Here is a 288,358-nt window from a genome sequence, read left to right as displayed (position 1 = left end):
TGTTACACTCTTGCTAAGAGAGAACTGCCCTTCAAGCCTAAAGCATACTCTACTCGGGGCACTGGGGCTTCAATAGCATTAATTTCAAATGTTCCCCTCAAGTCCATTTGCAAAGTGGCAACCTGGAGTTCTGTACACACCTTTACAAAACACTATTGCCTAGACAATCATTCTAGATCTGACTCTCAGGTGGGACAAGCAGTATTAAGACATCTTTTCTGTACTGTTACTTCTCATAACCCACCTCCAACTCTGGGTACTGCTCACTAGTCTATGCACAGCATGTGATTCTAAGCAGATTAACAAGCATCAGAAGACATGCATTACTCACCGTAATAGCATTTCTGATGATTGTATCTGCTTAGATTCACATGTGCCCTCCCTTCCTCCCCGCTCGGGGTGGAAGGAACATAGACGTCTTACTACTTTCTCTCTTTATGTACTCACTCACAATAGCCTGGGGCTCCCTCATAGCAGAAAAAATACAATCAGAGGGACCTCAGCACGTGAGGGATTTTGGGTACACTACACGTCACGATAGGGATAGTGTTACAGACACGCCTATGCCGACGTCCCCTTTCGGTCCCCGAAAGACAAGATGCAATACTCTGCGGTTACCACTGGATGTCGGACTGTAACGCTCACCTGGTATCCACGGGGGCACCACCCAGTCCGGACTGCTTAACCCTTGGACCACTTCCTTGGACCCTCGTGCGGCTGAAGACCAGGTTTGTAGCACAGGAGTTACACTTTAGCATGATTGTCTCTTGTGGCCCGGGGCCCACCTCCCTTACGAACCCCCAGGCGTCTTTCTCACCTTGCTTTTTGATGAGGCGCGCAATCCAACCTGCCACTCAGAGCAGGGGCGCATTGGGGTTAGGCTTATCGCTGCCTAGTTACTTCACTGGAGCGACTCTCCGGGGTCCAGACCTGCTGTGACTCCGTTCTTCAGGTAAGTCTGTCTTGACTGTGTGTTCCTTGTTTGGTAATTGTCTCTTTCGCTCTTTCCTTTGATTTTTAGGTGTAGATGTTGTCCTCGTGATTTCATGCAGTTTTGTGCACGAGATGGTAAGAAAGCGCGAAGCGCGGCGCTATATGCTTTTCTTGTGCTAACCTGTTTATATTGTCCTTCTTGCAGGTTGCGATGTTGTTCCGGAATGCGCGTGCCGAAAAGGTGAAGAGCGGTAAGTAGTGAGGAGTGAACCGCTTACTGACACTCCGGGTTGGGCCCAGACCGTCCGCCATATGCAGGTAAGAGAGAGTTTCTGAATGTGCAGAATAAACGCTTACTAAAGTTGTTTTCTCTGTTTTCTTTTCCAGGTAGCGGTTTTCTCCGTGGGACTAGGTCTGCCGAGATGTTGACTGTTCAGGATCCTGGAGTGGAGTACAGGAGCTGCTCCCAGGAGTTAAGCGAACACTAACGATGTCTTCTCTTTATTCTTGCAGGAGATGCTGCTGACCGCGGTGAACGTCACGCTGCCACTGGCAAAGCAACGCGAAGCGTGTACTGGAGTCCGGGAGTGGCTTATATAGCCTGCAGGCATCCCAGCCTGCCACACCCAAAATGCTAGACCGCATGGTTCAGTTCAGGAACTGAGCCATGTGGAAGCATCCATGTTGTTGCGCAATGCCCTTATGGGCCCAGAATACTGCTTTAACACATGAGCCTGGCACCAAAGGCAAGTGAGTCTGGGAGCAAATGTCAAGGCCATTGAGGCCCTGATGGGGGTACTAGATGTAGCCCACCTGGCCTGGCAATCCAAGCCAAGGGCAGGGGTCGTGACAGGACCATATGCACAGCATGTGAATCTAAGCAGATACAATCATCAGAAATGCTATTACAGTGAGTAATGCATGTCATATGATGTGGCATTTATAATGCGCCAAGTGCTCCAGATAAGATTTTGAGGTGGGAGTATTTTACTCCCTATTTTTAAACTTTGAGAGTGAATTTCTTTTTAAGAGAGTAAAAATGACTTTTTCTCCTCTGCAAGAGAGTAAAATGTATGCGACATCCCGCCGACTTGCAAAAACCGTATGGAAATCATGACTATGCGGGAGCTATCTGCATTGTGACAGAATACACCTTTCATTATTTCTCCAAGGTCTGGCCATTTGATCTCACCTGTATATATTTAAATGTTGAAAACACAAAAACCTAGCCAATTACACAGTAAAGCAAGCATGAGCATGAATTGTATTGTGTGTTTTGAGGTTCGATAGCAGAATTGTCTTTTGATGTTAAGTCCTCGTGTCCTGGAGTGATTACTACCTAATGGTATGATACAACACTGCAGAGGCAAGGACTCCATGCTGAATTCTATATCTAATCTCATGGTTAAATAGCGCTTTTGGCAAAGCACTGTACATAGAACATATTTATCAGAATTATCACCAAACGAAAGTCGATACTCCTTTATCAACCTTGAAAGGATGAAAGTCTGAGTTGGCCTTGCCGGGATTCGAACCTGCAATCTACAGATAACGTACAGATCACAACAACGAGTGCTCAACCGGCTGAGCTATCTTATTGGCTAACATCCTTCAGAGGTCGGTTAACTGAGTATCGACTGAGGTATAATAATCACAGTGCCTAGATGTTGGACAAACCATGTATGAAACGCTACATAAAGTTTAATACCTATCTGGATTATCACATAGACCGGTTTTGCTGAGTTTATATTTCAATTACAAATGTAACTTTCATTTGTTTGTTTTTGAACAGCGCTTGCACTTCCTGGAGAGTCAGGTATTGGACGTTTTCATTGTCTTGAAGATTTGAGAGGCTAGAACACCTGTGATTGGTGTAATGACAATCACTCACCCTTGAACAAAGACTCTGCTGCCACTCACCATTTATAGTAATGTACCCCATTGATTGCAAGATTGAATGGATGTAAACTAGACCATGCATAGTCATCATTTTACACAATGCTTTTAAAATTATAGTGTAAATTAAATTATAAGTGTAAAAATGATCTGCCTCCAATTGGGCAATACTGGTTTGCTTCCACTGGAAAAAAAGCATAATTTGTTACAAAATATTAATTCTCAATTGCAACTCATTTTTCCATCTTATACATTTTACAATCCTAAAATGCTAGGAAAATAAATATGCACAGTGATTCTGTTTGCTCCATGAGCATCAACAAAGCAGAAGCTGGATGGTAAGATACCATTCCTTTTATCACAGTGTGCAGCTTCTTTTTTTGAAAGGCATCAGAGAAATACATTCTGTTTCAGAGGCGTTTATCAATGGCTTGCACTTACATCCATGTAGATCAAGGTTGTTCAACCTACGGCCCGCGGGCCACAATGCGGCCCTCAGAGCCATTTCATGTGGCCCGTGAGGCTGAACAAACAAACAAAGGAAATACAAACAAACAAGCCGGCATGGGTTCTGTTTTATTTATTTTTTAAAATGACGTACCTTGCATGGCAACAGTATTTCCTTTGGCTGTTTCTCAGCCAATGGAAATCACATACGTCATGTTTATGGGTGGAGTGAAGGTAAGGTATACCATGCCGGCACCACCTTCACACTTCTTTTCCAGCCCAGCCCAGCATCACGCCGGTGACCAAGCGAGGCCTGGTAAGTTTTCTTTCTGTGTTTTTTTCTTTTTTTTTTTGTACGCCACGGCCCAGTTTATTTATTTATTTGTTCAATGTTTGTCGGGTCTGTGGAGCCGATTAATTAATTTGTTTCCGCAATGTTGGTTGGGCCCAACATTGCGGAAATAAATTAATTAATCGGGTCCACGGACCCGACAAACATTGAATAAATTAATAAATAATGTGGGCCGTGGCGGTGGAGCACTGTTACTGCCTCTGGTGCTCCCTTGCAGGGGGCAGCAGAGGCAGTTACAGGCACAGTGCATTTTTGGGAGCATAATGTTTGGTCGGGTCCTTGGACCCGAATTATGTGCCGCGGTGGGGGACTGTTACTGCCTCTGGTGCCCCCTGTAAGGCGGCACCAGAGGCAGTAACAGGCCACGGCCCAGTTTATTTATTAATTTATTCAAAGTTTATCGGGTCAGTGGACCCGATTAATGTATTTATTTCCGCAATGTTGATTGGGCCCAACATTGCAGAAATAAATCAATTAATCAGGTCCATGGACCCGACAAACATTGAATACATAAATAAACAATGTGGGCCGTGGTGGCGGAGCACTGTTACTGCCTCTGGTGCCCCCTTACGGGGGGCACCAGAGGCAGTTACAGGCCCCGTGCATTTTTGGGAGCATAATGTTTGGTCGGGTCCGTGGACCTGAATTATGTGCCGCGGTGGGCGACTGTTACTGCCTCTGGTGCCCCCTGGAGGCAGTAACAGGCCACGGCCCAGTTTATTTATTAATTCATTCAATGTTTGTCGGGTCCGTGGACCCGATTAATTAATTTATTTCCGCAATGTTGGTTGGGCTCAACAGGTTCGATCCCCGGGTCCATGCTTAGAAACCTCTGGGTATTAAGCGCGTTATACATAACCTATCATGTTAATGCAGCAAGCGGGTGCAGGTGTAATTCGTCATATCATTGAGGATGAGTTCAAAAGCCCCGAAATGCATGTGTTGGACTTAAGTGTGCTGGCCGCTGCCCAGGAAGAAAGAAACCTAGGTGGGTAGAAGCTTGGCAAGGCTGGGCATGACTGGCCTACATCCTGTGACCTTTGTGACCATATATATATATATATATATATATATAATAAATAAATAATGCGGGCCGTGGCGGCGGAGCACTGTTACTGCCTCTGGTGCCCCCTTACAGGCCCAGTGCATTTTTTGGCAGCACAATGTTTGTCGGGCCCTTGGACCCGAATTATGTGCCGTGGTGGGGGACTGTTACTGCCTCTGGTGCCCCCTCTGGTGCCATCTTTTCCAGTTAAGACGCCACCTTCTTCGGAGCAATCAAATATAATGTGTTTGGGCCTAGTCAGGCCTCATCAGTGAGGTGGAGCTGTGCCTCTCTAAGCACAGTGAGCAAGGGCTCTATGTCTGGACTAGCCAGGGTACCTTAGAGTGAAGCCTTAAGTCCCCAAACATATATGAATTGGGATAAATATTCACTCTTGTCGTTGCAGTGTTTCACTTAGTGTCACATGTGTTTTGTTCGTTGGGACAATCTTGAGCCAACATGTCCAATTCAACCTGACATATATCCATATGGTAGCATTTTATTTATTCAATTGTTTTTATATAAGCTAAATGTAATACCTGAGTTTGGTTTCTAAGTGCGGATCTGGGATTCAAACCTCTGTTGCTCTGCATGGTCTTGCTTCCAAGACCAGCAGGTTGCCCCTGTGCTATCCACTGTTTTCCATTGCTCTGTTATTGTGATGTGGGACACCTTGATGGAACATGCATTATGGCACCATCATGCACCTTCTGGGTATCATCAAGGATAGTGATCAAATCATGCAATGTTCACATACCGAATCAGTGGGTGTAGTTGGTAATTTCCATAATATGGTTGTCTTGAGTAATTGGTTCATGGACTGCACAAAGGTGGACCTTGTACCACCTAGGGCCAGAGAGCAGGCCCTCAGAAACAGACACATGCAGCGCCTCAGAGAGATGAAAGGTGAACAGAAGCCTACTAGCAGCCTGTGTTGGCCTGGGTATCTTCTGGAACCTGTTTTTGTTTCATTTCGCTGTGCAGTGTTTCCCTTTTGATTAAATGCATTTTTTATGGAATGGGAGACTGCTGGAGGGGGGCACCAGAGGCAGTTACAGGCCCGGTGCATTTTTTTAGGATAATGTAGGTCAATAAATCAGTACCAACACAGGTTGGGTGATATTGTATGCATATTTGTTCTATAAAAAAGAGCTTTATTGTAAGTGCTATACAATAACATATTATCATTTGCCCTTGGACGTCTGCTTCCACTCATAGTAATTTGACAATATGGATCTATACACAAAGATATTAATGATACATATGGTGATCCATTCTTGTAGGAAATGTGTTCAATGTTTGTGGGGTACGTGGAACCGAGTAATTTTATTTCTGGGCCGTGGCGGAGGACTGTTACTGCCTATGGTGCCCCCTAGACCAGTCACCTATGGTAGCAGATATATAGGCTGAAATGGATCTAGTTGCAGCTCACTAATTGTGCCCCCTGCTCCTCATGAGCCTCCATAGTTGGTCAATCTAGTGGTGTCATCAGGAATCAAATTTAGGAGGGGCAAAGAGGGGGCCAAAGGCAAAAGTAGGGGACATGGGCTTTGGTCATGGTCATATATACTTTGTGAAAGAAATTGCGCCTCCCCACTTATATAATGACATTATGTGTACTGGTTAATAGCCATGCCTTTAATTTGCAGTACTACGAAGCTGAAAGACTCTGGCAACTAGCACGACGTAACAAATAAAACATGTTGTTCTCCTCAACAGGCATAACTTGTTGGCCACCTCCAACTCTATCAGCTCGCTGCAGCAACGACTTTTCCGGTTTACCTGATACTATCACTGACCTCCCTCTCTGTCCTCCACCAGGTAAGAGCACTATCCTCTGAGTTTATCCCAGTTAGAACAAAGCTGACAGAGCAATTACTAATGTTTCAGTGGCATTTTAGTGTTTTATCTCCCTCTGGCTGCATGCCACGTGAGAATAAGAGCATTCCTTTGCATTAATTCATATGTAAGTAGCATCACAAGGGTGCCACAGCCTGTGTCCGCACCCACCCCCACTGACTTGTATATCACATGCCAAACACTGCTTCTCTACAGGCATTGTTATAGATTTGTGGGACAATACTATGGGTGAGGCTTTTTTAATCATGCCCTACAGTATGGCCCAATGTTCTGCCTTTATTAAAACCACAACATTATTACTTAGTAATACAAGTAAGTTTGAATTGTTTTGATTGTAATGGGCCTGTGACAACGTGCTTTCATATGACTAAAACCTACCCAACTCTCAATAGATGGAGAATCAGAAGAAAAGAAAGATTGATGCTGAATGTCGTGTTTTCAAGGATAGTTGGGCCAAGGATTTCTTTGTGTGTGAACAAAAGGGGAACATCTTGTGTCTGATTTGCCAGGAAAAAGTAGCGCTCTACAAGGAATACAATGTCAAACGGCATTATACTACAAAACATGCCACTGAATTTGATAACCTGATTGGCCAGATTAGGATTGATCGGGCAAACTCGCTGAAGCAGGCCCTGATCGGGCAACAGTCGTTCTTCAAAGCTGGCAGACAGAACTCTGAGGCAGCAACCAAGATAAGTTACTTGATATCCGAGGCCATAGCGAGGAGAGGGAAACCATTGTCCGATGGAGAATTTGTCAAAGATTGCTTGGGAATATTGACATCTGTGGCATTCCCTGACAAACAAGCAATGGTGGAGAAAATCAGTCTCTCACATCAGACAATTGCTAGACGAGTAGATGACCTATCATCAAACATTGAAGACTCACTGACAAAAAGATTGGGTGCCTGTCACTTTTACAGCTTGGGGGTGGATGAAAGCACAGATGTGAGTGATACCGCCCAACTGCCGATCTTTGTACGAGGAGTGACCAAAGAATTCCAAATTGTTGAGGAGCTACTTGACCTATGTTCAATGAAAGGCAAAACAACAGGACAAGACATTTTCAATGAAGTGAAACGTGTCTTGTTGAAATTCAATCTGCCAGAGAACAAACTCTGTGGTCTGACAACTGATGGGGCCCCTGCTATAATCAGGCAAACACAATGGATTTGTCAGTTTAATGGCAAAGTCAGTTCCCCAGAATGTCATCATGCATCACTGCAACATTCACCAGGAACAACTGTGCGCAATGGCCTTGGAGATGACGCATGTGATGGAAAAGGTTGTTTCTATGGTGAATTTCATAAGGGCAAAAGGGTTTAACCATAGACAGTTCCAAGCATTTCTTGCAGAGATGGGAGCAGACCATGATGATGTGATCTACTTTTGCCAAGTTCGTTGGCTTAGCAGGGCAGCCACACTATCCAGATTCTGGTCACTGCTTAATGAAATTAAAACATTCATGACGAACAAAGGGAAAGATGTCACCTTCTTGGATGATGCGAGCTGGTTGAATGACTTGGCATTCCTTGTTGACATAACAAAATATCTTTCGGACCTGAATATAAAACTGCAAGGGAAGGAATAGTTTGTGAACAAGCTGTATGAGCACATCCAATCCTTTGTTCATAAACTGGAATTGTTTCAGAAACAGCTGAATGAAAAAAATGCTACTCATTTCACAGTACTGATGACTAGATCTGTTCACACCATCAACCATGACAAGTATTCGGCACTGGTTGGGAATCTTTTGATTGAATTTAAAAACCGATTTTCAGATTTCAGGGAGCACAGTGATGAGCTGAAGATTTTTGCAGATCCGTTTGGTACTAATGTCACCAATGCTCCTGACATGTTTCAAATGGAATGAATTGACATGCAAAGTAATGGTGACCTGAAGAGAGCCTTTTCTGAACATACCCTGCATACATTTTATAGTAAATACATTACATGGGACTCTTTCCCAAATCTGTCTAATCATGCACTTCAGTTCATTGCACTTTCTGGCAGCACGTATTGCTGTGAACAGCTTTTCTGAAGATTGAAGAGCATAAAAATAAAATCAAGATCACTTTTGACAGATGTACACCTATCTGGAATACTCTGCATTGCCACAAGTGTGCCAACGGATATTGAGCATTTGTGCAAGCAAAAACAATGGCAAGTGTCACACTGAAACTATGTGCAGTGTTAGAATTATTGGACTTCTTCTTAACTGTGCTGAATGCTTTACAAGTTGCAACTTTACAAGTGACTAATCATACAATAAAAAAAGTCCTTCGTACTTTTAGATTGGGCTCGCATCGCGTTTCTTCAATTGGGTTCACCTTTGGGTGATCAATTTTCAACATTTTATCTTTTGAATGAGATTATGCTTCTTTCATTACCACAGAAGTAATGAACGTTTATTACAGAGATAAGCTGCCATATGTATTGGGCACACTGCACATGCTCAGGCAGTATCAATCATGCTTTGTACAGGACAATGCTGTCCTAAATTGGGAACAACTAGCATAGGCATGTTGCTACAGAGGCATATTTTGGCCACAACCAGCATGCCAATGTGTTACATCAGTGACAGTGCTGTCTTACACTGTGGACACATTGATCATTAAAATGTGGTGTTCTACAATGTTCTTGTCTGCTGTTGGTGACATGGAATGTACATGTTCCCCTTTAGAACTGATTGTAAACTTATGGCTTTTTGGCCACTTTTCCTGCTGTAAAATGCACTCTTTCATCCCCATATTTGGAAAAATATCTTGGGGGGGGAACCCCCCCAAACCCTCCTTCGATCGTTACAGCTCCCTCGCTACGCTCGGTCGCCCCCACCGTTTCAGTAAAATATCACACACTGGTGGAAGAAATCACAACAAACTAACCTTTGATCACTGTCCCTGACACATCTTTGGGACTGCATGGCTGTCACTGCTTGTGATGCAATTGTGTCAAAGGTTACATACCATCGATTATGAATATACTGCTTTGGGCGAGGGTGTTGATTTTTGGCTCTCCGGCCCTCCGGGTGACAAAAATGTCATGCTTCGGCCCCACATTCAAAAAGGTTGGACAAGCCTGATGTAGATGAACATCAAAAGAAGCATTCTGGTTTCTGTCAAGTAACTTGACCTTTGCACTGCCCTCTGCTCTAAACATGTGTGTAAATGTACACAGGAAAATAATAAAGCTGTTGTATTTACAAGATTTTCATGCGTAAAAAGGCCTAGTATGCACCTTATCTGGAGGCCTGAACGTGCCTGTACACAAGTGTTTCTAGGCGCGACAAGACAAGGAGGGGGAAACAAATGGAGGACAAAATAACGATCTTACTAGGTCTTGTGTCATTCAGATCACGCAAGTGCAGGAAAGAGATAAGGGGAGAAGTGCCAGGGAGGAGGAGAAGTGGAAAGTGCAATTAACTCACAACTGCAGCAGCGGGTGGCTCATAAGTGCAGCGAGAAGGGACTGTATGGTTGCAGATACAGATCCTTAAGTGCTGGGGAGCCTGGAGGCAGTGCAAGGGCAACTGGACATGCAGGAACCTGGGACCGAGTTCAGAGGGTGACCAGGTGACCAGTGTGCAGAACAGTTGAGTGCATCAGCAGGGGAGTGGAAGAGAGAAAATGGAAGCGAAAAGGAAGGTCTTGAGTTACCTCCGGAACCGGAGGTGGTTCTGCTCAAGTTTGAGAGAGGCAGGGAGGATGTTCCAGAGGGAGCATCCAGCCGAGGAGATTGATCTGCTCCCAACTCTGCTTGGAGAAGTGTCTGACCGTCAGAGAGTTGAAGGTGGATGAGCGGAGAGCTTGAGAAGGAAGATGTTTTGGAAAAGAAAGTTGGAGGTAGAGAGGTCCCAGGCCCCAGAAAGCCTTGTGGATGATGCAGAGGTTCTTGAAATTGATGCTTGCAGCCACAGGGAGCCAGTGAAGAGATTTCAGAGATGGAGAGATGCTATCCCTGGGCTTGAGGCCAAGGACAAGTCTTGCAGTCCTGTTCTGGATAAGTTGTAAAAGTTGGAGAGTAGAGGCAGGAAGATTTAGAAAGAGGCTGTTGCAATAGTCCACCCTAGAGAGGACGAGAGCTCTAGAGACAGTGAGATTCTCAGGAAAGTGAGAAAAGGAAGAATACATCTGAGGGGGTTCAGCAGTTTGACTTCTTAGAGACGTCAGAGATATTAGGAGAGAAGGAGAGGGTGCAGTCGAAGATGACACCAAGGTTCTTTGCCTCACAGGAAGGAGCGGGAAGAGGGCCCAGAGTAGGCGGCCAGAGAGAGAGAGAGAGAGGAAAGTAGGGAGCGGGTTTCATAGGTAGACTGTCATACTGGGGTGCATCTAGAATAGCTATACTTTCGTACTGTGGTGTTTTACTTTTACTGGGCATCAAGGGTAAAGCAAACATGAAGGGTGCTCTTAGAAAGCAAAATTGGGCTTCATTGGTGCAGTTTGTTTCACTATACCCTTTTTGTGGCATGGCTACTGTGCATCAAGGGTAAAGCAAAAACGTTTTATTATATGGCTAAACTGGCCTCCATTGATAGCGCGTTTGGCGATATATTCTTATTGTGGCATTACATTTTGTTACTGGGCATCAAGGGTAAAATCATAAGTGTCATTACATGGCTAGACTGGCATACATTAGTGCAGCTAGTCTGGACTGTGGCATTGCATTTTATACTTGTAAATCCAACAGAAGTGGTAATAATGGCATATATTGGTGCATTCTGCAAGCTAATGTATGGGTACAACCACCATGAACATGTTTTTTGAACTGCTGTATATTTTGGCCAAAGGCATAATGAAAATGGGCTGGAAAAAGCGCCTGCGCATTGTTGACTTGCATCAATTGGATTGTTTCATGTGCTACCATACAAAACCGATTGCAACCTGTAAGGCGTTTTACCCAATTTTTCACAAAACATGTGCACCATTTTATCCCATTATTTTAAAAACAATTCTTGGGAGGGAGAACCCTCCTACACCCCGTTAGTTGGTTTGGGCTCCCTCTCTATATGCGATGGCTCCTGCATATTCCATAAACTCTAATGGTACCTGTTAAAGTCTTGGTCACCTAGGTAATCGATATGTTTAAAGGCACAATCGATGAAGACCTTAAGTATAGGCCAGAACTGATTATATTCACTTATAACCATGTGTTGTACAAAAGTCAATGTTTATTTTGAAACAAAATTCATAAATGACAATTTGCAATTTCAAAACTTACAAAACATCTTCATTTCAAAACACATTATTCAGTTTGGTTCCACAACTACATACATATCTAGTTGATCAGGCGTACCCATTTATAACCACAATCACACTGCATATCAATATAAACACTGTATAACAGATCTTTGTTTGAATTGAGGCTTCAGAATAACAAAACCATGAGCATTTTCCTATGCGCCCTGTTTCTCTAAAAGTGTGACTCTTGCTAAACAACCAAATGGTCATGGACACGTGTTCAGCCAGACTAAGCGAGCCTTATAACTGTGGTTCTCTGGCTCCAGCCTTCTTCAGGACAATGGTGGGGGCCTCACTTTGCCACTTCTTACACCTTGCTGTGTTCGTGGCTCCCTCCGCATTCAGTATAGTATACAGAAAAGTTTTAACAATCACTGACCAGACTGTACAAGGGGCATCGTTCAGGGTCAAGGTAGACACGGAATATTGGCCAAAATTACTAATCTCTATAACAGCACTATAAACAGATGAGTGTTAATCGTGAACCCCATTTATTTATTTGATTAATTTACCTGTTGTGCGATAAATAACGGACGAAGAACATGTACAATTCTACCACTCTCGCCTCCGTGAAATGAAAATGTTAGCTGGCCATTGTGTTATTGTGTGCCTCTGTAAAATAAAATAGAACTTTACCTTGGAACTTGTTTTGGCCGGGACAGGCCTTTGTCATGGGATGCACAGAGCTGCCCACATCACAGTGACTTACAGTCAGGTAGGTACACCTCCCGGGCTTATTCAGTGCAGTGTGAACAAGTGGCAGTTCACTTCAGTTTAGGATATTTTGGTTTGGGAATCTGGGGGAATGTTACAAAATCATCGAGGCTGCCTCAAACTGAGGGAAACTGGATTACCTGCTAATGTAGCATCGAATAGTTGCCCCACAAGTTAATGGCTGATTTTTATATTGTGCTCCAACAAGCACTGATCCCGAGGATTCATTGTTAGGCACCCGGTTGCCGATCCCCCGCTGTATGCAACCCCTTTCTAAGGCTACCTTGTTGTGACGGCCGTGCAGTTATTAATTGGGCATTTCATTGGCATTGTAGTGTATGTAACTCAGTCAGTTACTGTTCTCCGTGCAATGGCCAGGCCATTTATCGCTCCAGCGATGAGCAAGAGGCTGAAGGAGCTTCATGGCCGTGGGTACAGCATTTGGCAGATTCCCACATGGCCACAAACACTGTCCCAACTCACTGCCACAGCAATGGAAAAGCCCACCCAGAGAAGAGAATTGTCAAGTGCTTGGACAAGCAAGGATGGTGGCTTCTGTATACAGTATACTGTGCAGGCATTCACTTTTTTTTTCTTCTTCCTCTGCACCCGAATAGATCAACTGCTTCAAGAAGATGAGGAGACAACAGTTTTGCATCTCAGGTCAATCTTGTTGAGGGAGCACGGGATGGGGGGTAAATGCAAAACAGCATATTGAGAGTTCCTATCAAATTAGAGTACAGTAAGCTTCAATGGGTGTCTCTGGTTAAGGGCACAGAGTGATAGAGTAGTCTCTGCAAGATATGTGCCTACACTGAGTTTTGTGTTTGTAAAGCAGTGAATGCTGGGACTTGTTGTCTTTGCCAGATATGCACTAGCAGGGTGTTTTGTGCTTGTAACACAGTGCATGCTGGGATGTGTAGCCTCTGCTAGCTATGCACTTAGAGTGAGTTTTGAGCAAGTTCAGTATATCCATTGATGTAGAATACAGTAGGCAGGGGTTGCCCCTCCCAGGTTCAGATATAGTGTAGTCCCTGGCAGATATGGGCCTACAGTATGTTTTGTGCTCTTAATGCAGTTCATGCTGGGATGTGTAGTCTCTGCCAGATATGTGAGTTTTGTGCTATTAATGCAGTGCATGCTGGGAAATATAGTTTCACCCAGATATGCGACCCGAATGAGTTTTGTGCATGTTGAGGGTTCCTCTTAATGTAGAGCGCAGCATGAATGTAAGTCTCTGCCAGATATGTGGTTAGTTAGTTTAGTGCTCTTAATGCAGTTCATGCTGGGATGTGTAGTCTCTGCCAGATATGTGAGTTTTGTGCTATTAATGCAGTGCATGCTGGGAAATATAGTTTCACCCAGATATGCGACCCAAATGAGTTTTGTGCATGTTGAGGCTTCCTCTTAATGTAGAGTGCAGCATGAATGTAATGGGTGGGCCTTCTCTGGTTCAAGGCACACAGAGATTGTAGTCTCTGCCAGATATGTGGTTAGTTAGTTTAGTGCTGTTAATACAGTGCATGCTGGGATGTGTAGTCTCTGCCAAATATGCATCTGCAGTTAGTTTTGTGCTATTAACGCAGTTCATGCTGGGTTTGTAGTCTGTGCCCGATATGTGCCCACACTGAGTTTTGTGTTATTAATGCAGTGTTTGCTGGAATGTGTAGTCTCTGCCACACATGCACCCACAGTGAGTTTTGTGCGACTTGAGGGTTCCTAAAAGAGTTTTTTGCTCTTTCTCAGAGTAGTAATGTTTGATTCTGTTTATACTGTTAAATTCATCAAAACCTTTACTGCACATTTTACCATCTTGCAACAACACAAAGTATCATTTTACCCACTTTCACCAGTCAGATAAACAGGCCTGGGGTGTGCAACAGCACTGTACTCTACCTGTAGCAGAATCTCATGGGTGGTCATCGGACCACCTGACTAATGATAAAATATGGAACACTAATAAAGGCAATGATAAATTAATTGAAGCAGTAAGAAAGAGGGTATAAGAGTCAGTTATTAGAGAGAGGCGAGAGAAGATGAGCTTTGAGGCGAGTTTGAAAAATGCACGAGGAAGATAAACGAATGGGGAGGGGGAAGGCATTCCAATGCTTTGATGCGAGAAGTGAAAAAGAACAGAACTGTGACACAGCACAGGGAGTTTTGGAAACAGTCACTAGGAGATGTGTTTGGAAACAAAGGGAACGAGGGGCAGAGTAGAAACAAATTAAATATGAGAGAGTGGAGCGAGACCATGGATGCATTTGAAGACATCAGAAATAAAGTGAAAAGGGACAGGTGCATTAAAAGATAGGACCGATATAAAAATAGAGAAGAAGTAATAAAGGAGAGTGCGAGATGGATAGATGAGTTATAGACAGAGCAGAGAAGAGTAAGATGGCAGGCAGGAAGACCAAGGAGAAGGGCACAGATATGAGAGAAGACCAGAGAAGTGATGAGGTGCTTAGCAACGTGAAAAGATATAAACGGGTGAGCATGGCGGATGTTAAGCAAATCGAAGCAGCAGGACTGGCCAGTGCTTGAGATGCAGCGACCAATCAGAAATAAGTCCTAAGACGTGAGTGAGTTGAGAAGTAAAGAGATGAGGCAAGCTGTCTGTGGCTGATATGTGGTGCTTCCAGGAGGCCCCCTGTGCTAGTCTGAGGTAGAGAAGCGTCCGTGAGGTGGCGCAGGGAAAGCCCCATCCATTCGTCATAGATGGCCAATACCGTTGCATGAGTTCGTCTGACTATATACCTAATTGGTGCTCTTGTCGGGATGCAATTTCCAACCAGGGTTTTTTTATGCCACATGACCATGCTTCTGCTACTAATAGGAGCCACCATGTCTAGAAGCTGTGCAGATAGCGGTAAACAATATTGCGATTGGACCTCTGAGCATCAGCAACTGGTTTGCAATGTAGTCTTGTCTTATGTCACTGGCCTGGAGTGCTTGCTGTCAGAATGCTGATGCATGAATGCTGCAGCTCAGGAGAATGTTGTGTGGATCTGTGAGTGAATGTTCTGAGAGTGTCAATTGGGGGCCTGAGCTGGGGATGAGAGGATGGCCGGTGGGTCTGCTCTGTAACTATGTCCTGTCCATGTGCCACTGTATATACACAAGAGAAACTGGTTGATGTATATTTGTACATGTGTACAATAAAGACATACTGGACCAAATATGATGGCTCCACAGCTGGTCTGTGTTCAGATGCTCCAAGCACAAACATCTCTACATCTTTATTTATAACAATGGCGACGAGGATGACTTAATCAACTCGAAGAACCCACAATAGATGAAGGAAAAAAAAAGGAAGCAAAAGACAGGAAATGAGACTACAGTGACTGGAATTACAATAAGGAGAGCTACGGGAGGGGGAAGCAGCTGAAGCAACCCACCGTCCCCCCCCTGCACTGTAAAAATAAATCCACCCTGCCCAGTGATAGTGAAAATGGTACATTGGGTTCTCTGGGAGGGAGGCCACCATCAACAAATAATGCCCCAGAGATCCCCTCATAATTAAAAGATCCCACGCCAGCCTGGAATTTGAGATTTACATTATATTGAATTTGCATAATCAGGACAACAGATGAAAGGAGAGCACATGGCTCATTGAAACAATGCTGTTCACTACAGAGAGCGCACACTTGTTAAATATGTTTTATGGTACAGTGGGGCCATGTCGGTCAGAAAGGCGCGAGAGTATGGCAGAGAAATCGAGGTTTTATGATGTTGTTTTGAGGGTGAGTCAAATGAAAGGAAGTGCACAGTGAGCGCTACGGCAACTACGTGGTGTTTTAAGCCGCCGTTATGGTGGGAAGTGACTTTGCAGCAAGCTGGGAGCCGTGTAGAGTAGAAGGGCTCTCCATGCGTATGAGCTCCAGTGGCGGTTGGGCCTGGGAGGGCGAGCAGACCTGGTTTCCCCATCTGCACCAGCAAGGGATGACGTAGTACAGTTGATGAAGGGGGTGGTGAATAGTTAGTTGGCGGACATATTCAAGGCTTTGTTCCGCAACATTCTAAATGAAACGGTGATGATTTTTCCTATGAGGAACCACAGCGAGGCTTGGAGGATTTCTAATGCTGTTAGAGAAAAATTCCATTGCACGTAGGAAATCGTGAAGATGTTCCCTATGAGAAACCACGGTGAGGTTTGGAGGCTTGTCGAAGAGGCAAAGACAATTGACGTGAACATTATGTTGAAAGGTTTTGTTTTAGTAGTGTGGTCCAGCGGTGCGGAACATATTTTTGTATACTATAGGCAACTCAACATTTGAAATCGAGTATGGTACATTACATCGTTTTATAAGTACGCCTTTGTGTTCAAGAAATTACTTTCGACGGATCCGGATATCGGTACCACAGTGGTTTGTGATGAGAACAGTGGAATTATGAGCTAAGTAGGAAAATGTCATTTTGGCAAGCCGGGAAGTATTTTTTATTACGTTGAAATGGAATCAAGGCGACACGTGTTTTGTGATGGAAGTCATTGCAGTGTATCATATATATATATTAACGGTAGTGGCCATGTAGTTATGGTTAAGTTGCTGTTTCCATAGGAAGAGCACTTTTTGGGCGCCTTATATCTTTGCTCCCCCTGGACGAATCCTCACCAAACTTTGCAAAAAAAAGTATATGGCCCACTCTGAATTTTTTTGCAAAGTTTGGTGATGTTTGGTGCTGGGGGGGGGGAGTAATAGGGGGGTCCCAAAATGTCTTTTTTTCCCATAGACTGAATGGGGGAAAAACTTTGCGCACGGCTACAGGCCAGACCGCTGGACGGATTATCACGAAATTTGTGGCAGGGGCAGGGCCTTGGTCCCTAAAGCGTGCTTTTGTAAATTTGGTGACCTTCCGTGCAGTACTTTTCTTTAAAGTGACCAAAAAAGTAGGTGAAATTCTTTAAAGTGACCAAAAAGTAGGTGAAAAAAAAATTTGTGATATCTATGTCCGCTCCGCAGACAACATACTGATTGGCTAAGGGGTTGCCGTCATAACCGCGGACACACAACGTCTCTGCCAATTGGCTGCTGCGAGACGTGTTCTGTGTCAGATTGTTGGGATGCGCCCGACATCTTGGATCCGCCGAAAGCGAAGCAACAACCAGCGCACACATGCTCTATGTATAAAACTCTTTTTCTGTATGCTACAGCGTTGGAAAAAGTGCAGACAGTAAGACATGGGTGATCAATGCATTTCTTCTCGGGGTCTTTCTTCATGATGTATTTTCTATGGCCACCTTGTACACACAGAAAATGAGAGCTATAATAACGTTAGCATTTCAGTGTATGCAGTGCACAGGATACTTCAACTGTTGAAAGGACACGCGCAGTGGTGGCGAACATTGAAATTGACAACATGCCGTAATTACATTTGTTTTTTCTATAGATATTATTACATTAATTAGTACGGCGCCATGGGTGTGCTGTGCTACAGTGGTTGCGGCCAGGGCCTAGAGTCTTGGATGGATGGCCATCGGCCAAAGGCCGAAGGCCTTACTTCCAAGACTGTAGGCCCTGGCCACAACCACCGCAGCATAGCACACCCATGGATACACCCGTAGTATTGCGTGTCGATTGCCAAGTTGTGGGGAGTGTATGCACCCAACAACAAAGTTGTAAGTGCTAGACGAGGAAGCCACTGCACACCCATACATGTAATTTCTAAGGACATACAGCTAGGAGGGAAGCCTCTGGCCAGAGGTACTGAAGGATACCACACCTATAGAAAAAGCCCCACTACCACACATCACTGAGGTGCTTGTGGGGAGACCCTGAACTCTTGGGTGCATGGCCAAAGGCCAAAGGCCATGCACCCAAGACTGAAGCAATAAACCGTGGAGTGACAAGTCGATATGGGTGTGGTGTAATGCGCTAGTTGTGTTCACGCCCTAGTGTCTTAACTACATGGCTGCAGACGATGGTCCTAAAAGTAAATTTATAAGTACCTAATTTGCAAGGACCATGGTTTTGATATGCAACGATGGTTGTGGATAGGAACTATACTCCTTGTACCTTGGTCGTAAGGCGCAGGTGGTAGGTTACTCACCGAAGCTGCAAGGCCCAGCCTACAGGCCCTGCAGCATATTATTACCATAGATTAGATGTGTAGATTCCCATGTGTAAAAAATGTCTGCCAATATACTCACTCCTTACTTTGTTCAGAATGCACATACTTTTTTGAAGTGGCTATCGTACTTGGCGGAAGTATCACTTTTTCCATTTCTGTGATGAAAGAAAAAGGTGTGTTAGTGTTTGCATTTTTTGAAAATTTACTACATTGCATAATAGACAGTTAACCTTTTTTTTTACCCTCATATTTAGTTTACAAACCAGTGTACTGTGCATTGCGCTCAGGTTCTGTGTTTGCTTCTCTAATCCTTGGGTCTGGGGAAAAAGAATCCTTCATTTCCTATGGTACTAACTACTTCCTTGTTTCCTTTGAGTGTTTCCTTCATCTTTCTGATCAATGTTATGTTTGCTGCCTTCCTGCCCATTTTTAACAACAGTTACATACCTGTAGGCGTATTGTACCTGTGCATTTGTTTCCAACGATCTGTGATCATCATTTATTTGTGTCATTCTTCCATCCTGTTGGGTATTTAGATACCTGTGGGCTTATTCTAACTGTTTGTAGTCATTCACATAATTTGTTGTCAATCTTGAAGTACACATTATTTTGAAAATGTTGGCTTTAAGAACATTAAATACACATTTGTTAGGTTAGCTGGCAATCTCTGCTTTAGAGTAATGGTGCTATCATTACATTCGAACCATCCAGAATTCTTTTTAATGTATGCAGTGTAGTGCCCTGCATTGATTGTAGCTCCTGCGTGGTAGATTATTCCTACTGTTGTAAAGGTTTTCTTTCCAAGTGACACTTGACCGTGTGTGAATCCAGTCAGTTTGCAATTGTTTTTGGTGCCATCTGCATTATAACGCAGAAGCATAAGTATTATGTAAGCACTATGTGATTGTATCAGTAAGGTGGAGCGATTGTCTGAATTGCAAATAGAACATAATCTGCCATGGTTTGCATTTTGTACAAGTTGCTGAAATGGAATGCTCTCACAATTTGGTATGGAAACATACACAAATCGCTCATTTGGGATTTCTTCCTGTATCACTTTGCTACAGAGAGTGCATGTATGTTTCCACATGTACGAAATTTGGAAGATTTCATTTACAGGTATGCTTTTGTTTTCCAGTACTAATAGTATGTACATTAGAAATTCTTGTGGATCTTCTTGTGAGTTCATAGTGAATCTCACCATTCCAGCACAGTCGTCCAATTGTTGCCTTACTCCATAAACACTGTGTGTGTTGTCAGGATTGCTTGTTGCATTTCTATGCAGAACTAACATTTGCAAGCACAATTGATCTGTACTTTGCAGGTAAATATTGTTAACAATTAGTGGCAATTGAAATAGAATATTCATTGCTACATTTGCATAGCAATTTACCCCACTTTCATTTGCAAATTTGAATGGCCCAGCAAGTTCTGTATCTGAGTGCATTTTTCGGTTTTTCTGTTGCATCTTTGCTGACGTCCCTGGTTTACATTCTCTAATAGGTTGTTCTATGTTTGCGGCAATTGATGAAACTTTAGCTTCTTGTCTTTGCTTTGCGGAATTTGCTGTTGAATTCTGCTGCATTTCTGTTTCATTTACTTTTCTTTTACCACGTTTCACTTTATCTGGAACAGGGTATTGTTTCAGATGAGGGGTGTACAGTGATGGCAATCTATTGTATTCTAGAATGCAAGGAATATCAGCTTTGACTTTACTTGAATCGAAGTTTATTAGCAATAGACCGTCAAGTGTACGTAAGCGTGATAATGCTACATAGCTCATGCCTTCCTTAAACACTGTTTCCTATATCTATAAATGCTTTGTAGGGTAAGACCTTGGGATTTATGAATGGTAACTGCATATGCAAGAGTTAGAGAAAATTGCTCTCTACGTACATACATGTCTTTGAAGAGAAGGAATCGAGCAATTGAGCACCCTATCCTTTTCACTTCTGAAACTTTATCAAAGCGAATATTTACAAACTGAATGTTGCTATCACGTGGGTATGATTGAAAGCTAACAACTATGCTCAGTGCTCCATTAACTAGCCCTTGTTCTACGTCAAGGTTACGTTTAAGCATTACTCTACAATTTAAGGATAATTTCAATATTTGTTCCAACCCAGCTGTGTTGGAAATTGAATGTTCTAAACTATTTAGTCTTGTTGTGGCTTGCTCACACATGGGTACTGTCATACCATGTACGTCTAATTTGTCTGTAGCCCTAATTTCTATTATTGATTGCATTTCTTTCTTTAACATTGTTTCATTGAATATGAAACAGCTTGCAAGAGTTGGCATTAAGGCCATACAATTGACATTTTTGTGCGCTATTTGTTCCATAACATCAGTTGCACATGCATTATCGCCATACAGTGCATCTATATGCCGGTTTTTAAATACAACTTGTGCTTCTTGCGATAATACACCAACTCTAATACTTTTTAAGATGTTGGCATAAGTGAGATCTGCAGATTGCCGCATGTTCTCAGTTAATTCTCTGTATTGGAAATGTTGCCAAAGGTTAACATTACCTATGCTACCAACAGTTTTCCGGCAGAGTTTGTGGCCTAAGCTTTTAAAAATCGGTTCACCTTTCACTGGTGTCAATTGTAGACGATTTCCGAAAACGATAATGTGTTTCCCTACAAAGAGTTCTTCGTTATTATTTTTAAGTACTTCTTGCAATCTGAGATGAATCAAAGCCAACATTAGGATGGAGACCATGCTCACTTCATCTATTAGTAGCATTTTCATTTGTTTCAATACTCTACGTAATTCCATTGCAGCTTCTGCAAAAAGCTTTTAGTAGTCTGATTTATTTTGATGCTCTACTGGAAGCAGTAGTAATCGGTGTAAAGTCACACCGCCTATGTTGTAGGCAGCTAAACCTGTGGGGGCCGTTACAACAGCTGACAGTTTGTTGTTTGTCAATTGTTGAAGGAACTTGCTGATGATTTTGATTAAGAATGTTTTCCCTGATCCAGCTTCACCACTGACGTACAGCAGTATAGGTTTGTAATTTTGGCAGGTACATTCTTTATTTTCGTGTTGTACACCATGTACAATTTGTTTTGTTACGTCTTCAAAAATGGTGCTCTGATCGTTGTTAAGTCTTGCTTGTTGTACAGTTAAGTCTTCTGTATCTTCTTGATATTGATACATGGTGTTTTCTACTTCTGCCATAGCTACTTCAGCCTCATTTGCTTTTAGTGGTTGTCCTAGTGGTTCTTGACTTCCTGTTACAGAAGATTGTCTACTGTCGGAAGAGTCCTTAACTAGTTGGGCCTGAAGTTCTTCTTCCTGTTGCTGCTCATTGTGTAACATTGTTTTGTACTGTGTAAAGTTCACATCCGTGATAGTACTTTCATTTGCTTTGAAACGATCTTCATAGCAGTCATAATTATCTAGTGTGTCTTCCTCTTTTCTCCATGGTTTGAAAAGTTGTAACAGAGACACGTAATATAGTTCTTTCTGTTAAGGAGTTTTTAATGATAATTTTACATGATTAATTAAGCTTCATTTGGTAAGTTTCACTAAACTCCCTTCACAATCGGTCACTCTATATCTACGTTTGCTTTCATCGGGTTTTACATTATTTTTGTATGCAAAGTTTTGAGCTATGTGGTATAAACACATACTTTCCAGTGTGGTACTCCTGTTTGGATAGTATGTGTCCAGTAAATTGTTTTTTAGAATGTCTTGGCTGTTGGGATCATTTCTGGCAATTGTTTCTATGTCCTCATATGATTTTAGCACTCTTTTTCTAGATTTTGCAGGACCAAGACTGAGCCATACTATTTTGTCTGATTTTCCATACAAAGCAGTGCCGGTTAAACAATCTGCTGCTTCATAGGCCCCACATTCTCTATGAGAGAGCATTTTTATGCCTAGGCTGTACAATTTCTGGCTAGGCTGTACATTTGCGAATTCCCCTGGCGTGGTGAGTAGGCCCAGGCCCCCAGCCCCCCAGAGCATCCCATCTTTATTTTACCTGTGCTTTAAAAAGCACGTGCAGCGCACTCAGCGACTGCTTGTCCCAGCAAGCCCCACCGCTTCCTGACTCCCTGTGCCCGCCTCCCGCACCGCCCCCGCGACCGGATTGGTGCCTGGAAGCACCCAGCAACAGAGGCCCTAAAATCCCTGCTGGCTCGCCGCACCCGCGCCATTTGCGAATTCCCCTGGCGTGGTGAGTAGGCCCAGGCCCCCAGCCCCCCAGAGCATCCCATCTTTATTTTACCTGTGCTTTAAAAAGCACGTGCAGCGCACTCGGCGACTGCTTGTCCCAGCAAGCCCCACCGCTTCCTGACTCCCTGTGCCCGCCTCCCGCACCGCCCCCGCGACCGGATTGGTGCCTGGAAGCACCCAGCAACAGAGGCCCTAAAATCCCTGCTGGCTCGCCGCACCCGCGCCATTTGCGAATTCCCCTGGCGTGGTGAGTAGGCCCAGGCCCCCAGCCCCCCAGAGCATCCCATCTTTATTTTACCTGTGCTTTAAAAAGCACGTGCAGCGCACTCGGCGACTGTTTGTCCCAGCAAGCCCCACCGCTTCCTGACTCCCTGTGCCCGCCTCCCGCACCGCCCCCGCGACCGGATTGGTGCCTGGAAGCACCCAGCAACAGAGGCCCTAAAATCCCTGCTGGCTCGCCGCACCCGCGCCATTTGCGAATTCCCCTGGCGTGGTGAGTAGGCCCAGGCCCCCAGCCCCCCAGAGCATCCCATCTTTATTTTACCTGTGCTTTAAAAAGCACGTGCAGCGCACTCGGCGACTGCTTGTCCCAGCAAGCCCCACCGCTTCCTGACTCCCTGTGCCCGCCTCCCGCACCGCCCCCGCGACCGGATTGGTGCCTGGAAGCACCCAGCAACAGAGGCCCTAAAATCCCTGCTGGCTCGCCGCACCCGCGCCATTTGCGAATTCCCCTGGCGTGGTGAGTAGGCCCAGGCCCCCAGCCCCCCAGAGCATCCCATCTTTATTTTACCTGTGCTTTAAAAAGCACATGCAGCGCACTCGGCGACTGCTTGTCCCAGCAAGCCCCACCGCTTCCTGACTCCCTGTGCCCGCCTCCCGCACCGCCCCCGCGACCGGATTGGTGCCTGGAAGCACCCAGCAACAGAGGCCCTAAAATCCCTGCTGGCTCGCCGCACCCGCGCCATTTGCGAATTCCCCTGGCGTGGTGAGTAGGCCCAAGCCCCCAGCCCCCCAGAGCATCCCATCTTTATTTTACCTGTGCTTTAAAAAGCACGTGCAGCGCACTCGGCGACTGCTTGTCCCAGCAAGCCCCACCGCTTCCTGACTCCCTGTGCCCGCCTCCCGCACCGCCCCCGCGACCGGATTGGTGCCTGGAAGCACCCAGCAACAGAGGCCCTAAAAAACCCTGCTGGCTCGCCGCACCCGCGCCATTTGCGAATTCCCCTGGCGTGGTGAGTAGGCCCAGGCCCCCAGCCCCCCAGAGCATCCCATCTTTATTTTACCTGTGCTTTAAAAAGCACGTGCAGCGCACTCGGCGACTGCTTGTCCCAGCAAGCCCCACCGCTTCCTGACTCCCTGTGCCCGCCTCCCGCACCGCCCCCGCGACCGGATTGGTGCCTGGAAGCACCCAGCAACAGAGGCCCTAAAATCCCTGCTGGCTCGCCGCACCCGCGCCATTTGCGAATTCCCCTGGCGTGGTGAGTAGGCCCAGGCCCCCAGCCCCCCAGAGCATCCCATCTTTATTTTACCTGTGCTTTAAAAAGCACGTGCAGCGCACTCGGCGACTGCTTGTCCCAGCAAGCCCCACCGCTTCCTGACTCCCTGTGCCCGCCTCCCGCACCGCCCCCGCGACCGGATTGGTGCCTGGAAGCACCCAGCAACAGAGGCCCTAAAATCCCTGCTGGCTCGCCGCACCCGCGCCATTTGCGAATTCCCCTGGCGTGGTGAGTAGGCCCAGGCCCCCAGCCCCCCAGAGCATCCCATCTTTATTTTACCTGTGCTTTAAAAAGCACGTGCAGCGCACTCGGCGACTGCTTGTCCCAGCAAGCCCCACCGCTTCCTGACTCCCTGTGCCCGCCTCCCGCACCGCCCCCGCGACCGGATTGGTGCCTGGAAGCACCCAGCAACAGAGGCCCTAAAATCCCTGCTGGCTCGCCGCACCCGCGCCATTTGCGAATTCCCCTGGCGTGGTGAGTAGGCCCAGGCCCCCAGCCCCCCAGAGCATCCCATCTTTATTTTACCTGTGCTTTAAAAAGCACGTGCAGCGCACTCGGCGACTGCTTGTCCCAGCAAGCCCCACCGCTTCCTGACTCCCTGTGCCCGCCTCCCGCACCGCCCCCGCGACCGGATTGGTGCTCTGCGCGGCCATAAGGAACACTCCAGGGCAGCCCCCTGCCCGGCAGCCCCTGCGGCTAAGGGCCCCAAGGCCAAGGGCGGCTCCGACATTGGCGGCTCAAAGATGTGTCTGCAGGTGTCTGCAGGGGACGCCAAGGAAGCCAGCAGCCAACAGACACCAACAAAAACCGTGAGTGTGGTATGGGTGGGGAATAGAGCAATCACTCTACTCCAGAAAACCCCCGCCACTCTATCTTACCTACCAAGAACATAGACTGCCATAATACTTACATGTCCACTCTTTATAGAATTGTGATTGTTAACACATCCACTCTTTATAGAACTTTAAATGTTAGCATGTCCACTCTTAGATAGAAGCACCAAATGTGATTGTTAGCATGTGCCACACTTAGATGGAATTTCTCAAGCTTAGCCCGCGTCGCATCTAGATAGAAATACGATGGTTAGCATATGCCACACTCAGATGAAATTTCTCAAGTTTAGTCTGCGCCAAATCTAGACAGAAATGTGATTGTTAACATGTGCCACACTTGCATGGAATCCTCAAGCTTAGCCTGCGTCGCATCTAGATAGAAATACGATGGTTAGCATATGCCACACTTAGATGGAATTTCAGAAATGTGATTGTTAGCATATGCCACACTTAGATGGAATTTCAGAAATGTGACTGTTAGCATATGCCACACTTAGATGGAATTTCTCAAGTTTAGTCTGCGCCAAATCTAGACAGAAATGTGATTGTTAACATGTGCCACACTTGCATGGAATCCTCAAGCTTAGCCTGCGTCGCATCTAGATAGAAATACGATGGTTAGCAAATGCCACACTTAGATGGAATTTCAGAAATGTGATTGTTAGCATATGCCACACTTAGATGGGATTTCAGAAATGTGACTGTTAGCATATGCCACACTTAGATGGGATTTCAGAAATGTGACTGTTAGCATATGCCACACTTAGATGGGATTTCAGAAATGTGACTGTTAGCATATGCCACACCTAGATGGAATTCTCAAGCTTAGTTTGCGCCAAATCTAGGCAGTAACATGATTGTTGGCATGTGCCACACTTAGACGGAATTCTCAAACTTAGCCCGCGTTGCATCTAAATAGAAATATGATTGTTAGCAAATACCACACCTAGATAGAATTTCAGAAATGTGACTATTAGCATATGTGACTCTTAGCATGCACCACACTTAGAATTATGAACCTAGCTTGCGCGACATCTAGATAGAAATGTGACTGTTAGCATGTACCGGACCTAGATGGAATCCCACAATTGCAAGGACAGCAATGCCAACTAACCAACCAACTAACAATTCCATCCCTCTGCATACACCTCTCAAACTATAACCAAACACAACCACAAGCCTTAAACGCAGCAATCCGCACAAACTTCACAACAATGCAACAACAAAACAAACCACACATAGACTTGCACAACAGCACACGACGACTACGGACCATAAAACACCCCAAGCCCAGCCGACGGACCCACCGGGCTGAGGCTGCCAACAGCACATCACTGCTCTCTTGCACTTTTCCAGCTTATTCCTACTAACCCACCCCCCCTCCTCCCCTTTTCAGAGCCGCCAGAGCGCCAGGGGACCACTTCGGTGGTGATAGTGCGCGGTACAAATGACCTTTAACATTAACATAATGTTTTGTCTGATGCTAGGTCATCCGCTCTGTGTTTCTGCTTTTGTTAAGTAGGCTGTAACATATCGTGCAACAGCAGTTGAATTGTCTACAATGTACTGCACATCTATGTTTGCATTCCATAAGAGGGCAATGATTGCATTGTAATCATTGATATATTTTGATTCTTCCCTTTTTATATAATACGTGTTTTAGGTGATTTACCTTTAACACTATGTCGAACTGAAGACATGAAGTTGTTTACTTCACCTAGGGAAACCAAAGCAGCATTTGGTGTAGTATTTACCTTTGTATTTGTGACGACAATATTTGCCACATTTGTGTCTTTGAAATTGTAAAATCTGCCCATGCAGCTCACTATGTGTCTGTTGTGATGGGATTTCACATGTGACATATTCTTGGATAAACTGCAAAACAGTGCTATCAGTGCCGTGCCCAAATTTCGGTGCACCTTTAATCCATAACGGCATGTGAATATGTGGTGCTCCTCTCACTTGATATTCTTTTCTCCAAAAGAAGTGCTGCACTTCTCTAAGGGGAGGAACAATTTTATTGCAAATAAAGTGTAGCATGGCAATGAAACGATGATGGAAATATCTTGACACATTAACTGGATCTAGAGAGCAAAGTTTTCCAGGTGTTAATATATCTATGTTGTTTTTGTTGCTGTTTGCTATGCGTAGGAACTCATGTAAATCTTCCCATGCATATTCTGCACAACTTAGCGTAACAAAACAAGTCGGTGATCCAGGGTTTCTGATCATGCAACGCATGTCTCCGTGCTGTCTGAACCAGTATTCTTTTGTACCACGCATGTTTGCAAACAAATTTGTTATACTTGTTTGTAAAACCTCATCTTTTTCCTGTTCTTTTTGTATTAACTGCGTAGCTGACATATTTTGAAAGTGGGTTCCAGATTTAAGAATGTGTGCAACTCCATAACATAATGTTGCTAATTCACTTTCATAGAGTAGGTGGAACATGTATTCCACATTTTGTCTAAATCTGGGATCTTGCGAATACATTCGTAATGAGCGGTATTCTGATGCCCCAAACTGAGTATGTCTGTCATCGTATCTTCCACCTTGCCAGTAGGAAATAGCAGTGGAAAAGCACGTGCTTCTATACTTTTTTCCCAAATACTCATTGGTGATCCTTTGGTTGTCGTATTTGGTAAGTTTCTAGTGCATCATCTACGCTTTCATTGGAATGCAATGGATGAATTGTGTAATGTTCCAACAGAGTGGATACTGTAGCTGGATCCAGAAGTTCGAATTGTCCAGTTTCTGATGTCTCTTGAATTATTTCGGTTATTTCCCTTAAGCTTTCATCAATATTTATTTCCTTGTAGTACTCATTATTGTCTTTTAGACATTGCAATGCTTGTCTAACTTTGTGTAAGTCCACTAATTGTTGCCAAATTTTTGTTGTCCTTTGTTGGTACTCCATTTACCAAGACTATTAAAGAATACTCTATTGAACGTTCCACTCCTAGAGTGTGTACATTTTCCGTTAGATCTAATGGCAAATAAACTACTTTGCCACGAATGCCTTTCACCAATTCAGAGGAAGGTAATTTTCTGTTTTTGGATGAAGGCGTAGAATTGCTTGAAATGGGTGAACTGTTTGAATTATTATGCTCTCATACAAATTGAGCTGTTGCAGGATTTTTGGTAATGGAAACAATTCCAAATTATTTGTAATAGCACGTGAAGGAGTGTGTTTGTTGTCTAATTTTGCAGTACAGTAACTGCAACATATGAGGCGTTCAGTTAGTTCATATTTGTTTTCAGCTAAAAGGTACAAAGCTAATTCAAACCATTTGGAGTCTTCATTGTCTTCTATTTTGTATGATATGTCCACATTTTTTGTGTTCCTTTTGTAAAACATTCTGCGGCAACACACACACACATGGTTTGGTACTTCAGCCGATGACCTCTTAAATTTTACTATTTCTTTTCTGTATGTGTGTAATAGAAGGTTGCTATGTGCAGAAGTGTTGCTACTATGTTCTAAAACTATTGCATTTTGTAAGTGGCTCTCACTTCCAAAATACTTTTTCTGAATACGATCACTTTCTTCTTGTAAGTATTTGGGTGTACCATGGAGAAGAGTGGTATTTAAATTGCCTAATTCTGAAGCTGGACTTTTTGCATAGTATGTTTTATACACTAAATTTCTGACATTGGAATGATGTATTGATATTATTTTGATAGCATGGAAGGTACTTTTGCAAACATGCCCAGAAATGCATGCTAATGAATGTCCTTTTAGTCCTGTGTCTTTCCGCACTGGACAAATATCCATATTTTGCAGCACTTTCATTTTAGTTTTGTCTTTACCTTTTACATATTGATTGAGGAACTGACGTAAAGATTTGAAAGCTTTGCTTGGAATGGCACACATTGATGTGCACGGCCATTTGTATACTGGACGGTGTGGTTCTGCTGTATCGAGAGGTAATTGTGAGTTTTCAGGGGATACTTTTGTAAGCAGTGTTTCTTGTTCCATGATGGTAGTATTGATTTTCTCATACCCTCGTCCACTACTATGGATGGCAATTGTGTTTGTTTGATTTTGTTTGTATGCTTCTTCATTAAAATATGGCTCTGTGGTTGTTGTGTGACTCCATTCACCACCACAAACATTTAAGAAATTATTTTTGTTCACATTCCGTTTATTGCCGAGTTTCTTTTGTAGTTTGGTACTTAGTTTTGTTAGTGCTTTCATCCTATCTAACACTAATATGAACAACTTCCTTTTGAGAAGGATTGCACTGTCCACGAGAGCTTGTAGGATTAACTTTCTACGGTAGGTTTTAAGGGGTGAGGATGATTTCGGTCCTCTTCTTACTAGATTCTGAAGGACTCTGTGACAAAACATTTTTGCTAAAACACTTTTTTTACTATGGGTTCTTCTTACACTATCAGGATTATTAGAAACATTGTTAGCTGTACTGGTAAGCTTTTTTTGACAACATTTTTGTGTTTTGTGACACTTGTTGATGGAGAAGGTACAGTTTCCGTAGTTGAGACTTCCTTTATTTTGTTACCCAACTGCATTAGCTGGTTTATACCAACATTCTCTACTAACTCTACAACTGGTGGATGCCTACATTGGGCACCTTTATTTTTATTTGCTCTACTTCTGCGTTCCTTTCTACGGAGCTGCTTTTTGGTAGGCATTCTTTGGTGTCTGTTGAGAAAAAATATATACTTTGGTCTTTTGTTCAATGTATGTGTGCAGTGTGCACGAGTCAGATGGGGAAGATCTTTGTCATGGTGTGTCAACGTGCATTGAACCCTTGCAATGATTTGGTAAGGCTACTTTACTGTTTGTATACTACTACAATGTACTTCAGATGAGAGTACAAAGTGCCCTACTTGTGACGAGAACCCTTATTAATAACTGAAATGGCAAAAGCTTACTACAACAACTTAATTTCACAATCTAACTTTCTAAGCATTACATATGTTATTTGGGTACCAAACACACAGGGATTTGTCAGCCCTTCTGCCTGTTATTCTTTGTTCAATAAATGGATATTTGTAGGTAGAATGGTTTACAAATCAATGCTTGCTTTGGTGCCCAAACTAAACCAATAACCCACGCAGCCTCTTTGAGGAGTAGTTACCATATAAAGGTTGTACTGTACTTACTTTTTTGTGCAAGATGACCAGGTTTCTTCGGATATGTCGTCTACAGTGTAGATGCTGTTGATTCTCAGGAGAGTAGTCTTCACTGCGAATCCAAAAAAAAAATCAATTACTTTATGTGTTTGCAGCAGTGATGACACTGCACACATTGATTGTCCTTCTTTCGTCACAGCATTCACCTTTTATATTTCAACCCAGTGCACGTGTACATTTCATTTCACTCTGTGCAGTCTTTGCATGGTACTTGCAATATGGTACTTGCCAGTCCTTCAAAATAGCTCAAACTTTTAAGGGTAAGGAAATGCCTTGTTGTTTACAAAGTGTACTGTTCATAGGAGGGAGGTTTGTAAGCGTTAGGGTATAGTACTAGATGGGGAAACATTTTCTACTTGTAAATTAAAAGCACAATGCCGAAAAATCGGTAGACCCTCAGAAGAAAATGTCACCACCGCAATCGGGAGCGCTTACTATTCTCATTCAATCACATTACAAGTACCATAACTATAGGCCGTACAGAGTACACAACTCTGACATTTTCACATACAAAATTCAGTTCTGCCCTAAATAGCCATGCTTGCAACGTATGTACAGGTTATGCGGAACACAGTAAGCAGTCGTGCGATTTGTGATTGACTAATCGGATATCTTGCACTATAAAGGGGGAGCGTTGTTATGTATTCCCTATGGACATTTAGTGGCATTATTTTGTCTAAATTAAATCATAAGAGTTCCATATGTTCTCTGATTACAATATACATACCTGTACTCTATACTCATGCATGGGCACATGCATGGAGCTGTACGTAGAGATTTGCAATACTTGTACAGTAGCTTGTGAAGTAGGTGCTTTGCAATCATATGCAACTTCCATTCAGAATCATCGCCAGTCATTTTGAAGTGCACAATGTTGATGGCGGAGGTAAAATTATCGATGTTCAATGTGATTGGTGGATGATTGTGCGACTGCTTAGTTGTGTTCAATGAGGAACTCGCTTTGGTACAGCTGTAGAAAGGGTGGAAGGACTGGGTAAGAGTTACGTGCCGCACGTAGGCAACGCTTGTCCGCTGGTAGGGCGTGTCACATACGGGTTTCTACAGCAAATCCTGCATGCGCAGGCGACTGTAGGCATCAGCCAATGAGATGTTCATATTACTCTTTTGTGTCGAAAGACGGTGCGCACACTGAAGATGGCAGAGGTGGAGAGGGTCAGGGTTTTGATGCTTGGAGACATTTTTGTGGAAGGCTTACAACACTATGCTGAGAGTAGGCATGTGGCACACCATTTCGATGTGCGAGGAGTGGAGGTGGAGTGGAGCACTGACACTGATGCCAATGCTGCAGGAATTCTGCAAGTTTGCAGACATGCGTACAATGACCACTCCTCATGTGGTCATTTTGCACTACGGTGCTTGCCATTTGGGATACGTGACTTCACGTACTTTGTTGGCAGATTTTGCACAGTTGGTTGAAGCACTCATGACCATCTTCCCAACAACCAAAGTAATTTTTTCTGCTTTACTCTCTAGAGCACAATGCCACACTTAGATGGAATTTCAGAAATGTGATTGTTAGCATATGCCACACTTAGATGGGATTTCAGAAATGTGACTGTTAGCATATGCCACACTTAGATGGGATTTCAGAAATGTGACTGTTAGCATATGCCACACTTAGATGGGATTTCAGAAATGTGACTGTTAGCATATGCCACACCTAGATGGAATTCTCAAGCTTAGTTTGCGCCAAATCTAGGCAGTAACATGATTGTTGGCATGTGCCACACTTAGACGGAATTCTCAAACTTAGCCCGCGTTGCATCTAAATAGAAATATGATTGTTAGCAAATACCACACCTAGATAGAATTTCAGAAATGTGACTATTAGCATATGTGACTCTTAGCATGCACCACACTTAGAATTATGAACCTAGCTTGCGCGACATCTAGATAGAAATGTGACTGTTAGCATGTACCGGACCTAGATGGAATCCCACAATTGCAAGGACAGCAATGCCAACTAACCAACCAACTAACAATTCCATCCCTCTGCATACACCTCTCAAACTATAACCAAACACAACCACAAGCCTTAAACGCAGCAATCCGCACAAACTTCACAACAATGCAACAACAAAACAAACCACACATAGACTTGCACAACAGCACACGACGACTACGGACCATAAAACACCCCAAGCCCAGCCGACGGACCCACCGGGCTGAGGCTGCCAACAGCACATCACTGCTCTCTTGCACTTTTCCAGCTTATTCCTACTAACCCACCCCCCCTCCTCCCCTTTTCAGAGCCGCCAGAGCGCCAGGGGACCACTTCGGTGGTGATAGTGCGCGGTACAAATGACCTTTAACATTAACATAATGTTTTGTCTGATGCTAGGTCATCCGCTCTGTGTTTCTGCTTTTGTTAAGTAGGCTGTAACATATCGTGCAACAGCAGTTGAATTGTCTACAATGTACTGCACATCTATGTTTGCATTCCATAAGAGGGCAATGATTGCATTGTAATCATTGATATATTTTGATTCTTCCCTTTTTATATAATACGTGTTTTAGGTGATTTACCTTTAACACTATGTCGAACTGAAGACATGAAGTTGTTTACTTCACCTAGGGAAACCAAAGCAGCATTTGGTGTAGTATTTACCTTTGTATTTGTGACGACAATATTTGCCACATTTGTGTCTTTGAAATTGTAAAATCTGCCCATGCAGCTCACTATGTGTCTGTTGTGATGGGATTTCACATGTGACATATTCTTGGATAAACTGCAAAACAGTGCTATCAGTGCCGTGCCCAAATTTCGGTGCACCTTTAATCCATAACGGCATGTGAATATGTGGTGCTCCTCTCACTTGATATTCTTTTCTCCAAAAGAAGTGCTGCACTTCTCTAAGGGGAGGAACAATTTTATTGCAAATAAAGTGTAGCATGGCAATGAAACGATGATGGAAATATCTTGACACATTAACTGGATCTAGAGAGCAAAGTTTTCCAGGTGTTAATATATCTATGTTGTTTTTGTTGCTGTTTGCTATGCGTAGGAACTCATGTAAATCTTCCCATGCATATTCTGCACAACTTAGCGTAACAAAACAAGTCGGTGATCCAGGGTTTCTGATCATGCAACGCATGTCTCCGTGCTGTCTGAACCAGTATTCTTTTGTACCACGCATGTTTGCAAACAAATTTGTTATACTTGATTGTAAAACCTCATCTTTTTCCTGTTCTTTTTGTATTAACTGCGTAGCTGACATATTTTGAAAGTGGGTTCCAGATTTAAGAATGTGTGCAACTCCATAACATAATGTTGCTAATTCACTTTCATAGAGTAGGTGGAACATGTATTCCACATTTTGTCTAAATCTGGGATCTTGCGAATACATTCGTAATGAGCGGTATTCTGATGCCCCAAACTGAGTATGTCTGTCATCGTATCTTCCACCTTGCCAGTAGGAAATAGCAGTGGAAAAGCACGTGCTTCTATACTTTTTTCCCAAATACTCATTGGTGATCCTTTGGTTGTCGTATTTGGTAAGTTTCTAGTGCATCATCTACGCTTTCATTGGAATGCAATGGATGAATTGTGTAATGTTCCAACAGAGTGGATACTGTAGCTGGATCCAGAAGTTCGAATTGTCCAGTTTCTGATGTCTCTTGAATTATTTCGGTTATTTCCCTTAAGCTTTCATCAATATTTATTTCCTTGTAGTACTCATTATTGTCTTTTAGACATTGCAATGCTTGTCTAACTTTGTGTAAGTCCACTAATTGTTGCCAAATTTTTGTTGTCCTTTGTTGGTACTCCATTTACCAAGACTATTAAAGAATACTCTATTGAACGTTCCACTCCTAGAGTGTGTACATTTTCCGTTAGATCTAATGGCAAATAAACTACTTTGCCACGAATGCCTTTCACCAATTCAGAGGAAGGTAATTTTCTGTTTTTGGATGAAGGCGTAGAATTGCTTGAAATGGGTGAACTGTTTGAATTATTATGCTCTCATACAAATTGAGCTGTTGCAGGATTTTTGGTAATGGAAACAATTCCAAATTATTTGTAATAGCACGTGAAGGAGTGTGTTTGTTGTCTAATTTTGCAGTACAGTAACTGCAACATATGAGGCGTTCAGTTAGTTCATATTTGTTTTCAGCTAAAAGGTACAAAGCTAATTCAAACCATTTGGAGTCTTCATTGTCTTCTATTTTGTATGATATGTCCACATTTTTTGTGTTCCTTTTGTAAAACATTCTGCGGCAACACACACACACATGGTTTGGTACTTCAGCCGATGACCTCTTAAATTTTACTATTTCTTTTCTGTATGTGTGTAATAGAAGGTTGCTATGTGCAGAAGTGTTGCTACCAAGTTCTAAAACTATTGCATTTTGTAAGTGGCTCTCACTTCCAAAATACTTTTTCTGAATACGATCACTTTCTTCTTGTAAGTATTTGGGTGTACCATGGAGAAGAGTGGTATTTAAATTGCCTAATTCTGAAGCTGGACTTTTTGCATAGTATGTTTTATACACTAAATTTCTGACATTGGAATGATGTATTGATATTATTTTGATAGCATGGAAGGTACTTTTGCAAACATGCCCAGAAATGCATGCTAATGAATGTCCTTTTAGTCCTGTGTCTTTCCGCACTGGACAAATATCCATATTTTGCAGCACTTTCATTTTAGTTTTGTCTTTACCTTTTACATATTGATTGAGGAACTGACGTAAAGATTTGAAAGCTTTGCTTGGAATGGCACACATTGATGTGCACGGCCATTTGTATACTGGACGGTGTGGTTCTGCTGTATCGAGAGGTAATTGTGAGTTTTCAGGGGATACTTTTGTAAGCAGTGTTTCTTGTTCCATGATGGTAGTATTGATTTTCTCATACCCTCGTCCACTACTATGGATGGCAATTGTGTTTGTTTGATTTTGTTTGTATGCTTCTTCATTAAAATATGGCTCTGTGGTTGTTGTGTGACTCCATTCACCACCACAAACATTTAAGAAATTATTTTTGTTCACATTCCGTTTATTGCCGAGTTTCTTTTGTAGTTTGGTACTTAGTTTTGTTAGTGCTTTCATCCTATCTAACACTAATATGAACAACTTCCTTTTGAGAAGGATTGCACTGTCCACGAGAGCTTGTAGGATTAACTTTCTACGGTAGGTTTTAAGGGGTGAGGATGATTTCGGTCCTCTTCTTACTAGATTCTGAAGGACTCTGTGACAAAACATTTTTGCTAAAACACTTTTTTTACTATGGGTTCTTCTTACACTATCAGGATTATTAGAAACATTGTTAGCTGTACTGGTAAGCTTTTTTTGACAACATTTTTGTGTTTTGTGACACTTGTTGATGGAGAAGGTACAGTTTCCGTAGTTGAGACTTCCTTTATTTTGTTACCCAACTGCATTAGCTGGTTTATACCAACATTCTCTACTAACTCTACAACTGGTGGATGCCTACATTGGGCACCTTTATTTTTATTTGCTCTACTTCTGCGTTCCTTTCTACGGAGCTGCTTTTTGGTAGGCATTCTTTGGTGTCTGTTGAGAAAAAATATATACTTTGGTCTTTTGTTCAATGTATGTGTGCAGTGTGCACGAGTCAGATGGGGAAGATCTTTGTCATGGTGTGTCAACGTGCATTGAACCCTTGCAATGATTTGGTAAGGCTACTTTACTGTTTGTATACTACTACAATGTACTTCAGATGAGAGTACAAAGTGCCCTACTTGTGACGAGAACCCTTATTAATAACTGAAATGGCAAAAGCTTACTACAACAACTTAATTTCACAATCTAACTTTCTAAGCATTACATATGTTATTTGGGTACCAAACACACAGGGATTTGTCAGCCCTTCTGCCTGTTATTCTTTGTTCAATAAATGGATATTTGTAGGTAGAATGGTTTACAAATCAATGCTTGCTTTGGTGCCCAAACTAAACCAATAACCCACGCAGCCTCTTTGAGGAGTAGTTACCATATAAAGGTTGTACTGTACTTACTTTTTTGTGCAAGATGACCAGGTTTCTTCGGATATGTCGTCTACAGTGTAGATGCTGTTGATTCTCAGGAGAGTAGTCTTCACTGCGAATCCAAAAAAAAAATCAATTACTTTATGTGTTTGCAGCAGTGATGACACTGCACACATTGATTGTCCTTCTTTCGTCACAGCATTCACCTTTTATATTTCAACCCAGTGCACGTGTACATTTCATTTCACTCTGTGCAGTCTTTGCATGGTACTTGCAATATGGTACTTGCCAGTCCTTCAAAATAGCTCAAACTTTTAAGGGTAAGGAAATGCCTTGTTGTTTACAAAGTGTACTGTTCATAGGAGGGAGGTTTGTAAGCGTTAGGGTATAGTACTAGATGGGGAAACATTTTCTACTTGTAAATTAAAAGCACAATGTCGAAAAATCGGTAGACCCTCAGAAGAAAATGTCACCACCGCAATCGGGAGCGCTTACTATTCTCATTCAATCACATTACAAGTACCATAACTATAGGCCGTACAGAGTACACAACTCTGACATTTTCACATACAAAATTCAGTTCTGCCCTAAATAGCCATGCTTGCAACGTATGTACAGGTTATGCGGAACACAGTAAGCAGTCGTGCGATTTGTGATTGACTAATCGGATATCTTGCACTATAAAGGGGGAGCGTTGTTATGTATTCCCTATGGACATTTAGTGGCATTATTTTGTCTAAATTAAATCATAAGAGTTCCATATGTTCTCTGATTACAATATACATACCTGTACTCTATACTCATGCATGGGCACATGCATGGAGCTGTACGTAGAGATTTGCAATACTTGTACAGTAGCTTGTGAAGTAGGTGCTTTGCAATCATATGCAACTTCCATTCAGAATCATCGCCAGTCATTTTGAAGTGCACAATGTTGATGGCGGAGGTAAAATTATCGATGTTCAATGTGATTGGTGGATGATTGTGCGACTGCTTAGTTGTGTTCAATGAGGAACTCGCTTTGGTACAGCTGTAGAAAGGGTGGAAGGACTGGGTAAGAGTTACGTGCCGCACGTAGGCAACGCTTGTCCGCTGGTAGGGCGTGTCACATACGGGTTTCTACAGCAAATCCTGCATGCGCAGGCGACTGTAGGCATCAGCCAATGAGATGTTCATATTACTCTTTTGTGTCGAAAGACGGTGCGCACACTGAAGATGGCAGAGGTGGAGAGGGTCAGGGTTTTGATGCTTGGAGACATTTTTGTGGAAGGCTTACAACACTATGCTGAGAGTAGGCATGTGGCACACCATTTCGATGTGCGAGGAGTGGAGGTGGAGTGGAGCACTGACACTGATGCCAATGCTGCAGGAATTCTGCAAGTTTGCAGACATGCGTACAATGACCACTCCTCATGTGGTCATTTTGCACTACGGTGCTTGCCATTTGGGATACGTGACTTCACGTACTTTGTTGGCAGATTTTGCACAGTTGGTTGAAGCACTCATGACCATCTTCCCAACAACCAAAGTAATTTTTTCTGCTTTACTCTCTAGAGCACAATGGAACAACACTTCTGTTTTCTGTCCCGATCAAAACATCGGTAGGTGTATTATCAAACGCGGCATGCGTGCATTCATGCTACTAGCTGGAATGTTTTTTTTCAGCCACAAAAACATTGCTCCAAGCAATGCAGATTATTTTGAAGGAGATGGTGTTGCGCTATCTTCTTTGGGAAATGCGATGTTCTTTTGGAACGTAAGGCTTGCTTTAGAGAAGGTTCTGTAATGTTTGGAAGAGTAAAGCAAGGACAAAATATACAAAAAAATACATAAAATACCAGATGTCTGTACGGTATCTGGCCAAAAATTAAAAAAAAAGGCTCTTTTCAGAGCCTACCTTAAAGAGGAAAAAGGGGAATAGTATTTTAATGTACTGTCGTCACTCTCTGATCCTGTACATACCCGTGAACATGGCAGTAGTTTGCAGCCAGCACATATCACCAATAGGGATTGAGGGGTGGAAACGCATGTAAATGAGAATGAGTGGAGCTAGGGATTGGTCCATAAAGTTCAGTAGGTGTGTTCTGACTGACGTATGTTAATAAGACCATCTTCTCCCTCACAGGAGACCACGCAGCCATGGCTTTCCATACTCGAAAACAGATTATCTGGATTGGGGAGACTCATGGATACATTGGCTGAAAATGCATGCAGAAAGCTGCAGTTTATCTACAAATCTCGGATTTCGTCATGTGGAAGTGCACTGGCATGGCGTGCGTGGCATGAGATGGCTGGACTTGGTACCTCTCTGTGTTACTTTACTGACAGGGCGTCCTCCAGATATACTGATCATTCATTGTGGAGGAAACGGTTTAGGCGATGTATCTAGAACTTCTTTGCAATTTGCAATGAAGGAAGGACTCGCAAAGCTCATAGACATGTTTCAAAATGATCAAATACCTTTCTCCCGTATTGCGCAAAGACAAATATGGCTGCGTTCTTCTGCGCTTGGTTCACAAATGGAGAAACCGAGACACAACGTGAATAATGCTGTGTGTGCATTTCTAAGAGATGTTTGCATGTCCTCTTTCCACAATGAAAACATTTTGTTTCGCAGCACTTCTATTTTCCGCAGAGATGGAGTCCACCTCACATATGCTGGCAATCAGATTTTTCTTTGCAATGTACAAAATGCATTGAAACCTCTTTTGCAATCACATTAACCTATGTGACAATCCGTTTTCACCAATCCACACTTTTTCACCCACTCAGTACACAACCAAAAGGCTCTTTTCAGAGCCGCCCTTACTCCCAGCATACACTTCATTGTGTTTGCTCCGCTTGCGCCCTCCCATTTTTTCCCCTACGACTGTCCGCAAACTTTTTCAGCACTCCGCAGGGGTCTACGACCGTCACCTCATAGTTCTATTGTTACACTCAGAAAGGCGGCTCTAAAAAGAGCCTTTTCTGTAATTTTTATTGTTTTTACGTTTATTGCTTAACATCACACGGAACACTAAGGGAAGAAGGCAAAGGAGGGTAAGGAAGGGAAACCAGCCACGGGAATAAGAAAGGGCAAGTGAGCAGAGAAATATTTAGGGTGAGCTCTATTTCGGTAAGGAGCAGATCTTCTGGTGCTCTGTGACTGCAGCCTCAAAAGCACTTCGAAAACTCTCCCCCCTGCAGAGTACTCCATCACAATACGTGCACACTACTGTCACCTTTGAAAGGTAAGGGTCAACAGCATTGCGAATGGCTTGTGAGGCAGCTGGAGGGAGGCGCTCCCCCACAGGAGTCTTTCTTGTGGTGGGAGGATTGGACACGGAGGATGCTGTGGAGGAATTCAATCGACTACTCTCTTCACATGGCACCACCTTGCGAATGTCCACAGTGTGGAACGAAGTGAGGTGTCGCTTCATGGTTGTCGTACCAAAACTGTACGCACCCAATCTTCCACGACTCAGAACCACCTCGCACTGGTTATACTTCACCAGGTTCGCACGTGCTTTTGGTACGTTCCCATGCACGGAAAACAACCGCCACACTGACGACTCCTGCCGAGTGCTCCTCATACGAGGTACCTCCACTTCATTCTCTTCCTCCTCTTCTTCCTCAATCTCTACATCCTCACTCACATATCTCTCTGCAGGCCCTTGAGGAGGTGGTGGTGGTGGCGGGTTTCGGGTGGTGCAGAGCCTAATGACCCAACAACAGCCATGGAAGCCATACCGATTACTGTTGTTTTCTTCACGACAGCAGTAAAGGAAGTACACCTCAATCTGCTACAGCTAGAGGGACAATGAAGATGCGCTCGTGGGTGTGGCAATTTGTAGGGGTGGAGGGGTGTGCCTCGTGACAGTCTTCATCCCTACAAAGCGGAACAAACATTTTACACAGCAAATCCTGAGGTCTGCTATTGTCTGAGATAGGTGAAATTACATTTTTACACTCTACATTACTTTCCCTTTTGTCTACAAGTTCTTTTGTACTGTTGCGGAAGCACACCAACCTTGCAAATTAGTCCCCTCACTCAGCGCGGGTGCGGTCACATGATGACGTCCACAACTCAGCCGCGCCAGTACTGAAAGTCCCCTGGAGAGCAAATGCAGAGAATCAAACGTGCGCATGCGCCCAATTGTCCTATGGACAGTCTTCCTGTCCTCAAACTAATTCAAAGTGCGACACAAGTGGGACGGACAGTTAGGAACAGGCGCGATGTTCGCTATACGTACGTTTGTACTGCGCATGTGCACGGATGCTATGTTCACTGTACGGACAGTTCCAGTGTCCTTAGGACAACTCCATTTTGTTTGCCTACGAACTTGCCGGCAACTGCGCCTGTTCTACAGACGGCACCATTTTGGCTGCGCCCGATACGGACAGCTATACTGTCCTTCACACACTCCCATTTTGCTCATTTACACCCATTCCGGACATCTGGTGTGTTCTACAACCATGTATCATATCGTTTTCCAAGCAGTTCGCCGAGGTACAATATCCTTTGGGCTCCCCTTTCTGTTTATGTATGCACAATTTCATCAGATGGCACAGTCAAACATCAAATCCATCTTACTTGACATTAGTAAGGGTATGTGTACTGCCTTTACAACACCCACATTCAATTCCTTGCGGATAGGTCGAACAGGCGCGCTGTTCGCAAACATTTTACGTCTTTTTCTAAAAAAAGAATTTACACACAAACTCTTTCTCTACAACTACTGTACAAAACCATTTAAAACACACACACACACACACACAAACACACACACACACACACACACACACACACACACACACACACACACACACACACACACACACATCACTCTAAAGAAATAGCGGGGGAAGTGGACACAAACAAATACGGGAGAATTTGGATTTAACACAGGCTGGTTATGAGGAGAAGATTTGTGAGGGGAAGAAGGGATGGATACTTCGACGAAATGTCTATTTTCCTCTTGAGGGTTTGGGGATGGGTCACTAGGGAATGGAGAAGCAGGGCAGGTGCAGGTGGGGCAATGGTACCAAACTTTTTCTCTCACAACGTCCTCCACAAACTCCCATACATTTTTTAAATTGTCGTTCCATATGTCCATTTTCTGCTCTATCCTTTTTATCCTGTCTTCTTCTATCTCGTTTGTTGCCCTTTCCTCTTTTTTTTCCTGGTCTGTTGAAAACAAAAACAACATAAGTTAAATGCCTATAAAATACTGGTCACTATTTTCCATACGCAATACAATGTGTACCATTGTTGTCACTGTCTTCTGACATTTCCCTGTGTGGGAAATACTCCTCCAGCCACTCCAAAGTACTAGCCATTTCTGAGTCACAAGAACAGAAAGAAATTATTATTTCTGCGCCACATACCAAAAAAAAAACCACACCCACATTAAAAAAATGACCTGCACTCACTCTTTTGATGTAATCTCCCTTAGTCCTACTGCGTCCGTCCACTATCGTTCCAGCCTGCCGAGTTTCTGTGAAGTGATTACAGTGGAGGCATCCTTTCTTCTTTTTTTGGTACCATCCACTTCATTCTACATGGCTATTAAATGTGTTGTTTTCTTTTCCCACCTTCAGGTCTCCATATTTACTTATTGCTACTTACAATATCTTTATGCCCTTCTTCTACGTTGCACACTTTTTGTGTAAGACAATAGTACATTTTCAGATACCTACCAGTTCTTTGGGTAATGTTGATCCTGTCCGCCCCCGTCCGCAAACAGGCGCTCAGTCCGTCCCTTTCCAATATCAATAGGTAGGGGGTTCTGTATGTTCTATGTTAAATGTATATCAAGTACATACATTACACTACATATCTCCCAAGATCACATAATGACAATGCATATTCTGCTCAACAACTTCATTGCCACGATGTCATGATTAAGTTCCTTTTCCAAAAACCTATACAATTCACTACAAAAAAACTTTGTTTCGGGGACATTACGGTTAAGTTGCCATCCCAAAATCCTGTAAAATTCACTACAAAAAAACTTTGTTAAGGGGACGTTATGGTTAAGTTGCCATCCCAAAAACCTCTAAAATTCACTACAAAAAAAAACTTTGTTGAGGGGACGTTATGGTTAAATTGCCCTACCAAAAACCGCTTCCCTTCACTAAAAAAAAAACTTCACGCTCCCCTTTATGCTTCAACTTACAACCCAAAAACCCCTGATATTCGCCAGTTATGGCAGACTGAGCCCCCTTACTTGCCATCACCACTGTGCACTGCTAACACTAACACCCAGACCATGAAAGATGACATCTCAAATGTCACTGATGACATCACTGACGACATCACATGTTTAGCCCCTTTGTTTTTGTTCTCTGCCATATACATATGTACATTCGGTAAAAAAAACTTTATTAAAGGGATGCTATAATTCACAGTGACACCAAAAAACACTGCACATTCCCCCATTATGGTAAGCTTACCAACCATAACTCGCACCATCTACGTGCATTGCTAAGACTAACACCCAGGACATCAAAGATGACATCACAAATATCATTGATGACATAACTGATGACATCACATGTCTGCCTCACTTATTTTGGTGCATTGAAAAATATAGGCCAGGTGCTTTTATTCACTGACAATCACAATAGAAAAATTGAAAAGGAGCTGTATATGAAAACGGTACCCTTGTTGTGTGTTCTTAAAGTACTTTCCTTAGGCTCTGATCTCAGCTCATGATGCACCTTCATGGGGCAATAGCAGGCCTCAAATACACAATTAATTTGTAATCAGGAACATACACTTTCTGATCATGCTGTTTCTTTCTTCCTTACTTCAGTTTCCCTGTATGTGCCTCTCATTTCTATGCATTAGGTCTGCATATGTATTGTTTGTACTAGCACAAGTGTATATTTAGTCTTCAATTGTTAGGTAGTTATAAAATGTGCAACATTACACAATTACCCCTGAAATCTTGCTACCAACATAATAGAAAGAACCCCTTGTAGGTAGGGGCTTGTCATTCACATTGTTTTCAGATGTGATGTCATCAGTGATGTCATCAATAATATTTGAGATGTCATCTTTCATGGTCTGGGTGTTAGTGTTAGCAGTGCGCAGTGGTGATGGCAAGTAAGGGGGCTCAGTCTGCCATAACTGGTGAATTTCAGGGGTTTTTGGGTTGTAAGTTGAAGCATAAAGGGGAGGGTGAAGTTTTTTTTAGTGAAGGGAAGAGGTTTTTGGTAGGGCAACTTAACCATAACGTCCCCTCAACAAAGTTTTTTTGTAGTATATATATATATATATATATTTAAAACATACTGATTTTGTTTTTTTCAGAATGTGCATGTAATTTCAGAAATAACACTGAGTATCATGCCACAATGGCGAATAATATATAACTCGTCAAATCGAGCTGCAACAATCAAACGGGAAGTGATTGTTGCAGCTCGATTTGGTGAGTTATAATTTAAAAAATGTATTAAAAACTTTTTTTGATAAGAATGTATTGAATCATTTGTCAACATTTATTTTAAAAAAAGATAGATGAATATAATGTCATCCTCCATCTAAGGGTCCAAGCCTGTTGTTCAAATATGATGGCTCCACAGCTGGTCTGTGTTCAGATGCTCCAAGCACAACCATCTCTACATCTTTATTTATAAACCTCCTCTTCAGTTTCTGTTGCAACACAATTTACTTGGCCATTAAGTGGGGAGTGGCTGCTGAAGTATTGTCTTACATTCTAGAACGTGCTTGTAATAAAACCCATTATGAAATGCCTTATTAATCTCTGGTGTTCGATTGCTGCCCTGATATATGTTTATTTGATATTCCGCCAGTTTGGATGCATTTGTATGTGTTTTGATATTTGTAATGTGAACATCCCGTTATGGACACGTGACTAGCTCATAATATCTTTTCCCTGGGGTGCCCTCGCCCCGTGTCAGATCATTAGCGGGCACTTATCTAGCCTGCGTGTGCGCGTTGTGGGCGGTACATCTGGCACCGCAGGACTACTTCCCGCGTCCGCCCTTCCTTTCCTCTTCTCCCATCTTGCTGGTACCACCTACCGCTCTCGTTCCTGGCATTGTGCGTAAATTCGCTGATCTTTTCCTACCGCATTTACTCCCACCGCTAGCAGCTGGTTTCCTTTTACTTCTAATTTTTCGTTCTCGCTTTTCTTTCTATAACCTCTACTAACAAGCCTGACTCCATGAAAAGCACGTTCTATCTGCAATACATTTCACTCCACTCTGGATCTCTTTCTGTGACTCAGTCTACACTCCCTCTGCCTTACCGAGACCCGAATCCCTTCCTCCACCCACAATACTACTGATAGTTGTTGTCCCTTTATTACTAACTGTTCTCAAGCTCCCCAACTGAGGCAGAGGAGTAGCTTGTGTGTCATTCCATCCGGTCTCCACCCTCCTTTCATCCGAATCTCCCGCAGTACTTTCTCTAACCCTTGAGTTTGCTTTTCTTATTATCTACAGGCCCTCTGGCGCCCTCCTTACTTTCTAAGAGGATATTGGCTCTCTCCTCTCATTTCTTCGACCCCTCAATGTCCCCTTTTTTCTTCTTGGCGATTTCAGTCTCAGTCTATTCACTTCTCCTTTTCTCTTTCATCTTGAATCACACAATTTTACACAAATCCCTCCCCCTCCTTCACAAATCTTGATTCCTTTCATGACCATATCTGCTCCTTTCGCTCAGACAAAATTGTTTCTGCTTGCACCCATTTTCTTCCTTTGACCATTTTCTGCTCTTTGTCGCCTTAGCTTCCCGAACCCTCCTCCTCTTTCCCCTTGTTTCCCATGCCACAGCCTCTATTCCTTTGACTCTCCCCCCCTTCTCTCTACCCCCTCTTCTCTCTCGTGAGCACTATTCCCATTTATCTGCGGACCAAGCTGCCCCAATTCTTCACTGTATTTTTCTATCTACTTGCGCTTCACTCATTCCATCACATCCTTTCTCCCTTCTCAGAAACCTCCCCATCCATCTGGGACTATCCCCATCTCTTCTTGCTCTTGGACTTCTCTTTGTTGAGCGGAAAGATGATGGAAAAAACTCACTGTGCACTGATCTCGCGTTCCTCTCCTCTTTAATATCTTCCTACGGGTCTTATCTGTTATTAGCCAAAAAACACTGTGGGGGTTATTACGACCCCTGCCCGTAACTTGGTAGTAAATACCGTTACTGGCACTCGGTCCGGCTGTATTACCTCCGAATTACAAGTGCCGGCAACGGTTGTAAATCCCCCATTCCATGGAGTTGTACTGGACTCTATGGAGGATTTCGCCGGGATTACCAGCACCAGTAATACCAGCGATTTTTGCTGGTAAAGTTCGTGTAAATCAGGTGCCTCACCAGCAAACTTTTAGTTGGCTAGTGTGGAAACGTGGCGGTATACATTAATAGCGGCACATTAATTTCGCACCGGGCAACTCATAATGAGGCCCTATTTCTTTGTACTCTTTATTTCTCTTTACATCCACATCGCTTATTTCAACTTCTCCATCCTTTCTGCTGCCACCTGATCTCCTCTTACATCTTCCGATTTTGCAAATTACTTCACCTCTACTCCTGTGCACGTTAATTCATTCCACTCCCCTTCTCTTATCCTAATTCTCTCTTATTTCTGATTTTGACATTGCTTCACCCAACGGCTTCTCCCTCTCTTTCCCTTCCACCTTCAAGTATGCAGCCATCCTTCCTATTCTCACAACCCCTCCCTTGACCCTACATTTCTTGCTAATTTCCATCTCATTTCTCTTCTTCCTTTTGTTTCTAAACTATTTGAGCGTGTTGTATACACTTAAGTTTCCTCTTTTCTGAACCAGCATTAATTTATGCCTCCTTTCCATCCTGGTTGCTTTCCTACCAACTCTACGGAAACTGCATTTCTTCATGTCTCCTACTCAATTATCACGTTTTCTTCTCAACAAACTTTATTTGATTCTTGTGCTTGAAGATCTGCTGCCTTTGATACTGTCGATCACCCTGCTCTTCTTTTCACACTTCTCTCTGAATCTTTGCACCTGTTCTCCAATAGTTCCACTCTTATGTTTCAGAGAAAACATATTCTGTTTCCTGGGCTGTAGGGGTCTCTTCTTTACTACCTCTGGCATCCCACAATACTAGTCCTTTTACCTCTACACCATCCCTCTCTTCTATTACCACCTAGTTTAACCTTTCTTCTCATTTCAATGTGAATGACTTGCAGACCTTTTCCTCCTTTACTGGTACGCTTTTGTTGCGCTCTTGTGCTCTTTCCCACTGCCTTCTGCTATCCAATCTTGGATGAATTCCCAGTTTCCTCTACTTTAATCTACCCCAAGCTTAAGTGTTCTATTTTCCTGCAATTTTCTCCCCATCCCATTTTGTTCCCATCCCCTTTCCTCTCATTCTCTCATTCTGCCCATAATCTTGGTGTCACTTTTGACTCCCCTCTCTCCTTCTCTCGTTAAATTTCCACCAGTGCTTGGATCTGTCACTTTCTCCTTTATAACCTGCTTCATGCTTGCCCTTTTTGTTCCGTGATATGATATGGTATTTATAACATGCCTATGCACAAGTGTTTCAAGGCGCGACGAGGCAAGGGAGGGGAGACAGAAGGAAGACAGACACAACTATCCTACTAGGCCAGGTGACATTGAGATTATGCACGGGCAGTGGAGGGGAGAAGGGGAAAAGTGTGCAGGGAAGGGGAAGGGACAGTGCAGTACATAGGCTAACAGTAAGATAATAAAGACAATAAATAAATGCGGCCAGCTGGTGGCAAGGGTAAGTGCAGACATCAGCTGTCAAGTGCTAGTGGGGGCTGTAGGGATACAGAACAGTCCCAGAGTGCAAAGGTTGCCAGGGGGGCAGTGCAGGTGTGCAACTGGCGGGGAAGGTACTTGGGCCCGAGATCAGAGGGTAGCCAGGTAACCAGTGCCGTTTCAGATTCAGCCAGGAGATCAGCAGGGGAGAGGAGGAGAGAAAGCAGAAGCAAAGAGGAAGGTCTTGAGGTGCTTCCGGAACCAAGATGGTTCTCAAGTTTCAGAGATTCAGGGAGGCTATTCCAGAGGGAGGCCCCAGAGAAGAATGAGATCTACCACCAACTCACTGCTTGGAGAAGCGACTGATCCTGAGGGAGTTGGAGGTGGATGAGTGAAGAGCTCGAGAGGGAAGATATTTAGGAAGAGAGAGTTGAAGGTATTGAGGTGCTGTCATGGTCATGAAGTCAGGGGCACAGGCAAGCAGGGGTCGCATGCACAGGAGACCTGGGTGTACACTGTCCTGGTGCCTTTGGCACCATGCTCATGAACAAAAGTAAACAAGAACATCTGTTTAACACGAAAAAGCTTTTATTATGGACATAGCACTTCAGATGCATTACCCTTGAACATTCCATCCATCAAGCAGCCCCAAGTGTATTCTTAGGTGTGGCTGCTAATGGATTGCCTTCGCACGTGCTCACTCTCTAGGAGTGGCAGGGTGTGGCTGGTAAACCGGCCCTAATCGCGTGCCCGTGATCTCAGCTATATAAGCTGCCCCGATCCTCAAGACAGACGCTTCGCGTTATTCTGCACTTGCAAGCAGCGTAACGCTCACTGTTGCCTGAGGTCAGGCTTACCTTTGAAGATCCTGCTTCTTGGACATCCTGCTTCCTGCCAGCATACTTACCAACTGGGGGAAGCTGTTCTTACCTGTACATCTGTTCGGCGAACCAAGTATTCATCTTTACACTTTCCGGATGCCAAAATCTTCATCTTGGCACCACAGCACGACACGCTCCATCGGCGACAGCATCGCCTGCAAGGAAAAACAGAAGACAAGGTTAGACATCGAAAAAACAATCAGTTTAAGGTTGGCTTTACCATACTTGGTGCTTTTCCTTAAACCATCACTTACCTGCTGTCGAACATTGCGGTAGCATCCCTCTTCCATCCAGCCGCGTCTCGCGTCTCACAGCTGCATTGAGGCCGCATTTCCATCTAAGGGAAGAAAACAGAAGAGAGACATTATTGCGTGCATAAATAGGAGCAACATATAAAGACATTAAACAGAACAAACAGCATCACAAGAGCTCAAGAAAGACTCACCAATCATAAGGAGAAGCATAGTCGCAGCTGGACTGGACTAATGCTTATCAGGGATCAGTAAAGGAACTAGATCCCATTCGACGCGCCCCTGCCAGAAGTAGCAGGATGCAGAGCTTATCTTCCATAATTCACAGGTGAGCTATATGGGCCGGCGTATGCTTACAGAAACCGTACTTTGGGGTTAAGGGTTTGAGAGGTACAACAATCACAGATTGGTGCACTCACACACTTTTATCTCCACGCAGGGTCAGTATCACCACGTACCACCACTCACAGCTTTTCTACTGAGGGAGAGGCCTGAAGGGGGGATTCAAGTTCAGGGAGGGCTGCAACGGTGCCCCAAAGCCTCCGCAGCGACCAGGGGAGCATAACTAGGTCCCAGGCCCCAGAAGGCCTTGTGGACAATGCAGAGGGTTTTGAACTTAATCCTCGCCGGCACCGGGAGCCAGTGCAGAGATTTCAGTCCTGGAGAGATACGATCCCAGGGCTTGAGGCCAAGGACAAGTCTCGCAGTTCAGTTTTGGATGAGTTGCAGAGACAGTGAGCTTCTGGGGGAAGGAGAGGAAAGGAAGAATACCTCTGAGGAGGTGCAGCTGGTAGTGTGACTTCTTAGAGACGTCAGGGTTGTGAGGAGAGAAGAAAAGTGTGGAGTCGAAGATGAACCAATGGTTTTTAGGCTCACAGGTGGGAGTAGGAAGAGGGCCAAGAGAGGCCAGCCAGAGAGTGACAGGATAGGAGGGAGCAGGTGTACCGATGAGAAGAATCCAGTTTTACTGGCATTTAGGCAGAGATCATTAGCGGCACACCACTCCTGGATGGCTGACAGTCAGTCAGAGATGAGAGAAGGAGAAGAGGTGGCAGAAGGGAGAATGAAAATAAGTTGGGGCAGAGAGCGACAAGGCAGTGGGCAAGAAGTGCCAGGTATTGGTTGAACAGCCACCGAGAGAGTTTAGACCCCTGGGGAAAACCACAGGTCGAGATAAACGGGAGGAAGGACCTAAATTGGACCTAGGAGAGTAGATCGGAGAGGAAGGTGGTCAGCCAAGCAAGCGCCTGATCGGTGATACCCAGGTTATCACGGAGATGGTTGAGCAGGATGACATGGCTGACAGTGTCAAAGGCAGAAGAGATATCAAGTGAGATGAGGACACAGAGGGTGCTGAAATCGAGGTTGGAGAGCATGTCTTCACGGATGTTCAGGAGAGCAGTTTCTGTGCTTCTGCCAGCTCTGAAGCCAGACTGATGGTCATGGAGACCACCAACAGATTCAGTGTGAAGATTAAGCTGTGAGATGGGCAGCTTTTCTAGGAGTTTGCCCAGGAAAGGAGTGCCACCTCTTATTTTCTCTCATCTTCACAATTGCTCTACTCTTCTAATTGGACTTTCTGCTTCTCACCTTGCCCTTTTCTGCTCAGTTTTTAATCCTACTTCTCATCTTCTTTTCTCTCTCCCTCCTGCCCCTCTATCCTGCCCTCTCATCTCCATTTCCCTTCTCCCATTTGACTGTCACTTACTATTCACTTCCTTTGTATTGTCTATAAATGCATCTGCTCAAATCTATCTGTTCTCTTTGGTCTCCCTGTTTCTCTCCCCTGGTCCTCTCGAATCCCAGTCACTCTACCTCCTCTTTCCCTAGACAGCCTTGTGCACAATCTCACGTCTGCTCTTTTTCTTTCCTCGCTCCTAAACACTGGAACTCTCTCCTTCTAGTGATTTGATTTTCTCTCTCTCCATACACCTTCCATGGCAGTCTAAAGGCCTACTTTCTTTCGGTTCTTTCAGACTTGAACTACTTTGCATTTCATCAATTGCATTTGTTTATGGCAACATCTGTTATGAAACTGTACAGCTCTTTGGAAAAAGCGCTACGTAAATCCCAATAAAATAAAGAAAATAAAAATGCATACACTCGTCCATAGGGCCTGGCTTGCACATTATAAAACAATACAAATAAATTAATAAATCATTTCCTTGGCAAGCCTAACTTCCCCTCCACCCAAACCCTCACAAGTATTAGCTTGGGACAACTTGGCAAGAGTGAAATATTTCAGTAAGGTCAAGAATGGACGCCAAATGTAATGAATGTGGGGGGGAGGGGGCTGTCTCAGACTCATGGCCAATACTGTGAGCCATCATATTGCTCTCTGGCACACATACAGCAGTACTACTACACATACAGCAGTCCTGCTTTTGCAATGAGTACAGTCTGAGCACAAAATATACAGCATGTCCACTCGTTTAGAGACCAGGCCCACCCCCACCAGCTCCTGCTTCCAACACCGAAGCAAGCATATTGACTACATGTACATACTGGTCCCAGTATAATGATGTCCCACTGTGTGAATTATCCATAAAATGTTATCTTGGGGGGCGTGGCCTGACGTGCCTTCGGACAAGATGGCTCATTGAGGGCCTCTGACGAGAAGACGACGGCAGGATCATAAATGCACCCCTTGTAGAGGAGGAAAGTGCTCCAAACTGCAACGACCGGTGTAAGAACCTTTGTGGGAATTGGCACAGCCATTTCTGGCTATGAACCACCTGTGGATGCAGGGATACTGGCAGATCTTAGGGCAAGCGGATTTGGGTAAACATGGCAGCCATGCACCGGCCCAGACAGAGAGAAGCAGTGTATGTGGGATGATGTGAGCATGAGAGCAGATGACCGGTCTACAGTGCAGGGCCGTGGAGATTTGACCCCAGCTGTTGTCCAGAGGTGGTCTTGTGGTGTGATAGTAGGGATTCTGTTAGGCAGAATCCTGTGCAGTTCCCTTGGGGAGCACTACAGAAGATTAAGACTACAGGTATATGCAAGAAATTCCCCTTTGGTATTAGTCTGTACCACAAAGATTTAGTAGGTAGCTGTGGCTAAGCGTAGCTGTGGCTAAGCAGTCAGACTTATTTCAAGAGGGAGATGCAGTATTCAGGGTTTACACATTAGGACTACAGTACTATGGAACAAGGAAACACTGACCAAAGCTTTGTATCAAAAAGAATATATATATTTATTTTACACACTCTGATGTTCACACACAAATCACTATTATAAAAGCAAGTTAAATCAGTCAAGAAAAGTACACACAACTCCCTATTTAAACTGTAGACAAGTTTGAGCAAGAGTGAAAACTGAGCAAAACGGCACAGTGAAAACCAAGCAGAAACGGCACTCTATCCATTTCTCAAAAGGGAGGGAAAGGACAAGTTATACAGGTTCAGACTCTTTAACACACCAGCAACACTTTCCAAGTAGATCGAGAACAAGTTAGGCCAGGCAGTACTTTAGCATAGGCAATACTGAATTGAAAACCAAGCAAAATGAGGGAAGGAAAAGGTGGTTATAAGAGATAGGTGCACTAACACATTTCTGGGTGAGAAGCAATCTAGAGAAGGCAGTTGTAAGAGATTTAGCCCAAAGTCAATAGGCATATGCCAGTGTCAATGGTACAGGGCAATGTGCCCAGGATCAAAATGTTCTAGTAGCTGCAGTCAAGTCTTTGTTTAACGATTCGAAAAGGCGGTTGCAGAAGGTGAAAGACAATGTTAGATGATAGGGGCGGCCAACCCAGTAGGTAAGTAAAGGATTTAAAACACCTTTAGCAGTACCCAACGAAACGGGAGGCCTGGCGGAACAATGTACCTTTAAAGTGGAAGGGGCTCCCGCGGTGGTGGTAGTTGCTGGCAGTTCCTGCAGTTCGGGAGATCCAGCAGAGGAAGAGAGGCTCTCGTCGTGGAGGAAGGTTTGAGTTACTGCACTGCCCAGGGATGAAACCATCCACGGTGCTGCCAAAACGAAACAAAAAGGTACGCTCCTTTAAATTGCGGTCCGGGTGGACGGGTGCCTGGCTATCCGGTCTCCTAGTGCTTGGCACTGGCAATTTGACCACGGCAGGTTCGGGAAGGCGATTGGCGAACTGGTTGGCCCCACCAGCTCAAGGGAAGGCGACTCTTGCAGATGAAGATCTTCTAAAGTCGTTGGAGAAAAGTGGTGAGGATCTGCAGCAGGGCTTCACCAGTGGTTGTCGTTGCAGATGTCTTCAGCTTCTCTCCTCTTCGGTTTCTTAGTTCCAGTGGCGACGTCTTGTTCTCCAGTCCTCAGGACCCTGCTTTTATGCAGCAAGACCCCCATTCATATAGCCTAGCTGTCACTCACACAGTGGGGTGGCTCTCCTGGCAGGAGAACCCCCCAGCCTATCAGGGCAGAGTGGGCCTTGGGTTGCATAGGCAACCCTGTCCAGGGTGCCTATTCCCCCTCCCACACATCCTGTCAACCCCAGACTCAGTGGCGCCGAGAAGAGGGCATCTGTGCAGAAGCCCGCCAAAAGGACGAACAAAGGATCCCCGACCTGGGTTAGGATTTCAGATAAAGACACGAGAAAGAAATATTATTAAAGTTCTGGAGAAAAAAAAAACACCGGATTAACGTTAATATTCAAATAAACCGCCGGTATGTTAGAGGCTGTCAGTAAAAGTGGTAGCCTCGAACAATGGGAAAATCCCATAGGAAAATATTTGCGGTCGAATATTTATGGTAGTAACCACTACCACCAGCCAGAAACCTTTGAGAGAGAGACTGTACGGTACTCTCTCAAAAATGAACACTAGGGAAAAACTACTAACCCTTTCCAGTACGTACATTTTAAGATGGCTTGTACTGGTTTTGTTCATAAGAATTAACTAGTAAAGTCAATGGGGACTTTACATGCCCTGGGAGACAGTAGTCAATCCCAGTGTATGGAGTCTATGTTGGGGGGTCGCTATGACACCCCTGTGGTACGGCACGGAGGGTGCTGTGTACCACACATGTTAAAAAGATGATTCCTATTATGGTGAGAAAAACCACATAGACCATAAGCACACAAGATAGCCTAAAACACACACTAGCAATCTGTCTAAGAGTGTGCAAAAAGGGTCTCACTCTTAGCAGGAGAAAAAAATAAACCCTTCAAATCCAGCAAAGCTGCTGGGGGACTCTATAGGTAAGGGAAATTAGCCTTAGAAGAGAATCCTCCCTAACAGATTCCATCTGTACCCCACCCCATTGTGGGAAGAAGCATGGCCAAATCACTAGAGGGAAACATGCAGACATTGCCACGATGCTCCAGCAACCTCAGAATAAATCTAAGATGGCAGACATGTTGGTAGCAACAGTGCTTGCAGCTGAGGCTCCCCAAGGCCTGCGCACTCAGGCAACCACTAATGCTATCTCCAAGTGTTCCATAGTGATCCTTAGTGAGTTCAGGAAGGAAATACAAAATACCACGACCAAACTCTCTCAGCAAATAACCGCTCTCGATAGCAGGATGGATGAAGCCAAGAGCAGGGTTGAAGAGATGGAAACAGCAGCTGGTACAAAAGGGCGAAGCCCCTACTTACATGGGAAATGGTGTATTAGGTAGGAATCTTTTATATCGTAATAAAAACGAGTCAAAAGAACGCAAATGTGTTTGAGGCAATCAATATTTATCTGGTTCTGTGCTTAATGATAATGAATATCACATAATCTTTCTGTTTAGTATCAAAAAGATACATTTTTATTCAATGGTGCATTCATTTTGCAGTATTGAATTGAAATAAATTCGGAGTGCAAAAAACAAATAGAACTAGCACAACAAATATTAGCAAAACAAATAACATACATCCCTTAGATATATAAAACAAGCAAACCTTAATAAGAAATCCAAAAGATGACAAATATTGATATGTAAAGAATTAGGTGTAAGAAAAACAATGTGTACATTGAGTTACATGCGGTTCAAACATGCTTAGCAAATTAAAAAAAGATGAAACCATAAGATCATTTGCTCGTTGAGCGAGTCCTATTTGAATTGAAGGACTAGATATGCATCTAGTTGGTTATAGATATGGTGTCCACACTTTTATGGACATGTAAGGTCGACGTAAGAAGCATGTTTCGGCGTAGAACTAAATTAACCGCCTTCATCAGGACCAATACATTTTCTGAGCCGTTATAAGATTGGACAAATACAAATGTGTACAAAAAGAGGATGAATGACTAATCTCATGGCAGCATAAATGTAGTGATTGCCTAAAAGAACCAAATTAGATAACTCTCCATTGATAAGTGGTCAAGGGGTACACTGCTCTATCTGGTGGTCGTTACTCAGCAACACAGAACTGGGAAGTCCAGGACCAATTTTTAATGTGGTCAGTAACTGTAGAAAATGAAATATAAATTGAAATGTAACTGACTCTAACAAAGGAAATGAAAAGGATATTGTGAGGATAGAACTATTGAAAGGACTAAATATAATATAACCAAGAGGGCAAGCGTACCTGCAGTACCTGCGTGAAAATCAATTAACTACCCAGAGGGACACACAGCCATGTCCGAATTCATGTCTAGGACCTATGTTGAGAGAAACTGAACAACAGCCTGGTTAATGGCCCGCAACAAATGATTTAACAAAGTGATGATGCCTGACTTAGCAGAGGAACCTATCTCAGCAATTTACTTGTGAAATGAATGACACAAGGGCCTGACCCAACAGCACGAATGCTATAGAGTGCAGCCGTAGATTGAAAAGGCGGGTGAATATCACAGCACTCTAAGCACTCGAGTCTACGGCCATTTCCTAGCCAACTATACAACAGTGACAGCTAATAGTTGGTGGAAATATGTACTTAGTGGACAAAAATTGAACTTGATAATCGCTACAGTCTGTTTCTACAGAGAAGTCTTGGAACCAGTGCTGGTAATGAAATCCTCAGGACAGAGGTGTCATAAATAGGAAATCCAGATAGGTGAACTTAACTGGGAAATGGCAAAAGAAATGATGTATGTTTTAAGAAGTGAAAGGACGATTAATTTAGCTAAAAGATTGTGTAAACTGCAAAGCGAATAAATAAATAATAAAAAATAACTACGGGCTGTCATCACGCACTACCGCGAGTGAAGGCAAGAGGTCAAATGGACCACGGGAAGTGATGGTTTGAATAAGAAAAGCAGCAAATCTTCCAGTGATTAGTCGGAGGGATAAGATGGAAGAAGAAGTTGAAGAGTCTGCATTTTCTGAGAGGAAAAAAATACAAAAGAGTGAAAAAGGTGTAAACTAATGGGAAAAACCTTTTCGGGATGTAAATTAGTAGTGGTTTGAGTTTACTTCTAATAATCAGGTTTAAGGAACAAGTTACTTACCTGGAACTCCTATTCTCCAGCATATATGTTTATGAATATTTCCTGTCGCCAAGCTGGGAATCCTCGATAATGTTTAAAGCAGTTTTGCTTTAAATCTTAAAAAATGATTGTCGCTTTTATAGCCCATTGCTGTCACTTTCGGTCATAATGCCCCAACCAATGACATTCATCCTCCTTAGCTCCACCCCTGGTGTCCATCTTCAAATGTAAGACCACACATAGCTGTGGCAGTATGAACCACTGAAGAGCCATAGCAGAGTGGAAGGGAGGGTAGCTTGTGAATCCATGTAAGATGCCAGAGCGGTAGAACAGAAGGTACAGGTAAGTAACTTGTTCCTTCTCCAGAAGTGGATCTTACATGGATTCAAAGGCTTATGAATATGATTATACAGCAGTACAAACAACACAAAAAGGAGTACACACACCCCAGAATACTAGAGTTACACACAGGTAAGAATGCCATTTTACTCCCAGAATTCACGTTACAGCAGGCAAGCAACTTCTTTAGATATCCGTCTGGATTCCACTTTGTCCCAGGTATCATGATCCTCACTGCTGGTCACCAAACTGTTAAGGCTTTGCACGACCCTCTGCTGAGGATGATAAAGCAATTAACCCTAGTGGGAAGGCTAAAACATCTGACAAATATGGGAAGCCACAATTAAAGGGTATCTAGTGATAGTCGCCCGGGAAACGGTTGCCAGGTGTTGATATTTCCCCAAATTTGCACTGTCGTGAAAACCAAGCACAGATATTCTAGGATTGGAGTTAGAATAGTAATTATGGGTGTTGGACCTTTGGCGCATTTGCTTGATTCATTGGAGGATCTGTCACAGAACATCCCAAACCCAATAATGAAGGATGCTCGGGTATGCGTGAATCGACTGCAGATGTGGGTCTGGCTCATTGAATGGGGGATGCGATTGGTAAATGGCCGCATAGCACCCGATATTTTGGGCAATCACACTTTCAATAATCATCAGGGCTCTTCCACAATAGATTATTTTTGCCTCTCCTTGAAGCTGTGGGATAGGATAGTGTGTTTTGAAGTGATGATGGGCCCTAGTATTGACCACAACCAAATTAGCTTGAAACTAAGAGGTGTTCGGGTGGGGTAGGCCCAGATTCCCTTGCTTGATAACATTGAATGATGTGTCAAATAGGAGAATCAAATGGGCAAGAATTCGAGACACCTATCTGCACCTAGATATTCTGGCAGAGAACATATCTTCCATTCATGGAATTCTAGACAGTACAGCAGTTAGTGGAGAGCTTTACCAAGTTAGTGGTGCCCTTACCAAGGGCTTCATGAAACAGTGCAAGGGGAAAGTGAACTCTTGTGATACGGGGTGATTCAGTGAGTCTTGTACTATTGCAAAAAAACACTTTTGAGAGTTTTAAAATCACCAGCCAGCACTAGGGGGGAGATCATTCAGGTCAGAGGGAACTATTGTTCAGTGTTGGAGAGGAGGAAAACTGAGTTTGAAGCAGAAGCTTGGAAAGGTTTTTTGGAGGCATCAAGGCGGAATGACTGAAAAGCTTTTTGGGAATTTGTGAAAGGTGGCCCCACTCATAAACCCATGAACAGATCAAGAGGCACCCATGTGGAAGCGTTTCCAGGCTTGAGGATGTTTCTCGGGCCATTAATCTACAGGTATGCAACCAGGCCTCAGGTCCTGATGCGATTCCCTCCGACCTGTTTCAGGACCAGCTTGATTTGTGGACCCCCCTGCGGATCATAGTATTTAATGCCTGTCTAGACTCTGGCCACTTCCCGCCCTCGTGGAAATCACCCATCATTTTCCCTATTTTTTTAAAAAGGGGACACTGCGAGTCCAACGTCTTATAGACCCATATCCTTGTTGTATACCTCATTCTAAATGTTCAGGGGGGTGCTGCTAGGGCACATAGAGTCTTGGTTGACGGAGAGCGCAGTTTTCCGAGATATACAGTTTGGCTTTCGCCCAGGGGTGAGTACTATGGAACAAAGCTTAAACTTGTATTTACTAATTTCCAATTCCGTTTTTGCAGGGGAGCAGGTGTATCTTGCATTTATGGACCCGAGCAAGGCCTTCAACAAAGTGGATAGATTGAAGTTGTGGCCCGTGCTCGGGTCCTTGGGACTGTAGGAAATTTTCATTGTTACGAGAACTTCACAGGGAGAACCAGGCTTGTGTGCGCAGCGGAGAAGGGGGTCAATACACTAAGTGCTTTGAGGTGGGTTGTGGGGTCCGTCACAGCTGTGTTTTAGCCCCAATTTTGTTTACCCTTTACATCAATGGGCTTTTGAAGGCCTTAATGGACACTGAGGGGGACTATCTGAGTCTTGGGGGTAGGGTCTTTCCGGTCCTGGCTCATGCAGATGGCACAGTGTTAATAGCCAGTATCCTCCAGATTCTGATTGTTCATAAAGACTGCTTATGCTGCAATCTAGGGTTAAAAATAAACACTACGAAATCGGCGAGAATGGAGTGCGTGGGAAGGAAGAGGTCGGCAAAGATCCCTATGTTATGTAATGGGGATATTATTCCTAGAGTCAAGGAATTTGACTACCTGGGCGTCGGATTTTCAAAGTCTGTTACGGGTTGTGCTCATGCTAACAAACAATCTTTGAAAATTAGCCAATATGTAGGTGGGATTTTCTGCTTTTTGTCCTGCTGTCAGGGCCAACCCCTGGACTTAGTTTTAAAAAACTATGCAGTGCAGACCAAGGCTGCGACATTGTACGGAGCACCACTGTGGGGCTATTTGAAAGTACCAGAGATACAGGTTAAGGAGAACACGTTCTTGAGAATGCTACTGGGACTCCTGGGATCCGCTACATGTATTTCCGTTCATAGGGAACTGGGGATGGATTTCTGGGAGGACCAATGGGCCTTAGCACAGACTATTGTCTGGCTTTGGACGAATGACCGCACCAATTCATGCCATTTCATTATTAGGACCATTATGGCAAGTGAAAACTGGCAAAAAATCCCTTGGTTAGCATTCATTGATGAAGCCTTGTCCCGAAGTCATATTCGGGCACTATCAACGCCAACCAATCTGCTGATTTCTGGGCAAATGTGCTCTTATAAGCACATTTTAAACCGGGCTATGAAGGAGAAAAGGGATTTTATGGAGTTTGTCACGAACACGAATAGAGGCCATGCTGTGAAAAGCAGGGTAAACGAGATTCAGCCATACCTCCTCCAGAGTTTTAAAGGGGGGATGGGGGGTTGTTGGCTGATCAAGCGTGCCAGATGTGATTTCTTACAACTGAGGGGAAACACTGCAAAGTGGTTTGGGAACCCCGACACATTTAGTTGGCCGGCGTGCGGGCCAGATAGAGAGGATTTGAAGCACCTCCTATTGTTTTGCCCAGCATACAATGTTGTTAGAAGGTCCAGCATATTGCCGGTTCTCAGGTCATCTAACATTCCCTCCCATAGGTTGGCAATGTTTTTTCTCCTGGCGGCGGACTCCATACTGACTGCCTGGGCACTATTGTCCTTTCTGAAAAGAGCTATACACTAGAGAAAGTGGATATTGGCCCAATTGAGACGACTGTTTTAACCTATTGAATCGTTTTTTTTTAGGAAGCAATGACATTTTCTGTTTCATAGGCTAACAATCACTCACCCACCCCCATAGTGGGCAATGCCTTTCTTGCTGGTTGTGGACCTGAAAAGGACAGATGGGGCACTTCTGTCCTTCTTGAAAAGAATTGTAGGGGACTCTGGTTCAAGGCTGTTGTTTACTTTGATCTTATGGGACATGTAGTGAGTTTTAGAATAGTTTTTAGGTTGTAATGAATCCAGTGCGAACTTGGAGCGTGGATACTGTTTTATAATTGAGATGACATGGTTACTTTTGATTTGTATTGTATTTGTGTTTGATGAATAAATTGATCCGAATAAATATATTGACTGACTGATTAGGTGCCTGCTGCCGAAATTGAATAAGCAATTGTCTGACCGTTGCTGGTGTGCTGCCTACCGGAGAGCTGCAGCAGAGTTTGCAGGAAAGTGGAGATATGTTACCCAGGTAAGGTGCTCAGAACAGCAGAAAATCTAGAAGAAAGAAATACCTGCTGTGCTACTTTGCTGGAGCTGAGGATGGTAATTGTGACCTCTGGTGCCAACTCCAACCCCTGCAGAAAATCAAGTTGTACAAACCACTGATGGGGACAGTGCAGAGACGTATGAGCATGGATTCTGAAGGAGCCAGATCAAACCTGCACCTCTGGAGGAGTTTTGTGCGAGGTAGCCATACAGGACACAGGAAAGACTGCCAATGAGGAGCTGCATTTAGCCCCACGAAAAGAAGCGATTACCCCAGGGTGAACAACTGTGTGTAACCATCCCTGAAGTCTTTTGTATGTGGATTATATATTCCGTTTTGCATGTCTCTTTTAATCTGTATAATAAGACTGTAAACCAGACTTCCCAAATCCAGTTTTTTGTGCGTCTGACTCGCGACAATGCTTCAACACCTTCATTTACATTGGGAGGACCCTATTTCAAAAACTGAAAGGATTAGCCAGGGTGTGTGTCTAGGTGTCGAAGAGGCTGAGACTTAATGGGCTGTTCTGCTGAAGTCGTATGATAAGGTGGCCACAGCTGCGTTTCTGAGTTACAAGATATGTTTCCCTAATTTGTGTCAGAGATTGAGTCCCCTATAGAAAGATTGGAAGCTATCAGGATGGCTAGCCGATGCACTGGTAGGTTCTGTTCCTGAGACAACGGGTCCTAGGCAAGGTCTAGACATGTAGCATAACCGTACTCACTGTGCCAGGTAGTTAAAAGAAGACTGGATAGCAAATTGGTAATGTATTTTGGTGGCAGTCTTGCTGTTTTTTGTATTGGCCGCTCTATATAATTGAACGTAAGTTAAAATGCTAAATTAGTTGATACGTGCACTTCCATCCTACTGAAAAACACTGTGGAAAGATATGTGCAACCCATGATTTCTGGCCCTGGTTCGTGCAAGTGTGTACTCTTCCCTTCCCCAGAGCAGGGACTATCCCCATGGACAGCACCACCACCCGCTACATATTACAAATCTTCAGGGTGGGCCCGATGGTGTGTGGGCCACTCCATGTCACCACTGCAGCCGCCATATTGACTTCATGCAGCATCCCCTGTGCTGTGAGGACGCCACCGCATTCTCCACCCTCCTGGTGCCATTTTGGCTTCAGGCCCCAGAGCGGGTTACTGGCCTTTACCTGGTCTTGCTGCACAGGGCAGGCTGGCTTTTCCTTCTCGTGGGCTGCCCAGCAGAGCAGCCCAGGACTTCCTATATTCTCCTTCATCCGGGCAGCCTGCAAGCCAGCCTGGGACGTTACTTCACCGCTCCACCCTTCTGGGTGAAGCGGACTTCCCGCTTTTCACCTTCCGGGCCACACCTGACATGCAGCTCAGAAGGACTTTTATAAACGGCCTGCCTTGCTTGTCACCAGGCAGGCCGATTGGGGGCACGATAGACAGCCTCATCTGGGTGTGCTGGGCTGTTCTCCTTAGGCAGAGGAAGCCCATTGCCCAGGTCTTTTATGAAGCTTGGGCCAACCCACCATGGCCCCCACGCAGACTAGCTGCCACAGGGCAAACAGCCTGGCACCCTGGCTATCTCTGTGGGGGGGGGGCTCCCTCACCTAGCATTTTACAGTCTCCGTGCCTGGTGGGCCGCTCAACGCAGCACCCCTCCCAGGGGGTTATTTTCTGTTTCTTCTCCCCTCGTTTTCTTGTGTCTTCTTCTTTCTTTCACTTTTTTTCAGTGTCTGTTTCCAATTGTCCCTTTCCTTTAAAATCTCTTTAGGATTCCTTTCTCCCCTGCCCTGTCCATTCTGGGCCAGGGGCGTTCTGTTAATTTATTCTTTACTTGTTCTTCTTAACATTCCATTCAGCCCCATGGTGGGCTGGATGGACTCTCCCAACATAAAACACACACAAAGAAAATAAACACATACACTATATTTAGTAAAATAGATTGTATTTACCCTGATGTCTGCATCTTTATTTCTAGGCCACAGAGTAAGTGTCCTTACCAAGACATCAGATGACACTTTCCAGGCCAGCAGCATACTGATTGTTCAGCATGAAGGAATTGCAGGCAATGTTGCCAGTCGGGGGCATCAATCCATGTAACCCTACAGGGATAGGGGTTGAAAGTCCGAGATCCAAATGTTTGAGGGAGAAAAGACTGAATATTTTTCCGAAATAACCTTCACTCTTTTCTCTCCAGAACATTTCCAACTTGGCCCACACTCTCACCCCCCTACTTACCTTGCAGCCTCTGACTCGCAGTGTCCCTGCAACACCTCTTCCCTTTCACTTCAGTGATTGGGAACTAGCACGCAGGGTCCTTTCTTTTTTTTTTTTTGTGACTTTTTGGGATGGCTGTGGGGGGACACCCCCGCTAAAAATATAGTGAGCAACGGCTGAAATTCGCCCAAATCACCCATTTGGTCAAATAAACTCGGTCAATTTGGATGATTCCAACCCTGCAGCAAACTGTTCTTCTCTTGCAAGTTTGTATGCGTCCTCTGCCTTCTCGGGCTGCTGCAGGCTCCTTTATTTTTCAGGCATCAATGTCCCCGATGAACAACAATTATACATATTTCTTCTCCAACACAAAGCAAAGTGGGGCATACCCCCACGGGCTTGAGAACAGTCGAGCATGAGCATGTATGTAGGCATAGCTTGGTGGCAACCCCATGTTGTGCTTTTGACTCCTTTTCACCCCCTACTAGTGCGATTACCTTACAAACAACGGCTCGCACACTACATACACTTTTGAAAAAATTGCGCATGAAGGAGCCTGTGTTCCCACCTCTAATAATCGCATGCAGAATTCAGAGGTGAGTGCCATGCCAATAATATCACACCCTCAAACTAAGAATGAGTGTTTTTTCTCTATATGAAAAACACACTACACCTTAGTTGAAAGTCGACCAGTAAATTATGTGGCTGAATAATAATAGCACTTTTAAAACCATGTTCAAACGTGTCAAAAATTAAATGCCTAAAATAAATGACACAAATTTAACCGAGAGGGCAGCAAATAAATAAACGGTCTGCATCCTTTTTTTTGCAAAATAAATCATTCATCTCCTGCTGAACAGACAGAGGAGTTCAATGAAATTCCTATACACAGCTGGCACTAACATTACTGTTAGTACATTCTCCACTCATCGCAGACTACATAGTATTCTGAATACCATAGAGAAGAATAAAGTTACGATTTCTTAAAACTAGTAATATTATGTTGTGTCTTTGTTGTTTTTAGAGTGGCCATGACTAGTTGGGGTACCCAAGATTGAGTCCCACTTTGAACAAGCTTACTGTCCTGATGAATGCCTAATAACCAGCAGCCTGAGAATGCCGGGAAAAAGCATATCTTAGTAAAGGCCAAAACACATGTCAAGAGATGACTAGCGAATATGCCTTTGTCCAATCCCCCGTTTTTCCTTAGATACAGCAGTAACAAAGTCCTCACCCCACAGCAATTGTATGTCTGTAAAAAGTCTACCTAGGTCATTTTTTTAACCAGTGTACTTTGTGTCTTTTAACCTCCGTAGTGGGTGTAAGTACAGATTACAGATGTGGGTATTGTTGTATTTCCTAAGGAAGACAACCGAATAAGCAGTCCAGATCTATCTGTTATAAACAGTTACTGGATATGTTTTGTTGTCACTTTGTACTAACCCCACGCACTTAAAGGTTTTAAAATATTTGTGCTGATTATTGATGAGTCGTTTTATATGAGTGTCTAGTATGTACAATTTACGTGAGATATAACGATGAGTTTTAAAAAAAATGAAAATAATTAAAGAATGAAGTTTTGATACAAATACTACTCTGGTGCCCAATGTGATTGATTAACCATTGAGATTGGTGAGGACAATCAAAATCTTTGTGATTGTGTAAGGGAGGGGGCAACCTATCTCCATGCCTTATACAGTGTATATTTTGTCTTCCTGACCCCAGGCAGGTCACCCATAAACAACGAATTCAGGCAAGTACCCATATCCTCTTTAGAGGTAAATAACGATCTGCCAACATTGCATCACGCTTTGGAATACAAGTCTTGGAGATAACTTTTGTGGGCCTTTGAGCTGAATATTCCTTTTCCACAGTTTTATTTTAGCAATAGTAACGTGGGCTATTTGTTGGGTTTCCTTGTTACAACTTAAATGTTAACCAGTCATGCAACCGTTTTCTTTCTGCAGTTTTGAGTCAGGTTCATGTTTAATATAGGGGGATAGTCTGCATATCTTATTTCCACCGCCATTGTTTTGCTCAGACTGCAGGTCTTCACCCCAAGTTAAAGTTCAAGAAATGTTTATGGGGCGGGGGAGGGTAAAAAAAAAAATCAGTCACTAGTAACCAAACAAGTCCAACCGCAGCAATTTAAAAGGGCACAGGGCCCTGCAGGTTAGACACAGACTGTGCGCCCCACCAGGAAACTGAGAGATTGAGAAGAACCGGGAGCTTGCTGGGAGCCATTCCACATCAGAGAGATGGCAGACTGCAAAGATCTGCAAGCTTGCAGAGGGCTGTAACTGAATCTGGTCTCTCTCAGCCACTGGGAGGGACCAGATTGAGAAGAAGACCCAAGCAGTAAAAGCCAACGACTGGGAGAGACCAGACTGAGAATGAGGATCTGAGAGTTTGCTGGGACCCAAACCCTGATCGATACTAGAACAATAGGAGAGAAGAACAAGTTACTTTCTTACCTGGTAACGTTCTTTCGATGGGATGGTCCGACGACGTATTCCATATCTATGACAGGTAATGTCCACAGCTGTGCTGCTTCGGAAAATCTTTGGCGTCTGCGTCCTGTGTCGATGACGTCGAAGCGCCGTCCCCGAGGACCTCCTCCGACGGCACCCGATGTGATAAGTAGGACGCACTACGCCCATAGCCTCAGTTATAGTTTTTTTCCCAGAACGTGTGCCACCAGTATTCTGCCAGTCAGACACACAAGGCCTTGCGGAACGAAAGCTGCAATCGCAAAAGAAATTCTGCAGCGGGGAAGGCAGGGAGGGAGCGATAGGGAATACGTCGTCGGACCATCCCATCGAAAGAACGTTACCAGGTAAGAAAGTAACTTGTTCTTCGAGGGGATTGGGTCCTCCGACGTATTCCATATCTATGACAGACTTCCAAAGCAGTACCAAGCAAGGAGGTGGGAAAGAATTTAGAATACAAATTTAGCATGCCCAATCAAATTGCGGAATAGAGAACTGCTTTGCCAAAGGCCAGATCTTGCCCTCTGATGGAATCAAGGGAGTAGTGACGTACAAAAGTATGTACTGAAGCCCAGGTGGCTGCATCACAGATGTGACGAATAGGAACTCCCCTCCGCAGTGCAGTAGACGCAGCCACTCCCCTGGTAGAATGGGCCCGCAAGCCAGCCGGAGGATCCTTACCCGCCAAGCGGTAACACTCGGAGATAGCTAAAATAATCCGAGACAAAGTCTGTTTCGTCACAGCTTGTCCCAAACGCTTTCCAGCGTAACCAATGAAAAGTTGGTCGTCCACTCTGACCTGGGACATGCGCGAAATATAAAAGCTCAACACTCTCCTAGGATCAAGCCTATGGAGCCTCTCCTCTTCCTTACCAGGATGTGGAGGAGGATAGAACGCCGGAAGAACAACCTTCTGGCTCAAATGAAATTCCGAAACCACCTTCGGAAGAAAAGAAGGACGAACTCTAAGGACAACACTGTCCTTATGAAACACAGTGAAGGGTGGCTTCACTGAAAGTGCCTGTAACTCACTCACTCACTCACTCACTCTGCGAGCGGAAGTAACCGCAACCAAAAACACAGTTTTCAGATTTATCAGCCTCAAAGGGCAAGAATGTAAAGGCTCAAACGGAGCACCCATAAGAAACTTAAGAACAAGGTTCAAATCCCAACCTGGCACCAAAAAAGATGACGGAGGGAACACATTAGTGAGCCCTTTCAAAAACTGCGAAATTAAAGGAATCTTAAAATAGGAACACTCTTCAGACGAGCGCTTAAATATGGACAGCGCCGCCAGGTAACCTTTAATGGTCCCCACTTGCAAGCCCCTGTGGGCCAAAGAAAGCAAAAAAGACAGAACCATGGGAATGTCACATTCAAAAGGATCCACATTCCGAACTCTGCACCAGTCGCAGAACTTTCTCCAACGGCAACGGTACAGAGACTTTGTTGCCGGCCGCCTGGTCGAGAGCAACACCTCCATCACGTCTTCAGGAAGGTCCCAATACTTATACCTCAACCTTTCAGAAGCCAAGCGTGAAGATTGAGGGATCTGACCTCTGGATGGAGAACCTGACCCCCCTCCCGTGAGAGCAGATCGTCTCGGTAGAGAAGACGACGTGGAGGGCAGATGGACAAGTCTAGAAGGTCCGGGTACCACGTCCTCCGGGCCCACGCCGGAGCAATGAGGATCATCCGGGAACCGAACCTCCGTAACCTCCGCAGCACTTACGGGATGATGGGGACTGGAGGAAACGCGTACAGCAGTGGGAATGACCACTCCACCACAAACGCGTCTCCTAAGGCTCCTTTTGGAGGAAATTCCCGCGAGCAAAACCTTTCGCACTTCCGGTTGACACTGGAGGGGAAGAGATCCACTTGAGGGGTCCCCTAAAGGGCGAAGATCTCCAGGAGAATCTCCTTAGCCAGCTCCCACTCGTGAGAGATAGTGCTCTGCCTGCTCAGAGCGTCCGCCGTCTCGTTGTCGTCTCCGGCCAGATGAACCGCCGAGATCGAAACTTCCTGCTGGATGGCCCAGAACTCGAGCTGCATCGCCTCCCTGCACAGCGGAAGTGACCCTGCCCCCGCCTTTTTGTTGATGTAGTGCATGGCCACCGTGTTGTCCTTTAGAACCAGGACACTCTTTCCGCGCACAGCCGGCAGAAAAGCCTTCAGGGCTAGCCTTACGGCCCTCAGCTCCAACAGATTGATATGGAGTCTGGACTCCGACGGAGACCAACGACCGCTGACTGTCAACTCGTTGGCATGAGCTCCCCATCCCGTGAGGGATGCGTCCGTCACGATCGTCACCTCCGGCCAGGGCAGCCAAAATGGGGCCCCTTTCATTAGATTGCCCTCGACGGCCCATCACAGAAGGTCCCGGGCTACAGAGGACGGCACCTGAACAGGGTCCGACAGCCTGCCGGAGGACTGAGACCACTGGAGCTTGAGTGCCCACAGCAAAGATCTCATTTGCAAACGAGCGTCTGGCACCAGAAGAATGCAGGATGCCATGAGGCCGCGCAGTCTCAAGAACTCGGACGCTGGGAGATTCTGGGCAAATTGAAACTTGTTCACCATCTGCTGAATGTGAAGAGCCATCACCTGAGGAGGAAAACACTGCCCCAGGGACGTGTCGAGCACTGCTCCGATGTAATAGAGCCGCTGCGTTGGTGTCAAATGGGACTTCCTTAAATTGAGGGAGAAGCCCAGCCTGTGAAGGGAGTGGCCGGTGATGGACAGATGATCCACGACTTGCTTGGGAGAGCTCCCCCTGATCAACCAATCGTCCAGGTAGGGGTAGACGTGAATCCCCCCTTTCCTGAGATGCGCTGCCACCACCACCATGAGCTTGGTGAAAACCCTCGGGGCGGAGGTCAATCCGAACGGCAGGACCCGAAACTGAAAGTGTGAGTTGCCAACCGCGAACCTCAGGTACTTCTTGTGCTTGGGATGGATCAGCACATGGAAGTAAGCATCCTTGAGGTCGACAGACACCAACCAGTCCTGAAGTTGAAGGGCCTGGAGGACTTGAGAGAGAGTCACCATCTTGAACTTGTCCTTCCTGCGGAGTTTGTTCAACCAGCGCAAGTCCATGATGGGTCTCAATCCCCCGTCTTTCTTCGAAATCAAAAAATAAGGGGAATACCATCCCTTGTTCCTCTCTGCTACAGGCACCAGTTCTATGGCGCCTTTCTCCAGCAGGGCTTGAATTTCCTGCGCAAGGAGCGGATCCGGACAAAGAGAGGTTCCCTGGTGGATTGTCGTGAGGCCTCTGCCGAAAAGGAAGACAGTAGCTGTGGGTTATGATCTCCAGAACCCACACATCAGAAGTAATGGCTTGCCACTCTACAAGATGTTGCGACAGCCTTCCCCCAACCAGCGAACCATGGGACCTGGCCTCATGACTGAGTGGTAGCGGCTACGGCGTTGCCTGAGGGCAAAGAGGCAACTGCCCGAGCGGCCTTGGCACCTCGAGTACCTTTGTTTCCACTGCTGGCACTCTTACGATGGCCTCTTTGACTGCTAGCTCCCCTCGCTTTACTTAAGGACGAGTAATAGTGAAAGGAACCTCCCCTCCATTGCTGTCCCCTAGGATGAAAAGGCGGAGGTTGGCGAACTGCAGCGCCCAATGACTTTGCTGCAGCTTTGGAGGTCTGCAACCTCTCAAGGCTCTCGTCAGCCTTGCTGCCAAAAAGGTGTTCACCGTCAAAGGGCATGTTGAGGAGCCGGGACTGCACATCAGGAGCGAACCCAGACTTCCGCAACCACGCAAACCTGCGCATTACGGTGCTCGCCACCATGGACCGGCTAACACAATCCGCCAAGTCCAAACCCGACTGAACGGCCTCACACATGGCATCCTTGCCATCCTGAACCATAGCAAGGAAACCATCCTGTTCGTCCCCTTCGGGAATATGTTCAGCCGCTAATGCAACACAGTTCCACAGAGTGTGTGTGAAACGAGACAAGGCACACATGGAGTTGGCCGCCTGAAGCGCCATACCCCCCCGAAGAAAACACTTTCTTCGCCCAGCCGTCAAAACGTTTGTTGTCCCTATCCGGAGGGTTGGTAGGATACGACGCCTGCTTTGCCGGGGCCATAGCCGCCTGCACCACCAACTCTCCGGGGTGGGGTGCCTAGACAAGTAGCAGGGGTCGCTACTGACGGTATTTTCACGACAAAGACTTGCCCACTGCCGGGAGACTCTCCGGAGCAGTCCAAGCCTCCGCCACCCTTCTCTGCAGAGCCATATGAAAAGGCAAAACCGGGTCAGTGGGGGGACCGAGATCAAGGATGTCCGTGAGATCATCCTGAACGAACTCCCCTGGGGGAGCTGACCAACCCAAGTACTCGGTGACCCGAGACATAAGGCGCCGATATGAAGAATCGGCATGACTGCCAGGCTCCGGCCTACAAAACTCCACCTCCGGAGAGGTGTCCAGTCCACTGGCATCATGCAGCGACTGCCGCAGGTCATCAAACTGACTATGGCCCGAGATAAGTTCATCCGGAACCGTAACCGGAACCAAGCCGCCATCAGAGCCTTCATCACCTTCTGAAATGTATTCCAGGCGGGGAGAGGAAGACCTCTGGGGACCAAAGCAGTGCCTGGCCTTACCCAGAGCCTTTCTAGGGGCAAACCCCGTGCCACGGGGCCCCTACGACACCACCGCCTCAAAAGGCGTTGAGGGCGCGAACGATTCGGCGCCAGCGTCGACAGAAAAGGCGTCGACGTCGAACGAATCGGCGTCGACGTCAGCTGCAGCGCCACCAGCATCGGCAGCGTCGACAAAGGCCTCGAAGCCGGAGCTCCGAGCGTGTCTCTCGACGACCTAGGTGCCGACGGCATCGACGAACCCCTCGGAGGCGGAGCCTCGAGAGAAATTGTCGACGACCTCGGCGCCATAGGCGTCGACGTCTTCTTCGAAAACGTCACAGGATCACGCAGTCTCGAGCGCGTCGAGGACCGGGACCTGGAACGGGCATGGCGAGAACAGCTACCCTTGTCCGAGCGGGACCTCTCCCGCGAGCCGTGCCGACCACCCGAGCCCGAAGGCGTACGAGCGGTGTCTCTCGACCGGTGCCGACTGACCCCACTCGGAGGCGCGGACGGATGAAGAATCGCTAGCATCTGCTTCCCGAAGGAAGCCCATTCCTCCGGTGTCGCTTGCATGGAGGGATAAGCGACCCGCCGACGGGCGGAGTCCTCGGAAGAGGACAGGGAAGGCGACCTATGCCGGCGCTTCCGGGAACGCCTCGAAGAGGTGGAGGAGTGGCGAGACCTACTCCTGGAAGGAGACCCACTGGACTTCCGATAATGATGCGGAGAGTCGCCCCTCGAGTCATCCGTCGAAAGCCCCGCAGACCTCGACTTCCGGGGCTTAGACAACCGGCCTACCGACAGCTTCTTCTTGCGTTCCCGCAAGACCTTTGCCGTGAGCGACTGGCAGTCGACACAGTCGTCCGTATCGTGGGCCTCCCCGAGGCACCAGAGGCAGGCGTCGTGCGAGTCCGTGACCGACATCTTGAACCCACAGTCCTCGCATTTCTTGAAGCCCGGACGCGGGGTTGAAGACGAAGAAGACATCGCCACGAACAGGTCTTCACAACAAACCGAACAGGTTCAATGAACCGAGAATTGAAAACAGCAAACTCCAACGAGTCGAGGCGTACCGAGATTCACGAGGCGAACACGTTCGTGGAAAAGAACGGAACTGAGGCTATGGGCGTCGTGCGTCCTACTTATCACATTGGGTGACATCGGCCGTCGGAGGAGGTCCTCGGGGACGGCGCATCGACGTCATCGACGCAGGACGGAGACACCAAAGATTTTCCAAAGCAGCACAGCTGTGGACATTACCTGGAATACGTCGGAGGACCAAATCCCCTCAAAAGGTTGGTGGTAAGCCACCGGGATATCACAAGTGGCGGCGGAACTGTAAATCCCCATTCCAATGGAGTCCCATAGGACTCCATTGTAATGGAGTGTGCGAAACCAAAGGGTGTCTCACCTACTAGTCCCCGGGAATCTCTCTCCCGGGTGGCCAGGGCACGGCCATTGCCTTTGGATCCAGACCCTGGGGTGGACCGTTGCGGGAGGATCACCTGGGTGAGGGGTCTTCGGGGAGTGGGTCAAGGCAGCCGATGGTGAGACATGGTATTCCCTGTCCCTTTTTTGTACACCTAAACCATCCTATTGGTTGAACTGCAGAGTTGGGGAGGCGAGGCCAAGCCTGTGCTACTAACATTGACTGGTGAATCGGAAAACTATAAGGACAAGAAAGCAACGCACAGAACCGGTGAGTTGGTAAGCAACCTGAGAAATTGGTGTGTGTTAAACAAAGATTGAAGTTGCAACTTTGCAAGTGAAGGATGCACGCGTGTGGATGAGATTCGAAGAAAGGTAGACCTTTGAATGAACTTTAAAGTAATTACAGCTGTGAAACCAGTGATACTAAGTAACGGAGTGGTCTGGCGAAAGGAAGTATCCCACTCAAAAATCTCAGTGAAAGGTGAATTGTTTGTAGCGATTAATTGAATGAACTGTAAAAGTGAAGTGATCAAAATTAACCCTGTGAAAAGGGGAGAGTAAAAAGCTGAAACTTGAACTTTGAGTCGGAGTGGTCCTGCGCAGGTCTGTAGAGAAAGCCACTCACATTCGAAAGTTTTCGACTTCCAGAAAACGGTCTGAGCCCGCCTCAGAGAGACCTGAAGTGTAATAGTTTTGAGACAGGGAGCCCCCTGCAAGTATTGTTGAACTTTTGTTTTGAAGAGGTCTGAGCCCGACAGAGGGAGACCGGCATGAACTTTTTGTTGAAAGTTGTTTGGAAGACTGGAAAGAGACTACACAATGTGGATCAAGGCCCACCTGGCCTTCCACAGTAAACTGTGTATGTTTTGAAAAGCCGAGCCAGAGTGTGTCATCTTGCCTACCAGGACTGCCTTACTTCGTGCTGTCTAACATGGGGAGGAGAGCTGGCTCAGCCACATTTTTTTCTTTATATTTTGAACACTGATTTTCCTTTACATACATATCTTCTTTATACACTTTTTGTACAAGAGATAGGGCAGGTATTAGATTTAGTTCGCATAGGCCATTTTGATTTGACGGACACAACTAGTACTGTTTTATTTATTATTTGATCGTCGCGACTACTCGCATCTTATTTATAGGGCAAAGCAGGATATTTTACAAGCCCAGAAACGTTAAAGGTTTTACAAATTGTACCTTTTGTGTCAGTATCATACTTGTGATATCATGCCTCCCCTACATATGGTGTCAGAGTGGGATACGACTCAATTGAGACAATTTGGAGTCTAGTCCACACTCATATGGAGAATGTTCAAGACCATAAAAAATCCACCTATGACAAGAAGGTAGATTTAAGAAGATTTTAATTGAAACAGAAAGTATTAATCCTCTTACCTACCTCCGAAAATAAACTTGTCTCAAAGTGGCATGGGCCTTATGAGGTGCTAGAGCAAACAGGAACCTATACCTATAAAATAGCCCAGCATGATAGAAGGCACAAGATCCACCCCTACCAGGTAATTTGCCTATAAGAGTGGAAAGAAAATCCTTCCGCTACTACCTCCTCTATATTGTCTTGTTTGGTACCCAAGGAGATCGATAACTCTGAACTTGTTCCCTAAGAACTATGTAAACAGACACAAGAAGATTTGAATGACCTTATTATGACGTTCCCCGATGTATTCTGTGAGAAACCAGGGAGAGATCATGGTACTTATCATTATATCAGAACTCTAAAGGGAAAAGTGGTACATTTGAAACCATATAGACTCCCAGAAGCACGAAAGCAGATGGTAATTGATGAAGTTACAAAAAATAATGAAGGCAAACAATATCGAGCCCTTTGCAAGTCCATGGTCCTCCCCTATTGTGTTGGTGACTATACCTGATCATTCTTGGAGGTTTTGCATAGACTTCAGGCAGGTCAATGCCATCTCAGGCTTTGAAACCTATCCTATGCCCTGCATCAATGAGTTAATAGATCAAACTTGGAAATGCCACATTCTTGTCAACCCTAGATTTAACCAAGGCATATTGGCAGGTCCCTGTCCATGGACCTGATAAGGAAAAGACTGCTTTCTCGACACCAATGGGACTATTCCAATTCAAAGTCCTCCCTTTTGGACTGTATGGGGCCCCAGCCACACTTTCCAACGACTTATAGACAGGATATTACAGCTGTACTCCAATTTCTGTGGGGCCTTTATTGACGACATAGTTATTTTATACTAAAACTTGGGAATACCATCTTTATTATCTTTGTAATATTATGAGAACCCACAGAGAGACCGGCTTAACTGCCAATCCATCAAAATGTAAGCTGGCTCAACCGGCCGTGAAATACCTAGGCTTCTTTGTAAGGAATGGCAGTGCCAGCCCCAGTAAGAAAAAGTGAAAGCAGTCCTAGATGCCCCCACACCTAAGATCAAGAGAGACTTCAGGGCATTCCTACAATTGATTGGTTATTACCGTAGGTTTATCCCACATTTTTCAGATAGAACAGCCATATTGACAGACAAGCTAAGAAATGCAGAACCCCAGAGAATTCATTGGACTGATGAGGCTGATGCATGTTACAACAACCTAAAAAAACTTTATCAGAATCCAATACTAAAAGCAGTAGACTTCTAGACTTCACAAAAGAATTTGTGTTACAGACTGATGCCTCCCTCACAGGGTTAGAAGCAGTATTATTGCAAATATACGATGGATTAGAACACCCCATCCTATTCACTAGTCGTAAACTCGTCCCACGTTAGAAAAACTACTCTCTGTTGGAATTAGAGGCCCATGCCATCAAATGGGCAATTATCCATCTGAGGTACTACCTTCTAGGGAGAAAGTTCACACTTTTCACCGAGCATGCACCGTTGGTATGGATAAGTCAACGAAAGGACTCTAGCCCTAGAGTCATGTGATGGTTCCTAGACCTGCAACCCTACTGTTTCACTGTGGAACACCGAAAAGGTAAAGAACAGGGGAACGTCAATTTCATTTCACAGTTTCCCTGTTAAACTGATGCAGCTACATCGCATAGGGGAAGGGTATGTGAGAAACCAAAGGGTTTCTCACCTACTAGTCCCCTGGGACCTCTCTCTCAGGTGGCAGGGGCACTGCCATCGCCTTTGGATCCAGACCCTGGGGGCGGGCCAGTGCGGGAGGATCACTTGGGTGAGGGGTCTTCGGGGAGTGGGGCTGAGGCAGCCAATGGTGGGACGCGGTATCCCCCCCTTTTTGTTGTACACCTAACCCATCTTATTTTTTACGATTCACTGATTTCCCAACACCCCTCCCCCCTTCTTTGCAAACACTGGGCTGAGGAAGAGGGTGACAGAGTAACAAGACTAACTCTTATACATCGCACTGGACATGTCCCGTTAATCGGGTCAGGCAAAGTCAGGCACTTGACTAAGTGCATACATCTGAAACCAATTATCTCGCCTCACATGGATAAAAGGCGGAACATACAGACATACTCTGAGCAAGGTGGAACGCTAGTAAGAGCAGAACTTCTGGGGCAAAGGCAAACCTACTGGAGCAAAGCGACAGACCAAGGGACTCAAGGCGGGCAGCGGGTCAAGAACCCCAGGAGTTCACTAGAGAAGGTTGTTGCCTGCAAGAGGCTGCCAAAGACACGTGAAGAAAGCCAAACCCCACAGCAGAATGCGGCATTGTGTTTCAAGGACGCCAGCGACCCTCCCGGATGAACGGCAGAGATGGGGAGGTCAAGCCTGTGGTACTAACCTTGACTTGTGAATTGGAAAACTATGGACAAGAAAGCAAACGCACAGAGCCAGTAAGTTGGCAAGCGACCTGAGCAACTGGTGTGTGTTAAAGAAAGATTGAAGTTGCAACATTATATCGCAAGTGAAGGCTGCACGCACGTGGATGAGACGCTAAGAAAGGCAGACCTGTGAATTGACTTTGAAGTAAGGACAGCTGTGAAACTAGTGATACTAAGTAACGGAGTGGTCCGGCAACAGGAAGTAGCCCACTCGAAAATCTCTGTGAAAGGAGAATTGTTTTTAGCGCTAAAGTGAATGAACTGTAAAAGCGAAGTGATCAAAATTAACCCCAAGACAAGGGAAGAGTAAAAAGCTGAACATAGTACTTTGAGTCAAAGTGGCCCTATGAAGGTCTGCAGAGAAAGCCACGCACATTTTTAAGTCTTTGACTTCTGGAAAAAGGTCTGACCCCGACTAAGGGAAACCCGAAGTGTAATACGTTTGGGGAAAGGAGCCCCCTGCAAGTATTGTTGAACTTTTCTTGTGGAAGGTGTGAGCCCGACAAAGGTATATGATATGGCATTTATAACACGTCTATACACAAGTGTTTCAAGGCGCGACGAGGCAAGGGAGGGGACCAGAGGGAAGACGGAGACAACGATCTTACTAGATCAGGTGACATTGAGATTGCGCAAGTGCAGATGCTGGGGGGAAGGGGAAAAGTGTGAGAGGGGGGAAGTACAGTACATAGGATAAACAGTAATGAATATAAGCAATGAATAGGAACAATAAATAAGAAGTGCGGCCCGCTAGTGGCAGGTGCAAGGGTAAGTGCAGACATCAGGTGTCAAGTGCTGGTAAGGGGATGTAGGGATACAGAACCAGCCCCAGAGTGCAAGGGTTACCAGGAGGTCAGTGCAGGTGTGCAACTGGCGGGAGGGCACCTGGGCCCGAGAACAGAGGGTAGCCAGGTGAACAGTGCAGTTTCAGTCAGGAGTTCAGCAAGGGAGAGGAGGAGAGAAAGCAGAAGCAAAGAGGAAGGTCTTGAGGTGCTCCCGGAACCGGATATGGTTCGCCTTCATTTTCAGAGAGGTAAGGAGGCTGTTCCAGAGGGAGCCCCCAGCGGAAGAAAGATCTATCACCAACTCATTGCTTGGAGAAGCGACTGACCCTGAGGTAGTTGGAGGCGGATGAGCGAAGAGCTCGAGAAGGTAGATATTTAGGAAGAGAGAGTTGAAGGTATTGAGGCCCCAGAAGGCCTTGTGGACAATGCAGAGGGGTTTGAACTTAATCCTCACAGCTACTGGGAGCCAGTGCAGAGATTTCAGTCCTGGAGAGATACGATCCGTGGGCTTGAGACCAAGGACAAGTTTCGCAGTCCTGTTCTGGATGAGTTGCAGAGGGCAGAGAGTAGAGGCAGGCAGATTCAGAAAGAGGCTGTTGCAGTAGGCCAGCCTAGAGAACCAGAGCTCTGGAGACAGTGAGCTTATGTGTGGAAGGAGAGGAAAGAAAGAATACCCCTGAGGAGGTGCAGCTGGTAGTGTGACTTCTTAGAGAAGTCATAGATGTGAGGAGAGAAGGAGAGTGTGGAGTTGAAGATGACCCGAGGTTTTTAGCCTCACAGGTGGGAGCAGAAAGAGGGCCAAGGGAGGCTGGCCAGAGGGCGACAGGAAAGGAGGGAGTGGGTATGCCAATGAGGAGAATCTCAGTCTTACTGGCATTAAGGCAGAGATCATTGGCAGCACAACACTCCTGCATAGCAGACAGTCGGAAGATGAGAGAAGGAGAAGAGGTGGCTGAAGGGAGCCTGAAAATGAGCTGAGTGTCATCCGCATAGCACTGAAAGTTGGGGCAGGGAGCGGCAATGCAGTTGGCAAGAAGTGCCAGGTATTGGCTGAAAAGCCAGGGAGTGAATTAAGACCCCTGGGGAACACCACAGGTAGAGATAGAGGAGAAGAAGAACCCATGTTGGATCTGGGAGGGACGATCGGAGAGGAAAGAAGTCAGCCAAGCCAGGGCCTGATCGGTGATACCCAGGTTATCACGGAGACGGTTGAGCAGGATGGGATGGTTGACCGTGTCAAAGGCAGAAGAGAGATCAAGCAAGCTGAGGACACGGGGTGTTGGAATCAAGTTTGGAGAGCAGGTCTTTACGGATGTTCAGGACAGCAGTTTCCGTGCTTCTGGCAGCTCTGAAGCCAGACTGATTGTTATATGGACAACCAACCGATTCAGTGTGAAGATTAAGCTGGGACATGGCCAGCTTTTCCAAGAGTTTGCCCAGGAAAGGAGTGATGGAGATTGGGTGATAGTTAGCCGGGCAGGACAGGTCGGCAGAGGATTTCTTAAGAAGAGGGTGCACAAGGGAGTGCTTCAGGGGGGAAGGGAAGACTCCAGTGGCGAAAGAGTGGTTGCAGAAGTCAGCTAGAGCAGGAGCCAGGGTGTCAATGTGGTCTTGATGATTTTGAAGGAGAAGGGGAGAACCTGTTTTGCCAAGACTTTCATAGATCGGACTTGTCTAGAAACCTCGTCTGGGGAGAACAGGGGGAAAGGCAGAGAAGGAGGGAGGAGAGGTGGCCGGTGAAAGACCAGAAGAAGAGCAGGGAGTAGAGGGAGAGGAAGAGAGAGCGTTTTAGAGATGAAATGAGAAGCCAGAGCCGAGCAGAGGGCCTGGGAGGGGACAGGTGAGGTAGAGACTGCAGCAGGATTAGCAGTTCATTACAGATTTTAAAGAGTTCGCCCGAGTTGTTAGATGCCGCGGAGACGCAGGCTTGGATGTGAGCGCTCTTCTTGGCGTTGACAGAGCCGGTATTGCCTTTGGAGCAGGTAGCAGGTCAGTTTGTCAGAGGATGTGCTGGAAGCACGCAATTTCCTCTCAGCCGTCCTGCACTTTATTTTGAGGGTGATTAGGTCTGAGTTGTACCAAGAGTTGCACTTGGCTTTGGGCTTCAAGTGGATCCACATGACAGGGGCAAGAAGATCAAGAGTATCAGATATAGCAGAGTGGAGCATGGAAAGGGCTGTGTCAGGGTGCGAGTCAGCCAAAGGGGGTGGGTTGATAAGAAAGTGGCGGCGAAAGCCTCAACTGACACACGCTTCATGGTTCTGATAACCGAGAAGGTGGTTAGATGTGCTGGAGGTGGCTTGGCCTGAGGGGTAGAGAGGGTGAGCTGGGAGGAAAGGAGAAAGTGATCACTCCAGGAGAGTGAGTCCAGAGGAAGAGGGGGACCAACTTGAACTTTTCTTTTGAAGAGGCGTGAGCCCGACAGAGGGAGACCAGCGCAAACATTTTGTTGAACGTTGTTTGGAAGACTGGAGAGACTTTAACGTGGAAGGCCAGGCGAGCCTTGATCCACGTTGTGAACTGTTTTTGTGTTGAAAAGCTGTGTCATCCTGCCTATGAGGACAGCCTTACTTTGTGCTGTCTAACGTGGGGAGGAGAGCTGACTCAGCCACATTTATTCTTTATAGTTTAAACACTGATTTTCCTTTACATACCTATCTCCTTTATACACTTTTTTTTAAACTTATTTTTATTGTATTCATAAGTAGTCAAAAATACAGAAGCAAACAATACCCTGAATAACCCGTCCCGTCTCCCCAAACCACCCCCTTCCGGAAGAGAACTCGTTGCTTCAATGTCCTCGTAATCAATTATGACGTGAATAAGTCCGCAATTCTAATGGAATGTGGGCACCATTGCGCCATATAGTCTGACTGGAGATAGTCTAGTACTCCTCCCCATTCTTTTGTGAAGGAGCCTTGCGTACCTTGAATTTTATGTGTGATATTTTCCATAGACATCTGGGACCAAACCTTTTGTATCCATGTAAATAGCATTGGAGGGTCTTGTTTCTTCCATCCCTGTGCAATTGTAGCCCAGGCCTCTATGACAAGGCCCATGAGACTTCTCCAGTGTGCCTTAGCAAGTGTTTTGGCATGTTGCCCTTTCAGTCCGCATAGCCAGACCTTCCTTTATACACTTTTTGTATAAGAGATAGGGCAGGCATTAGGTTTTGTTAACATAGGCCATTTTGATTTGATGGACACAACTAGGACTGTTTTATTTATTATTTCATGGTCCAGACTACTCTCATCTTAGTTCTACGGCAAAGTAGAGGTTTTTCCAAACCCAGTAACTTTAAGAAAGGTTTTACAAATTGTACCTTTTGTGTCAGGGTCATACTTGAGACACCATGCCTCCCCCTACAGGAGACACTGAAGCACTGTAGCCAACGATGCCGGTGCTTCAGTGAGAGACATGCCGGTAGGTGCCCGATTTCCCGGCAGGTCAAGACTGCCGGGGGATCCGTGGCCCCTACCAGCATTCTCAGAGTATGGCAGTCCGGAAAGGGTGCCGGTACGTGGCTACCGGCACCCTTGTTTCTGGACAACGACACTCGTAATGAGGCCCTATATCCCAAACACTTGGAAAGAGCAGAATGGGAGAGTCAAGGAGTTGGCCAAAGAGCTACAACTGCTGACCAGAACATTTTGGCACAGGATGGCGACTGAAGGCTGGTTGGTAACAATGCCACACCCTGACAAAAACCATAAGCAAGCGAAAATAAATATTTGCTGGTGTGTGTTAAGGTACTGCTACTGGCTCAGGAGGGTGAACTGTGTCTAGAGAGAATATCTTAGCCTGAGCTATACCATAAGGCTAGGGGTGAGAAGTACTTGCTGGTGAAAGAAATCAAGAAGCATTCTTGTTAATATATCCTAGAGATGATGAAAGACCAAGCAGTGCGCTAGGTTCTATATTGATGAGACTGTGACACCAAGACGTGTGCTTGGCACTAGAACTGGTAGGATTCACAGGGGCAGGAGGGTTCCCACACGACATGACTATGCTCCCAGGACGTTTGTAGCAACCTAGCTGGACCCGCAGGTAAATACTGGCAAGAAGGCTTCGAGGTACGTGAATTTTGTTTACTATCTGAAGATAACGGCCCACTTCAAGAGGACTGCTGGAGTTCGATTGAGTTACTATTTGCGGCTCCCATTCTAAGATGGATGCCACCAGTTACACCAAACGCTCAGTTTCTCGCAATCTTTGGAAATCTTGTTTGCACAGTGAACGGCACCCACCGGTACATTTGTAAAACTAGGTATTTAGCCTGTTTTTTTGTTCAGGGACATCTGGTAAATCAAGGTATGGGTGGGAACTCTGCATCACCCACAACAGAGTTAGCTTCAGGTATAGAACTGGAGAACAGGTTCTATGATTCCCTTGCACACCTACCTTATGATTATTTTATTTTGTTTGTATCCTGTCCACGTGACAGAAACATGGATCTACTATAAAGGTGGTTTGGGTGAGGCTACACAGGACAAAGTACTGCAACCATTGCTTCTTGTGTATAGACCTTCTATGGGGGAAGAAAGGGGCGTGCTATTGGCATAAAACCCGAACCTCACTCTTGCTCTTTCACACCCTCTGCAGTTCCTGGGCCAAGGTACCTTTGCATACAGGTGCAGCCAATAAGGATCTCCTTACCTCGTTATTTTTCAGAAATGATGGTGCTCCCTGTCCTGGGTTTGATGGACGCTCTACCGTGATTACCCAGAGACTACAGTTTAACCTTGTGAGGTCTGACGATAACCCTGCGACTAGGTTTGAGACAAGAAGTATGCCAGGTACTGTATCCCTGAGACAGTATAATAGTTGGGGAATCCTGAGAAACCTTGGTATTTCTAGATCTAGGCCCTTAGGCCAAATACAGTCAATCCATTCTGACACTGATAGCACAAGTATCCAGTATTGTTACTATAGTGCCCTACAGAGGTTACTCCCACCCATTGTGGTGTCCTTAATGCAAGCATTGACTGTACGCTTGCGGCTTGTGTGTTCTGTTGATGCTTTGTCACAAGACATGCACTAGACAACAAATGTACTCCTACATCCCGTCCCCTTTCCTCCATACTTATGGGACATTCCTCCGTCCTGTGGGACGGTACCGGAGCACTTTGTAAAAAGCATCACATTTTTCAAAAATGTGTCCTTCCTCTCTTTTTACGCGGGGTACCGCACGCGGCCGTAAGCCCGCCCTTCTTAGCTCCGCCCAGCGCATTGCACATCAGTCCTTTTCCCCGCTTGTTCGGGACTGGACGCACTTGCATCTTCTGAAGATTTTTTCCTTCCAGTTCCTCCTCTCTTGCTCTGGTTTAGCGGTCGCATGGTAGTCCGTCTATGCCGTTTCAGCTAGACTTTCTGACTTGTTCTTCTTGTCAGCGACGCTTTAAGCAAAGAGGATGGGGATCCGCCCTAGCAGAGTGCTTGGGTCTGGACCACCGGTGGGACTCGTGCTTTTATCAGTCCGGGCGCTTCAACGTTGTTTAGAGCGGTGGGAGGAGGTCTTTTAACATACTCCCCGGGCACATTTTCAAACTTTCATCGACGAGAAAAAGAAAGACCTGGTGAGTTCTTTAGTTTTTAGGGCACCCTGGCCTGGGGACTCCTTCCCGGGGTCTTCCCGGTCCGGGAGGAGCGTCAAAAGCTCTATTACCGGGGCTAGCGCTGACGTGCCTTCCAGGCCTAAAAATTGTACCGGAGAATTCTCTGAGGGTTTCCGTAAGGGGCCTATTGACACCGGATTACATTCCGAGGTCCCTCCTGTGGGGGCTATTTGTGGGCCCAGTTCTACTGAGACATCGGGTACCGGAGCTTGCTTCGAGGTCTCCTTCATTGGAGCTTCCCGTAAAATCACTGGGGTACGCCCTGAGACCTCGGTTGAGGTTGTTGACACCGAATGGAAGTTCAAGGCCCCTTGTGAAGAGGCTTTTACCGGACTCTGGTCTGAGGCCCGTCATTTAGAGGCTAAGGTGACCAACAGTTCTGAGAGGCCTGTTAAGGTCTTGTCGGTGAGGGGTGTTCCTCATCGTTTCCGCTTTTGCAGAGACTCCAGATCTGTTGAGGGGGCACAGAGTGAGGTTTTGGACCGTAATCCCTCCGTTACCGGCAGTGCCGAGGTCCTTCCTTTGAAGGCTAGTTTGGCTGTTACTGTGTCACAGAAACATTCTAGGCCACACAGTACCAGTTTGGCCGTGGTTCCTTGTGTTAAGGCTATAATGAAGACGCCTAACCCACCTGTGGGGACCACTGCTTCACTTCCACACGTATCGCAGTTCTCCTCAGGTGCCGACAAAATGGCGGCCTTTCCTGCCAAGACCACGGTGGCCATTTTGGATACATCCCTTACAACTACGCCATCGGCCCTAGGTGTAGGGGGTGGTTTTTCACGTGAACATCGGTTTCCTTGTGCACATCAGTGTTGTCCAGTTTATGACTGGAACGCTTGGATGCCTCTACCGCACAATGTCTGGATTCCTGCGGCATCGGTGCCCTTGATTTATGTAGACACCAGTGGGGAAGGGCCCTCTTGGCAACCCTCAGCCTTACGCCCCTGGAATTACTCCACTCATGAAAGGCCTCCTCCTGTCGCACTCAAATCATCGGCGGAGCACGCCCTTTTCGGCAAGTTTCAAAAACGAATGTGTTCTGACCCCATAAAAGAGTACTTTCGAGGCTTGTTTAGGGAGATATGCCCACCTGCGCCAAAGGTCCCAGCGGCGGTTCCTCTGCCTCCGCTGCGCCGCCCTTACCGGCTGGGCCTCCCCCAACTCTTCCACCCCTGCCTCCATTGTCCCCAGGGGACAAGGCTATTGTTGCTGCCGGATGTGACTCAACCTGATCCGGACCTGTCGGACGACGTGCAGGGCGATCAGGACAGCGAAGACCAGCCCCGCTCTGTCAGAGCTTTTCATGACCGAGTGCTGGACATGATGTGTCTGTTGGATGTTCCAGTACCCAAGGCACACGCACCGCAAGAGGGCGTGCTTTCTGGGGCGTTCACCTTATCTCCTTCAGAGTGTACCGGCTTGTTCTTGCAGAAGGACGTTTTGGCAGGGTCTGTAAAGTTTGGGAAAAACCACACTCTGGACTGTTTGTCAACAAGAAGATTGACGCGCGTTACAGGCCCCATTCTTCGCAATAGGTGGCCTTAGCGTCGTGTCCGCCCACTTCCTCCACGGTAGTGGCTGCAGCCACTTTGCAATCCAGACCTGCGTCATCCTCTTCTACGACGGCTACACAGGTTCTGGCCAAAGAGGATAAGCTTCTCGACTCCCTTGGGGGGGAAGATTTTCCATAACTCAGCCCTGAAGCTGCGTCAAGCCAATGCAGAACTGGTGTTAGCGGGGGCGAACATGAAAATGTGGAAAAGTCTGTTGGAGTTTAAGGAGTTTATTCCCGCTGAAAAGCTGGAAGATTTCAAAGTGGGTTTGTCTGACACAAAGGTCTTGGCACAAGATCTGCTGGAGGCTGCGGCGCATCACGTCGACACCTCGTCCAGGGGCCTTTTGCTTAGTGTGGATACCTCTCGTCAGGCTTCGCTGCAGTCCACCAAGTTCTCTAAGGAGGTGCAAGATAAGATTTTGGACCTGCCTTTTGATGGCAAGGAGCTCTTTCATTCTACAACAGACGTGAAGCTGACCAAAACTAAGGACAGCACTCAGACCGCCAAGTCCTTGCCTGTCCTGGTAAAACCACCTTTCAGGACAAAGTGATCGTCGTCAAACCCTCGGCCTCTGGTTTCAGGGGTTTTTTGGATCAGAAATCCCGCAGGGTTGACACCCCTTTGGGAAATTCCCGCCGAAGGCAGCAGCAGAGTTGTTTTTTCTCCCGCTCCTCAGCCTCCTCCTCAGGTTCAGGTGGTGCTGCCACCGACAAAACAGCTAAAGGAGGGTTTTCTGCGCTCGCACGAGACCCCGGTGGGAGGATGCATTGCGTCTCATTGGGAGGTATGGCAGACCATCACCGAGGAGTCTTGTCAGTCGCTTGGGCGGGCTTCCACTTCCCCTTTCCCCCTACCCCACCCATCAATCCTCCCTTCCTGCAGTCGGGGTCGCCCTCCCTCAGAGCTGAGATTCAGAAGATACTGGATCTCAGGGTGGTGGAACCCGTTCCTCGAGGGGAGCGAGGGGAGGGCTTCTATTCCCGGCTGTTTACGGTGCCCAAACCCCAACCAGGCTGGCCTGTGCACCATTCTAGACATTTCCCAGTTCAATCTCTCTCTACCCCAAGAGAAATTCAAGATGATTACGCCTGGTCAAATAAAGTCCTCTTTACAGAAGGGTGATTGGCTCAGCGTGGTGGACCTCCAGGATGCGTATATGCATATCCTGATCTGGAATCCGCATCAGAGATACCTACGTTTTTTCTGTGGGGGAGAAGCACTTCCAGTTCTGAGTGCTCCCTTTTGGCCTCAGCTCAGCACCGTGTGTCTTTACGAAGATGATGTTGGTGATCGCAGCTTATCTTCAGCTTCAGGGTATTCACGTGTATCCGTATTTGGACGATTGGCTGCTGCGCAGTCCCTGTCCGCTGAAAGCCTCGAGCAATCTTCAGTCTCTCCTCCAGCTCCTGTTTCACCTTGGGCTGTCGGTGAACTAGCGGAAATTTTCCATGATGGTCTCTCAGGACTTGACTTTCCTGGGTTTTCATTGGAACACGATCGACTGCAGAGTTTACCTGACCGGGGACAGAATGGCGGATCTGTTGGCCACAGGTCAGATGTTTGCACAGTCGGAGAGCATGTCGGCCTGGTGGTTCCAGAGGCTTCTGGGCCTCATGGCCCTGTGCGTATTGGCTCTTCCCCTTGCTCGGCTCAAGATGAGGCGGACGCAGATGGCTCTTCAGAGTTCTTGGCATCAGGTTGTGGATCCGGACTCCAAGATAATTATCGATTCCGGCTTTCATGAGAGTGGACCTGGCGTGGCGGTCGTCTCTCAGCAACCCGTCAATGGGTGCAAGTTTCCAAGACCCCGCTCCGATGGTGACGATCACGACAGACTCCCCCCTTTTGGGGTGGGGTGCGACGTTGGATCTTCTTCAGGTCTCTGACCTATGGTCGCCCCAAGACAAGTTCCTTCATATAAATCATCTGGAGCTTCGGGCGATCTTCCTGGCGCTCAAGGCGTTCAGGCCAGTCATTGCCAACAAAGCGGTTCGTGTCCGCACGGACAATGTGGTGTCCATATTTTACATCAACAAGCAGGGGGGCACCAAGTCTCCTCCTCTTGTGGATCTGGCCATTCAGATTTGGGAATGGGCAGTTCAGCATGGTGTCTGGCTGGTGGCAGTACATATCCCAGGCCAGCTGAACGTCACGGCAGATGCCCTCAGCCGACAAACAATCGTCAGCTACGAATGGGAATTGAAAGCGGAGGTCCACTTACCTATATTCCTGCGTTGGGGCACTCCGGAAGCGGATCTCTTCGCAACATCGGCAAAAATGAAACTCCCTCTGTATGCCTCCAGAAATGGGCTGGGAGCCTCCTCTCTGGGGGATGCTCTCGAGATTCCATGGCACAACATGCGGGCCTATGCTATTCTGCCTCCACCTCTGATTCATCGGATGATTTGCAAGCTGGAGAACACTGTGAACTGTTCTCTTCTGCTCATAGCTCCGTGGTGGCCGGCGAGGTTCTGGTTTTCAGAGCTTCAATATCTGTCGGTGTGTGCACCGATCAGGCTTCCGCTAGTTCCCGATCTGCTTCACCAGAGAGATCGGCAGCTGTGGCACCCCTCCCCACAATCGTTCAGCTTGGCGGCATGGTGCCGGAGTTCAGATCTTTAGAACATCTCAACCTGTCTGCTGACAACATGCGTATTATTCAGGCAGCCAGGAAACCCTCAATGAGGTCTCAGTATAAGAGCAAGTGGCTTCGGTTCTGCCACTGGTGCTTAGCCAAACAGTTGGACCCCAGGGTGGCTACAATTGACACGGTGCTGTCCTTCGTCTCTCAACTAGCAGAGTCAGGCATTCATGTCGTCAGGCATTCATGTCCTGTCATGCACTTATCTTTCGGCTGCGGCTGCCTACCTATTCATGGGCCAGTGCTCTTTCTCACTGTCAAATCCAGTGATTAAACGGCATTTTGTGGGTCTAATGCATCTTTACCCTCCTGTTCGCAAACCACATCCGACGTGGGATCTGAACGTGGTTCTTACGGCCTTGTGCCATAAGCCTTTCGAACCAATGGCTACGGTAGATCTTAAACACCTTTCGTGGAAGGTGGCTTTCTTGGTCGCCGTTACCTCGGCAAGGCGTGTGAGTGAGCTCCAAGCTTTGTCGGTGGAGCATCCCTTCTTGGTTTTCCACAAGGATCATTAGGACAAATCCTTCTTTCTCACCAAAGGTGGTTTGATTTCCATCTAAATCAGTCAATCCCGCTGCCTATCTTCTTTCCAAACCCGGCTTCGGAAGCTGAGAGGGTTTTGCATTGCCTGGATGTTAGAAGCGCTCTTAAATTCTATCTGGACAGAACTTCTGAACTTAGGAGTTCTTCTCAACTTTTGGTAACCTTTGGTAACCCGCAAGGCAAGCAGGCCTCCAAAGCGACTATCTCCAGATGGATTGCTGCCTGTATTACGGAGTCTTACACTATTCAGGGTCTCCAGCCTCCTAAAACACGCATGCACATCTGGTACGGCGCAAGGCAGCTGCTGCCTTTCAAAAGTATGTCCCCTGTTAGACCATCGCGAAAGCCGCTACTTGGGCCTCCCCATCAGCTTTTTATAAACATTACTGCTTGGACATGAACTCCAGATCTGATGTTCAATTTGGCCAGGCTGTGCTGAAAAACCTTTTTCAGTAGGGGGTTTCCATCCACCCGTAGTTCCTGTGAGGAGTGCTTGGGAATCTCCCATAAGTATGGAGGTAAGGGGATGGGACGTAGGAGTATAACCAGGTTACTCACCGTAGTGACTGCCTTACTCCTAGTCCATAGTCCCCTTTCCTCCATACACCCGCCCGCCGTCCCCTCTAATAAGGTTCCTCTATTATTGCTTAAAGGTCTCTGACCTGGCGATAGAAAAGGACTGATGGGAGTAACCTGGTTATTCACCACTGTGACAATGGGGACAAAGCAATAACTGAATGAAAGGAAAGGAAATCAAAAAGATAATGTAAACACCCACAGAATGATGGTCAAATGTATTGTATTTTATTTTGCATCATATTTTCTCCAAAGTGCTTTATCTGGATTTGAGGAAACTGGTAGGAATAATGAAATACGACAAATTAGAAAATCAAAACAGTTACATTCAAAGTACCAACACCGGGAAAGACATAAATAACCCTTGAAGTAGATGAGTACTTTTCTGAGGCGATCTACAAAAAATAGCCTACTACAGACTAACAAATGGCGACAAAGGGCGGAGTGCTTATGATGTTAGGTGGCTAAACATAGGCCTGACAGGGGCGTTCTCAGACTGAGAACAAAGTCAAATGGATCACAGGGTAGGGTATAAAAGGTAAGGCAGCAGTTGTGAGAGATCATTCATAGATATAAAAGGCTTCTGTGATTTTAAGGCTGGGGTAATGAGGCATTAACATGGGAATCAGGAATTACAAAGAAGGATAGAGAGTTGAAAAATGTATGGCAAGGGGAGACAATACTATTTTGTTGCAGTTGAAAAAGCAAACAAATGAGCCATTGCCAAAGCAGGAATCTATAAAAAGGATTACACATTTGTAGTATATAACATGGTCTAATTACATGGTCTGCAAAATTTGGCTCAGCAGAGATTTTGGAATACAACTCCCATTAGCCCTAGCCAGCCGAGTCAATGGTGAGGGATCATGGGAATCATAGTCCAAGATATCTGGAGAGTTGCAGGTGGCAGACTCGTAGTCTAGTGGGTGTGGGACAGTTTAAGACCTACCAATGTGATTTTAAAATGACACATTTTGACAAAGATATAGGGAGTAATGCATGATACCACACATATAGGCAAACAAGGCTGATTCAGTATAAGGCATTTAACCTGAGAAGCTATAGGTGTAGACAATACAATACAGCCTGCATTCCTGAAAGGGTTAAACTGATGGTTGACCATGCAGCTAATGTGCAGATGAAACATGGTTCAGTCTAATAATCACATAAAACAGCACACATGTAAATAATGCTTTACAGAAAATCAATGCTTTCACATTATTTAAAATATTTCAGTAGGGTCGAAAAAGAATCCAAACATCTGAACATATTAATTTTTATACAGTCCATTATAGAAACAATCAACGGATATGGTATATGATACGGACCACTGACATCATGCCAAGGGGATGAAATATGAACCAAGCTGGTCGACTGAAGTGCACAGCGGCACAAGTCCCTTCCTATATGCTGTCTTGGATGGCTGCAATTGTGCAACGACACTTCTGTCAAAAAAGAACACGTTTGGAATTGTAGGGTGATAAAGGGAATTGGGGAGTGCGGAGTCTGCTCACAATTACAGGGTGTTCCTCCAACTGTAGAGCAGTGCAGGAGGGCAGTGTGTACTTGCACTGGAGGAGCTGATCTGTGTTTCAGGGCATGTGGGGGATGGTGGGTGGGATGAAGAGGTGCAAGGATACGAATTGCTGCTCTGAATTGGCATCTTCTTGGGAACATGCATTTGCTGTAGTAATTCATATGCAATGAGGGTCTGTCCGCATATGCATATGATACTTCCCCAAGGGTGGGCTTCTTTCTTAAATCACTCTCAGGGCATATCCTCATCAGGGAGGAGAACATTCAGTGCAGGATTGGCTTTGACATGTGCAATACAGAAGCTCATGTAGCACCTTTATATGCACAGAAGAGAGAGATGAAGTGGGGACACCGGTGTGAACATCAGTTAAAGTGAATGGAAAGCAGTGATGCCAAAGACCTCAGCATTTACATGAACATGGACTGGGATTCAGGTGCTTTTTTTTAAGTAGGTGTTTTATTGACAAATCCCTTGTTTATTGTTAATCTGCCCATCCATATTTTAAAAGGTTGTGGATTTTCTATACCTACTGCGAATATCACAAAAATTCTTTATACAGGGTTTCAGCATACGCTTCCTGAATCTACCAGCACTATAAAAGGAGGATGGAAACCCTCATTGAAATTGGAAAAGTTGAGCTTGTAGTGGAACCAGCAACAGTTGGGAACCAGGGCTTTACCCCCGGTACACCTCTTGAGAATCTGAGGTGCCTGAAATAAATATAAACTTAGTTTGTTCAGGTAACAGCCTCAAACAGCCTCAGGTGGTTGGAGGCTGTAGTTACTGAACCTTCTGTGCAAAAAAAAAAAAAAAAAAAAACACACCATTGCAAATTGGCAGGCCCCGTACCCTACAAAACCGTGCAAACAAATTGATGAACAAGGGGACAGTAACCATGTTGGTGCCTTACTTGTTATTTGAGATGATGGGGTTTCTGTTATTTTTTCAACAACCTTCAAACAGGCGTTACCCAAGTGTTTTTTATTACTGGGGTGTTGACGTTCCCAATCAATTCTCTAAACCCAGATAAGATTTTGAGGTGGGAATATTTTACTCTGTACCTTTGGAAGTTGAGTGTAAAAAGATTTTTTCAGGGAGAAGTAGTTCTGAAGGTCAACTGGGGTATTTTTAAGGCAAGTAAAAAGGCTTTACTAAAACTTTGTTGTAATACATGTATGCTTTGTTCTCTGAATGCATTACCACACGCTTTGTTGTAATACACACGTTATTTGTATCCAATAGTTACCACAAATGCAAAGTGTTTATTTATTTGATTGCATGGACCCTTTCAAGATCTGCTACCAGAGTATTACAGCCCCTGTGTGGAATGCACTGCGAGGCCTCTGGTCTCAGAAGAATACACCACTTCAGGCAGGCAACACAGGGCAGGCACACGCCCATCTCTCATTCCCTGGTTTTCTTTAGGAGGACCTGCCTGTATGCCGTTTATCTGGAGAGCTGGATTACAGGCTGGGCAGCAGGGCTGTTCTGCTTGGTATATTAGACTCGGGGCAGGATTATTGGGCTCTTCATTTTGGAGATTGTGAATGAAACATGGCAAGTAATCCAGATGTCGGTATAATCTGCTTGCAGTGATATTGGCCCAGGAGGATAGCTCAGCGGCAACGTGCTCGCCTTGGAAACAAGACCACACGAAGCAACCCAGGTTCGATCCCCGAGTCCGCGCTTAGAAACCTCTGGGTATTAAGCGTGTTATAAATACGCAACTAAGACATATCCCTGTAACAGCACCTCGATGCCCCCGGGATGTATGAGGGCTTTAAAAATGTAAATAAAATAAAAAATAATGGGATCTACACCTCCAGCACTGGCTGTGTTGTGTACAACTTGTGAGAATATTTGTTAACGGAGCAAAATTGCATGTGCAGTATGACAAAAACATTTAGATCTTGAATGAGGAAACCACGTTTCTGAAGTGGTGTTATGTCAATATTTGAGGCACACAATAAAACAGAAGCAGAACAAAATATTGTGGAAAATATAACAGTACAAAATGGATTGCATAAGAATGAGTGGTGCTTAGCAGGAACAGAGTGACATTTTCCCGCCCATCCTTATTGAATCCCATGATGGAAACGAATGTTTAGACTGTTTTTATCCTCCCAACAAATATTTCCAATTGCCAAAATGACAAGGCACTTAATTGATATGAACACATAAATAAAATAGGTCAAGCACTTATATTCATCAGAAGCTTGCGACTATCGCATGGGTAAACGGTGACAGAATTTGTGGCAGTGTTTACCTGATCCTATTTAACAATTTATCAATTTTAAATATTTTGTGAACAATTGTAGGCAACTAACACACCATGTTAACATGCATAGGGAATTTCGAAGTTAATCTGAAAAGTTAAAACCTGGGACTTCAAACTGAACATGGGTTAGCAATCCTGATAGTTGCTTGACAATGCAACACCATAGGCTAAGATAAAATGAAATATTAAAAAGCAATACTAGCTGGTGTAACTATGTGCAGGGGTGTTGCTAGGGGGGGGCTAAGGGGGCTATAGCCCCTGATCTTTTGGTTGTAGCCCCGGATAGAATCTCAGGAGCTACAGCCAAAAGGCTTGTTAGCCCCCAGTCCCAACAGTTCCGACATCAGCGTAGCCCCGGGTCTTTTACAGACCTAGCAACTCCCCTGACTATGTGTTTGTTTTGTGGCCATGAGCCTTAAGCAGGTAGTGTCAAGGGGAAAAGTGTGGTAAGCATCACATTCAGATAGTAGTGATGGGAAGAAGTGGGGAAAAGGGTCATGTTGCTAGGAGTGGGTGTCTGCTCTATCTTTTAACAGAAATTGGGGTGATCGGGCATGAATCAGGTGGGGGGTCAGTGAAAGAAGAGTAAACAATGCAAGCAGCGTTGGCCTCACATTCAAGGTTTTGCTGCGCACGCGTCATGGGTTGTTTTGTGTACATTTCTTTTTTGGGGTCACACAATATTCGGTCACTAGAGGATAATGACTCCGAATATTATTTTCCTCAGTTTATGCTGCTTTATTTTGTAGCACAGTAATTTTTCTTATACAGTTATCACAACTATCCAATGAAATCACAGAATGTCCCTAGCAATACAATACAACATTTGAATCTGTTCAACAGGTTTGAAACTGGGAGCACTGTGAGCAGAATTATTTCCATTATTTTGCGGTGGGGTTGACGATTTTTCCAGTGAAAAGGTAGCTCTTGGTTTCAGTTTCATAAATCACCACCAGGAAAGGCCTATCGAATTTAATCGTTGGAGGAAGACATAATGGCACCAATTGAAGAGCAGTGGCCGCTGCAGTCTCTGTGCCTTTTTCATCAACGCTAAGCACTGCCTTGTGAAGCGCCTATGGGAAAAGTGAAGATGAGTATTACACTTGAACAAAAAATGGCAGTTCAAATCAGAAGTTTAATTTGTTACATAGAATTGGCTTATTGTCTTCTCTTTTGGCATTTCTTGCAAGTGATTTTTCACACATCTCTCTCTACCCTAGAGCCTAACCACAGTCATGACTCAAAGCTTTTCTTCTCTGCATCTTTATGCATAGACCAAACATGAATGGGCTTGTCCAATGCACAAACAGAAGCAGCCTCTTTTTCCATAAGATTAGGTAGTATGGGCAGCAAAAACAAATCCATGTTTTGGTTGTGACCTTTTACACTGCAATTCATGTATATAGTCTAAATACAGAGTACTATGTGGGAACACACCGACCGGACTCCTGTCTGCAGGGATCACATTAACATTCATCAACATCTGCATGAGGATAATAGCATGCCCTTTTCAACCAAACACCTTTGAAAAAAAGCCACCAAAGATATGATTCTCTTAGGTATGGCCAATAAAGGCATACAATATATTTTCACTCAACAACAAACTCCTCTTGCCTTTATGCAAAACCTTCTTTGAAGATGAAACCTGTAAAGAAAATGTTACTTACCAGTAATACTATTTCTACAGACTGATCGGATCTGTTTTAGAGTCACATGCTAAGCATACCTTGCCATTAAGTGATTTGTCCAAAGTATAGCAATTTGTTTTTCAGCTTTAGCTTAAGAATTGACAGGGATATTCCTGTAACGGAAACTGTGTATCACGTACCGCAGCTAGCAACAATGTTTCTACAGGTGAAGCCCTTCTCAGATTGTTCACGTGTTACTTGAGTCAGGAATGTGACTGTCAAGGGGAGATAGGGACCCCCCAGCCCCTCAACCTGGGTCCGTAAACCAGCCAGTGTTTGCCAGAGCCTGTCCTGCCCCAGAGGTGGGGTGAAAGAATTGGGAGGGTCCCAGTACCACTATCAATCACCAAATGCCTGCCTTACCCCATGCTAAGCAGTTTTATCTCTTTCTTTCTAGAACCACGAACACCATAAACTCTTGCAGCGGAAGGGAAAGTACCCAATCCATGAAAGAGATGCAGCAAGAACAACTGAGCGGTCAAAACATTACGTGTTAGTTACCGGGAGCAAAGACGCCTCAACGCTGCAGGAAGCTAACTCTGAAAACCACAGACGCTATGCCAAGCAGCCATCACAAAACGCCCACAGACCCACATGGAGAAACAGACAGGGTTTCGAGGTATGGCGACAAGGAATGAAGAGACTGACCTAGTGGTGCGATAGTGGTTGCTATAGACTTTTATTAAATGAAATCCAAACCCATCTATCCCTTACTGTAAGGGGGGTTTCCCTACCTAACTTAAAGAGACTTGGGTGCTCGTCAGGAAGTCTGTGGGAGTAAAAAAAAAAATGGACCGTCTGGGTCACAAAGGCTCCTACCCTTTCACTACACTACAACAAAATACAATAAAGGTCAGCCTCTGTTCATACTGCAGAAGAAGTTCCACAAAGGGTCTGCGTTCTTCATAACCCAACAGAAAACAGATCCATGTAATAATGTCGCAGTGAAAAAGTCGTCCGGTTCTGGTGGCTTTTTCCTGGCTACCAAAATTATTTCCCCAAATATTCTAGGAGGGGTATAATCATATATTATTACCTCCAGTCCTGCAATGATTGGGGAAAGTGTTTGATAGCCTGGAGGGTGTATCATTAATGCTTTTTTTTTTTTTAACGTCACATACCCGACGACTTTTTTCATGGTGACATTATTACCGGATACCCAGAAAACAGCTTGTATAAAGTTCTCATGCGGCTAGGAGAATGACTATCTTCTCGTAGCTGGCTTCCCAATGACTGACAGTTCTTAATAAGATTTGTTGCTCCCTTATGGAGGTTTTCACAATCTCTTGGGTTTTTTCTACAACACTTGGTCCACCCCACTGGGACGATGAAGCTGTTGGCAGAGTCCCTTTCGACTCTCCAAACCACACTCCCATGCAGCTAGACTGGGGACTGCATCACAAATTGGTTTATGACTTTCTTTATTTCATTATATTTTACAGTCTCAAAGGGTTTTCTTTCTATTTTTCTTGGCGTTTACACTCTAAGGAAAATTACATGGTAAACTGTTCTCTTCTTATCCCTGAGGAAGTTAAGGTTAAGGTCATGAGCTAAAAAGACGGGACTCTTGGCAGGATTTGATGTTGACCAATCAGCAATGAGTAACAGTGGTATCGACGGAAGATGATTGAGGTTTGGCTCGATGGGCCAGTCCTAGACAATTCTGGGGTGTGTCCTGTGCATCTCTCCGTTGGCATGGGGTTTCCCAGCCACCTAATGGTTGGATAGAGAAGGAGAGCATAAATTACTCCTGGACCTCCAACCCTTTTGGGCCCCTTTTACTGTACTTTCTACAGTCAATAAGATAACCCCGGGAAGTGAACCAGGGACTTAACCTTCCTTCCCTGTAGAGAGCGTCCAGCCACCACCTATTGTTCAGGTTGGTGTAGGTGTTTTGCCACTCCTCTTGTTTAGCTTGCCTCTCACCCACCGGTAACCAGCTTTCAGTGGTATGGCATTTGGCGTTCTGCCTCCATGCAGGATGCGTATTCCCTTCTTTGGTTCTGCTTTCTCCATGGCCAACACCCTGTCAGCCTACGAGACGTCTTTGTGCGTTCCCTTGAATCACACCCTTCAATTCTCCTGCTCGTACCTGCTTTCAGGTGTTCTCTTGGCATTGGTATCTCTCAGACTCTCAACTTCTCTCTCCAGATCGACTGCTCTCTTGGGTATCCTTCCCGGTACCCTTCCACCTTCATTTGTTTCTGACACCCTGATATAGTAGCGTCCACCATGATATCGTAGGGTCCACCGTGATGTAACATAAATTCCATGGACTACAGCAGCTCTGGTGTTTTTACTGCTTGCTTGTAGCGTTCCCGGAAGCTTCTTCGTCTCAGTACCTAAACGGTCAGTTTAGTTCAATGTTTTACAGTAACACATGGTTTTAGACATGCGTTTGGACTCCTAGGGTTCAGGTCCTACCATCAGTCTGCCGGGTTGGGGTTTAAGGGGGCTTTGCCTCCCAATTGCGCCCTTGTCCCCAGGAGAGAAGTCCCTCCCCATGAGATCCTCCCGCATGTTACCACCCTATTGGATAGCGGCCTCACCTCCCTAGCATCCCGAGAAGGGATCCTCCCCTGGGGAGAAGTGATGCCAAACCCAACAGTATTCTCCCACCTACTCCCTCAGGATCTTCCATTCAGGTGGCCAGGGAAGGGCCATCGCTTTTGGATCCCGACCCTGGGGGTGGACAAGAAAGGGAGGATCAGCTATGTGTGGGGTGTCACGAGGGATTGGGAGGAGGCTACCCAAAGGTGAGACATGGTATTTCCCCATTCCCAATAATACCCCAACCCACTCTCCCTCGGCTTTCATGGGGTATTTTCAATCTTACCCCATCTCCCCCTCCCCATTTCCAACAAATCCTGAGACGAGGAGGAGGCAACTAAGAGCAGTAAAGGTTACCCTGTTAGAACTGATATAATATTGTTTTGTCCTCATCGTATATGTTGGCCTATGCCCTGTCGCTTTGTGAGGAAATCCGTATTACAAGGTCGTGACCTCAAGTGAATCAAGCCTCCATTTTAGGTTAGAACCGCCATTTTGGGGTTTTGTACAAAGTCACCCTGTAATCTAAAATGGCCGTCTCGTGTGCTCTTGTTCTTGCCTTAACCTCTTCAACCTCTGTAGGAGAGTTAATGTCCAACCTGCCTTCAGGCCACATGTTAGGGTCATGTAGACCTTGTCCTTTGTTGACCTCGGGAGCAGGGGATAACTTGAATCAGCAATGTTAAACTACAAGTATACAAGAACAGTAATGCTATCCGAATATAATATGCAAAACATTTGTTTGATCTGTATTAAAACCATGTGTAAAGAGTGTAACGTTAAATCAAAGAATAATGGAGTGTGTTAGTAAATGTATTCAAAAGTAAACCGCATGCACAAGATATGTAAATTAGGAAAGTGAACCTGGCGCGACCCTAGCCCAATGTATTATTAACTTGTAAGAGGCTGGACATCATTTTTAGAAATCGTATAAATACGTCGATGTCCAGCTAGCAAATTCTGCTCACTGCTCACATTGAACCCTGCTGGTGGTCTCTGTGATGTATTGAAGGCCAAATAGCTATTTGTGTACTTTGTTGAATACTGTTCGGTTTTGTAATAAAGATTCTGGGAATCTTTATAAACCCGTGTCGGTGTATTTTCCTTTGCTTGGTGTAACAGCCGTAATATCGTATTTTGTCTGATTCCACAACCCATAGACACAACATAGGGAAAGTAAGGGAAATCGACTATAGAAAGAACTTGGGTTGTCCCACTAATAGTCAGCCATGGCCAGGAATTTAATAATGACAATTCACACCTGACTCCACTTGACTGTTTTTTCAACTATAAAAGGTGTGGTTTTTCACAAGGAGTAGAGTGAGCTAGGGATGCTGTCCGTAGCTGAAAAGCCAAGGAGCAGAGAGCAGCAGGCGCGGAAGCCAGGAGGAGAATGGCATGCCGAGACGCTGGCCCAGTGCGAGGCGCTGCAGCGTGGCTAGGGAGCTGTGCCTCCAAAGGAGCCAGGGTAAGGCAGCCTGTATCCTGATGGTGGCGTTTGGCAGAATGCCTGTTCCCTTGGGACATGTGCCGGTTCCAAGGGTGCCTGAGGGACAGGTGGTGAGACCCTGACCTCAACCCTGTAGCCAGAGGGACCGCTTGTCAACGCGACGCTGCGCGGTGAGTGAGAGAGAAACTCTGGAGCGTGTGCTTGATAAAGCGGAGCGGGAGAAAGACAGTTTTAAAGTGGCACAAAGTGGGAAGTGAGAAAGCGTGTAAAGGACAAAAAAGTACAAGAGATAATCATAATAGAAATAGAAAGAAGCAAGTTGCAACCAACAGCGCAGAAGAAAAGTAAAGTGAAAGAAAGACTGTTAAAGAGTGCAGAGGGTGCACGGTAAAGGGAGGACCGTGTGTGGGAAGCATGAGAAGTGCGCAAGAGGCACTATAAGCAAGCAAAGGAAGGTGCAAGAGTGCATGCGCATGCTGGAAAAAAGGAAAGCTAAGGGAAGGTGCAAGTCTGCACAAGGAAGAAGTAAAGGAGAACAAGAAGGGGTGCAGGAAGCAACTGAATGTGAAAGTTTAAAAGGAGGAGCTAGAAATACACAGACGGCTTACAGATCAGACTGGTCACGCCTAGGAGGAGAAAAAAACCAGGCGGTGAAGTGAGTGTGAAAGAACTGTGTCTGAAAGGAGAGGTAAATTCCGACAAGCTGAACTTCTGTTTCAAACCAAAAGGAGCCTAAGCATTGGGAAGGGGACCTTGAGAGGCCTAACAAAGTAGAATAGCTTGGGGAAGGGAACCCTGAGAAGTTTCAAAAGGAACAGTTATATTTCTTTTGTGATATTTGGAACTCGAACAAGTTGAAGCTTGGGGAAGGGAACCCCAAGGAACCAAAGACGCTGGATGTATTTGAGAACATTGCAAGGGCTCAGTGGAGAAGGTCTTACGAACAGCCCTTTTTGATTTTGACCAAGCTACACACCTGGTAAGAAGACCACCTGAAACCAACCTTGGTTTCCAATTTTCTGATGAACCACTGTTTTCTTCCTTTTTAAAGACTTTTTTGTAAAGAGTGAGGGCAAGTGTAGGTGTAGACACAGACAGACTTATTTTAGACTATCAGACGTTGACGGCCTTTATAAACATCAATTAAGTTAACCAACCCAGGAACCTTAATAAGTAAAGGTTTTGAAGCCAACATCTTTGAGTCGGTCTCTCTTGTTACTATTTCTGCCTCACAGAGGGCATTCTGTATCTCACACCTGGTCCCTGGGGAATCCAGGAGCAGATTGGTTTTCGGAACCAGGAGGGAAGTATAGGTCACGGAAGGGGAAGGAGGAGGCAGATCCACACAAAAGGCAGGAAAAAAGGGAATGAGCAGAACAGGGAAGTGTGGGTTGTTTGGGTGTGGTCAAGGAGAGAGGAGGAGGAGGACCAAGAGACAAAATGGAAGGATGGTGGAGCAGAGCATGGATGAGATAGAGAGTATGTTAAAGGTAAGTTATTTGTTGGTGAGAAAAAGTGTTTCCTGGGTGAGAGTGTGTTGAAGGACAGGGTCGGACTGGGGCATAAAAAGGTCTCTGGCACCAACGGAAAAGTGGCTCACAGTTGAAAATGGGAATTCATTCCTTTTGTGACGCTGTTTGAATAGTACCCAAGGTGGAGGTTTTTGATACAATGTGATGCAAATTGTACATTTTAAAGAATATTTATTCAGCAACACTGGTCAAAACGATTAGCCGCATATTGAAGTAACTCATCAAACTGGCCCACATTGGCCAAAAAAAGTGGCCCACTTTGACCCAAAAAACTGGCCCACACAAGCATTTTGCATTTTTCGTTCGGCCATGAGCCTATTGCCCTATAAGCTAGTCCGTGGCTGTAGAAGGAGTGAAAGGGGTGAGTGCAGGTTAGTGAGAGAGTAGGAGTATGTGTGAATGAGGGTGAGAATGGTGGCTGAGAGTTAAAGAGGGCAGAATGCATGTCGGAGAGAAGAGGCAAGTAGAGGCTAGTAGAGTGGAAGGTGGAGAAGATAGAAGAGAGTGAGAGAAGGGTAGAATAGAGAAGGGAGAGAAGTGAAGACTAGGGTGGTGGAGAGTAGTCTAGATAGATGACTAGAAGGAGTTGTGTAAACTTCAGAGGGAAAGAAGCAGAAGCAAGATGTGCAGCGTCCTGCAGTCCTAGGAGGCAGAGAGCTAACAGACCTGTTACAGTCGGTAGCAAGAAGGCCCGGAGAACGGGAGCTGGATGCAAGGTGTCCCGAATCGGAGAGAGAGGAAATGCCTGAGAGTGGTGGCGTGACCACGGGGGGTTCGTGGTGGACCAATGATCCTTGCAACAATGCCAAAGAACAAGTTACTTCCTTAACTGGTAAGGTTATTTCGATGGGATGTTCCTCCGACGTACTCCACATCTCTGCCAGTAATGTCCACAGTTGTGCTGCTTTGGAAAAGCACAGATGGAACGGTACCTTGCAATTCGAAAATCGCCATCATCTGCTGGCGGAATGCATCCCATCACGCCGGCGATGAATGCTTGGTGGGACAAGCAACCCACCGACTGGCGGAGTCCTCTGACGGGATGGGGAAGGCGACCTGTGACAGCGCTTCATTTTATGCGTATGCCTAGAAGAGGCAGAGGAATGGCGGGTACCACTCCGAGACCGAGACCCCCTGGACTTACGCCGATGCAGAGAGTCGCCCCTCTAATCGTAGGTCGAAAGTCCCACGGATTTCGATGGGGTTTGGAAACCCTACCTACAGACAACTTCTTCTTCCGCCCCCGCAAGGCCTTCGAAGTCAAGGACTGGCATTCATCGCAGTCGTCGCTGGCGTGGCTCTCGCCGAGGCACCAGAGGCAGACATTGTGTGAGTCCGTAAGGGACATCTTGGAACCGCAGTCCCGACACTTCTTAAAGCTCAACTTGGGGGTAGCAGAAGACAAAGACATATTCTCAATACAAAGTAGAACCCATTCAACAGGCGAAGATTCCGCGCGCCGAGATTCCGAAGCGAACACGTTCGCGGAAAAAATGGAACTGAGGCTAAGGACATTGTGCGTCCTACATATAACATCCGGTGATGTCGGCTCTCGACGGAGGCCCTCGAGGGACAGTGTATCAACGTCAGTGGCGTAACACAAAATGTGGGGGCCCCCCTGCGAGCCATGCTGAGGGGCCCTCCCGCCCCCCATCTCGGCAACAAATCACGGTCGTGCCACAATCCGGCCTAGATTAACACGCTTGCACAATACGCATGAACGTGCTGATGAAGGGTATGCCACACACTGTACTAGGAGAAAGATATAAATGTGTTTTAATGCAATATACAGCAAACTTCCTGAGAATAATTGGCCAAAAAGCCAGAGTGTTTGCAATTGTTTTGTAGGGTAACACCAATCCAATATATGCAAGTCACCAACAGTGCACAGGAACATTAATGCTTTGCTATTAAAAATGCCATGCCACATTGAAGACATGTCCCACTGGCTGCACAATGTAGACCAGTGTAGACACGTTATGAAATTACAGTAAAGCATGCCAGGACACATTTATACAGACCTAGACTGGATGCACAAAAATGCCAGTCGAAGCAATAACACTCATCAAGAAGAGAGCACACATTGAAGCCCGGGTCTCTGCTGCCTTGAACAACACGGCCAAACTCTTTAAAATCTTCATGGAACTGGTCAATCCTGTTGCGGTCTCCACCTCTCCGGTTCCCTCCCAGGCCCTCTGTATGGCTCTGGCCTCTCACTTCTCAGCTAAAACTCAGGACATCCTGTCCACTATCTCCTCTTCCTCTCCCTATTCCTCTCTCGGCCCCCCTTTGGCCATCTCTACCTCTCCTCCTCCTTTCTCCTCTTTCTCTCTGACAACACCCGACAAGTTTTCTAGACAAGTCCGATCCATGAAAGTGTTGTCCAAACAGGTGCTCCCCTGCTCCTCCAAAACCATCAAGGGCCATATTGACACCCTTGCTGCACCCTGGCCAATTTCTGTAATCACTCTTTCACCACTGTAACGTGCCCCTCTCCCCTTAAGCACTCCCTTGTGCACCCACTCCTCAAGAAGCAGTCTGCCGATCCTACCTGTCCGGCAAACTATCGCCCAATCTCCATCACACCTTTCCTGGGAAAACTCTTGGAAAAAAGCTGGCCATCTCCCAGCTTACTCTCCACGTTGAATCTGTTGGTTGTCTCCATGACCATAAATCTAGCTCCAGAACTGCCAGAGGCACGGAAACATCTCTCCTGAATACCTGTGATGATCTGCTCTCTAACCTGGATTCCAGCATTCCTTCTGTCCTAATCCTCCGTGATCTTTCCTCGACTTTCGACACAGTCAACCATGACATCCTGATCAATTGACTACGTGAGAACCTGGGCATCACGGATCAGGGTCTGGAGTGGCTGACCTCCTTCCTCCTGGACTGCCCCTCCCAGGTCCAACTTGGTCCCTTTTTTTCCATCACCCCTCTCTCTCTTCCTGTGGCATTCCCCAGGGCTCTATCCTCTTACCCTGGTTTTTCAACCTCTAGTTGGCCCCCTTGGCCCACCTGATCTCTACCTTCTCCTCTAACTTTCAGTGTTATGCGAATGGCACTCAGCTTTCCTTCCGGCTCCTCTCATCTCTTGCTCATTCCTGACTGTCTATCTGTGATTCAGGATTGGTGGACCTCCAACGATATCGACATTAGTGCCATTAAGATGGAGATCCTTCTCATTGGGACCCCTGCCCCCGCTTTCCCTCTCTCACTCTGGCCACCCACCTTGGGCCCTCTTCCTTCGCCTTCCTGCGAGGCAAAAAACCTTTTGTGTCATCTTCGACTCTACTCTCTCTTTCTCTCCTCGCATCTCGGACGTCGCCAAGAGGACCCACTAACTACCAGCTGCTCCGCCTCAAAGGGACTCTTCCCTTTCTCACTTTCCCTCAGAAGCTCACTGTCCCCAGAGCCCTGTTTCACTCTAGGCTGGACTACTGCAACAGCCTCTTTCTCAAGCTGCCTTCCTCTACTCTCCGCCCTCTGCAATTTATCCAGAACAGGACAGCGAGACTTGTCCTTGGCCACAAGCCCAGGGATCACATCTCTACAGCCATGAAATCTATCCACTGTTTCTCAGTGGTTGCAAGAATAAAGTTCAAGGCCCTTTGCATTGTCCACAAGGCTTTCTGTGGTTGGGCCCACACTACAACCAACGCTCTCTTCCAAAATACCTTTTTTCTCTAGCCCTTCCACCGGCTACCTCTAACTCTCTAAGGGCTAGATGCTTCTTCGGGCAGAGAGTGGGGGTGGAAGATCTCTCTCCTCTGCAGATGCCTGTTCTGTTGTACTTGATGGTCGTGCAGATTAATAGGACCTCCGTCCCCAAGTACCACACTGATAGATTTAGGAATTACTATCAGTGCAATCTTTGAGGCCACAGGTGAGAGTGCCGAAGGCCGGAAACGGGAACGCCGGAAGGACCCCCTGACCGCTGTAAGGCAATAATGGTTAGGTCAGTTAACAGAAAACGAATGAAAATGCAGTAAGGCGAATCAACGTGTGTAAGCTTACCCCAGTCTGGTGGGCAGGACACTTTGAAGGGATAGGGGAGGAAGGATATCTGGGGCAGGCAGGAATATCACAGGCAGAGGCACGAAGTCCAATCGAAATTCCAAGGACACTGGGTGTTCCGTTCAACTTGACAACGGGGAAAAGAAAATGCAATCAAAAGAGTTCCGTGGTCAAGTAAGCCAAAGTTCCAAGCAAAGTGTCCGGGTTTAAGCAGTTCAATCCAAAAAGAGTTCCGTGGTCGAGTAAGCCAGAGTTCCAAGCAAAGTGTCAGGGTTTAAGCAGTTCAATCCAAAAAGAGTTCCGTGGTCGAGTAAGCCAGAGTTCCAAGCAAAGTGTCAGGGTTAAGCAGTTCAATCCAAAAAGAGTTCCGTGGTCTAGTAAGCCAAAGTTCCAAACGTGACAACTAAACGCTATGCAGCACTCAAGGAATGAAGCAGCTGTGAAGCGTTTGTTGATTGTTTCCTTCGTTCTTTTAACAGCATACAGGGATCACGTGATTCTGCTCCGGGAGCGTGGAGTCGAATCAGGAGACCCTCGTAGTGAAGGAAGCAGCCGTCGATGTAGAAGCACGTGACTCGAGGCGCTTTGTTTTTCTCCTTATGTTAACACAACGCGGCACGCGCCCTGCGTTGTTTCGTGCTCCTGTATACCAACGTTGTTTGGGATAGCAACGCCAAGGTAGGTGCCAGTAAAAGAATGGTCGCAGTCTGAACGAAGACTGGCGTGGGTTGCGGGATGTTCGAGTGTTACCCTGCGCTTGTGGTGTAGAAGCGGGAGGCTGGGAGTAAGATGTGGACCTGGGAGGAGAAACGGAAGACATGACAATGCCTCCCTCTGGAATGGCCTCCCTGCCCCTCTCAAACTTTAGCGGACCACCTGATGTCTGGAAGCAGCTCAAAACTTTCCTCTTCTCCTCTGCTTTCTCTCTCTCCCTCCCCTGCTGACCTACCTGACCTATCCGTCTGCTGTACCGACAGGTTGCTTGGCTACCCTCAGAGCTACCCTCAGAGTCTCACGAAGTCCAGGCTCTTTCTTGATCAGTCACCCTTGCACTGCCTCCGGCCTACCACGCACTTAGGGACTGTAACTAACCCTACAGTCCCTTGTTCTCCTTGTACTACCCAGAGCTGCACTGTCCTGGCTGCATTTACTCAGAGCATTACAGCCCTGTTTTCCCTGCCCTTCTTCCTTGCACTCCCCCCTCCCTTTCCCCTTGCATTTCTCATTCCCGCACTTGCACGATTTGAATGACACAAGGCCTAGTAAGATCATTTGTCTGGTCACTCCCTCTATCTTCACTCCATTGCTTGTCACGCCAAGAATAACTTGTGTACAGGCGCGTTATAATAGACTTCTATCATATCATTTTATCACAGATGCTCAAAAAAATATACAATGCTGCAGTAAGAAATGGCTAGACTGGCAGCACCCAAATGCCAGTCTAGCCAGGTAATTACACTTAGCAGGACTGCTTTATCAGAAATGCGCAGTTTAAAAAAAAGTCATACCAAACTGAGGAATAACTAGACTGGCTGCACCAAAATGCCCCTCTAGCCACTAATACCACATATCATGCCTGCTTAGCCTGGACATGGACAACCATTATGATTTATCGCACAATCCCACCTCCCACACATGCCCTCTCCCTCCCATGCCCTACCCCAACCTCCAAAATCATCTCCTTGGCCCAGAATTACCTTAATATCCCTCCTCCTTGTCCTAGAGCTTACGTTTGAGGCTCCTGGCCTCATAGGTAAGTACTGGGATGAGAAAGAGTGGGATTAGGAGTAATGAAGATACAGGTAGCTAAGTCAGGCATTACCTCCATGTACCTCTACCTCATCCCAGTGCTTGTGTATGAGGCAAGTACTGCCTCATACACAATTACAGGGACAAGGAAGAATAGGGCTAGGAGTAATGACGATTACCAATAAGTAATTAAGGCATTAAACACAAGTAGGGTCTTAACAATATTCAGTTGACTGGGCTGCAGCACTCGTCCCCAGTAATTTTGGGCTATGTTGACTCAACCTGGCTGACCTTCAGAGCAGTTGCCGGACAGAACAAGACACCGATGTTAAACGGCACCTGGGTTAACAAGGGCCAAGCAGTTACTAACGTAAAGCATTTCACTGTTAGTACCTGCATTCAAATGCCAAATCTTTTAGGCAATTGAAATTGTGATCTGTGTTTAGCACTTTAATGGCAGGGAAGTGATTGGAAGTGTAGAAAGAGAACAGGAGACCGTTCATTCTCACAACAGTTCATAAGTGGGTGCTTTCACACTTAAAGGAGAGAGTTAACTGCTTGTAACATTGAAGCTGCACTAAAATAGTCTCATTAAAATGCGTAAAGAAGTTAGATGCCCCCACCCAAAAAAGTTTGCCTCCCCCGCCACCCGTGAAGTTAGTGCCTCCCTCAACATTTGAAGCATCAGCCCCCTGAAATGTAGGTTTTGTTGCGCCCGAGCACAAGCACAAACACCATTCACCATATACACGCATGTACACCAGCCATCCTTAGATTTAAGTGCGCACTCTTTCACCATGCAGGCACACCCAGGCAGCCACCCATACATTTAAGTGTGCACCCTTTCACCATACAAGCACACACGCACACCCAGTCACCCATACATTTGTGTGCACCCTTTCACCATACACTCACAGACACACGTCATGGGGTTGAGGGGAGCCCTATTACTTCAAAAAGAAATTGGGCCTCAGTATAAGTTTGCCAGTCCGGTAACAATGGTACCGGTAAACTTGCCAGTACTGTTGTTACCAGACCGGCAAACTATGAGTTCTGCTCGAGGGTGCCTTCCCGCCTGCCAGGTCTGACCTGGCGGGCGTACCGGCACCCGTGAGCAGAGCATGTTGGGTGCACCGGCACCATTATGAATGGTGCCGGTGCATCCGATCCCCTCATTCCCATTGAACCCTATGGGGATCAAATGGGAATGGGGAGCATTTTTTTCCGCTCCATGCAAATGGGCAATTACCAGGTCCGGCGGGGCCGTAATGACCCGGTAATTGCCCATTCACGGTTGCTGGAAAAAAGCGCAAGTTTGGCGGCAGCCTGGCGGTTTTACCGGCAAGGCTACAGCCAAACTTGTAATGAGGCTGATTGTTTCTTTCTGAAATCACTCTGACTTCATAAAGACATTATTTCTGTTACAGAAATAATTTCTTTATGAAGGCAAAGTGATTTAAAAAAATATTTTGAAAAAAATATTTTTTTTTCATTTTATTTCAAGTTGGGGCCCCCTCCCAGGACATGTGATAGCGGGGCCCCCCGCACCGCGGGGGCTGCGGGGACCCCTGTTACGCCAGTGATCGACGTCATCGACGTAGGACACCGAAAGCCTTTCCGAAGCAGCACAGCTGTGGACATTACTGTCAGAGATGTGGAATACGTCTTAGGATACAATCCCTTCGAAACCATTTTACTGCAGATGAAACAGAGGGAACTGTTACTCTCAATACCAATACAGCCATCCAAGACGGAACAGAGGTGATGGAAAACAACAAGAAACCATGTTGGAGGGAAAGTAAACCGACCCTCAATGAAAGAAAAGCCTGGTGACTCGTCACAGTCAAAGATATTCTGAAACCAATACAAAGAACAGCAAATGACAAATGTTCTGGGAGTGATAAAGTTCACATCCGTTAAGGCCAAGAAAGCCTTATCAAAATAAAGGATCAAGTGCAGTGGTCGAAGTGAGTGGGAACGGTTGGGGCGGAGTTCCACTACTCTATTTTTTGCTGTTAACTGTTCCACTACTTTTTGCAACCATTTTCGTGTTTTTTGTGAAGTTAAAGCCCATTTCTCCACTTTACCACCCAACAGCAGTTACAGCTAAACTGAAATCTGTTTCAACTCAATTGGCTGTCAAGCAGCATGTCTGCAACCCTTGAAAAATGTGTTGCACGTTGCTTACTGACCCGGTCACAGTTCCACTACTTTTTTCATTAATACCACTGATCTAGTGATAAAAGAGAAGCCTAAGAAAAAGGTGGACATTATTAATATAATTGAAGGCAAAGAACAGAAATGAAACTGTCCAGAATGAGTTCAGGTGGTAAAGATATTTGTTGGATAACTTTACAAGGAGAATAGGAGAAAATAACTGTTTGCAGAGGAATACAAAAGAAGAAACAAAAGTCCAATAGAACAGTGAATTAACTGTACAAACTGATAAAAGCAGTCACCAGAGACTACCTGAAGATCAACTATTGAAAGGTTGGCGAGAAACCAACAAACCTCAGGCGAAGGAAGACATTCTCCTGACTTTAAATTATTGAAATAGTGGCAGGGTCAGATAGGCTTAGAGTTGGACAGTGAACAGTTTAATTTTTAGACATTCACTGATGACTGACCAGCATCTTAGCTAGTTTTGTTAGGTGGGGACCCCTTGTAGTAAATGGAAAGTTAGGCATTCTTCCTTTTCTTTAATCAATTCAACAGTGAAATGTCTAATCAGAGTCAGTGTCTTTCTTCTGGCCTACCACATAATGCAGTGGAAAATGTAAGCGTAGATTCACCTTACCTCTATGATGAATTTCCTCTTCCCTAAATGGTAATGGCATTATGGACGGAACTGGGTTGCAAGGCGAATAGGCTAACAGGAGCCATCCTTTGCCACTGCCCTAGGAACCGTGATTAAGAAATGGAGAGTGGGAGGGGAAAAATGAAAAAGGCCAGAAAGCCAATAACAAACAAAGGACTAGACAACAAGCACTGTGCTCTCTAGGTGCACTCCAGATCAAAATATGGGCTGGAAATCACAGTAAAAACACAGATGTATCCCTCCAAAAAGACACCAAATGGGTCCTAAATGCCTTACCAAGTGATTGATGTGCAGGGCCATGTTCCACAGGTCATGCCCTGCAGGTACAGTCTCTCTACCCAGCTGGTCGCCTGTCCCGCGGGGGGCATTTGGGTAGAGAGAATGCTCCCACGGTTAGGGTGTAAAAAAAACCACTACATATGACACAACACAATACATCTATTTCAAGTTGTTTATTTGGTCAGGATACTTAGAGGATTTGCAAGTGTCCTGCCAACACTGTACTAGATGGAGTTGTCTTGGGCTCAATGATAAAGTCTAAGGGTTTCAAACAAATGTCTTCACTCTTTCCTTGTGCCTATCGGCCACCTGATTCCGGCCTCCTTCCCTGTGCTCTGCCACAATCTCCTTCTGCCTCCAGCTCTCTGAAAAGTTTCTCCTCCATCTTCATACTTCCACTCTGCAACTTGTGAGCTCTGCATGTCGCAACTACCACGCATTGCTGTGCTTTGTATTGAATGGCTTTTCTCTGATTGGCTGTAGGGCTCTAGGGGTCATGTAATTCATTTAAGCATGTCCAGTCCCTGAGATGCCCTGTATAGGGTTGCCACTATCTTGAACACCATTTCAGAAGGTTCTCTCCACTGGATGAGCTGCAACAGCCTCTGCCTCTCTGTTTGATGTTGGAGTTTTCTCTGGCTATTTCATGTACCTAACATGTCAGTGGGTCAGCTGAGAATTCCTCTAGCAGAGTAGGGAGGCTGAGAAATCACTCCTCTTCGCTTGCCTGTGGTTGGGGGCGGGTGGGGTTCCTTTTCCATGTGTCTGCTTGTGGTCCAGGTAAGGGCTGTGCATCTGTCAAATCCCTATGACATTTAATGTGAAGGGGGGGTGGGGTCAGAGTCCCCCATGACGCATCTCAGGGCTTAGCGGGGAGAGGGTGTAAATCTATGTGGGATGGCCAGGTCTTCATCATAATCTTTCTGGATTGTTTTGTTAGCCGGATCACCTGGGATTGAGATGACTTCTTTCACACCCCTCCTGATATTAGTGATCTGACTAGCGTCCCTCCATAGTCCCCTTCCATTTCTGTAGTGGACTTTCCTGGCCCCAGTCCACATTTTTCCACTGGCATCAATGGGTATTCTAGGGGGTGGCACCTGTGAATATTGGAATTCAAAAATTAGGCAGGGCGACATGGTGTAGGAATGTAATCCTATGGGGTACAGCGAGCTTCAAGAGGAAGGAATGTCATGCACAGGTCCATGTGAGGAGGACCACAAGGTCACTCCATTACATATACCCTTCCACCCTCTCCCCCCCCTTACCCAGAGGCTTCCCCTTGTCCCATTCTCATAGGTATTGATTATGGGGGTTCGGCATACTCTTTAGTGATATTGAAAATGGGGATCCTTCCAAATTCTTTGAGTTTACCATAAGTGGACCCCTCATATTGTCTTTGCCATTTTTTATGGGTTTCTTCCTCAACCTTCTGGAATCGTCAAGCTTCTGAAAGGCATAGAGTGTTTCCTCAAGGTTCAAATCCCTCATGACTTCTTCAAAATCTATTCAGAACCCAATTTGGTCCTTTTCCTTGGATAAAATAGATCAAGTTCCTTTACGAGTCAGGTTTAAAGAAATATTTTGAGAGAGCAGCTACTGGCTTTGATTCCATTAAGAACGTTTAAGATTTCTTGGCGAGTAAAGGCAACAGCTTGAGGCCTATGGGCATCGGGAACCACCAAGGAAACATTGGACTGAATTCAGCGATCCCGTTTCTGGGTTTCTCCAATCATGTATGCTCCAAAGAAAGCCCTGGTTGGTGCCAACAGAGGTAACTCATCCAGTTGGAAAAGGTAGCCTTGCCTTTCCATAAACCACACAAATTCTCCCTCCTTTCCGGAGTGTTGATGAGGCCATTTAGGCTCAACCCAAACAGACAATCTTATCTGCCAGCATATTTTGGTTTGGGGGACTTGATACTTTAAGGGCCAGAAAGGTCAACCTCCCATCCAATTCTGGGTTGCCTGGAATGGGATTAATTCAGAATCCTTCCACGTAGGAATGGTTTAGGGGGACCGTCAGGGTGGCTTGTGTTCCTGGCGGCAGGGATATGAAAGTCCTTTCAAAGCTAGGCGCAAAACTGCTTTTGGGTCACAATGTCATAGCCACTGGCTCCAGCGTTTTCTTTTCCTGGTGTCTCATTTTATGAGGTTGGGTAAAAAAAGATTGCGGGCCTTCATCCATAGTGAGGACTCAGATGCAGGGACCTTCAGTCTGGCTCTAGAGCCTCGGATGTTCTTCAAGTTTCTTAGAGGTTCCTTTGAGCAGCTGTCATTTTGCCCCGATGGCAGATCCATACCTTCAATGTGTGGTTTTTGTTGGAGTGACTTGGTAGAGTTTTGACTTTTATTCAGTTCTACAAATACAATATCTGCCACCATATGTAACAAACTGTAAGCATGACAACATAAAATATCTGTTTCAAGTTGTTTATCTTGTACTTCAGGATGGTGAGGGTCTGCAAGTGTCCTCCCCAATCCCTGTACAGAATAGATTTTCCTTGGTTTCAATGATAAACTAATTTTAGGGAGGGATACATGCACCACTGTTGGGTGCTCGGGCCTTCCAGATAGTCTTTCTGCCCCCCAAATATGTAAATGCATTATGCTAGCTAATCAGGTTTTCCTTCTGGAGAAAGCAAGCGATTGGGGAATGTAACCGTTCTGAGATTGCTTGGTTAGCCAGGTCTGCATAATCTGGGTTTGTGACCAGTTTCCCTGCATCCCTCCTGACTTTATAGGTCTGATTAGGCCCCCTAACTCCGTGCTTCTTTCTTTCCAGTTTGGTAGTGGACTCCTGGGTCAAACTGCATCTTTTCTCAGGTTTCAGTCACCGGGATAAAGTGCCTTGCAGCACTTCGTCTTCACATCAATTTATAACCCAGCATGTTATTTTTATTCCAACAAGGAGGACAGTCCCTGGCCCACTTCTTTCAGATTTGGAGTTAGTGTTTCAGATTAAGAGTGAGGGTTATGGTGCCCTTCTCCCGCTCAGCATGAGTAATGCTGTCCTGCCAACTCTGTAAGCAGTGTGGGACCCTTCTCACTCTCAGTAAGCAATATGGTGCCCTTCTCACTCTTGGCATGAGCTATGGTACGCATCACACCCTCAAGCAAGGGACATGGTGCTCTTCTTCCTTGCAGTAAGGGAAACTGGCCCTTCCCCTCCTCAGTAAAGGATGAGGTGCCTTTGTATCAAGATCAGTAAGGGATATGGTGACTTTATAACTCTCAATAAGGGATAGGAAATCATTTTCACTCTCAGTAAGGGATAGGATGCCCTTCCCACTAGCAAGCACTGCTCTTCCCTTCAGGCAACTAAGAAGATCCACCCTCTCAACCATATCTTCATATTTCCCCAGAACTGCAGCTTCCACCTACCCAGGTAATGTATGACCTCAAAGGCCTTTCTTCCACTTCCAAGGAGCCTTAGGTACAGTCTCAGGCTCTTGCATAGGGCCTCTGGTATATCTTTCTTGCGCTCCTTGTACGGATGGCTCCCATGGGAATGCTTTGCCTGCTGAAATCTATCCCAATTGAATCTAGCTTGCTCATGCCACACCACAGTTTACATCGGCCCTCAAAGCTCTCTGGACTGGCTTAAAATGTGCTTTGCCAATACATTATATTGTCTCTCTTAGCAGTGATTTTTTTTCCATTACTATTATGCATAGAGCTCTTAGATTGGATGATCTGATCCATCTTTTATTTTGCCCCTCCTACTGAGAGTCTGCAGTGCTCAGAGCTCTCTAATTGCCCAGCAACACATTTGATGTCAGGTCAAAGTTGTGTCTTGATTCTAGCTCTGTCCTGCTCTGAGTATTTAAGTTTCTACTCATGGGTGCTTCTCCGGGGCTGCTCCTCATTGTGGGTATGCTGTGTGAAATTGGCTCTAGTAAACTCTGCTTGCAGCTGAGACCAGTGAGCAGTGATTGCCTGTGCCTTGCTCTCTGCTTCCCGCTGCATGTGTTTGTTTTCTGCTTCGTTGCATATGGGGTATTGCAGAGGGAACTTTCCACCCGCGTCCGTTTGCCTAAAAATCAAGCCGGGCCCCTATGCTATGTTGTTATCTGGTTCTTGGAGGTCACTGGAGGCAGCATATGTTATCCATACACAGGAGAGCCTCTTTTTTCACCTGCATATGGTAATGAGGGACTGGTCATTCTTAATAAAGTAAAGGTTAAGTCTAGAATTTTAAGTGACATAAGTTGGTGGTCAGCAAAACAAAAAGGTGATGCTATGCTATTGTGCCTTACACCATGCACCACTGCCATTTTCATGGTCTTCAGGCGCTCTGGAGGAACTGAAAAGGAAGGGGACTGTGAGGGATTAGTGGGATTTAGAGGGAAAAGCACAAGAGAGCATTGATGTGCTGTTGGTAGCTTCAGTTCGGAAAAAAACGGTCAGTGTGTGCTGTTTTGTTTTTAGTTGGTTGACATTGTGTGGTGTTTGGTGCATGGTTTTATTTTTTCGAGTGACATAGAATTTGTCTTTTTGTATAGTCCGCACAGCTCAACATCTATCTGCCCTGAATAGGGTGGTCACTTTAATGGTGGGCACTTGATGGGTACCTGGTATATATTAGATAAGATATATACACACACATATATATATATATATATATATATATATATATATATATACACATATACATATACATATATATACATATATTCAGTGAAAAACCTTTGTTAAAGGGACGTTATGGTTAAGTTGCGCTACTAAAAACCTATGAAATTCAGTGAAAAAACTTTGTTAAAGGGATGTTATGGTTCCAAGTAAAACCAAAAACCCTTGAAATTCGCCAGTTATGCTAAGCTAAGCAACCATAACTCGCGCCACCACCGTGCACTGCTAAGACTAACACCCACGACAAAGATGACATCACAAATGTCACTGATGACATCACATGTGTATGTACTTTTCATGAAATATGTGTACAAGGGATTCTTATTATAATGTTGCGAAAAAAGTGTCAAGGATCATTGCAATAAATATCATACCCTAATTAGTGCATTGAACGATGCATTGATATAAATAGCATTCTATTATGGGGTTCTATCTAGTATACTAAGCTACTCATGCAGAAACATAGCATTGTGTGCAGCGTACAAGATGAAGGTATAATATTCGTAATGTTAATATGTTGAATAATGAAATGATAATTGTTTTCTTAATAGATTTTTGTGTACTGTGAAATATGTAATAAGTAGCTAATAAAACCCATGTATTACATAATGGCATTACTATAGACAAAACACAAAGAGACAAGAACACATACAAATATGGGTATATACAGGGAAAGTGAAGTTAGCAAAAAAGCACAAGTAGTAGCAGAAACAATTCATAACCTAACTGATTATTTTCATGCAAATAAATGATTGCTGTTTCAAAGCTGCTATTTACCCTATGTATATGTATCACTTGATGTGATTGGACCCTAAGGAAAGTAGTGTGAGTACAATGTATACAAATATGACCATATACAGGGAAAGTACAGCCATAAAAAACAACAGAACTATCAGAAAGTGCTGATAAGTCTATTGATTATCTTTATGCACAAAAAGGATTGCTGTCTTTCAAGCTTGTGTCTTCCCGTATGTATATGTTTCATATGATGTGACTGGACTCTAAGGGAATTACTGTAAGAACCTACTTGAAGGATACGTCTACAAATGAAATACATTTTTTAGTTTCTGACTGTTACTGAAGAAAACCATGTGGCCTAGATATGTCAGCAAAAGAAAAAAGAGTGAGCCAGACATGTGATGTCATCAGTGATGTCATCAATGACATTTGTGATGTCATCTTTGATGTCTTGGGTGTTAGTCTTAGCAGTGCACGGTGGTGGCGCGAGTTATGGTTGCTTAGCGTACCATAACTGGCGAATTTCAAGGGTTTTTCGGTTTTACTTGGAACCATAACGTCCCTTTAACAACGTTTTTTCACTGAATTTCATAGGTTTTTAGTAGCGCAACTTAACCATAACGTCCCTTTAACAAAGTTTTTTCTTTGAATTTCATAGGTTTTTAGTAGCGCAACTTAACCATAACGTCCCTGTAACACAATTTATTTTTACTGCATTTCATAGGTTTTTATTAGTGCAACATCACCATAACATCCTTTTCAATAGATGAAGACCACTAGCATTTTAGTTCCTCAAAGTGGGAAACCCAGGTGGTAAAAAAAAAGATTTTTCTTCCCAAACCGGGGCTCCTGCAGCGTCCTGGTGCAGGAAGGAAAATCTTTTACCAAGATGGCCACCATGGAAAGGGAAGGCGGGGTGTATAAAGAGAACACAACAGGGCATGAGCTGGGGGTTGGGGGAACACGAGGGAGACACGGGGGAGGGAGGGATTGGGGCATGAGCGGGGGGGTGGGGGGGAGGGATTGGGGCATGAGCGGGGGGAGTGGGCGGGAGGTGGGCGGGATAGAGACCCACGGGGCATGAGCGGGGGGTGGGCGGGAGGGCTAGAGACCCACGGGGCATGAGCGGGGGGTGGGCGGGAGGGCTAGACACACACGGGGCATGAGCGGGGGGTGGGCGGGAGGGCTAGACACACACGGGGCATGAGCGGGGGGTGGGCGGGAGGGCTAGACACACACGGGGCATGAGCGGGGGGTGGGGGGAGAGACACACGGGGCATGAGCGGGGGGTGGGGGGAGAGACACACGGGGCATGAGCGGGGGGTGGGGGGAGAGACACACGGGGCATGAGCGGGGGGTGGGGGGAGAGACACACAGGGCATGAGCAGGGGGTGGGAGGAGAGACACACGGGGCATGAGCAGGGGGTGGGGGGGAAGGGCTAGAGACACACAGGGCATGAGCAGGGGGTGGGGGGGAGGGCTAGAGACACAGGGGGCATGAGCAGGGGTTGGGGGGAGGGCTAGAGACACACGGAGCATGAGCGGGGGCTGGGTGGGAGGGAGAGAAACACACGGGGCATGAGCGGGGGTGGGGGGAGGGAGAGAAATACACGGGGCATGAGCGAGGGTGGGGGGGAGGGAGAGAAACACACGGGGCATGTGCGGGGGTGGGAGGAGGGAGAGAGACACAGGGCATGAGCAGGGGTGGGGGGAGGGAGAGAGACACACAGGGCATGAGCAGGGGGTGGGGGGAGGGCTAGAGACACACAGGGCATGAGCAGGGGTTGGGGGGAGGGCTAGAGACACGGGGCATGAGCAGGGGGTGGGGGGAGGGCTAGAGACACACGGGGCATGAGCGGGGGCTGGGTGGGAGGGAAAGAAACACACGGGGCATGAGCAGGGGTGGGGGGGTAGAGAAACACACGGGGCATGTGCGGGGGTGGGGGGAGGGAGAGAGACACAGGGCACGAGCGGGGGTGGGGGGGAGGGAGAGAGACACACAGGGCATGAGCAGGGGGTGTGGGGGGAGGGAGAGAGACACAGGAGGCATGAGCGGGGGGTGGGGGGGACAAAGAAAAACACAGACATGCCGCACGGACATGAGTTCGTGCGGCAGATCCCACTCCTCGGCCCTCCGCTGGCCACCGTGTGCGATGGCGTGAGCGGGGGGCTGGAGGAACAGGGGACACACGGAGTATGAGCGGGGGTGGGGGGGACAGGAAGGACACACGGGGCATGAGCGGGGGGTGGGGCAGACACTGGGCATGAGCGGGGGTGGGAGGAACAGGAGACAGACACGCTCCTGCTGACCTGACAAAGCCTCTCATGCGGGAAAGAAAGATGGCGGGCGTCTCTGAAGCCAGATGCACTGCACGCTTTCACTGCATCCAATGAGAGAGCACGTCAGATGTCCGCGGACATCACGCAAGCTGCTGGCCCAATCACTGTCCTGTCTGCGGAGCGAACAGGGAAGTCCGTCCGCGGACCAAACACAGATATCACTAATTTTTTTTGCCCTACTTGTTGGTCATTTTTTAAAAAAACTACTGGACGGATTTTCACCAAATTTGCAAAAGCATGCTTTCGGGACCAAGCCGCTGCTCCTGGTCCAAATTTGGTGAAAATCCATCCAGCGGTTTGGGCTGTAGGCGCGAGCAAAACATTTTTCCCATTCAGTCTAGACTGAATGGGAAAAACAGACATTTTGGGACCCCCCCTATAACTTTTCCCCCCCTGCACGAATCCTCACCAAACTTTGCAAAATAATTCAGAGTGGGCCATATACTTTTTTTTGCAAAGTTTGGTGAGGATTCGTCCAGGGGGAGCAAAGTTATAAGCCGCCCAAAAAGTGCTCTTCCTATGGAAACAGCAACTTAACCATAACTACACTGCCACTATCCCTGGCAGTGTAATATATATATAAAAACACTACTTTTTTAGTGTTAGGTTGCCCTCTGCTGTCCAAATGGCAAAGTGCACCCACTTCAACAGCTACCATTTCAACAAACAGAATGAGCATGGTTCTACGTGGTCACCTTCACCTTCCACTATCGCAAACGTTTGGAAGTTCCTTCTTTCCCTCCCCACTTCTCTTCACACAGGGCATGGCAGTTCCAGTGTCAATGTACAGTTAAATAGTGGCTCAATGTTTCAGTCTCTAAAGAGCGAAACGCTGTAAGACTAATGCCTCCTCACAAGCTAAAACTGAAAGTAGGTGTGTAATTCTGCTACTACGCAATCTTATGCCATCACAGGGACTCTGCAATAGAACGAGGTTGACAATTACGAGTCTACAAAGTCACATCATAGAGGCCCCAGTGATTGATGGCACACACCAAAGAGGCCCATGTGATCAATGAAACTTAGATATTGTTCTTATAGTGGGCATACCTCTCATTCCATCGGATACGTTTAGCCTTTTCAAAGACCATTAATAAGCCATAGGGACCTACGTCCCCTTCCTGTAAGCGATCGGTGGAATTCCGATATTTAAGAAGGGGGACAGAAGTGACCCTATGAATTACCAACCGATATTGACCTTCAACCTATACTAGAACGGCATATGTTACACCGGCAACAGCTAGGGGGGGAGAGGGAGGGGGAGAGAGAGAGTTAGAGAGAGAGTTAGAGAGAGAGACAGGGAGAGAGAGAGAGATAATAAGTGCCATGTCTGGTATATATCAGATATGGCACTTATTAGATATTGGATTCAGGTCAACACATTTTAAGTGAAAGATATGAGAGATTAATAGAATTCAGGTGAAGACTATGAACTTTAATTAGAGGATAAAATGTACCGATTTTCCTTGTCTGTAAAATGAAGCATATTTCATACTTGATATTTAAACAATTTAGACTTGCACTATAATTATGGATTATAATGTATTTGTCTTGTGTTTTTATATGCATTTTATCAGCGGTCAACAAAACATTGACCACACTTACCTAGAAAATGAGTCACATTGTAAATGATTGGTTATGAAATGTTACACCTTTTATGGGACTTTCCAATTGTACTATGCATTTTAACAATGTATTGACTACAGTTCTGTGTAAAATTCATTGTATGCGCTTGGCAATGAATGTTTTCACTTCAATGTGCCTTTCTAATATAGTAAGTAAATATTGCTCCAAAATATTTCTGGACTGTAATAAGAGAAAAACATTTATTTTTATTTATAGGCTGGTATATCCAATAGGAAATGAATAAACTGCACAGTAAGTTATTAGATTCTAACATACAAAGAAACTCCCTGTTAGTACCCGGCGAGGGGTGTGTGGCGGCCTCCCAGCCAATGGGGAGGCTCAGAATGCGGGCATTACCACACAGTAAACCTGCTGCCCTGAGCCTCCTCAATGCCTGCGGCCACCATCTCCCTTCGCCGGGAAATCAGGTGAGTCATCTCCCTCCCCCATCCGCAGAATTCCTTTACCGCCCTCCCACCCCCACTTACCTTCTTTTCAGTCCATTTCGATAACGGACGTGCTGGGAACACTTCAGTCCCCAGCGCATCCGCTGCAGATCTGCGACAGGCCATCATGGAAAGTAAGAAGGGACTACATGTAGTCCCTTCTCATGGTGGCCATTTTGTTTGTTTACTTTTTTCCTATTTTTTCAATGGCTGCCATGGAAAGGGAGAAGGGACTTTGTTTTCCCTTCCCCGGCCGGCTTTTTGTTTTTTTCCTGTTCTGAAACGCTGCAGTGTTTCGGAACAGACAAAAAAAATCCTTTAGTACTCCGGTCTAACGGGCCGGGGTACTAATGGCAATAAGCGCCTCGCCTGCGGGCCATTACCGCATAAGGTAATGCCCCCAGGGCCTTAATTAAGGCCCTCACTTGTGCTAATGGCATGCAGGCTCGGCTTATTGCCCCAGTATTGAACTGTTAGATTTCAGCAGCGCTTTGTGGAGGAACTGTAGAGTACGTTTAAGACAGCTAAAACCTAGTCGGCTAAGAAGGAACATTATTTCCTTTTGGATTATGAGGGAAACTTCAGGAACATATAATTTTGTTTGTACTGTATCCAAAGACAAGAAACCTGGGAGTTCAAGAGAGACGTTCTCTAGATATTTGTTTAAGGGGTCACTCACCAACCATCAGAGGTCAAGAAACGGGGAAGGAGACCCACTTCTATAAGTGTCCAAGTTTGTCTTTCTATTATTTAGTGGTAGGGCCAGTTAGCTTTGGGCAGGTGACTGGTTGTGATTGTACGACGCCCTGATAAGCACTGTGTTGTTTTGTAGAATAGGGAATCTCCACCATAAAGATAGGTCCAGGTGAGGATTTTCTTTACGTTTAATAAAGCCAAGACTTGAACCAAAATGTCCAGTTGTCTCCCTCCCATCTCTGACTTAGCACAGCATTATACACATATCCCATCAAGTAGGATTGAGTTATCTATTATTCCCTGTGAGTTACTGGCCCATTTTGTATGGTTGGTTTAATCCGTGAACTAGACATTGTGTTCTAGAGTGGCCTGTGATTGTGGAGTTCTCAATAGTTTAGTAACTAAAATGGTGTTGGCTGAATTGACTGCTCGCTATACTGAGGGAACAGAAAAGACTCATCTTATCCTAGGGACAGAAATGTACCGACCAGCAATGACAGTTAAACCACCAACACTTGATTGGCCTCACACTGCTCACTACTCCCTTCACAACTGGCAGCCATTCTTCACATAGTTTAGACTTTCTGAACTTTTTTTGGAGGCTGACAGGTGGCAGTTTGAACATGGGTGAAGGGCAAAATGGTCAATGCAAAGAGGGAACCAGCCCCAATAATGCACGGAGGAACACAGTCCATGTGGGCCCAGATTACCATTCAAAAGCAGCTATAATCAGAAAGAGGGAGGAATAGTGTGGAACTTACGTGGGGCAAAGAGTCAATTTTCAGGGTGGCTGGGCGGGTAGCATCCAGGCTTTTAACCGTACTCACTGCAGATGCCTTTCTGGTCTCATCCTGCCTGACGTACAGGCACTGTCATTGCAGGTTCCTGATAGCAAAGGAATCAACCAGGAAAAACCTGGTCTTAACAGAAGAGGATTTATGGAAGGGCACCAGTGCAGATGCTCTAGTTCACTCTATAGCCTCCTACAGGACCCGGAGGCACCTTAAGGGGGGCGAGGCAGGTACCCTGCAGGAGATTGGGTCTGTGGGAGGGAAAAGACCTGTGACTGCGATCAGTGATATCAAACCTAAAGTGAAGAAAGCCAATCATTGTAGATGGATACAGGATGTGCCACCTATTGGGGATGGGGAAGACAGACAACTCTGGGTAAGTCTACCTACATGATTGAAGCCCCTAAACCTATGGGGGATTTACCCCTTTTTGCTTGCAGATTCCAGAGAACAGTGGGCAGTGTAAGGGTGTAGAAGAAGGATTCTGATACAAAGGTGGCATGGTTGGGGCTAAATACTTGTTTGAAGAAATAAAGCAAGAGAAAACCTATCTTTCCCTATTCCTAAGAGGGGTTTCCCTGCCTCAACTGAAGATCTAAGCTGACTGACAGGATGTCTGTTAAAGTAAGTGTCCACCATTCTTCGTCAAGAAAACCTTACCTATGCCCCTTATACTATAAAATAAAGAATTAAGCAGTACTGTTCTGGTCCCAGGAGAATGCCTCCCTTTTCCTGGTGATCAGTCTCAGATAGACTGGGAGAATAACTCCCTTCCCCAGGTTGAAAAGTTCCAAACAATATTTACTTTGTGGGCCAGGAGAACGCCTCTTTTCTCCGGGCATTTGGCCTTAGTCTCTAATTAGCCTGCAGGAACGACTGCCTTCCCCAGGCCTGCTGGACCTTCCTCCCAGGAGAATGACTCCCTTTTCCTGGTAATCAGAAAACAGTCTCTTACAACCAGGGGGAATGGCTTCCCCTGCTCTTCTCTTGACTAGGTTTGACACCTACAATATCTAACTGAGTGTTTGGAGGGTCCGTTACCTGATCTTCTCTACTTTAATTGGGCCCACTTGGTTCACTTCCCTGCAAAGTACTGCCACGAGGCAGAGGACTCTTATTCCGCTTGGTTTGGGTCCCTGATCCTGGTTTCCCTTCCCTTCTCTTTGTCCCCTTGACTGCCTCACTTGCCAAGTACTGACACAAATGGAATAGTCCTGATCGTTATATCCATGCAGGTTTTTTGCCTCCTGCACGTTGCAGCCCCTACCGGTCCCCATGCCTCTCCCGTTACATTGCCTGTGCTCGGGATGCGTGGCCGGATCTTCCTGCGGTCTCTCTCTAACTCTGTGTGTTGCGCAGGCATCTCAGGGTCTTCACCTCGCGGACCCTGCCCGGCCCTTAGACCAAAGTGCGTTCGCATCACCATCTGCCAGCCTCTAGTTACCGTCTGGATGCCGTCGGTCAAAGGAGTCCAACTGTACTGTTGTCTCCGGGAGTAGACTGCTCTCTGCTCCATCCTGGCCTTCTCTGCGTCTCCTTCTTGCTTCCCGGGCTTCACGGTCTCTTGGCCTTTTTGGCTGTGTCTCCCTGACAGGTGGTCTTTCTTTGGTCTTTATTATGTAGGAGGAACCACACCTCCGTGGATGTTTATACTGTTGCAGTTCTCTTTTGGTATTACTCTTCACTGTTCCTGTGCCCCACCTCGTCCCAGTGCTTAGATTACCTATATTCCTGATGTTCTTCTTCGTCTCAGTACTTCCCAGACCTTGAGGTAGTCTGCCTTATAATAGCACATAGGTCTTCTGTCTACAACAAGGTTAGAAGGAGAGGCCAGATGGGTGGGGAGGTGATGTTCTCATAAGGTCTATACCCTAGATGGTCAACCTTCTACCTCGTGGTTGGGTGTGGAATCCCTCCCCATGAGATTGTCCCGCATTATACCACCACCATGGGGGGCCTATCGGGGAGCGGTCTCACCTCCTTGGCCTCATGGAAAAGGGCTCTCCCTCAGGGAGAAGTGATGAGTCAGTGAATCATTACAGTAGGATCCTCCTGCTGCCCCAAAGCCCACATCTCCAACATGCAAAACCATATGGCAGGACTCTAGTTTCCCAAACACCCATTCCCAACAAGGTCCAGTGGGAATGCAATGCTCTTTGAAACAACCAGTGCTTAGGACTGCTAAAAGTTGCTCTGGAGAGTGTGATGAATCATGAGAGGACATCACTTCTCCCCAGAGGGAGCTCTTCCCTGTGAGGCTAAGGACTTGAGGCTGCTACTCCATATTCCCCCTTGGGGTGGCAGAATGCAGGACCTCCCAGGGGGAAGACTCCCCTCGTGGGGACAAGGACTCCCGTTCCATGAAGGAACTCCCTAGCCCTCTTACCCTGGAGTCCCCAAAATCCCTAGGATGTGTAGGGAGCATGTCTGACAGAGCTACTGTATGTTAAGGTAAACCTTTCTTTTTTCTCTGTAAAACCTACTAATACATCTCATGACAATACTGTGAAGATTAGAGGAGTGATACAAAATGCTCCCTGGCCAAATACGGAGGATACTGTAACGAGGTGGCCCAAGGAGGCATAAAGACAATATCCAAGGCAAGATACCAAGATCTTGATGTTACGCGGTGGTGGAGCCTGCTATATAAAGTAAAGACTGAAGACGTACTAGGAGGAGAGAAGCCGGAAGCTAGGGAAGTTAGAACATGGGAATGTGAAACTGCAGACATGGTGATCCCCTGTCGCGGGGATTGTCCAGGAAGGTCAGTAGAGCCCTGCAGTGGGAGTCAAGTTTCCGACCGGCTTTAGAGTGGAAGAAGAGACAGCGGTGGTGGGACCTCAGGGAGGTGGACCGTGTGGTCCAGCAACTGTGTCTGAACCGTGTGGCTCAAGTCTCTGCAAAGCCGCAAGGACGAAGCTGGGAGTGGAGTGAAGAAAACAGGAGATGCTGAAGTGGCACGAGGCAACCCAACAACCCACAAAGAACCAGCAACCCAGCCTGATGCATCATAGATAATGGAAATAGTGGGAGAACCGGTAGGGGTTTGGAGCAACCTCAGAGTTCAGTATTCCTTGGGAGTAGTCTTCCTTCGTCACAGTGGTGACATCCAGGGAAGCCAAAAGTGCCTCGGGAGCGAACTCCCAACATCACAATAATAATATGCAAAGAACTAAGAGTCAAGGAAGTCATGGGAGTGATATTCCTTGTCGTAGTGACCTGCAAAGCCAAGAGTGCCTTGGGAGTGAACACCCTCATCACAGCAGTGACGATATCAAGAGTGTAAAAGACCAGAGAGCTCAGGAACTGTATGGGAGTAATCTCCCCAACAATAAGCAAGGGCTGGCTCAAGATTCAAGAAACCATGAGCGGGAAATAACAATAAAGAAGACAGTTGATAAAACAGTAAACAACTGATCAAGAGTAGTCTGTGGAATTAATTTAAGACATTTTTAAAAAGCTTGTGCAAAAGACTATCAAGGGACAGTCGTTCAGGAATAATCCAATTAGACCCGGAGAAGCGAGTCATTCTCCAGGTCTAAAACAGACCCTATTGCAAGAGCCTGATGTGAACTCCGCCTAATACTGGCTCATTGTACCAGGAGAAGGGAGTCATCCTCCTGAGAGTGCTGTTAAGCAAATGGTTAAACATTTTCTGTTTATTGAACAGTGGCACGTATAGAGTAGTTGGTTTGGACAGTGGACATTGGGGTTTTTGACTTGCATCCTGACGACGAGCACCCAAGTTATTTGTTAGAGAGAACCCTTTTAGAGCTAGGCAGCGAGAGAGGTTTTTGTTCTTTAAAATGTAAGTGTGTAGCCCAAAATGCTTTCCCAGTATCATCCTCCTTACTCCACCACACCATAGGAGTCACAATCAAAGTTATCTTGGCTTACGACTCATGTTCAGGAGACCCAAGTAAAGGCAGTGTGGCCAATGGGTGAATGGAAGAGAGCAGGGTCCCGTTGCTTCCCACCACCTGGCATCAAACAGTGGTTTTGCTCACAACTGACTCTCCATCATTCCCTGGTGACAACTTGCGAGCTAGGGGGGGAGAGACACTCGTAGTCGGATAGGAGTTCAAGGAATGCTGGCAGAATTTTGAGAGGGGAATAAGAAGGGAAGGAGAGTTCTTGGGTGAAAGGACAGGGGAGAGTGGAGGCGGGCGGGCAGGAAACAAAGGTGGAAGCTGTACAGAAACAATCCAAGATCCATGAGAGTGCACCACCCTCTTGCAAGTTAGGTCCAGGGAACCGTGGCCCGGAGCATAGACCAACCAGAATCCACTGTGAATGACAATTCAAATATGAAAAGCCAATCCCTGTGCTCAGGGTCTGAAGCACTGCGGCAAGTATGGTGCAGCATAGGCAGTCCCCCACAGAGCACCAACTGCTATTATTTTAATAACATCCACTTGGCGCCAGGTTTGGGTGTTCGAAGGCAGAAAGCAGTGCCGCCTGGAGTGGGGAAGAAGGGCAAGTGAGGACGGAAGATGAGAATGAGCAGAAAATATAAGGGGCAGAACCAGACATAGAAGGATGCCAGGAAACGGTGAAAGGAGGGAAACTAAAGTGGAAAAACTTGAAAAGGACGCTAATGAAAGATTTGGAAGCAGAGTCGAAAGAGCTGGTGAGGAGGACAGTAACTGGAGGAGGTGGAAATTCGACAGACCGGAGGAGGGAGTGGAGAGACCTGAGGAAAGAGGAGGACGAGGAGGAAGACAGAGTGAAAGTCTAAGTGGAGAAAGACACAGAAAAAACAGGAGGGGTTAAATCAAGGAGGCAAGGCACTGTGGCTTTCATGCACAGGGAGGCACCCTTAAACTCACTCAGAGTCTCAGTCTTTGTCTTGGCCTTCATATGATACCAGTTCTCCTGTGCTTACAAGGGCAAGAAGTGAAACTTACCCTCTTGTTCTGGATAGGGATTATTTATTCCCCCTTTCATGGGTAGGATTTCTTTCCATGCCCCATCTTTCTTCCACGTGGCAAAAGTCTTTAGTTAAGTCTGGTGACATTGCAGATACCACCAGTGTCTGGTCAGTGGTATTCTCCAGTGTCTAGGCAGGCTCTTGCAGGATCTCTAATCTATCTTTCTCTATCCAACTGGCCCAACACACATAGTGGCCTATTTGACCTAATCACTTGCTTTTCTGTATGTAGGCAGATTTCGAAAGTGAAGGTAGCTGGTAGCTATTTAGCACCTGCTTGTAGCTTAGACCAGCCTGGCTACCGTCACACCAATACCTACCAGGAGTCACTGTTAGCTCCCCAGGCCAACCGATGCCAAACAAAAACACTGATATGAATGTAACTCTGTTTATTTGGAACAAACTATAAACAGTAGCACACATTTATACAGCATTTAAAGCATGATGGCTCATACATAAGGGACAAAATGATAGTGTGCATCCTATGTGGTAGTTAGATTTGGGGAAGGCTATGCACTAGCTCCTCATTCTCCAGTGGTAGCTCCTGTCACTGGTTAATGCTCGATACCCCAGAGCTGGTTTTAGCTCCTGCTTATCCAATCACAATTTTGGTCCCTCTGTAGGTATACCTTAGAATTATAAAGCATACACCAAGATTGGAAGCAATGGAGCACTGCACAACAGGATTGCACCTAGGAGGTTACAGGCAGGGTGGCGGTAAAGAGGAGGAAGCGGGAATGGGCAGCAGGAGCTGCAGGTGGGGGGCGCTCTGGAATTGGAAGAAGGTTTCAGATGCAGAGTTGTAGGATTGAGTAGTGTGACTAGTGTGATGCTCTTTGAAGAGTAGGTTGTCCAGGTCCTCCCGGAAAGACCTGGAGATGGAGGGAGGCAGCCATATCAGTTTTGGTAACGGTGACACATGGTGCATAGCAGGAAAAGGCTATGCACCCTTCTCTGGGCTGCTTTTACAATGATGACTCTCTGTGGAGTAGCGCTGACCCCTAATTCCCTTGCTGGACGGCCTCCTTCACATTTCATAATGCACCGTTCCCGATAATGGTTGTACTCTTGGGGCACCCAAGGAAGACTGGGGTGCGCTGCGGTGACCCTCCATATACTGTATCCAGGGATTGCATCACTTAGCGAGTGGCTTCCCCTGGACCCCCGGACACCAGTTTCCCCTGGAACAATGCACAGGTGACCATGACACAAAAAGGGATGTATACTAATTGACCTTTTCACAATTGATCGCAGGAGAATTGACCTTCTGCACAATTGATTGTGAAATGAAGGTCAATTAGGACATATATGCGGGAGGGGGGAACCCCCTGCAACCATCCACTCAATCCAAAAACCCCTGCAACCTCCTACCCAATCCCATTATATTATTTATTACCCCAAACCCACCCCCCACATATATATAAAAAGTAAAATAAAGGTAAAGGTCAATTGTGTAGAAGGTCAATTAGGACCACTATTATTAGGCCAATTAGGACTAAAGGTCAATTGTAAAAGGTCAATCTGGGAAATATCACAAAAAGCTTTATTCTATTAGAGAAACATCTGCTACAGTTATACTTTCCTTACAATGTCACTGGAACAACCTAGGACAGTCCAACCTCACCTTTTAAACCAAGGGCTCCTCTTGAGGTGAAAGCACAACCTCACTAGAACTCCTAAAAGGGGCACTTCTACGTACATTGTTTTTAAACTGCACTGAAGTATTTGCCAGATGTACATTAGAGAACAGCAACAGGCACACATTCTACACATTTTAGGAAAATGCAAAATTAGGGATGCAGGGCGGTTATTACAAAGTTTCAATATTAAATGTTGCTACAGGACACTTCACGCCTGGAGTGTGGTGATGCAGTTCCGAGAAAGAATGCATTTCTTGCAGTGATATTGATACTTTGTAACCAAAGTCCCACGGCTGTAATCTTGAGCTTTGAATATATGAAGGGGAAACATTCAATGCAAAATGTCTTGCCGCAGAAGTCAGGTCAAGGGGTCATTTCTAAACTGAATTAAGATATATTTGCAAGTCTGTGGCTGTTTTGTAAGGTGCAGCTGGCAATTATTTCATTGCAGAATGAAAATCCCTAGTTAGCTATAAAAAAGCCATTTAAAAGCGCATTCGTCGAACTCCTCGTACTCCGTGGCCACACACAGGATGACATGGATTGCTAGGGGAGGTGTTGCGCCATTACTGGAAGTTCTTTAGAACTGGTTTGCCCTCTTTGTCAGTGTTCAGGAATATGCTATGAAGAGAATTGTTGATACATGCAACCTCAATGAAACAAAGAACCTCAGATGTGCAGTTCAGCAGAACTTAAAACAAAATCTTACTTTGGATACTTTCAGCTTGCAGGCGCTGGTGATCCCGGACAGATCGGCTTGGTCACAGAAGACGTCAGTAACCCCCATCTTTTGGAGTAGATCCTTCAGGTCAAGAGTACCCGAGATAGAGAACCTGGGCATATGCAGGTCTATAGTGCTACAGGAGGAGAGGGGGACAAAACCATAATGCAGTGACTTTTACTGAATACATTTGCATGGTAATGAAAGCTCATTGTAAAACTCGGATTGTAGAGCATGCACAACTATTTAATATATTGCTATCCACAAATCCAGGTGTAAAACAGGACCAGGTTTACAGATGTATTAAGTGATTTTCAAGTTTTTCTGTTATTTTCAAGTATTTCTGTACACAATACAACTAAGTCTGTGTGATTAACATATAAATAACATCACTATATTAATGTAATGCTCAAGGGCTCATAAATTGGTCTCAAAATGGTCTTAAATGCAATAAAACCTACGGCTATCATTTACCTAAACATTAATTACACTCACGTGCCCATTCTGCACACGGAAAACCAAATATTTCTATTCCCACCATTTCCCCTTTTACTAAGTGGAAAGAAAAACCCCTACGTTTTTCTTGCAGCCATTTGTGGAGGGCATTTGCCATTGAACTAAGGTGCAAACTGAAGTTGTAGAAATGTGAACAAATGCTCATAGTTGAAGGAGCCTGAATGGTGAGCTTGTTAGCTGATTTTGGGCAGTAGGGGAGCGAGTATCCCGGCATAAACCCAGGGTGTGGCCAACTACTGCAGATACATTTTCACTCCTAAATCAGTAACATCTCCTCCAACAATTTCCTATACAAACCGCTGCTCCTTCCTTCCTTCCTGCTGGTCTCTTGGCCCTCCTATTCCACTGCTGACCTCGCCTGAAAAATCCCACACATAAGTAACGTTTTCTGTCCCCTGCTTACATTTAATTTCCCTCCTTCTACATGGATTGGACAGCTTTCCCTCACCAATTCGGACTGGTCTTCCCCTCCTGGATGTGTATATACATGGAGAAGTCTTCAAACGGGGCTAAGCACCACCCACTTTCCCCACACTGGTTTGTTGCACAATGGCCTTCCTTCCTCTACCTCCCTTTCTCTCACTCCCTCAACGTTTAATTTTTATGGTGGTCTTTACTGTGTAGCTCTATTGGTACGGCAAGCAAGCTAATGTTCTTGTCTTCTCTACCCACCGCTTGGTGGTATTGTGTTGATTTGCCAGGTATCGTCGCTTCTCTCCAGGGGGAAGCCCTTTCCCATAAGGCTAGGGAGGTGTGGCTGCTACCCAATAGTCCACCTAGGGGTGGTTTTAATATGGGAGGACCTCATGGGGAGGGACTCTCCCTTTGGGGATATGGACAACCACCTTGGTGCCCCACCATTGCATAACACCACCTCATGCCTTACCCCCCCCTCCTCCTCCATTTCAAACCACTGTATTGAAAGCAAATCAATGTATTTCTGTAGTGCCAGGGGTACAACTAAGACAGAAAGTACTAGGACAAAGAAGACCACTGAAAAAAATTAGGATTACGGACTGTCCTAGTACTGAGACGAGGTGGCTCACAGGAAGTATGAGAAATGCCCAGGTGCCATGGACAACAGGTGTTGACGTTACGCAGGGATGGAATAAGACCCATAAAATAGAAAGAGAAGAACTCAATGTCTTCGACTTTGCTTTCCCTCTGCATCGGAGATCCCAGGATGTTCAAAGTCTGCACTCGACCTATAGAGAGAACTCTGCAGAAGACGCTGTTGGGTGGCTGAGGGAGTCTGTTACAGGTCCTGTGTCAGCTGGATCGAGACCGGTGGGATGGAAATCTGACCATCATGCCCCCCACATGACTCAACACGAAGACAGAGAAACAGCAAATGTGCCTCATTCTTAGGCCCATCGCCGATGTATTGCAGGTGTGAGAGGAGTTACACTCTCAGACAGCTGTTCAGACCACACCCAATCGATGATTTGGACGATATGGAAAGGACGTCCATCGAGCAAGTCGACTGACTGCAAAGCCAGAAATCAATGACGTCACCACAGACATCACAACGTAGCCGCACTTCTACATGAAGTACATATTTATACATTCATGAAGTTACACGAACATGCACTAGTTTACTGCATATAGGAACAAAGGACATGCTTCTGACCCACGTAGGTAGAGGACAGACACACATACATTTCTCACATGCTTCGCCAAAGCTGAAACCGCAAGATGTAAAGTATTCATATAGCTAGCTTGCACATGCTTGAATGCTACTAACATGGAGAAGCCATAAGGAATGATATGGAAGTTATAGGCCTCTGAAATGAATGACAAAGGAAAGACAGGCTTTGGGTACATGAAAAGGCTGACATGAATGCCACAGTCAGAGGAGTGCAGAAACAAGGCACACAGCTAAGGACACGTAGAGACGAAAAGTTCCAGTTACCAAGACAATGAGCCACCTGCAGAAAATCATGCTAAAATCCTCATAATTACAAGCAGGACAGCTTCATTTCGTGGTCTCAACACACGTGACCCATCCGAACAGGACAATGGGCCTCATTACGACCCAGGCGGTAAGTTACCGCCTGGGCCGTGACTTTACCACCATGGCGTAAACTACGTTTACGCCATGGTGCTTGGCGGACTTACCGCCCCATTCCGACCTTGGCGGGGCGGTAAGTCCCCAATCCCCATTTACCCTTCCCCATTCCCATTTTTGCCCCATAGGGCATAATGGGAGTGGGGAAGGCGTTAATTACGCCACCGTAAATTACGGTGGCGTAATTAACTCCATGGTCCCTAAGCGCCATGGATTTTAACACCTGCTAAAAGCAGGTGTTAAGTCTGCCATGGCGCTAAGGGACCTCGTACTCAGGCGGTAAGGGTCGGCGCTGTTAACGCCGCCGTAAAACCCTTATGCCTGAGTCGTAATGAGGCCCAATGCCCATTCAACCGAGGTAGATGAAGAGGACCTTTCCCATCGAACTAAAGAGGAAAAGTTACAAGAGTTGCCCACGAACTGCCAACTGAATGCACTCTCCCAGGCTTAGGTGGTAACATTAGAGAACACTTTGCACCTCCATGTTTATTTCCATTGCCTTGAAAAGGTACACTCAGTCTGGTAACCGTCCAGGGTCCCAGAGATGGGAGGACACATTCTGCCCAATCCAGATTCACCTTTCACGTGGGGATAGAATTTGTTGCAATGGCCAGTGTTAGATTGACACTAGTTGAGGTGGCCCTAGGAGAAACCACTAGATATGGCTATCCAATAGTAGAAATAACCCTTATAGCTCCTATATGTAGCTCAACCAAACTGACCAATATGAACGTCTGATACGTTTCTGGGTTGGAAGGTGAATTTGTCACCAAGATAAAACCGGGTGACATGCTTAGAAGATGAGCACTCCGGAGGATATTTGTTTTCCTGCTGTGATCCCTGTCATTTTTGTTTGCTAATACGACAGTAACTTTGCTCCATGGCTGAGTCTTCCGTTCTTGTGGCAGGGGTTTTTTCATGTGCTTGAGTGTCCTCTGCTGATAATTGTGGCGATTGCTAGAGAGCCCCGGCCACATCTATACAAAGTTGTAGCAGAGGTGGGGTTGTTAGGATTTTTCATCGAGAAACTGTCTCGTCCTACCGATTGCCCAATGGTCTTTGTGGCGACCTGTGGAAACCGATGCCTAAAACACGTGTGTCTGAAAGGAGAAGAAGTCGACAGGAGGTGCCTTTGGAGGAAATTCCTGCCCACTTCCTGTGGGATACCCATCAGACCCGACGGCATAGCGGTGGGTTGTGGGAGATTCAGTGTCCGAAAGACCTCAGTGGATCACAGAGTGCAAGCATAGACTCAGCTATATGGCAAATGGGGGAGGAGTTAGGGGGGGGGAGAGTTTCATTTGGTGTTTTTTGTTGAAGTTTTTGTTTGATGTAAGGATACCTGTTCATTAGGCGGTCAGTTTGGGCCATCGGCTTAGACAGTCAGCTTAACTTACGGATGATAAAAACTTTGGAAATATATATTGTATAAGTAGTGGTTTCCCTGTGAGTTAGGATTTAGCTTGGTTCATCGATGAGTACATAATGGCTTACCTGGGTATATTGGTTAGCGGAAGAAGTACTTTATTTCATGGAAGGTGGTCTCCTGATTGATCTCTCTGAGATGAATTCCTATAAGGTGACACTATAGAAGAGGGACCATGACATTTATTGGCTTACCCTGTTAGGCGACAGAAAGACGGCCGTTTATATGTTATGTTTGTTGTTGTGTTTGGGGCAGTTCATAAGCAGACATATCTATTGAAAGATTGAGTATTGAAACATCATCCTCTACAGTAGTGATGATGTCACCTATGGGGTCGTTTAATAGGACTTCAGATGTACAAGAACATGATACAACTTGGTGGGTAGTTTGCCGATTGTGATTACCTTTAATACCTTCCTACTTGAGCTCTTCGCTCCTCAACCTCAAACTCCCTCAGGGTCAGTCACTTCTCCAAGCAATGAGTTGGCAGTAGATCTCTGTCCTTGTCTGAGGCCTTCCTCTGGAACAGCCTCCCTGCCCCTCTAAAGCTCGAGGAGAACCATCTTCGGTTCCGTACGCTCTTCAAGACATTCCTCTTTGCTTCCGCCTTCTCTCTTCCTCTCCCCTGCTGATCTCTGTTTTTGCACTGGCCTGCTGGCTACCCTCTGTAGTCCAGCCCAGATACCAGCCCACCCAGCTGCACACCGGCACTGTCTCCCAGCATCCCTTGCACTTGGGTCTGTATCTGCAATCCTACAGTCCCCTTACCTGCACTTATCAGACACTCGCAGTCTGCGCTCAATTGTTGCACGTGCCACCTGCTGGCCGCACTACTTCTTGTTGTTACTTCATCTCGTGTTCAGCACTTTCCACTCCTCCTCGTCCCCTTGCACTTTCCCCCTTTCCTTTCCCCTGCACTTGCGCGTTCTCAATTTCACTGGACCTAGTAAGATCGTTGTTTTTCCTCTCTTGTACCCCTTCCTTCCCTCATTGCGGCATGAATCACGTGTATGGGTGCGATATAAATAAACTATCATATCTTTGAAAACCAGCATTGTGCCATTTGGGTGGAGCTTGTGAATCCTACGAGTGGAGTTGTGATTTGAGCCTTCAGGGCAGAGAGCTGCAGAGGGGCGGACGGTGCGCTGAGCATGCCTGCATTTATGGTGGTGAGCCAGAGGCGCTAAGAAAAGATTTGTTATATTGTATTGATTAAAATTGGATGCATCGAAATCCTGTTTTGAGGTCAACTAAGTAGTGTTACATAAAGTGATGAAAATGAGGGCTACACCTCTTCAACATTTATGCAAGTCCCTACCACAGTTTCAAGACAAAATACGCAGGTTTAGCGCAGAATGGACTTGCGACACAAAGGGTAAGTTGGCAAAGCCATGGCCCAAAGACTGAAGCTTTTCCAAATGTGTGAAGCAACAAATGACCACTTATTTACAGACAGTTTATAAGGGGGGTAAACAAAGCAAACAATTGGCCATATATGAGTTAAGGAAAATGTTTCGGGACGAGGAAGGCGGCTTGGTTCGGCAGCATTGGATGCTAAGTCTCAAACAGCGGACATAGGCACTGCAACAGAACAAGGGATTGTACCCTATGGAGGAATTAAAAGCAGCGGTGTGAGAACCAATCCAACTTTTGCACCTCCATCGTATAGTTGCCAAGGTGCACCTGATGGCACAAAGCGAGCGCGTAAAGTAGCGCGAGACAGTACCAGCGAATGTAAGGAGCGCAGCGAGATGCAAGTGAAGCTAAAGGAGAATTACTTGGGGAATTAAGGGCTTAGTGAAGGCCAAGAATTGGTGGTACTGAATGAATGGAGAGGCGACAGATATTGCTCAAATTGGACAGGAATACAGCAAGTGAGAGGGCACGTGGGGAAGGAATTGTCGAGTAGTAAAGACACAGAGGAGGAAGCTAAAGAATGGGCTGAGATAATGCAAGTGCATAGAACAGAAAGGGAAGAAAAGGAGGCAAGTGAAACATTGGGAAAAGAAAGTGAGCGAGCAGAAGCTTGAGTAAGAGGAAACAGAAAATGGAGCTAGAAGACATAGCAAGGAGGAAAGCAGAACAGCAGGAAAGGCAAGTGCAAATAAAGAGAAAAGGAGGTTAGAAGTCGAGCAACTTGTTAAAGAATGCACACGCAGGGAAAGAAAGGAGCGCTGAAGTGAACGAGACAGACGAGAGCAGAGAAAGGCGCTCTTCGAAAGCAGTAGAGATTAAGATGAACTTGCCACATTTGCATGATGAGGATGGGGACGGTATACGAAGAAAGATAGGGGAACTCTATAGGAGAAGCAGCATAGCTGCCCCACGGGCAGACAGGAGTGCTGGAGAACCCTCAGTGAGGGGGAACGCAGAGTTACAGATAGAGCAAAGGAAAAGCAGTGGGAAGACACAACATTAAGGAGAATTGGCTTTGAGTAAGACTGAGAAGGGGACAGCAACCATTGTATGGGGACCATGGGGTCAGACAAGGATTCACAGGGGAGTGAGGATGATGATGAAGGGGCAGTGTGAACGAGCAGAGGAGTAGTTGCTCAGCATGTTCAGGACCAACTACAGATGATAGGGGGAGGTTTTGCAGGACGAGGGGATATGAATCAGTGGCCAAGGGGACAAGTAGGGATACCTCAGGGAAGAGGGTTTTGACACCCAATGCAGCAGAACGCAGGAAGGTTTCATGGGGGACAGCAAAGACTGGCAGGGGTCCCGCTCAATGTTGGGAGTGCCGACAAATTGACCGCGTACTGCGTGTGTGCAGATACTGGGGCGGGCTGCATCAGAACGGGGGACTACAGCAACAGCCCACGTACCAGACAGAGCAGACTGACGATTATGCTCAAGATCTCACACAAGCGCAGATGTACGCACCACAACAGGTGCACACCCAAGACATGCAAACGCAGCAGTACCAGCCCATGACACATGCACTACAAATGCAGGGACATATGCAGACATCACAACCAGCACAGCAGGCACCGGTCCAACAGAACATCATAAGCACTCCCAAAAACCCCCTTCTCTCATCCCCACCAGCTTTCCCATTAACCCTCCTCCTCCCCAACATACCCCCACCAATACTTTCGCCTATGTACTGATCAATGCTTGCTCCATCTGCACCCATGCCTCCAAAATCCACAACCTCCCATTAGGTAAGAACCTAGACCTACTAGCCTTATCTGAAACTTGGCTACACGATGCTGCCAGCCCCATCCTCTCTCTCGCCATACCTACTGCATAACTCCATCCTACGAGTCGACCGTCAAGACGGCCAAGAGGTGGTGTTGCCTTCATACACAAATCCACCCTCCCTTTCAGAGCCTCACTTCTGCAGCAACTACCAGGTTATGAAATCCTTCTGGCCAAACTTGAATCCTCCCCCCAAACCACCATCAACCTACTTCTCCTCTATCACCAACCCTCCAACACTGGGAATACAGAAACTGACATCCCCCTCCTCATCACCCCACTCCTCAAGCCTTACAGCAAATTTATTCTCCTATGACCCCTCTGACCATAAGGCATCTGCCCTCACAGCCACCCTTGAAGAGATGAACTTCATTCAACTGGTCCTCTCGCCAACCCACGAAAAAGGAAGAACACTTGACTGGGTACTCCCATGCAACATTCCACTTCAAGTATCTTCCCCTCTCCCCCTTCCTTGGTCAGATCACTCACTGATCCCTTTCACCTTTACCACTATCACCAAAAACACCCCTACTTTCAGCAAACCCCTTTGCATCACTGCCAGACACACCCATAAGCTTACAGTCGAGCTACTGACCCCCTCCATCCTAGCCTCCCTCAAATCACAATTCTCCCCCAAAGTCATTTTAGCATCCTTCAGCCCCGCACTGCTCTCTGCGCTTTATGAACACGCTCCCCTAAAAACCACCTCTCGTAAAAAAAAAAATAAAACCCAAAACTGGTACACGGATGACCGAAACGCACCCTTGAACATCTCTGGAGAAAATAAAAAACCTACTGCTGCCAACAAAACAGCCTTCCGTGCTCACCCGACATCTATAAAATAGCTATCCTTGATACTAAAGCCAACATCTTTAACACCAGAATCTCCAATGCAAGTTCCAACACCAAAGAACTCTTCAGAATTCTTAGAGAGCTTGATTCCCCAGCACCCCCACCTGACAACTTCCCAAAAAACAAAGCATGGTGGACACTCTCCAATCCTCCCTGGACACCAAAACACGGACATGAAGGGACAAAGCTATTCACAGAAAATCTCTTCTGCCACCCCCGCTACCTCCACGCCCCTGGTCAGCACCTCCACTACTGCCAGCCCTCCTCCCCAATTTCAATTCTCTGCCGCCTCCCCTCCAGAAGTCCTCACTACCATCCAGCACTTGAAAGCCTCCAATTGTGTTGGCGCCACTTGACTAGCCCACATTGTCAAAATGTGAGCAGAACCCATGGCCTCTACGATAGCTAGTTTCATCAACACTTCATTTAAGTCTAACTCAATTCCCACTGCCATCAAAGATGCATGGGTCATTCCTCTCCTGAAAAAACCCACTTTAGACCCCACCATCTCGACCAACTACTGCCCCACCACCAGAGTTCCTTACTTCCTCAAAATCCTGGGACTGCACTGCCTACTTGCAACTGCACCTTGAAAGGCATGATCTATTAGGCACCTGCCAATCAGGCTTCAGATCCAGACAAAGCACTTAATCTGCCCTCCTTGACCTCAAGATCCAGCTCGACCACATTAGGGATAATGGCGAGCTCACTATCCTCCTACTGTTAGACCTCTCTGCAGCTTTTGACCTAGTAGACCATGAAATCCTTTGCAAACACCTCACCACCACTTTCCACCTCGCCCCAGAAGACACCTTATGGATCCACTCCTTTCTCTCCGGCTGATCCACCAGGGTCTTTGCGGGCCCTGAGTCAGCTGACCCCATGCCCGTTTCCTGCGGTGTCCCACAGGGCTCCTGGCTCTCCCCGACTCTCCATAACATGTACACCAAACCCCTCTTTGACCGCCTAGACAGCCTCAAGATTCCATACACCAACATTGCCGATGATACGCAGGTCCTCAATCACCGGCAACCACAACCTAGACTCCACCACCATTAATCACGTCTTCAGTATCATGCAGGCTTCAATGGCCACCCATCATCTCTGCCTGAATGATGAAAAAACAGAGCTCCTTATTGTGGGCTCCCCACACTGCCTTAAGATCCTCAGCCCTGCCTTCAACTCCTTTTGCATAGATGGTAATATCATCCCTGTCTCCGCCCATGTAAAAACGCTAGGCGTTTACCTGGACGCCGAGCGCTAAACATGCGTAAACATTTCACAGCTATTGCCTCCTCTGCAGCCTATTCCACCAAACTTATAAACCTTTCTAGGAAATTCCTTACCTCCAACAAATGCCTCATCCTAGCCAGAGCCATCATCAGCAGCACACTAGACTATTTCAGTGCTATCCTAGCAGGGACTTCCACCAAAAACATCAACAAGCTCCAACTGCCCCCAAACAACGCCCTAAGAGCAGAGTGGGGCCTGAAGCGTTCCAACCACATCTCTCACATCAGACGGGAGGCACACTGGCTTCCCATCAAAGCCTGCATCAAATTCAAACTCCTTACCATCACCTACCATTGGTTACACAACATTGCCCCCCCACCTCACTAACAGCATCACCAAGAAACACAACATACGCAATCTCCGCTCTTCCAACACATCAGCCTTGAACATACCTAGATTTGCGGAAAGAGAGCTGGGGGCTCCTACTTCACCAACATCGCTCCCACACTCTGGAATTCTGGAATTCCCTCTCTCAGCAGATCCAAGATGAACCTGCCTATGCACACTTCTGTAAGAAAGTAAAAACCTCAGTGTTTGATAAATATCTGTTAACAATTTTGGACTGCCCTATCTACTATGGACTCATGATCTATGATGTAATGTAACTTCCATACTGTTTGTAACTCACGATCTATGGTACCGTGTAAATAACATACTGTTTCTACCTAGTCGTAACTATGTACATTTATCGCAATGATACCTCTGGGTCTGTGCTCTGCCAACAAATAAAATAAACACAGGAGCGACTGTTGTAGGAGGCAATCCATTAACAGGGACAGGCATGTCATTATATGCACAGTAGGACAGCCCACAGACAGACCTGATGTGTTCAATACTACCTGTTACACCCAATCCGGCTGAGGAACCACATATAGGAGTGACAAGACATTATCCTTTCTCGTGGATACAGGTGTGACTCGGTCCTTTATGAGGGAGGGGAGATTCCCAATGTCAGGCATTGCCATGAATACCGTGGGGCCACGGATTTAGTTCCTTTTACCAATGAATTACCATGTTCTATGGGAGAACATGACCTGACCATGTCACAGTTATATTCCTGACATACACCAGTTAATATAATGGGTAGAGACATGATGAGCCGACTTAACATGACAATTTCATTCACAGACAAAGGATGGTGTGCTCAATGCCAGGGATTCATTAAATGAATGTGAGGGAACTCATCCAAGCTTGTTATGGCCAGACGGTACAGCAGGGGGTGCCAGTAGACAGTGAACTGTTTTCATATGGGGTGGAAGTATTGATAGCATGGCTCTCAGGAATACAGGGTAGGCTGTTACGCATACCCAATGAGTTTCTATTTAGACCAGAGATACCTTTAAATGAGAAAAAAGGAAAAGTGATCCAAATAGAACTCAAAGCAGTCATAGTAAGAGACAAAAAGATAGTATTGCATGTGACTGGCAACACAGGATCATTATGGCGGACTGCAATTGCAGTGTGGGAAAGGATAAAGGTTGACTGATCTGACAGATAAGGAGTTATTCCCAGACGATCAATCAGATAGCGAGGTGGTGTTTGACATAATCATTACACACTGGGTGGAAATACATTACAGAGAAGTGCCGCAGAGAATGGCTGTGTTGCGAAACCGCCCCCACCATTTTCCAAGGAAGATTTAGGGCGAGTACCCAGTGTCTTATGGACTAATAGTCCCTATGACGTGGGTCTATTAAAGGGGATAGGAGCGGTCAAGATAAAGATTAAACCAGGGGCCGTTTTACAGAGTGCCAGATAGTATTCCTATTGAGGAAAGCACAGACAAGGGCATTTATGCGACAATTGCTGCATTAGTGAAACAATGCATTCTGGTACCTTTAGAATCGCAGTGTAACACTGCATAGTATCCATTGAAAAAGGCAACAGGGGGATCTTGGCATTTTATTCAGGATTTGTGTCCTTTGATCCAAATAGTAGAAGCAGAATTCCCATTAGTTCTGAATCCAGCGACAATTCTGTGAAGCGCCCCAACGGAAGCTACAATAGACTTGAAGAACGCCTTCTTTTCTATACCACTCCATGAAGTGTCAGAGTACTTAACTTCATTTCTATATAGAAACCAGAAGTGGCAACATATAAGATTACCACAAGGGTATTGTGAGTCACCTACATCTTCAATAGGGTCCTTCAGATGGATCTAGGTAACATACAGATAGCGAGCACAGTAATAGAATAATTGGATGACATTTTAATGTGTAGCAAGTCATAGTAACAGCATCAAAATGACAGTATACTTTCTGACAGTCTTGGCAGAAAAGGGTTACAAGGCGGAGAAGGCAAAATTACAATATTGTCAAAGGGAAGTGCTATATTTAGGGTAGATGAGATCACAAGAAGGGTGGAAAAGTAACTCCGGAAAGGGCTGAGGCGATCCACAGAACACCAATGCCAAAGACAGTGAGAGAAATACAGCCGTTTTTGGGCCTTTGTATTTATTGCAGAGCATGTGTGTTTGACTATAGCACATATACAAGACCCTTGTTAAACGGGCTCAAAGAAGCACAGAAAGGGAATGGCAAGTTGTTATGGACACATGAAATGACAGAAGTATTTGAGGAGCTAAAGAAAGCATTATACACCGCTCCAGTACTAGGGATCCCAGACTATCACAACACATTTTATTTGTTCTAACACTCCAATGGAATAGTGATGACTTCGGTACTCACACAGAAGACTACGCTAGGGCACAGGCCATTGGCTTATTATAGTGGACATTTAGACCCAGTAATGAGTGGACATTACCATTGCGAACAAGCTCTGGCTGCTGCCGTCATCGCGGTAGAGGAGTCGGCGAGTATTACTATGGGGTGTAGTACCACACTTTATGGGGAGCACACCCTCTTTGCAATTCTCGAAAGACCCAAGAGTACGTGGACTGAACAGAGAGCTTCTGGATATGTGGTAAAAATGCTGAATCCAGCAATCAAGGTGGTGAGGTGCAGGACTGTCAACCCGGCGACGTTTCTAGCTGAACCAGTAGAGGAGGGAGACCATGTACACGATTGTACTACATACTTGGAACAGTATGAAAACCTTCCCAAGGTGGGGGAGAAGCCACTTGAGGCAGAAGAAGTGCTTTATATTGATAGGTCATCAACAAAAGATCAGATAACAGGAGAAAGACATACAGGGACAGCAGTGGTGAGGCTAAAAGCAGACAGTACAGCCAAAGTAATAGCAAGCGCAAGATTGCCTTCACATTTTTAGGCACAAGCAGCAGAATTAATGTCTCTCATAATGGCATTAGAATCGTACAGGGACCAGGACTGTAGACGCCTATGTGGCATCTACAGTACACTCTGGGCTGTCACTATGGCAGAGGAGGTGCTTCGGGTATGGCGACGGCACACTCGGGCAGCACGCACACCTATTGGGCAGGCTCATAGACGCGCTTCAACTCCCAGCAGCAATAGCGGCTGTAAAGTACCAGGCTCACACGGGGTGGGGGGGGGTAGAGCAGTCTCCAGGGGCAACAAAGCAGTAGACGTGGAAGCAAAGCTTGCAGCATATTTTTCAAGAATAACAGACTTTGAGACCCCATCAAACACGTATGCGTGTGTGGAATATGATTCTAAAGGAAGGCTATAACGTTACCAGCCCACAGATAATGGAGGTTCAGGGAAGGGCTCAGACAGAGGAGAAAGAATTATGGGTGAGAGGGGGATGTTCAATATCCCCTATGGAGGCTTGGTCACGACAGGAAAGCACAGGCAAGCTAGTACTCCCAAGAGCATTATTGCAGGTTGCATTTACGCAACTGCATTTGCCTACTCACATGGCTCTGGCCACCCAGCTTCAACAACTAGTCTGTTAAATGTTGCTATATATGTAAGCAAGTCTTGACTTCTTTGACGTAGTGACAAAAGTTTGTTGTCTAATGCTTGGCCTTGGGTATGACGAGCAAAGAGTTTTTCCATTTCCATCTGGAAACCCCCAAAGTCATGTAACAACGGGTTATCCTGATTTACCAATGGTACCAACCAATCCACAGCACTACCACTCTGATATGACAAGACAAAAGCAACCCACGCTTGGTCTTTAGGAAAAGCCCAGGTCTGCAAAGGAAATGAAGACGACACTGGTTCATGAACATGGAGTACTTCTTGGAGTCCCCTGTAAATCGTTCAGGTGGAGCTAAAGGAACTGCCCCAGGAAGGGTTATTTGTACTGGATTGGTGGAAGAAGTTGGTACAGGTGCTGGCGGAATGTTACCAGGCAATGGGGTCTGTCCTGCCTGTGATTGGAGTAATTGTCTACTTATTTCATCGGTACGATCCTTAGTAACAATCAAATCCCTCCTAAGAGCGTTGGTTTCTTGCCTGGCTGAATGTACTTCAGCGTGTAATTGTCCCAACAACTGAACTAACTGGTCAGTCTCTGAAGTCTCCATGACGCCCAGGTGGATTATATTATTGAGGCTTTGCGTTCTGTTACGCTCACCTGGTATCCACGGGGACGCCACCCAGCCCTGGTTGGATGATTTGCACTCTCGTACCCTCTCCCGGTCCCTTTGGTAAGGCCTCTGGTTAAAGAGGGGTCTTAATATTGTAAAAGGTGAATTCTCTGTCCTGCTCGTCATGGCAGGGGCGCGTAGATGTGGGGGGTGAGCAGCGACCAAGTTACTTCAGTGGTGCAAGCCCCTGCTGTGGGAATCCAGGCCTGATGCGACTCCGTAGGTTTGCTGCTTTACAGTCTTTATATACAGTTCTTATGTTCCTCTTAGTTCGAATAAGAATGTCTTGCTTCTTTCCTTTTAGGTATGGAAAGGTATTTTGGTGTTGTCATGCAGTTTGAAGATGAGCATGGGCCGGTATGCGAAAGCGGGGTGTGTGCGATGCTGTCCGGTGAGTAATGCGCGATGTACGGCGATGTACGGCGCTGTTTCCCCTTTTATATTGCTAACCTGTGTCTTTTCTCTCCTTGCAGGTTGCGATGTTCCTCGCCGAGCGCCATAATGTTCCAGCAATGATACTGACCAGGAGATGACTACCCAGGTAAGAATTGTGTGGCTTTCTTTATTCAGGAGGAAACGTGAGTAAACGCTTACTAATGCGGTCTTTCTTTCTCCTCTTTCCAGGTTATGGTATTCCAGGATGCATGCGGTGCCGGATGATGGAGTTCGTACCTTCAGGTGAGTGGAGCTAAAGTCGGCGATGGATTGAAAACCGGATACTGTTCCAGGTAAGTTTCGTAGTGTTCTTTCTCTCTCTGCAGGTCCTTGGTTTCAGGTAAACTGGCATCAAAGAACTGGACATGGTGAGCATTACGCTGCCCACAGCAGAATAACGCAAAGCATTTTCTGCTGTTTGGGTGCGGTTTAAATAGTCCTAGGTAAAGTAGTCCAGATAAAATAGTCCAGATAAAATAGTCCCAGGCCTGCCACACCCAAAGTAGTCCAGGTAAAGTAGTCCCAGGCCTGCCACACCCAAAAGACTAGACCGCATAGCTCAGTTCCTTGTAACTGAGCTATGTGTGTGCCTTCATGTTGGCTGAACCCCCTCCTCCCCAAGTTAAATAGTCCCAAGTAAATAGTCCCATTCTAATGTTGGTCTTCATGATGGTTATGAACATGGCGCCAAAGGCGGCAGGACTGACTCCAAGAGTCTTGGTTGAGGTTTTAAGGCCTTTGACCTGGCCCTAACTGGAAGGCTGACTTGCCAGTGAGGGCCAGGGGCAAGGGTCAAGACAAGAAGATTGGTTCTGTCTGAATATGGCGGAGCATATAGCCACTTTTATGGAAAACTTACCTGTAAAAGGGTTACTGCAGGACATACTTTACGTGAAATGTGAGGAGCCATATCCCGTACAATCAAGCCTTTACAACATCTCCACATCGACTATGTTGATATGATCCAGGTGTGCCAGGGCTACCGCTACATGATAGAGGTTGTATGCCCATTCCCCGATACACTCAGGGCAGCAAAATTCCACGTTAGAGAGGTATTCCCATGATGTGGGGTGTGTGAGTTCCTGCAGTCAGACACTGGACCTCATTTCGTGAACTTTTGAGCATATCACAACCCTACTGGGGATAGAGCTACTGTGCCTATCACCCGCAAACGAATGGTGTTTGTGAGCACCTCAACGACCGACTCAAAGAAAAGATTGCAGAGATAAACGTCACTTTAAAAAAGGGATGGCTTCACTGTTTGCCCTTAGCATGTTTTCGCATTGCGCAATGAGCCTGGATTCGACCACCACTTCACGCCCCATGAGGTGGTAACTGGACAGGGCATGCGACTATCCCTGGCTCCTCCCGCTAGGGCATTGACAGACGCAAATGCGACCTATGATGTTCTTGGAAATTAAATGTACCAATATGTGGCTTCCTTGATGGCGAGTGAGTCTTATTTCTCGCCAACTGCAGGAGCACGGGTAGAGGTCAAAGAATAGCGAGGAATATATCATCCCAGCCACAAGTGAAGGACTTCTCCAAAAACCACTACTTTACCCAGGGCACACCTTCTTACTGTGGAACTTTATAAGGCCCTGGTTTAAACCCAGATTCGAGGGGCCCTAGGTGGTATAAAAAACCACAGAAGTATGGAATTACATTGGAGACGTTAAGCCCTGCCGAGGTGAGACTTCTTCCCGTCTAAAAGAAGACTATTTGATACAAGAAAACAAAGAAGAGCTACAACAACCACTGATAACACGGTCCAGAGCCAGAGTGTTAGGGACGGACAATACACACATCTAGGGTAGGCACACTCTTTTTCTTACAATAGGTATTCGTCGAGAAAGTAAAGACTGTCCAAGCCATATGGTTTTCAACAAATGTAACTCATTCCAATAATGTTTTATCTGGTTCGTGATACGGACGGAGACTGAATGAACAATTCATCCAAGGATATTTTTTCATGCTTTTCTGTTAAATGTAGCCCACACATACCCACAGCTGACACGTAGAAATCTGTCTATCATTACTGTGCTTGGTGATTCGAGAATCTGTATAGAGTGGGAGTGATTGCTCTTCGCAGCACTCACCCATTATTATAGGCGTAGAGCTTAACTTAACACATACTAAAACAATAATGCATTTCTCAGGCTTTTCAGATGAGTTGCACAAACCTTTGGACTAACACAAAAAAACGCAAGAGTAGAAACATGGGAAATGTAATTCATAATATCGCGATAATGTTTTGTGCCTTCTGCTGTCTATACCTCTTTACACTCTTTTTTCGTTTTTACAAGCACAAGGTTTGACCCTTACAAACGTAACCCTGATCCATGTTGTTGCGGAAGCCATATCCAGGCAGGCAATAAGCACTACTAAAGAAGTAAATAGTGTAAGACGCAGTGCAGAAGTAGATTTGAAGAAGGTAGATTCCTATATAACTGATTTGGCCCATACATCAAACATGTTTTATAGCTGCATGGTCAAAGTGGGGAAACAAGCAAGAAAAGAGAACCGTTATGCATGCTCTCTCATCCCTTATGCCATGAGTTCCTCCAGAACGTCTGTGGCAACTGTAATTCCAGTGGCAAAAGCACAATGCCTCATGCATTTATCGCTCTGCACCACAATAGGGCGATTTCAAAGGAAGCATGCCACACTAAGGTGGATATCCAAGAAGACGTTCCCGTACGAAGATAACTACATAAAGACTGAGGAAATGTTGGACGATTACTGGAATACAGATAGAAGTATAGAATATATCACAGAGGGGCTGCGTAAGGAGGGGGGAAGAGTACAAACAGTGACACAGAAGGAGTTGGTGTCCCAAGACAGGACCTAGAGAAATAGGAGGAATGCCAGGATGCTGGGAAAGACCTCAGATACTGGTGTATGGACAGGTATACACAACAGACAAATGGAAAGAACGAGTGGTTGGGAGCAAGGCGCATGCTCGCCTAATGCCTCCAGTGGAAGTAGCACAGCAAGAAAATGACAAGTGCCTCAAGGAATGGGAAACAAGTGCTAAACTGCTCACATGGGTAGAAAATGAAGCAGGGCCCATGCCCATTGTACCACTCAAGGGAGCAGTTTTATGTTTCCACAATGATGGCGAAGTAGAGGTTCAGGAAAATCAAGGATCCAAGCAGATTTTGAAGATACCAGGCATGAAGGTCGGATCAGCAGTGCTCATGGACCACTACTAGCCCTGCAAGTTGAAGGCATACTTGCAGCTGCCACCCAATGGGGAGGAAAATGTTCACTTGTACCTCTGAAGACCCCAGCATTGGTAGTGCCTCAGAAGGACATACACATAGAAGGGTTCCCTAAAATGGATAACAAAAGGAAGAAGAGATCTGTAGGACTGGCCAGAGTGAAAAGAGGGAACTATGCCTCATCGGATGTGGAGAAGTCATTGGATAAGATACCACGAGAGAATAGGTTGTTCAGCAGAAATTAGATTTTTTTTGCATCTATCATTCCAGCAGTCCAAACAAGAACAACTGCTAAATGGCTCCAGATCACTCTTTGAGAGTTGATTCAGACAATAAACTAAACCGTCAAGGGGTCCAACACCATCAAGGAAGGGCTGAGAGCAGTTAGACTAATGGCCCTCCCGAATAGATACATTCTAGATCTCCTCACAGCCATGCGCCAAGATCGGTTCTTCTTGTACATCTGTTCCTGTCAATGACTAAGACAACAGGACGCTGACAGAATCCATCACCCGGCTCTCTGAACTGCACACGAAGATAGAGGCAGAAACAAAGACTATAGGAAAGGACGAAAGTTGGCCGTCTCCTATTCTCATGGATGCCAACATGGATGGTCATTGGACTGAAAGTATTGGCAGCAGGTTTGGTATTAGAGTTGCTGACATTTTGTGTCATCAGGATAATCATCACACAGTGTAGAAAGACAACTAAAAAGGCTGAAAGTACTGATAAACAGAGACTGAAGACGATGAGGAAACGAAAACACAGAATGCACTGAAATAACAACTACCACAGTATCATCTGTTCCTGACAGGAACGGTGTTCCAGTACCATGCAACACCCGTGATTATTGGGGAAAATGGGTTTGGTGCAACACTGATGGGACTGCAGTTACGTGACATGAGAGCCTGGATGATCATGCCAAATACTATGGACATCTCAGAGGGATAACAAAGGTTTGGCTCCCGGAATAGCAGATGAACAGAGAGAGAGAGAGTGTAGTAGGTAGTGTGGTCGACCAGAGGGGGATTGTACACAGTGGGGCCAAATCCGACCCTCATGCCCCCCACACAACTGTCAACACGAAGGCATAGAAATGACAGATGTGCCTCACTCCTAGACCCATCACTGCAATCATCGATGTATCTCAGGTGGGAGAAGCGGTACTATCTCAGACAGCCGTTCAGACCACACCCAATCGATGATTTGGACGATATGTAAATTACATCAATCAAGCAAGTCGATTGACTGCAAAGCCAGAAACCAAGGACTTCACCATTGACATCACGACATAGTTGCACTTATACATGAAGTACATATTCATCCATTCATGCAATTACACGAACATGCACTAGTTTATTGCATATAGGCATTAAGCACATGCTTATGACCCACGTAGGTAGAGGACGGACACACATACATATCTTTATATTCACATCCTTTGCCAAAGATAAAATTGCAAGAAACAAAGTATTCATATATCTAGCTTGCAGCAATACAGATCCATAATAATGTATTGGCGGCGACGTCACTGGCGTTAATCCCTTTCACCAAGCTCTATGAAAATCTAAATGAAGCAACTGGCAACAATTGAGCAATTCTGGGACGATTAAATGAAAAAATAACAAAAATGGAAGTGATAATTACACTGCTGCAAGCACGCTTGGAAAATGAGGTGGTAAAATCTGCAACTTGGCAAAATAGTAAAAACGATGCAGCTATGCAGGACAGTTCCGAAAACAAAATCCTAATGGAGACAGAATTAAGATGCTTGGAACACATGACAGCCAACACATTGAACAGGCCCACGACGGAGCGTGTGGGAGGCGCAGCGAAATAAATGTTGCAACACAAACAAACCTGCAAGAAGAAGTGCTGCCGAGTAACCTTAACTTAAAGGCTCCAGGAAGTGCTGCTCGACGTGCAAGTGTTTCACCGAAGACCAAGAGCATTGCAGTAAATATGAATATCACAGGGACTCATGATACGCAGAGCGGGGAGGATTCAGCTCAGTGTACAAATGTAAATCTTGCCAGCGCCGGTAGTGCACGACCTGAGGAAAGTGTTGATAAAGTGATCATTGATGTAACCGGCGAAAACCTTAAAACAGCGAATTCAGAAAAAGACAACCTGCAAAAGTCACTTGTAGTAGCACACTGTTCAACCTCAAAAATGACATTTGGAATATTCAGTGGTGCAGCTAAAACTCTTACAGCAGCGAAAGCCAAGTCCAAAAAGGCAGACGCTGAGCCAGTTAAAAAAAAGGAAAAGAAAATAAATTGTGTGTCAAATAAGGAAACAAGCAGCTCAAGAAAGTTTATAAGAAACTTATCAACACCTGCCAAACCAAGTCTGTTTGAGCGAGGCAAAACTGTGGCGCCTATTAAGTCTGGGAAAATGGATGGGTTGAAAAAAGACGCTGACGTATCGACGAAAGTTATCATTTCAAATCCCAAATCACAAATGAGATTGGACTCAGAGGCTCCCTATGTAATTTATCAATTTACTCTGATGAGTTTGAGGATTGCAGCAGTCCAGAGCATCACGAGTCGAGCGCTGCTTGTCTTACTGAAAAGGATAGCCGAAAGACGGGCTTTGAAAAGCCAACTGCAAATCAAGTCTCTCATAAAGACCCAATAGACGCAGTAAATGAGGGAGCAGTACCTTTGGCAGCTGTACAAGGATGACCTGCAGCAAGACAAGTAATTGCTCCTATGGCAGACGTTCAAGGAAGACCTGTTGAAAGCCAAGAAAATGCTGCTTCAGATCAGAAAAAGATGTCTCAAGTGAGATTAAATCCAAAATTAACAGCAGCACAATGACAGAAAGAAACAAAACAATTAGTGCATCAAAATTCAGTGGACTCTAATAATTCGGCCTAGAAAATCAGAATTGTGAATTTATTTGAAGATGAAAATGACGTCAATCTAAATAGAGGAAACGTGATTCGACTTCTGCACTCAGGACCTGTCCTGGGGACAGTGTCTTCTGCGGACATAAGTATTGTCGAATATATTTCTGAAAAACGTGCAGAGCTATATAAAATCGCAGGCAGTAAGAAAGACTATAATGGCTGCAAAAGAAGAATTGCTGTTCTTGGGTTTTGAGATCTTGGAAGAAATGTGTGAACCATATAGAAAGAAATTCAAGACAAACAACAATGAGCAGGATGCGGCCTCAAATGAGCAGCGGGGAAAAGATCTAAGGCAGCACCTGAATACTGCGCAAAATGTACAATATACATCAGGTAGAAGTGACATCACTACGAGGAATCAATAGCTAAATCATAGTGCCCCTGAAGTTCTGCTCACCTTGATATCCTGGAATACACAAGGGTTTCGACATTTATATGAGGATTTTCCAGTGGATTTGAGCAATAATCTGTTAAGATGCTTACAGGAAACGTGGCTGAGGACTCCCCCGGTGAAAGATGGTTATATGATCCTCCTAAATCCAGCAGAGAAAAACTCCCAGGGACGGCTGTTCTCAGGGCTATTAACAATGATAAAAATTGGGACCAATTGGTTAGTGTTGGAATCAGAAAATCCCAACAGTTTTGTTCAAAGTACATTGCTGCAACACTAACGGCAAATCCGCAAATGCTAATCAACGTATACTGGAATCCAGTGAAGATAAATGCAGAAAAGTGTATATCATCCATAATGGCGATTATAGATAAACAACAAATAATACATCACAAGCTTTATACCATTGTATGTGGGGATATGAACATCACATGTTTCGACGAAAATAAAGCCCCCATAAAAGAAAGTAAGAATGAGATGCAAAAACTACAGCGTCGAAGAACAAGATGGGATGCTGAAATGGAGGCATGAGATTGTGACATGGCCAATGGACAGGTAAATGGTGATATACCTGCTAATTACACCTGACACAATATGGGCTAGGAAAAGACACTGGACTACATTTGGTCTTCAAAAAATCTCTGGAATAAAATTGAGAGTCTGAAAATAACAGCAACCACAAAAAGCGACCATGACGCTTTGGTGTTGTCCATAAAGCTACCTCGTAAATTCGAAACATCGATTCTGAGCCAAAAACTTGAGTTAAACAATGGGCGAAAGAGGCTCAGAGTAAGTGAAGCCCAAATAAAACAATTGACCATGGTCTTCCAAAGCCTTGATAAATTTGACCGAAAATTGGTAAATTATATGGCACTACTACCGTGCCAAAAGGTGAAGTCACTTCTAAAGATGCATACTACAAATATACATACTCATGAATGGAGCTTGAGGGTAAAAGTGAACAAAAACAAAAAAAAGCTCAAGGAGATAAGAAATCTTAAAGCTAGAGGAGGCACTGGCATGCAAGGGCAGATCAAACAACGGAAGCAAAAATATCAAAACTGGGTTAAAGCTTTCTCCTCCTTACGTGATCAAGAACGGGGTGAGATGATGATGTCCTTAATAAAATCAAATGATTCCAGGGAGATTTGGCGCATCTTGAATAGAGGATCCAGAAAGCAAGAGGATATGATGGCATCTGGTGTATCCGAAGGTGACTGGAAAAAACACTTCAATGAAGTGTTCTCAAAGGGAAAAGAAATAATTCTGACAGTTCCAGCAGAAGTTCCTGTAAGGTGGGACATAGATGAGACTGCTGAGGACATAAGCGATGCGATTACCAGATTAAAAAATTCTAGAGCTGCTGGGCCTGATGGAGTTTCCAACGTGATGCTTAAAGCACATCAATCTGAGTGGTCCATCTTTGTTGTAAGGTTGTTCTGTAGAATTGCTGACCTTGGCATAATACCATCTTCTTGGACGACAGCGATAATTGTTCCGATTTTCAAGAAGGGTAATCGGGCTGATCCAGCAAATTATCACCCGATTGCCCTTCTTGACACAATTGGTAAGATATTTGTGACTTTTTTGCAGCAGAAGCTGACGAAATGGGCAGTCAAGAGAGGAATATCTGACTGCAGTCATAGTAGTTTTACAAAGGGTGTTGGGACAGAAATCAACTTCATGCTGGTAAACCTTTTGAAACTAGAAGCTTTGCAAAAGAAGAGTAATCTCTTTGTGGCATTTATCGACATGCACCAAGCCTTCGATACCATAAATTGGGAGATGCTGTGGCAGAAATTTAAAAAATGGGAATACCCAGAAAACCTATTACAGCCGATCAAAGCTCTCCATACGATGACATCAATCAGAATAAGGTTAAATGAAAAAGGCGAACTATCTGATGTAATTAAGACCTATAAAGGGGTAAAACAGGGTTGTCCCATTGCTGCATGCCTGTTTAAGTTGTTCATTGCAGAAGTACCAGTAGCTTTAAATGAAGTAAAGTGTTTCCCTCCAATGATCAATGGACATCATATCAGCTGTCTAACCTATTCTGACGATTTAATTCTGGTCGACTCCACTCAGATAGGGCTGCAACGTTTGCTCTCAAAACTGCAGTCATATATGATTGATAATGAACTAAAAATAAACATAAAAAACAAAAATTATAAGAATTGTTCCAACAAAAGGAAGAAGAAATAAAGAATTTTACTGGAGGATCGATAATGAAGTGATCGATGAGATTGTAGAAATTCGTTATTTAGGAGTAATGATTAACAAATCGACAAAAGAAAATGGAGCTGGGTCGAATACATTGTTCGAAAAATGAAAACCTTTGCATAACAAGGAGCCAGAATTCATAGTCTATATGGAAAATTTACCCTGAACCCAGTACGGATCTTTTACCTACAAAAGGTAATACCTGCAATTACGTTTGGAGTTGAAGCAGGATGGAATCTAGACTACAGTATCTGGTCTCAGTTGGAGGGGACTTTTTGGGAAAAAGTACTAAGGCTGCCAAAATATGGCGGTTTTAAGAAATATGACTATGTTAAAGCCGGAACCGGCCTATGAAATACTCGCTTCGAGTGACTCTAGTCCATATGCTGGCCTAATAATGCAATGGTTCCAAGGGTTAAATACGATCCTGCAAGCAGCCGATATATCAATGGACACCGGTTGCAAAGAGAAAGCTTAAAGAGTGGGCATGGATCCAAAATGTGGCAAAGCTTGAAAAATTGGCAACTGCACCAAGGCTTGGTCTAACAATGAACAAACTGAATATAATGCCTTCATATCTACAACAATTTCCATTGCGATATCATCGTGATGGATTCCTTCGATTGGGATTGAATGCCCTGAAATCCAAGGAAATGCTGATAAGACATGATCAGGATACAAAGGATGACTGTTGTAGATTCTGCATGGTCGAAACGGAATCCATAAAACATCTAATAATAGAATGTCGGGTGCTCAAAGATCATAGAACACTCCATCTTGGCAAATTTGCACCGATAAATAAGAATATGGACAAATGGTGGACTCGTATTTTAAGTGGGAGCTTGGTGCACCTAACATGTTCAGTTATAAATTTTATGGAAAAAATTCTGAACTGAAAATAGAAAAAGAAAGAGAAATAAATAAATAAATAAATAACTATGATACCCAAATGTTTAGACCTATAGTGATGGAATGTAATGTAAGGAAAAAGTTGTAGTAAAAGTTTGTAATAAACTATATGTTACAATAAAAAAAAATATCTAGCTTGCACATCCTTGACTGCTACTAACATGGAGAAGCCATATGGAATGATATGGAAGCTATAGGACTCTGAAAGGAAAAAGGAAAGACAGGCTTTGGGTACATGGAAAGGCTGACATGATTGCCACAGCCAATGGAGTGCAGAAACAAGGCACCCAGCCCAGGACAAGTAGAGACGAAGAAAGTTCCAGTTACCACCACAATGAGCCACCTGCAGAAAATCAGGCTAAAATCCCCATAATTACAAACAGGACAGCATCATTTCATGGTCTCAACACAGGTGACCCAGCCGAACAGGACATTCATCAGAGGCAGATGAAGAGGACTGTTCCCATCGGACCACAGGTGAAGTTACAAGTGTTGTCAATGAACTGCCAACTGAATGCACTTTACCAGGCTTAGGTGATCAGAGATGGCAACATTAGAGAACACTTTGCACCTCCATTTTCATTCCCATTGGCTTGAAAAAGTACACTCAAGTCTGGTAACAGCCCAAGGTCCCAGGGACACATTCTGCCCAACCAGATTCACCTTTCACGTGGGGATATAATTTGTTGCAAGGGCCAATGGTCTCTCTGCGAGTCTGCAACATTGTAGATTGACAATAGTAGAGGTGGCCGTAGGAGAAGCCACCATGTATGGCTATCCAATAGTAGAAATAACCCTTGTAGCTCCTATTTGTAGCTCACCCAAACTGACCAATGTGACTGTTCGATAGGATTCTGGGATGGAACCTGAACTTGTGATGTCACACCGGGATAAAACCAGGTGACACGTGCTTAGGAGGAGAGAGCTCCGGGGGATAATTATTTTCCATGCGTGATCGCTGTAATTTTTGTTTGCTAATAAAAGACAGTAACTTTGCCACATGGCCAAGTCTTCCATTCTTGTGACGGGGAGTCTTTCGTTGGCCCGAGTGTTCTCTGCTGATAATGGGGTGACTGCTATAGAGCCCCGGCCACATCTATACAAGGCGAGGCAGTGGTACAAACTCCAAGAGGCGGTGGACCAGCCGGTCCCGGAACGATGCAAAGACTGCAAGAAGCCACGACACGCAGAATCGCCGCAGATGCAGTGACAAAGCAGGCAGCGCTAATGCAAGCAAGTCCCAGAACATAACAGGAAGCACGGGCGGACCGGTAGGGACGTGCAGGGGAGGGAAGAGGTCTCCGCTTCATGCAGGGGAAAGCCTGAGGCCTATCAAGAGTCTGGGACCCCAACCAAAGGGAAGAGTGGATCCGAAGAAATCTTCCTCTTCAGTGGCGGCTGGTGACTTTGAAAGGTGGGGGGGGGGCGTACATTTATCAGCGAGCAAGCCTGGCCCACATCAAGGAGGGTGGTGGGGACCAGGGGAGGGGGATGGTGTTCCCGCGTGAAGATTTTGAAAAAATGGCTTCCAAAATGTGCAATTTACTGTCAAAACCCATGCAAGTATGACCTAAAAACCTTTAGGTTTTAGGTACTAATGATGGTATATTATTCTTGTGTGTGCAAGTTTGATGGTGTATTTTACAGTAGCTTGTATTGCGAACAGCTGGTACTAAGTTGTATGCATGAAGAAATTAATTATATAGCTATCCAGTAATACTGTAAAAATTATTATTTTCTCATGCTGTCACTGGCATTCATATGCATTAATCCTTTTACTAAGGTGTGATTTTAGGCATTCTTTCCTTGAAGCCTGAAGACTGTTGTTGCAGAACAAATGTTTTTAAAATATACACTTGTTGAGTTGCAAATTGCACTCGTATACCACACCACACAAGCCAGAAGTAATATATGTGTAGTACAAATTAAAACTTGGATGGACTAAAGCAAAGAAATCCTAAGGGATGTTGGCTCAGATGGAAAAACAAGCCAGCTCCTTGGAAGGACACACTGCTCAAATCCTTCGTCTGTACAGCAACATTCCATTTTAAAAGGTGCCAAAAGCCAGCAGGGCAAGGTTAGCTGCTGTTTTAAGCAGATTGTGTGCCCAATGTCTTCATGACGTGTCTGTCAAGGTATTCTCAAACCTCAATTCCGAACAGAGATCGTACCGCGCCTGATACATTTCAGTTAACAAGTAGGTTTTCTATAAGTGATAAATGAATCAGCTGGACACGAAAAAATAATAAAATGGCAAATGTAAGGGAGGCATGGTATCACAAGTATGCCATTGACACAAAAGATACAATTTGTAAAACCTGTATTTGAAGTTTCAATGGGGTTGGAGAAACTTCTGCTTTGCCCTATAGCTAAGATGGGAGTAGTCTCAACCATCAAATAATAAATAAAAGTGTCCTAGTTGAGTCTGTCAAATCAAAATTGCCCGTAGTAACAAAAGCTAATGCCTGCCCTATATCTTGGACAAAAGTGTGGAAAGGAGAATATGTATGTAAAGGAAAGTCAGTGTTCAAATATATAGAATAAATGTGGCTGAGTCAGCTCTCCTCCCCACATTGTACAGCACCAAGTAAGTAGGTCCCTGTAGGCACGGTGACACTCTGGCTCAGATTCTTAACACAAAAGCAGTTCAAAAACATAGATCAAGGGCCGCCTGGCCTTCCACGTTAAAGTCTTACTTTCCAATTGCCGTTTTTTTAAGTTTTTAAACAATTTTTATTCTTTTTTCCACATAACCAGAACAACTTGCAGACTTTTTGATCATTCACAAAACTTTCACATTAAATTGTGCAAACTGCTTCCCCACACCCCATAACTACCCCCACCCAACCCAGGCCTACGTCGCACCCAGTGTTCCATCTCTCTCCTTTATTCATCCGTACCCCTCCTGGCTTCAGTATCCACTTGTCCAAGTGTTTCCTCCAAGTCTTTGGCACCCTGTTCAGAGGTGTCCAGATCCGCTATTAATTGGATCCAAGCGTCCAATCCCCCCTCCCCTTGTTCTGCATTCCTTCCAATTGCTTCCTGCCATACCACGGTCTCCGCAATAGCCCATTTTAACAAGTCCCTCCACCACACCTTCACTGCTGGTCTCGTTTGTGCTTTCCATCCCATTTCTGCGTTTCGCCAGTATATATGCTAAATCCCTGAGCTTGCTCCCATGTCTATCTCGTTTGGGCCTTGTGAAGCCCCCTAACAGACAAGCTATGGGGGGTCCCACATTCAGGGTAATCTCTGTTTTTGCTAATGCTCTCCCCAAAATCTTCCAATCTCTACGCATGCCCAGAACCTATGTACCAGGTCTGCATTTATCTCCCCGCACTTCGGGCATGACTGTGGTGCTGCTTGGCTGAATATAGCTATTCTGTTCGGGGTCAGGTATGCTGTATGGGTCATGTACAATTGGATCTGTTCTAGTCGTGCATTCCTCAACACCTTTTTGTCATACACTATAGCTCTACTCCACATCTCGTCCGACACTGGCTCTTGTAAGTCTGCTCCCCAATTCTGCCTTGTCTGTCCTAATTCCCTTCCAGCCTTGGACATTAATGGCTCATATATCTGTGGGACTTTGTGTCCTCCTTCTGATACATCATAAAATGTCTCAATCTCGTCGGATTGCAAGGACGTCTCGGTCTCTGGCCATCTGCGTTTTAGGCTCCTCAAGAGTCCGGAATACGTGATGTGCTGCCCCCGGTGTACCCCCGTGTCTCCCATCAGTTCCTCAAACTCCTTCGGCACCCCCCTCCTTTAGCACATCTCTCACCGTCGCTACTCCCATTGATTCCCACCACTTCCTCACCTTGAGCCTCACTTGTTCGTCTACCCCTTCCAGTGCAACTAGCGGGATCTGCAGAGAATATGGTGTTTTGTTCATTAAAAAACAGGCTCTGTGCCACATTGTGCACCCCAGGCGTATCAGCAACTGTGATCTGGTCGTGCGCGTATTGGGTAGCCATATGATTTAGCTAAAAAAAAAACGGAGTACTTTCTGCTCTCAATAACCTTCATTCAGGTGTTTGTCCATCGGATAGCCATTTGGTTACAAATTGCAGATGCCTAGCTACAAAATATACCTCAAAATTGGGAAATGGTATTCCCCCTTGTTCGTATGGGTTCTGAGGCTTCCACAATGCCACTCTGCACCTTCAATTATGCCATATGAAGCTTCTGCATATGCTATATAGTTTCACAAAGAACCTTTTCGGTATCGCAATGCAAAGTAGTGAAGGAGTCGCGGTAGTGCCACCATCTTCGGTAAAGCTGCGCGCCCCATCATGGACAATGGTAACCTAGTCTAGAATGACATGCAGTTTTCAATTTTACTAACCGCATTCTCTGTGTTTTGTACATGCTCCATCTTAGGTTCCTGGTATATGTCCATCCCTAAGTATCAAAACGTAACTATTTCCCACTTAATTGGTAACACCGGCAGTTTGTGTATGGGCGTCCCAACGTACTCAGATGCCTCCCCCCGTGGTACTAATCCCTCCATCCCCATATTCTTCCCTTAAGTAAACCGCTAGTGGCTCCAACGCTAAGATGAAGAGCCTCAGGGACCATGGACATACCTCCCTCGTGCCCTTACTCAACGGCCACTGCTCTGAGATACTGGTGCCCGTTTTGACCCTTGCTAATGGTTCATTGTACAGCAACTGCACCCATTTAATGTAAGTGGGCCCAATACCAAACTCTTTTAGCACCTCTAGCAGCTAAGGCCATCTGACTGAGTCAAACACGTATACTGCATCCAGTGACGCTACTACTACTTCTTGTGTTTCTCCCTGGGTATAATCTATTATGTGATGCAATCGCCTCAAGTTATTGGTAATATTTCTGTGTGGGACATATCCTGTCTGATCTGGATGTATGAGCTTGCCTATGACCGGTTCAAGTCTACTTGCCATAACTGCAGTGAGAATCTTCCCATCTTGGTTCAGCAACGACAGGGGCCTATATGAGCCACATTCAGTGTCTGGCTTATTTGGTTTGAACAGGGGGATAATTATCAACTTTCTCAGGGATCTGGGCAATCTGCCTGTGTCCAGCACCTCATTTAGCATTGCGAGTAGTGGGGCGAGTATTTTGGATCTATATTCTTTATAAAATTCCCCGGGGAGCCCATCTGTCCCTGGGACTTTACTGGTCAGTAGTTCCTTCATCACATTCTCTAATTTTTCTTTCGTTATGGGTATTTCTAGGCTGTCCCTTTCTTCCTTGTTTAGTTTGGATCTCAGTCAATGCCTCCTCTATAACCAACACATCTCCCTCTGAAGTTTCCCAATAGAAGTGTGTATAATAGTCATAGGAACACTTATTCAACTCCTCTTGGGCCTCCCGCGACTTTCCGTCCAACCCCTTCACGGCTCGAAATGTCTGCCATGCGGACTCACTTTTATACAACCAGGCAAGCAACCGCCCCGGTTTTTCCCCCTCTGCATGTTGCCTCTCGGTGTATTTCCTGTAGCTTAATTTGCCTAGCCTTTCCCAGTGCTCCCTACATTCCTGTTGTAGGTGAGACACCTCCCGAGCCTCTTCTAGGGACCCTTTTCCTGTTTGCATTATGGTTTCTAGTCTACTTTGTTTTTTGCAAATCCCATAAAATAACATCTTGCATCCCTTTCGACTTATCTATAGCTGCTCCTTGCACCACTACTTTAAAGGCCTCCCACAGTTTACCAGCCGAGTTTATGCTGCCAGTGTTATACTTGAAGTATTCCTTCACCTCCTCTCTCAAATGTTCTCGGAACCCTGTATCTTTCAGTGCTTCAACCCTGAGTCTCCATGTCAGGATTCTGGCTCGGGAGGGTGTGTGGGGTTGTGGGGGAGAACCTGCCAAGTAACAACCAGAGGGGCATGGTCCGAAAGGACCCGAGCTTCATACTCAGCCTGTATGATCTCATTCAGTGTTTCCTCCCCCATGAACATGTAGTCAAGTCTTGTGTATAGATTCAGCGTAGTGAGAATATACTCGGTCTTGCGGGTGCATCATTCTCAATACATCCACCAACTTAAATGTGCGCATCAAGGTAGTTAACGCTTTGGCCGAGGAGGTTGGGTGCGTAAATTTATCATGAGATCCATCTCTCATCGGAGCCATCGTGCAATTAAAATCTCCACACCATATCAGTGCACAATCTCTATACGGACTAATCTTGGGGTATAGAGATCTAAAATAAGCTGCCGTATCCTGATTCGGGGCATACATATTAACAGCACATATTTCTCCATTTTCAACCATGCCCCGAAAGATTACCATCCTACCGTCTTTGTCTAAGCAGATTTGAAGGATCTTGAACTGGACGGTCAGTGCCACCCATATTAGGGCCCCTCTAGCATATGCTGAGTATGTTGAGCCCAAAGTTACCCCCCTTCATTTCTGTGCCAATGTCTCTTGTCTATCTTTGGTCAGATGAGTTTCCTGCAGGAGAGCTATATCTATTTTCTGGCGTCTCAGATATGTCATAACCTGGTTCCTTTTAATATAGCTAGTCAGGCCTCTCACGTTCCAGGTTGCTATTTTTTTTTTCCAACCAGATATTTTATTAAACATTTCAGAATAATGTTACAATGACATATCAGCATTTTCAACATATACAACTCTTCAGACAAGCTATTTGCAGTTAGAGGGGGGAGTGACCGGCCACTCCCATACTGTCTGTTTCTTATGGGACCCCGGCTGTGCCGATTGCATTCTTCCGGGGCCTCAGATATCTTTACTTCCTTTCCCCAGTAAGAACTGTTCACTGAAGCCACCTTGTCAGCGGGGGTCTCCTAGTTAGTCCTGGATCTCTTTCCGCATAGTCCATAAATGGCGCCCATGTGTTTCTGAACAAGTTTTTATTCCCTTTGTGGATCACTGTTATTTTCTCCGCCACTTAAATGTCCCAACATTTGGACCACCATTGGGGTATTGAACGGCCTCCAGGGCACTTCCAAAGCCGGGACAGGGCTACCTTGGCAGCCGTTAAGAGGTGCGTATACAGGCATGCCAACTGTCCAGCAAGCAGGAATTCTCCCCCCCTTGTACTAGTCTCAGATCCCAAGGTATCGACAGCCCTGTATCTGATCCAACAACTCCCTCCAATAGGTCTGGGCTTCGGGCACACCCACAGCAAGTGGAACAAAGTTCCCACCTCTGGACAACCCCTCCAGCATTCCCGTGGGATGTTTGGATTGGATTTGTGGAGTAGTTCCGGGGACAAGTAGTATCTGTAGCAGACCTTATATCCCCCCCACTTGTCTTTGTGATGCATTGGGTACTTTTATGTAGCCTGGACAAAATTCTCCCCCATTCTTCTATGTCTACTTGGCGCCCCAGGTCTCTTTCCCAGCTCTGCATATATTGTTCTTTTAAATTTGGGCCAGTTTGGTCTAGTAGGCGTCAGAGCGTGGAGATTTTCCCTCGTGGGGCTGGTGATGCTAATGTTCGTTGTAGGGCCGTGAGGTCCCTCAATCCCCTTTCCCCAACTCTTTTATGCAACATCCAATGTCGGAGCTGGGTGTAGTGAAACCGCTCCTTCTCGGGCACCTTGAACTTGGCCTTGCACTCGTCAAAAGTGTAAGGGATACCCCTTTCAAAGAAATCTGAGACCTTCTGCAGACCTCCCTCCAGGCTTTAAAACTATGGGGGTGAGGTCCTGGTGAGAAATCAGGGTTATTCCAGATCGGGGTAAGCAGGCCCAGGGTACCTGTGCAACCCCATTTGTGTGCTGCCCACTTCCAGTTTGACAGTGTGTTTTTCGTTGCAGCGAGTGGGCCTAGGTTTGGCTGGGGTTGTGTGATCAGAGTGTGTGGACGGTCGGGCAGGAGGACGGGGGGGGAGATCCATGATTATTATATCTGTTTCCAACATGGCTGGTCTTGCGTCCATGTGAATGCGTGCGATAGTTGCGCTGCCTGCCTGTATCTCGACACGTCGGGGACTCCCAAGCCCCCCCCCCAAGCATCTACTGCGGAGCATGATCTTTCTAGCTACACAGTGTTTCTTCCCTACGCATACAAATTTAATTATATTCCTCTGTAGGGAGTTTAGATCAGCTTCTGGGATATGTATCGGGAGAACGGCGCATTGGTAAATCAGGCGCAGAACTAGATTCGTTTTTACTGCTGCTATTTTTCTTAGTCAGTATATCTCTTGTTTATTCCATTGTTCTAGGTCCTTTCGGAACTAAACAGCTGTGGGAAGTAGCACTGGTAGATACGAGAAATATGAATGGGCAGCTGTACCCCTAGATATCCTATTGAGTCGCTTGCCCAAGGTACTGGTAGCAGCTGGACCAGGTCTTCCTTTTGGGCGCTGGTAAGGTTGATCGCTAGGGCTGAGGAATTATCATAATTTATCTTGAATCCTGAGGCTCTGCCAAAGGCATCAATCTCCGACCACAGGGGTCCCAGAGAGGTTCCTGGCTGAGTTATTGTTAGGAGCATAGTGCTTCCTTGTACTCCTGGCCACCCACCGTGAGTCCCTTGATTTTAGTGTTTTGTCGGAGCTTCTCCGTAAATGGTTCCATCGATAAGGCAAACACTAGGGGAGATAGTGGGCAGCCCTGTCTTGTTCCTCTTGTGATATTTATGGTTCCTGATCTGATCCCATTGGCCCATAGTTGCGTGGATGGGTTTTGATAGTTGCCCATCGTCCAGGTGAAGTTCGGGTCCAGTCCCAGGTGTAAGAGTGAGTTCCTGATGTAACCCCAGTCCATCAGGTCAAACGCCTTGTGGGCATCTAACGATAGGACCAGCAATTCCTCCTCCAGTCTATCTGCACTTTCTATAAGGTCGATTGTTCGCCTGATGTTATCTTGCGTCTCCCTTCCCGGGATAAATCCCTTCTGATCACGGGCAATTATATCAGGTAGGAACAGTTTTAGCCTAGATGCCAGCACCTTTGAATATATTTTCCTATCGTTGTTTATCAACATTATTGGTCTGTATGAGGCTGCTTGGTCCACGGCTTTCCCTGGTTTATGGACTAGTATTGTTAATGACTCAGCCATTGTTCTAGTGACACACCCTGTGGTCAGGAAGGAGTTAAATAAAGGATTTGAGAGTAAGTTTTAAAAAATGTTGTTGTTAGTCCGTCTGGAGGTAACAAGAGGGGTCCTGGGAGACTCTCTGCCAGACATGAGTCCTGGTTACAAGAGCCTTACCCAGAGTCTTTAGCTCACTATCTTTCACAGAGAAGAAATATCCCAAACATATCAGTCTTTGTCCTGCCCTGGGGCAGTCCAGCACCGAAATGCTAGGCAATTCTCCTCTGAACAAGAGTACCAACAGCAACCCCAGACACGTGTTTCGGTCTGGTTGAACCTCATCAGTAGGGTGTAGCTGTGCCTCTAAGAATAGTGAGCAATGGGTCCACGTCTGGATTCCCCTAGTAATTTAGGGTGAAACCCAAAGTTACTTGAAATATGCAGATAACAAGGGGGGTCCTGGGAGACTCTCTGCCATACATGAGTCCTGGTTACGAGAGACTTACCCAGAGTTAGTCCGTCTGGGCCTGGGGCAGTGTTCTTAAAGGATTTTATGTCTTCTTCTATTTCGCCCACTGTGATTGGGGCCTCTAGAGGTTTAAATTGGTCTTGTACAGGGTGGGAATTGGCGGCGCTTAGGTAATGTTTCTGGGGCTCAGACGGTAATGGAGGACCTGCCATTATTTCTCTGTGATGTGCTTCTAGGTCTGCCATTTATTTTCTTTGTCTGTGTATAGAGCCTCCTGTTCTCCCCTCTCAACATCAATATATTGTTCCTCCTATGGACCTTCCGTAGCTTTTGCTGTAATAAAATTGTTTTGTATATGCCAATGATTTAGCCGATCGGTCAGCCCAGTGCATTTCTAATGCTATTTTAGCATTTTTCAGCTCCCTCTCAGACCTTCCGTTATGCTGTTTTTTTAAAATTCTTTCTCTAGGGTTGAGCTCTTCATTTCTAGCTCAGATGCTTAGAGTTTGGAGAGCCTGTTATGTTCGGTACTGGCACTGTTTCATGGCGTCCCATATTCTGTCAATGGGCGAGTTTGCTGTGGTGTTTTCTGCAAAATACTAGTGTTTCCCCCGTTTTCCTTTTGATCATCTCGTCTAGTAGAAGGGAGTCCCTCAGTTTCCAGTACCTTGGGGGAGGGGAAGGGGATCCTTTGATATGCAAATCAGCTGAAACGGGGCGTGGTCCGAAATCATTCTGGTGTGTTTTTCAACCTTTTCCAGACAGATGAAAAGGGCGCCCGTGACCAGAATGAGGGCGATTCTTGAGAAGCCTTTATGTACCTGTGAGTAATGAGTAGTTTCTAGAGCTGTCGTTGGCTAGTCTCCATGCGTCCACCATTTCAGTTTCCCTGAGGAGCTTGGCTAGGGCTATTGCCCGGGTGCAATCGGACCTGGTCGGAGGTAGCATTTTATCCTTCCCTGCGTCTGGGACCAGATTAAACCCCGCCCTCCCCTTAAGGAGAAAGCTCTGCGAGAATGCCTGCAGTGTCGGAATCAGGTAGTCTAAAAATGTGTCTGGGGCATTGTTGGGGCTGTATATAGCTGCAATGGTAATCGGCTGCTCTACTAGGTCCCCTTTCAATAGGAGAAATCTGCCCCCACGGGTCCCTTTTTACTGAGATGTTCGTCAGTGAAATTTTGTCACTCAATAATATCGCCAGCCCCCTCTTTTTCTCCCCTGAGGTGGCAAAGAATGCCTTTTTAAATCTCTGAAACTTAATTAGTAGTAGGTGTGTCTCCTGGAGGAGAACAATGTCCCCCTCTAATTGGTTCACTCTACGCTCCACCGACCTACTGTCATGATGCCTACCCCCGGCCATCAGGACCAAGGCCCTCAGCTCCGGTAGCAGGCATCCAGACATTTGTTTAAACCACAGCAGCCCCGGCTAGGGGCTGTCTGGGTTCAGTCCTGGCGCCAGGCTCATCATAGAAATCAGTTCTGGCGCCATAGGCGCCAGGCTCATAGACTTTACTTACCTGATGCAGACCATGCTGCAAAAGAGTCCAAGCCTACATGAGGCCTGGATGGGACTATTTTGTTACAGGGACTATTTTTTACTCGGGCGTGGCTCTAGGGAACTTCTTACCTGGAACTACTTTGGAGGCTATTTAAACCACACCCGAACAGCAGCACATGCTTTGCGTTATTCTGCATCCAGCAGCGCGACGCTCACCGTGCCTGCAGCCAGCATCCAGTCTTCTGCCACGCCCGCGTGCCTGCAGCCAGCATCCAGTCTTCTGCCACGCCCGCCTCGAATCCGGAGCTCCTAGAATAAAGAAGAAAAGGACAAGGTTAGAAAACGAACTTATTTCAAATTCCTCACCTAATTCCAGAACCATTTCATCTCCGGACCTGGAAAGTACATCAGTCCTGCACGCATCGCTTCGCCAGCTCCAGCACGGCGCCATACTCACCAGTTCTCACAGCATCTTTCGATCTGGCACTGTCTCCATCATTTCTTCGCGGTAATCCGGCACCTAGGGGACAAGAAAAAACAAGGCGAGCCAAGGGAATCAACAAATACAACCTCTTACCACCATAGACTTACCACCGGCGGTATTATTCCATAACTCTCCACATTTTCATATGCCGCATCTGTAAAGAGGGAGAAAAACAACATGTTAACGTATGCAATAGTTACCGGACAGCGTTGGGTAACACAGACCCTTACCTGAACGCCAGCAGCAGCTACGAAACCTTCTTCTCACGAACTCCGTTGCAACTTAAGGAAGGAAGGGGACAAGAGTGAACATCGGGCACTTTGAACTCGATACTTACCAATCCCGCCAGGGACTTCAGAGTCAATACTTACCGGAACTCTCCCAACGCCTTCAAACCAGTGAAGTAACTGGTATCTACGCACCCCTGCAAGACACGCAGGATGGAGAGCTCATCTTTTACGAACATAAGGTGAGGTTACTAAGGGGATATCAGAGGTGATTAGTGGGGGAGAGCGAGAACAGTTGGGAGGCCATCACTAAAACCCACAGATGGTTAATCCCTGTCTCCACTTGCAGGAAAATACTTCTTCGGGTCCAGCAGACAAGACTAGGCGAGCCAGTCCAGACAGTCATCTCTGCACTACGCATCATGTTGAAGGAGACCACAGCTGTCCGGGTCAGATCGACACCCCTGTGGGGTCCAGTTGAGCGTAACACCTCTGCTTCCCCGGGGAGTTGAAGCCCTGGACATTCCAAGTGATTATGCACATTTTTGCTTCGTTATACGACCCCATGGCGGTACATGCAAGACTTTGCTTTGTGCCAGGCTAGACCATCCCTGAATTGGGAACCCCTGGGTGTCATGTTCAAGATGAATGCGACTGCTGTCTGTGTGGATGTCATGTGTTACTAATTCTAATTTTGTGGGAGAACAGGATTCTAACTCCCCATCCTGCCCCCTGAACCTTTCCCCACCTCCAACCCTCACAATCCCTGCCCCAGTACTTTTCGGGCAGAGACCAGCCTCACCCAACAGGGTGCCTGGCTGCGACTCACCACCGAACAGTTGAGGCCAACCAGGCCTGCGCGATCAACAGCTGGAGGCAGATTGCGGAAATCTGGCCATCCTGTTCCTAGCGACTGAGTGACTCAACTATGAATGAACCCCCAAAGAGATTATCAGAGAGTGGGGCGGCAACTTCTTTACCCCTCAGACCGGTCAATCATCCCCCTCGGCTTTCCCCAAGTTCACAATGTGCTCAGAGGCTGAGTAAATGGGATTGTTTTCCCCTGTTGGACGGAACTCCCTGAAGAAAAGCTCTGACCTTGTAATGGGTGTCTAGCTCGCCTCCGGATCAGTCTGGATTGGGGACATTCCGTGGGGATCCTCGGATCCTGCATCTCCTTCTGACCCTTGTCCACGCCGTTGTCGACTGTTTCTTGTCCTGCTCTTGTATTGGGGCCTCCGTTTCCAACTCACCACTGTCAGCACCATTCCCCAGAAATGTTTCGGCTTCTTTCAGGGAGTGAACCTGTCGTTCCCAGGTGAACTTTAAGAAGGTTGGGTAGCCCCATCTGTACGGAATCTTCCTTTCCTGTAGCCAATCCGTGAGAGGTCTGAGCGATTTCCTTTTCTGCAAGGTTGAATTTTCCAGGTCTTGGTATAGCTGAATATTAGCGTCCCTAAACAGGATCTGCTGAGATGATCTCGCCTCTTTCATGATTTCTTCCTTCACTCTGTAAAAGTGGATCCTTGCTAGGGTGGAGGTGGACGATTGCCTTGGGACAGCTCTGTGTACCCGATCGATTTCCAGCAGGGAGCTGTCAGGCAGGGCCAGGATGAATCTGAACAGGTCGGCTTCGTACCTCTGGGATTGATGCAGGGACTCCCCGGAGGTGGATGTTATTTCGCCTTCAACAGTTTTCTGCATCTTTCCGTTTTGCTTCTAGGGTTTTGCATCGCGCCTCTAGGGCAGCTATCCTATTCAGACCTTTTTCCAGTTCAAATGCCTGGTCACACAAGTTGTTTTCAACATCCATTGTGCAGGTTTCAACGGCTTCCACTCTTTTGTCAAGGGTGGCTATCTTCTTTGTCACTTCCTCGCCCCACCTTTGGATCTTCTTTGTGAGGGCTGTTTGCAGGTCTCTTAGATCAGATTTTGTGGCAGATTGGGCCTGCCCTGGGAGGTCCGAGTTGTGACAGGTATCCATAATGTGCCCCCAGGCCTGGTCCACTTTTTCTGCTTCTCCTGGGGGGGGGCACACATTAGGGTAGTAATGTCCATCTGCTTGGATGCTTTTCCGCTCTTTGCCATTGTCTATTGTTCAGGGCGGTGGGGATGTGTGGCCCATTGAGAGGCTGGTGTATTCTATTGAGGTTTCAGGACACGGCAGGGTCACTTCTGGAGTCCAATTTTATGATCCGGCAATATTCCACTGCTTGCCGGCTATTAGGGGTTGAGCCAGCCACGGTTCCTGGAACTTTTTTTTTTTTTTAACCTTTATTTTATTCTGACAGACATGAAATAAATGTACAAGCTTTGGGAGTTAATCTTACAGTTACATATGCATGATAAGAATGTTCTCTACAGCACATCTGCAATTGACCACCTTGGTTTTTATGTTTTCATGGGGAGTCCGCTGAGCTACTTTCTTCATTATCCCGGAGATAAGATCGCAAGGGAGCCCAAATGTCTTTCGGTCTGTTAGTAGACGTGACACTGCTGACATATTGTTCCTCTGATTCCTGGACATATATCAGGTCCTGCAACCATGCTCTGTGAGTGGGGGCTTTTTTTTAGATTTCCAAGACTGTAGTATATTTCTTTTGGCCACTGCACTTGCAATAGCCACCAATCTACGGATTTTAACTGATGCCTTCCCTATGTCCCCAAAGAATTATTTACGTGGGATAGCCATGATATGTAGTCCGGTAATGTTAATTATGCTCCTAGCCACTTCCCCCCAAAAGGCTTTAATAGGGGGACAGTCCCAGTACAGTCCTGAAAGACATTTTATTATTTTGTTTATTATTACTATTATGTGCATCGAGTTTGCGTTATGAATATTGCATTTGGGGCATGTTACCGGATTGGTGGGGTTAAACTTGGAGATCTTTTTCGGGGTCATGTGTAGATGGTTTAGGATTTTGAACTGGCATAGTCTGAAATTAGAGTTCAGCGAGATGGATTTGGTGTGTTGACAATATCTGTTCCATTGGGCGTCCTCTATGGTGCTGTCCAGATCCCGTTCCCATTTCAGTTTCATGGTATTCACGGATGGGGTATGTTTCTGGGTTGCTTTATACAGTGTTGATATCATTCCTGTGAAGCCCTCTTGTGTCATGACCTCCGACATGAATTGGTGTATTGGGGGGCCTCAGGGAACAATGGCCACTTTTTCTTGCAAGCTGCTTTCATAAGGTAGTACTGTAGCGTAGTGATAAGTCCTGGCCCCACTTTATCTTGCACTATTTTAAGTGATGCAAATTTACCATCTGGGTATAAATCTCCTATTCCCATTTCTTTATCCGGATCCCATTTTCGCTGGAGGGCTGTGTTAAATGTGGGTTCTAAATCGGGATAGTTTCACAAGGGGGCATACGGCCAGTATGGGTTTATACAGCCCACCCTTGCAAAGAGTGCTGCCGAGGCATGTACTGTTGAGTTTACAGGGTCTACCTCTCCAATATTCACTTTACTTTTAACAAATGGCATCGCTTGGATATTAGCCGGGGCTACAGCAAATTTCTCAGCCCGCACGTGTGTGTGTTTTTCGGCAATGTCTCCTGAGTATTTTGCAAAATGTGCTTGCGCTGCGTGATAGTATAGCAGAAAGTCGGGGGCTGCCATTCCACCTGTTTCGTATCTTTCGCACATCTTGGGCCAATTAAATTGCACCAATTTCCCACTCCATACAAAGTTTACAGCTAGCTTTTGTAATATCGGAAAGAAGTCACTGCCAGGCCATATGGGAATAGCACAAAACATATATAGCAACTTGGGTACCACCACCATTTTAAGGAGGGTCACACGCCCATACCTGGATATTGGATCAGTGGCCATTAGTATTCCCAGATATCGCACAGTCACAGGGGACCATCTAAAATCAGCAGTAGCCCGTGACTGTACTGTGGCCGTCATCAGTGGAATTATTTCTGACTTGGATTGGTTAATTTTATATCCAGAGTATGTGGAAAAGGTATTTATTTTCTGCATTATTGGGCAAGGTGAGTTTCCGGGCATTTTACATAGAACATTGTGTCGTCTACATATAGTGAAAGGAGCTGGGGAGACCCCCTAATGCGAATACCCCTCCATATGTGCTTGTGTCTAGCCTTAGCAGCCATACCCTCTATCGTGAGTGTGAATATGAGTGGAGACAGAGGGCAACCTTGTCGGGTGCCTCTTCCTAGCTTAAATAGTGATGAGTGTGTTATTGGTCCTTACCATTGCTACCGGATTTGTATATAGCAGGCAGATATACCCCAGAAACATTGGTCCAAACCCCAGTTTACTCAGCATCGAAAACATGTAGTTCCAGGAAACGGAGTCAAACGCTTTTTCTGCGTCGGGTGATATTGCCGCCACCTTGGCGTTTGGGTCCATTTGTAAAGTGATTGCAAAAAACCTCCTCAAATTACGTGCCGTTGATATGGCTGGGATAAATCCTGTTTGGTCCGTATGGATTAGATTATCATGTGCGGGATCAGTCGATTTGCCATCGCTTTGGCGAAGATTTTGGCGTCTGAGTTGATTAGGGACAGTGGGCGGTAAGATGCAGGGTCTTGGGGAGATTTGTGGGGCTTTAGCAGGACTTATTATCGCGTCTCTCATGGTCCTCGGAAGCTCTTCTCTTTTGAGCGCCTCTTCCCATACCTCCAGCAGTTTCGGGGACATCTCAGCTTTGAGTATTTTGTAGAAGTCAAGCGGAACACCATCTGACCCAGGGGTTTTACCCGCATGTAGGTCTGAGATCACTTGTTCAATTTCCTCGGTTGTCAATGGGAGTTCCAGCAGGGTTCTTTCGGTTTCCCCCAACTTAGGCACTGGAAATGTGTCCATGTAATTTTGTAACTCTCCTGGGGTCATTGTGTCTACATTGGTGTATAGTTTGGTCTAGAACTGTTTAAACACCTCATTGATTGCCCTTGGGGTTGTTTGCACTGCGCCATTGGGATCACTGATACTAGTAATATGTCTCGATCCCTGTTCTGCCCTGATTAGATTTGCCATTGCCTTGCTCGCTTTGTTGCCCTCTCCATACTTCCTCGCCTTCATGGGTTGGGTTATGTAGTATAGTTCTTTTTCTGCTAGGGCTCGAAATCTTTCCAGTTGTATTTGTATCTTTTGTAAATGTGCCTTCTCTGTGGACACGGGCTGCTGGGTCTCAAGGTCCCTAAGTTCTCGTTTGGTCTGACATAAGTCCCTTCTGACATCTCTCAGGGCCCCGTATGTTGTCCACATCAGTTGGCCTCTCAGCCACACTTTGAAGGTTTCCCAAATTGACTTCTGGCTCGGCACTGTTCCTGAATTTCGTTCAAAAAAGTCCACTATTTCCGTTCGTAATGGTTCAAGCACCGACTCATCTTTGAGTAGTTCGGGCGGCACGCGCCATGTACTCGTAGTGCGTTTATATCTTTTAGGACCAGCTTCAGGAGGACTGGGGAATGATTTGACAGTGTACATGGGTGAATTAAGCATTGTTCTGTTTCTGCAATCAATCCGGGAGAACAAAGCCAGTAGTCTAAGCGGGAGCTGGACCCATGTACCCCAGAGTAGAATGTGAATTCCCTTTTGTGAGAGTACAGTTCTCTCCCCATCTCTGTCATCTGACATCTGTCAGGGGTAAGGTAGCCATTGCTTGCTTCAGCACTAGTGCTGCTCTCGTACATTGTCTGCAGCCTCCTGTTGATCTGTCCAGTTCTGGGTCTAGTATTACATTGAGGTTGCCTCCCCATATTACCACTGCCTTCCCGAGAGGTGATATTGGTCCCACTATGCACAGATAGAACTCCGGACTATCTATGTTGGGGCCATACGTGTTTACCAGAATTACCTCTCTGTTATAAAGCTGCCCCCAGAGGATTACATAACGGCCATCTTCGTCTGCCAGTGATTTAGAGATTACAAAACTGACCCGCTTATGTACCACTGTGATAACCCCCCTGGCCATCGAGGAGTAGTTTGTAGCTACTTTTATGGGGCCCCAGTTATGTGCAAATACCTCCGTAACTTTCTTCGTGGCATGAGTCTCTTGTAATAAAAGTATGTCTATCTTGTGACGATTGCATACGCAATTAACTTTCTAGCTTTGACGGGTGTGCCAGACCCCGTATGTTCCAAGTGAGCAGCTTAATGTCTTGCATATTTGGCAGTTTCAGTGATGTTGTCGAAGGTGTGCTGTGTCCCTGTGTTGATCACTTCCTCACGTGCGCCATGTCCATCAGTGTTTTGTTGTATTTTCTTCTCTTCCCTCTCCCATATAGATTCAGATCCCATTTCAGCCTGTCTGCATTGGAGCCTCTTTTCATGCATTAACTCTTCCCTTTCAACTAGTGGGCAACTGGCCCAACTTCACCACCTCCCCCCACCCTCACCATCCCGCCAACTGGACAGTGTAGATCCCCTGAAAATTGTTAACCTTTGAACGTTTAGGCGGCTCTGCACGGTTATTCTGTCCCGTTTTGCATGCCAACCAGACCGTCCGCTGGGCCGCTGCGTCCGTTAACTTCTGTATCCATGAGTTCCGGATGGTTTAAGTGTGGTCATGCTCACAGCAAGCCCTCATGTGTTTTGTTCCAGGTGGTGGGTTTTTGTCTTTCGTCGGTTGCAGGATATTACCTTCGATATACCCCATAGCCTCCCCAGGGATTTAAAAAAAATGTGTCTTCCCAGCGTATTGGAGGTGTAATTTAGCGGGAAACAGCATAGCGTAGCGGATGGACCTTGCCCGGAATGCTCTTTTGGCTTGGTCAAAGTTGCGGCGGGCAGCTTGTACTCCGTTTGAGAAGTCCGGGTATATATGCATCCTGGTGGAGTCATATCAGGGTGCCCTTCTCTCGTGACATGCGCAGGATCAGGTCTCGGTCACAGTAATTAAAGATACGGCGATTACTGTGCGTGGTGGAGCCCCAGATTTAGGTGGGGTCGCCAGTGCCCGGTGGGCTCTCTCAATTAAAAACTGGTGATAGTTGTGCCTCAGGGAGGACTGCATGGATTACTTCCTCTATATACACCTCCATCGGTGTGTTGATTTGTTTTTCTGCTAGCCCGACAACCCTGAGGTTATTGCGGCGGGACCTAGATTCCAAATCCTTGCATTTCATTTGGACTAGTTTCAGGTTTTTCTTTATGGTCTCCATGTCTTTGCCCTGACTTGTGTGAGTGTCTTCCACTGTACTTATCCTGTTTCCAGCACTCGGGCATTCACTTTTTGGAGGTCTGTTTTAATGGACAGTATGGTGCTCACTATGTTGTCTAGTCTGCTGTTTACTGCAGCAAATCCTGCCTGTAATGCCACCATGTAAGGATCGGATTGCGAGTCTGTGGTATTCTTTGGGTCTGGTGTGCCTGGTCGCGATGCACGTGCATTCGTGTCTTCCATGGCGATGTTTGTAAATGCGTCCATGGGTCCCTTTTTATTTGATTTGTTAACTCTGGTCATACTGGACATGGGCAATGTGTTTTCGTGGAGAACTACCCTGTGTTTGGGCTATGTTGGTCGTTTTCTTTTTACTGTGTGGAGTGTCCCAATAACACAATCTCAGGGTCTCCTGGGGACCGCTATACTTGCACCCACCACACCAATGGGTGTATTGACTCGTGGGCGTGAAATCTTGCGTACAGTTCAGGTACTTTGTGTCACCCCTGCCACTGCGTTTATTTGTCCTGTGTCCACGCACTGTGGTATATGGATGTAACGGGGGGTGGGGGAGATCCAAGTGTTATGGCCTTTCAGTGTTTCTCCGTGTTCCCCCTTCCCGCCCAGCACCTTCTCGGATCCGTGTCCGCACTTGAGGGGGTTGGATTATCTGGGGCATAATGTGATTAGAGAATGTGTGCCTTTTTGCACACTGCCGACACCCCTGCAGCGCTCCCGGGTTCTCCCGCTGAGTGGAGGGGGCTCTCCCTCAACCCAGTCGGCCTGCTGCTCGCCCACAGCGCACACAGTGGCCTCTGGGGAGGGAGCACCCAGACCTCCTACTTACTTGCGGGGGCTCTGCAGCCTTCCTTCTCGCATTGTTCAGTGCCCGTTTATTCCGGCACCGAAGGGCTCACGTCTCGTCACCGCCGTCCCTCTGTCAATGCAAGTCGAGCGCAGCCGCTTCCCGCGTATGATGGTGGGCTGTTTGAACACTGTAGGTGGGGGGGAGGGGAAGCAGGCCACACCAACGCCTCTCTCCGCAGTCCACTGGTCGCTGAATCTTCCCGAGGGTGTTTTCAGGTGCACAATTGCTTCCGATTTCACGCCCTTTACAGCACTTAAGTTTTCTCTCTCTGGATCAACAGGCTTTCTATCAGGATTTTCCGCACATGGCGCAGCTACACAGCTAGGCGGCCATTTTCGTTGGCGTCTGACAAAACACCCACCCCCCCTCGGTTCCTGGAGCTTGAGCGGGAGGAAGCGGATTCAGTCCAGTAGTCCTCCTCTCGCTATCTCCTCAGCTCCTCTCTGCCCACTGCGGTGGGTGGTTGTGTGGGCAGGGGTCCCCTACTTTGAAGATGATGGGTGCTCAGTGCTTACTGATAGGCGTAGGCTGTTCTTCACTGATTAAAAAGCTCTTAGCGTCTCTGCTTCGGCATGGGGGAATTTTGGAGCCATGCTTGCCATTGTGGAGGACACTTCTGCTGCCCCTCCCGGGCCGTTGTGCTCAGAAGCAGTGTTCACTCCCCTCCCCCGGGATCCCACAGTCCAGTCACTGAGGCACCGGGCCCTTAGGGCCTGCAGAGTCCAGAGCACCTCTGTCGCGGGATGGAGCACTGCAAGAGAAGGAATGCTGATTTCCTTATCTGATGTTCCCCCCCACTCACTGCGGCAGCAGGGCGGGCTACTCCTGGAGGGCCTCCTACCTCCAACACTGGACCAGATGGTTCACTTGGGTGGCTCTCTTCCCTGTTGGAGAGTGGCTGCTCCTCCGCGCTCACTCCACAAGGACCAGGAGCTCCTCACTAGCTGTATGTGGCTGGCTATTCACTCCGGTCCTACTTTCATTCTCGGACTCCACCGGCTGGGCCCGGGCTTCCGCAGCCTGTCACCTATTGGGCGCCCGTGGGGGCTGTGCTTCCTGGTGCCCCTAACTGCCGGGCCACAGTGCCACTGTGGATTTGCACAGCCGCCGTAGCTCGGGCTCCTTGCGGCTGCAGCGCTTGTGTCTGGACTGCTGGCCGATTCACCGCGGACAAGATCGGCTGTTCACAGTGCAGGCGGTCCTGGCACACCTTCCTGTATCCCGCGAGCCAACACAGGGGATCTTTGGTGTTGCTGGTTTGGTGAGTCGCTCGAGCAATGCCTGGTTTGCTTCCAGCTGCGATCGCACTAGGCACTGGTGCCTTGCGCCATGTCATGGCTCCTCCTCACTGCTGCTGTGGGTGAAGAGCTCCTGGTCAGAGCGGCCGCCATTTTCCTTTCAGACTGCCTGTCGGCCCCCAGTCGTAAGCCAAGCTTTTCACCTCGATGCCAGGGTGCAAACAGCCTGATTCTTAGGCAGAGCCCACTCCAAGCTTTCCTCACTCTTCCCTTTTATTCTTGTTAATTAACAGAGTGTTGCGCCGGTGAAATCTCCCTCGGTGGCCACCGCATACCAGGCGCTACTATGGAGCCATGCCACTTGTGGCAGCTCCCTACAGGTTGCCAGGGGCGTTGCTAGGGGGGGGCTAAAGGGGCTATAGCCCCTGATCTTTTGGTTGTAGCCCCGGATAGAATCTCAGGAGCTACAGCCAAAAGACTAGCTAGCCCCCAGTCCGAACAGTTCCAACATCAACTTAGCCCCAGGTCTTTTCCAGACCTAGCAACTCCCCTGCAGGTTGCTATTTTGAGTTCACTCATATTCTTATTCTCTGGTTGTTTCCACTTTCATCCCACCCTTGGTACCTCCGCCCTCTGTGCCCTGTGCGTATCCGTAGGCCAACTTCCCTTTACCTACCCCAACTCTCCTCCGTCTCCGCTCCCGAACCATTCCCAACATTTGCCCAGCTCCAGATCTGGATCTCAGGCATCCCTACATCTCGCTCCTATCCCGGCCCAATGCCGGTATTCGGAGTGCAGCAGGAGGATACTGAACTACTAGTATCCTAACTAATCTAAACTAGTGTGGGTGATAGTGTAATTCCTAGCGCCGCTTAACACTAAGCGGCACCTACGCTACCTGCATTTAGCTAACGGTGAGAAATGCCTTTGCCTTTCAGCTTAAATGTCAATGTCTGATCATTATATGTTAGCCCCCCTGCGGCTGAAGTATACAGTATCAAACAATGCAGATTCACTTACCACTTACGCTCCCCTCCTAGTCTTATTTCTCAGTCGGCACGTTCAATGCGTCCATCCACTTTCTCACATCTTCAGGGGTCTCGAAAAAAACAGTCCAATCTTTATATAGGACCTTCATCTTTGCCGGATACAGCAACATATATTTAAGATTAGCTGCGCATAACCTCCTTTTGATTTCCACATAGTTCATCCTTTGTTTTTGCACTAGGAAGGTATAATCCGGTTAGGCTGTTATGGTCGCTGATGCTTGGCAGATCGTTCCTCCTTTCCGAAAGTGTTCCAGTATTCTTGTAATTCATTATCTTTGCGTTTATCGGGCAGGGCTCCAGGCAGTGGTTTCCTCGTCAGGGCCCTATGCGCCCTTTCCACTGTAAATCCTTGGGTAAGTGTCCCAGCTCCTATGTCCTGCAATAACATGTCTTCAATTAAATGTGTCGGGTTCTGACCTTCCTCGCCTACCGGGAGCCTGACAATGTGTACATTATTTCTCTGTGCACGACGGTCAGCCTATTCTGCTCTGTTTTCAAGATTACGCACCTGCTGCTTCAGTATGGAGAATTCCTGGGAGTTTTTGTTGCAACTGCTTGTATTAGCTTTCACCTCCTTCTCTAGCACCCCTGTGCTCTCCGTTAATGCACTGACATCTTGTCTCAAGAGGTTCACATCGATACAAATTGCATCATTCTTGGATTCCAGCATCGACTTCAGCTCTGCTATGGCCTCTAGTATCTGATGATCATTTCACCCGGAGCTTCCTCCTCTCGTGCCTCTTACGCGGATGTCTTCGCGCTTTCACTCATTTGTGGCGGTTTGGCAAACGGATCAATTGACGCCTATTTCCCTTTGCTCTTGTTTGCCTTGGATGCCATTGTTGCGCCCACTGGCTCTGTGGCACTCTCTTCCGCTTAGGTTTGCGTGGTGCAGTCTTCTGTCTGTTTTGGAAGTGTCTTTTTTTTTATATTGTTCTTGCCGCACGCTGTATATATCCGCCTTTCTGGGTCTCGTACTTGTCACCAAGCCTCCTACTTTCTCCGGCGTCTCCTCGGAATTGCCCTTGTGGCTGGGGGTCCTTTAGTTATCCTGTATTTTCGGTGCTCCCCCCACTTCTCCTTGTCTCTGGGTTCTCCGGTGGGCGCTTCTGGGTCTGATGGTGGTGTTCCGGACATGTTGGTCCTCCACAATGTACTGATCTCAGCACTACACCTGTGCACCCCTCCGTACAGTCTTTGCAATCACAGTAAGTTCAAAAATGCCCCTGCGGACACCTTCCTCTGTGTTTGTCGTCGTGTATCGTTGGCACCTCGTGCCTTAGTCCTGCCGGGTGTGGGCGCCCACCAGATCTGGACTGACTTACTACAGGGGGCCAGCGTTTCACAGTTTGCTCTAGGTTCCTACATCCCCTTCTGGGTACTGCTGCTCATGTACAGGGTCTCCGTAACATCAAGCATGCTAGAAAGTCCTCCATCCCTGTGTTAATGCCCACCTGCTGATCCGGTTGCTGCAGGTATCTTACGAAGCTGGCGACACACTGCGTATTGGTGTGGCCCATGCTACCATGCTCCTGAAGGACTGAGTATTGTCCGAGCCTGTTGTGTAGATTCTGCTACTGAAGTAGGTCCCAGTGTTGCCTTATGGGTGTTTCAGGCGGCTCATGTCCTTCATTCCCCACTTGGATTTGACTTTGGTCGCCTGTGACAGTCCCCTGTTGGGAGAACACATAAATCAAAACAAATGACTTTCAAGACATTAAAATAAACACGTGGGGCAAGACAATGAGCTATCTGGCCCTCAAGAAGAACACCTGTCCCTGTCCCTAGATGGCAGATGATGCAATGCCTATCTAATAGGGATAGATAAGAGAGACTGTCCCTGACTAAATTCAATGTTTGCAGAGAGGTGAATGTAATCTTGCACTTATCAAAGAAAGCAGCCTAACAGCAACCACCTAGAAAATTAAATGCGAGTGTGTGATTAAATCTCGCTGTGAAAAAGCTTAGAGGCTAACATGTAGTCAGTAGTGCCATGGGAATTTCAACTGTGTTTTTATTCACCCTAATGGCTACTGCTTGACACAAGTCGGTGGTTGCCAGGAAAGCAAATAACAAAAACAAATCAATTTCTTAAAAAACAATACCCATAAATATGGGACAAGCTAAAAAAAACTCACAGCATTTGAGTGCAGTTGGCTGGAGTGCACACCCTATGTATGTCGGGAGTATCTGGTTAGTTGGGTGGAGCCACAACTGATCAGGTCGACTGGTTTCGATGGTACTAATTGGACCATCTTCTTCAGGACAAATTAATTATTCAAACTGTGATCAAATACATCTTCTGGCATACCTCGGAGTGAGGCATCATCAGCGGGCTGCTCAGACCGACAAGACCACCACTTGGGCAGTTCTAAGGATTTTCTCCTGCCCGCCTGCAAGCTTCCTCCTGCACCCGCGGATTTCTCAGATCCGTGCTGGATAACCTAAACTACAGGGGACCAAGCAGCCTGACGCATATCTGGACAACACTGGGAGGAGCACCTGTTTCACTTATATGACATCACTCGCATTCTGAGGCAAGCTGGCCTTACCGCTAATCTCAAAAAGTGTAAAATAGCCCAGTCAGAGGTCAAATATGTGGGCTTTTTGTGGGAAATGGCTTAGTCCAATCCCAAGTGGAAAAAGTCAGGGCTGTGCAGGGAAAACCTCCCCTAAAGACCAAAAGAGAACAGACTTTCTAGGGCTTAGAGGCTATTACCAGAGGTTTATTTCTAAGTATTCAGGCATAACATCTTGTCTCCGTGACAAATTGAAAAATGCTGAACCCCAAATACTTTGCTGGCAAAAGGAAGATCAGGCTAGCTTCAGTACACTAAAACACATTTTATGCAGTGGGCCCTTCCTGAAGGTTCCCAAGTTTAATGAAGAATTCATCCTTCAGAAAGATCCTTCTAAGGTGGGAATATGAGCCATTTGGCCCCAAGAATATGACGGGATAGAGCATCCAGTTTTATACTTCAGTCAGAAGCTCTTCCCAAGGGAGAACAATTATGCATTTATCAAACTTGAGGCCCTGGCAATCAAATGGGCGGTGGGTTACTTGAAAAACTATCTGATGGGTAGAAGTTAGTGACCAACCACTTCTCACTCACCTAGCTCATTTTAAGAAAAGACACAAACCCACCAGTAATGCGCCAGTTTCTTGACCTCTAGCAGGCAGAGAACAGGGAAATGTTGATTTCCTTTCCCGATTCCCCTTAGAGGGAGATGGGGAAGCCAGCAGCATTAGGTAAAGGGTATGAGATAATTTGCCAGGTATCATCACTTATCCCGGGGGGGCCTTTCCCATGAGGCTTGGGAGGTTCAACTGCTACCCTTATTTGATTTGATGCGGGAGGAACTCCCCTCTGGGGATAAGGATGACCACTCCTTGTACAAAGCCACACCACCACATGCATTAGCCCCTCTCCATTGCAACCACTCAACTAAGACAAAATGCAATTTTATTTACTTAAATCATATTGTTCTACCTGCCACATGATTTGTAAATCCAGTAGTAGGCTGCATTACAAACTGTAAAGTGTGCTGTGTGGAGCCCGTGGTGTGCATATGAGGAAGAGGCACTCCCTTGGACTGGGCTGAAACATTGTTTCCATTCCTGCACCCAACCCGGACGCCAAACACACATTTATTTACACATGTTGATTTACACATGTTGCTGGCAGTGGAAACCCTTTGCAGAGGAGAACATGAGAGCTGCCCAGTTCGTGTACCTCCTGCCCTTTTTGTGGACATAAGTTCGGGGGAAGAGGTCAGGCAGGCGAATTCAATGAGGCACCAGCAGACATGCTCCCTTTCTAGCTGCTGAGGCGAGAGTCATTGCCCATGTAGTGTGGGAGTAGGGACGCCGAAAGGAGTTCTCCGTGTATAAAAGGGTCATAATTATGCATACCCAATTTGGGTTGTGTGCTAATCGCTCCATACGACAAGGGTGGTTTACAAGACACAGGATACAGGGCTCCCAAGCTCACCACATACTGTAGAGCGTGTGTTACAACTTACACTGGAACAATGTTAATGGGTCTGACATTGGAGCATAGAATGTACTTTATTGCGTATTTGCTGAAGCTACGCAACCCCACAATGAGAATTATTAGGACTTACACATATGACACACACAACATATGTGTCAACCATGGGAAAGAAAGCAGGCAGAATCTCTAGTAGGTTCAACTGCCGGGAGTGAGGCTTCTAAAAAAGGATCCCCACCCGTATCTGCTCCAAGCAAGTAACCAACGAAAGGGCTGGATACAGGAGGCCTAGAGACTATATAGAAGTGATTCAGCATAGGACATGACCCATGTGACATCACTTGAGCAGGACTTGTGGCCGTGATCGATTTGGCAGATGACATTTTGTTGCAGCTGGCAGGACGCAGGGACTTTTCATCGCAGGATGTTTCGGCGCGGAAAGCATGCATAGAAAGTATGCATAGAAAGCATTAGTCTGCTTCTCGGACCTAATGCACCACTGTATTTGAGCAGGACTTGTGGCTGTGATCGATTTGGCAGATGACATTTTGTTGCAGCTGGCAGGACGCAGGGACTTTTCATCGCAGGATGTTTCGGTGCGGAAAGCATGCATAGAAAGTATGCATAGAAAGCATTAGTCTGCTTCTCGGACCTAATGCACCACTGTATTTTCTTTCTGGCGAGGCCTTGTACGCCTGTCCGGAGTGACAGTGAGCAGCGGGAAGCATTCGCGCTCCGCCCTGCTCTGATGCTGCGTTGCAGTTGGCAGGAGTTTTTTTTTCTCTTTTCGTATTCCTCCGACCGCCCGGATGTAGTGGGGAGTCTACAGGCTCCGACCTGCTGGTTGCCGTCGGCAGGAACCGCTGCTTACACTGCCCGGGTGCTCTGGGAGCTGGTGTGCTGCGCACAACTCGCTGGTGGGGAGCTTGCGCGCACCTCCTCACCATGTCTCCCTCTGGTGCTGGGGGAGTCCTTCCCGCCAGAATGCTGACTGGAAAATGCACCGCAGTTCGCAGTGGCATCCTTCACGGGCCACGAGTGCAGGGTGCACGAGCATAGTCAGATACGGCTTGTCACCAGTATGGAGTTCAAGATGTGGACCCTTCTATCTGCATTCGGGCCTCCCGCCACCCTTTGTATTACAAAGAAGCGGAGGCTGGAGAGAGCATTGAAACACATCTTTATTTCTCTACAGCAAAACAAGAACTGACGCTTCCTTCCCTCGCCCGCCCCTCCCCTTCCCGTGTCCCTCTCCACGTGACATGAGATGGTGACGATCTGGAATGGAGGAGGGGGGAGGAGGTGATGCTGAATCGGTTGAGGATAGGGCATGTGGGGCTGAATGACTGTCTGTATCGAGTGGGGAAGCGTGAGTCGAGGGACTGTGCAGTGTGTGGGGTGCCTGAGACTGTGGGACATTTTTTGCTTAGTTGTGAGAGACATGTTGTGGAAAGAGAATTGATGAGGGTTCGGTTGTCTGCGCTGGGTGTGGCCGAGATGAGTGGGAAGGCTTTGCTGGGAGGTGACGGGGTGAGAGGCAGGAGGAGGAGCAGTGTGTTGTTGGATTTTGTGAGACAGACGGGGCGGTGGGAGGAGTTGTGAGTTTATGTGGGCTATGTGTTGATTGGTGGGTTGGTGCACATCATCCTATTGGATGGGGAAGCGCCTGCGTGGGTCCGCCCACGCATTCAGTAATTAAGAAGAAGATGGTGACGACACCACACCAGGTACATTTATTTTGTTCTCAGCAGCAGTTTTATTACGTGTATTACGTGTGAAAGATTAGACAAAATTACACATTTAATGAAATATTTGCAAGTGAAAGACACTCATGGCACCTATTTCCTACCAAATCGGTCTGCTTTCAGCACAATTAATGTGAGCTACTCAATGAAGTTCCCCTTTAAACGTTGAAAAGACAAGCCCTGCCCCCTGCCCAGCCTCAGGGAGTGCGGGCACAGTGAAAAAAATAAATTTGAATTTCAGCATTTCCCGGCCACCGATTGTTGAAATTCAAATTGGGGTCTTGGTGGGTAGCTCGCCCCCGACAAAGATTTCCCAGCTGAGCCCCCAGCTTTGCTGAGGAAAGCAGGGTGCTTGGTGATCTACTCTGCTGTCCTCCTTTCCCCAGCCTTCACTTGTGCGTTTGCAGGCGTTTTGCTCAGCCTATTTTTTTTTCTTCTGGCCTAGAAGGGACACACTGCCCTCGAGACAGAGTGGCTCCATCTCTGCAGAAGACACTGGTTTACGGATGTTATAGAGCGCACACTAACGCAAAGTGCAGTCCTCTAGTTCACATGCCCGCTCTGGATATTCTCACTGCTCTTGCTACATTTGCACTATATAAACGTCCGCACAAGAACAGTGCTGAGAAAGGAACCCACAGCCCCGATTGCGATCTGCACAGACTTTCCAGAAAAGCACCCGCAGCCAGATGCGAGATGCACAAAAAAGCATTGCGAACCATGGGTATTAATGGCACACTTGTGAAAGACCAACTACAGCAGATACGATCGGGACACAATATGGACAGTGCATCATTTCAAAGTGCATAAAATGGAAGGTGTCCATTACCAGCCAATTACCACAGGCAACATCTGAACAAATTGCCCATGAAGGCCCAAAACTAGGAGGGAACTTGACTGGTGCTGTGTATGTGCTGGCCGATTTATAGAGTTTTGGAGACATACCGATATATCTCAATATCGATAGAGGATGAGACAATATCGTTAACATCAAGATATATGCAACCAAATTGCTTGCTGTATAAATGCACAATTTTGACCTCCCTGGGCCACTTTGGACTACTTTGCCTGTGTCAATTTTGGAAAAGCATACACATTCCCCTTTTATAGGCGGCCCCCCTACTTTTGTCTGTGGCCCCCTCCATGCCCCCCTCCCCGCACTAAATTTGATTCCTGGAGATGCTACTGTACCCAAGTAAACCCGCACCGTTTATTTGAGAGAGAGTGTGGGACTTGTAGTTTACCATGTAGGGTATGGAAAATCATGCTACATTAATAATCCTTTGGCTCATGTTCCTGGTATAAGGATTTACATATTGTCACCTTGCCAGGCTACCACTTGGCTCCTGTATACTCGCTGACTATAGGAACAGCATTTAATCTATTTTTTCAACTCATACTAAGGAAGTCACCGAGCACATCTGACAACGAAGGGACATAAAAGTGTGTAGCAAAAAGGAATTACTTCCAACACACGCAAGCTGATCTAACAAAAAATGTGAATGGCTCCTATTAAAGATGGTTGGGTAGTTTACATGAATGTGTCATGCAGGCTGACAAGCATTCAGCGCCCAGATGCCCCGGGGTTAAGCGCGCTATATACATTGCAAAATAAATAAAGGAGAGAGCAAAGAGCATCATCGATCTCCTCTGCTCAGGTGAGAAAACACAGAATCTGATAAGAAAAATTGAATTGGGCAGCACCTGGCACACAAAGGAATACAAAACAGAAGCAGCATAATGCCTGGAAACCAGAAAACAATCTAGCAACATCAAACCCATGGCCATGTAAGGAAAAAGCAAGGGGACACACTGATCGGACAAGTGACAGCCATAGATTTGTTTTAAAAATGTTCCTGATTTTTCATACAACCAATTGCTTTGCGCTGCATTCCTTTATGCCATGAGAGACAAACGCTCTATCTTTGTATTCATAAACAATTTGAGTCTTTATTGATGTCTTGTTGCAATTAACGTCCAGTCCCATTGAAAACATTGATTAAATAATTGCTGACTATTTAGGTTGGATTGCTAATAACACTTTATGTAGCGATTTTGACTAATCGGCTTTGCAAAACTAATCTATGCCTTGAAGAAGCAAATTAAAGACCACAGGGGTAGACATTGGGAAAACAAGAAAAGGTAAGTGTACCCGACTATCTCAGACCTGGGCAAATCCATGCTGCTGTCAGTATTGAAATAGCTGAGGGACTTAAGGTTTTGGGCTTCAAAATAAATGAGACTAAATCTGAGATATTAAATCTAAACATCAAAGGGAATACATTGCAGGATGTTAAGAAGCAGGTTAGGGTTAGATGGGCAGACAAATCTATCCAATGTCAAGGAGTTAATAGGACACAGAGCCTCTCGGGACTATGCAATGCTTTACACCCATACATTTTTAGCTCAATTAAAAAATACCTCACCAAATGGAAGGGGATGTGCCCCTCATGGCTAGGCCGTATTGCAACTATAAAACCCAACGTCCTCCCAAGAATTTGTTCCAGTCGGTTCCTATAGAAGACCCTAGTGAAGAGCTCAAAAATGGTAAGACATCCTACTAAAATTCATATGAGGGTAAAAAAAACGATAGGTCAATAAGGCGATTCTGATGTCTCAAAAGTCAGACAGGACGGGACACGGTTGTCTGGGGAAATATGATCTGGCCTCCTAATTGCGCATAGTACTGGAGTAGATGCAAACTTTTCGCATTGAGAAATATTTGCAAAAACACACATTTGGTGGTCTCACCGATGGTTAAGCAAAAAATCCAGAGATTCACACCTCTGTGTGTATAAAATACAAAAAGCTACGCTGAAAGCAAGAGATGCGCTAAAAAGAGAGGGAACCTAAACCACCTTCCCATCACCCTTCTCACCGATAAAGGGTAACAAGTAATACACCCTGGGGTTAACAGGAAAGTGCAAATCGTAGTTGGTATGGTGGAGGGTGTTAGAAGGCAGGAGATATGTTTCTGAAAGACATGCTTGGAGCCTTTGAAGAGTGCAAGCCAGATTTTAAAGTAGGAGAGGGAAAGAGGTTCAGGTAGTGGCAACTTAGTCACCGGCTTCTTCACTCACACATAAATCCTAGTGTCATAACAACACTGACTAGTTGGAGAAAACACTACAAGGGGCTGAAACCGCCAAAGGCATGATCTCCCAAATCTATACTTCGAATGGATTGTGTCCTCCCACATATTCCTCATCTTTTATATACGTTTCGCCAGATTCAATGCTTCAGAAATGTTTTCTTGGCAGAGGGCACTGGGCACGATGTCTAGGCATCGATGTCCCTCGAGGGCCACCGTAGCGTGTCGATGTCCAGTAGTATAAGTAGCTTGTGCCACGCCCGTTGGCTTCAGTTCAGTTTTTCCAATAGCTTTGCTTTGAGTGAACAGCGTGCTTTGTTTTTTCTTCTGAAAATATGACTTCAACCATTTCGACCCCAAAGTCGGGTTTTAATAAATGTCACGACATGCAGGGTGAAAATGTCGCTAACTGATCCTCACCGTAACTGCCTTTGGTGTTTGGGTTCCAGTCACCGAACTGAGGACTGCGGGTCCTGCCAGTATATGACTGAGAAAGCTCTCTGTGAATGCAAAGGTAAATTAGCAGTGGGGAGGGAGGCTTTGAAGGTTTCTTCAAAGAAATATAAAAAGTCTGGGGAGTCCTCTACTCGATACAGACATACAAAGAGGTCCTGATCGAGGAGTTGATCCAGACAATCCTCATAGTCTTCTTCCAAGAAGGCTAAAAAGAGACGCCACAGGGCTCCCTCTCCGCCATCGGGTACCTCTCCTGAGGTTATACGATGTCCGACTAGGTCGGATTCTCCCAGTAAATTGAATGCTTTTAGGCAAGAGATGATGCGAATCTTTGAGAATGCGGCCTTGACGCCACCCCTCAAAAGAGTCTTGCAAGAGCCAGACCCCGGTCGATCCGTTGGACGATGCAGGAAGGTCAAAAACTACTTTGAGCAAGAAGAGTAGTAAATCGGCCGGTTCAACGCGCTTGACCCGACAAAAAGGTGTCGAAGGCATCAACGCACGAGTCGACTCCACCTCCGATATTGGCGAAGAAACAAAAAACGTCAAAGCCTTTGACGATTTTGTCAACGCCATCGACGCCATTTGCATCGACTCCAAAATCGAGAGATTTCTCGAAGACTCCCTTGACTCCGTCTTTGATTCCATCGAAGCATTTAACCGTACAAGAAAAAATATTCAAACCTGCACCGAAGAAAGACTTTTTTAAGTCAATGTCCTCCATTTTTAAGGAGGATTGCGCTTCAGATGAGGATGTTTTTCCATTAGGAGTGAGGTTTTGCACTAGAGAAGTTCCTGAGGAGCTAATTGATCCTGCGTCGAAGTTGAAAGATCTCTGTGACTCCCTCCACTCTGCCAGCGGTCTTGATACATCCCCAGAGTTGGAGTTTGATAAACCTGACCCATCAGACCATGCTGATTCAGGTTATAGAAATCTGATGAACAGGGTCAGTGAGTACATGGGCTGGAGTAGGGCTTCACCAAATTTCGAACAGGAGGACATGACGGACATCCTGGACCAAGATCACCAAGAAGACCCTGTCTTGCCTTTTTACAAGGCCCTTCAAAGGAGAGTGGTAGCTAACTGAGAAAGCCCCAGAGTTTGGTCCTGCTATCAACAGGAGTTTCCCTAGGAAATATAGATAATCACCTAGTGACCCAGACTAACTCCGCAAACACCCTATGCCTGAGAGTCTGCGAGTCCAGGCGGCTACTTCCACCAGGCAGTCTGCCTACCCCTCTATCTCCCAAGATATAGATGATAATGTCATGATGCCTACCTCCAAGGAGCCAGGTCCGACCCAGCAACCCCAGAGGCAGGCATCATTTCCCCCAGGGGAGTGCCAGCGGGCCCAAGCTGGGGCCCTTTGGACGCAGTCCTGGCGCCTTAGGCACCAGGCTCATGTTGGACCTCTGTCCTGGCGCCTTAGGCGCCAGGCTCATAAAGCTAGACATGTGTTCAAGTGTTTTAATGTGCACTTACCTGATGCAGACCATGCTGCCACATCCAGGCCCTCTTGAGGCCTGAATAGGAACTACTTTACCTGTGGGACTACTTTCCACCCGGGTCTGGTCGGGGAAGGATACATACCTGATCGGAGGAAGGATACACACTTGGAACTTCTTCCAAAGCTATTTAAACCACACCCGATCAGCAACTCACGCTTCGCGTTGTTCTGCTCCTCGCAGCTGGACGCTCACCGTGTCAGCTCCTGCATCTGGACTTCAGCCACGCCTGTCAGCATCCTGGGTCACCTGCAAAGGGAGACAAGAGACCTACCAGCTAATCTGCACCACAGAGACATCACCAACGATCCTGAAAGGGAAGACATCATTTTTAAAAGCATTTCGTTACGACCGCTGCAGCGCTGCATTTCACTCACCTTTCCTGGGTTCCTCCATCTTCAGCAGCGATCATCCGGATGCACAGCCACTTCCCAGAGCCTAGAGAAAAAGACAAGAATAAGAGGTGAGAGAAGGAAGGGAATAGGAAAAGCTCAGTTTCCTTCTAAGACTTACCTGTTGGGTCATTCCCATTTCATTTCGGGTCTTGCTGCTTCCAAGCAGGACCCCGGCCCGTATGGGGAAAAAAGACAAAGACATTAGATGAGCGAATGCAAAAACATTACCTGAGCGTTCATCTCGGCCTTAACAGATCTTTACCGGAACTGCACGTTTTACTTCGGGTCGGCGCCATATCTCCGGCATTCCGAACCCCAGACCCTATGGGGAAAAGACATCAACATCAGCGCTTTGTTGCAAGAAGTCTCCAAAGGAATCTTCATTCATCACCTGAAAAAAGACAATGAACATTATTATTTAAAGCTTGAACTTTTGAACTTGCAACAGAACTTTTACAGCGCCTTACCAGTATAATCAAGCTTACCTGAACTCCCATCCAACCTCAATCCAGTGAAGTAACTGGGTTCAACGCGCCCCTGCGTGAGAAGCAGGATGGAGAGCTCGTCCTTTCAGACCCTAAGGTGAGACTTCACGGGGAATCGTGGAAGGGTATCTTGGAGGGTTGGAAGAGAGTGGGAGGCTTGAGCATAACTCAGTCAGTAGGTAATACTCCCTTTTCACGCACAGGGGAATATTCCTGCGAGCTGGAGAAGCCAGAGTAGAGGGCCCTTCCTGTCCATCTTCAGAGTCCTGCGCTTCACCATTGAAGAAGCATCAGCACTCGAAGCCAGACCTGCGCCTCTGTGGGAATCAGGTGAGCGTTACAGATAAAAAAGTGGAAGCATGGGCACGCAAGGTATTTACCTCGGGCAGTATGGCCCTAAACTCCACTGTCACCTGTACCCTGGCCAGGTTTACTCATACCCTGTGGGACTGCGTTAGTATGGTGGCTAAACATATTCCAGAAGTCGAAGAAAGGGATGGCTTTCTGAATTTAGTTAAAGATGGCAAGGAGGCGATGGGAGAATGTCTCCAATCAGGACTGGATACTGCTGACCGCATTAGCAGATCCATGGCTGCATGCACTGTGCTGCGCAGATTTGCGTGGTTCAGAAAGTCGGGGTTTGTACAAGACGTGCAGGCCAGACTGCTCAACATGCCCTTTGACGGCTCGAGGTTGTTCGGCTGCTAGGCAGATGAGTCTAGAGAAGCTGCAGACTTCCAAAGTGGCAGCTAAGTCCCTAAGTGCCTCTATCCGGCAACCTCAACAACCTTATTCGGGCTCATCTTCCAGGATAGGTCGTCCTTTTCATTACTATTCCTCAGTTGATAGAGGAAGAGGACACACCGTACAAAGGGGGCAAGGAAGAGTACCTCATGGTGGAGGAGGTAAGGGTGCAAAAGCAGCCTCAGCAGCGGCATCTTTACCCTCATGCGCTGCTGCAGCCGCCTCTAAGCCACTCTGAGGCCTTGAACCAGAAGATCCTGGTGGGAGGCAGAATCTCTCAGCATCTGAGCGAATGGCAGGGCATTACTTCAGATGCTTGGGCACTGGAAACAGTATCTCAAGGTTACTGCCTTCCTTTTCTAAAAAGGCCTTGGGATAATCCACCGGGAACCAGTTCTGTCAAAGTTCTAGATCTGCTCCTTTTCCAGGAAATCTAAACCACGCTAGAGAAAGGTGCAACAGAACATGTACCTGTAGCGGAGAGGAACAAGGGTAGGTACTCCCCCCCATTTCCCCCCCATTTTCTCATTCCCAAGAAGGATGGAGGACTGAAACCCATCTTGGATTTAAGAAACTTGAACAAGTTCCTCAGGAAGGACAAGTTCAAGATGGTCACCCTTTCTCAGATCCTTCAGGCTCTCCAACTCCAAGATTGGTTGGTATCATTGGACCTTCAGGATGCTTACTTTCATGTGCCAATCCATCTAAAGCACAGAAAGTACCAGAGGTTTGCGGTTCTCATTATCAGTTCCGAGTTCTGCCATTCGGGCTGACCTTTGCCCAAGGATTTCCTCCAAACTGATGGCGGTAGTGGCAGAAAGCCTCTGGAGAGAGGGATTCACGTCTACCCCTGCCTGGACGATTGGCTGAATAGGGCACATTCTCCCTAACTGGTTCTGGAACATCTCAGCATCACCTGCCACTCCATACACAGGCTGGGCTTCTCCCTCAATTATAAGAAGTCCCATATCTAACCTTTCTAAAGACTCCAGTTCATCGGAGCAGACTTGGACACTTCCTCAGGGAAAGCTTCGCCCCCCCCCCCGAAGTGAGAGCTCAACACGTTGATGGTAGCAAAATTCTAGAGTGCCCAACGTCTTCCGGCCTTTGCTTTTTTTGAGATTGCTCAGCTTCATGGCATCCTGCATTTTTCTGGTGCCAGAGGCCAGATTGAGAATGAGATCCCTTCAATGGGCCCTCAGAACCCAGTGGTCCCAATTTTCAGGGAACATGTCAGATATTCTGCAAGTTCCAAGCAGAGTTGCTCAGGACCTGATGTGGTGGACTTGCGAAGACAACATTCTCAAGGGACAATCTTTTTGGCAACCATGGCCGGAGATAAATGTAGTGACAGTACGCCTCACTCAGGGAGTGAGGAGCCCACACCAGCGAACTGACAATCAGCGGTCATTGATCTCCATCAGAGTCCAAACTACATATCAACCTTTTGGAGCTGAGGGCAATCAGACTAGCGCTGAAGGCCTTTCTACCTTCTGTACGGGGAAAGAATGCCCCGATCATGACGGACAACACAGTAGCCATATACCACCTCAACAAGAGAGAAGGCGTAGGGTCACTACCACTTTGCAGAGGCAATGCAGCTCTGGTTCTGGGCAATACAAGAGGGAATCTCTCTATCAGCAGTTCACCTAGCCGGAGAGAACAACACAGCAGCAGATGCTCTGAGCAGGCAGAGCACAGTCTCTTCAAGAGATCTTCACCCTTAAGTGGATCTGTTCGCGACCGAGGTTAATCGGAAGTACGATCCGTACTGCTCAAGGGCATTTCCTCTGATAGGAGCTTTAGGGGACCTGTTCGTAGTGAACTGGGAATTTCCACTCCTGTATGTGTTTCCTCCAGTCCCGGTGATTCCTCACATAATCAGGAGGTTGAGAAAGTTCAGGAAAACCATGATCCTAATTGCCCCAGATTGAGCCAGGAGGACGTGGTACCCGGACATTCTGGACATGTCCATCTGCCCTCCAATAAGTCTTCCACAAAGAGAGGATCCTCTGTCGCAAGAGGAAGGACAGGTTCTCCATCCAGAGGTCAAGACACTCAGCCTTCACACATGGTTTCTGAGAGGCTGAGATATAAGGATTGGGACCTCCTGGAAGACGAAATGAAGATTTTGTTTTCGGCCAGAAGGCCAGCCACTAAATACTTGTACCGGTGTTCTTGGAATACATTCGGTAACTGGTGCAAGGATAAGGATGTTGACCCTTTTTAATGCGGCAATCCTATGGTGCTTTCTTTTTTGCTGCATCTGGCCAATCTGGGCATCCAGATTGGAATAATAAAACGATATCTGACAGCGTCGTCCATCTTTAAGCGCTCGTCTGAAGAGGTTTCTTATTTCAAAATACCGTTAAATGACAATTTCTGAAGGGACTCACTAATGTGTACCCTCCAGTACCTTTTCATGTCCCTGCTTAGGATTTAAATCTCGTGTTGAAATTTCTAACATGTATACCCTTCGAGCCTTTACATTCCTGCCCGTTGAGGCTATCAACACTGAAAAATGCTCTTCTTGTAGCACAAACATCTGCCCGCACGGTTAGCAAGTTGCAGGCTCTTTCATGCAAACCTCCTTATACTACTTTTTATAAGGATTGCAGAAAGTAGTTTCTGATTTTCATTTATCACAAAAAATAACACTTCCAACTTTCTACCCTCCTCATTTGGGCAAAGAGGAAGAGAGGTTACATAGACTAGACCCAAAAAGGGCTCTGAGTTTTTACATTGTGAGAATGGGACAATTCACCAGGATGACCAGCTTTTTGTGGGTTACACGTGTCCTAAATTAGGACTACCAGTGACTAAACGGACTATTTCCTGGTTTATTACACTGGCTATTGGAGTGTTACAGACTTGTTGGGAAAGACCCGCCGGAAGGGCTTTGAGCCCATTCCACGAGGGGCATGGCAACTTCTGCAGTTCTTTAGAGGGGTGTCCCGGTAGTTGACTGGGCGACAGTGCATGCTTTTGTTAAGCACTACTGCTTAGTCTCCTCTTCATCTCAAGAAAGCCTTTTTGCCAAGGCGGTCCTCCATTACATTAATGATCAAAACTAAATAGTACTCCCTCCTCCAAATTGCCACTGCTTTGGGAAACAATCAAAGATAAGGAATACGTGGGAGGACAAAATCCATTCGAAGAACAAGTTACTTACCAACTGTAACCTTCTTTTGACTGCATGTTCTTCCCACGTATTCCTCATTGCCCCTTCCAGCCTACCCCCAACCGTACAATTTACGTGAATTACACTTTGCACTTTCCAGATAGCTTGCTGTCTGGGGTACGCTGAATCGTTCCACGAATAATGGAATGAAAAAACAGAACTGAAGCCAACAGGCGCGGCACAAGCTACTTATACTACTGATGATGTCGACATGCTACGGCGGCCCTCGAGGGACATCGAGGCCACAACATCGTGCACAGCGCCCTCTGCCAAGAAAAGATTTCCGAAGCAGCGATGCTGGCAAAACATATATCAAAGATGAGGAATATGTGGGAGGAACATCCAGTCAAAAGAATGTCACAGTTGGTAAGTAACTTGTTATTTTCTTATTTCTCAGAAAAATAAGGTTAAATGGTAGTTTAAAGAAAAGTGGAATAGGGACTTAATGTGCCAACTGGGTGAAGAAAAAGGGGAAGTTATTTTTTAGAAAAACGTGTTTTCTGTCCCCAGCTCACAGCCAGTAGAAACTCAGCTAAAAATCCTCTTCCGCTGGTACCAGACACCTTCTCGTTTCAAACACGTCCATGCCCAATCAGACCCAAATTGGTGGGGAAAGTGGACAGGCCGCAATGCTGCTCCACATAATCTGGGTATGTCCCACTCCTCAAGAATATCTAGTTGGAGGTATGCTCCAAGATCAAATACATTTTGGAGAGAGACATTACGGATGCTGGGAAGAGATCCACGCTAGAAAGGAAATAGTGTAAAATAGCTCCTTGGATAGGAAGGGGGTGGGGGACATGTACTAAACATATATCATTTTACACGTTTAAGACTCTCTGTGACACCTAGGTAAATGTCAACTGGGGGTTTGTGTGCTTTTTTTATCTTCTTTTTCTCTTTCCTATGGGTTGCAGAGGTTTTCTTTGTGGAATTGTTCCTTACTAAGTTGAAATTATTTGTCTGTTTTGCTTGGGGGCCTGTTCAGTAGGCCTACGTTTACTATGGACCAAATTAAAAAAAAAGAAGTGGTAAACCAGACCTAAAACCTGCCGGGTGTAGTTAACATGATGGTGTTTTCATTGATGGCTGAATATGCAGACTATTCCACTGATTTCTTCTGCCTAAGATGTATTCATTATTATACTTTTATATACTACCACTGACCGTGGAAATGGGGTATTCGTGATTAGATGCCTCTGAACGGCTTACTACAGACTGACAAGATGGGTCTGCAGGAACAAATATAGTGAAAAGCTTTAAAAAGAGATTTCTTTTTAGCAATATAGGTTTGGGAATGTGCAAGGTCCTCGAGCAGGAGGACCTACTTTTTTGGCATAGTTGCCAGCCTGTGAATTGGGTTCCCGGGGGCAAAGGAAACACTGTGCCTGTGTGACTGATGCAATACTCTAGCAACCACAAAGTCTGTACTCATGAAATGCATGCCAACACCCAGAAACCTGGGATTCAACAGACAGCCACCACAAAACACATAGCAACGGGGGCGCTGTTGAGCAACCAAAAAAGATGGCCGCCTGAACAAGGAGCTCCAGCTATGTATTATGCGAAACCTAAATTAATCTGTTTTGTGCCTGCATGTACAGAACACAGACTAGCTATACATTTGTTATGATTCTTTGAATCTGAAGGCTCATTTTAGTACAGATCCAGAGTGGCAGTGAGGAGCGGCGAGCGACTGAAGGTGCGGTGCTATTGGAGGCCAGGACACAGAGTTGAGGGGAACGCTGCGGTGGGCCCTGCGGCAGGGCTCGCCTGTCTCTCTCCCTTAACAGTGACAGATCCTGCTCTGTTCACTAGCAACCCTGCCGAGGGTGTGAGCGGCTTGCAGCACTTACCTGTGTGCCTTGGACCCTGCAGACAGCAGCGACGAAGGCTGGCTGTCAGCGACCCCGCTGCCGAACTCCCGGGAGGAGGAGCAGGGAAAGCAGGACAGAATTGCCGGACCGCAGCTGCTGCCGAAGAGGGGCGGTCTGCGTGACGATAAGAACGAGGTGGCGAGTTGACATTCCCCTCTGGCGGAAACTTGATCGGCCGCTGACGACTGCGGATTGCTGGGCCTGAGTAATACTAGATAGGCGCTGGGGAGCTACGCCGGAGAGCGCCTAGCAGCAAGACACGTATACTTAAAAAGGCTGTTCACTGGTGCAGCAGACTTGCTGATGAGCACATGAGCCTGAAGCCACGGCTCGCCGAACTAGGGGGCCACTGAACACATGTGCTCTACCCTGGATCTTGCCCTGACTCCAGGCACCTGCCCGACAAAAAACTTTGAACGAGGAGGCAACCACAAGCAAGGACGCGTGCGGTTTGAGCGTCGCTCCATGATTCCTACTGGGTCTGTGGGGCCCTGATGGTGCTCTGGGCTCATCTAGGCGGCCGCCACGCTTCGGACATCCTGCGCTCTATGGACCGATTGGACACAATTAAGAAGCTGTGGTGTGGTCAGACTTGCCGGTGTATGAGGCCCCGGGCTGTGTGAGGGACTGGTCTGCCCGAGCAGCGTGTGCAGTGGTAAGTGGGGCCGGCGTGCTACCATTTTGAGCAGTTTGCGCACACAGACACAATAAACAAGAAATTGCTAAGCTACGCGCCCTGTTGGCCCTGCGGGAAGGGCCTGCTCCCTCAGGGATGTCGAGGGCGGTGCTCCACACAACGAGGACCGTCTATTACACAGATCCGAGATCAGAAGGCCCTGGCCAAGAGACTGTCCATCCCATTACACGCCCAACATGCTGCTCATGCAGGTTGAACCTGATAAGTTTCTGAATAGGCCGTTGCTGCCGGGCATAGAGGAACTCTTGGGCCCTGCTTAAGCTACCGGCACAGGCAGAGTGGGAACATTTGATACAAATAGGACACTGCATTGCCTGCAGCCCATAACCAGGGGATTCGCTCTTGCTCCCGAGCGGCGGCCCTTGTCCGGTGGCTGCCTGCGCAGCAGTGAGCATTCAACTAGCTTCACTTAACATTAAAATAGCGCGACAAACCTGTGGCTTGCTGCTGGTGCCTGCTGGACCTTGGTCACGCCACGACAGTGACACACGTACTCAGAGGTTGACCTAATACTGGTGTTATGCTGACTGCTCCAAGGTGAGGAGTACAAACCAAATAGGACTACAGTGGACACAGCACCGCAGACACGCCTAGGTTGGCCATCACAGAGGATTAACTACACAATGCTTGAATAGGAGGGTTGGGAAACAATACAATACAAAAGGATACTGCATAATGCGCTAGAGGTAATTGGCAGCAACCACCCCCCATATATATTTGACTTTCATGTAATGCAACCATTGGGGGCAGAATACACTTACTTAAGCCCCAACCGCAGGCTCCTGCAAAACCCAGACCGAGAAAGCGCCAAACCACAAGGCTAAAACTTTTGGCATATGCGTGTGGTGAACCTGAACGCGTATGTAGATATTGTACCTAATAGCGTCCTATGATATAAGACAACCCCCCATTGTCTCAGCCTATCACTGCTAATCGACGGTGGGCTGTGCAACATAGAACGGACATCTAACACTGCTGCAAATTGTGCTCACCCGGCAAACATACTGTTTACCTTGGAGCCTCGGGACTCTGTGCTGCCTGTGGCAGCACCACAAAAGCAATTGGGTTGAATTTTCACTGATGATAACCTGCAGGGCTCCTAAATAACAGAGGGAGGAAACGGAACACTGCAAAGTAGAATTGTACAATGTTGCTCAAGACAATTGGTAGTACTATCCACTAACTAATAGCAGAGCTGATACTAGGCGTGAGATAACATGACGAAGGGAGCCAGGTCCAAAAGGAAAGGCCCAATGTATACATACACTAGTATCCCGACCTAGAACCTGAACCCTGTTGATGCCCCAAATGAAGATGAGCAGCCCTCTGTGTCCAATATCTCCAGAGATGGCCACCTTCTCGCTGCAATGCAGAATGGCTTCATGGCTGTGAACGTGAAGCTAGACGATACTGTCTCCACCATTGGCTCACTGAAGTCTAAGCTAGAAAAGGAAGGGGCTCGCATCACAGAAGTTGAAACGAGAGTGAGCGAAACGGAAGACTTGAGTTGTACTATGAAGTTGCACAGGCACAATACGCTGGGTACTGGTATTCCCTACATGATCGACCGGTACACACGGGCTTGGAAGAATATAGCGCGTCCCCAGCTAGCCTACGCACAATAGTTCTGGCCAATCAACATACAGATACTTGCACGTTTTATCCAGTCTGCACGACTGCGAACGCCTGGGCTAGGATATTTAAAAAGCTGTGCATCACTGAGGCTTATGTTGGGGCAATCCTACTCTGGAAATGCCCTGGCCTCCGCCCCGACATATGATAAGGATATACAGATGGGGTGGGATCCTAATGACACTGACATTACATGACCTCTTCCCGGAGGGCTCCTTTGTCAAACATGCAGACTTCTCTTCGAAACTGGGCGCTGGTCCCATTAAAACTCTTCAATATTATAGAATAAGAGCAGCGATCAGGGGGCGCTGGCCATCGTTCCCATATGAAACTGAGGAGTGTGAGGTACTGGCTATTGTGGTAACGGGTGGGAACCTTAGAGGGCTGGCTTCTAGACTATATAAGAAATGCCAAGAAGCAATGAACCAACCCCAGAAAGCCAAAGAGAATTTGAAACAGATCTAGGTAATACATTTGACGATGCTCAGTGGATCCAGTGGTGTCGCCTGACTAAGGACGTATCCCTCAATGCTAGACACAGACTCATTCAATTTAAGATACTCAATAGGCTACACTACACCCCCGCAAAAATTGCTAAGTTCTCCCCCACAGTGAACGGTGGCTGTATTAAGTGCAATGCAGACGTAGCCGATGCACACCATATGTACTGGGACTGCCCTCGGGTAGCTCAGTTCTGGCAGGAGGTTGCTCATATCTTACAGGAATGCACAGGTGTCCCCCCCTTCTCTGTCACTTCCAAAATACTTTTTGGGAGATATAGGAAAAACTGTTAAATTGAGACGCTGCTTTAACTTTAGATGCCCGATAGCCAAAAAATTAATATTGCTAAATGGAAGTCTAGTACCGCTCCGAACATTGAAATGTGGGTTAGAGAAATTACTTATGTTAATGAGTCTGAAAAGGCCTCTGTTTCACTAGTTACATCGAGCTGCACGTATAAGGACATATGGGAACCGTTCCGAGAGTACTTAAGTAGACGAAAACTGTTCAATGACAACCATGCTGTGAGTAAAATGTATTAAGATATGATGTTTGAACAATGCCTACAGATGCAGGTACTACAACAATGGAATGATGCAAATACTGTAATATCGCCGATTGTCTCTAAGGATGTACGTTATGTGCTGCACTAAAATAGTTTCTTTTAAAAAACACATATCGCAACAACAGATTAAATAGCTTGGAAACTACTACAATCAGGCCCTTCCTACCAAATGGTAGCTTCAGATCCACAATACAGGCCTGGTCTTCACTCAAATGGATGGCACAAACATGCTGGCCACTGGCCTACCGACCACCTACGCAAGCAAAAACGAGAAGCACCCTCCACAGTGCTTCCAACCTCACTAAAGGGCTGCATGATAGCAACCACATAACTGTGAGGGGTCACTAATGCGAGGCGGACAACTGCTTGTAGTTTTCTCAAAGTAAGACATTTTATTAAAATAAACGTTTGCAAAATAAGCCTTGCTTGCCCATCTCTATCGAGGAATTCCCTACCTATTCAAAGGCTAAGGGAACAATCTCTAGCTGGGTAAACTGGCCCTCACTCTAAACAAACATTAAAAGTAAATGATAAAGCAACACAAGATAATAAACAGACAATATTTGGATGACCTTCACCGGTCCTGGGTAATATCCTTTTCCCAGGGTTTTAAAGTCAGCTCAGAAAAATGTTCAAAGGAAAAGATAAGTCTTGACCCGGTTCTCCCCGGCTCCAAGTCAAAAGAAAAGTTAATCAGACCACAATCCACTGGTAACGATTCTCTGGTTTGTTTGAAAATATCCCATTACAATCTCCATCAAAGAAAATAGCACCAATGGTAATCCTGGTTATCTTCTCTTCAAGGTTATTTTCCACAGTTCAAAAGAATAGGTTTACGACTTCACAACGGGTTAAGACTTCTGAGGTACATTTTGGTATATTTGTCAGGATGCTTCTTCTTTGGGTTTGCTACTTCCTTTAAACAACCACTCTTCTTCTACTACTGCTACTATGAATGCAGTTACTTTTGTTTCACAGTGAGTGTGCCACTACTTCAAAACCACTCCAATGTGACATCCACGGACAACTTTTATACCACCACAGTTCAAGTATTTCTGCCACTGCTTTATGTGTCAGAATTATCAGCAGTGTCTGACAAGACACTTCGACCTCTTCATGCGGGCAAGGCACTCTTCCCTTTAATGACTTCCAAAAAGGGGACAGTCTATTTGCCTCTTCTGTCAGTCCAGCTGCTGCAAGGATAACATGCCTGTGCCCACAAGACTTACTTCCATTGAACTCCAGGGTCTTTTAGCATTACTGGTTATCTTTTGGAAGTTATTTCCAAGCACCCAGCTCCCCTTCCCCAGCTTTCTCACACCTCTTCTGCCCCAATAATTACCTATAAGTTGTAGTGTCACTCTTCTAGCTTTAGGTAACAATGCCACACTTACATCTGAGGCCTCTGGATGGTTAACAACTTCACAGATTAGGTGGAGGGGTTTAAACAGGTTTTGTTCCACTATACAAAGGGTTTGCCTCTTGGTTTGGATATTGCTTGTTTCCTTCTTCAGTACAATTGCTTTGAGAAAAGATTGCCAATTCTATATTATACAAGGTTCAATTTTCAAAGAAAAAGCATAATTAGGTACACGCGACTAGTCTTTAAGGCAGAACTTTAAACTTAAAGTATTGACTGAATTATATATTGTGTAGCATCAAGTCGGCAACTTCTTACTTCCCTCCGGGAAACACAATTGGTCGTATACTACCATTTTTTGATGTGATTTCACTTGTAACTCTTGTAAAATGTTGATGTCAGGTTTTCATCAGGAGTCGGTAAGCATTCGTCCTATACAATTAAGGACACACGACCACTCCGGCAAGTGAAAGTTCAACAATGGTTGCAAGTGATTTTACTTTCACGTAAACAATGCAGCCTTCAGAATAACTGTGTGTTCTACATTTCCATTGCTAATAGTCAGTTTAGAATTAACTAATAAATTTTACTTGCTTTCAACTCTACACAAGCCACTTTAGAGCTGGTTACAGTTATTGTCAAGGCTTGTTGAGTGAATCTGAACGCTGTGCTTCACTCACCAGCTTCAGGGACACTGCGGTTGCGGGTTGCTCTGTTTCCCTAACTTCCTTGACTTCTGCTACTACTTCTGGCTCACTTGGGACCCACACCCTTCACCAGCACGGGTGTCTCCGGTTCCAGCCACCTTAATTGGGTGTCTTCTTCACACTCTAAACCCTCAGCTTGCTTTCTGCCTTTGGCCTTGGGTTGCTGCACGGTCACAGCTCTGCAATCAGTGACTCAGCTCACATGGGGAAAACTTTACTTCCAGCACGTCTTCCTGTGCACAGCCTCTGCGATACAGGTTTTGGGAAAACAGGACACGCTCAGAACTTGCAGGTGAAACGTGCCGCCTCCACATTCCAGTACCTCTTCAGTGTTTCACTTCATCGTGAATTGCCAGCCTCAAGCTTACTCTCTTCTACTACTACTACTAGCCTTCCAACTCCTGCTCCAGCTCCTTCCTGCTCTCCTTTCCTGCTGGGGTCTTTATGCCTCACAGGTTTGACAACCGACTTCAGGTGTGAGCCATCAGTCTCAATTGCCAGACGCCTTCAATGGCCGTTAAGCTTAATTGCCTGAATATTGCATCTACATGCCTCTTAAGCCCTCCTCCTCATCTCAGCCCCTCTAGGATTCTGGGACATGTAGTTTGTTTAATCAAAGTTTGTTTTTCCCACTTTTTGATTACTTATAAAAGGTAGATTTAATTCCCTTCATACTTTTAACAGAGGGCCTGTGAGTTTTAACATTTGTAGAGGAAGATGGTTTAGAGAAGACAACATTTGCACAATCCTTTGTAGTGCACCTTTGGAATTGAGGAGGACATTTAGTTGTAACTACAAAAAAGTGTGTTTCTTTTGGTATAACGTGCTTTGATGTTACAACCTTAGGGTTCTTAACCTTAGATTTAATAGAAGGTTGAGAAACATTCAAATGACAATAAGCCATAACCTTTTGGCACAGTGGTATGAATCTCTCTGTCAGAGGAAAAATTACATGCATCATCCCACGGAATTGCATCACTACCCTGGGCATTGTCTACACCCAAGTCATCCTCCGCAGTACACTACTCTCAGGGTTGGGATCAGGAAGCGTCTGCCTTCCCCTGGCCACCTGGGAGGAGACTTTAGGCAGGTTTTCAGTGAGGGATCCGCAGGATTCTTCACATAACACTGGCACTTATTGGACTTCAAAGGCTACACCTCAAGAACACGTTGTCGTCAAAACCAGGTCATCCTACACAAAGCTGTCCCCCATGGATGGTCCCTCTGACCTTGCAGACCATGTCACCATCTCTGGCAACCATGTCACCATCTCTGGCAGCCAGCGCATCACCAGAAGTGAGGACATGGACAGTCTGGATCAGCGGAAGTGCATAAAAGAAATGAAAGGAAACAGGCACTCTCAATTTGTGCTCCAAGACTGTGGAACCTAATACCAGTTACCCTCAGACTTGCTGCCACCTGTGGGATATTTTGACCCACTCAGCTGTGCTATGCTACATTGCTTTACTGCATTGGTGCAAGAAACAGCACAAAATGGCTGTGCTGACTCCTGTGTGCGCCAAGATCTGTAAACTGTGTTTTTGTAACAAACAGAGAATGGCTGCACCACCCTGTCACACACATTTCAGGGGGGGTGGACCAGAGTACTCACTGCAGGAATGTGCCAGTGTGCTCTGCAACATTTAACATGGAGAGAAGTGAAAGAGGCAGCATCATTGTACTGGAAATCAAAAATGCCTCTTTAAAATTACACTTTCCAAACCTTAAACGTGCTGCTTGGCGCAAATGTCATCATTTTCTCATGAACCACTGATTAAAAAGGCCCTGCAATGCCCAGCATCATTAATTGTGTCTCAGAGGAACCGAGACTCATTTGAATGACTAGTAAGGAGTTAAATCTGTGGGATCGATCTCTGACGGTGCACTAATGACCACCCTAGAGTAGTTCCAAAACCAAACCTGAAAAATAAATCTAAATGCCTGGCAGCGAGATAGACCTGCCCCCTCAAACTTGCCACAAAGTTTGTAAATTAATCTCAATCTCATTTGAATGACAGCTCCTGTCAAATGTATCCTTGAAAATCAACCCGGGGCTTTGTTTTCCTTTTACACAGGAAACACGTCTATTTTCTTTGCAACAGTATCAAGAATCAGCTGTCCACAGAAAGACTCTAAATAGATGCCTGTAACTGTATCCATGCTGCAAAACAATTCCAGCACTCAAGAAATGAACTATAGCTGCAGAAAGTGTATATTTGCTGGAGATGGAAACCGAATTTAAAGAAATAGTAAAATGTGCTTTTTCCTGACTGAATGGGGAAAATCGCCTAAAGTACACTGTTGTGTAAAGGCTTGATTACTTAGAAATGTAAAGGTATTTGTTACTGTTAGAAATATACCTATAACAATTCTATAGGTTTAAAGTCAAAATTTAAAAGTGGAAAATCAAAGCTAAAACCCAGGCTTAGTTGGCAAACTATATAAAAAAACTTACTCTGCAAGTTGCTAGCCCCGGGAAAGGGGGACATCTCAAACTTCTGGAACAGGAAAGTGGCTAATTGCTAGCTTGGAGGCTTTGAATACCCAGGACAAAGGGACTTCCCAAGTCGTCATCAGACATTCGTCTTTGCTTCGGCTGGGACAATAGCAGGCTGAGACTCTCAACTATCAAGTGTGAGCGGCAGTAAATGTCAATCAAAAGAGAGCCCACTCATCCTGCTTCAAAGGAATTGACATTTGCTTGCAGTTGGGGAAAAGAAAAAAAAAACAGTGACAATAGACTTCCTTGTGGTTTTAAAAAGCCTACCTTGTAACTGAACTTCAAAACATTTAACTTTGCAGCAAGAATGAGGAAAAATATAAAAAAGTTGTCGTTTTAAATCTAATTTTATGCTCTTTCTTTGAAAACTTGGTAGAACTCAGTACTGCATAAGGAACAGAAGTTGTAAAGAATAACAGATTGTGGGGAAAGTATTGATATTGCAAACATAACATGTTGTACACACATTCCAGGGGTAAAAGCACACCTGTGTACAAAGTTGGGAAATTGTAGGCCACATTTTTCATGGTTAAAATTGCCAAAATGTAGCAGAAAGGCAAAACCAGGTCCCACAGACTTGGGGTTTGGATTGAAATGTGACCCACAAAATATGTAAACTGTGTATCTGATTTTCTCAGAGGTTATAACTGTATAAATATGTATTTGTGGTCAAATTAGATTTTGGTTCCAGTAGCTAGGGGAGGTTTCTAGTCATTGTAAAAATCATCCCATAAACATGACATCCTTTTCTGTGATCCAATCAGCGAAGAGCAAAGCGGAAACTATGTTCTTGCCCAATCCTAGCATTATGGGTGTGCGTAGTAAGCCTGCCCCTGCAATATACTTTAGTGATGTTATCTGGCATGATAAATAAGGGAACCTGACAGCACACAGACACACACTGATTCCTGACTTTCCTCCTAATTTCCTGTGTGGTATCCTGTTCCTGATTTCTTTATCCTGCTTGATCCTGATTCCAGATTTCATTGCAAAGCCAAGGCCTATGCATTGCTGAACCCCTTTTTCAGCTAGGCCTCAAATTCTAAAAATCCCAAAAACCCAAGGGAAGCATCCTGATCCAACCTGGCTGGCTATTACTAGATGCATGCCCGCACACTCGCCATCCCACTGATCTCCAGTCTCCAGTAAGGCCAGTCCAGTGCAGTCCAGTGACCAGAACCACCTAGATGATCCTGTCCCGCCCGATTTGCCCAGCTGTCCTTGGTTAGACCCGATCCGTGTGAGGACCAGAACCCTTAACGGTCCAAAACCCTAAATTAAAGTGGACTGTAAGTATTAGCAGGAATCATAGAAAACCATAGCATACCTTGCCCCTTCCAAATCTCTAAACCATCCTATCCTTACCTTAATAACTTGTAACATTGTCAGAATCCTTATTGCAATCCTGTACTTGATTTATCTTGCTAAGCGCCATTTCTTTAGTGATTTTTATCTTGTGTAAATCCTAAACTATCAATCCTATTTCGAGTGGTCGGTCTGGTTCCGCCAGAGCAAGCACTGGGGATCTGGGGTTGAAGTCATGAATTGACTCCAGAGCTTACTGTGTCCCTCTTTGGTATTCTAGTCTGCCTGCTCTAGTCTAGAGTAAAATTATAGTAAATATTTTCTTGTCCAAATTGAGTTTCTTTTCTGTTTTCACTACCCGATATTTCTAAAAAAAACACCCCTCTTCAACCTTGCATATCATCCTCAGCTTAATAGCTAGAGACTTCATTTCAATGCTGGATTCTACCTAAGACCTATAGCTACATGTATTTCATCCGTTTTTCTTAAAAAACATTTGGTTAATTTTAGGTGGGAATCCACAATTTTGCAAAGTTTTACATGTGTGATTTTTATTTTAAATTATTTTCAACCTTTTGTTCAGATTCAAAGTGTTTACTTTTGATCAAACTATAGCTCATGATTGTTATGATCTTTCCAATGTTGCTCCCATAGATATTTGTACTGATATAAGGATTTTTTCACACATTCATTGTTTTATTCAGCCATTTCCGAAATTTCATTTAAACAGTAGGGTTTCAAATCCGTTTTTCTCTCTTGTTTGGGGAGGGAAGGTTGGATTTGAATACTGCTTTCTATTCCTTATTCCTGATTACCTGCTGCTTCCTTAAATCTATTTAGAATTGTTTATTTGTGGGTTGAGGCATATTGCAGGGGGAAATCCTAACTTAAGTGCTATCTTTCCAAACAAGCCAAAACTGTTCTATTTCTCTGGTGTTTTCCTTCTGTGTTGCTAAAGAGTTAATTTAAGTGCATTACATACCTTTTTATCTGTTATTGTCACCACATTGGCGATTGCTGCTCCCTATTCAAAAGCATATGTTTGCTTTGAATTTTAAATAAATAAATATTACCTTTAACAACCAGCCTCATTCCTGGTGCATTGTGACCTGGGGTATTTGAAAAGGGGTGTGATATGAGTGGTATATCAATCAGAATATTGAACCTATAGATATAATGAAGGTATCCAGTCAGTATGTCGAATGCATTTTTTCTAAATCCAAATATGTCGAAAGCATTTCGCCGGATTTTGTTTAATGTATAATTTTTTTTTCATTGAATACGTTTTTTTGGGGGGTTTTGTAAATAAAAAAAGTGTTTAAAAAACAGGGGTTTAGGGGGGAACCCACCATAAAAAAAAAAAGAATAATTCCACATTTTTTTAGACAAATTGTTTGACATATTTGCATTCCAAAAAATGTCATTCGAAAATATACTCACTATAAACCTATAATGAAATAAGCATTTCAGCTGTGTGCTGCATACTAGGCTGAGACCAGGGTGTATCACCTGATTGACATACTTGACACACCCTCATGCCATTCAGAGAAAAGACACTCAAGAAGTGCTTCCGTCATACCACGTAAAACCACACATGCCCACCCATTGCCAGTATCACACCCCAACCATCCCACTTTATAACAACAGCTTGTTCCCTCTTTCAGCACGGTTGTGTTTCCCAGACATTGTAAAGGTTAACTATTCTGTGCTACTCTAAATGACATGCGGTCATCACATTTAATGTTATGTCTGCTCCCTCTTGTAACCCACCAAATATATGCCTGTATCCTTTACCAGTTGATAGTGCTATGCAGCTTCCCAAAGACAAATTAGTGCTCAATAAATACCCACAATTGAAGGTAAATGTATGGCTGCAGAGCCGAAAAAGAATTGATTAAAGTGATTAGTGAAATAAGGTTAAATTGAGTCTATTATTTGTTAGCTATCACCTGCAACTTAAATGTTTACATAAATCTTAATTGGTCAGTTTTACTGAATACATTTTTTAATATGTCTGATAAAATATTATGTTGCAAGTATAACAAATATACACATGTCCATATTGTATTAAATTAACGTATTCCGTCTCAACAGTACAGCTTAGTAAATGTATAGTAGGATTGTGGCAGGAACGTATGAAGTTGAGGAGTGTGTTCACATGGATTTGTTTTTAGATGATAGCTCTAAGAGAGTCCTGATATTTGTAGCAGTTGCTAAGAATTTCTTTTAGTTTTACACTAACACAAGAGACCATTGCATAGGATGGCACAAACTGCCACCTCGGCTTAGGATGGTAATTAATACCACATGGTTATAGTACCTTAAGTACATGGGGATATTATGCCACTATCTAGCACATGAGCAGAATAGAAAGTCCTATACCAGGTCAACCATTTATAGCATACTTAGGGTCGCACAAAATCGACTAGCCCACTCACTCTGGTGAGGAGATTTGTATGAAAGGAGAGTACCATTTGCATGGTACTCAACAAGGCTGGCAAATATGGGGATGGTTGAAACTTTTATTGAATACTAGAAAAAAGTACCCAGTCTCTCAACGGGTTCCGTAGACAGACATTATAGCACTCACATCAACTGTTGAAAATCAATGATCCTGTAGGTCACTGTTCCGATTCACTTGATGTGCTTTGCACCCTGAAGTAAACTGCACTGAGAATTGGCACGTGTGGCTGACTGACATACCACGGAACAGACGTTTGGGGAAGGTGAGAGTTATGTGCTGCTGCATACTGCGACCTTCTGGGCTCTCTCCCCCCACCTACCGCCTCACCCTGGCATGGTGCAGTTTTTTGTTGTGCAACTATCTCGGAAACCGTGCAGCCTAGGGCCTTGCAACGCGATTTGTTTCTCATGTTGAGACTGGTCCTTCTATGACCACATTGATGTTTCGCCGATTTCAGGCAACCGTCTCATGTGTGAAGTGGTGAAATGCAGGGAAACAGGTTCAAATGCCACATAGCCAGTAATGTCCGGACGGTTCTAACAGGTAACTATGCAAAATTTGGTGCAGATTGTTAAGGTGAATTAAATAAGGGAAAACGCTTCGCCAAGCCACAAACCCACAAACACATTTTGACTTGTCTTGAAATTGAAGGAAAAGGAATGGGGTGACCAAATGTCATGTAGCCAGTAATGTCCGGATGGTTCGAACAGATAACTATGCCAAATTTGGTGTAGATGGTTTAACCGTGTGGAATTGTATAAGGAACAACTCTTTGCCAAGCCATAAACCCACAAACAAATGTTAGCTTTTATTAATATAGATTATTGCAACAAGCTGTGCTTGCAGTTAACAGCAAATAAAAGTTTCACCGTGCATGGCTGGCCTTTGGGTGGCAGCATTGCATCAAATATGAAGTGTGTTAATGGTGACTTGCACAATTTTACAGAAAGCACTGGGAAATATTTTGTTACCGTCAGCATAGGGGGAGTGCATTTCTCCTAGGTCCAATATGTTAACTAAGAAACTCGCCCTGCAGCTGTAGTGTGATGTTTAAGAATATGCGAGGTCTGAACTACAAATCATACACCAAAAAATGATACAAAGACCAATAATAAAAACACATACTGAAATCATACATCTGTACACCCTTTACCAATACACTCATCTGTAAACTACACAACACCGGCATAGAAGCCAAACCTATTGGATGTGTCAATGCGTTTCTTTGGTAAGGACTGGAGGCACACAACACGTCCGTCTAGTCGAATCTTTATCAAACGCTGAGCTGCATATCATATATGACTATTTTTACATCATTGGAACATGCTTGTGCTAACCTCAGCTTCCGGCTTGAAAACGTGGTTAGATACTAAGGGCTTAATTCACAGAAGTGTCTTATAATGGCGAACCTCCACTGGAAAGCGATCTGTGAATAACATGTATGCCGAATGCCCCAACATCTTTCCCATGACCTACAGTGAAGGTGCCTGGCTAGTGGCGGCAACTGATATATCTGAAGTGAATACACATCACGAATGAGAATATAATGGCTGTGTATTGGCACCATGTTCGTTATTTACTGAATGTGGAGGAAAATAAGGAAAATGGCGCTGATACATCCGGTAAAAATAAATAAAAAAATAAAATAAATAAAGAGCACAATGAAATGACACCCGCAAAGCTCCTCATGCAGAGATTTGCACAGTTTACAGCACATCATGCGCCGATGTCGGTGCCGCCATCCAAATAAATGCGCAGCACAGACCTCATGAAATGGTGCAATAAATCGGCTATCTTTAGGACTGTAAATACAATTTGTACAACAACCTCTGAAACATGCCCCAAATATTCTTATGTTTTTATGGCATGTTCTGTAGAAAGTTTATTTTTTTACTTTTTGTCACAGAGGTCCAGGCAAGATCACAGTTGTAATTACTTCTTGTACCAGGCCTCAAACTTTGCACTTGTCACTAGCGAGTGATGAATGCCTTTTAATAAGTAAGAAATTGGCTGCTGTGCACCTGGGTGGAATGGAGGTGGTGGGTGACTCCTTATGACTGGCTAGTAGCTTGCAACTTGACATTTTTACCCCACGACTTGGCCCGTTAACTATCACTCTATTAATATGTTAAAAAAAATATTTAAAAGAAAGAGATGCATTATATATGATGTAAATACCACCATGCAAACGCAACTGATACGTGCCGTTTCGTTTTTTGTAAACAAATGGTTCTTACTGCCCCTCGTTATTGCTGAACACAGGTATTTCAGGGAGCCATCACTTACTGTAATCAGCACCCAGCTGTTAGAAAGGCGCATGCGCGATGCAATTACCTGGAATGCATGGACTTCATCCACTCCTCGATGACCGAGCTGGACAAGGCATCCTCCAGCTGCTTCATCTTCCCCGGGTCAGGCAGGATAAAGAAGGCCGACGCGTTTCCTTTATACGGCAGCTGCACCACAGTCGCACAACGCTCTCGGTCGTGTGCAATGTTGTAGCAGCTCCAGTTGAACATCATTGGCACTCGCACAGTTGTGTGCTCATCCACGTGGAAGTCATCTTCTCTGGTTGACTCCAATTCAAAAGGTTTATCCCATTGACCTTGAAAAATAAAACATTGAAAACTTTTGGGAGGGTCCCTTGAACTACACAGATGCTTACACAAACAAGCACTGACAACGCCAACCGGAAGATGGTTTGGTGGTTCATGAACGTGCAGGTGGTGTGTGCATATGCTGGTGGGTGTATGGCTAAGCTGGTGGGTGTATCCTTTTCTGTATTGGCCCGAACAACGTGGAATTCTCTACCGATGGAGAGACTGTTGATCATCTTTAGTTTCCCAGGAATTTGAAGACATATCTTTTTGAGTTCTGAGTGAGTCACGTTAATTCCCTTAAAAGTCGTGTGTCAGCGCCTTGATGCCTCCGGGCCACAGTTGCGCTCTATAAACCTTTATACGTATACATGGCCAGGTCTGTGGGCGGATGTAGTTTGTGTGTAATTGATTGTGTGAATGGATTGATAGATGAGGCTTTAGATTGTGGGAGGATGGGTTGAGCGGATAGAGCGTTGGTTGAATAGTTTGTCTGCGTGGGACGGTGTAGATGTTTTGGAAGGTGGTGGAGTGAGTAGTATGTGTTAGTGGATATGCATCTGAGTTTATGTTTTGTGGATCTGGGTGTGTTAATTGATGGGCGAATTTGTGCACAGAATGGGCTAGTGTGCGTGTGATTGAGTTCATACGTTACAGATTGATGGATGGAGGAGTGTGTGAGATGGTGTATATACGTCTGTGGTTGGATTGATGAATGTCAGTGCGAGAGTGTGTGTGTGTGTGTGTGTGTGTGTGATGGTGTATATACGTCTGTGGTTGGATTGATGAATGTCAGTGCGAGTGTGTGTGTGTGTGTATATATATATATAAATATATATATATATATCTCTCTGGAAACAACTTTAGTTGCAGGGACGTTAAGATGAGAACTTAACGCAACAAAACCCTGAAATTCAGCTAAAGCCACCTTAACTGCACGCCGCCTGTTGCGCAGCCTATGACCATAATGATGACATCACTAATGGCATCTATGACATACAACCAAGCCAATGTATTAAAAAATGTGATACTATTTAAAGATTAATTTTACTTTGTACAGTATGTGTTTTATTTCAGTTTTGTTACTCACTTACAAAAGACAAAGAAATATACATCTATGTACATGTTTTTAAGCAAATGTTGAATTTTAAAAGTTCTTTTCTATACATACATACATTTACAGTAATAATCGTTTTTCAGTACTATGTATGGAAATCTTAAAATAAATCCTAATACTTAGTTGTTCCTTGTGTTAAAATACTGCTCATGTCATTTTCAAAACAGATGTGTACACATTTTCTTACAATAAAACAAATAAGTATTTACATATGTTTAATTTAAAATGTAGTAAAAATTAAGGTTCAACATGTGTCGCTCTAATTTGTTTCTACTCATTTTCTTGTAAATGTATATACAGACAAGATTATATTGAACAAGTCCATGATATATTTGGCACAAAAAGGAACATTCTAAGCAGTGTGCTATTTATAATTCATATAACATCTTTTAGCAAAGTACTACAAAGGAAAGCTTCACAAGTAGTGATATGATGCATGCGTAGCCGTTTACGGTTTTAAACAATGTACTCATTGTTATGAACCATTTTAAAATGCTCACATTTGTAGAAACCTAAGGGTGGCCAATACCTAGACTAATCTTATGTCTGATGCCATTAGTTAAGTAATCATTGATGTCATATATGATGCTATTAGCAATGTCATAAGTGAGGTCACCAGCAGTGTCATCATTGTGGCCATAGGCTGTGTTAGGAAAGATTTCTCTAACTGCAATTTCCCCTCCATATTATGGACCCCCCACACTTTTTGCTTTGGTTTGGTTATCCTAACCTGACTTTCCAGTGGAGCAGAGCCTTCAGCTACACTCACCTGGGCTAGTGCTCATTTGTTATGGGGAAACTGACATGTCCTTCAGACTGTCAGTACTGGGTAACTATGTTTCCCTTAGTCTTATACTTTGTTGCCATTTCTTGGTAACTTTTGATCCGTGCACAAAGTACATTACTGTTCCGTACACTGGGGTCTTTTTGTTTTATGTCCCTAGACACCCTCTAAGGAATTTTTGGTGAGTGTACAAGTCTGCCTAGGACGAACTGGTAGCAGTTCACTTTTCTGGTATTTTTACAACTTTTTAGTGAACCATCCTGCAATTACCGCGGGTGGCTCCCGACTGTGGCCTGTGCCGAAAAAGGCTGTTCCACATGAAGTCTGCCTAGGACGAACTGGTAGCAGTTCACTTTTCTGGTATTTTTACAACTTTTTAGCGAACCATCCTGCAATTACCGCGGGTGGCTCCCGACTGTGGCCTGTGCCGAAAAAGGCTGTTCCACATGGTCTTTTGGCGATCTTGTCCCTTGGCCTTCCCCCAAATCAGGCTGACCCGGGACTTCCTTATTTGGGCATGCCACCGCATGCAAAAATCGCATCTTTGTTCGCAGGCTCCTGCATGTCACGTGTCCTAGTGCCCAGGAAGGGGGTTGGGACTGTCAGGTCCCAATCCACACTACTGGTGCCAGGGTGTCTGGAGTGCATGAATACATGAGGACCACTGTGGACCATGATTAGACCACACCTGGTGGGCATGCAAGGGAGCAGATCTTCTATTGGTTGGCCGGATCCGATCACACATTGAACTTTGGATAAGAGAAGGGGTCCTGCATCCATTCCAGTGCGATCTACAGTACTTCACATAGAACTGCAGAAGGAGCCAAGTATCCTGTGAGCGAAAGCAGACTTTGTTCTTGACCTTAGAAGGCCTGCAAGGGCGCTTTGACCCATTTGTGGGAACAACTACTCTCTGCGCCTCCTGATTTCCCAGCAAAAGAGCCTGTTTGAAAGTGTTCCTGGGCCGTCCAGTGAACTGACCAGCTCTGCCCCGGGAGATCGTGAAGGAGCGCTGCCGTTTTGAGTTGGGACTCGAACCACTGGGGATCCCTGGCCTATGGTGCTTGACACTCGCATGCCAAATTCTAAGGACCTAGCTCCTCTGCGTCGCAATCTAGGAGAGTGCATCACACCATGAGCCTTTGCGGTTCCTGCATCACAGTGACGGTCGCTGAGCGTGACTTTCCCGCCTTCTTTACTGTGCCCTCAGCCCAGCGGCACCAGAATTTTTTCTCTCCTCTTTGTGGGCAGAGTTGTGGCTACTGTCCCGCCACGGACTGGTGTCCCGTCCTGCAGCACCCGAGAGCCAGAATTGAGATGTAATGGTGGAATTTAATGACTTTAATTTTTAATGGCTAGGGTCGGTGAGTACTTCAATAACTTACTGGTGGCCCCTAGCTCATCCATTTGTTTTTACACACACAGGTTCCTTGGGATCCTCTTCTTGGGTGGGATAGCCCACACTCCCTGACCTTTTCCAAAAGAAGGAAATTGCTCTGTCCGCAAGGGTAGACCATTCCCTGTTGATTGGAACTTCTCCTACCCCTCTTCAGGCCCCTCACCTAACTGTCCCAGCATCTTGAAAAGGTACAGTCTTCACTTTACGCACGACAAAGCTTTTTTTTTTTTTTACACACCACTTGTACATTGAGCACAAGGCTCCCCACTTCATAGGGCTGGATTGCATAAGTAAGGGTGTCCATCCTGAGGACTGCATAATCAGGGACGTCATTTGGGGGTCGCCAGAGGTCGCAAGTGCGACCTCTGCGGTCTCCCTTGCGACCTCTGTGGTCTCCCTTGAGACCTCTATAAAAAAAAAGTACATTTTTTTTGTTCTTTTTTTTGAAATGCAAGCTCCTGGGCTGTGGCCAGCACCATGTGGTTCTTTAATTCTGGAGTGGTTAGCTTTCTTGTTCAGGCCCCTTAAAAAAAGAAGAAAAATAAGAACAGGAGTGCCACAAGTCTAACACTTTCAGCACTGAACCTAAATAAGAAAGTATAGGAATGCTAAAAAATGTGTCTTTCTGGAGTTCAATACAAAAATTGCTAGACTTATTAAAGGTTTATTTCATGCACACTTCAGGGGGTGAGTCACTGATTTAGTCTGTTCTTAAACGCCTTAACTCAGCCTTTCATCCTTCTGAGGTTGATAAATGGGTACCAACACTGGTTGGGTGATATTGGTTGTATATTTCTTCTATGTAAAGCTCTTAAGCGTAAGTGCTATATAAGAACACATTATTATTTGTTCATGGTTGTCTGCTTGCATTCACAGTAATTTGGTAATATGGGCCTATACACACTGATCTTAACGATGCATATGGCGATCCATTCTTGTATGAAATGTACATCACATTATATATAGTGATATCATAACAATATTTTTCGTAGTGTACAATGCTATGTGATGCCACTTCCTGTTTTGGTCAACGGGTGAAAGGTCGTGTTCCATCGCTTCCCGCGATATCACTTCGGGGTGGGGTCAAATGACATCACTTCCTGTGATGTCGTCCAGGGTCATGTGATGTCACTTCTGCTACCCCTGGCATTTTGGTGAAATGACGTCCCTGTGCATAATGCTATAATTCCGCTCAACTCCCTTCTGTTGCAGGTTGTGGACGTTTTAGTACATTATTTGCATTAGGCCATAGTAGTTGTATGTATGTTACATAGTGATATGCTTGAATGGTAACTGTTCATTTATTGGTTCGGTTCTTTGTGTTGTTTTATGGGCCTAAAATAAATGTATCAGGGGTTGTGAAGTTAAGGTGGCTTTAGCTGAATTTCATGGGTTTTGTAGCATTTCATTCTCACCTTAACCTCAATGCAACTAAAGGTTTTTTCCTTGAATTTCAAAGGTTTTGTTATAATGTATTGCTCACCTTAACGTCCCTGCAACTAAAGTATTTTCCTTAAATGTCAAGATGTTTGCCATTTCATAGATCATGGCCATGCCCACTGTCCATTTTAGAACAGAACCAAACCACTAGCTATGGCCTTTAGTCATGGCTGGTGGGCACGGCCACTCTATATTTTAAAACACTTGAAACGCATTGCTCAAAGACGTTCATCAATCACAAACTGTTTTTGACCTGTTTTGACAGTGGTATTGGTATGTATAAAAGATTGCAGGCTTTGAGAACTCACAATGTTTTTAGGCAATGTGCAGTGAGATTAAATGACTTTCCATGGATCACACACCCCTTGTTTAATGGTTGGTCTCTTGGCGACTGTTGTGAAACATCACACAACCCCCAACTAACTGAATTTAAGCAGCACTGAATAGGGGAAAAATGACCACTTCCAAGAATAACATATGATATTATGGCAGGTACTTTTGCCACTATATAGACATTTCAGGGTTTTTGTTGCAATACGTTTCTTACCTTAACTGATCATTAACTAAATATTTTTAATTGAATTTCAAGGGTTTTGTTATTTCATAGATTGTTTTGCTCCACTGGCCCACTGTCCATTGGAAAACACTACCAGACCACTAGCACCAGCCAAGGCCTTCGATCATGGCCAGTGGTCAGACTTTGGCCATGCCCACTCTATTTTAAAACACTTGCAACCCATCGCTCAAAGACGTTCATCAGTCACAGACCGATTTGGACCCGTTTTGACAGTGGTATTGTTATGTATAAAAGATGGTAGGCGTGGAGAGCCCACAATTTTGTAGCTAATGGGCAGCGAGATTAAATTATTTGCCATGGATCAGAGACTTTGGTAAAGCAGCGTGCTACACGCCCCTTGTTTTATAGATGTCTCTTGGTGACAGTTGGACTGTTGTAATACATCACACAACACCAACTAAATGCGTTTAAGCAGCACGGAAAAGGACAAAAATCAAAAGCTGGCAACCATGAATATATGCACAGCAAGTGAACTTATATCTTAATGTTAAATATAAAAATGCAGTTAATTGACCTTCCACTTAGAAGAAAGTGTGCAAGACAAAATAGCATTGGACTTTTTTTAAAAAAGTAATGAACACCAGAAAAATAACCTCAGAGACGAAATGTTCCAATAATTATGCTGGCAAAGTATAAAAGGTGCTCACCTTTTAAATCTAGCAATCTGTAGTAAAATATTCCCTGGAAAACAAAATACCAATGAGTGCTTGTGGTCTTGTGGGTAAGCGTCTCCACTGGAAACATGACAACCTGAGTAAAATCCGGATAGCCAAATACTTGAACAAGCTTGCCAACCTCAAAAAATTAAAGGGGTCATGTCAAAGTCAAACAACTTTATTCGGCCGAAAAAGGCCATCAAAGTACAACCTACAAATACAGTTATAAAACTAAAAATAGACACTAATACATAATAACAAAAACACAGCAAAGAAGGGACAACTGAGCATTGCAAAAGACCGCCCCCCCTAATGATGGCCCCCAAACCGATAAGTAAACCAGTGGTCAGGTCCCGCCCGCCCCTAACCCCTGGTAGTTCCTAGACTGCCTCAGACCCAAGGTGGTCAGGTTTGCCCCGAGAGGGGCTTGTTGCCAGGGGTGTCCACGGAGTGCCACACGTGGGCGTGAATGGGAGATGAACTGGGTGTGATGCCACTTTTCCATGACTGCCCGTGGCCATTACACTTTTCCAAGACGGCCCTTGCCATTTGGCTGTCCCCAAAGACTAATTTCACAGTATACAACTTTCCTGAGCAGTTGGGCAGTCTGATACACTCCAACAAAGAGCCCCCGGACACAAACCCGCATTCCCCCACTGTCCGCAGCCAATGAAGACATTTGTTCCGAAGGGCATCCCTTGGTTCTCTTGAATCGATGGATAGTTTTGGGACACCATGGAGGAACACCCTATAGCTACTGCAACCTTTACGTAAATGGTGCCCAGACGGAGGCTTAAACAGGCCAGGGGTTGGGGCATTGGCCTCCCTCCCCACTGGGCGTGATGGGCTCTGGGCTCTCCTAACAGGTTTCCGCAATGGTGAGGGCTCGGTCCCCCAAGTCTGTACATCCGGTGCACTCACTGGACTCCCTTCGTTCGGGTGATGCTGGGGGGAGGGCCGCCTCTGGACGGCTCCTCAGGGAAGGAGGAGGCCTAGCCACATAGGCATGGGGCAGTCCAGGGTACGAGGAGTGTGTTCCTTTTACAAAGCCAAGAGTTGGTCGCCCTGGGCCGACCCCTGAAGAACCCATTCTTTCCCTTCCCAAGTCTCCTTCCCCCTTGTCCCCCAACAACCCCTTAATTAGGACAAGAAGAAGGTTTTTGACCTCAGCCAGCTCAGGGAGCAGGAGGTGACAGGGACAACTTAGCGGCTTGGTGGAGTCGATGGAGGGTGGTGCTGAAGGGGTGTGTTCTCCTTTATTGGGGGGTTTGGAAGACCGAAGAGGGCTAAGACAAAACAGAGAGCTAGCCCCGAGCATATGCTGGCTCCCAAGGCTAGATGGAAAGCTGGACTTCACCTCCACGCCCGGCCTCAAACCATCAACAGCCACACCTCCAACATCCAAAGTCATGGGCACGGGAGGCGGACATGAGTATACTTCGGGAAGAACCAGTGTCGCGTGCAGAACTTGGGTAACAGGACCTGGGCCAGAAGTTGGATGAAGGGGGGCCAGTTCCAGAAAGGCAGTGCTGCATGGGGCCAAGGGTGGGACCAGCAGGTTCAGCGGCACAGGGGCAGGACCACCAGCCGGACCGCTGGTCAACTTCAATATGCCCATTGAGATTCTCTCACAGCCATTAGCCAGGTTATTCAGAAGATCAGCAGAGGCCACACAGTCAAAGCCCCCACCGGGAGTAAGCAGGTTTATGGGAGAAGCAGGATCCTCCCGGGCGGAACATGCCGAGCTGATGGTTGAGGGAGGGGGCAGCATGGTGCCGCAAGTCCCAGGGGGCCGAGATAAAGGGCCTGCCAACAGGCTGTAGATAGGAGCGTGTAGAGGTATAGGCTCCCCAGAGGCTCCTTCTAAGACACTCTTTATCCCACAGGCAGTGGCCAAAGGTGCTCCACTCCCACAGAGGCTCCCGTTACACGCTCCGTTTCCCTGCGCAGCCCCCAGAACCATGCACTGCAAGCCCCTTTTCATTCTTCTTCCCACAATAGGTTTGGGATCAGCCTGAGGGACCAGGGTACCTTGAAGTTTCGAAAGAAGGGTAGATTGCAGCAGATGGTGGGGGGAGAAAGGGGAAGAGATTTCTCCTTCATCCGAGGCTCCTAGGGTGGGGTCCCTAGGAGGGCCAACCATCATGTGAATTGGATAGTGGAAAGCCCTGCGTGACCGCTCCAAGAAGAACAGAAAGGTTCCAAGAGTTCCAGGGCATTCAAAGTTTGTTTTCGTTGTTGTACAGCTCCCCCAACACTGAGGCTCACCTGAGGCTCACCACAAAGTGAAGTCCAATCCAATCCAGGCCAGTCCAGTCCCGTGGGTCAGGTCCTCCGCGGAGCCACTAACACCCCCAGCGGGCCGTCAACACCCCGCGCCCTTTCCCCGCGGGCTTCACCCGCTCGGGTTGGGGTCCGCGGCGGAAGTAGGTGAGGGGGCGTGGCCAGGAGTACAGCGTCCCTCCAGGGACAATGGAAGCAGCAGCGGGCCGCCAACACCCCGCGCCCTTTCCCTGCGGGCTTCACCCGTTCGGGCTGGGGTCCACGGCGGAAGTAGGTGAGGGGGGCGTGGCCAGGAGTACAGCGTCCCTCCAGGGACAATGGAAGCGGCAGCGGGCCGCCAACACCCTGCGCCCTTTCCCCGGGAAAAAGGGGTTATGCTGTCCACCCACATGTGGCCTTTACTTGTGCCCTGAACAGTAGCCATAATCGGGGGGAAAATAGCTGCACCAGTGTCCAGGATTGCAGCCTCTCTTGCCACATCCTAGGCAAATGCTCATGACTTATTTGCCCTCTCACCATTTCCCCTCCTTACCCCCATATCCGGTTTTCAACAATACTCTGCGTTATAAAGAGAACTTAAAAATTACACATAATATAGAGTCATTCAAATATATAAATCCTTACAGAACTATGTTAGGCACAAAGTGTACAATTGTGCATTATTCCCGCCATCTTGACTTGGGAGACTACAAATACCAGAATGAATTTCAGCAAAAGGCAATAAAAGGGCTTCTACGTGAGCACTGGGAACATAGAAGATCTTTAAACCATATTGGGGCATTACATATATACACAAGTGTAAGAGCCATTGTACACGGGCCAAAGTGTAGGTTTTCATTGACACAGTAGGACCACTACATATCCTAAAACAACAACTCCCTCCAGCGGTGACAACAGGCGGATCTATGCAAATTGACATTAGCTCTATGTATCCTAAGGCAACAGCTCCCTCTAGCAGTGACAACAGGCAAAGTGTTTTTCTCTACTATGCATGACTGCATCGGGGACAAACATACAACCAGAGGCCATGGCCGGTGGTGCAGAAAAAAACAAATCTATGGAATAACAAAACCCTTGCAATTCAATGAAATAAACTTTAGTTAGAGGGACATTAAGGTGAGAACTTAATGCAACAAAAACCACTCAAATTCAGCTAAAGCCACCTTAACTTCATGTCCACTGTTGCGAAGCCTTTCACCACAATGATGACATCACAGATGACATCCCTGGTGACATCACAAATTACAACATACATGTCACCACTGATTACATCTGCGATGGCATCAGACATAACATTTATTATTTTGTATTTATAAAGTGCACAAACAGCCCTTGGACACCATGACTTCACTAATAAAAGCTTTAATTAACTAAATAACATTTTAAGTTGTGGCCTTAGCCGTGTCCTTTGCCTTGGCTATGGTTAGTTGCTAGTTAGTGTTGTACAGTATACAGTGGCCATGGCTGAAGACAGTGTCACTGGCCATGGCTAGAGGCCATCGATAGTGGCACTTTAATGAGTTAAAATACAGTGTTCCTGGAAGAAGGCTGTGACCACTGGCTATGGGTAAAGGCCATGGCTACTGCGAAGTTAGTGTTGTAAAATATACAGTGGGCATGGCCGAAGGCTGTGGCCACGGACCATGGCAGAAGGCCATGGCTAGGTATACTTTCATGTTTGAAAATATACAGTAAGCACGGCCGAAGACCATGGCCACTGACCATGGCTGAAGCCCATGACTTCTGCGCCCCTAAATGTGTCAAAAATATACAGGGGATACGGCTGAAGGCCATGGCTAGTGGCTGGTTTGTGTTGTGAAATATAAAGTGGACACGCCACAGTCTATGGATGAAGTCTATAGCTAGTGGCCCCTTAATGTTTTAAAATATACAGTGGGCATGGCCAATGGCCATGGCTACTGTCCAGTTAGTGCTGTAAAATATATAGGAGAGACGGCTGAAGGCCGTGGCCACCAGCCATAGCCAAAGGCCATGGCAAATGGCTCCTCAATGTGTTAAAATATACAGTGGGCACAGCTAAAGGCTGTGGTCACTGTCATCAGTGATGTCATCAAGGATGTCATTAGTGTGGTCAAAGGCTGCACAACGGGGGGGTGGTGAAGTTAAGGAGGCTTTAACTGAATTTCAGAATTCTTTTGCGTTTCGTTCCCACCTTAACATCTCTGGAACCTATGTTTTTTCCTTAAAAAAAACAAAAAAAAACATATATATATATATCTATATATATATATATTCCAAAGAAAGGGAAAAAATGATTTCTTCTTCTTCCCAGAGAGGATGGCACTCCAAACAATGAAATACTCGCCAGAGTAACGCTTCGTCCGTTATTGAACACAAAAAGCAATGGGTTTTCCTTTAAAAATATCCAGTTTTATTGCGGCATCAGCCAAAGTAGAAAATCACACGGTACAACGCGTTTCACAGCTTCCTCGCTGCTTGATCACGTACAAGTGAGTGCTCAGTGACATTGTGTAGATATATCCACCATTTCCCAACTCTATGGTTCTACAGCCAGTGGTGGTCCCTTTTTAGTTTTCGTTGCTACCAAAACTCAGCCTATTTGAGCTAATAAGCATGGTTGCCATTTTGTAAATGGCTATTACGAAAGCTTTCATATACACAAAATTGCTAACATGCCTTTATCAGGACAGACATAACCGTGGGAATGTAATTGTAATTCCCAGCCTTTTTGACACATTCTTATATGCGTTCAGTAGTGCATTGTTAATTATGGAAACCTTGCCAGATTATTTCGCTCCTATTAAAGCGTTGCCTGAGGCGAAAATAACGTGAATAAACAATGCAACCACTTCAATTGCAGAGGTTTTTAAAGGCAAATGGTATGTCAACCTTAATGGACCAAAAAGAAAATCTGAACCTTAAAGTGCATAGTGCTAATAGATTGTAAACAGGTCAAAGTGCATGAATCAATATATATTGAATGCTAATCAATAAAGTGCATAGTGCTTAGCTTTGCGTAACCATTTAAAGTGCACATTTGCATGAGGTTCTCATTTAGCATGGATTCATAAAGTGCTTAGTGCAAATGTAATTTCACTGAGGATAGAATAATAAAGTGCATAGTACATAAACACACATATTAACTGAAAAAACCTTAGTTAAGGTGCAGTTAAGTTGTGCATGCTTAACGCAACAAAACCCTTGAAATTCAGCAGATGTGGGAAGTCATGACAAGCTTAAATCGGCGCACTCCCATTGATGTCCGCCATAATGGCATTTTATTTGTCAGTGTGAATCCCTTCTCTTATAAATATGTGCTCATGGGCTTTGCAACAGGAATGTGCAGAGTAAAGCTGGTCATGACTTCCCACATTCCCTGAATTTCAAAGGTTCTGTTGTGTCAAATCTGCACAATTTAACTGCACTCTGAGTTTTTTTCAGTGAATTTCATGGGTTTTGCTATACCATTGTTTATTTTACGGGCCACCAACCATAGCCTTCGGCGTGTCCACTGTACATGCTCCCCCAATATTATTCTTTTGGACTCACTAGGTGGCCACGGCCACTATACAGGTCTTTCAGGCCCACTAGTCAGGGCCTTCAGCTGTGCCCGCCGTATATTTGAAAAACATTACATGTTCCCCAATATGTTTCTTTTGGACCCACTCCATGGCCACTATACATGTTTTTCGGGGCCACTAGCCACAGCCCCACAGCCTTTGGCTGTGCTCACTGTATATTTTAAAACACTACCGGGCCACTAGAAATGGCCTTCGGCCATGTCCACAGTACATGTTCCACTAATCTGTCTGTTTTGGACCCATGGCATAGATGTCTTGCGGACCCACTACAATAATAAAAGGCCAATTCGAACATGTTTACATTTGATGTGACATGCAGGTTGCGCATAGGCGTATTAACGGAGCTATCCGATTAGCAATGGGAAATGCAGGTGCGTGATCGCAAGGATTTCTTGACCAGTAATATTTATGATATAAGCACTAAGACAATGAAATATACGTTCTTCTTTGTGTAGAGTATTATTTATGGAGCAATCCATTTGGCCTGGTTGGGCGTGAATTTTCTGGTAGGACTACTGCTTCGGCGGGGGCCGAAGTAGCCATCCCTGTCTGATGAAAATGTCTGTTTATTTATAAATGGGACTACTGGATCCAATTGCTGGCTCAACGTTTTTTGGACATCTACTGATTTGTTATGACTCCAGATTCTACTCTTTAGGGTGTTACATTGGCTTATTCCCAGGCGCCCACGAATAACTGAAAAGGATGACAAATGACTCCCTTTACAGTGTTCAGAAACTCCACATCTTGTATGTTGCCCTTTGTGATTAAACGTGTTTCGATGACTAAATCATCTTTTTCAAATCAGGGCTATTCGTATTACAAAAAGTTTTTTATAATTTGATCATTTACACATGTTAAGCACATACCATGATATTCCCATATTGACAACATATGAGAGTCATTGATTTATCAAGTGAAAAACATTCAAGTCAACACATTTTTGAAATCAGAAATACACAAATTAAAAACGATTAAATAAAATTAAATTAAAGAAAGGCCAACAGGACAACCCCACCGAAAGAGTTCCTCGAAAGATATACTATCACTCCAGATTCTAGTTTGGACTTGAAGTCGTAACTGGTGTCTTATTTTAACTGACAGAACTCCTTTTTTTAAGCAATTGACCTTCATGAGTTAATGTAAAAAATACATGCAGTCAGTGCTAGACATGGAAAGAAATTACGCAGGGATCGTGTTCCTCCTTGGGGGTGTGGGGAGACTGAGGCGCGCCCCATGCCAGGTCACGCAGCCCAGCATCTCTTCATGGAATCCAAGCCTGTGGATCTGCATAAAAAGCAAAGAGAATTCCTGGAACAAAAGTATGCTCACAATTGTAAATTAGAAACATGTCTGTGATGGTGATTCAGCAAGAATCCTTTTGAGTGAGTAATGGAAGTTAGAGTCTGCTATTTTCAATGGTCATTTCTTTCCATGTCTAGCACTGACTGCATGTATTTTTTACATTAACTCATGAAGGTCAATTGCTAAAAAAAGGAGTTCTGTCAGTTAAAATAAGACACCAGTCACGACTTCAAGTCCAAACTAGAATCTGGAGTGATAGTATATCTTTCGAGGAACTCTTTCGGTGGGGTTGTCCCCTAACAAAAGAAATGACTGTAAATGGCAAGATTTGTATACCAACTTGGACAGCTTCTTAACAGGATGTGAGGCCTTTTTCTGTTTCTGCATTCAGTCTAGTACAGTCTTCTGAAGGATGGGGGTGGTCGTGGGTGAGAACTCATCTTGGGAACACATGTGGGCGATTCCTGGGCTAGCCCATGCTACTCTGGAGCCCTGGTAAGGCCAAGTTTGCCAGACCAATCTTGTTCCGCCGCATTTCCTACCCTGGCTGCAATTGGGTCTCGATTCCTGCAGATACCATTCACGACTGGAACCTGCACTGTGGCCTCAACCACTGGCTATCAGTGCCATTTCTCTATAGATTCCATCAGATCATTGGAGCTGTGGTATTTAAGCAGGGTCGGACTGGGGCATAACATTGTCTCGGGCACCAATGAAAAAGTGGGCCACAGGTGGAAATGGCAAGGTATTCATTTGGCCATAGACTGTTTCATTAGTACCCAAGGGGGACGTTTTTCATTAAAATGTGATGCAAATTGTGCATTTTAAAGAGTATTTATTCAGCAACACTGGTCAAAAATACTAGCCACATGTTGACGCACCTTATCAAACAGGCCTGCATGGGACAAACAAGTGGCCTACTTTTGACCCAAAAAACTAACTGGCCTTCGCTAGCATTTTGTGTTTTTGGTTCGGGCATTGCCCTATAGGTAGGTCCGAGCCTGTATTTAAGACTGCTGCCTGCCCCAGTTATAAATCTTCGTTAACTTGAAATGTGCAACCGTGTCCGTCTTCTGTGCCCAATTCCACTGCCGCCGAAATTGTTACCATCTATCCTTTGGGTTGGGGTACTTGATGTGGAGGGGGGAGGGGGGAGGGCAATGTGAGAGATGCACGCGGGAATTCTGGGAGAAGAGCTTGCTCTTTCAAAGGGTGGATAGTGGTTATTGCAGGATGGTTGTGCTGGCGAACGTGTGTTGCAACGTGAAGGTGCATACCTCAAAGTACACGATGCAACTTCTAGAGTACAACAGTCGTATATCAGATGTACTCGCCAGGCCTGAATATTCACCGTTTCTGCTCTGGATACAGCGCTCCTTTGGCACATGGTCAGAGATGGGTGCAAGTAACGGTGCGATAAATGAGTACCAACAAAGGTCGGGTGATATTGGGTGTATATTTTTTCTATGTAAAGCGGTAAGTGCTATATAATAACACATCATTATCATTTGGTCGTGGACGTCTTCATACATTCACAGTAATTTGGTAATATGGGCCTATACACACTGATCTTAACGATACATATGGCGATCCATTCTTGTATGAAATGTACATCACATTATAGCGATATCGTAACCATATTTTTTGTAGTGTACAATGATATGTGATAGCACTTCCTGTTTTGTCAACGGTGAAAGGTCGCGTTCCATCGCTTCCCACAATATCACTTTGGGGTGGGGTCAAATGACATCACTTCCTATGACGTCCGCAGGGGTCAAGGGTCATGTAATGTCACTTCCGCTACCCCTGGTATTTTGATGAAATGACGTCCCTGCTGTGCACAGCTCGGTCGCCTTGAGCACTGCTGCAAGGAGGGCATTCCCTCCATCCCACAGGACGCCACTGCATATACTCGCTGCTCGTTTCCTGCTGCTAAACACCTGCTCCATTCAAGGCTGCATTCCTCTCGCTCTGTCCCCAGATCTGGGAGCTTGGTGTATCCACAGTGCCGGCTTCCAAACCCAGGAGGTCCCAGTCACCTGGGCTCGGAGTGGAGGATTTCCTCTTGGTGGCCGCTGCTGGCAGCGGGTGGGACCCACTGCTGTCATTCTGGTGTCGGGTCTAGCCAGGTCGTGTGTCCTCGGAGGTAGTACACTGGTGTGTCTCGGCCAAGGCCGGTCAAGTTGGCGGTTGCAGCAGGCACGACCCGGACTGCAGACCTTATTGCAGCGCTACAGCAAAAACTCAAGAGGCAGCCAGTCTAGGGCCCAATTGCCAAACAGCTGCCCATCTAACAACTGTACAATGGAGTCCCTCCCTGCTCCCAGACTCTGGCAAACAAGTACCATGCAGAACAAGCATCCACGAGCAGATACAGGGGGTGACATCCACGAGCAGATACAGGGTGTGACATCAGACAGCAATAGAGTGAGCTTGAAGCTGAACAATCTCTACTGCGCTGTGCGGGTCTTAGCTGGTCTGCAACAAAGCGAAAAGGAAAAATGCACATGATATCGGCGCTAATCCGAGGCACCATGCCATCGAAAAGAAAGCAGCCCAGGTGTGTGATCCGAATAGCAGGACAAGCCATCACGGTAACCATCGACACGGGGGCGTCTGTAAATGTCATGCCTCACTCAACGTCCCTCCGCCCATCCCTAAAATCCACAGCCACTCTTTTATGCACCTATGGCAGGAAGAAACCAATGCCAGTTATCAGGCGTTTTCGCGTGGAGCTCACAAGAGGGAATGTCAGTTTACAGTAAAAAAAAAAAAACTACGTCATCGACACAGGATTAGAATGGCTATTGAGCTGGGAGGCCGCCAAAGATCTGGGCCTCGTCGAATTTGTCTGCAATGTATCCACAGCTGAGGAAGTCCAGACCCTGCTCGCCAAACCCCATAACATGCTATATGGCATTGGATCCCTCAAAGGTTGGCTGGTGACGCTCCATATCACATCTGTCCAACCCAAGGCTTTGAGGGACAAAAGGACGCCATTCCAGACGCTGCCCCTAGTGGCCAATGAACTCCAAGAACTGGTGAAAGCAGATTATATTGAAAAAGTGATGGGACCCACCCCCTGGGTCTTCCCCATGGTCATCACTCACACACCAAAATAGCCAAGGAAGATGCGAGTGTGCATCGACATGCACCCCTTCGCCCCAACACTTGCCACAGAGCGACATGTCACCCCCGCTCACGATGAAATTATTGTGAATCCGACGGGTTCACAAATGTTCTCCAAGCTGGACATCAATGCTGGCTACCACCAGTTAAAACTCCACAAGGACTCCCGCTACATCACCACTTTTTGCGTCAACCCTCAGTCTGCGGAGGTACAAGCAGTTGAACTTCGGCATGCCCTCAGCAGCCAAAGTCTTTCGACATGCTATCCAGACAGTCCTGCAGGGACCCCCGGGGTCCTCAACATCAGGGGCAATATCCTCATATTTGCAGTTGACACGGCAGAGCACCTATCACGGCTGGCAGTGGTTTTGGACCGCCTGGACAACACAGGACTCACCCTACACAGTGAGAAATGTGAGTTTCTCAAAGAGGAACTGGCTTTTTTTTGGGTTACGTTTTCAACAGTAGGGGAGTGTTGTCAGACCTTGTCAAGATGGTGGACATAAAAGCGGCTTCAACCCCTACAGGGCGCAATGAATTCAAATGTTTCCTTGGGATAGCGATGCACTGTGACTGGATGATCAACAACCTAGCCACACTGAAGCGTTGAGAGATTTGACCAATACCTCTGCAAAGTGGCACTGGGACAACAGGTGCCAAGAAGCATTCCAGATCATCAAGGACTCCCTGCCTGCTCAAACCATGATGGCCTACCACAATACGGAACTGCAGACAGAACTCCACGTAGATGCAAGCCCAGTAGGGCTGGGAGCGGAGCTATTCCAAAAGCCCCCTGCCGGTGAAGTCAAACCCATCGCATACGTATTCGGAGCACTCACCCACACCGAACAGAGGTACTTGCACATCACAGTCTTCTGGGGCTTCCGCCATTTCCATTTATATCTCTACGGTCGAAAATTCACCACAGGCTGCTAAACCCGATCTTCACTTATTACGAGTTCGACCTTGCATACCAGGTTGTGGCAAACAACCCCACAGGCTTTTTTTTGTGACATCAACGGGCTACCACAGCAGAAGAGCAGGAGTCCACGGAAACCAAAGACCATATCTGTCAAGTAGTTGTTGCATACCCAATATTCCTGGAGGACTCACACAGGAGCGTCAGGAACTTCTGTAAGGCAAGGAAAAATAGGCCCAGCCCCCCCCCCACAACCAGGAGATCATCCAGCCAAGTAGAGGTGATTTATGTCATGCGCCTCTATGTTGTTGGCAACTGGGCTCTAGAGCTGCTGTGGGGGGACAGGAGGGACAAGATAAGAGAAGGCAGGAAGTTTACAGAATAAAACCACCTTATGATTTAATGGGATAGTCACCTTTCAGTAGTAAGACCCTCGAAAGAACCACCAAGAACAGGAAAGCCAAACTCCTGAAAATCCACTGGCTACAGGGACAAGCACAAAACACTCCTGGAGTCATGCACCACAAGATTCAACATGAAAACCAAACACTAATTACCTATAATGAAGGCTCGATCATCCGTGCATCAAGATTGCAAGACGCTGTTTATTTCTGGTCCTCTAGCTTTAAAGCCGGAACATATGATCACATGATTTACGTGACGTCCTTAATGAACTTTGTGCCTCTGGCGGGCCCTCTTGGTGTTGGAACTGGCGTCCATTAGGAAGCGCCATATTGGAGACAGTATTGCCTCTTCTTGCAGTCCGCAGACCAGCATTGCAGGTGCGTGACAGTTTAACAGCACTGTGGACCCCGGTGGATTATGAGAACAGCTGCTAAATAACAGCTAGTCCACCAGGATTGCCAGTGTCTCCCTGGTAAGAGTGGAGCGTGTTGCCCCGTTCTCCTAGGGACTCCAAAAGTGGTCCACATGATGAAGCCCCAGGCCATCAGTCTATCTGCCATTGCGGAAGCCACCATCCAAGACCCATGCTGCGATTTCATGAAAAATGCAGTAATGTCGGCAGACTGGAACACATTTCTATGACACAACCACACGAAGACGGCTCAAGGGTTCCTGACAGGAATTTTCACCGTCCGCCATGAATTCTCCATCACGTCGCGTGGCCGCCTCCTCAGAGGGGCTCGAATCATCATCCCTCATAGCCTCCAAGACAGAATTGTTGGTCTCGCCCATGAAGGGAACCAAAGCCTAGCGCATACCAAGTCGTGAATCAGGAGCAGTGTGTGGTTCCCACTTCTGGACTCAAAAGTGGACGAAGTTGCATCATCCTGCAGCTGGTATACCCCACCCCGAGACCAGATCCATCTGTTCTGCCCCTCAAGGAAAATCTCCCTGGAATCCTTCAGCATCGATCTCTGCACGGTCTGGGAGCGAGTATACCTATTGGTGGCCATTAATGACTACTCTAGATACCCCGGATTGTGTGGTCTACCTCTGCACCTGTAATACTGCCGGCCATGTTTGCGACGAGGTCTCCCTCATTCAGTAAAAAGCGATAATGGCTCTCCATTTCAGGGAAAAAACTTTCAAAAATACCTGGAGGACCTGCAGGCCCGCATCATGCCCTACTGCCTCCAAGCAAATGGGGACACAGAACCGTTCATGTGACACTGAACAAGACCCTCCACATTTCCAAAGCTCAAGGGCTCCCCTTGCAACAGAAACTATTGTTTCCTGAGGAAATACCGACTCAGCCCACATACGTCCCCGACACCCCACCATCATGTTTGTGGTGGTTCTAAACTCATCCATACCTCACCACAAGTCAATACCAGTGAAAACCATTAACCATTGACAGGTACATTCCAAACGCCTCTATGTCAACACACGCAGGAGCAACAATAGAAATGCCAAAACATCACAAGTTCACGTGGAAGGTCGTGTTTTGGTTCTTAAGAACCCAAATGTAGCGGTGCTGAACCAACGTTCAATGACACTCAATGGACTATGGTGGAAAAACAGGGCACCCTGGTCACCACACGTCGGAGACCGGATCTAATCTCCAGGAATTCGTCATGGTGCAAGAAGCTACCGCAGCAAATGTGGTCAGAAACCCCCGGCACTGCAGCTACGACAGACCCTAGGGAGGAATGTGAATGCCCCACTAGTCGTTTAGAATTCACTGAGGAGGAAGAAACACCCCCCACGAGGAGCCAGAGACTGTTCCAGAACAATCACTGCAGAGGACAAAGCAATCCCGAAGGAAGTTAGTCCCACACAGGTGTCAGGTCGGCACTATGAAAGGTACACCCAGCGTGCAGTGCTGGCACCACCCGTGAGACTCAGAAACTATACCTGTTCGTGAAGAAGCACTCCATTTGTAATATGTTTGCAACCTCAGTTAGTTTATTCTTTGTTAGATGGAAAGGAAAAGGAATGTTTGGTCCCAACGCTGTAGCCACCCTCCAGAGCACTTCCGACACGTCACCACACATGGGTGGGGACAGGAAAAATAAGGGTGCGGCGCAAGGCTTCTGGATGACCTGCTATGAGCATCACCGGAAGAGTCTTCAGATAGTCCAGAACAAGGCCCTGCAGATATGGTCTGGAGCTCCATTCTTCACAAGTATAGCAGACCTTCACAGAGAACTGGACATCAAGATGTTGGATGAACATCTAGCGAAGGTGAGTAACAACTTCTGCCAAGGACTGGATCAGAACCGTCCTAAACCCTCTGATCAGAAGGCCGACTGCTACCCGCAGCCCATCACGGCGAAGACCCTGTGAAACCAGCCCTAAAATGATAAGTCCACACAGACCATGAAGAATCCCAACCCACGACTACATACTCAACCCGAAAGGATGGAGTAATGAGGCTCAAGCCTCTGTATCCAAAAATCACAGCTGATGGATAAAATCTATCAGCAAGAAGAAGACAGATAGAGGTTCTGGATCAGGACGGAGCTAGGGCGTGCCATGCACCCATCTGCCGTCTCCCGGTCTCTTATGATCCGCAGGCCCAGTACTGTGGCGTAGGCTGTTCCCGGGCCCCCACAAAAATGTTTGCGCTGCGGCGCCACCAGAGGGGCCTCAGTGGAGTGGCAGCAACAACACACACGAAAGTTCAAGTTGACAGTCTAACACATGCCCCGTTATTGTAGCACTGCAGGCCAGTGCCTAAGTCTGGAAGATTACAACACTTATACAGAGGAGCTTTGTTCCCTGAATACATTTCTGTACTGTGCAAATGCAAGGCAATCGGTATGTTTGCTGCACACCGCGCAAAGGGTGTGGTGCATTCCTGTATGCATATATATACACACGCGGGGATTAGAAGTCAGCCCTCTGCTGCTTTCAGTGGCAATGAACAACGTAGCATTGCTGCAGCTGCCCGTCTCCCACGCAAATGCTGACGGGACCAGTGCAACTTACTAAAGAGAAAAAAGAGGGGAATGGTTTAAATGAAAGGTCAGAGCTGCACCCAGTTGAACAGTTAAATCTTGGTATAATTCGGCACGCCCGATTTACAAGCCTATGTTGCGCCCTAGGAAAGCAAACGCCGCCCTTTGCGCGCCTCCGCCATTGGTGACAGGACAATCTCAGGACCAGCAGCTTTTCCGGTGTTACATGCAAACATCATCTCAGCTAGTTCTTGCCTCGGCGGGAAACGGAGTAAAACGTAACCCTAGCTGGCTATGGGCAGCACTGCTGCATACTCCGATACTTCCAAAGGCAAAGAAATGCGCCATATTCAGCCTGACAGGAATCTCTGCATCCAGATGTCAGAAAAGCGTGCTACTCGCAAACCGTCAACTTTGCCTCATTAGGTTACCAAGAAAGTAATCATAGGACTTAGCAAAAAAAGTCACAGGCTACCTGCATATCATTGCCAACATGCTCCTGCATTACTCCATCTCCAACCAAGCATCTATGTCACATTTTATATAGCGCGTCATGAGAGTTTATATTGGTTTCATTCAATTACTTCAAAAATCTGTGCCACGATTACCCAATTTAATGAGAAAATGAATAATGTTGCCAGCCAATAACAGTTTAAAAGCAGAGATTTGAACCGCCATGGTTTCAACCCAGAGCGAGTTATCACTCACTCACCTCTGAAGTAAATGAAGTTGATGAGGACCAGTACGGTGCACGTGTCAAGACGCTTCAGCAAATCCACAATTTTGCCTTTTGTTTGCGCCTCAACGTAACTGTTTATCTGCTGTTTGGCTTCCTCCTCATTCTGAAAGTCAGTGGGAAAGGTTTCCGAGTGATAATGTTTTTTGACGTCGGCCAGGAAGGTTTGCAGCGGCTCGAGTTCTTGCTGGATGAAGAGGGCGTTTCCCATGCGCAGCTGCAGGAGGCTGTGGGGGGAATTGAGCGCCTGGATGAGGTGTTGGAAGCCGGCATGCAGCTCCTTGGAAGGCACCTCGCCAGGGCGAAAGCCCAGACCCTTCATGAGCTGGCCGAGCGTCTCAGATCTGGCCCCCAGGGACAGCATGGCCAGGGCGGTGGAAATGCTGACAGGGGAGAAGAAAATGTTCTCGGCTCCTGCAGCGGCGGCAACATGCTTATAGATCTCAAAGGCAAATTGTGTATTCGCGGATGCTACTTTCTGACAAGCCATGGCGATTTCAAGCTCTTCTCTTCTGGCTCCGGTGTTGTATGCTATCCTGCCTCTTATGGTAGCTTGTGGGAGTTAGTGTTCAGCAATCTTCGGAGTCACAGCCACGTGATGGCTGCAGCCATACATGCAGCCAGAAATGAAAAGCTAATGTCATAGCCGCCCTCCTACATCTCTGTTCCTGGGATTGGCCAGTGATCCGAGTAGCTCCACCCCTGTCCTAGAGTGCCTGTGTCCATCATTTAAGCAGTTCTCATATTTTCTTCTTTTGTAGCGGCCCAGAGAGAGGAAGGGGAGACTGGGAAAGAGGGGGTTTGAAGAAATTAAGTCGCATGGAGTAGAACCGAGCTCTGGGGCTGTGATGGGAATACAGGAGCTCGAGGCACACACGGGACTGAGCAGGAACAAAGGAGGGACCCTTCTGCACCGACACACAACACAAGCACAGTATTTGAAAGGCTACCAAGGATTAGAAAAAGCCCTGTAGAGTGGTTTAATTGCTGGGATCAAAAAATAATAAAAATCACATAAATGAAAAACATTTGGACTTTTCTGTTTCATGACACCAACGTAACATTGTTTACTCCCCCATGTACGTAGACACATCAACACGGAAGAATGCCATATTAAGAGCGGGCTAATCACCATGTTGCTGAAACGAAGCACCTGAATGTTTTATGGAAATGCTTAACTCAAGGTGGTCTGTTTAGGGGGCTTCGTGCATGGACAACATTGTGTGATGAATGTCAACTTAACTATTTCATAACTTGTGTGTTTTATCACTGTTCTATAGCCAAAACATTAATGAAAAGAGATATTATACCAAGCAAAAGGAGTGTTTAGCGAACAATGGTTTCACACCTGTCTGCATCAGGCGTGCCTGTAAATAAGTGAACACAAGGTAGGCTGCAGTCTTGTGGCAGGATGGATGCCATACTCCCACTTGTCATGAATCCTCCTTGCATGTTAATTCCACTCTCTTTATCACGGAGAATGGTCATCATGGTTTCCACAGTTATGTTGCCTGTTTGAAAACCATTATAACGCACTTCAGCAGGGCAGTTTCTAATCCATTTGGTGCCCAGAGCGAAACACTAGGAATACACCCCCCACATCTCATCCCGCGCCCCAGCCCCACCGCACCCCACGCGCCAGCCCCACCGCACCCCGCGCCCCAGCCCCACCGCACCCCGCGCGCCAGCCCCACCGCACACCGCGCCCCAGCCCCACCGCACCCCGCGCCGCAGCCACACTCCCAAACTACACCATTAAGGGACTCCTACCCAAAGTCAAACAGTCCGTTACACAAGGAATGAATTGCCATTTGCAACAGTGGGCCACTTTTTCATTGGTGCCCAAGACAATTGTATGATATAGTCCAACTTAGGCTGCAGATAATGAGGACTGAGCACACCAAGAGAACATGAATATGGCACAGGATGCAGTATATGCAACCAACAAAGAACACAAGATTCTGAAGGGGGTTTGGAGGCAACCTAAGCCAAAAGGGCAATGACAAGGAGACTCCCAAACACAATAAACAATCACTTTAAAATTCTTTCAATGGGAATCAAGTGTATGCTTTGATACAGTAAAGTCTGACTGTTCACTTGTTATAAGGAGACATGGAACCAGATTATTTATTTATTCGTGCAATGTTTGTCGGGTACCTATTTATTTATGCAATATTTGTCGGATACAGGTATCCGACAAACATTGCATAAATAAATAATCTGTGTCCAGGTACCCGACAAACATTGCATAAATAAATAAATGAACTGGGTCATGGCTTAAAGAATATTTACTCAGCAACACTGATCAAAACTATTATCAGCATAATGAAGTAACTCATCACCAGTGCCATGGAAGTGGTTTAAAGTGGAATTGATATCAAGTTTGGAAAAGAAGCAGCATGAAAGAAATAGCGCCACTTTAAACTATTATTTTGGGAGAGGCAAAGCTGCCTACAGTGCACGCCCACGCCCCACACTACCTCCCCTCCCAACACAATGTCAGCATGAAACCATTCAGTGACTAATGGCCCACCATTAGCAGTTTCCTGCCTGCATTGTGATGGGAGGGGCTGGTTTTAGCTGCAGGAGGACCTGAAGTGTTTTAATTGTTGTGCTTATGACCCCACTCCAAGTGGCGCAAAAGTGGTCAGAGGAAGCCTCTGACTTCTGTAATGTTACGTAGTACTTGTGACATTACAGTCGGAAGGGGCAGCGCCAGTACCTGACCCACAGAACTTTCCCCACGGCAATGAGCCGCCCCACAGACTGGGGAATTTTATCCCCTCCAGAGGCTCCAGTGTAGCGGGGTAATTGCGAACCCCCCTTGCGGTTGTGCCCCGGGCAGCTGCCCGCCTCGCCCGGGACAAGAAACGGGCCTGCAGCTCAGGTTTAACAATTTATCCCAGAGCATGGATTAGCATTCTTTTTTATTTATTTTTCCATTTGTGCTTTGGTTTCCAACAAACCTTGCACACGAACATGAATATTTAAAAGTCTCCTATGCACAATTAGACAAACAATACAGGCCATAAATATAAACCATCTCCCCAGATAATACAAAATCATACACAAATATAAACTAGTCAAGTCACACAGCATTCTTGTTGCAGCTCAATTAAGCCTACACATTTCACAATAACAGAACAATGAAGTATCTGTTAAGTATAAAAGCAAAATTCTATAACTTTTTTCCCAAACCTTTTATTCAAACAAGGATGTGAGACATACATAGACAGTAAAATATGGCTGAATGCATAATGCACAAAATTCCCGGCTCCAACAAGCCATCCCACCACCGAGGCGCTAATGCGAAAATGCATAACCCTGTTAAAATAACAAAGTACCACACCAAGGACATCACATCAGGGAATAGTTTGAAAGTAGAGACGGTTCAAAAGTTAGGGAGGGAAAATTCTGGTAATAGTCAACAAATGGGAGCCAGAAATCTAGATACCAAGGCAGCGCATTGTTTTACACATGCTGTAACTTTTTCGTCAACCAAGATGTCCCATACCTCCATCCACCATTGTGCCAATACTGGCCCCATAGGAGCCTTCCACGATCGTGCTATTGATATTTTAGTTGCTAAAAATTGGTGTGTCGCCGATTGGGCTCTGCAACCCGATTTAGGTTACACAACTTCCACTGAGCGACGCGATAGGCCAACTAGTGGAGCCAGGGGTAAATCCACGGCAGTTCTCTCCTTAATGTGAGACAGTGCAGCAACCCAAAAAGTGTGGATCACATGACAGGACCACCACATATGAAAGTAGCTTCCCGAAGCCGCACCCCCTCCAGCAAGCCGAATTCAAAGCAGCATTCATTTTATGTAAAGTTAGCAGAGGCCGGTACCATCTGTAGCAAAGTTTATGCATACATTCTCTATTGGTTACACATCTAGAGGAGGTGTGGTTTCTAGCCCAGATCTCTTCCCATAAATCCTCGACAGGAGGTCCCACATCCGCTTTCCAAATGGCAATGTAGGAGGATCTGACGGTTAGTAAGTTGCCTCCCAAAAGTTTATAAAAGCACGAGATTCTACCCCCATCTATGCCATACTGTTGGGTACATTCCAATACTCTCACCTTCGCGGGTCACCTGGCTCCTCACAGTTGTGAAATCCAGTGCCGAATATGACCATATCTAAATCGTTCACCTTCGGTTAGTGAGAATTGAGCCTTACATTCAGACACGAGAGAGGAGAGCCCTCCTGGTACAGCTGATGCAAGCTATGCAGACCCCCATTATACCAATTTGAAAAACTATTCCCTAAGAATCCTAGGGAGAATTCTGCATTACCAAAGACTGGAGAGCACGGTCTGAAACCCGATTCACCCACTTCTTCATAAAAGCCACGTGCCAGTAATACAGCAAGATCTTTGTCGAGCTCAAGTGTGTGTCAGATCGGGGAGTTTAGTATTGTCGATAAAGGGTAAGAAAGATAACCGTCAGGAGGAGTTGGCTTTCTCAAGAGCTACCCATCTGGGAGGGGACCTCCAAGCCAAAATGTGCGAACCCGAGCAGCCACATAATACCTGAGAAGGTCCAGAGCCGCCATTGCTCCCCTCCGGGCATCGCTTAAAACCTCAGCTTTTGGAACTCTAGGCTTTTTGCCCACCCAGATAAATTGTAGGACGCTACGCTGCAGCATACGTACTTCAAGGTTGGGTATCTTAACTAGCAAGGCTTGACAAAGATACAAGAATCTGGGTAAAAGATTCATTTTTACTGCAGCGATTCGTCCCATCAGTAATATTTCCTGCTTACTCCAACGTTTAAAATCTTCGGCAAGATCCTTAAGCAACCCTGGGAAGTTGACCCAATATACATCCTGCAGGGAAAGAGGAATCCTCACCCCCAGGTACTCAATAGTGTCAGATGCCCACGGAATTCGACGGTTGTATACAAATTGTTCGTTTTACAACTGTTCGAATTACAATTGACCTTTTCACAATTGACCGAATTGTGAAGGTCAATTGTAACATATATGTGGGGGGAAACCCCCCACAGCCCCCCCACCCAATGCCAAACCCCCCAAAACCTATATATATATATATATATATATTACCAAACATATATATATATGTATATACATATTTATATATATATACGGTTAATTGTGAAAAGGTCAATTGTGACCCTTTAAATTCGGTCAATTGTTCATTCGAACAATTGTAAACGAACAATTTGGGTAATACCAATTCGACAGGTGGATCTCGCAGCGGCAATGACTTGCTTGGGCAATTGCACACTTATGGCAAGGATTTCTAGTAATTGACAGAGAAGCCAGTTCAAATCATCTTAATTCAGACATGACAGCCTCAAGGGAGGTTGGTATATTAGTTAACATGAGCAGGACATCATCGACATAAAGAGCCATTTTGTGTTGCACCCAAGCTACCTCAGTCCCTGTGATCTCCGAGTTGTCTCTGATCCTTTGCGCAAATGGCTCAATTACAAGAGCAAAAATCAAAGGAGACAGTGGACAACCCTGCTTAGTTCCATGAGCGATAGGGACAGGGGCAATTAACCCTTATTCGAGTAAAAGGTCAATGGTAGTTAGCCAACGGGCCAAATCCAAAAGCAAGCAGAACCTCACAAAGGTAGGGCCAGTGCACTCTGTCGAATGCTTTAGTAGCATCCAGTGTGAGTACTCCCAGGGCAAGACTATCCCCTCCTGGCTAGGTCAAGGATATCCAAGACTCATCTGATGTTGTCTTGTGTGCTTCGCTTTGGAATAAACCCAGCCTGATACGGATTTATCAGTTGGGGTAGAACCGTCCCCAACCTCGAGGCCAACACCTTAGAGTACAACTTGGCATCCAGGTTCAAAGAAATTGGGCTGTACGGGTGACAATCCTGTGTGGGATTCCCCAGTTTAAGTATTACAATTGTAGTTGACTCCATCGAAGGAGTAACCCTCCCTAAATTCCGGGAACAAGTTGAATAAGTTAGTCAAAGGTTTGAGTAGTTGTGGTTGAAAAATCGTATAAACGATGCTGAGAAACCATCCGGACTAGGGGTCCTGTGTTTAAGAGAAACTATTGCTATTGCCACCTCTTCCGTGGTTACAGGAGTGTCTAAGGTCTCCTGACCAGTAGACGAGAGCCTGATTTGGTAGTCTGGCGTAAATCCCAGAGATGGGGGGGCGGGCCTGCTGCAGATTCTGTGGGTAAATATCATTCAGAAACCTTCCTTTTCGCTGATTCCCTGTACTGAATATTTATGTCTGAGTCTACCAGCACTGCTATAGTATTCGTTGTATGTATGGCCTTCAATTTATGAACCAGAAATGTATTCACCATATTACCCATGGCATAATAAGATTGCTTAGCACGAATAATCGATTTGGCCGTATGTCCTGCTAAGTGTGCTTCTAGTTTATTTCGCGCTACCCGTAGGCCCTTCCTGACCATGACAGAATTGAAATGCTTATGAAGCATTTCTGAAGCGCGCATCTCCCCCTAAAGGGCCTACCTTAGGGTTCTATTCCTATAAGTGCAAGCAGTCGTGTGAGCAATCAGTTCCCATCTAATCACTGCCTTCATAGGGTCGCATACCTTGGCAGTCGGAACGGTATCAGTGCTATTTTCCCTAAAGAAATCAGTTATTGCCTTAGTTATGGAGTCCTTTCAACACCAAATCTGAGAGGGCTGGGTCGTGCAGCTTCCATGGGGGCCTGCTAACGGGGGACAATCTATCAACTGAAAGTGTACACTCAACTGCTGCATGATCTGAGAGTACATGGGTAGCAATGAGTACCTCTGATACAAACGGAATCAGAAGGAACAAGTCACTTACCTGTAACTATTGTTCTCCAGAATGGGTCTGGCATGGATTCACATGCTCATGAATATTCCCCGTCGTCAGGCCGGGAATCAAAAAGAAAAAACAGTTTCACTTTCACTTACAAACTGTCTTTCTCCGATAAACCAATCACTGAGCTCTGGGTCATACTGCCCCCAGCCAATGACTGCCCTTCTCCCTAAGCCCCTCCTCTGGCAGCCATCTTCAGATTTAATAGCCCATAAAGTGGCAGTATGACCTAGAAGAGCCACAGAGGGGCAGGAGGGAGGGTTTGCATGTGAATCCATGCCAGACCCATGCTGGAGAACAATAGTTGCAGGTAAGCAACTTGTTCCTTCTCCAGCATGGGGTCCGGCATGGATTCACATGCTCATGAATAAAGAATACATGGCAGTACAACATTACACAACCACAGGAGGTGGCAAGGCTCAACAGAAGGAAATACTCTTCCCTCCGGAACAGGCTCACCTTCAAGCGAACAGGTTGCGTAGCACTGCTTGGCCAACCCTGGACTCCTCTCTGGAATCCCTGTGAACGCAGTAGAATCTTGTGAAGGTGTGCGTGGAACTTCACGTAGCAGCCCTGCAGATGTCCAGCAGGGGCACACCAGACAGGAACGCCGTCGTCGCAGCGATCGCTCTGGTAGAATGGGCTCTCGGACGGCCGGGGAGCGGTTGGTTTGACAACCAGTGACAGTGTGTGATGCAGCCGGAGAGACACCTGGAGATGGAAGCCTTGGACAAGGCCTTCCCATGGTTCACAGGACCAAAGTTCATGAATGGTTGAGATGTCTTCCGGAAACACTTTGTGCGTGCCGCATAGAACTTCAGCGCACAAGCCACATCCAGCCAGTGCAAATTCCTTTTAGCCGGCGACAAAGGTTTTGGAAAAAACACAGGCAACACCAAAGACTTGTTGAGGTGGAATTCCGACAGAACCTTTGGCATAAAGGAGGGGTGCATCCGCAGCACCACCGTTGTGTTGTGAAAAGTCAGCTAAGGCTGTTCGCAGCAAAGGACCTGGATCTCACCTACCCTCCTGGCAGAGGTGATGGCCACGAGGAAAGCTGTCTTCCACGAAAGGAACTTGAGAGGGGCCTGATGCATATGCTTGAAGGGAGCACCCATGATCCTCGTCAGCACCACGTTGAGTTCACACGCCGGGGTAGGGGCCTTCACCGGCGGTAATGATCGAAACAGTCATTTGAGGAACTCCTTGACTAGACGGTGGGACCAAAGAGAAGACCGTCCTGGAGACCTGGTGTAGCGGGAGATAGCCGCCAGAAGCACCTTGATAGAGGCGTGCGTCTGCCCTGCCTTGACCAAATACAAGTACGGAAGAATCTGCGGAGCTGGGATATTCAGAGGGTTGGTCTTCTGCGTCCGGCACCACGTTGCTAAATGTTTGCACTTGTGCCCGTAGCAATGAAGAGTCGACGACGCTCTGGCCCTGGTAAGGACCACCCTGCAGTCCGCCGGCAGCTCATACACTCCAAACCCTAAGGCTGCAGGAGCCAAGCCTTCAGGTTCAGCGATCCTGTGTCGTGATGTAGGGTTGCGCTTCCTTCTCTGGCGAGCAGATCCAAACCACCGGCAGCTTGACCGGGGGTAACACTGACAGGCTGAGAAGATCTGGGTACCAAATCTGACTCGGCCACACCGGGGCGATGAGGATCAGCTTGCATCGCCACCGTTTGAGTTGATTGATGAGTCGCAGCAGGAGAGGCAACGGGGAAGGGGAATGCCGGCAGAACAGGCCTTCCCACAGAAAGGAAAATGCGTCCCCCATGCACTTCGGCTGGTGGAACCTTCTGGTGAATCTCTGGCATTTGGAATTCATCGCTGTCGCAAACAGATCGATCTGGGGTCTGCCTCATTTGAGGAAGAGGCTGTTCACTTGATCATGTCGAAGTTCCCACTCGTGGCAAGAGCGGTGCTCCCTGCTGAGGGAGTCGGTGATGGTGTTCTTGACTCCAGCCAGGTGAAAAGGAATGAGGAACATCTCTTGGCTGATGGCCCAGTGCCACAAGTCCTGCGCCTCTCTGGAGAGCGCCGGGTATCTGGTACCTCCTTGCTTCCTGATGTAGAACATCTTTGGTGGTATTGTGCGTGAAGACGCTCACCACCTTGCCTTTGAGTGACAGAAGGAACGACTTGAGGACCCAGAACACAGCCCGCAGCTCCAGGACATTGATGTGGAGAGCCCTCTCCTATAGTAGCCACAGGCCTCTGGCGTGGAGACGTCCAGTGTGGGCTCCCCAGCCCTCCAGGGACGCGTCTGTGGTGACTGTCTCTTGGTATGGGGGGCTCTGGAAATCCGTGCCCCGGCAATGCTGGAGCACACGCCCCACCACCTTATCGCTCGACGGAACTCCTCGTCGAGAACAATCTTGTCTGCAAAGCTTCCAGACACCTGGATCCACCAAGCGTCCAGGAATTCCTGAAGGGGTCCTATCCGCAACCTGCACAGTCAGATCAGGTTAACGGCGCTGGTAGAGCTGCCGGCGCCGTTAACCCTCTACCGCCTCATTACGAGGTCTGCTCGTGAGTCCCGCTAAGGACGTCTGGTAAAACCAGGCGTCCTTAGTGGGACCCGCTAGCAGACCAGCATGCTTACAACAGGCCCGTCATTAACGGGCCCGTGGTTAGCATACTCCCTATTCCCATTGAACCCTATGGGGGCTCAAATGGGAATGGGGATGTACCGGGTCCGGGTTCCTGGAATGGGGGAATACCGGGCCCTCCAAGGTCGGAATGGCCCGGTATTTCCCCATTCCAGAAACCCGGACCCGGTACCCGGTATGGCGGTAGCCATGCCGCTAAGAGCGGCATGGCTACCTCCATACTCGTAATGAGGCCCATGTCTTAATCCACTTAATCATATGAGATGGAAATACACCAGTTAAGGTCTAGGAGAGTTCTAACAAAACAGATAGGTCTTCACGGCCTTCCGGAATGCCGGAAAGGTTTTAATCTCACAGATTTCTCTGGGTAGTTTATTCCATGCTCTTGGACCGTAGACGCCGAATCTGCGGTCCCCTTTGCTCATATACCTGGTGCGGGGTATATGAAGCAGATTTTGATCTGCTGAGCGCAATTGTCGGGTTGGAACATTTCTCCTGATTTTATCTGATAGATATCTTGGTCCTGTCTTGTTAACACACCTATACACCAAGCAGAGTACCTTATACTCAGTTATCTCCTTTACTGCCAGCCAATGTAGGGCTCTTCTTAAACTAGAGGTTGGAGCTGATTTTTTACCTGTACGCCAGCCTAACCGCTGCATTTTGGGCCACCTGCAGTCTTCGCAACTGATAGGCTGGTATACCCGACAGCAATACATTTCCATAGTCTAACCTCGAGTTGACCAGAGTGCCAATGACTACCGCTCTGTCCTCATTCGCAATGAATGGTAGGATATGTTTCAATAGGCGTAGTGAGTGGAAAGCTGCTTGTACCTTCGCACTAACCTGAGCTCCACTTCCCATGTTATCCTCCCAGACACAGCCTACGTTTTTTATTTTCTTGGAGAAATTCAGCTGTGTCCCCAGGAAACATAGGGAGTGTAAATGCTCCCTCTGCAGATTGTGCTTTGAAGCGAATAGAGTCACTTCTGTTTTGCTGGCATTCAGCAGTAGCTGGATCGCACACATCCAAGCCTGTATTTCTTGTAGGCACCGGTCAACTATTTCGTACGTCTCCTCTAGATTCTGTATCCTCAAGAACACCTGCGTATGAGTGAAACTGTATGCCGTGCTTCCTCAGAATGTCCATGAGTAGTTTAACATATACATTAAAAAGCAGTGGGGAGAGGGATGTCATGAACCATCGGACATGCCCCTTCTGGACCTCCTGGTCCTTGACGCGTCAGGGCTTACACTCTGTACTACTTCCAACATGGCCGTACACACAGAACGCTGCCTACCAGTCTTTACGTCCAAGGCAGCATGTTCTATAAAATGGCCATGCCCCTGCGGCCCTGCGTGTCTCAACGCTACTGTTGCTGTGGCTAGACGTGTGCTCCGAAGTTCGCCTTGCGGAACTCTGTAGTTTCCTGATTCCTGGACCCTCTGCTTTCCCTTCTATCCTCCCTCCTCCTATTTAGCCTTCTTCCTGGATTCCGTGCACCCGCCTCCGAGTGCACTTCTCCTTTCCTGGTCTTCCTGGAGTTTCCTCATTTTTTCCCGGACGTTAAAGCTGAACGAACACTGGAAGCCAAAGACGGCAGAGCAGGCTTGTACAAGACCCAATCCGTATGGAAGAAAACTCCTCTGGATTCCATCAAGCAGCAAAAGCAGGTGAGAAAGGGGGAAACTTGTGACAAGGGACGATCCCTGCGGGACTCCACAGCTTTGTAATCCTGAGTCTAACAAGAAATCTCCAAATCCTACTCTTTGTTCTCTTCTAGAGAGAAAAGATTCAAACCATTGAAGAGCTTGTTTCCCTACTCCACCCACTTCTCTCAGACGTTTCAGCAGGGTCCCATGGACAACCATATCGAAGATGGTGGACAGGTCCAACATGACCAACAGGGACACGCCCCCCTGATCCGCCGTCTCCAATAGATCGTCCCAGACAGTCAGCAACGCCATCTCCGTCCCAAAACCTGGTCGGAAGCCGGATTGCAGATTCTCCTGATCCAGATGTTCCTGCAGCTGAGCTGTCACAATGTTTTCCAAAATTTTCGATGGCCATGACAATCCTGCCATTGGCCTGTAATTCTGGAAATTCTTAGGGTCTAAATTAGTTTTTTTTAGCAGTGGCGTGACCACAGATTTCTTCTGAATCATCGGTACTACCCCTGATGTAAGAGATTTGTTAACACATTTTGTGATAAATGGGGTAATATCTGGAGCTATTAGTTTAGCTACTGAAGATGGAATAACAGAGTACATCATTAGTAGCCTTCAACGCAGAGAGCAAGGTGCAGACCCTTTCCTCAGATACTTTCGTAAACATAAATAGCTTCTGATCCGCCCCAGTGTCTTCATCATGAGATATGCATTCTGGGCTAATCTCCTCTGTTACTTCCAGATCCTCTTGGGGATGTAATGGTTTAATTTCCATAATCTTTCCTTGTATTAGCTCTATTTTATTTATAAAGTACTTATTAAAAGCATCCGCCTGTGCTTGTGATGATTCAGGTGCTGCTGACGCACACCCAGGATTTGCTAACTGGGAAATAGCAGCGTACAATTCCCGTTGCCTGTTCATGACTTTGTCAATTTTCTCCGTTATAAATTTAGCTTTGGCATCAAACATGGCTTTTCCATATTCTCTTCAGGCGCTCTTGACCTGTTCTAAAATGTTCTCTGTACGATGTCTTCTCCATTTTTTTCTCTAAAGATCTCACCTGTACCCTTTTCTTGCCCAAATCTGGCAAAAACCAGGGGTTACATGGCTTTGTTTTGTTGGAGAGGGGCCTGTACATTACATAGCATAGCCATGATTTACATGCCTTTATTGAAGAACTCCTCACATGGAAGAGCCTCTTCAATCTGTGCCAAAGCATGTTTCAGAGTTTCCCCTGACATTTTCAATAAATCTTTCAGCTTGCGGAACTGCCCCATCCAATTTTCCGTGTGCACTTACAAAGTTTTCTTATGCATTCTCAGTTCAAATACTATGGCATAGTGGTCTGTCCATGATATTGCGATTGTCTCAACATAACAAATTATCTTCCCTTGATATAGCAGGACACCAAGACAATGGTCCTAGCAATGTGAGGGGGATGGTGGTAGAAGTTCCAAAGCATGGGCTTCCAGGGTCTCCTTTAATTCTCTCCCATCCCCAGATGTCACCTCCTCAGCCCATATATTGAAGTCCCCCAAACATAACAGCTCGCCATGCTTATTCCCTGTGTCTGCCAGAAATAATTCTAATTTCTCCAGGAAAGCCTGTGCTGGGCCAGGAGGTCGATACCCAAAGAGAATTTTTATAGTTTTATTTGGAGAACACTGAATACAAGCATGCGCCATCTGACTTTATGGTCCGCACCGTGGCAGTCTTCAGTGTCAACAGCCATTGCTCCTTGCCCAGCATGGCCACTATCCTCTCTTCCAAGGGGGCGGTCAGGCAGGAGACCAAGTTGAGCCTGGCCCCCAGAAATAGCACGTTCTGGGATAGTATCAAGCAGGATTTTGGATAGTTGACGGAGAACCCCAGATCTGTCAGCAGCTGGACGGTCCTCTCCATGTGTTGAACTGCTACTTCCCTGGACTTGGCGCGGATGAGTCAGTCATCAAGGTACGTGTACACATGTATCTCTTGTAGGCGCAGATGGGCCGCCACTGGTGCCATGCACTTTTGTGAACACCCTGGGTGCCGAATTCAGTCTGAAGGGAAGGGCCTTGAACTGGTAGTGCCTTCCCTGTACTACGAAGCACAGGACTTTCTGATGCTTCTCGTGAATGGGGATGTGGAAGTATGCATCCTCCAGATCCAGCGACGACAAGAAGTCCCCTTCCTCCAGTTGGCCGAGCACGTGCTGCAACATGACCATCATGAATTTTTGGGACTTGAGGTATTTGTTAAGGCGCCGCAGGTCTAGAATGGGCCTCCAGCCCCCAGTCTTCTTCACCAAGAAGTATCTGCAGTAGACTGCAGAGCCCGCAGTCACATTGGAACCAGCTCTATAGCCCCCTTTTTTAATATGGCCCGTACTTCCCACAGGAGCGGAGGGATTTGCTGCTCCTGCCGGGCCACCAGTGGTATCCGCGGACACTTCTGCTGGAACTCTAGAGAGTGTCCGTGGGTGGGAGCGTCCAGCACCCATCGGTCGGTGGAGATCTTTTCCCACTCGCTGGACCAGGTCAGCCCCTTTTGCCTTTGAGAGGGCGGCCGCCACCAGCTCGATCCTCAAAGATGACTTAGTCTGGACCACCTGGGCCTTCAGGGGTAGGTCGGACACCTTTCCCTGCGCCTTGGTCTTCTCCGGCTTTTCCCGCAGCTTCCCTGGGTTAACCGATTTCCTCTTTGAGGAGGAGCTGGAGCGATGACTGGCGATGGAGGCAGATGGCGAAGATGAACGTGCACTGCGTATCGTGGGACCCACTTGTGCGGAAACAGGCTTGCGGTACTTGGCCTTGTCTTGGGCCCCCGCGGATCGAGCACCCTCAAAGGACTTAGAAGCCAGCTCTTTGGACCGGCCGGTCGTGGGTAAGGCATGCCCCTGCTTGCTGCACAGGGTAGAGGCCTTGGCATTAAGCCATGCCGCCAACCTATTGTGACTGTCCTTGATGGTTCCTTTGGAGAACCCAAGGCAGATTTCACAATATGCTTTGCGGTGGTCCGGATGGAGACAGTAGAGGCACTGAGAGTGTTTGTCCTCCACAAACAAGTTCCTCAATCCGCAGCTGGAGCAGAGCTTGAAGAGGGAGCCTCCCTCTTTCTTCTCCTCCGACATGGTCCAGAGTGCGATGTAGGCCCAATGACGTTCTGGAATCTTCCATGAAACTCTCTACGATTCTTGCCCTTAAGGGGCATTGAAAGACGCCGACAAACGAATCCCTGCTTGCCGGTCAAAGGAACGAAAGAACACACAGGCTCTATTTGACAAAAATAGAAACTTTTTATCGAAAAAGCGCAAAAACGTAGAAAAGCTCTCTGAGCACAACACGAGGACTCCCAACACTTGAACGTGTGGTAAAAATGTGAAGATGGCTGCCAGTGGAGGGGCTTAGGGAGAGGGCAGTCATTGGCTGGGGGCAGTATGACCCAGAGCTCAGTGTTTGGTGTATAGAAGAAAGACAGCTTGCAAGTGCAAGTCAAACAGTTTATTCTTTCACCGAGGATTCCAGACCTGACAACGGGGAATATTCACGAGCATGTAAATCCATGCCAGACCCTAAGCAGGAGAAAGGGAGATATGAGCCAGAGATTGAGCCTTGAGAAAGTCCTATATGCGTGTAAAATGTGTGTTGTCAAGTTCTCCCTTGTGCAATAGCCTCCACAAGTAAACCAGATTAATTTCCCTCAGAACTTTAATTAAAGACTGGGCCAGTTTAAAGTCTGTAGCAGGGGGTGGGTGTGATTAATCATGGGGTCAGGTACTACATTATAATGCCCCTACCCCCACCACCAAGATCACTTGTCCATCTACAAAAGCAGTCCTTTCCGACAGAAAGTCCACCAGGAATCCACCCTGCTTCTCACTGGCGGAATAAAGAGCTATGACAGTAAACAGATGACCGCATAACAAGCCCTTGACCCCTATAAACCGACCACCCCCGGGTCATTCTTCCCTCCCAACTCAACTAAGAGAATTCCCCGGGAGAATACGATCCCTGTTCCACCTTTATTAGTACTGAAATAGGCAAGATATTGTTTAGCAAAGTGTCTATTGCGCAGTCTACGAAAATCAGTGTGACACAGGTGCGTCTCCTGTAACAAGGCTATGGAACATTCCTGGTCCCTCAATCTCTGCAACACAGATTTAAGGGGGAGTTCAATCCGTGCACATTAAGAGCGAGTACTTTAACTCTGGCCCAACGGGGAGTCCGCTAACACGACCTCAGTGCTAAGTGGAAATAAGAGATAAGCTTAAAATAAGCAGGTGTCACACTCTACAAGTAGCAAACTGATCATGACTCTTACCATCCCGCATCCAATTTTACCTCAACATTTACGAGAACCCTTCCAAAAAAGCCCATCCCACACCCACCAACAAGAAAGACTCGTATAAAAATAAAAAACGGTTCAGAAAAGGAGCTATTATCACAGACCGGCGCTATTGCCTGCTGTCGCCAGACCAAAAGACAGTTGCAAATCAATAGAAAGAATATTCATGCCATCGCCAAGTCCATCCGCTCTAGATCGTCCAAACAGTTAAAGTGAGGAGAACCATCTTGAGGAAACTTGTGGAGAACCATCTCCGGTTTCGGAAGCACCTCAAGACCTTCCTCTTTGCTTCTGCCTTTGCCCCCTCCTCTCCCCTGCTGATTCTACTCTCTCTCGGCACCATGCACCTGGCCACCCTCTTTCTTCCGGGCCCAGCTACCTGCTCCTCTTGCCACCCGAATGCACTGCCTCTGAGCCACCCCTTGCACTGGGGTCTGTATCTGTACCCATACAGCCCCTATCCCTTTGTTTTGTTCTTCCTGCACTTATCAGACCTACCCAGCCTGCTGCCTTAAACCCAGCACTGCCACTTGCTGGCTGCACTCCCTCTGTTTGTTGCCTTTTTATTTCTTAATTTATTTATTATTATTTATGTTTTTTTTCCTCCATGCTCCGCACTCTCCTTTTGATCCCCCTTCCATGCACTTCTCTCTCTCCCATGCACTTGCGCGTTCTCAATGTCACTGGGCCTAGTAAGATTGTTGTTTTTGTTTCTCCTCTGTTCCCCTTCCCTTGCTTTGTCGCGCTCTGAAACACTTGTGTATGAACGCGATAGAAATAAAATATCAATTTCAATTTCAACCAGAACCTATAGAGATAAGTAAAAAAAAAAAAGCATCCAGAACTACTTCACCTGCGTGGGGCCAATCACCTTCATTTTACTCCCGAGGGGCCCCTAGGGTTTTGCGCATTACCAGCTCTTGACCACAATCCCCTCTGTAGCTTATGGACCCAACCTCATGAGGGTCAGATGGCCATGATGACAGTAAATCCTAAGCATTCTGATGTGATGTTATTGACCAATGTTTCCCCTCGAAAGTGAAGAACAGAGCAGTGGAGAAGCCCCATCTGTAGTGAATACCATCCTCCCTGAGCCACACAGTAAGTGGACAAAGCATCCTGCGCCTCTGGATTGTGAAAGTCACCAGATCCTGGGATATCTGAAGGTCGGCACCCCGAAAAGTGAAGGCTGGTCTGCACGTGCTGCTTCCATGATGCGCTGCTTAAACGTGAGGAAATTGACTCTACTGAGAACATCAGGTGGCTGGCTTGATCCGTCCCAGAGAGACCCTCAAAGACTATGGGTATGGTCCAGTTCCACCTTGGCATCCTCAGACAGTCAGAGAGGAGACCGGAAGAGGGTGCAGACCTAATTCAGCAAATCTGAGTCACTTACAGATCTAGGTATGTTGCGTAGCCTGACATTGTTACGTCATGAATGATTGTCGATGTCCTCCTGCTTGTGTTCCAGGGCCTCACACCTCGGAAGGCATTGGGAAGCATCGCAAGACTCCAAGGTTTGCTCAGAAAGAGTCCTCAATGTCCCTAATACACTGTTCTGCCTCCATCACGCGTTTGTCAATTGTCACAACTTTAGAGGAGAGCTCGGCAACACTGTTTTGGAGTGCCCGCTTCAGTTCCCTCAGCAGGTTAGCCAGATCCGGTTTGGTAGCTGGTAGAGCCATGTCCTCTCCCCTCTCCTGGGGACACTGCACCAGCAGGACAGCGTTGTCAATCTTCTTAGGTCCTTCACAGGCATGTACCAAGCACGCAATATCACCGTCTGTAGGGGTATTTCCCCTCTTTGCCATCACAGCCTCCAGGTAACAAATCCAGGGACCGCAGGTAGCCCCAGCACCAATAAAGAAAGATCAGGCAGTATGTGATCTGTGCACAGGGACTGAGGGCTCTTAACTACAATGCTCGTGAAGAGAGATAAGGCAACATGTAATCCATGCACAGGGACTCCAACAGATACCACTATCACCCATGTAGTAAGAATCACCGCACACCCAGGCACCACACACCTAGGAGCAACCAAAGCCCTCGAGGAGATGCTCCGTATGCATCAAGCAATGAGTCGGGCATCTGGCAAGTCCTCGCGGGAAGCCTCCAACTGCCAGAGCACTCACCAGCTGGGCAGAAAGCATGTAATTCAAGGCAGCTCCCAAAGGAAGAGCAGAGAAAGATGCAGAGAAAAAACAACAGGTACCCCAAAGGAAAAGCTCAGGTCAGACAGCTTAGTGCAAGTTACAGTCCCAGACCCACGCATCTCTACCCTGGAGAAGAGGGTCAGCTGCTCAGTTTATGGCGAGCAAGTGTTGCAGGCGCCATGTTGGAGTTGGTGCGGTCCCCGCTCCGCTGATTCCAGGATTCCCAACCCTGTCCAGCGAGGGCTGCGGGTGCGGAAACTCGGTCCCTGCATGCCTCGAGGCTTCACCTAGCCAGAGTGAGGATTTCTAGGCTCTGGCGACACTTATGACGGCGCCATTAACACTGAAGGCCCGGCGATGTCCGGAGACTGTTAAGGAGGCATCCGTGTGTGGGCCGCCTAAGCCACACCCCCCTCCATAACTTTTAAACATGTTTCACAATGGATATTTAAGAAGCAAATGGTTGTAAATTTGTACCAATACGCATCTTTTTTTATTTTGGATAGAATCTTATTATTGGTTCACGGTCTGCTACAGAAATAGAGAATGTCACCTTTGCTCTTACCCACCTTTAAAGACAGCAAAGATCAAAAGAAAAAAACCTCTCCAAACATCAACCATGCCACCCAACGTTGCTAATCCATACAGTGACTAAACCAGTTTCACATTTTAGAAAGAAATCAACACAGAAATTCTCACCACATTAAACAACTATTCCAAGGTCAAAAATAACTGAATATGAGGTAGAAGGGATTAAGGAAAAAGAGTTATGAAGGAAAAGAAAAGCAAGGCACTTAAACCTTTCCTGGAAGAAGAGGAACAACAAAAAGAACAGGAACATAAACATCAATGAAAGCTTTAAGAGATCGTAGAATAGCCATATCCAAGCCAAAAGCCCAGCTGGCATGGATATGAGAACCAGACAATATTACTGCACCCAAGTGAATAAAGGGAACATAATGCTGGCCTGTAAACTATGGGTGGCCAACACTAGGAATAGTATACTGTGAGAGGGCTGGCCAATTACAATGAAGAGGGGAAGCCAATCTAATCCAAATTATTTCTGGGAGTGCGCCCAAGTGCAGTCTACTGCAGTATTGTGACTGTCTGTTTCCCTGGGACCTGGTTGCTGGAGGGCTGGTTTTGGAGTCGCACCATCCTTTGAAAACCTCTCGTAGCGCCGAGTCCTGTGCTGGAGTGCGTTAGAGTGCAGGCTGCTGCAGTCCGTAGCGAGAAGCAGCCAGTAGATGAGAGTCAGCGCTGGACCAAAATTGTGGTGAATGCGTGCCCAGACAGTTATATTATGCCATGATCATATGATTTTAGAAGCAAGACGTTAGGAACTCTGTCTAGCAAGGACTCTGTAATTAGAGACTCGAAGCTTAATGACCCAGATCTGGACAACCTGGATTCTCCCCAAGCACTAAACAGGGAAAGTGTTTTGACTCCAATACTAACAAGCAAGAACGTGGCAGCCAAACTGGCTTGCCTTACCTGCGCTAATGACTCAAGTCTGGGCAACCTGGATCCTATCCAAGCACCAAACGGGCAATGCTTATTGTTATGATTCAGATGGAGTCATCACTGTTTACCCGGCGGCGTACACCTCCAATGTAGCCAGGGGATGGCAGCCGCTACCTGATCCTGACCCTGGGGGCTGCTATATGAGGAAGGATCACATGTGAGGAGACAACTACCAGGGAGATATCAGGACTTAATTGGAGACGTGGGTTTTTCCCAGGAGAAATACCCTCTAATGCCCAAGACCTTAATGGCCTATTGCCATCTGTTTGTTCCACCTTGTAGAGGAAGTAAAGAAACCTCTTCCCAATATTCTTGATGTCAAACTCCCACCTATGACCTATGACCTGAAGAATAAAAGCTCCAACAAACCCCTTTTGCCTCTTTTGCCTCTGGTGCACCGCTCTTACCATTGAGAGACTATCCAAATACTATATGTCCAATCACAGCCATGGACTTCAACTCCCATAATCACCTAAGTACTGAGACGAGGATGATGAAGGAGTTGGTACAAGGTAACAGGAGCCTGAAGCTCAATGTACATACTAGTTTAATGAAACACCTGTGTGTGACATTTAAAGATGGCAACTGCACAATGGTGTGTGGCAGTTCAGGAGAAGGCGTGAGAACTTCCGCAGAGGCTTGTGAATGCTGGAGACACTAACTGGTGTGGTGGAGCAGTGTTGGTTGGCCTCCAGGACAGAAGGAGGGACGCAGTTCACGAGCAGGATGTGCTGTGGAGATGCAAGAGAGTTCCTGGGTGCTTGGCAGCTCAAAGAGGCAGCATGCTCCATACTGGACCTGAAGGGAAGCAGGTGTGTGACAGTGGAGCCGTGAAGGAAGCCGGAAGGACGTCTGCACAGCCCAGAGTCGGAAGCAAGTGGGGGAGCCATGCTACAGAAAAATCTAACAAAACCGGAGACGCTGCAGAGAATCAGCAGAAGCCTGAACAAGACCAGAGATGCCTTAGGGAAACGGCGAGTCAGCCCAAAGCAAGTGGGGACCCTGGGGCATTCCGGCGAACGCACCAACGACATTTTGAATGTTATGAGATTGCCAATAAAGAAACCACAAGAAGATTGTTTGAAAGCAGAAAAGGCAAAGTACAGATCCAAACCCCAATAAGATATGAATGCATGAGATGCAAGTGTAGGGCAAAGTTTGAATGAACATTGAAGCAGACAGATATACCGAGCCAAGAACGAAATATGCAGTTTTGGCGATAACGAGGAACATTAAAAACACATAAGAAGCCTTTTGGCAAAAAATACCGAAAGAAAATGCTGAATGTGTGGTTAAGGCACATTTGGCATGGGAAAAATAACAAATTCCTATAATGTCGAACAAAGGGCAGGGTATTGCGCGGGTGTCCCCCGCTTCCCTAACAAGGAAAGCGGAGGAAAAACAAAGTAAAACCCTGCAGCAGAAGTTCTGCCCCACAATGGGGAGGCAGAGCTCACGCAGAGGGAAGAAACAGACGCAGGTAAGTAAAAAAGGTAAGTGATTCCCACCTTAGATAGGAGTTTAGGGGTGGTGGGTAGCGGGAATGCTGGCAAGGGCGATCTATGTGATTATTGCAACATGCAGTTTTCGAATTTAGAATTTTCGGATTCGAAACTTGCCACGCTGCAATAATCACTAGATCCCATAAGAGGTTCTGGCAAGAAAAGGATACTAGGCATTTGAAAACACATTAGAAGTCCTGGCAAGGGAAGGATACCAGGCAATTAAAACACAAGTGGAGTCCTGGCAGGGGAGTATACCAGACAGTTGGAAGTGCATAAAGAGTCCTGGCAGGGGAGTATACCAGGCGATTTGCAAAGCTACAAGAAATGCTAAAGAAGGGCAGTGTTTGTTAGACAAATTAGAAACTTGTGTTAAAGAAAGTCGGTTACAGAACTTGTTGCCCAACAGGAGTATTGTTAATCAAGGAAAGACACAAAGGAACTGTCAGTAAAGAGACATTGCCATCCCATTTAACAATCCAGGGGAAGGAAACCACCTTCTGGATCAAAGTTCTTTTCACCTTGGAGAACATTTTTGCTGGCGCCATTTTAATTTTCATTCATTAACTCTTTTTGCCAATATCAGGTTGAAGACATTTCCTTTCTCACTTTGTTATTTTGTTTATAGTGTGAGAGTCAGGATAGGACGTTTTGGAAACAAGGACAGCTTTTTAGTTTCTGACACCCTGACACAGACAGTTTGTGGTCTTTAGGTAGGGAAACTCCTCTTTAGAATAGGGCCAGAGAGGCATTTTCCAAACCCATTTTCCTTTAAATACAAGTCTTTAACCAAAAGCATGACAACTTTGTGTCTGGTTTCGATACAGATTAGGCAGGGCTGGGAAACAGACTTGCACGAGCCACTGTCGGACGCAGCCTGGAGTAGAACCATGAGGTATCATAAGAAAGTATCCAGAAATGCGAAAATAGTTGATCCAATTATATGTTACACACAGAGCATATTTAACTCCGAAGGAAATCGAAAAATTTAGTAAGGCAACAGAACAAACTTGTCCGAAATATGGCCTGATCAATGCAGATCTGGTACATATGTTCTGGGCCTGCGAGGAAATACGCTGATTTTGGGATGAAGTGGCCCAGACCTTAACCAGGATTGGCCTATCGTCAGACTCGGTTTCCCCAGGGGCGTGCCTGCTGGGTATGTTTCAGAGACCAAAGCAGGCAAGACACGTCAGCAAATTGAGAGATCTAGCGTACATCTTGGCGAAGCATAGGATTGCAATGGGGTGGAAAGCACACAGCGGCCCAGTCATACGTTTGTGGTTGAGGGACCTCCTGAAATGGTCACTGGCAGAAACAACGGTGTGGCAAGAGGCGTCCTCGTCAGGGTCAGGAAGAGCAGGACAGGGACTTAACGGCCTGGAAACATATGATAAAGGAATTGATGCCCTCTGCACAGGCAGACACTCTGACTCAGACACCCGCACCAACACACAAAGGGGGGAATAGAGATATGGAGAGAAGTTCAAGCAAGCAGCTATATACCTTGGTAGACATTGCAAGTGTAATAGGCAGAGGGGAGGGAGGAAGGGTGTGGGGCGGTTGAACAGACAACAATGTGACAAATCATCGGAAGCTATTAATAAAGTCTGTATGTTTTTTTGTTTGGAAACATTTATTAAAATTGTTTTAAAAAAGAAACTTTGTGCCTGGTTTTCATTTCTGACCTCTGTGAGACAGGCATGGTATCATGAGAGAAACACAGACACAAAGATTCAAGTTTATGAAAACATTTATTTTGTAAAGAAAGGGGTTTGGAGACTGCTTACTAGCCCTACGTCTATAATGGGACCATTCTCGACCACCAACTAAAATATAAGTCCAAAGTCAGTCAAGTTAGTCAAAACAAAAAGTGTCTGTGTTAAACCTATGCTTGCCCTCACACTCTTTAATACAATAATGTGCATCGGATTGGACTAAATAAAAAGGGTGCTTCAAAGTAAAGGTCAGGATAGTAGTGGAGCTGGTCCAAAGCTCCCTTCCCCAGGTCTTGAGCCACTTGGGATTCAGCATGCGCCCCTTGGCTTTCAAAAGCACTGCATAAAGTTCCTTTTACAAAGTTAAAACAGTTCTGGTCGCACAAGTTCAAAGTTCATTTAGGCAACAATTCCTCTGTGTCACCTCTCCTCAGGAAGTCTGCTACTTCTCATTAATTCACAAGACTTTTTTTTAGTTCACAACAGGTTGGTGTATTGGGGTATCAGAGCCTTTTGACAACACCCAGTATTCCTCAGGCCCAGACGGCCTAGCTGGCCCAAGAAAACGAACACCCATCACAGACTTCACTCTGGAGAACAGTGTTGCACTCAACCCCCTCCTGGCTCCTTGAAGATCCGGCTCCCTCGCCACGCTTTAGTTAGCCCTTTTACACCATAGGCTCCCAGCGTATCGGCCCTCAGTTCACTCTCAGCAGGCCTCGGGTTCTCCTGGCATCCCAGTTCGCCTGTGCTCTCGTACTCAGACTCCTGTAGCTCAGGCCCCAGCTCACTCATTCTGTTTCTTTGGCTCACTCCTTTTATACACTTGTGGTATGCTAACAGTTCTCAGGTGTGCTTGTTCTGTATTCAGTGCCTGATCTTGCCTGTCCTTCTTAATTGGACATGGATAGAAATTAAAAAGTGCCTCGGTTGGTTTTCGCTGTGTTCTAGCAGAGCGGGGAGTTTTGTCAAAGGGAAAAGCCTGCGGTCATGTATTAGCAGGGAATGGCGGTTAGGGGGCCATTGGAAAAAAGGGTGCACCATGTCTCGCCCTCAGGGAATCCCTCCCAATCCCAAAGGACACTCCACCCAGGTGACCCTCCCTCGCTCGTCCACCCCCTGGGTCGGGATCCAACAGTGATGGCCCTTCTCTGGCCACCTGTAAAGAAAATTCCCCGGGAATGGGGGGAAGACCAAGTTTTCCACACCCCTTACAGTATCGACTCCAAAATTGCTGAGTAACGCCATGGCAGCCAAACAGGCTTGTCTTACCCGTGCTAAGAGACTTGCCTCATTAACTGTCACAGGGACGTATTTATTTATTTTTTGACTGTCAGGTGTTTATACAGTAAGAAAATACTGTTTCAAAGCGCCCACAGGGCAGGGAGGGAGCAAGGGTGGGAAATACAATAAAAAAAACACAGTATTTAAGAGCAGGGGGGAGGTAGAAAGAACAAACCTACTATGCCCTGTGAGTATTCAGAATGTGCAAGTGCAGCAAGGAAGAGGGAAAAGGGATTTAAGTGGTGGGGAGTTCGAGCTCATGGGTGAGCCACCAATGAAGTGCTAGGCATGTTGAGTGCTACACGGACTGGGGCCGCAGGAGTGCGAACCTCGTGTGCAGATGCAAGTGCTGTGGAGAGACAGGAGCTTGGCAGATTGCTGTGGGAGATCAGGGCCCTGAGGATGCATAAGGGCCCAGGACACCAATCGCAGGAACTGTGACAGCGTTGTATGCAAAGATAACTACTTTCTTTGCTTTTGAGAACATTGAGAACCTGCAAGAACCGCATAAATTGGACTTGTTAGTTAACCAAGACCAGGGAGCTCCAAATGAAATTCCGCACGCAGACTTTTCAAGCCTGTGCCAAATGGAGAAGGAGTTTTTAACAAAAACAGAGTCCCTAGTAGAACCCAAGCGCTTTTCTCCAGATTTACTTGTTGGGAATTCTTGTGTTTTGTGCACCTACCTCTGGACTGCAGCAACCACAATCTGTTGGTGGCAACTGTTGGTCTGCGCTCCTTGGAATCACCCCCTGTGAAGGGAATGAAATACGCTGCAGGAAGCTGAAGCAGCCACCAATTCCATGCATAAGGGCCACACCTTTCAACCTGAGCCAAAGCCAGATCCACACCCTGAACCGGCTAGACAAGGACACATCACTTCCATAGCGAACCTGATCCATGACGACTTGGTCAACCTGATCCATATCCGTACAGCCATACCCCCCACTTGCTCAAGGTAGTGTCTGTGCTACACTTCATAGCCACGGGCACATACCAACACACTGTGGGTGAACTGCATGGGATATTGCAACCCTGTTTTTCGCATGCCCTGTTTCAGGTTGGAGACCACATCATCCTACCCAGGACTGCTGACCAGGTCAATGCCACTAAAATTGCCTTCCATGCCCTTGCAGGCATGACTGGATCTCTCTTCTGCCTTTGACATGGTCAACCATGCCATCCTGCTCAACTGTCTCTGTGATAACCTGTGTATCACTGATCAGGTCCTGGCTTGGCTGACCTCTCTCCTCTCCGATCGACACTCCCAGGTCCAACTAGGATCCTTGCTCTCCTCTATCTCTACCTGTGGTGTTCCCCAGGGGTCTAACCTCTCTCCCTAGCTGTTCAATTAATACCTGGCACTTCTTGCCCACCGCATTGCTGCTCTCTGCCCAAACTTTCAGTGCTATGTGGATGACACTCATTTCAGGCTCCCTTCTGCCACTTCTTCTCCCTTTCTCATCTCTGACTGACTGTCTGCTATCCAGGTGTGGTGCGTCGCCAACGACATCTGCCTTAATGCCAGTAAGATGGAGATTCTCCTCATCGGCACACCTGCTCCCTCCTTTACTGTCGCTCTCTGGCCAGCCTCTCTTGGCCCTCTTTCTGCTCCCACCTGTGAGGCTAAAAACCTCGGGGTCATCTTCGACTCCCCGCTCTCCTTCTCTCCTGACATCTCTGACATCTCTAAGAAGTCACACTACCAGCTGCACCTCCTTAGAGGTATTCTTCCTTTCCTCTCCTTCCTCCAGAAGTTCACTGTCTCTAGAGCTCTGGTTCTCTCTAGGATGCACTACTGCCTCTTTCTTAATCTGCCTGCTTTTACTCTGCGCCCTCTGCAACTCATCCAGAACAGGACTGCAAGACTTGTCTTTGGCCTCACGCCCAGGGATCGTATCTCTCCAGGACTGAAATCTCTGCAATGGCTCCCAGTGGCTGCGAGGATTACGTTGAAAACCCTCTGCATTGTCCACAAGGCCTTCTGAGGCTTGGGGCCTCAATACCTTCAACTCTCTCTTCCTAAATATCTTCCTTGTCGAGCTCTTCGCTCATCCGCCGCGAACTCCCTCAGGGTCAGTCGCTTCTCCAAGCAACGAGTTTGTGGTAAATCTCTTTCTTCGGCTGAGGCCTCCCTCTGGAACAGCCTCCCTGAAACTTGAGGAGAACGATCTCCGGTTCCGGAAGGACCTCAAGACCTTCCTCTTTGATTCTTTTCTCCCCCTTTCCCCTGCTGAACTCCTGACTGAAACTGCATTGGTCACCTGGCTACCCTCTGATCTCGGGCCCAGGTCCCCTCCCCCACCAGTTGCACACCTGCACTGACTCCCAGGCAACAGCTGCACTTGGGTGGCTGTTTCTGTATCCCTACAGTCCCCTACAAGCTCTTGACATTTGATGTCTGCACTTACCCCTGCACTTGCCACAAGCTGGCTGCACTTTTACCTTTTTTTTTAAATTTAATTTATTTTTTACTGTTGATCCTATGTATTGTACAGCCACCTCCTCCCCCACACTTTTCCCTTTCCCCCCTCCCCTGCACTTGCACGATCTCAATGTCATCTGGCCTAGTAAGACCATTGTCTTTGTCTTCCCTTTGTTTCCCCTCCTTTGCCTCATCACGCCTTGAAACACTTATGTATAGGCGCGTTATAAATCCCATATTATATCATAGGTGTATTGGACGGAACACATGTGGAGCTGGTGGCCAGGCATGCTGTGGAGCCAGTCTACCGGAACAGAAAACTATCACTCACTGAACATGCAGATGGTATCTGATGCCCGACACCTCATCACCCACTGCTGTGCCAGATGTCCTGGTTCAACCCACGACTCCACGGTGCTGCGCAACTCCACGCTGCCTGGGTACATGGCACGTCACAGTGGACTGTGTAACTGGATGCTGGGTGAATGTAACTACAAGGGCATGTGCACTGTTGAATTATGGGCATGTATAACACCGAAAAGCAGTGGTTGTGCGCAGTGTATGCATTATATTTGTTGTTCAAATATTCTGCTCTCACGCAATTAGCAAAACACCCTGAAAGCGCACAGAGGGCAGACAGGGTGGGTAAAGGGGAAGGTAGACCATGAATGAGAGCAAGGATCAATAATTGCTACAATAGTACAACAAGTAATGATAAAAAAAAGGTAAGGAGAGACAAACCTACTATTGCTAGTGAGTGCATTGAACGTGCAAGTGTAGAGGGAGAAATCAAGGTACAACACAGTAATAGCATGCGTGAGGGCAGGGGCTTGACAGGTGTGTCTCAATTGAAGAAAATGATCCAGTGTATGCGTAACAACATCCATTCCGTACACCAATACAACAATCACTACATGTACCAGAATGCACCCAACCAAAGTGACAAAAAGAAGCACAAACACAGTCAAGAAAACCCACACCACCTGATGCAAAGACAGAGAATAGATATGCTCCCACCCACATACCACCATTGGCCTGCACACCAATTACCCAGGTCCCCTGCCTGTTAGAAGTGCACAATCACAGATGCTTTGGATTGGAATTTTAAATGATTCGCAGTACATATCTATGATTTAGTGCCACGGACATAATAGTATTATTGCATTGTAACACAATAATAACACATACATCAGTTCCCTTTGTGTGAGTTGTACTGAAAGGGTCAGAGGTCATGTTGGCTGCTGCAAAATGGGCCAATTCATGGTCTCCTGTCATGTGAGCCTAGGATGGAAATAGAGTTCAGCTTGGAGTCCTAGAACAACGATAGTGAGAGCCTGCACTCCCATATATTCCCACAGACGAGGATACTTTGCAAGGCCAATTTCTAAAACAATCTTCATGACAGAAGCCATGGTTGATGAGAGATGCTGGGCTAATTGGGTGGGGAGGTAATGTCCAGTTCACCTCGTGGCACCTGGGTTTGAGTTTACGTGCTGCTAAGTGAACCGAATGTTCCAGACATGGCACGAACGGGCACACCAATTGTAGAAGGCCATATAGTGAAGTGCCTTATAGTTTGAAGACCAATGATAAACTGTGTACTTTACAAGTTTTAAGAGGTAGGCATAAATTTTCCACCTGACAGTGGGCAGCAAATCCCAATCCTAGTCCCTATGCAATGTATACTTAGTTGTTCCCCTTAAGCCTATCACAGCCTTTGATAGGTTTCCTATTATTTGCCATGCAGTATGACATCACGTCTGACGTATTCTTTGCATATAAGGATGTTTTTATGAGAAAATCATCAAGAGCCTGAGCGAACGTCCATTGATGTCCGTTGTAACCTCCCTGTTTTGGATAATTGTTAATAAAACAGTACCTTTGCCATCTTCCCGAGTTGGTTCCATTATTTGGACTCAGAATTATTCTGCAACCCCATCCATTGCATGCATGTTACTTAAGAGCCATATGCTCACGTGGTAGCGGTGTGGATGGTTGAAAAAGATCCAAACTAGTTTGTCTCCAGAGTTTCGGACGATCGGGCATCGTCTGCCATTAGCCGGAAGATCACAGGGTTTCCTGTGGGGAGCGGGGGATAGAATTAAATTTGCAATAGGTGTGTTTGGGCCATGATATCTTGCACCCTCACTATCAAAAGGTATCCGGGCGTCCAGGGAGGGGTTAGATTGTGCATCTACATTGATTGGGAACAGATTAAACATAAAACAGGATGACCACTTGTGTCAGTGTGAGTTTACCCCAGGGAGGTAGGGGATGCGAATTACCATATGTGTGTTCAGGCCATGATATCTTGCACCCCCCACAATCAAAATGCATGGTGGTCTCCAGGGAGGGGTTAGATGGTGCATCTACATTGATTGGGACCAGATTAAACATAAAACAGGATGACCACGTGCGCTAGTGTGAGTTTACCCCCAGGGAGGGAGGGGATGTGAATTACCATAGGTGTGTTCAGGCCATGACATCCTGCACCCCCCACAATAAATAAAAAGGTATGGGGGTGTCCAGGGAGGGGCTAGGTGATGCCTCTACATTGGTTAGGATCAGAGTAAACATAAAACATGATGACCACTTGCGCTAGTGTGAATTACCCCAAGAGAAATAGGGGATGCAAATTACCATAGGTGCATTCAGGCCATGATATCTTGCACCCCCCCCCACAATCAAAAGGCATGGGGGTCTCCAGGGAGGTGTTAGATGGTGCATCTACATTGATTAGGACAAGATTAAACATAAAACAGGATGACCACTTGCGTTAGTGTGAGTTAACCCCAGCAAGGTAGGGGATGCGAATGACCGTAGGTGCATTCAGGCCATGATATCTTGCACCCCCCACAATGAAAAGGTATGGGGGTGTTCCGGGAGGGGTTAGATGGTGCATCTACATTGGTTAGGACCAGAGTAAACAAAAAACAGGATGGCCACTTGTGTCAGCGTAAATTAACCACAGGAAGGCAGGGGATGCGAATTACCATAGGTGTGCTCAGACCATGATATCTTGCACCCCCACAATCAAAAGACATGTGGATGTCCAGGGATGGGTTAGATGGTGCATCTACATTGGTTAGGACCCGAGTAAACATAAAACAGGATGACCACTTGCACTAGTGTGAATAGCCCAAAGAGAAATAGGGGATGCAAATTACCATAGGTGCATTCAGGCCCTGATATCTTGCACCCCCTACAATCAAAAGGTATAGGGGTGTTCCGGGAGGGGTTAGGGGGACGCCTCTACATTGGTTAGGACCAGAGTAAACATAAAACAGGATGACCACTTGCACTAGTGTGAGTTAACCCCAGGGAGGTAGGGGATGCGAATGACCATAGGTGCATTCAGGCCATGACATCTTGCACCCCCCACAATCAAAAGGTATGGGGGTGTCCAGGGAGGGGCTAGGTGATGCCTCTACATTGGTTAGGACCAGCGTAAAAATAAAACGCGATGACCACTTGCACTAGTGTGAATAGCCCAAAGAGAAATAGGGGATGCAAATTACCATGGGTGCATTCAGGCCATGATATCTTGCACCCCCCACAATCAAAAGGTATGGGGGTGTTCCGGGAGGGGCTAGGGGGATGCCTCTATATTGGTTAGGACCAGAGTAAACATAAAACAGGATGACCACTTGCGCTAGTGTGAATTACCCCAAGAGGAATGGGGGATGCAAATGACCATAGGTACATTCAGGCCATGATATCTTGCACCCCCACAATCAAAAGGTATGGGGGTGTTCCGGGAGGGGGTAGATGGTGCCTCTACATTTGTTGGGACCAGATTAAACATAAAACAGGATGACCACTTGCGCTAGTGTTAATAGCCCCAAGAGAAATAGGGGATGCAAATTACCATAGGTGCATTCAGGCCATGATATCTTGCACCCACCACAATCAAAAGGCATAGGGGTCTCCAGGGAGGGGCTAGGGGACGCCTCTATATTGGTTAGGACCAGATTAAACATACAGCAGGATGACCACATGCGCTAGTGTGAGTTAACCCCAGGGAGGTAGGGGATGCGAATTACCGTAGGTGTGTTCAGGCCATGATATCTTGCACCCCCCACAATCGAAAGGTATGGGGGTGTTCCGGGAGGGGGTAGATGGTGCCTCTACATTGGTTGAGACCAGATTAAACATACAGCAGGATGACCACTTGCGCTAGTGTAAGTTACCCCAAGAGAAATAGGGGATGCAAATTACCATAGGTGCAATCAGGCCATGATATCTTGCACCCCCCGCAATAAAAAGTTATGTGGTGTCCAGGGAGGGGTTAGATTGTGCATCTACTTCGTTTGGGACCAGATTAAACATAAAACAGGATGACCACTTTTGTTAGTGTGAGCTAACCCCAGGGAGGCAGGGGATGCAGAATTACCATAAGTGCATTCAGGCCATGATATCTTGCACCCCCACAATCAAAGGGTATGGAGGTATCCAGGGAAGGGCTAGGTGGTGCCTCTACATCATTTGGGGCCAGAGTAAACATAAAACAGGATGTGTGTTACAGGTTTTGTGAATTACCATAGTTGTGTTCAGGCAATGATATCATGCACCCCAACAATGAAAAATTCAGGCAATGATATCATGCACCCCAACAATGAAAAGGTATGGGGGTGTCAAGGGAGGAGATAGGTGGTGCCGATACATTGGTAGGGACCAGATTAAACGTAAAACAGGATGACGACTTGTGTCATTGTGAGTTAACCCCAGGGAGACAGGGGATGCGAATTACCATAATACATGTAGAGGGGCTGATGGTGTCTCTCCCAGCATATATATGAGGTGAAAATGGGGTTGAAATAAAAAAGTCAACATTTTGGGGTTCATAGTAATTGGGGCACAGTAATCACATAGATCCGTCTTGGAAGCAGACACAGAATTGATAGTTGTTGCTGTAAGGGGAAGGGGGTCTTTCGGTTGGAAATGCCCCATTGTAGTGTGTGATTGCTGCATGCATGCCGAAGAACAGCACTGCTGAGGAAAAAAGGAAAGGAATTACAAAGACTCTCACTAGTCTGCATTTCATCCCCATACAAACAGCCCAAACTTTAGGTAGGGGGCTTGAGCCTCATTAACCCAGTGGTGTTGTATCCATGACATAGCGCAGCCCATACCAGTCACTTGCAGCAGTGTGTGATAGTGTGCACAGTTTACCAAGCCGCGGGTGAACAGGGAGCTTAACACCAATTACGTAAAATACTGTTGACTTCCCTTCCCAATAACACATGCTGAAGGGAGACCCTACCGTGCACCCCCCTGCATTATGACAGAGTTGTGTGACTGAGCCCCACCTCCCCCTTTATCCTTAAGAGAGGCTCCTGCAGTGATTCCTCGTGCTTTGATGTTGGAATCAAATATAGAAAGGTTAATTATGCCATAAAAAATGTTTAAGCACTCCATCTACTGTAACAGTACAACCTTTCTTATTATTATACCATTTAAAATAACATGTGCGCCCTATCTGCTGTCACAGTACAACCTTTCTTATTTTGACTGTAGTGTGATGTTGGAATAAAATATAGAAAGGTTAATTATGCCATAAAACATGTTTAAGCGCTCCATCTACTGTAACAGTACAACCTTTCTTATGATTATACCATTTAAAATAATAACATGTGCGCAAATGTACAACTGAGCGAATGCTAGGCTCCCAGACTTTGCACAGTATTAAAAAAAAACCAACATGGGAAGCCGTATATTGTACCATACTGTATGATATTCGGCTTCCCATGACAGAGTGAAGGCCCTGAAACAACACCCACCTGGTAGCTCTGGCCAATCCCAGGAACAGAGATGTAGGAGGGCGGGCTATGACATTAGCTTTTCATTTCGGGCTGCATGTATGGCTGTAGCCATCAAGTGGGCATGACTCCGAAGATTGCCGAACACTGCCTCCCACAAGCTACCATGGGAGGCAGGATAGCATACAACACCGGTGCGAATACTAGCTGCACTTCAGACACACTGACACGCCCGGACCCTGTCCAGTGCCTGTGCAGATCTTTTCCTGTGTGGTCTGAAACAGGAAGCAGAATAGAATTACAGCACCCTTCCTTTGTACACGTTCACCCTGTGGCCATCTTTGAATGGTGGTAGTTCCAATTGATTGTAGCATCTGGTTTGTCGGCAAGTACAGGAACCAGTGCTGGGCTCGACTAAAGGGGAACTGTGGAGATTTCCAAGAGGACCTCTCCACTCTGGGCCTCTTTAGAGTGGGTGCCCTAGTGTTGGTCTCTACCCCCCTCTCCCAGTCACTACAGTAGCTTCTTCCCATCTCCCCTCATGCCTTTTTAAAGCATAACATTCGTTTTTAAGTTTCTAGTATGGTATTTCTCATTCTTAACACATTTATTTATTTTTAGATTCATATAGCGCACATACAGCCCAAGGGCATCGCAGCGCTGTTACTTGTGGGTGGCTTGGTTACAGGGCAAACTTATATATGTAATTCAGTTAGACATTTAAAATGAAAAACAATTGTGAGATACATAGATACATTATACATTGCAAGACAGGTTCTGAGGGGTTTGTGATGGACAGAACTAGTCTGCGCTTATGTAAAGAGTAATGTTTTCACAGCTTTGCGGAATGCTAAGAGTGAGTCTTCTCCTCTCAGGGGTTGTGGCAAGGCGTACCATAGTAGGGCTGACAGATAAGGGAAGCTAGCGCCCCCGGCTCGGGCTCGCATGACTCTGGGGATTGAGAGCATGTTGGTGTAGTGTGCTCTGGTTGGTCTTGTGGAGATTGTGGGGTGTATTCTCTCTGAGAGGTATGGTGGGGCAGTGTGGTGGATACACTTATGAGTGAGAGCAAGGGCTTTGAAGAGGACTCTTTCTTTGATTGGTAACCAGTGCACTTGTTTCCTGGCGCTGTGATGTGTTCCCTTTTCGGAATTCCGATGGCAGCACGCAGAGCGTTGTTTTGCATTACTTGTAGTTTGGCCATGTTTTTGGTGGAGGTACCCAGGAAGAGGGCATTGCAGTAGTCTAATCTAGATCCAGTAATAGCTCTTGCAATGGTACTACAGTTGTCCTTGGATAGGAAGGGTCTGGCTGCAGTCATGAGTTTGGCGTGATATGCGGCCGAGGCGGCGATAGCATTGACTTGCCTAGTCATAGTTAGATTGGAGTCAAGATAGATTCCCAATGTTTTCACTGAGTCAGCCACAAGAATTCTGATGCGGTCGATCATAAAGTGACTGAACTGGGAGTCAAGGTTCTTAAGTGTTTCCTTGGAAGCTACCAAAAGCAGTTTGGTTTTATCAGAGTTCAGGCAGAGCCCATTGGCTGCCATCCATGGTTGGATACTATTGTAAATGTTGAGGGGTTTATAGTCGGTGTCATAGTCACCTGTCAGTGTGAGGAGGATCTGGGTATCGTCGGCATAGTGTACGAGATACCCAGTGAGTCAAGGATGAGGAAGAGGGGCCGTGTAAAGATATTATAGAGGTTGGGTGAGTTGCAAGAACCGTGTGGGACGCCACATAGAACGATGGTAGGTGTTAGGCAGAAATATATGCAGTACCCTTTGGGAACACTACACACAATTAAGACTACAAGTGACAGTACAATTTCATCTTTGGTACAAGCCTGTACTACCCAGTTATAGTGGTAGCAGTAGCGGAGCAGTCAGACTTATCTCAAGAGTAAGTGAGCAGTACAAATAGTTACACCAAGGGCAGCAGTTACTATGGTTCAGGCAAACACTGACTCAAGGTTTCTAAGTAAAAGAATATATATTTATTTACTCAACAGTTGTATAACATTATACTGTTATAAGAAAGTTAAAAATCACAATCATAAATACACCACACCACTTCCCTTAAATTCCAGACAAGTTAAGCTCACAAAATGAAGTGGGAGCAAAATGGCACTCCAGCATTTTAAAAGGGAGGGAAAGACAAAGTTATTAGAAATTAGGCAACACCAACAGGTAAGTACTCTGAGCAATTTGAACAAGAGAGCCTACAGTGAGGAGATCAGCTAGCAAAGGCTTAGGGCCAAAGTCAATGGGTCAAAAGTCTTTTGCTCAAGATCACACAGTTCAGGGTAGTTTGCGGTAAAGTTTGTGCCACAGATTCCGGACGAGGTTGGTTGGTAGAAAAGTTAGTTCAAAGAGGAGAGAAGGAGAAGCCCTCGGATTGGAGAAAGATTTCAAACACTTTCACCGCGGTTGAACGAAACGGCCAACCAGATTTGCACAGTACCTTGAAAACAGAGAGGGAGCTGTAGCTGAGGCGGACGTTCCTGGTGGTTCCTGCAGGCTCACAGTTCCTGAAGCCACTGTCCGACTGATCAGAAGTAGGAAGACTGGAGGGTTTTGCGCCACCCAGGGATTCTACCCTGTGTGGGCAGCAGAGCAAAACAACAAATAAAAGGTGCGCTCCTAAAAACCCAAGCAGGGTCCGACCTTCCTGGCTATCCAGCCCACTGTAGCTCTGTACAGCGAATTCAACCAGAGGAGGGGTCCTGGCTTAAAGTTTGGGTGAACTGCTTGGTCACACCAGCTCAAGGGAAGAAGTTTCCTGGAGGATCTTCTTTGTCGTCGGATTCAGAGATTCAGACCGGCAGCAGGGCTTCACCGGGCGGTTCAGTCTTGGTGGGGTCCTCTTCCAGTCCTCGTTGGTTATTTCATTCCAGTGGCGACTCTGTCTTTCCAGTCCCAGAGACCTGCTTTTTATGCAGTTTTCCCCCATTCATACAGCCTGACTGTCAATCACACAGCAGGGTGGCTGGCCTGGCAAGGCCAGTGCCCTTAGCGATTCAGACAAGAGTGTGACTTAGGTTACTAAGGCAACCCATGGCAGGGGTCCGAAGATCACTCCCTCACATCCTGCCCATCTAGACTATCAGGCGCTTTAAGGAGGGCTTCTGTGCAGAAGCCCGTGAAAAGACAGCGGACAAAGGCGTCATCCCCGGTTTGGTGCACAGAGTAAAACACGAGAAAGACTTTAACAAAAAGAAATGGCAAATAAACCCAGCCGGAGCCAAAATAAAATGTATTTGGTCAATCGGGTTTATGTTCGAGGCTAATATAATAGCCTTGAACAATACCATGTTTATATAATATGATCGCGGTAGGAAAGTTAGGGTAGATACCACTGCCACCAGCCAAGTCTTAGTGTTAAGAGAGCGAAACAAGGCTCCAAGAGGCATAGACAAAAAGGGATAAGAATTAGCCCTTTCCAGTACTCCATGTAAGATGGGGTGTACAGGGTCTGCAGTTTAAAGTGACTATATAAAGTTAATAGCAACTTTACCTGTTTCTGGGGGACAGTAGTCAGCTCCTGAAAAATGGAGTCAGAGGGAAGTCTCAAAGACAACCCTGTGTCACTGCACTGAAGGTGCTGTGTAACACACACAAAAAGTGGTGCACATGGAGTAGGTGAGGCTCCAGTGCCCAAGATCACACAAACAGTGAAAATACACACAGCAAAACACATGTAAGAGTGGGATAAAGGCTCATACTCTTACCAGTTAAAATAAATAAATCCTAGAAATCCAGCAAAGCTGCTGGGGGACTCTTTAGGTAAGGGAAATCAGCCATTTATGAGAATTCTCCCTAACAGTAGGTGAGGCTGAAGCTAGGTCAGAGAAGACTTGCATGGTCCTTCCTTGCAGGAAGGAAGAGATCCATGCAGTGGCATTGGGGGAGAATTTGGCTGTGGTTGCTAGGTGATGGCATAGGACATTGTGTTCGACTTGATCAAATGCCACCGATAGATCCTAGAGGAGGAGGAGAGAAGGCTTCCCTGCGTCTCTCGCATCATCCATTTGGTTTTTTAGGTCGAGTAGGGCAGCCTTGGTCCTGTGTCCTGGCTGGAATCCGCATTGGCGTAGTCCGAGAAGTTGGTTTTCCTCAATAAATTGCTGTACCTGTAGATAGGCTGCTTTGTCCAAAATCTTGAGCAGGAAGGGAACCATGGTAATGGGCCGGTAGTTGTTAGGTACGGTAGGGTCGAGGGTGGGTTTTTTGATGAGTGGAGGGACCCAGGCTTCTTTGAGGCACGAGGGGACTTTGCCGGTGGCAAAGGAGGCATTCACAAATTGTGTGAGAAAGGGGTTGAGAGGGGTCGCACATTCCTTAATGAGTGCGGGTGGGCAAATATCACCTTTGCAGTTAGATGGCACATGTTTAGTGTCCGTTTGTTTTTATGTATAGCTCCCTTTTTTTAATCCCAATGTAGGGAACACAAGGCTTTACATTCACTACATGGGCTCAATTTTTTCAAAGTTTCTTGGGCAGAGAATCCCTGCTAAACCATACTTAGAGGGGTTCAGCTTGTTCGCTACATCCGCTCACACGATGTAATATGGGGCCACTTCGAAATAACATTTCCAGTGCCAATTTTGGTACCCAGTCTACACTGAACCCCTTTACAAGCAGCTGTCAATGAGTAAAATAGACATGCAGATGCAAAATAAAAGCCTGCATTGGACATCCACCTAATCATCAATTTTCAAGGTGCTGATTCTGCTTGACAACTTTGGAACTTTTGCACTTACTGCATAGATCACAAACAGGGCAGAAACCCGCCAGTCACCCAAAACTTCTCCCTAGCCAGGGCTACCACCAGCCAAAGATCAAACCAGGAAATGATGTTACAGTTCTTGCGTAGTATTATACCATTCCTTCTGGGGAATCTCGTGGATCTGCGTATACTGAGAATAATCAAACTTAGTGTGTTGATGGTATTTTGCAGACTGCTTATCTCAGCTGCGCATTCCTAAAAGCCACCCTAATGCACCAAACATGAGATGTTATCACATTCCCGGCGGTGTGATTGACAATACCATGGGGGTGTACATTCAACCTGCCATTGTAAGTTCTGTTTCAAAGTGCTTATTTCATAAGAGCCAAGTCATTCCACTGGATTTCTTCGTTTAGACCGTTCTATACAGTGTCCAGTCGGAAGATCAAGTGTTGTTCTCGTTTAAGCTGTAAATTGTGGTAATTTCCCCCTCTTCGAGGCTGGGCATTTTCTCAAGGATCGTCCATTCAAATTGTTCTGCTGTATGGTTTTGCAGTTTGAAATGAGCCGCAAGGGGTGCAGTGATTTTTTGAGTCCTAATACTGGACTTGTGTTCAGTCAACCTCTTTTTTTACTGCTCTACAGGTCATCACCACATATTTTAAATTGCAGGGGCACACAATTAGGTAGATGACCCCCTTGCTATTGCAATTACTAAGCTTTCTTTGCTGCCAGGGAGTCTTCCATCCTATGTCAACACTCTTACCTCTAGTTGTCTGTGCGCACATTATGCAACTGCCACATGGGGCATGGCCACTTGGTGCATTTGTGCCCCAGATGGTATTGGGGCGAGATTCATCATTTGGCTCCTTTAAAGTATGTACCAATCTGTCACGGATGTTCTGTCTGAGATAACAAGCTTTTGCCTGTATTGAGGATCGGCCATCATTTTTTTATTTTTATTTTCAGGTTGTTAAACAATGGTGAATAGCTCAGCAGTGCTGGGATATTCTCGAGTGGTGTTTTCTTCTCGTGTTGTTGTAATGTGATATCTCGAGGGACACTTCTTGCCCGTTTACATGTATTATTTACTATATGCCTTGGATAACCTCTGGACAAATGTAGTTTTTTTAGTCCGGATGCCTGTGTGCTAAAGTACGAAATGTTCGTACATTTTCGTCTGTATCGAAGAAATTGCCCAAAAGGCAAATTCTCCCGCAATGCACGTGGATGATAGCTTGTTTATGTCAACAGTGCATTGAGGTCAGTGTTATTTTTGTAGACTTTTGAGGTCAACATGCATGGCAAAGCAGAAAAGTGTGCAAGAGGCACAGAAAGGCAGAAGGTGCCAGAAAAGTGTGCAAGAGGCACAGAGAGGAAAAAGGTGCCTGAAGGAAGATAAAGAGTTCAAGCAGAGGGGCCAGGTATCAGAGTGGTCGCGCATGGGGAGGAGTAAAAGCCCTGCATTCTTGAAAGTCTGATACTGCCCAGTTGTTGGCCAAAGGAGATGTACAGCGCCACATGATAGAAGGTGGAAAAAGGAGGATCTAAACAGAGTGAAGTGGGAGTGAAATCCTCCAAAGTGAATGAAAGTGTCATAAAACACCAAAGTATCTACTGAAAAGGATACAGTAACCAAAAAAGGATACAATTTGGTAGGGCTTTTCCAGATCCTATCTTCACACGACTTGATTGTAGACAGGTCAAATTAGACCTTCCAAATGATACAACTCTCTGACTGAATAAAACAGGCAGAGAGATGGATCATTGGAAAGGGCGTGGGAGTTGTATAGAAAGTATGCCTAGGATAGATAAGTATCATAAGAAACTGTCCCAAGTCAAATACTAAGAAACACAGAATTGGTATTAATTCAGACACTAACCTTAAGGCTAAACAGAAGAAATCCAGGAAAGTTTCTTGAAGAACCCAAGAGTTGAACAAACGACAAAGGAAGGGAAGATTAGTAAGGGAGACTTATCCCGAACGGCACAAGGCTCTCGCTAGATACCGGGTTGGTGCACCACAGGATAGCGTCCAATGTACTGTGCACAATCACCTTCCAATAGTTCATGAAATACTTCCTTTCCCACGAAGAACAAAATAAGTCTCACCTGTTGACTGTCACAGGTACCAAAAGTTCGACGTAGTTCAGAAAAACACGTGCATGATTACACGCGACAGCATACACGCAGCCAGACCAGCCGCGCTTGGAGACAGCGTTTCCGCGTGGAGATTTGGCACACGAACTGGATTCACGCAGCTCAGGACAGCCGCGCTTGCAGACAGCGTCCGCGTGGAGATTTGGCACGCAAACTGGATTCACGCAGCTCAGGACAGCCGCGCTTGCAGACAGCGTCCGCGTGGAGATTTGGCACGCGAACTGGATTCACGCAGCTCAGGACAGCCGCGCTTGCAGACAGCGTCCGCGTGGAGATTTGGCACGCGAACTAGATTCACGCAGCACAGGACAGCCGCGCTTGCAGACAGCTTCCGCGTGGAGATTTGGCACGCGAACAGGATTCACGCAGCTCAGAACAGCTGCGCTTGCAGACAGCGTCCGCGTGGAGATTTGGCACGCAAACAGGATTCACGCAGCTCAGGACAGCCGCGCTTTGCAGACAACGGCCGCATGTAGATTTGGCACGCGAACAGGATTCATGCAGCTCAGGACAGCCGCGCTTGAAGACAGCGTCCGCATGGAGATTTGGTACGCAAACTGGATTCACGCAGCTCAGGACAGCCGCGCTTGCAGACAGCGTCCGCGTGGAGATTTGGTACGCGAACTGGATTCACGCAGCTCAGGACAGCCGCGCTTGCAGACAGCGTCCGCGTGGAGATTTGGCACGCAAATTGGATTCACGCAGCTCAGGAAATTGCGTGTGGAGGAAAGCACGCTCAAATTAGGCCAATGAAGTTTTGCTGAAAAGAATGCGAGAACGCAGGTCCGGAGTTCAGCTACAAAAACGCCAAAATTGACTTAATCAGAAGCAGCGAATGGCGTTTCCACGCTGCTTATGTACGCACTACCGAGAAACACGTGACGGACCAAAGTCACGTGAAAAATTAACGACGTGAAAAATGCAGACGTCGTTTTCCAGGCAATGCATCGAACAACCTCCATTTTCCGATTAATATATTTCCTGATCCCTTGCAAAAATGTACCTTCCACTCCATACTTGAGGAGGACCTTCCTAAGAAAACTCCACTCCACCCTATCGAAGGCCTTCTCTGTGTATACCGACAGGAGGGCCAGGTCTCCTCCACCCTCCAAAGCACCATTAATCAAATGCAAGACTTCCTCAAGGTATCAGCGCCTTAGCGTCCTTTTATGAAACCCACCTGGTCCGCATGGACCAGGTGAGACATGTTCCCTTCCACCTTTGTGGTGAGTACCCTGGTAAATATTTTGCCATAGACATTAAGAAGTGAAATCGGGCGGTACGAGCCACAGGTTCTGGGGTCCCTGTCAGCTGTGTAGGGTTTGTCGACAATAATATCTTCTGGATCTGTTAACTCCCCCTCCTCCTCACATGAATCCTTTGATGTAATCTCAGGTTCCTTGCATCTCTTTCGTCTGTTGGTCTTTTTCTTTTGGTAGAGGTACGGCCATCCCCAGAAGGAAACTACTGTGTCGCCGGACAAAAGTCAGAGAACACGGGACCCCCTTCCGAGAACGACAACTCAAGAGGAAAAAAGCCAACGGCTTAAAAAAACCTCTTGGAAGAGACCGCTATGGATACAATGAATATCGAAGAATGACCAATAAGCAACACCGAGTCTTCAATGAAATAGGTGCCGTAACACAGAGCCTAGGAGCAATCCAAGGACAATCACACGTAGTAGCAGAAGGAATAACGAAGAGAGAGACAAAAGAGAATACCGCAAGGGTATGAAGCGCAGAGGGCAGCCAAAACAATAACAGGTAAGCAATTCCAAAAAGGACGGGAAGAACGGGAGAGAGAATGGAAGACAGAACCAAGGACAGGAAGAAGAAGCACCGAGGCAGAAAAACCAACAGCACAGAGGGGCAAAAGCAATGGAGGAGGCGGACGAAAGCCAGAAAGGAGGGAAAGGCAAGGAAAGATGGCAGCAGCAACTGCAAGTGGAAAACTAGAAAGCGTTAACCCAAAGCGAAAAGCGAACTCAACAGGGTTGCAACGCACACAACGAAGAAAAGGCAGGGCTAAAGTAGGAAGTAAAGAAAGGGAAAGCAAAACACTACACTGTTAACGTGAAAGCAAAGGGAAATCTGCTGGAATGTTCAATGGCGGCGCAATCTCCAGAAAGACCATAAGTACCTGGAAGTCAGGCCCGTGTCAGGTTTCCTGCCTCTCATGTCCCCAGCCCTCCAAGATGTCAGGCTGGAGCCAGGCCACAATCACCTACATGGCCCTCAAGGGCCTCTCCATCCCTCCAAAGACCCACTTGGAGTCAGACGTGGCGCTTGTGGCACCAGACTCACTCACTGCCATAGGATAACATTGGGGATTGGACTTGTAGTGTATTGATGGGGACAAGATGGATGCCCCCACATATTTCGGTTCCCTGAACTGTATGTGCAGTCTAGTCTTTTGGGTGTGGTTCAGCCCAGAGACACCTGGGATACCCAGAGACTATTTAAGCCACACTCAGGCTGAGAAACATGCTTTGCGTTTTCTGCACCTGCCGGCCAACGCTCACTGTGTTTGGATCGGTCTCCAGTAGGCCTGCATCTTTCTTCTGCGCTCAGCTCCTGCAAGGACAAGAACACCATTATGAACAGCCTTACCTTGCGGCGCTTCTGCCCATCATTCATCGCTCCTTCTGTTCTGCGGGCATCTTCGGCGGTGTCATTCCCATTCTGGCACGCCGCTTCCTAAGGAAAAGGGAAAAGAACAGAAAAAAGGCATTAGTAAGCATTCTGCAAATCTTCGTTTATTTTTAAATACTGTACGAGCTTCAAACGCTTACCTGAATCCCAGCCGCTCTGGGGGAACTCTGTCTCTGGAACTTCTCATCCATCTACAAGAGGGAAAAAGACACTCCAGGTTAGCGTGGAAACATCTAGAGGCGCTGTATACCGTGCTTACCCACAGCATTTGTTCTTCATAACCGGCATCCACGCTCAAAACGTCGCGGCACCTAAAAGACACAGAAAAAGAACTCCGTTGCAATGCAAATACGAAAGGGGTGCATCGCGCATCGTGCTCTCACTCACCTTCAGCGCTACTCATCTCAGCAGCACGCTACCCTCCCCGGACGCTGGCCATCATCTAAGGAAGGAAAGGAACGAAGTTATAGAACTGTCAAAAGACTCATTATACTTACCTGTCGGACTCTTGCCAGTGAAGTAACTAGGCAGCAAAGAGCCCACATCAATCAACACGCCCCTGCACTGAAAGCAGGATGGAGAGCACACTTTCCAAGAAAACAAGGTGAGCTGTGGATCAAACGGAAGGGTTGGACCCCGGGGAAGAAGGCGTTCAAGCACACAGAGACAATAGGGAGTTAAACTCTACCAATCCCGTGTTTCAGGCCCAGTCTCCAGTCGAAAAGCCCCCAGGGAAGGGTTCAAGGTCGTAAGAGGTCAGAACAGGCGGAGTGACGTCCCCGTCGATACCAGGTGAGCGTTACAAAGCCTCACATCAAAATCCAGCTGGGCGTCATGGAAACGGCAGAAACTGACCAGTTAGCCCACATGTTGGGGCAGCTACGTTCCGAAGTACACGCAGCCAGGCAGGAGACCAACACCCTAAGGAGAGAGCGGATAGTAGCCAAAGAACGCACTGATGATTTAAGCCAGCAACTTCTCTAGTGACAAGCAGGACATGCAGCATTGCCAGGAAGCGTGCCCTTGATGCCAGCGCCATCAGCCAATCCCGTTCAGATAACCTTTCCTGGGGCAGTTCCCTTAGCCCCGCCCGAACGGTATACGGGGGATCCTAAGAGGTTTGCAACGTTCATGAACCAGTGCCGGCTGTACTTCCTTTGTAGGCCAGGGGCCATTCCGAATGACCAATCACGGGTCGCTTTTGTGCTATCCTACCTGAGTGGTAGCGCCGCGGACTGGTCTGTACCCTTTGTGGCCCAAGACGATCCTTTGCTGCATGACTTCAGGGGCTTTCAGCAGGAGATGGAAAAGCTGTTCGCCCGTCGTACTCATGGGCAGGCATTAGACAACAAACTTCTGTCCCTACGCCAAGGGAATCAAGACCTATTAACATACATAGCCACGTTCAATAGACTCGTAGTTGAAGCAGAATGGCCAGTGGAGAAGAGAACCACTTTATTTCATCAGGGGTTTCGGGGGGAGCTCAAGGATGTTCTCGCAGTAGTGAACCCCCGAAAGACTGCTCGAAATTCATTGACCTTGTTGTTCAACTGGATCATAGGTTGCAGGACCGAAGAGCAGATCAGACCAGACCCTCGCCCTATGTATGTGCGTTCAAAGGACAATACTGCCCGAACAACGGAAGGTTCAGGAGAACCAATGCAAATGGGGGGGTCGGATCCCCCTTGACTAAAGCGGAAAGGGATAAAAGGAGACAGCAGCAGTTATGTCTGTACTGCAGAAGGTCAGGTCATTTCCTTAAAGAGTGCCCTGTGATTCCACCGAGGAGGAGACTAGGGGCCATGGACAAGGAAGATACCATCAAGGAATCGGAAAACTCACCAGCCTGGCAAGTGTAGGGGTCCACTTGTCGAGCGAAGAAAGTGAACTACAGATCTCCCATTTTGCACTATCTGTGGTCTTGATCAATCACCATCGACCATCTCAGATGCACGCAGGAAGAGCGTACATAGACAGTGGAGCGTTGGGAATTACATCGACCAGGAACTTGCGGCAAAGATGGGGCTTCCGTTACGCCCTAAATCAACCACCGCCACTGTTACCACTGTCGACGGCACTGAAATAGCTTCTGGTCCAGTATCCCAATGCACTGCAGCTTTAATCCTTCTGTGCCAGGATGGACAGAAAGAATCTATTGTTTTCAACCTCATTAAGGCACCACAGTTCCGGTTGATTTTGGGAATGCCATGGTTGGTAGCTAACAATCCTCGAATCGATTGGCGAGCAAAAGAATTTGCCTTTCCTGAGACTTGCGCCCACACATGTTATCGCCAAGAGAAACAACCAATAGACACAAGAACCTCCACGCTTGCGACTGTGGCAATCAGCACCCTACCAAGTGAATACCAGGACTTTCAAGATGTCTTTCAGAAAGAACAGGCTAATACCCTACCACCGCATAGACCATACGATTGCCAAATCGACCTGATACCCGGCGCACAAATCCCTTGTGGGCAAATTTACGCACTCACAGAACCAGAAAACCAGCACCTGAAGGCCTATCTTGACCAATCCCTGGCCAACGGGTTCATCCGTCCCTCGAAGTCTCCAGCAGCCACTCCTCTATTCTTCGTACTGAAAAAGGAGGGGGACTTGAGAACGTGCATCGACTATCACGCACTGAACCAGATTACCGTAAAAAATCGCTACCCCCTGCCACTGATCCCTGAATTGCTTGATCAAGTCAAAGATCCCCAAATCTACACAAAACAAGACCTGAGGGGGGCATATCACCTTGTTCGCGTAAAACAGGGGGACGAATGGAAAACCGCTTTCAGCACCAAATACGGCTTGTACGAATATCAAGTACTGCCCTTTGCAACGCGCCTGCAGCATTTCAATACTTCATAAACGATGTACTACAGGAATTGATTGATGTCTGTTCTCTAGTGTACATCGATGATATCCTAGTATATTCCGCATCAAAGCAGGGCCACGTTAAACACGTCTGATCCGTATTGGAGAAACTCCATCAACACCAGCTCTATGCCAAGCTTGAAAAGTGCTCATTCCACGCCTCCGACGTGGAATTCCTGGGCTTTATTCTCAGCCCGAATGGAATCCGAATGGATGTACACAATGTAGATGCTATCCTGAACTGGCCATCCCCAAATTCATTCAAGGGGGTTCAAAGTACGCTGGGTTTTGCAAACTTCTACCACCGGTTCATCCCAGGATTTTCACAAATCGTGCATCCCATCATGTCATTACTAAGGAAAAGCAACAAAAAGTTTCAGTGGACAACAGAAGCCAAGGAGGCTTTCCAGGAACTCATAGCAAGATTCACATCTGCCCCAATCTTACGCCACCCTCGCCCTAATCTCCCATACCTGGTGGAAACGGACACCTCAAGCATGGCTATGGGAGCCGTCCTCTCACAAAAGGACCCCGAAACGGGCCAGTTACACGCTGTTGCCTTCTGGTCGCGTAAATTCACACCCCCTGAACTCAATTACGCTATCACAGACAAATAACTCCTGCCCATTAAGTCGCCTTTAAGACATGGCGGCACTACCTCTTGGGCGCCAGACACACAAGCACCATAATAACTGACCACCGGAACCTCCAGTACCTAAAAACGGCAAAGGCCCAATCCTCACGACAACTATGTTGGGCTCTTTTTTGCTGAATATGACTACGTGATTACATTTCAACCAGGGGTGAAAAACAGGAAGGCCGATGCCCTTTCCCGTATGGGGGTGGAAGAGCAAGGGTATCAGACCCCTGACCCAATAGCAATCATCCCGAGTGACAAGCTCCTAGGAATCACAGCAACCAAAACTCAGAAAGTGTCATGACCGCAGCCTCCAAGGAGTCAGGTTTAGCCCAACTGCCTCGGAAGCTGGGTCACAACTTCATTTCCAGGCCCCCATCGGCTCCCATAGGGGCCTTATGGACCTTGTCCTGGCGCCAGTGGCGCCAGGCTCATAAGGGGACCCAGTCCCGGCACAGGACGTGCCGGGCTCATGATGTAAGGAATGGTGCTTGGGTGGACCTACCTGCTGCAGACCATGCTGCTCACTCTCCTGCAGGATGAAATCCTCATCCGTCCATGGCTGGAACTACTTTACCTTCTGGGTGTGGCCAGCACCACTCCCTGGGACTGGATACTGGAACTATTCTGGAAGCTGGGACTTCTTACCTGGGCGAGGCTGCTGTGGAAGGAGACACCTAAGCACTCCAGTAAGCTATTTAAACCACGCCCGATCAGAGCAACGTGCTTTGCGTTATTCTGCAATAGCAGCAGGACGCTCACCGTGTCAGCTCCAGAGAATCTTCAACTTCTGCATCTGGGGAAGAGAAATCCGCAATCTTACCTTCTGAAATACCATCTTCGTCTTCAGCAGCATCTGAAAAGGGAAAAGAACACCAGGTTAGCACGAGATAAAAACCAGCGCAGCACTTACCCAGTCCATCGGTGCATCTCAAGCCACGGGGTGCAGCTTTCCATTTTCCGGCAACCTGTGGAAGCAAAGACATTGGTTAGTAAACCTCCGTGAAACTTTCCTTACCTGCGCTGCATTCTTCTCGCCTCCGCCGACGCTGCTACTTGCATCTGCAAAACAAAAGGACATCATTAAGAAATACAAAACTCCATCTATACGCACGTGTTTTGGGCAGCTCTCCTCTTTCTCACTCATCGGCGCATTCCTCGACATCCATTTTTCTACCCAGCTGCTTCTGCGACCTGAAAAAGGAAAAGAGACATTAAGAAGTGCTTTTAACTTCGAATTGACATTTTCTACTTACTTGCCTGCAATACCTTCGCCATTCCATCGCTCTCCGGACCTCCATATTCAAGCAACCGCCATTCGTGCTGCTAACAACGGCCTTGCTCCAAATCTTCATCCTCTGCAACCAAGAGGCTGGACAATTAACCAGTGAAGTAACTGGCTTCGGCGCCCCTGCACAGACGCAGGATGGAGAGCTCCGCTTTCACCTACATAAGGTGAGCACATTTAGCCTACGAACTACTTGGGGAGTACCAGGAAGGGGAGGCAGCTTGCCCAGTCAGGCTTATATATCCATATTAACCCCTTGCTCTCATAATTGCAGACACCTCACCCTTCAGATCAAGATCTCAGTGAGGAAAGGGCCTTTCCAGGGTGGCATTCGAGGCCTGCGCGTGACCCTAGAAGACTCCGAGAACCCCCAGCCCACACCTGCGCCTCCGAGGGATTCAGGTGAGTGTTACAGAAAGAATTACATGAAGAAATCCAAAACCTGATGAGTCCGGAGCAATTACAAATGAGGAGTGCACAAGGAGAACATTACATGATAAAAGATCAGTTGCCCTACTTCAGGAATCGTTTATTCTTACCAAACCAAGAACTACGAGAGCAAGTCATGTCCGGTTATCATGATTCCTTGATCGAGGGCCACCCTGGAATCGCTAAAACCCTAGCCAAGGTAAAACAAAATTATTGGTGGCCCACGTGGCATAAAGACATTATCCAATTCATCCTATCTTGTGGAGTGTGTGCTCAAAACAAGTTATCCAAGCAGAAACCGACTGGGCTATTACAACCATTGGAAATCCCACCAGCACCCTGGCACACGTTGTCCCTCGATTATATTACTGACTTACCACCCAGTCAAGGCTTTAACACTATTCTTGTGGTCGTGGACCTATTTTCAAAAATGGCACATTTAATTCCTCTTAAGGGGCTCCCAAATGCTTCCACTCTGGCAAAGGTATTTCTTGAAGGCATAGTATGGCTCCATGGGTTTCCTTCAGTTTTGGTCTCAGACTTCTGGAGAAAATGCTGCTCTATGGCCCAGATCGACATCCGGCTATCCACCAGTCACCATCCCCAAACAGATGGTCGAACTGAGAGGACAAATCAGACGCTCAAGCAGTATCTGTGTTGCATGTTACACCAAGCTGAAGGAAGTTGGTTCGACCTATTATGGATAGCTGAATATGCTTACAATAATTTCCTACACACCAGCACTGGGCAGACACCCTTTTATACCATGTATGGCAGGCATCCACGTACTTCTGAGTTGGACGTGCCTACAACCCTGGAAATGCCAGCAGTCAAAACCTTGCACACAACCATTTCTCAAACCTTTAAAAGGGCAGCTGAACACCTACTTCAAGCTAAGAATCGCCAAAAGAAGTTTGCTGATCAGCACACAGCAAAGGCCCCCAACTACCAAGTGGGAGACAAAGTCTGGCTGGCGTCTAAACACGTGTCCATTAAAGGAGCCCGAACTTTCCGTCCAAGATACCTGGGTCCATTCACTGTCACCTTCGTGATGAATCCTGCGGCGGTCAGACTAGCTTTGCCATCAAACATGCAGATTCATCCTGTGTTCCACGTGTCTCTCCTTAAACCTGTTCAACCTGGGACGCGGGTAGCAACGCCACCGCAGCCAGTAGTAGTCGCCGGGGAGCCAGAATTCGAAGTCAAGGACATCCTAGATTCAAAGTACGTCAGATCCAAATTATACTACTTAGTAGACTGGAAGGGGTATGGTCCACAAGACAGGACATGGGAGCCTTGTGAGTACATCCATGCACCTTGCTTGCTTAGAGAATTTCATCAAAACCATCCAACCAAACCAGGACCAGACAGAAGAGCCACCTTGGGCGGGGGGGGGGGGTGCTGTCATGATTCCTGCCCCTCATGTCCCCAGCCCTCCAAGATGTCAGGCTGGAGCCAGGCCACAATCACCTACCTGGCCCTCAAGGCTCTCTCCATCCCTCGAAAGACCCACTTGGAGTCAGACTTGGCGCTTGTGGCACCAAACTCACTCACTCCCGTAGGATAACATTGGGGATTGGACTTGTAGTGCATTGATGGGGACAAGATGGATGCCCCCACATATTTCGGTTCCCAGAACTGCATGTGTGGTCTAGTCTTTTGGGTGTGGTTCATCCCAGAGACACCTGGAATACCCAGAGACTATTTAAGCCACACCCAGGCTGAGAAACATGCTTTGCGTTTTCTGCACCTGCAGCGTGACACTCACTGTGTTCGGATCGGTCTCCAGTAGGCCTGCATCTTTCTTCTGCGCTCAGCTCCTGCAAGAACAAGAACTCCGTTAGGAACAGCCTTAACTTGCAGCGCTTCTGCCCATGATTCATCGCTCCTTCTGTTCTGCGGGCATCTTCGGCAGTATCATTCCCATCCCGGCACGCCGCTTCCTAAGGAAAAGGGAAAAGAACAGAAAAAAGGCATTAGTAAGCATTCTGCAAACCTTCGCTTATTTTTAAATACTGTACGAGCTTCAGACGGTTACCTGAATCCCAGCCGCTCTGGGGGAACTCTGTCCCCGGAACTTCTCATCCATCTGCAAGAGAGAAAAGACGCTCCAGGTTAGCGTGGAAAAATCTAGAGGTGCCGCATGCCGCGCTTACCCACCGCATTTGTTCTTCATAACCGGCATCCACGCTGAAAACGTTGCGGCACCTAAAAGACACAGAAAAAGAACTCGGTTCAATCGGCGGTAGAAGTTTGCAAAACCCAGCATACTTTGAACCCCCTTGCAAATACGAAAGGGGTGCATCGCGCTCTCACTCACCTTCAGTGTTACTCATCTCAGCAGCACGCCACCATCAAAGGGAAGGGTTGGACTCCGGGGAAGAAGGGGTTCAAGCACACAGAGACAATAGGGAGTTAAACTCCACCAATCCTGTGTTTCAGGCCCAGTCTCCAGTCGAATAGCCTCCAGGGAAGGGTTCGAGGTCGTAAGAGGTCAGAACAGGCTGAGTGACGTGCCCGTGGATACCAGGTGAGCGTCACAGCGTGTAACAGTCCCTGCCATCTTAGGGTATTACCGTAATAAGAGACTGGATTATTTGCCCTCCTCCAACTGTATAATTCAACCCTTTTCTCACACACGTTGTCTGTCCACTCTTCACTCAGACGTCTGTATATGCCTTTCCAGGGATATAACCTCTGCTCGCAACCTTTTTTCCAGCAGAGTTCTCTCTCTCTCTTTTTCGCACCCCACTGTAATCAACAGGCCCCTCCAGGTTGCCTTTGCAGCATCTCAGACCATACCACATTCTACATCCCCTCTATTGTTGATGCCAAAACAAATCACAGATTTCCCTCCAGGGTCGAATTGGCCCCTTGGCCTTTCGGCCCAATCGTCCCTGGGGAGTCGGGGCCGGTTTCTGGCCATGCCTGGGCCGGTTTGGAAGTAAAAAAAAAAGAAAACAAAAAATATTCACATTTTTTTTCTTTCTCAAAAAGCCTTTCATCCGTCTTAGGTCGATAAATGAGCGCCAACACAGGTTGGGTGATATTGTATGAATATTTGTTCTATAAAAAAGAGCTTAAGCATAAGTGCTATACAATAACATTATCATTTGGCCTTGGACGTCTGCTTGGATTCACAGTAATTTAGTGTACTTAGGAGCAATGCTATTTGATACCACTTCCTGTTTTGTCAAGGGGTGAAAAGTAGTGTTTCATCGCTTCCCGGGATGTCACTTTGGGGTGGGGTCAAATGACATTATGATGTCATCAGAGGTGAAGGGTCATGAGGTGTGGGCCACTTTTTTGAGGCAAGGGGTGGGCCCCTTTTTTTTGGGTGACCGGGCCTATTGTCCCAGTCCAACCCTGTTTCCCTATCCAGCTCCTCTCTGAACATCGGGTCCTTCCAGAGAGATTTGTTACATCTCCACCTGGAACTTTCTGGGACCAGATCATTATCCTACCAAATAATTGGATGAATCTCCGAACCTTGCGCCACCTCCCACAAATCTCTCAAAATACAAATGTGGCTAATACGGGCAAAAGTTCTGTGAGGAGCGGAGTAGAAAGTAAAGCCCCTTTCCTGGGGATGAAAAAAGCGCCTAACATCCCACAACCCATGTAGGTTTAAATTCTCCTTTAGGACCTCCCACCCGACCCCTGTAGCTTCCTTCTCATCTGATCCCCTTGTCCAACTATCCAGGGTGAAATCAGCCCACATATTGAAGCCCCCACCCTAAATGAGGTACCCCTCACCATTACAAAGCACTTATGCCATGTTCCCCTTGAGGAATTTCATCTGCCCCTGGTTGGGGGGTATAAATTGTCGCAAACGTGAACCTTATTCTGCTTATGAGGCCAGAGAGCAGCATTGCCCTCCGTTCAACCCTGGCCCATGTCTTCAACACCTCCCTCTGAAGGTTTTTATAGAGCAAAATGCTTACTACCCCTTTCCCAGTGTCCCCTGATCCCCAATATTCTTGCCCCACAAGTCCATTCAGGATTCTCCTCTCTTCCCACCCAGATAAACTTGTTCTCTTGTAGGAAGAGTATATATCGCTGAAAGGCGCAGGAGACCCTACACTCTGGGCTGGGGTATTAATATAGTAAAAACAAAGTTTGGCAGAGAAAGTCACTGATCCACAGCGCTTGTATATCACGTCAAAATTTGGGAAAATGGTACAACGAGCCTGCAGGTATCTGGGAGTTGTGGTTATACTGCCAGTATAGATCCACTAGGATATTTCAAAAAACCAATGGTGTCCCAGTCTCTCTGCACCAGGAAAGTGTACAAATTCTTGAGTGATTTCAGTTGAATTTAATAGAAGCATAGAATGAAGCCTGACAAGTGTTTTGAGCTGACAACAGCTCTTCTTCTGAGGCTTGAAAGCTTGAAAGCAGACATTAATTTACGGCCACCGAGTCTTTCCGCAACTGCGAGGCATTCTGAGAATACATCCTGGCAGTGTCCGTCAATACAATCATTGAAGTCCATTAGCTGTAATCAAAGCCTCAGAAGAAGAGCTGTTGTCAGCTTGAAACCTGATACATTAGTTAAATATATGAATTAATCATGATTTAATCAACACTCACTACATTATTCACATTGTAGGGGAATTAACTATTAAGAATATTTCATACAATTGACAATAGATCATACACTCATTTGTCCACAGACAGTCACCATACATCCAACACTCCATAAAAGTAATACCCAAAATCTTATGTGGTAGAACCCAACACCCAACATTGGTGTTTAGTTTTAGAATAGTGCATTCAATGTACGAGACCAAAACAGTTATATCCTATTTGGTCTACTCATGGCGTGGATTAGTACAGTACATAACATGATCACATCTCCAGTTTTTCTCTCAACCGGTTTCGACGTATGAGGATCACTTAGAACGTCTTCATCAGGAAAATACAATAAAACTATAGACAAGAGAGAGAGACATACAGTTTTTTGTGAATCTCTCTCTCTAAATTAACACATCACACACTGACAGGGACCGTCCAAAATGGGAATGCCCCCACAATTAAAAGAACCAATTTAAACATTATTACAACAAGGGAAAACCAGTGAAGAGAGGTGCAGCCCAGGAAACAACCATTCTCTAAGGTGCACTGTTTATTTCCTATGGCGTCAAAAAGGGAGTGCTACCGTGAACACTGATGTCCTGGGATGCAATGAATGAGTAAACCAGAGTGGAACTCAGAAGCTGGCATGCCGTGATGGAATTAACCAGACATAGTGGCCAGAAAAAGTGCCAGAAAAAGGAATTCGATTTTCTGAAAAGAAGGGAAGTTGCAAATTATACATATGTATATATGTCACCTTCACCTCCTCCATAGCATGTATCAAAGCTAGAACCGTTAGCTGTCCAAAAGAAACTCACCATGCTGTAGATTCAGCAATCATCTCCCCACACAATGACTAAATTGTGGCCGCTTTAGCACCGTCTGTGCACAAGAAACATAGAAATAAACCAATTTCCACAGCCGTCATCTATGTAAAAGGAGAAAAATCAAGGAGACCGTCAATTGGCCATTTTTCATATAAATCGTATAGTTCCAGCAGAACGTATGAGCATACATCAGACTGCTCTCTGTTACGTAGATTGCACAGCACCTGAGTAAGTAAAAAGCGGCTTGCTACGTGCTCGGCTGCGGCATTTAAGCCAAAAGGTGACAGCGAATGGAGAAGCAAAACTGATTAGCAGCCTCATTCATCCAGGCCATTTGGCAGCCCAAGAGACTTCACGCATATCGCACATGTGGCACAAGTGGTGTAAGGGCCCGACCAGCGGTCTTTTATTCCCGTGAGCTCCTGTGGGATGCCGTACCTCTTCTACGATGTACAAGAAGCTCCGCGTCAGTGCGGAGCCCAACGCTTTACCAGCTGGCTACGGGGGGCCTATGAGGAAGCATGTCATTGACATGAGACGGCGCTGGCAGCTGCCAGCTCTTAATCAAAGTATCATCATTGTCAGCTTGATTGGGCAATGTAATCCAAAGGACGCATCCATAAAGCTGAAATCTGACCTGATATTTATAGTACAATATATGTTGGAGTACTCAATTGGTGCAGGCTCAGGGCACAAATAAAGCTGCAATGCATCCCGGTATTTGTGGTACAATATATGTTGAAATACCCAAATAGTGCAGACTCGAGATCTAATAGACCAGGGAAAACATGCCCCTCGCATGCATGCCAAAAAAGACAGACCACGCCTGGGGCCACATTATGGTAGAAAACGCTAAGGATAGCTGGGCATCCAGATGTTACATAATCATTGTCATACATATGTACAGGGCCTTTAGTATTAGAATTCCAGGGTTCCAATGTGTTTAACCCTTTAGTTAGTGTTTTGAGATTAAAGGTCCATAACTGTTCCTTATATGCCAGATTGTTTATCATAGAAGTTGGTCCGCACTGTGGCCCATCTTTATGAAGTTCCTTACAATAGGGGCATTCATATCACGAGTTCTTATCTTTGAACGAAGTTCATTGATATAAATGCTGACTTCTCTTGTAGTTTTGCCGATATAGAGCAACTTGCATGGGCATTGGACCACATAAATAACATTTTTGCTTTTACATGTTGTAAAAGTATGCAAATCCCAGGTTTTACCTTCTGCAAATAAAGACGTAGTTTTTTTTTAAACTTGCAAGCCATACAAGTAGTGCATGGGTAGTGACCCACCACTGGGTTCAAATTAGTGTCTCTGATGGTTGGGACTTTGAGAGAAGTCCTGCTGGCTGGAGTCATTTTCTATTTGAGATTTTTACTCTTCTTAAACGCAAACAGAGGTTTTTGATTATTGGATTCCGATGAATTGAGAATCCTCCAGTTTTTGAGGATAATACCTCTGATGGCATTACTGTGTTGGCAAAATGTTGAAATACATACTAGCTGTTCTTGGTTTTTAGTCTTAACTTTAGGAGAGAGTAGGGATGCTCGGTTCGCATATCAAGCCCTTTTCCTCGAGTGTTTGATGAGTTTTTTGGGATAACCACGTTCCAGTAGTCCCATTTACATGATTTCTGCATGTTTATTGAAATGTGTTATGTCAGTGCAGTTACGGCGTAACCGTAAAAACATCCTATAGGGTAGATTAAGTAAGAGACTAGTGGGATTTTGGCTGTCAAACTGCAGAGTAGTATTTCTTTCGGTCGGTTTTCTATATAATTCAGTCTTGAGAAAACCAGATTGATCGAAAATAGACAAATCTAAAAAGGAAATCCTAGATTTGGAATGGTCAAATGTAAAGTGTATATTTGAATCAACCAGATTGAGCCATTCAACGAACAGCACCAGGGATTCATCATTGCCTTCCCAAATTGGTAGAATATCAACAATACATCTACGATATAATTTGATCTGTTCCATGAACGGGTTAGTGTTAGCCAGAATTTTACTCTCCTCCAGCAAAGCCATAAAGATAATTGCCAAGTTGGGGCAAAGGTACAGCCCATCGCTGTGCCTTCGCTTTGTAAAAAGTGTTCATCCTTAAATTTGAAAAAAACTATTAGCCAGCACTAGTTCAGCACAGAGACTCAATGAGGGCCTGTGAAATGCTGGGCACTTTTTCTGGCCCTATGTCTGGTTAATCCATCACTGCATGCCAGCTTCTGAGTCTCACTCTGGTTTACTCATTCATTGCACCCCAGGACATCAGTGTTCACGGTAGCACTCCCTTTTTGACGCCATAGGAAATAAACGGTGCACCTTAGAGAATGGTTGTTTCCTGGGCTGCACCTCTATTCACTGGTTTTCCTTTGTTGTAATAATGTTTAAATTGGTTCTTTTAATTGTAGGGGCATTCCCATTTTGGATGGTCCCTGTCAGTGTGTGATGTGTTAATTTAGAGATAGAGATTCACAAAAAAACTGTATGTCTCTCTCTCTCCCTTGTCTATAGTTTTATTGTATTTTCCTGATGAAAACATTCTAAGTGATCCTCATATGTCGAAACCAGTCGAGAGAAGATGTGATCATGTTATGTACTGATCCACGCCATGAGTAGACCAAATAGGATACAACTGTTTTGGTCTCGTACATTGAGTGCACTATTCTAAAACTAAAACACCAATGTCGGGGTTCTACCACATAAGATTTTGGGTAGTACATTTATTGAGTGTTGGGTGTATGGTGACTGTCTGTGGACGAATGAGTGTATGATCTATTGTCAACTGTGTGAAATGTTCTTAATAGTTAATTCTCCTACAATGTGAATAATGTATAGAGTTTTGATTAAATCATGATTAATTCATTTATTTAAATAATGTATCAGGTTTAATAACATTCCTTTTGATACTTTGTTTATAAATTAGATTCCTCTGGCTCATTTTCTGAACTCAATCTCTTGTAGGAAGAGTACATCTATTCTCAATCTCTGGAACTCCCTGGCCACCAGAGATCTTTTAATCTGGGAGTTAAGCCCCTTCACATTCAATGTACAAACTTTCATACGATCCTGACGCACCCTCTCCGTCAAGTCATTCAGCGTCATACTCCCGTTCACTCACAGAGCTCAGTTCCTTTACCAGTCTAAGTGAATACCAACTGAGTCTTATCAGCTTGAAACAAAAAACTGTATACCAGACCCCCCCACCCCCTTCCTACCCTGACCCCTCAATCCCCACCCGCCACTCGTTGCAGCCGGTCCACCCAGTTACCTTCACTGGTCGAATACTAGGCCCTCAATAGGACCCAGACAACCGGGTCGGCACAATCTCCAAACAAATAACCGAGACCCCCCTCGAAAGTCCTCACAAACAGCCTAAAACAAGATCCCTCCAATTTGTCCCTCAATAACTCCTTGCACCGCCTCCCCCAAGAGCTCACAGATAAAACTTTCTGAAACCCTCTCTTCCTCTGAAAATACAAGACAAGCTGTTGAATCAACACAGTGTTAGGCCACTTACCTGGGGGTGGGGGGGGCGAGACGCTGCCTGTCTTGGCGGGTCTATCCGAGGTTTCCGCTAGTAGGGAGAGGAGTCTCCCGACGTCCGAAACCTCAGATTGTTTTCAGCGCGCGCATGCGCCGCAATACGTGGAGGCCGGCGGCTTGCGTTTCAAGCCTCGTTGTCGCTCCTGGGCTGGGTGGCTGCGCATGCGCGGTCCAGCCTGCGCTCCAGGCCTCGGCTTCATGCCGAGGGCCGTAAATAGCGGCTGAGTCAGAGAACGAATCGCGTCTTAACGCGGTTCGTTCCTGACCAGCAGTAGCAGCGCTTGCCTCCAGTTTTGCCTTCTACACCTGTTTCTACCTTCCTGCCGGATTCCCTGGTTCTCTGGTTTCCAACCCTGCCTGCCTTGCCTGGTTCCCGACTTCCCCAGCCAGATCTCTGGCCCTAGTCTCCCTTGGATCTCTTGTGGGGTCCCACCTGTGCTGTCTGACCTGGAATCAGCCAGCCTTAGCCTATTTGGTTGGTCTCTAACCTTTTGCCTCGACTTTTGGCTTCTCTCTCCTGTTTTCCCCCTTGGTTCACCAGTTGCCTGCTCCTCCCTTTCTCCAGAATCCTGATCACCACGCTTCTGGTTTCTCCTTCGCCCATCTCGCTGTGGTGTCCAGACTCTGAAAGTACCTCCTGTGCATTCCTCACTCCTTGTCAGTAGCATCTCCACCTATCACGGCGCTGTAACTGCTTCTGATCCGCAGGGGAAGTATTTGTACCTTCGGAGGTCTAGCCAATCTCCTTGTCCTACCGAGAAGGATTGGAGTTGCTACTTTGTATACCTTCAGCCAGTGACACTCCCACCAGCCTGGCCTCCCCAGTTCAGACGCCTTCCAGGAGTCCCGCCTCCACAAGTCTCAAGCTCACAAGAATCTGCATCTGAACCCATGCAATTGGGAGCCCTGAGAGGACCCCTGTCTGACGCCGAAAGGAAAAGAAGGAGAGATCTCAGGTTGTGCCTGTACTGTGGAGCCTCCAGGCATTACCTCTCTACGTGCCCTCAACGCCCTCTCCGTAAGTCGGAAAACTAAACGGCCTGTCGTATGTAGGGAAGGCAACGACAGGCCCCTCATCCTTAATTTCAGTCCTTCCAGAGGATCACCGGGAAAAACAGCCAATGCAGCCAGTGGTACTCATGGCCTTGAGAATCAAAGTTACGTGGGCAAGAAACTAACCTGTAGAGGTCCTTGGTCTGTTGGATTGTGGAGCTTCCGGTAACTATATTGATGCTGACTTTGTAGCCAAGAACGGGATCTCTTTGCTGCAGAAGAGATGTGCTTCCGTGGTAGAAGTTATTGATGTCACTCCTCTGTCTTCTGGACCGGTTCATCAGCATACTGGAACATTACAACTTCAAATAGAGGAGCATCAGGAACTGAACTCTCTTGAAGTCATCAAGACAGCTTCGTACCCAATTATCCTGGGCTTACCTTGGTTGTTGCATCACAATCCTAACATCAACTGGGAGACCAGGACACTAGAGTTTTGTTCCGCCCGTTACAAGCAAGAATGCTTAGGCATCTATCATCCGGCAATGAAGACCACAACCTCAACCCAGACCGATATAAGTAGTAGAACAAGCCTTTACTCGGTCTCTACAATACCGTCAGAATACACAGAATTCCAGGAGGTTTTTTCTGATCCAAAGGATATCCCGTTGCCTCCGCACAGAAGCTTTGATTGTTCAATAGATCTTCTTCTAGACACTACTATACCACATGGCAAGGTCTACTCCCTAACAGCACAAGAAAAGGAAGTACTACAGGAGTATCTATGGGATTGCCTACAAAAGGGATGCATCGTAACCTCCACCTCTCCTGCAGGATTTCCTTTATTCTTTGTTAAGAAGAAGGAGGGCACCCTTCGGCCATGCATCGATTATCGTCAATTAAATGATATCACTAAGAAAGATTGGTATCCACTCCCCTTGATACAAACCATTATGGAGTCACTACATGAAGCCCGGGTGTTCACCAAGCTAGACCTCCGAAGAGCTTATCATCTAGTGCGCATAAGATCTGGTGATGAGTGGAAGACCGCATTTAAGACTCCAATGGGGCATTACTAGTACTGTGTGATGCCCTTTGACTTGTGCAACGCTCCCTCAGTTTTTCAACGTCTTATGGATAACATATTTGCTGATTTAATCGGAGTATCAGTTTGGGTTTACTTGGATGATATCCTTGTGTATTCCAAGGACCGCAAGGAACACATAGTTCAAGTTAAAGAGGTTCTAAAGAGGTTACAGCAGAATTACTTATACGTCAAGCCAGAAAAATGCCATTTCCATCAAGATCAAGTGGAGTTCCTGGGATATGTCATCAGTGCTACAGGTATACATATGGATCCTGCTAAAGTCCGTGCCATCCTGGAGTGGAAGCCTCCCAGAGATCAGCGATCCCTACAGAGCTTCCTTGGATTTGTACATTTTTATCGTCGATTCATTCCATCATTTTCCAAATGGGCAGCTCCTCTCTCTAACCTGACCAATGTTAAGAGGGCCTTTGTGTGGGGACCGGAAGCCGCAGCTTCCTTTCTGCAGTTAAAAGAAGCCTTCAGCACCTCTCCCATTCTTCAACACCCACGGGAGGACAGACCCTTTATTGTTAAAGCGGATGAGTCGGACTATGCTGTGGGGGCTGTATTGTTACAACTTGATCCAGATTTGGAGACTGAATTTCCCCTAGCATACTATTCCCGAAAACTCACCGCCAGTGAGCGGAACTATCCTATCATCCAAAAGGAGCTCCTAGCCATTAAGATTGCTTTCGAAGAATGGCGCTACCATCTATTAGGAGGGCGTTTCCCAGTGAAGTGCGCACAGACCACCGAAACTTACAGTTTCTACGTTCCTTACAATGTAGATCATCATGCCAGGCTTGGTGGGCCTTCTTCTTTTCACATTTCGATTTCCACATCACTTACATATCCAACAATAAGAATGTCAAAGCCGATGCTTTATCTCGCTCTCTGGAAGACGATATAATGCAGGAAAACCAGGGAGAACCAGTGCTAGCCCCAAAACATTTTCTCCTAGCTCTAGTACCCTACGTACAGAGAGTAGCCCAGGAGACTGCAGTGGACCCAAAACGTACCACCTTATTGAAGATTCCACAAATGAGCGAAAGAGATGGCCTTCTGCTCTTTCGAAAAAGATTGTACTTACCAACTGAAGATCTCTGTAGGGCCGTAAGGCAAGGACTACATGATTCCAAAATAGGAGGACATCGTGGGGTTCGAGCTACACAGGAGGTGATTGCCCGTCAATTTTGGTGGCCTGGCTGGGCTACCCAAGTCAAGAAATATGTGGAGTCTTGTCCGATTTGTGCCCAGGCTAAGACTCCGAGACAGAGACCTATAGGCCTATTGCATCCTATTGAAATTCCACCTTACCCTTGGCACACACTAGCCACTGACTTTATTGTGGATCTTCCATGTTCCGAGGGCCAGACCTGCATCATGGTAGTAGTAGGCTGCTTAACTAAGATGGCTCATTTCATTCCTTTCCCGAAGATACCCACAGCTGCTCAGATGGCCCAGTCCTTTTTACAGAACATTTACCGTCTACATGGCTTGCCAGAGAAGATTATATCGGATAGGGGCTCTCAATTCGTTTCTGCCTTTTGGGGTCAACTCTGCCGACATTTGAGTATACATAGAGCCCTTAGCTCTGGTCATCACCCACAGACTAATGGGCAGACGGAGAGGACCAATCAGACTTTGGAACAGTATTTATGCTGTTTCACTAATGCTTCCCAGTCCAATTGGATGTCTCATCTAGCCCTGGCAGAAGTAGCTTACAACAACTCTGTGCACTCAGCTACTGGGTTTAGTCCCTTCTACTGTTCCTCTGGCCTACACCCCAAGCTACTAACTCTCCCTCCCGTACAACCCAGTTCAGTTCCTTCGGCTGATCAGCTGATAGCCAATGTACAAGGTTGTCATCACCAGGTTCCTTGACTATGGCACAGGCTAGTATGAGAAAGGCTGCTGACAAGCGTCAGAGGCTTGGTCCGGTTTTTCAAGTAGGAGACCTGGTGTGGTTAGCTTCCAGAAATCTTCCTGCCCGAAATCTTCCACTAAAATTGGCCCCTAGATTCCATGGTCTTTTCCGTATACTTAAGCAGGTGTCTCCGGTAGCCTTTAGACTGCCTTTACCTACCTCATGGCGTGTTCACCCAGTCTTTCATGTTTCCCTGCTGAAACCCTGTCGTCCCGACTCCTATGGTCATTCCCATCCTCGACCTGCAGCCATTGATGTTCAGGGTATGCCAGAATTTGAGGTCCAGGAGATTTGTGATTCCCGTTTTTATAGGGGAAAATTACAATATTTAGTGGACTGGAAGGGCTACCCCCCCCTGTGATCGCACCTGGGAACCGGTTGTCAATGTTCATGCACCTCGTCTGGTTCGGGAGTTCTATCTCGCTCATCGTGGAAGCCTGGTGCTCCTGGTCTTTCTGCGGGGGGTCATGGTGTTAGGCACTTACCTGGGGGGGGCGAGACGCTGCCGGTCTTGGCGGGTCTAACCGAGGATTCGGCTAGTAGGGAGAGGAGTCTCCCGACATCCGAAACCTCAGATTGTTTTCAGCGCGTGCATGTGCCGCAATACGCAGAGGCCGGCGGCTTGCGTTTCAAGCCTCGTTATCGCTCCTGGGCTGGGTGGCTGCACATGCGTGGTCCAGCCTGCGCTCCAGGCCTCGGCTTCATGCCGAGGGCCGTGAATAGCGGCTGAGTCAGAGAACGAATCGCGTCTTAACGCAGTTCATTCCTGACCTGCCGTAGCAGCGCTTGCCTCCATTTTGCCTTCCACACCTGTTTCTACCTTCCTGCCGGATTCCCTGGTTCTCTAGTTTCCAACCCTGCCTGCCTTGCCTGGTTCCTGACTTCCCCAGCCGGATCTCTGGCCCAAGTCTCCCTTGGATCTCTTGTGGGGTCCCACCTGTGCTGTCTGACCTGGAATCAGCCAGCCGTAGCCTACTTGGTTGGTCTCTGACCTTTTGCCTCGCCTTTTGGCTTCTCTCTCCCGTTTTCCCCTTGGTTCACCAGTTGCCTGCTCCTCCCTTTCTCCAGAATCCTGATCACCACGCTTCTGGTTTCTCCTTCGCCCATCTCGCTGTGGTGTCCAGACTCTGAAAGTACCTCCTGTGCATTCCTCACTCCTTGTCAGTAGCATCACCATCTATCACGGCGCTGTCACTGCTTCTGATCCACAGGGGAAGTATTTGTACCTTCGGAGGTCTATCCAATCTCCTTGTCCTACCGAGAAGGATTGGAGTTGCTACTTTGTATACCTTCAGCCAGTGACACTCCCACCAGCCTGGCCTCCCCAGTTCGGACGCCTTCCAGGAGTCCCGCCTCCACAGGTGCTGCCCGATCCCGGGACACACACCTTAACACACAGACCACACCAATGGGAAACCCTCAGGTGTCCACTGCTGGTTAATAATGCAGTTTCTGGAATTTCCTTGACCCCGGGACCCGTCACTTGTTATGGCCCTTTATACGCCACTCTCCCCCCTCGTGGTTCTGCCCAACGTTGCTTGTTGTGGCTCCATTCTCTCTTGTCAATTCTTCTGTGACTATGAATTTCACCCTCTGAAACCAATGTGTATTGATATTCATCCACTTCAAATGAGATGGAGTAGGGGGAACCCCAGCAATAACTTACTCCCTTCTCATTGAGACATTTTGTTAAGGGGTAGCAAAGACGTCTCTTGGCCAGGGTCAGAGTGGACAAATCTTGAAACACTGATTTTGGCATTGCCATGCATAACCGCCCCTGTTACCTTCCCCTTCTCCAATATCTTTACTTTGTCTGGGTAGTTGTGGAAATGGGCAAGGACCAATCTCGTACCCCTGCTTGTCGCTCCTGCCCTGTCGACTGTCGATTTTTGGCTCGTCAATGGAATCATCTCCGAAGAGGATTTTGGCCATCCTATATATGGCTCTTCTGAAATCTGTTTGTTTCACCCTCTTTCTCAGGAATTCCACAGACTCTCAGGTCGTTTCTCCTCTCGAGATTCTCAAATTCGTCCAACTTCAGGGTGATTTCTGACTCCCTCCTCTCTAATTCGACCATCCACATATCCATTTGAGTCTGCAGCGTATCAAGCGACGTTTCATTATTCTCTACTTCCTGGAGTCTCTCATCCATTATTATCAATCCTAGTTTTGATGTTGTCCAGTTTACCTCCACTATCTGTCATGATGCCTACCTCTAAGGAGCCAGGCCGGGCCCAGCAACCCCAGAGGCAGACATCATTTTCCCCAGGGAAGTCTCAGCGGGCCCAAGTCGGGGCCCTTTGGGCTCAGTCCTGGCGCCTTAGGCGCCAGGCTCATAGCGGACCCCAGTCCTGGCGCCTTAGGCGCCAGGCTCATAGAAGAGGATATGTGTTTAAGTGCTTGGGTGCACACTTACCTGATGCAGACCTTGCTGCTTCATCCAGGCCCTCTTGAGGCCTGAATGGGACTACTTAACCTGTAGGACTACTTCACCACCCGGGTGTGGTCGGGGAAGGATACATACCTGATTGGTGGAAGGATACATACCAGGAACTTCTTCCAAGGCTATTTAAACCCCACCCGAACAGCCACACATGCTTCGCGTTGTTCTGCACCTAGCAGCTGGACGCTCACCGTGTCAGCTCCTGCATCCTGACTTCAGCCACGCCTGCCAGCACCCTGGAACACCTGCAAGGGGAGAAAGGAAGAGAATAGGATAAGAAAAGCCCTTACCTGCTAAATCTGCATCCCGGAGTCATTTCTCCAACGGCCCTGAAAAGGAAGACATCATTTTAAAGGCATTTCGTTTCGATCGCTGCAGCGCTGCATTTTACTCACCTTTGCAAGGCGTTCCATCTTCAGCAGCGATCTTCCGGATTCAGCTACGCCCCGGCGCCTAGAGGAAAAAAGACAAGAACAAAGGTGAGAGGGAGAAAAGGAATAAGGAAAGCTCAGTTTCCTTTTAAGACTTACCTGTTAGATTATTCCCACTGCATTTCGGGTCCTGCCGCTTCCTGGCATCTCCGGACCCCGGCCCCTATGGGGAAAAAAGACCAAGACATTGAATGAGCGAATGCAAAGACATTACCTGAGCGCTCATCCAGAACTGTTTCACTTCGGGTCGGCGCCATATCTCCGGCACTCCGAACCCCGGCCCCTAAGGGGAAAAAGACATAAGCATTAGCGCTTGCTGCAATTAGACAACGAACATTATTATTAAGCTTGAACTTTTGAACAGAACTTTTACAGCGCCTTACCTGAACAGTCAAGCTTACCTGAACTCCCATCAATCCTCAATCCAGTGAAGTAACTGGGTTTCAACGCGCCCCTGCATCAGAAGCATGATGGAGAGCTCATCCTTCCAACCCTAAGGTGAGGCTTCACGGGGAATCGTGGAGGAGGTATCGTGGAGGGTTGGAAGGGAGTGGGAGGCTTGAGCATTGTTCCACAGTTGGTAATACTCCCTTTTCACGCACAGGAGGGTATCCAACGAGCCAGGGAAGCCAGAATAGAGGGGCCCTTCCTGTCCATCTTCAGAGTTCTGCGCCTTCGACGCCGCGCCTCCGTGGGAACCAGGTGAGCGTTACAGAACGCGAAGCCTTACCACAATTTCCCACCTGGGCGCTATGGAGACTTCCGAGACAGATCAGCTGGCCCATCTTTTAGGGGAATTACGGGCAGAAGTGCACTCAGCCCGCCAGGAGACTAATGCTCTCAGAAGGGAACTAATCCTATCCAAGGAAAGAACTGATGATCTGGCCAAAAGGTTATTGCAGGGCCAGGCAGAGCACACTCCTTTACCTGTTTCCGGAGATATTTCTACAACAATGGGTTCGAATAACCCGGTACAAATCAATCTACCTGGACACATGCCTTTGGCCCCGCCGGAACGTTTTGCGTGGGATCCCAAGAAATATGCCGTTTTTATGAACCAATGCCGTTTACACTTTTTGTGCAGGCCCGGGGCCTTCCCCAACGACCAGACCAAAGTAGCCTTTGTACTATCTTACCTCAGTGGCTGTGCTGCCGATTGGTCTATTCCATTGGTAAATCAGGATGATCCCATTCTCTGGGATTTCCAGGGCTTCCAGGCCAGCATGGAAAGATTGTTCGCTCGACACTCGCAGGGATAGGCCCTTGACAACGAACTGCTATCCTTACGACAAGGTAATCAGGATCTTTTGTCCTATATCGCCACCTTTAATAGACTAGTTGTGGAAACCGGATGGCCTGAAAATAAAAGGATCACATTGTTTCATCGAGGCCTGCGCGGAGAACTTAAAGATGTTATAGCTCAGACATAGACTTAGTGGTTCAACTTGATCACAGACTTCAAAATAGAAAAGCAGATCGGCTCAAGTATGAAACCAGAGTACCTATCAAGACCCACGTTAACTCCAAGAGTACTGACGTTTCCGAACCTATGCAAATTGGCAGTGTTAAAGGACCATTAACGCAGAAGGAACGAGAGAGAAGGCGACAAATGCAACTTTGTCTGTATTGCGGAACTTCCGGTCACTTTCTTCAAAGTTGTCCAGTTAAACCACCCAAGAAGGTGGTTGGAGCCACTGATAACGAGTTATTGACACCTGGTTCGGGAAACGACCCAGCCCGACAAGCGTAGGGGTCCGCTTGCCGAGCTTGAAAACAAACTCTTTGACCTCGCATTTTGTCATGCCAATGGTGCTTGTGAACCCAAAACAGCCTCAGCAGTTGCATGCTATAAAAGCATACATAGACAGTGGAGCTATTGGAAATTACATAGACCGTGAATTGGCTTCCAGGATTAAGCTTCCTCTCCGCCCAAAAGTAACCCAAGATGTAATTACTACAGTTGATGGAACCGAAATAGCCTCAGGGCCTGTAACGCATTCCACAGTTGAAATCACTCTGGTGGGTCAGGACGGACATCGGGAAGCAATCGTGTTTGATGTGATCAAGGCCCCACAATTTCAAGTACTTCTTGGAATCCCTTGGTTAGAAACACATAATCCGAGAATAGACTGGCGAGCAAAGAAGATAACTTTTCCTGATTGTGAACCAACCTGTTACCCAAGGAATCCAGCTATGGGTCTAGCCTCTGTAACTTCCACCCCTGTACAGCTACCATCTGAATACCAAGAATTCCAAAACATTTTTCAGAAAGAGCAGGCTAACACCTTACCTCCCCATCGATCTTACGATTGCCAAATCGACTTGGTACCCAATGCACAACTACCTTGTAGTAGGATTTATGCTCTTACTGAACCTGAGAACCTGCATTTGCGCCAGTATTTGGATCAATACCTGGCCAATGGTTTCATTCGCCCATCAAAGTCACCAGTCTCTTCCGCTTTGTTCTTCGTACCTAAAAAGGAAGGAGACCTTAGGGCCTGAATTGACTACCGCGCCCTAAATCAGATAACGATTAAGAATCGTTACCCTTTGCCCCTGATACCTGAGCTTATCGACCAAGTAAAAGATGCTCGTGTGTACACCAAGCTAGATCTCCGAGGAGCTTACCACCTGGTACGTATAAAAGAGGGCGACGAGTGGAAGACTGCATTCCGCACCAAATTTGGGCTCTTCGAATATCAAGTAATGCCCTTCGGTTTGTGCAACGCACCTGCCGCCTTTCAGTACTTCATGAATGATGTTCTTCGGGAACTTATCGATGTTTGTGTCATCGTTTATATTGACGACATCCTGGTGTATTCCTCCTCAGAATCTGATCACAGAAACCATGTTAGGGCAGTTCTTGAGAA

At 46.4% G+C, this 288,358-nt stretch overlaps 1 protein-coding gene across 1 annotated transcript; it reads right to left on the bottom strand.

Annotated features, from left to right (window-relative positions):
- Positions 1–85,880: 85,880 nt before the first annotated feature.
- LOC138453536 (alpha-1-antitrypsin-like protein GS55-MS) lies at positions 85,881–223,667 on the bottom strand. Its single transcript, XM_069606502.1, has 4 exons — positions 223,068–223,667; positions 201,556–201,826; positions 124,120–124,267; positions 85,881–90,562 (listed from the first exon to the last, which is right to left on the bottom strand). The coding sequence occupies exons 1-4, from the start codon at positions 223,579–223,581 to the stop codon at positions 90,371–90,373; spliced, it is 1,125 nt and encodes a 374-aa protein (XP_069462603.1). The 5' UTR covers positions 223,582–223,667; the 3' UTR covers positions 85,881–90,370.
- Positions 223,668–288,358: the final 64,691 nt, after the last annotated feature.

This window comes from Ambystoma mexicanum, chromosome 4p, assembly GCF_040938575.1.
Source record: "Ambystoma mexicanum isolate Mex_15411 chromosome 4p, UKY_AmexF1_1, whole genome shotgun sequence".
Classification (NCBI taxonomy): Eukaryota; Metazoa; Chordata; class Amphibia; order Caudata; family Ambystomatidae; genus Ambystoma; species Ambystoma mexicanum.
The sequence above is the reverse complement of the archived record's forward strand: the minus strand, read 5'-3'. Positions and strand labels throughout refer to the sequence as shown.

Coding starts and splice junctions, on each gene's coding strand:
- LOC138453536 (XM_069606502.1), bottom strand. CDS start 223,581: ATGGCTTGTCAGAAAGTAGCATCCGCGAATACACAATTTGCCTTTGAG. Junction 201,827..223,067: donor CAACTTCATTTACTTCAGAG/GTGAGTGAGTGA, acceptor TTATTTTTCAAG/GTCAATGGGATAAACCTTTT. Junction 124,268..201,555: donor ATGAAGTCCATGCATTCCAG/GTAATTGCATCG, acceptor CTCCTCCTGTAG/CACTATAGACCTGCATATGC.